The 278950-nt window shown below is 32.2% G+C and overlaps 1 protein-coding gene and 4 long non-coding RNA genes across 7 annotated transcripts in view; 3 read left to right on the top strand and 2 right to left on the bottom strand.

Annotated features, from left to right (window-relative positions):
• The first annotated feature begins 36904 nt into the window (after positions 1–36904).
• On the top strand, positions 36905–159029 carry LOC127706164 (uncharacterized). The gene is made up of 3 exons (XR_007984272.1): positions 36905–36985; positions 37626–37674; positions 158682–159029. It is a non-coding gene; the product is annotated as an uncharacterized LOC127706164 (long non-coding RNA).
• Positions 82031–119180, top strand: LOC127706158 (uncharacterized). Of its 2 annotated transcripts, none has more exons than XR_007984264.1 (4): positions 82031–82099; positions 91915–91982; positions 118095–118143; positions 118943–119180. It is a non-coding gene; the product is annotated as an uncharacterized LOC127706158 (long non-coding RNA). The 2 variants fall into 2 exon arrangements; XR_007984265.1 differs by having other exon boundaries at positions 82074–82094.
• Positions 159030–217030: 58001 nt separating the features above from the next.
• Positions 217031–229008, bottom strand: LOC127704389 (sulfotransferase 1B1-like). 2 transcript variants are annotated; one of them, XM_052208427.1, is made up of 6 exons: positions 228454–229008; positions 224510–224713; positions 221936–222259; positions 220125–220225; positions 219599–219761; positions 217031–217781 (listed from the first exon to the last, which is right to left on the bottom strand). In XM_052208427.1, exons 2-6 carry the CDS (start codon positions 224703–224705, stop codon positions 217672–217674), a joined length of 894 nt encoding a protein of 297 aa, XP_052064387.1. In that variant the 5' UTR covers positions 224706–224713; positions 228454–229008; the 3' UTR covers positions 217031–217671. The 2 variants fall into 2 exon arrangements, with proteins under 2 accessions (XP_052064387.1, XP_052064388.1); XM_052208428.1 differs by lacking the exon at positions 228454–229008 and adding an exon at positions 226054–226122.
• A 14829-nt stretch (positions 229009–243837) lies between these two features.
• On the top strand, positions 243838–247944 carry LOC127705601 (uncharacterized). Its single transcript, XR_007983921.1, has 2 exons — positions 243838–243953; positions 247433–247944. It is a non-coding gene; the product is annotated as an uncharacterized LOC127705601 (long non-coding RNA).
• Positions 247945–276318: 28374 nt separating this feature from the next.
• The window catches only part of LOC127704783 (uncharacterized), a 7592-nt gene continuing 4960 nt past the window's right edge, over positions 276319–278950 (bottom strand). Inside the window, exon 3 of the long non-coding RNA XR_007983495.1 lies at positions 276319–276767. This is a non-coding gene — a long non-coding RNA (uncharacterized LOC127704783). The remainder of the gene's footprint in view (positions 276768–278950) is intronic.

The following is a 278950-nucleotide window of genomic DNA, read 5'->3' as shown; positions in this document are numbered from 1 at the left end:
TTTTTTGTAAATTGTTAGGATTAATTTGTTTTAGGTTTGATCGTTACTGATGAAGGGTAACCCCAGGAACATGACAGTCTATTTCGTAATCTTACTCTAATGGGGAAATATCTATTAAGTTTCGACATTTTCGTGGTGCATGATATATGTATAAACAAAATATATAACCGGGTCATATTATTTAATGTAAACAAATACTTTATTTCCAGTTAACATGGCACATGAAGAAATGTTTGAAGACAATGGCCTTATTCATAAGTAAGTTGGGTCGTACAGTTTTATTATTCGATACGTTCGCGTAAATAGAGTTAAGGTCTTAAAAAGTCTGTTACTGGTTGAATTAGTCGGTTTGAATACAGCAAATGTATTACAAATTATTAAATATCAAAAGGACATACACACAGGAAAAAAATTGACAATATATTTTCTAGAAACAATTAGTGCATTGTAAATTGTGTAAATTTTAAGTCATTAACAAGTGTTATATGACATTGTTGATGGCATATAGAAGTACAATTGAATGGTATACAACTCCATCAGAATATAAACTCTTAAACGTTTATAGGTAACCGAATTAAGTAGTGAACATTGTCATCAGTACTTGCACCTTATACGTTTCTGTAACAAAACATGTCATATAGATCCCAACCTCAAGTAATATGCAATGATATAAACTGATGTTCCCAATGAATGAAATATGTGACTATTGATTTTTGTATCGAATGAACTAATTCTACTTAATGTTTTTTAGGCTCATAAAAAGACAAACGTGTCGTGGAAAAGCATGCACTCGTGACAGCCAGTGCTGTAAATATCATAAATGTTTTGGCGTAGGGTTCAAGATATGCAGGCGCGCCTAAATTGGCTAGTGAGTTCAGCTATCCATTATTTACAGGTCTTAGTGAACATAACAGGACCTACGAACTATTACTTATTTTAATGTAATTGACTAGCAAAAAATGAATGTAGAATAAAATGAAATGAAATTCTGTAATTTATTTCTAATGTAATCATTATTGTATTTTTATGCGATACAATTATTATCACTTTCAGGAATTGCAAGTCGAAAACAGTTAACGAATTTCCCTTGCACCCAGGTTATTTTAGAACAATACGAATCTTTTGCGTATGCATTGTTTTGTTTGTAAACCCTAAAACGAAAACCAAGTTGAAAACTTTTAAAACAGAGGGAATTAAGAAATTTTATACAATGTCTTTTGACATCTATAAATAATTATATATTAACAATGAGATACGAGTAATTTGTCGTATCAGGCAAAGTAACTCTAAAAAATAGAACCTTGCAATCGAAAGGTGGATTGCACAATTATGTTATTTATATTGACATTGGTTCATGGAAAAACAATGGTAAGACAGAAAAAACTCCACCAAAACAGTCGTAGTCTATAACAATACGGTTTGAAACATTGAAAAGTAAGATAACCAAAATACCGAACTCTAGGGAAAATCAATACGGAAAGTCCCTTATCAAATGGCAACATCACAAGCTTAAAAACATCAAACGAATGGATAGGAACTGTCATATTCCTGACTTGGTACAGGCATTTCCTTGTGTAGAAAGTGGTAGATCAAACCTGGTTTTATAGCTAGCTAACCCTCACATTTGTATAACAGTCGCACAATTCATTATATTGACATTATATTGACAACTATGTTTGGACAAAACAAACAGACATAATAGGTAAACATGTTCATAATAGGGGTACAACAGTCAACAGTTAGTTATAATCTTAATCACTATAAAAATAAACCAATATGTCAACAGAAAAACACGAAAAGGTATCAAGGCATCCAAACCGTTGTGTGTCTACACATACTTAGATATAACGGATGCGACAATAACATATCTGACTTGCATAATCGTTGTTGAGCCACATACGTACACCACACATTGCAGTTCTGAGTGTACGCAACACCAATGATTAGTTATCAAACAAATATATTCAAAATACAGGAATCTAGTAGCACTATTAGAGTACTCTTATTCATATAGATAAATGAGATGTGGTATAAATTGGCGAATGATACAAGTATCCCCAGAGTGGATGTATCCAGTTCCTTTTTATGCCGTTTGTATAAAAAAAAGGGGATTAGATATGATTGCCAATGAGACAACTATCCACCAAAGTAAAAAATAAAGTTCATGTAAGCAATTATAGGCAACCGTACAGACTTCAACAATGAGAAAACAAACCTATACCGTATAGTCGGATATAAAAAGCCCCGGCATGAAACAATTCAATTGAAAAAAAATAACGGCCTAATTTATAACAAAACAATTAACGAAAAACAAACATGACAGACATGAACCAACGACAACCACTGAACCACAGGCTCCTGACTAGGGACAGGCACATACAGAATGTGGCGGGGTTTAAACATGTTTATGAGCGCTCGACCCTCTCCTTACATTATACAGTGGTGTAACATCACATCATAAGAACAAACTATAAAAATGAGTTGAAAAAGGCTTAACTCATCGGATCGATACAGAGCAGAAAAACATCAAACATAAACACAGACCGGACATGGCAGTTTATTTATCCATCCCTCATCCCTAACAACAAAAAGGAAAATGGCTAAAATGCTCCGACTGATAACTATAAAACAAGACCTTCATATCTAGAACAGCAACCATTTGGAATACATGACAATAAAAATCCAACACTGAGAACAAGAGCATATCTAGCGTGTATTTGAAACTGTAATGACATTTTTGACATCTCAAAGCCAGTAAAAAAATAATAGCATAAACATCACAAATACTGGATGTACGTCAGCCGGTAGTTGTGACACCGAAACTTCATAGGTTGTTATCAGTTTTTCGATCGCGATCATATGTAATGTTATTTTTAAACTTCCTAGAGAGCGAAATTTTTATTGATATAGAAATATATATTATATTGATTCACGTAGAATCAATGTCAAGGGGTAAAGAAACTTCGTATCTTTGTCGATAACAAGATACATAATGTCCTTCTTTTTTTTTTAAGAAAATGTTTTTTTCGAATTATCTCCTGTTGACAGAAACATCGAAGGATAATATTGTCAACAATTATTTAAGATAATAAATTCGATAAACTAAAAGCCAAACTTATTTGAGTATCAAACTATATGTTATGTTCGTATCTTGTATATAACAAAAAAATTACACGATTAATCATAATGTATTCCAGATGGCATGCCACTAGTATTAACATGATTAATGAACAAAAGAACGTGTTATCTAAAAGAGTAGTGTGCTAAAATTATGAAAATATGTATACACTTATGAATGCATCTCATTCAGTTATCAGGAATAAACATTGATATCTTATTTCTGTTTTTTTTTTTTTAAACATCTTCGGTCTCCTGTCTCTCTTTATTCCTTGTGTAATATCGAATGTATTTTATTTCGAGCGTCACTGATGAGTCTTTTTTTCCCAAAACGCGCGTCTGGTGTATGACATTGTAAATCTGATATGGCTTCAGAATCGAAATAAATGTCTACTGCTTCAATAATAATGGTCACAATAGAAAAAAAAAACGTAGTATACTGCCATCTGTCCGAGCTTAATAACAAAGTGCTATCTCAGATATAAAAAAGTCGATTCAAAGAATTTACAGTAAGTTCCATTAACGTGAAAATGCGCAAACATTTGTGTAAGAAATCCTGGTTATTACACTAAGCATAATATTTTGTATTTTCAATCGTGTGTGTAGTCCAAATACTATTTGAAATGCCTACAAAACACATCGTACTCTATGTTTAATAATTTGTTTTAATTTTATTCAAATGAATAAAATTGAGAATGGAAACGGGGAATGTGTCAAAGAGACAACAACCCGACCAAAGAGCAGAAAACAGCCCAAGGCCACCAATGCGTCTTCAACACAGCGAGAAAATCCCGCACCCAGAGACAGGCTTCACCTGACCCCTTAGTAAAAATGTGTACTAGTTCAGAGAAAATGGACGTCACACTAAACTCCGAAACATATAGATGAACCAAAATTAAAAAAAAAACATACACGTCTAACAAAGGCCAGAGGTTCCTGACTTGGAACAAGCTCATAAATGCGGCTGGATTAATAGAAATAAGAAGATGTGGTATGGGTGCCAATGAGACAACTCTCCATCAAAGTCACAATGTGTAAAAGGTAAACATGTTTTTTGAGACCTCAACCCTCCCCCTATACCTCTAGCCAATGTAGAATAATCAAACTCATAGCAATACGCACAGTAAAACTCAGTTTAAAGAAAGTTTAAGTCAGATGTTAGAATTAGAAACTAAGCAACATGACAATGATAACATAAATTAACAAAGGACTACTATCAGTTACTGACATGCCAGCACATAATCATTATATTATAGACAATGTAGAATTTGTATTTTCGTAAAAAATTGTGTATACGTTGTACAATTGACGTTACACAACAACAGCAGCGTTAAGTGAATTACTTTTCTAAACGGATACATACGCAAACTGCTTTGAAATAGTAGTGTATTAATAAATCAATCATGATTATGTCATAATGCTAGTAGATGTATCAATCAGAAAGAGATAAAATAATGTATTACGTTCTTCCTGTAAGATAGATTTGCATTTGTAATTCAATTATTTTGTTATCCCTTTTTTATGAATAGTACTTTATTCTTTTTGTTGGCAGTAATCCATTATTTGCAATGATTCCATTAATCGTAACAATAATAGATGTAACAATACACGGAAACACGCTTTCAATAACAGCACTGGGATTCATCTATTTAAAAGATAATAATAATTATTAACGTGCAATATGTTCCAAACGAAACTTTAACTCAATGACAATAGTTATTCGAAAGTTATTGCGCTTGACCTACATATACACCTTATTAAAGTCGTATGCAATAATGCATCCATAGAACATCGGCTTTTATCCTTATTGAACCTATTAATACCTATGCTAGAACAGACAGCCCATGGAGCTTTCCTTGTGTTGCATAATTCACATCGGCTATTTTTTGTGAGAAAAAAAAACGTAATTATAATTTTTAAACTTATGACGTCTTTCACGTACTATGATTTTATTCCTCAAAAAAGGGATAAGCTGTTCCGGGTTTTCAAGATATATGTTTGTTATAACTGACCTAACAGCTCTACAAAGCATTGGATTCAATATGTATACTTTTCGCTTTCAATCTTTTCGCATAAATGATGAGTTAATTTACAAACATTTTTTTTCTGTGAAGGATTTTTGGCACTAACAAGCCTTAACGAAAGTCTGACCAGGATATTGTCTATAAATGTCAACGAGCATTCATAAATTTCTATGCAAAAACGTAGGCTTAATATTTCAACCGACTGCATTACAAACTCATATGCAGCTGGTACATTTAGAGAACAACTGGAGATTTCGAATATCAAATCAACTAGTCTACAGTACGTTGTCTGTTATACGATTTTGTAAGATTTTTGAAAATGATATATTCATGAACTTATATGTAGAGAAACTATTTATGAGTTTTAGTAATTTTGCAAACATCATATCGTCAATGCTTCAAAAGAAATTTGTTTGCGATTAATTTGTTAATAAGAATGATTTTTAATCAGAAATATGCCAAACGGTAACTTTAAACCATTTGGACTTTTCATAAAACAAAGTTAAACAGATTCTTTATTTCAAAGCCGCACTTGACTAGTCTTAATTTCAGACAAAACAATGTAAGGGGTTCCTAGTAATCGAATGTATCTTAGCCATATTACCCAACAAATTTAACGGACACTAACTTGATCTTAAATATTTGTTTTGGTTTTTCCATGGACATCGATTTCTCCGTAATTTAGATCTTTTAATCAACTATATAATTATGATAAACGATTTAAAATGTTGACATACAGTGTATCAGATTGTTCATCCCTAAAAGTTCTCGATTTATCAAATGACAAAATTACACAGTCGGCAATACAATCTTTAGATTTAAACGAAGTCCTTGATTCAGTAGATGCCAGATTGATTCTCAGTGGAAATATCTTGCACTGTTATGATGTTATTCCGTGTATTCAATGGTTGCTGGATTACAACGAACCTTTTTCTGATAAAATTGATAAAAAGATGATTACAATAACACATACCATGAAGTTATACTTCCTGGATATACTTATGAGCAAAGTACAAGAAAAATCAAACGCTTTTGTATTGGGCAAATCATTCTGCATTTTAAATTGTATCATTGTCATGATTGTGAAACTTATAATAGTTCAACAGGAAACAGAATGTGTTTTTTTGTACTAGTTTCGTGATATTTCAAAGTGTATCAGTTTTTACAGGAAACAGAATGTAAGAAATGTATGGATATGCTTTACTTGTCACTTGGTCGTCATATTTGACCATGTTGACGTACATCTTAGATTTTTCTAATTGATATTGATTTCATGAACATATCAAATTAAATGTAAAAACAAACAAACAGTAAGTTCGATGGAGATGATTAAATTGTGCCTCTTTTATTCACCATTATAGGTCTTTGCAAATTGCGATTCTGTTTGGGATAAAAAAAAAAAAAAAAAAAAAAAAAAAAAGAGGCGACAGACAACTAAGGGACATTTAAAACTTATAATTCGAAGAGTTACTAACAACGCCATGGCAGAAAATCACCAAAACCATTAAAAGGCAGAATATATTCTACAAAACCATCATAGAAAACCGAAAATGAGGTACACAATCCATACAAAAAACCTGGGTTAAGTCAACCAGCTGAAATGAGAGAATGAGAGATTGGTATGGAACTTTTGTCTTCCTTTCGAAATATTTTAGGGAATCTTTGTCAATCAGTTTGCTATATGATTTTTCAAAGAAACTTTTTGGTGTTGCATTATAATATCTTTGATTACTTAAGGTAAAACTTGTCTGAATTGAAAGGACTGACTATTATACAGACAGTAGTTTATTGTTGTATAACTATGTTGCTATATGGATGTCGTGTGTTCTCTTTGTTTTCTTGTGTTGGCATGTTTGTTATTCCACATTCCCTTTTGCTCATAATTTAAAAAAAATTCTACCCGAAGAAGCATTTAATTCATTTTTGGAATACATATGAGTTTAAAAGTATTGTTGAATTAAATTTCACAGATGTAAACAAAAATCTATGAAGTATTTCTTCCTTAATATAGTTATGAGCAAAGTACCAAAAAATGATGCTTTTTTAATGGCAAATGATTTTGTATTTATAATTGTATCATTGTGATCATTCAAAGTTTATAGTTCATCGGGAAATCGAATGTGTGTTTGAAAATGAAAACGGACCCATGGTATCGATATCTGTTACATTGCATATTTAAAAATATAAAGAAACGAGAAATAAACATTCCCGTTGTCATATGTATTTATGGGTGACTCATGTGTGTTTATGGTTGATTGAATACATAAACTTGATTAATAGTAACATAGGTAACTTATTTCTTAAACATTTGCCATGAATGTCTTTTTGTAATTAAACAAACATAATAGTCAAATTGTTGATAACCCAGACCAGTGGATGTATATTGAGCTTTACTATAATGAAAAAGAAAAATATCTGAATACAACTAGAATGTGTCTGTAAAAGTATATATGAGGCGGAATATACAACAGAGAGAGTAAAACACTTAAGTCGAAAATGAACTGACAATCCATGGCAAAAATCGAAACATAATTAATTAGCTACAAACATTATTCTACATAACACAACATGGAAACTAACGACCGAGCAACACGAAACCTACAAAAAAAAATAATGAGAGCGATCTCAGATGCTCTGGAAGGGTAGAAGATCCTGTTCCACATTTGACATCTATAGTTTTGCTCATTTAAATACACAGCCAGCGGTACATTTGATGCGGTAGGTACTTTCCAGAAAAAGAGGACCGGATTTAGGTTACGATTACTTTAATAAATTCCTCGTCATCTGTGAAAAAGATTTTTCATTAATTTCAACTAGATTGTAAAATTTGATAACTTCCCCATTTGGCAATGTTGGTTTTAATAGCTTCCTTCTCAGGAGAAACTCTCTATCAAGGAAATCATGATATGAAATTTAAGCCCTGGAAGAACAAAGAACTACAATTGAATAAATGAGCGTGTTTTGTGCTTTTATGTTAAGATGTTTTTAAATTTGAAATAATAACAAATTATAATGTACAACGGTCAACATTGTTATGTGTTGCTGTTGTGATTGAAAACCGTTGTTTTTTTCAGTGAGAGACAAATTAAAAGTGTTGGAATGCTTCCATAAAGACGGTAGAATATGTTTGGTCATTGAGCACGAATGCACATAGTTTGATAGAAAATATTAACTTCCAGTTTTAAACTTCATTTCCGATACTTCATGCTGATTTAAATTAAATGTTCTTTCCTCAAATGCTTGTTCCTTGGAAAAGTGGAAAGTAAAATTGAGAATGGAAATATGGAATGTGTCAAAGAGACAACAACCCGACCATAGAGCAGACAACAGCCAATATACGACCAAACATTTTTAATTTTTGCGGTCATATAAAAATCACATATACAATGTATGTCACAGGAACCACAATGGGTCTTCAATGCAGCGAGAAACTCCCGCACCCGGAGGCGTCCTTCAGCTGGCCCCTAAACAAATATGTATACTAGTTCAGTGATAATGGACGTCATACTAAACTCCAAATTATACACAAGAAACTAAGACATGCTTAAAAAATTACTGTAAGAACTACATCATCAAAACATTTTCAAAACATTTTAGACAGAAACATTACATTAGACATTACAGTACAGAAAACAATTCTGAAATGAAATATAAAAGAATGTTTTGAAATAGCCTTGATGATTATGTATCTTTTATAATAATGAGTTAACATTATAAACTTACTCAATATAAGCTGACTCATAATAACAGCTATGATGAATTTTCTTCAACGAAACTCGGGTATTAAAATCTGATGCATTCATGTGACATTTTTTTTATTCGGAATATCTAAATAAATAATGCTCAGTTGGTCTGGTAACACGTGAAGAGTATACTCTATATCGAAAAAAAAACCACAAGCTGAAAGTAGTCATCAAGGGTTACATAAACATCTGAAATAATTGTAATTGGTACAACGTTTTCCACCGGGGGTTTACCTCAGCTACAGCTGGCAGAAGCACTTGTATAACTCTTCTACTTTTGAATAAAATGTTTTAATGTTTTAATAATTGCCGATTGTATACCTAAATTATAGTTTGTCAAAAGATTCTTTACGCTTCTGTGTCAATACCATTGTACTTTTCGAATCTCCTTGTGTTGTCATCCTCGTAGTAATAAGTGATAAACAACAGCAAATTGGTTTTACCTTTGACCATCTCATTAATCAGTTATCTGCTATGTAAGTACATGTTCAGTCATTCCGTGTAGAAATAAATCGGATGATGAAGCTGACAGGTTGCTGTTAAAGTCCAGCAGCACATTATATGTATGTTTAGAAGAGAGAATGCTCTTGTAAATTTCCCTGACGGTATCACCAACCAAGTATTAAGCACTTCTATTATTATCATTGATGTGGTCATAATTATTAATTAACTATTAACAAAACTTGAATTTTTCGAAATACTTCATTTTCTACCCGAGAAATAAACAATCTTAGCTGTATTCGGAAAAACCCTTCGGAGTTTAAGGTCCTCCATACCTTTCAACTGCGTATTTTATTCGGCCTTTTTAACCTTTTTTTATTTTGACTTTTGTCATCACTTTTCATAATACAACTAGATATGTATACATTTACCATGTTTAAGAACGTTTTTAAATTTACATACTATCGATACTTGAAATTTTGGTATTTTGGCTTTTAGTAACTGCGAATTCTTGCAGATTGGTCCGTTGTGTCTTGTTTGTTTTATTATTTGTTTTCATTCTGATACCTTCTCTTTTAAACAGTTTTCCACTCGTTCTTTAGTAGATAAATCAGGCCGTTGGTTTTTTCGTTTGAATTTTTTTAACATTTTGTTATGTGGAGGTCTTTGATAGCTATCTGCGGTATGGGTTTTGCTAACTATTGAAGACCGTAATATGACATATAGTTGCTGACATGTACATCATTTGGTTTTTGGTTGATAGTTGTCATTTCGGCTATCTTCTTCTTTTATATTTGTTAAAACTAAATAATTTCACGATCATTCAAATCCTTGAAAAAAATAATCTAAATAGAAATTGATGTCAGATTATTCATTTCGTTAATTTCGTTATCTTTCGATACTTTCCTCTTAAACTTTTTATTACTTCGTGGCATTTAATAACCATTGCCGTGTTAGTTTTTTTTTAACTTGGACAAGCGTCTATTTTTAAGCTTTTACCTCGTAGAGTGGTGCGTCTGAACACCAAAGGCCGCATCAGGGTACCAGAGACATGTCTCTGAGTGCACTAATCTTCTGAAACTGCACCTAGACCGTGACGGGACAGTGTTAAAACTATAAATTTCATACCATCGGATAGAGAAAGATGTGGATGGGGGTTTACAGAATAGAGAATGATGGTCAAAAAATATAAAGAATAGAGAAAAAATGGACCAAAAAAATAAAGAATGGAGAATAATAAGGTGCTTGAATATAAAGAATTGAGAATAATAGACAAAAAGTATAAAGGTCTAACAAATAAAGAATACAGGAATGAAGAAATCCAAACAAGACCTTCAAAGAAATTTTCATTATATCTTATAACTTGATTTTAAGTTCAGTACCGAGTATATATCTTATAACATCTGTTTGTAAATGCGTTTACCCTTCCTTTCATTTTAGTAACAAACTTAAATTTTGATTTCAAAAATCATTTTCTTCATTCAGAAGAGACTATTAGTATTAGAAATTGCATCCATCATAACCCTTTTTGACTGGCTGATTATTTTGTATTATAAAACATGTATTTATTTGTTTATTCAGGTTGCACTATAATAAACAATTCTTCTTCATCTTCTTCTTCCTCTAATAGTAATTTTGGCGTTATCTAATATTTTCTGTCTTTAAAGATTGAGTTCAATGACACGTGCCAAGAATCAACAGGCATTTAAATCAATGATCCATAGAATATTAAAGAAACGTATGGTGGACGGATGCGGCCATTTCGCGTTTTCTCCTTTCACTTTGCAAACGCGAAATCGAGAAATCGAGAAATCGAGAAATCGGGAAATCGGAAAATCGAGAAATCGAGAAATCGGGAAATCGAGAATTCGGGAAATCGGGAAATCGAGAAAGCGAAATCGAAAAATCGGGAAATCGAGAAAGCAAAAACGCGATATTGAGAAATCTATGTCCCGTTTTCGCGTTTTCGCCTTCGCATTTTCTCGTTTTCTCTTTCTTGATTTCTCGATTTCCCGATTTTCCGATTTTTCTATTTCTCGATTTCTCGATTTCCCAATTTCCTGATTTCCCGATTTCTCGATTTTGCGTATTCGCGTGAAAGTGAAAGGAGAAAACGCGAAAATGCGAAATGGCCGCATCCGGCCACCATAGAAACGTGGCAATTACATGGCTATTTCACATTTACACCATATGTACACCTGTCATGGTATCATAACTCCATGATCTAACACACTTTAAAAAAGCTTCTTTCTAAACACTACAGACGACATTGTTAAAACTACACGACTAAATCACAAAACCGCAATTTGAGTAGTATTTAAAAAAAATATACGACAATGACATGTTTAACTAAAAAACAAAATTATGTAGGAAGTAGCATATATTACCGTGTATACATAGTCTAGTACTTTTATCACAGCGGTGTACTTGTTTTATATACAGACCATATTCTATGCTAAGATTTAAAAATCATAAAATTGACAGGACAGACATTAATAATTTTACAGTCGTTTTAAATCAATTCATTTCACAATTTAGGCATATGTTCCTTCGTATTGTTGAATGGAGGTTAAATTAATTTGAACTATAAAAAATATGTATATTTTCTTGGTCATGGAGCTAGTCATTTCTGAAGTCTGATTGATAGCATGTTTTTCTATCAAAAATGTATGCTGGTACATTTGTAACTCTCGGTGTTTACCTCAAATGTATTCAATATGTAATAGTTTCAGGGATTTTTTTCTTTTTAGATCTTTGCCAAAAAAAATCCCAAAAAAAATCCCAAAAAAACATATTTTGACGTTTTGTCCTTTGATTTTTTATTGGAACTTTCTATCCTACCCTGTAATAAGAGACATATATACACATGTGTATATATATATCTCTGCTCTTAGTGATACGTTAATCACATACATTATTCGGCTCTGGGGTATTATGTTATAGAAATACCCATATGATAATTTTCAATTATTTTAGATTGAATTATGTAAAGAAAATATGTTTTTGTATTCTATTTATCTAGCAAAATTGTATCTTTATTTACACCAAGATGTCGATAAATGAAATTGGATACCCCATAGGCGGATCCAGAACCCCGATGTCTAAAAGGGGGGGAGGGGGGGGGTGAGGGGGCACCATGAAACCAAAACTAAATATTTTCTATTTGTATCTTTCAACGCTGTTTTTTTTTAATTAGTTCTTTATTATCGAAATTGAGGTGGAAAGACCTTCAATTGGTTTTTAATTTTTCATTGATATTATTTCTGTCTCTGTAAACTTGTATTTATAGTTTTTAGAGAATGCAGTATATATCTAATTAAATATCTTCAGCTCCTCATCAATATAAGCCTTACAGCGTTTTTAAGTTGACATTGTTATCACTTAATACTTGTACTTTTTTGCGTTCCTGTAACAAACACTGCAATATCACTAAATATCCCAGTTTGTATTTGGAGATATGCATTAATCTAACCAAAGACTGCCCTGTGGAATTTAATTTGATTCTGATGTCCTTTTTTTCGTGTTTTGGGCGTGTTAAAAGAAGTCCTCGATGTGAAAGAACACGCTATACTAGATTTCAGTGTTGTAAGGGTTGGTACTGCTCAAACAGGAAATGCAAGTTCAGCTTAAATATTGGCTAGAGAGTTCGACAATCCATTGTTTACACGTCCTAGCATGCTTAACAGACAAACAGAAATATAATGTATTTACATATAGGATTTGTAAAAAAAAAATATTAGATGAAATGAGAATAACATGTCATTCTTTCTCGAGCATTTTAGTTGAAAGTAGTTAAAAAAGATATTGGTTCCCGAGGGTATCATCAGCTCAGTAGTCAATACTTCGGTACTATTTTTTTTAACACACTCAAACCTTTCATAGATTGCTTGTTTATAACTTTGAAATTAACAAATATGTCAGATATTACTGTCGTAATAAGAGAGGTAACTCTAGAAAATAGAGCTTAAATATCTGAAGTCAAATTGTTTTGTTTTTGCTTTGAATATTGATCTGGGTTCAAAAATACACGTCAGTAAATTAGCACCACAAGCTAATAAAAAAAGTCAATGTTTATTCCCATACCGCTTTACACATGGAAGCACACCACACGATTGCTACCAAATCATCCCAAGTGTACGCTTGTTGTAAATTTACAAAAGTAGCAATATATTCTCTGATTTGTAAAATCATTGGTTAGCCACCAATGAACACAGGATATTGCCGTAACAAGCATAAACAAGGATATTTCTTTCACCAAATAATGCATTCACAATGCAGGAATCTAGTAATATTAATACAGATCTGTTATATAGCCAGCTTAAAATGTTCCTTCTGTATAGATTACAGTAATTATAGTTTTATAGAAAGCCTTAATGGGTAATTACATAACATCAATTAGTCATTCAAAGGAATAAATCATGAGAAATAGTATTTCAACAGCTACAAAAAAAAAGTTATATTTTGAACCAGTTTTTGATTATTTTTTTCAAACAACAACTTTTTCTTGTTCAACCCTACACTTAATTTCAATGTGGCGATTTTGGCTAACTCTTGCACACACACGTATAGTTTTCTAGACGTTCCTCCGTATATAATTTTGGGTTATTTTTTTTTTGTTCAATATTTCATTTCCCTTTAACCAGCATTACTACTCGAACCAATTAAGAACTGAAATGGTAATTTTGATATGAACATTTCTTAAAAGACTGAAAAATAGATCATTACTTCATTTTCAGGTTTTTTAGTCAATTTTTTTACTTATTCATTGTATCAAATTTAGTAATATTCCGCATGGCAATCTTTCTGTAAATTTTCAGAACATTTGGAGCATTTTGAAATTTTCACATTTTTGCTGTTTCCATGGCAACGGCGACCATTTTGGAAATTCCAAAGTCAAACGTCTTATCTATACATTCCAGTTGGCATTGATATAAAGTTATATTAAGTTTGGTGCATTTTGAAATTTTGACATTTTTGCTTGTTTCCATGGTAACAAAGACCATTCTCAAAATTGTAATGACAGATGCTACATTGGTACATGGGTGGGAACATACTATCAAAGTTTCTATGGATTTGAACTACCATTTTAAGAGAGAAAATTCTTCTTTAAGGTTTTTCCCATAGGGTTATAATGGGAAATCTTACCCCAGTTTCCATGGCAATACAGTTCCGATGATTCTCAAAATCATCCAAAACCTGTATATAGTGGATACCTATGTTGTATGAAAATTTGAAGATTTTTAGTTCAGGCATTCTCAAAATATATTTTACATTTTTGCTGTTTCCAGGAAACGGCGGCCATTTTAAAGTTCCAAAGTTTCACACCAACTCCACTGATGGTGGTCTTCCGAGAAAACTGGCGGACAAAAGTAGGTGGAAGAAAAATAATAATAATAATAGGGAAAAGGAAACAGAGGAAAAGCAATATGTCACCCGACATTGTCGATCGGGTGACATAAATATTTTTGCGCAGTTCGTTTTTGAACATATTTTGTGAAATATGTTCGGTATGAGCCAAGGCTCCGTTTTGAAGACCTTAATTTGACCTATAATGGTTTACTTTTATAAATTTTGACTTGGATGGAGAGTTGTCTCATTGGCACTCATACCACATCTTCTTATATCTATTTAGCAACTACTTATGTAGTACTGTTATTCGTTTTAATACATTATTGAAAATGAAATAAAATTCCGTGTAATTTTTTAAAAACTTGATGCGGACGAAAGTCATGGTATAACATGACGTCATACAATGAAAACTTTCAAATCGAAAGTTATTCCGTTATTCCTGTTATTTGTACGATTCAAATTTTGATAATATCTCATTAAGACGGTTTTATGAGAAAATTGCTGTTTCATATGGGATTATTTTGAATTAATCGAAAGTTTCTTGATATGCTGAATCCAGCAATTCAATGAAATTAATATTACATTATAAATTCAGATATATGGATGATCTGTCACTCAATATCCCACGTTGCAGTGAGTGCATTGATCCAATATATACTAGTGATCGTGACATTTAGGATATTACAGAACCTAGGAGGTCTCACTTCGTGTATCTTTTTTCTTGGCACTTGAAGAGATCTAAACAAGGGCCTTTGTTAAACGTGACGATCATTTCCAATATCAACTTAACCTTTTGTAGCTTTAGTGTACCCCTTTATATAGAATTGATATCTACATAGATGCATTACGCACGTGGATATTTATATTATGAGACATGTTCTAACAGAGGTTTTCTCTTTAGGCAAACCAGGATTATGTAGAAGAACGAATAAAATCGAAGTTTCAATAGGTATACGGTCACCATCACAAAACGATTGACAGTTATGATCAAGATCTACTAGCCCTTCCGAGCACCTGAAATCACACTCGGTTCGTGTTGCTCAGTCTATAGTTTCCATTTTGTGTTTTGTAAGAACCCAACCAAAAACCGTGGACGAAATCCGGGGCTTCAATAGTGTAAGCAATTCCTGCTCACAAACATATCCATAACAGGACCATTACCCTGTCGCCCCAGCCTGTCTTACTCCGTTTGTAGTTCATGCAATTTCCTCAATATCAGAACAAGGAGATTGAATATGCTTGCCAATGAGACAACTATCAAACAAATGAATTGGATGTAATCAATTATATGCAACCGTACGGCTTTCAGCAGTGAGTAAAACTATACCATATAGTCTGTTTAAAAGGCACCGACAAATTACTAACATAACAACAATAGACAAAATGCACAGCAATAAGACTACTTGCAGTTACTAAACATAGTTCAAAGCCACTTACAACCAATAAATAAATAATCTCCCTTTACCCAGGACATTCATGTAACAGTACAAAATATGAATACACTATAAAAATCAGTTGAAAAGGGCTGAACTTAGCAAATCTACATAAAGCAGAATAGCACAGACCGGAATTGGCAGGGAAGTTATACATCCCGCACAACTACAAAACAGACACTTAGTACTGATCTGAGAGTACTCGCAGTTACTGACAGCTAGTTCAAAGCTAATATCAACTAGTTAAAAAAATCGTGTATCTAAGAATAAAATATCAATCAGTACACATCCAACGTCCAATGGATTTAGTGAACAGACGACATTAACAGTCAGAGAAGAAAGATGAACTTGTGCAATGCAAAAAATAAAGGTGACGACAAATGGAAGAACCGTGAATGTGCATACTATATGAGTAATAACAATACTATTTTGTATGGTTTCGATTTACCGATAACAAAATCAATAATTTGTCAATGAAAACAATGTTCAAAGATCTAATTACAGTGTTGAATACACCAGTTTCACATTTAACTGCGCATGTCTAATCTAATTAGCCAAACTATGAAATCACGCGATAATTACCGAGAGTTCATCAACTGGGGGCTAACGATAAGCAGTGACCATGCAGACTTGGAAAAAACAATCATCTGATTAAGTGTTTGCGTTTACATGTCCATGAGCATCATTTGAATCAAAATATAAAAAAAAATATATTGAAGAGACAACTTCATTAACAATGACACATTAAAAGATTTAAAAACGGACTACTGCTGTGTTGTTGGTTGCAGTTATATACGATCTGATATGCCGCCTGGTTTAATTGTACCTTTAATTGTCACGAATTCCCGCCGAGGTCGTTCACATAACGAGAAGAATAAATCAGATAAATAAGCGGGGCTCACTTCATATACATAGTATTAGGTCATAAATTAAGAAGTCAATTAACACCTTAGCCGTGTGGAATCCTCGTTTTACCTTGTACAATCTCACCAGGTGAAAATTGATAAAAACGTATCCTTTTCTATACATACAGTTACTGAAAAAGGGCGACCATTTGATTAGTTTATTCAACTTTTGTACACAAATATTTCCTGCATTTTGTCTTGCAAATTATTCTTTTCCATCCTGACTTCGGGTCATAATTATTTGTTTTTAACTCCTACTAGAATATTAATTTTCTAACACCCCCACCCCCCCCCCCCCCCCTCCTCCCTGAAAATCAAATGGTCATCCCCTTATACAGATGTTGAAATTGTTAACCCTGTTACCTAATTTACACTGAGATATCATGGCCAGTACGGTTAATGCTACTGGGAATATTTTAATCATTTAGGAGGCGGGTCATTCAGCAGTTTGATATTATTTTATGGTAAAGCGTGGTAAATACAGGATATTCAATAACTTTTAATGGCATGAAAACTTATAAAGTTGAAAAATATGTAGAACATTACTCTGGCCACTGGCACTGAATCTCTGCTTAGACGAGGTCGATCATGAAAATAGCTTAGAAATTAAAATGGTATTAAATGCATTGTATTATAGACTAAGTGTGATGTTTGAAAATTGAAGATACACCTGTATTTCTGATACGTATTTTAAAACTGCCTTATATCTCACTGTATTATCATGACCGTCTTAAACATCACTGACGCAGAAATATTTGAAACAAATGTACATACAAATAAGAAGATGTGGTATGAGTGCCAATGAGACAACTCTCAATCCAAGTCACAATGTATAAAAAGTGACCTATCATTGTGTTTTTTAAACTTTCAACATATCACAATATATACTACATCTTCGACAAAGGATATAAGGAAAAATTCTATCAATTTTCGTTTATACTTCCATACTACCATTAGTGGAAATTTTGATTATTTAGTAGTGCTTGTAATTTGACAATGTCCTTGTACCATAAAAATCCACCCAAAAGTCACCATAACAGTAACATGTTTTTGTTTAAAAGAAAATTAAAAGTTTGAGCCTATGGTACTAAACCTATATGTAGGCCGCAACCCTTTACATGCATGTCGCAAGAAGATCTAAAAAAAAAAAACTGGGAATTGATACTGGAACAGAACTGAAATTAAATGTATTTCTGATGGTTAGATTGTTTTCTTTTTATCAAAATATTTTTCTCTTTTCGCGAAAAATCAAACTGACATACAGCAATGTACATGGCACAGTAAGCAAAGGAAAGCAATTACAAGATTAATATTTTTTAAACCCATAAACACAACTGTTAGGAACTCTTTACAGCAACAAGATGACTTATTTTCTCGTTTGAATTGTTTTGTGTCGTGACCTTTTAGAGCTTACTCTTCGGTAAAGAATTTCTCATTATCGAGGGCTGTATGGTGACATATGGTTGCTTTCATCTGTCATTTGCCGGCTCTGGTGGATATTCTTTTATTTTAAATTTATGTTATTCTCTGTATAAACGGTCAAACTATTTATTCTGAATATTTATTAATAAATCGTAAAATTGAATAATCTCCAGCATACACCACGAGCAAAAGATGTGTACTATAGGTTGATTTATTATTGTGTTGCTAAATATCAGAGTCAATTTGATGAAGCCCCCTGTCACGTATGATATCGTTAATTATCGCGGGATTTAAACTCAAACGCGCATAAGATTTCGCAGATCAGCGTTGATAAGTCGCTTATGTGAAACTGGTCTATTGGTAACCTCTTAGAATATGTTTATTTAAAGAACCGATAAGATGTCAGGGCTCGGTAAACAACATCACCGTAAACAAATAAAATGTGTTATTCCGTTAAAAGTATGTTTTCTTCAGGTACAGTCAAACTTCCAAACCAAATCTTTTTGTATCTATGGAAGTATTTAGTAAATGTTTGATGTTATTTGTGGTAATGACATTCATAACTCGATAATTTACCAGTAATACATAAATTACGCTCATTGAAACCCAAAACGTAACTACAGACACGGGCATAGCGAACGAGTTGGGAGATATAAACACCGTATGGCGGTGCCAAAGGAACACCACATATATAGATATAAGAAGATGTGGTATGAGTGCCAATGAGACAACTCTCCATCCAAGTCAAAATTTATAAAAGTAAACCATTATAGGTCAAAGTACGGTCTTCAACACGGAGCATTGGCTCACACCGAACAGTAAGCTATAAAGGGTCCCAAAAATTACTACTGTAAAACCATTTAAACGGGAAAACCAACGGTCTAATCTATATAAAAAACGAGAAACATTTATGAACTACATCAACAAACGACAACTATTGAACATCAGATTCCTGACTTAGGACAGGTGCAAACAAATGAAGCGGGTTTAAACGTTTTAATGGTACCAAACCGTCACCCTTTTTCTGAAACAATAGTGTAAATTTTACATACTTAGATGTAAAGACTTGCGGAATATCTCCTACATAGTTTTTAATTAAATATAAATATGAGAAATGTATACTTTTTGTAATTGGAGAAGGAACATGAGTCAAAATGGATTATCTCCAGTTTGCCAGAAAAAAATATCTAATAAAAATGTTGTAAATGAAACATTTAAAAGTAATTATATGTACATTGTGAAAAACAAGTGAAGCGAGAACAATTACTTGATTACGCCAGTACACACACTGTGTTAAAGTTCTTTCGAAATCTCAATTATAATGTTTTTTTTATAGATTATCTGTTAAACTATATTATTGTGAAATATGTAGAAACAAAGAGATAGTGTCTAATTTTCATTATTCAACGAGAAACCCAAGGAAAACCCTTAAGATATGCATAATATGCATATGACTTATATACTGTCAGAAAAGATTTGCAGGAAATTGTTACCCATTTGACAAATCATAAGACTATCATTTTTTAATGTGACCCGAAAATGGATACAATTTCTTGTTATATATTACTGACGCTATATAAGTCAGATAATGCATATTTAGAGGATTTTCTTGTCGTATAACACATATCGGAGTATCGGGATTACTAAAAAAGACATCCAAACGGAAGGTCTTTAAATTAATCAATCTTGACACCCTTCGGTTAGTTATACGACAAGAGGAACCTAAACAAGTGCAGTTTTCTCAATTGAATTGTTTCAGATATTTCTTGTCGGAGCCTTTTATATCCGACTATACGGTATGGGGTATTCTCATTGTGGAAGGCCGTACGGTTGCGTATTATTGCTTATATCCACTTTATTTGACCGTTGGTGGATAGTTGTCTCATTATGCAATCATACCACATCTCCTTTATCTTATTGTTATATTTATCTATAACATATACTCTCTATCAAGATGACTACTTATATCTTAATACATATGGTTTTACGTATTTATACTAACGTTTTTTATGGTACGTCCCTGATCGATATTTTGATACTAAAACAATCTTTTCGAAATCCATTATTTATAAACAATATCCAATTTTGTCAATATAACGGAACTATAAACAACTGGCATACACGTTGGAGGTTTAGCACGCTATAAAACAACTTTTAACCCATCAATTTCTTTGGGAAATGCCGGTAAAAAGTAAGGATTATGACAGTTTTTTTTTCCATTCGTTCAGTTGGTTAATATAGTCTGACTTTGATTTTTTTCAGGTTGTATGGACTTCGCCTCTTTTGATTCGGTATTTTTGTCAATTCGTTGTTCATGTTGTTCTTTCACAAATTATTGGTAAATGAAAAAAACAAAATTGGTAATTTATATATCGTACTTTCTAAATACTCTAGTACATGTTGTGGATCAGACCAGCTTTACGATATTTGTAAACCATGATCATACACATGAACGTATACAACATGATTATTTTTATTAATCTTTATTTGCCAAAGTCATAGCAACTATAGGCATACAACATATAAACTACACACAGTATACATAGATAGTAGAAGGTAGTGTGAAACATATTACAACATGTTAGATCTTAATTTTGTGCACGAAATATAAATTTACCCAAATTACATAATTAACTAAGATAATTAGAACTCATTAATTGTATATATTTATACATAGAAGGTTTTCTCCAATAATAAGGTTTGATAAAATAAGATCTAAGACCTTGATAAGTGGGACATTTCAAATTGAAATGCATCTCATCTTCAATATCATTTTTACAAAAACTACATAGTCTATTATTTCTTGGAATTGCAGATTAGCGTCCACATTCTATAGCTAAATCATGACTACTAAGTCTTATTTTGGTAATACATGTCTTATAAATAACTGGTATTGGTTTACATAAGTAATATTGTAAACAAAAATTTTGAACCATATATCTATAACTTGAACATTTAACTAAGTTATTCATTTGGCTGTCAAAATCTTGCTTCAGACAATCAAACAGGCGTTGTTTAATTATGAAGTAAAAAGTACTGGAGAGCTTACAATCAAAAACTAAACCTTGATTATACCAAATATCACCTAAACCTATACTAAGCAACTCATTTTTAATAAAATACAACCAATTTGTCTTATTTTTTTGGACATTTTTGTAAATCATCATATAAAAAACAGTTACAGTTTTTCCAAATACAGTTTGTTGTACATTACAGCTTAAACCAGTATTTAAAAATTCTACATTTTCTGGTGTGCAATCTACCTAGCTCATAGTACACCATTACATTACAAGTAGAGCTTTTCACTTTCATAATATTTTTACAATAGCCCAGATGTATCCTCTCTATAGCTGGTGCCTTATGAGCGCCCCAAATTTCACAACCATTACAAAGTACACTGTTAATATAAGTATCAAAAAGTGAAAGTAAAGTTACAAAATTCAAATAAATATCTTTTATATTTCTCCTTAAGGCAAAAACAGCGTTTCTACCCTGTTCTGATAGTTTCTGCTATAACAGATTATATTTACCGTTAAAATATAACTAAATACCAAGATAACTAAACTTATCTACAACTTCTATTTCCTGGTTATTATAATACCATTTTTTATTATCATGTATTTTACCACCCTTTCTAAAAACAACAATTTTCGTTTTTGCTATATTAACACTAAGTGACCATTTGGAGGTATAATCATACAAAGTATCAAGTAATGTTTGTAAACCAGATACAGATTCTGAAAAAAATGCCATATCGTCAGCGTACATTAATAAAAATAAATTTAGCTCCTTCACCTCATAAGGAATAGAGTCACTATTTATAAAGGCCATTGCACAATCGTTGACATACATTGAAAGAAATATAGGTGATAATACTTCACCTTGCATCAGACCTACTTCATTAGTAAAATAATCAGAATTGAACCCATCAACACTTACACAAGTGCTGACATTAGATTACATTGCTTTGATTACCATTAAAAATTTACCTTGAATACCAATTTTTGATAATTTATACCATAACATATATCTTTGAACAGTGTCAAAAGCTTTCGTGTAGTCTACAAAACAACAATAAAAACGATTTTTAGCTGATAAAGACTTGAAAATTAATGAGGTAAGAGCAAAAATAGCATCTACTGTACCCAGACCGGGGCGAAAGACGAACTTGGCATCGGTCACAATATCAAACGTTTCCGACCAGTCTATTAAACGTTGATTTAGAACGGACGTAAATAACTCTCCAAAATTACTGACTAAACTAATCCCTCTGTAGTTGTTCGGATCAAGCACATTACCCTTCTTGAATATAGGTATAAGAATGGCTTAAGCCCAATTAGAAGGAAAAATTCCGGACTGCAAAATTCCGTTAAAAATGTACAGTAATACAGGCATAAACATATCCTTGTATTCAATAAAATATTCGTTAAGAATTCCATCAACTCCATGACTTTTATCTCGTTTCAGGTTATGAATAGCTTTCAAAATGTCATTTTCTGTAATTTCTCTTTAATGGTACAGCATGTTTAGAAGACGCCTTACTTTTAAATTTCTTGTAAAATAATTTAGGGTTTGTCAGGCTCATCATGTCCAACATGTTTCCTTCAGTACGCATATATTCACGTTTCAAGCGACGTTCTAGTGTTTTATAATCCCTTTTTACTCGGATTAAATTACTATGATTTAGATGCGATTTTAATCTGTTTAAAATATTCAAACAGTTTATATAGCGGCGATAAAGGTCTTTACACTGGACGGTGAACCAAGGTTTATCATCACAAATGATAGATCTGCCAGATTTATAATTGTTTGTCCTCTTTTTAAAAAATGGTGCCATAATGTCATTCAACGTATTGGTGAATTCGGCCAACGAATTGTCGAGTAATTGCTGACCATCAAAGTCAATCCGTTCACGACACACATTTATCTTGTCCATATTACTAAGTAAACAATCTCTACATTGTTCTTTTAATTCATCATTCCATTTAAATTTATCCTGCGACAGTTTATTTTTGTTTTCACCATCCGGAAACCGTTTCGAATTCCGTTCCTTACACAGTAATGAAAGTTGTATATGTAGAAATGCGTGGTCGGAAAAAGTTGTAAAATTAGACACAATAAGTTGACGCACTATCGAGAAAAGTGACACTGGGACTAATAGGTAGTCTATAACGCTCACCAAGTGAAGAGTAAAACTCAATACTATTTTCTAAATCAACAAATAAATCGCAATTATAAAGTTTATAAAAATTTGATTTAACAGGGGGTATATAAACGCAGGCAATAAATAAGTTTTTATCATTTGTAACAATATCCTATTCAATATTCAACCATATAATTGTGTCATGAATACATTTTTCAATAGAAATTTTATTACAAAAACACTCTTTTATTAAAATTACAATACCTCCGCCTTGAGTAGATTTAGACTTTCGTCTAGCATACAAAAACATTCATAACCAGGAATACTAATACTAAAATCATTTGTTAACCAACATTCTGTAAGAAAAACTATATCATATGTGCAAATAAAATTCAAAAATGCAATGTTATCAAGTTTATTTTGAATACCACCATTCACATTCCAAGAAATTACTTTTAAGTTGTCACAGTTTGTAGAATTAGGCACAGAACCTTCAACGCTATCCTAGTCTTCTTTGGTAGTAACCTGCTTCTCGTCAGTTTGATGAGTTGTCTTGTCAGTACAGAGATCTACATCGATCTTCTCATACGGTATTTGAGTTTCTATTTTCGGTATGTATTGCTTGTACTTAATCTGATCGAAAAGCTCGTTATTTATATACAGTTTGTCTTTGATCATCACTGCTTTAGCTTTTTGAGTACGAGCTTCTCTTTGAATTGGGAGCAATTGTTTCCTTTTAGCGAGCACATCTGACGTATATTGTACACTGAGACCGAACGGAGAGGCCTTAAATTTGTAAGCGGACGACTTCACTACCTCACGCTGTTTAAAATTGTCAAAAGTTGCAATTATCGGCCTTGGCCTGTATTTGCTGTTTAAACGACGAACGCTGCGGAAATTGACATTTCTTTTAATATCCAACTCACCGCGAACGAAACCACTCAACAGTTTTTGGACATTCTCACCTGGCATATCCACAATACCGTAGAATACTAAATTGTTTTTGTAGCTTCATATTGCAATTCAGACACGGTTGATTTTAACTCGTTGTTTTGTTTATGTATTTCAGCTATTTCTGTCTTTAATTTTGACCCCTTTCCTGGAATGCTTGAACCCCCAGATGCCTGCGCAATCCACAAATTATCCTTTTCTGCATTTAATTCGCCAAGTTTGATATTAAAATTTTCACACGTATTATTTAATTCAGAAACTTGATTAGTGAGTTTGTTGACATCAGATTCGGTTGTTTTTACCCTAGGGAATAAACTATCAACTGCCTCACAAAGTCTGTCAAATTTTTCCAATTTTTTATCCATGCTTTCAAGTTTGCTCAATCTAGAATCAATAGAACTGATGCTGTGCATAATATGACTGCGAATACTACTTTCCGCAACGGGCGGTGTGTATTGGCTCAATTGTGCCGGTAGGGGTCCAGGAAAAGGGGGAGGGTACGGATACGGATATGGTGTGCTGCTTTGCTGTTTTTGGTTTTGCTTAATATTTTCAGGTGTCATCTGAGCTGACATATTTTCTTGTTCACTATAAACGACTAGTGTGTTTAAAGTGATTTTTTTTCTATGATAATTGTGTTTAATTACTTCAAACATATACCTACACCAAGCATATTTCTTTCAAGATTTTCAACCACATCAGGGTATTTTAAACCTTTACCCTCAAATATATTACATCATTACACCCCGATTGCTCGTATGCATAATTCCCATATCAAAATAATCTTACTGGACATGTTATAACTGGAGACTTTGGCATCGTAAACAATGAAAATGAGAAGATATCGAATTCCCAGGTCTATCAACTGAAAGAAGAAAAGGTCGATTTACATACGTATGTAAATATATGTTTAATTTAAAAAGGGCACATATTTAGATAAACTTTACTGTGGTAATGTTTAAGATATCTTTCTAGACAACAAATCTTAATCTTTCCTCATAAGCATCCATGGTGTTGCAGGTAGATTCGGCCGCCATTTACATATCATATAAAACGTAAGTAAATTGTATGAATTCGGTACGATTCTGTTGTGTGGTATGAGCAATCGTTTTGAATTCAATACAAATACAAAAAAATAACACACTTATTAAACGTGACCATGCGCTAAATTCTATTAGCGAGTGGTATTGTATGGGAATAGTTAAATTTGCAATGGTAAGTAAATGCTCGTGTGTTTAGTGCATGCAAATATGATTTTTTTTTAAATATTTTTATCTTGAGGAATTACTAGTTGATAATTCGTTATTTTTTGACATGCCCTAAATGTATATTTGATATTGATATTTTGTTTTCAATCTTAGAAATTTTGGTCAACGTTAGATTTAAAATTTTGTATAAGCATATAAGCAGTATTTCAGTTGCATACAAATGAAATATTGTGAGGCATCTTTAGTTTGAACCTTGTGATTATTTTTTTGTTTAGCTATCAAAAGAAAATGGTATTAAGAAATTATGCATATATGCGAAACCTTTGTATTATATAGAACATATAAACATGCCAGACCGTTTATGTGGTGTGTAAATTATTTGAAAGGTTGTTGTTTGCAATCATTTATATTATAGAAAGAAACTGTTCATTAATAGCTATATTTGCATTTAGAACATTCCTTGTTTTTTGACTGATTACTTGTTTTGTGTACATAATGCTGTTGGGTAAAAGGGTCCGGCAGTTTTGTAATTTTCAAACTTTTGTAACTATGGTGTTGTTTGATTAAACATGATATGCATAGTCATGATTAATTCGTTTTTATTTAATACATAATACAAATATCTTCATTAAATGACTGCTATCTCATCTGACTAAAAACTGGTAACACGTAAAACCGGGTTTTTAAATACAAAAATTTCCTACTTCTATAATTATTATAACTTCTAGTTCAGCTGCAATAAGCAACAAGCGAAAAGATAAAAAAAAAAGCTGAAAGAATATTTGTTTGACGTTTAAATTGTGGAAAAAATGCATAATTTTACTACTTCACATTGAATTAAGCTAGCAAATTAGTTTATTATTGCTTTTTTATGGTTCAAATATGTTATCAGAATTATTGAGTGGTTGTGTTTTTAGTATACTCGCTAAACATGTCAAGTCAGATTAGTCATTTGGGGTTACTGGTTTGAAGATAATGAACACCAGTTTTTGTTCAGTTAAATAGAATATTCACTTACTTAGGTAGGGAACAACCAGTTAACTTCAAGAGGGGGTTATATTGGTTTGAATTTTTTTCAACAGATGCAGATGTGCATATGTTTTATCCAACCAAACCAAATTACTTTTTCTTCCAAAGTCGAGACAGAATATTATTATGTTTGTGAAACAGAATAGTGTGGCCAATGCTGCGACAGCTTATTTATTTGTCTTCCCTTTGGAGTTGAATGTTTTTTTTCAAAATATCGCATCCTCCACCCATTTAAGTTGAATAGTAGTTTATTAAATGCATTATATTTTCGTTTTGAATATTCACTAAAATTTGACACACGACGTCAAGCAAACAAAAATCAACCCATTAATGAAATCTGGAATTTTCTGTTACCCTGCTTACAACCGTTTATTAGAAGTTTGAAAATATGATGCATTGACTTCTTATTTTCTTCTGTAATATGTATTACTATTCCAATGTTGTCTTAATATTCGCATGTCCTTAAAACTTCTAGTACAACCTAGATTTTTTTAATGATAATAAGTTGTCGCCGTATAGATTTTCAAAGAACGATCAACAGTAATTGAAGGGTCATCTAATAAGATAATAATACCTTATTGGATTAAGTGTTAATTTGCTTTCGTCCTGAACATGCGTGAAATATTTGCCACTTGAGGTAAAGCCAACTAATCAATCAATCCATCGTTACATTTACATGCACACAATACAAAATTATCATGGAAAGAATGTCAAGATAAATGAAAATACATTCGTAAAGGAAATACTGTAGACATAGACTTTGAACATTAACTTTAATATCAGTCAAAAGATTATCCGAGTAGCCGGTTAGGTAAACAAGTTCGAGTTTCAATCTACATACACCACACTTTGGTGAATATTGATGTGTATAATCATCACAACTTTCGACAGCTTTGTTTACTTGAGGTACACATCAGCTGTATCTCAAGTGCAGACCAATGGAATTTACATAAACCCATCTCTGATGAATATTGATCTGTATTCCCATCTAAATTTTTAACAATCTTTGTCTACTTGACGTACACTTCAACTTAACTTTAACTAAAGACCAATGCAACTTACAAACACTGAACTCTGATGAATATTAATGTGTATTACCATCAAAACTTTCAACAGGGTTTGTCTCCCTGAGGAACAAATCAACTTCACCTCAACATGCTCAAGTACAGATCATTTCAATCTAGATAAACCTCCCTTTGATGAATACTGATGTGTGTTATCATCAAAACTTTCTACAGCTTTGTCTACTTGAGGTACACAACAACTGCACCTCACGTACAGACCAATTCAACTCACATACACCCAACTTTGATTAACATTGATGTGTATTAACCATGTTACCATCAAAACTTTCGAAAAGGTTTGTCTTCCTGAGGTACACATTAACTGAACCTGAAATATAGACCATTTCATTCTACATACACCACACTTTGATGAACATTGATGTGTATAACCGTCAAAATTTTCGACAGCTTTGTCTACTTGAGGCACACAACAACTGTACCTCAAGGACAGACTGATTCAATATACATACACCTAGCTTTGATGAATATTGATGTGTATTACCATCCAAACGTTCGAGAGAGTTTTTCTTCCTGAGCTACACATCAGCTTAACCTCAAGTACAGACCAATATAACTTACATACACCTAACTCGGAAGAATATTGGTCTGTATGTCCATCCAAACTTTCGACAGTCTTTGTCTACTTCACGTACACATCAACTGTACCTCAAATTCAGACCATTGCACTATACGTACACCTAACTTTGATGAATATTGATGTGTATTACCATCACAAATTTCGACAGCTTTGTCTACTTGAGGTACAGATGAACTGCACCTCAAGTCCAGACCGATTGAATCTACATGCACCAAACTCTGATGAATATTGATGTGTATTACCATCATACTTTCAACGGGCTTTGTCTTTTTGAGGTACACATTAACTTAACATAAAGTACAGATCAATGCAAATTACTAACACCGATGAATATTGCTTTGTACTCCCATCCAAACTTTCGACAAGCTTTTTCTACTTGACGTATACATCAACTGTATCTCAAGTACATACCAATTCAACTTACATACACCCAACTCTGATGAATATTGATGTGTATTACAATCAAAACTTTCGACAAGGTTTGCCTTCCTAAGGTACACATCAACTGCACCTGAAGTATAGACAATTTCATTCTACATACACCACACTTTGATGATATTTGATGTGTATAACACTACACATAACTATTTAACAGTCATGCATTACATGTATTTTTTTCTAATTTGGTGAGTGTGCTAAAGAGCCAGTTATCGAATGACCTGAACATTTGTTTTTCTTTTTTGTCTGTGAATTTCTAAGTTTTAGACTCATATGATGTAGGGCCTTAATATCACACACTTCCATATTGTAATAATGTATATTACTTTATTTTTTAAAAACCAATAAAATCAAAGGTACAGAGAGACGACTTCACCTATCTTTTTTTAATAATGAGACCAAACGAGTGTGTATAAGGAATAGAACAACATTGATTAGACTTAACATTTAATGCATATATGAATAAATTTAAGAGGGTCCAATCATATAATACCTTCTGAAACCCCGTGTATAGTCGACTTATGCTATATTTATGATGGCAAAAAATTTATTCTTTGAGCAAATTCTTTTTTGTTGGCGTAGCCGTACGAAATAAACTCGAAAGTATGTTAAGCGGCCGATATTAGAATATTAAAGAGAAGAACATTAGCAAGTAATTACTTTGAATAAACTTGTAAGTAACTACATACTATTAATTAGTAAAACTGATTGTTTAAGTAATAGATTTTTTCATTGTCAGGTGTAGATATATTAATATATCAACTGTTCTTTTGTTTGTGATCTGATGTTTATTATTTTGTTTTTCAAATTTTGTATACCGAACATATTATTCTATAGTATAGTAAGCTTTGAAATGTTCTAACATGACCAAATGTTAAAAATTGTGACGTACGAGAAAACCAACGACCTTTTTTATAAACAAAACAATAAACGAAAAACATATATGGCAGACAGCAAACAGCGACAACCACTGGGTCAAAGACTCTTAATTTGGGACATTAATAATTTTTCAGGGTTAAACATGTTAATGCACTCCTTTTTTTTTTTCTTTCTAAGATGAATTTGTTACTAAAAAGGCAACAGAGCAGCAAAGATACATTTGTGTTGTGTCATATACAACCAGCTTTTAAACTGTTACAGTAGTTTGTTCTTGTCTGCCATATTTGTTTTTCGTAAATTGGTTTTGTTAAAAGTTAGGCCGTTATTTTCTCAATTGAATTGTTTCACATTTGCCTTGTCGTGGCCGTTTGAAGGCAAGTTTACGGTATGGGTTTTTCTCATTACTGAAAGCCGTACGGTTATCTATAATTGCTTATATCCACTTAATTTGAACTGTGGTTGATAGTCGTGTCATAAACAATTATACCACATCTCCTTATTTGATTCATGTTGTTAGGCACTGGTCATTGTCCTCATGTTATGAACTAAAACTTTTAAAGGAACATTTGTGTGTATTTTTCTAGTTGTGGCCTCCGTTCCACACTTCCCAATGCAGATGTCTCCGGATACACCTCGTACTGTATTTTTATGGAAGGAGTGGTTTACCTGATTTTATATCTATTAAATGATGTTATTTAATTGATGTATCATCTTAATTTACAGGTGCATTTGTCCAAATTCGTCTCTGTTCATCGCTACTGTCACCTTTCGGCGCCATTCTTTATGTTGTGGATCTCTTGTGTATAACGTCATTTGTGGACGGAGCTAAAACTATAAATAGCAATTTTGCATTCACCGAGGAGGCTTTTTGCCTCAAATGCAGAATGTTCGCTGTTCTTAAATATTAGAAAACAATAATATTGCACCAATCAAAGGATTGTAAATGCTGTATAATGACGTAAAAACATATTAGTTTTGGACAGAAATTGGTAAATGTCAATTCGGAGACTTTATAAAAATATGTTAATTCATTAATCGGAGGCTACCCTAAAAGCAAGTAAGGCACCAATTGCAAGCTGCGTAGTCGGTGTATTTATTTTGGCTAGCACCAAGCAGATTTGCTCGGTGCTGAACCAAGTGAAATTACTTGGTGAAAAGGTATTTAAATGACAGAGAAATCTTCTAAATACTTATTTATTAGTCTTTTATCTATATTTATGAAATTATGAGGTCAACTAACCTGCACCAAGCAGGGTCCCAAATTATTTGAAGTGCACCAACCAGTCTTTCTTGCACCAAATGCTAGTAGAAACCATTATTAAGCTTTTAGGAACAAATGCACCTATATTTTTTATAATATATATCTCTGTTCATTTTTTCTATGAACCACTGTATTTGTTGTATTGCATATTACTCAAGCAGAAAATAATACAATTTATGAACTTCCATTATGATTTTCATTGTAACCTCTTTCACAGATGTGTACCTTATTTGTTAACTAGAATACACATAATATGGATCATAGTGTTGCGCTTGTACATGAATCAGGTCTAAGATTCATATTACAACTATATGAGAGAACATAGATGTTCCATATGAATTTCATCATTCAATTGACAGAAAGCAACCATGTCGTATCTTATTGTGATTTTGTATTCAATAAATGTATACCTCCATAATTGCACGTTCTCGCCATTGCAACTTTTCCTCAATACGTAGGAATATTGTTTTCCCTGTTTCAGCATTTAAATGTAATCATAGGAATTAAAAACCGACCTTTTTTTTATTTAGATTTATAGGGTTGTTAATAAACTGACCGTTGGCACATTTTAAGTAGAAGCTCTCCCTTGCTACATAAAAATGTACTTCTAACGAATAAACCTTTTCACACCAAATTAAAACTACATGAAGAATATCTGTCCATATAACATCATGCATGACCAACTCGTACTCTCTTACGTCCATGTTTAGTTTACCGTGAAATTGGGTCAAATCAGAATATATCAAATGATTTAAAAAGATCCTCCTTCAATACACATGTGTACTAATTTCAAGTTGAAGAATTAGAATAATGAAATGTTGATACGACCAAAACTTCTAGGTTAACTACGAAGTTTCAAATGTATGTAATAATATATCTTCGTGTTAAAAAATCCAATACAATTAAAACTGTTTAGGAATATGTTCTAAGAACATCAGTTTCTGGTTTGGTAGCAGTCTATTTTTTTTTTTCTTTTATTCTACTGAGAGTTATTTATATCCCCCTCGGTATTCCATAGGAAGCGATCTCGCCGTGAGTGTGGGAGGCTATTGGTTTATCCTATGCAGAGACAAAGATTATAAAAACTAGCTGCTTAGTACTTTTCACTCGCACGGTCAATATCTAAAAAATGTCAAATTCTACTGGTAATTGAAAATGAACGAGTCTATGCATATACTTAAATTTTTGCTTAAAAATTCAAATATTTCCATAAAATCAAAACGCCCTCTACATGTTGCTGTTGGGGGCATTTCCATTACAAATTTAAATATTATATGTTTTTGAAAATGACAGTATTTCATTTGCGCCTACAAATGAAAAATTCATGTTGCGTCATTTTTCAAGTAAACTGAATGTCGATTTATGTTTCAATCTAAGTTGTGTCTTAAAACAATGCTCGTATAAGAAATTTTGTAAATGTTGTTATGTTTTTCTTAAGTATTTAGGCGAGTGCATACTCATTGTCATACATTACTGTAAGTTACTTGGGTATACAATTGAATAGTGTTCACAATTTCGGTGTGACAAGATGGACATAATTCAATCTGAAACAAAAGGAAAAATAAGTCCGTTTTTATGACAACATATACAGATTATCCAATGTATAAAAGACTAGCTGTCAGTAACTGCGAGTACTCTCAGATCTACTTGTCGTCTTTTTGGTTGTGAGGGATGTATAAATACCCTGCCACGCCCGGTCTGTGTTTCTGTTAGATGTAATTTTTCTGCTTTGTAACGATCATATGAGTTAAGGTTTTTTTAACTGATTTTTATAACTTGTTTTTATGTTGTGCTGTTAAACCGCTGTCCCAGGTTAGAAGAGGGCTGGCGTTTTCAAACATGTTGAACCCCGTCACATTCTGTATGTCCATGTCCCAAGTCAGGAGCTAGCAGTTCAGTGGTTGTCGTTTGTTCATGTCTGTTATATTTGTGTTTCAAAAATTGTTTTGTTATAAATTAGGCCGTTATTTTTCTCAGTTGAATTGTATCAAATTTTCATGTCGGGCCTTTTATAGCCGTCTATACCGTATGGGTTTTTCACATTGTTGCAGGCCGTACGGTTGCCTATAATTGCTTGAATCCACTTCATTTAAAATTTGATGGATAGTTTTCTCATTTGTAATCATACTACATCTCCTTTTTTTAATATTATAGATACAAAAACAGAATTTTCGCGACAACAGGTTGAAAAAAAGCTGTTGATATTGTGTTTAAACTTACTATTTTAATGTTTAGCAACTTATTCTGCTGTATACCCGACTTCTAACTACCCATGATGACGAGGAGAAACATGTAGCATGAATACAAGTAAATGATATATACCGAATAGTGTTCATTCTATTTACCTGTTTTATCGTCACCAATATTTTCATTTTATTTTGCCTCAAATGAAATATGGTTTGTGGCGCGAATGGAAGATGTTTGGCGCAAATAAAATACCAACTGACGCAAATACAAAGTGCCGATCTAAAGACATCGCTAACCATAACAAATGTTTTTATATCCAAAGAAAATAAGTACCTTTACTTCCAACTTTGACCCTATTCCCAAGTGACATATAAATTACCAAATATAGGTCAACATACGGCCTTCAACAATGAGCAAAACCCATACCGCATAGTCAGCTATAAAATTGATATATAATATATGATATATGTTTTATTGTAAAATTCACTCTGATTAGTTTCAGGTCTACATCTATAGGCGAGGGTTCTTGACCTGCTATCAAAGAATAAACAATACAAAAGCTGCTTAACAAGTCAGAACATTAAATATTAGATGACCAAATTGGGAGGTGGTTCACGGATTTGTCATTTAAAAATTATCTTGTATTTTCTTTCTTTTTACGAAATGTTGATATCTTTCGGTTCTGTATATCATGTAAATAAACTCAAAACAAGTGATTTTATTAAAAATGTATTGTGAAGTTTTGTCCTAATAGTTAACCCTATTTCATCGCTCTAATTATATAATTGTCAAAATGTTTTCTCTGCGATGTGTATTTCGGGAGTAAATACCATTTATTCAAATTACGGTAGTAAAATAAAAGTCAATATAATACTTCCATGTTGAAATAAACGACAATCTTTGGAATTCAGGAAATAGATCAAAGATAAAAAATGTTACATGTATGAGTTTATAATAGTGAATATTTGACCGAAATAAAGAGAGAAAACAAAGAAAAGATAATAGATTTGTCCATATTGGTTTTATTTCACTACGTTTTCTATATGTACTGGATTTAGAATAAAACATCATATTCATCTGAAGAATATGTTGGTTTTTTTAATACATATGTGCCAGGTTTAATTAGCTTTTCAAAAAAACTGATATTCATTCAGGCCGTTAATTATATAAACCTTGTAATTTAAGGGCGTAAACATATTACACTTGCAAACATTTCAAATGCATGCAAGTAAATGGAAAACTTTACACTTATTTGACTTAAATGTCAATTTGAAATAACTACTTGCATAGTATTTGGATATGTTTATCTAAGAATGGCAAGTTTTAAATATAAATTTTAACATACGCAATTGCTTGCAAAAAATAGGAAAACTTTATGGAAATTTGACAAAGGTACAAAGTAATGAAAATACTTGCAAAGCATTTGACATGTTTTATTGCGTTTATTTATGTATAAAAGATGTAAGTAAAAGGCGGCATATCTTCAAAACAAAAAGTCCTTAATTCTATTTTTTTTTAACAGGACTACCTCAGATAACTTTTGGCTGAACCATACAGGAGTTGCTTTGAATTTGTATTAAATGATTATGATGTATGTTAATTGTGTAATGACATTATTGTTTTTAATCGGTGGATAAATGTCTTATTTGCATTCTTACCACATCTATTTTTATGAAGATGTTTTCTGTTCGACTTTATGTCATCACGTTAACCAATTTATTGCATGTACGTTGTTACTTTTTCCCGGTTGCCTTTATGTAAATACTTTTGTTTTTCTAATTGCCATGATGTCGTACCTCTGTTGTGCGTCTATGTAATAAAAAGTATTTTTGACATCCTCACTACTTTAATAAGTTGAGATAGTATCTCTGCATGTTACAAAAGGATGTATTTGGTTAACCAATAGGGAAATAATGTATAGTCCATTATTCATACAAGAAGGTACAACCGCTAAATACTTTAACAAATGATTTGTATTTCTCAGATTTCATTTCCGTCACAATTATGTATAAAAGATCTAATACAAACGTAATGTCTTAATAAAACTTGCATACAGTAACAGTTCCATTTGCTTATGTAAGTACATTTCTTTTTTTTCATATTATATTAAGAATAAAACACAAATTTGTTATTTTTAAACAATACGAATTCAGGTGACACATTTTTAACAAAATGAAGATTCCGTTTTTCAATCAAGATGTATAACGTCCCTAACATTCATTATTATTTTTACATCAAGTATATGTCACCGTCGTATTTATGCGTATAATTAAATGTTGATTTGTCATTCATCAGTTCATTTATTTATTTCATTCATTCCATTTTCTGTTTCATCAAACTCATTATGACGTTTGACTGAGACTGACGACATTTCTAATACACGTCACTGCACAATTTCATATACACGTCACTACACACCTGACTGATTTAAATAGAATAAAATATAATTGCACGCACGCGGGAAAATAAATGTACGCCTTATATATATAAATTTTTAGGATTTCATTAACTGAATAACTGCCTTTCTGTGTGGATGCTTAAATGCTAAAGCAATATTTGCAGGTTAGTTAATTTTGTTATTTGAAAAGTTTAATTTACAGTTTCTCGATAGAATTTCATTCATTAAATGTTATATGGAAATATTATGATAGTTTTATCATAAAAATCTACAATAAGATACAATACGGCTTTTCCGTACTTTTTACATAGTTTTATAGTAAAGTTCAAATTACTGAATTACAGCTATAAATTGTTTTATTGGCGATATTATTCATGGCGTAATTTTAAAGTGCTTTGTCGAATTCATTAGTCCGTCTGTTCTCGTCTCATTTTAGTTTGTGGCTTTATATTTAGGTTATGAATGAATGTAATTGTTTTCCGAATTTGTTGAAAGATTTGTATATGTTGAAATAAATATGTATTTGCAGTTAATAAAAGTGGTATCAAAGTCACTGTCTGATATTAGCCATCACGATAATTTGGTGTATGTCCGGTTCACTGTGACATATATATGTTAACATAGTATATGCATGGATGAAAGCATGTACATCAACAAATATAACAGTATTACGACGGTATAAAAGTTGCACAGAATAAATAAGTAATTTAATTAATTAAATGTTCGGCACCAACTTTATGTACTTCGTAAATATTTTAGCTCTTCAGCTCGGTCCACCTACATTTGACAACTACAAATAATATCGAACGATAAGGACATTCTTTGTCCTTCTTATATGTCGTTCTTAGACTGCAGTAAACCACTTTTAGCATTTAACTTGATCTCGCGGCAATTAATTCTGATGAATAGGTGTAAAATCAGTCTTTCATAACGACACAATGGAATACAAACGACTAATACAAGCACTTTTTGAACTGTTACCAAAATTGTGATGTAGATGAATTTGATTTTAATATTTGCCAATCAATTGTTCGACCAAATTATTCTCGATTTTAATATATGATGACAATGAAATTTTAAAAGCAAATCCACAAAAAAAAAAAAAAGAAGAAATCTTATAAAACAAGCTACACTATAGAACGTTATACACAATGTTTGAATATACCTATGCAAACTCATCAATACCAAGTTCTTGCAACTACTCTTTGGAGTCATTTACAACCAGCTTCCTCATTGTCAAAACTAAGACAAAGGATTCTTACAAACGAATTATTATCATAAAAATAATACTTTACCATATTTGTATATCTTTTGTAGTGTCTAGCAGAATATTAAACAGAAGGATGAAGATTTCTGTTTGTTTAGTCGTCTGTCTATTGTTAATGTCAGTTGGAGGTAAGAAAAACATAAAAAAAAAACTTTAATCCTTTACGTTTAATTTCTTTATTGTTATTTAAATTTCTTCTTAATTAAGGGTTGAGGTGAAAAGCGAACAGGGGAATTGAACTGAGGAACTGCTCCTCAAATTCGAAATAAATCAGAGTTTCAGGAGCCTTCTATACTTACAAAATGATACCGTATCGTAAGCTTTAACTTTTTATGAATCATATTTTATTAGTGTTAGTAATTTAAAATGGATCTAGGTAAGACATTTGTTTTAAATTTCTTTTCTAACATTTCAACAAAATATTTGTTTTCACTTGATGAAACACGATACACAATATGTAAGATGTATGCTATACGTAAATAATAAATCAGACAACCCACAACCAACAATATAAAACAAACTAAGAAATCACTTGTTAAAATGAATTACTGTTAACAAAGCATATATGTGTATGTGCGTGTGGAAAGGGTTTTACTTACACGATTGTGTTTGCAGTGTACAGTGAACATGTGGCATATTCGAAAAATGATTTAGTGTTCCCGATTATAACCAGGAGAGTCTCTTTATTTTCCGAGTTTCTAGGTGCATGACGAACATGAAAAACCTGGTCACGATATAAGAATACGGACAATATTTTTTTTCTTGTAGTCAACATGGCAAATGATGAAATGTTGGAAGACAATGGACTCATTCATGAGTAAGTTCGATTTACATCCTATGTCCCGTTTTGTTATATTATTAAAATTAATTGACTCTAAATATTTAGGAGTCGAATTATTTTTTAGTTAGTCGGTTTAATACCAGTTAACTTTATTAGAAATACTCAAAGTCAATGTATCTAGGAAAATAAATCTCCATAAAAGTATGAATTATAAAGCAACATTGGTTGAATTATAAATTAAAGTATAATAATTTCAAACGGGAAGAGCCCAACCATATACTGTTCAAAACAAACACAACACTTTCGGTGAACAAGGTATGATATACGGACATGATAAGAAATGCAACGGTGATGTACATTGAAGGAAAGAGGGACGAAAGATACCAGAGGGACAGTCAAACTCATAGATCGAAAACAAACTGACAACGCCATGGCCAAAAACAAAAAGACAAACAGACAAATAATAGTACAGATGACACAACATAGAAAACTCCAGACTAAGCAACACGAACCCCACCAAAATCTGGGGGTGGTCTCAGGTGCTCCGGAAGGGTAAGAAGATCCTGCTCCACATGTGGCACCCGTCGTGTTGCTTATGTTATTACAAATCCGGTAAATAGTCTAATTCGGTAGGTCACATTTGTAAAAAGGGAAGAGTATTGTAGTTACGACATAAGGAACAAATCCGATATCATCTGTGAAACGGTTATTCCATAACGGTCAACCAACTCGTGATGGCGTCCGTAAAAATTACGAAGGGATGATTTCAACTTCACCATTTGGAACTCTTGTTTTAATAGCTTCCTTGTGAGTAGCAATCCTCTATCAAGGAAATCATGATAGGAAATACAAGCCCGAGAATATCGTATCAATTGGGAGATATATACTCCGTATGCAGGCGCTGCTGGAATGTTGCTACATAGAAATGGAAAGTTCACAATTGGGAAGCTGAATTCATCTCTTTTGTCGTAAAATTTTGTTTTCAACCGACCCTCATTTTCAATTTCTAGATGTAAGTCAAGATATGAGGCAGACTTAACTGTATCTGTAGTATCCTTTATCTCTAGTTCGATGAGATAGATTCGTTCAACATAGTCACCAAATTTTGTATTATTTAGTGAGAGAACATCATCTATATAGCGGAACGTAAAGTTAAAGGATATTGCTAACTTCTTATCTTTCTTCCTAAGAAGTTTCTGTATTAAGTCAGCCTCATAATAATAAAGAAACAAGTCGGCAAGAAGATGGGCACAATTGATTCCCATTGGAATTCCGACAGTCTATTGAAAAACACGTCCTTCAAACGTAACAAATATGTTGTCAATCAAGAAATCAAACATCTTGATAATGTCAGTTTCAGAGAATTTTTTGTTTGAATCAGACTGATTCTTTACAAAGTAGGATTTATCCCTCCCCAAGACAAGATACTTGTATCTACGTTTGCCATTCTTTTTAATGAAACAAAGTAATACAAACTCTTTCAATTTGTCTTTTAGTTTTGAATGGGGAATACTTGTGTAAAGTGTAGAAAAATCAAATGTTTTAATACTATTGCAAGATGAGAGAGTCTTAGATTGTATGTACTCTAAAAGATCTTTGGAATTTTTTAGTATCCACATCTGATTCACGCCACCTCTAGAATAGGAAATTTCACAATAACTTTGGAGCCCGGCTTTGATTGCTGATAACATAGATGTTAATAATTTCGAAAGAGATTTCGTGCTTGTCCTCTTTAAGTGGTATAAAAAGAGCTCCATGTTGGCCTAGAAAATGTTATACAATGCTTGACTGCTGTTCTGGCCATATATGCATAAACAGAAGATGCATAGGAAGAAAGGACTAGTGAGTTTAAAGGTTCATTTTTTACAAAGAAACCGAAGAGATTCAAGAACAAATATTGTAACTTTTAACGAAGGATTTAAGTAAAAGAAAAACGATAATAAAAAAATAAAAATAGTATTTTTTTTCTGAATGTTTTTCTTACTCATCTGCAGTTTTATCACACGTTTATGATTACTAAAGAACAGTTCTACTGATCTTCAAGGTCATACTAAGGTTCGTAGCCGATTACATGGCTGCAAAAATAAAAACAATAACAAACGACAATCAAATTCTTTGGCACAATAAATCGTATAAATGAAAAACTTCCATATTGGCACAATAACTCGTATACTTGAAAAACGTCTATAATATATACAAAATATTAGCAATAGTAGAAATAAAAACGGAGAGTTGCAAACCTGCAGTTAAAAAAACAAAAACTCAAGGATTGACTGATCATATTGTAAAAAAGACAAAAAAAGCGAACACTTGTCCTAAAGACATTGCACATGGGTAAAACGAACCGTGAACTCATATGCTTCGAATGGGTTAGACGATCCGGGTCTAAACAGCCATCATATTGATAATTTCCAGTAAAAATTTTATTCAACAACTAGATTATAGGCTCCTGACTCGGAACAGGTACATATATAATGTTGCGATGTAACACAGGATTTTGAGCGAGGGTTTATCAATTCAATTGCAGTTTTCGTCAATACTGCATACATTTCTATGTATGTTGTGAACTTGAAGCGAGGGACGGAATATATTGTATTCTCTTAATCAACTCTAAAGCTATCGATATTATTCATTCCTATGCCCTGCAGTTAGTTTTGTATATCACTCTAATGATCTTCAGCCCTATCATAAAAAATGAGTAGTGCTGTATGACGTTTACAGTTGTTTGAGTTATATCCAGCAGATACTGGTACTGGTGCTTGTTTTTGTAAACATAACATGTTAGCAATATAAAATCGTACTTCTAGAAAGATATGTCCACCAAATACACAGATAAAAAATGAAAACAACACTTTATTAAGTGCATGCGTCCGAAGCGTTTGTTCTGGTTTTACTTTCATCAGGAACGCTTAAAGTTAAATATTTGAAAGCCGAGGATGTATAATAGCCAAGACCGTTGCAGTGCTATATAACCAACTAATACCTAAACAAATCAGCCAAATTCATCAAAAGTAAACTTTGCCTGAGGAAGTTGAACCTTAGTTCTTTATAATTTCAAAATTTACACACGGACAAAGTTAGAAAGGTTTTTATACATCATGTCAGTACCGAAGAAAGTACTACTAGATCTAACAAACAAACAAATGTATGATACTATGTTTTCTTTTATCGAGTATCAATTGTCAGTATTGTCTTCTTTTAGTCGTAAAAAAAAGAGCTCCATGTTGGCCTAGAAAATGTTATACAAGGCTTGACTGCTGTTCTGGCCATATATGCATAAACAGAAGTTGCATCGGAAGAAAGGGCTAGTGAGTTTAAAGGTTCATTCTTTACAAGGAAGCCGAAGAGATTCAAGGACAATATTGTAACTTTTAACGAAGGATTTAAGTAAATAAACAACGATAATAAAAAAATAAAAATAGTGTTTTTTTTCTGAATGCTTTTCTTACTCATCTGCAGTTTTATCACACGTTTATGATTACTAAAGAACAGTTCTACTAATCTTCAAGGCCATACTAAGGTTGGTAGCCGATAATATGGCTGCAAAAATAAAAAAACAATAACAAACAACAATCATATTCAACATGTTTAAGTAAACTGACTATAATGGAAGCATTTTTATAATGAAAATGTATTCAGGAAAGGGTTCATCAATTTTTAAGTTGCAATACATACATGAAACAGCTTTTTAGACGTGTTTGGTCCCTTGAAAGGAAAACAACATGTGTTGTACGCAGCAGAATTAACACAAGGACCATTAGAAGAAAAAAAAACGCTGGAAATTTCCAATGAACAATGTTGTAGTACTTGGATATCAAAGTCTGAAAATCAAATTTCAAAATATATTAATAATGACTTCCTAGAGGTTATTCAAGTGTTCTACAAAACACATGTATAGGAGTATTAATCGTGACTCGTTTTTCATTTAATGTTTTGATTAGGTATACTTTTACATGTAAGCAACTGCAATACGTTTTTGTCTGTGCAATATCATTTTACCGTATCTTCTGTACATACTCTCCATTAAACAGATGTTTAGTTGAATTAGGGGTTTAGCTGTAATTTTTTAGTAACTGCGAGTTCTCTGTAATTGGTATTTGTGGTTGTAAAACTGTTTTTGTTTTTGCTCCATTTAGAATTGAAGCGATTTCTTTTGCATCTTGGTTTGTAAATCGAACCCTTAGAATTTCTAGTTTTGAACAGTATACTACTTTTGCCTCTAATATATATTCATTTATTACAAAATCATGTATCAACTGATAAAAGACTTAACGTACTGGTCTAAAAGAACTTCGAAATCAGCATAAGCTGTCTGAAAAAAAATATTACCATTTATTGTTAGTGAATTTGTAATTATGACAGACACAAATATCCTCAAATTAACGATAAATCTTCTCAAAGTCTATTCAATGAAAATGAAACATATTTTGTTTGTGTTTGGATAATATGAGGCAGGTGTTACCTGTGAAAGGGGACAATGTCAGAAAACCTGTAGGATACTTTACGATATCGAGCCTCCGCATGGGGTTTTTGATTATGTGATTACTTGGCTGTTTTTACAGTGATTATTTGATTACTAGACAAAATATTTCATGATTGTTTCATTATTTGATAATCTAGGACTGTATTTTTTATTATTTGATTATCTTGTTTAAAAAATTATTTAAGATTATATGATTATATTGGCAAAAAAAATGTGCTTATGTGATTACTTGGACACCCCCATGAGGGGCCTCGATATCCATTTAACCGCAGATTTATATATAGAAACATTTCTCTATGCAATTCCCAGCATAATTCTGGTGAGAAAGTAACTGAATATAATAAAAAAAAAACAAAAAAAAAATGATTTATACACTAAACACAGAAATATATATTACATATTATTAGAAGTATTATACATCTCAGGGATTTGTCTCGTTAGATACAGCACCCGGGCATCACTGTAGAAGAAGCTGTTCATTAGATACGCTGATCACTCTATAACCGAGGTTAACTTATAATTATAGAACCTGGCAATACACATTTCATGGTGTGAAAAAGACAAAATAATAATAATAATATAAAATGTATATTTAAACTATTTTCACTTTATCAATAATTGTTATAATGCATATGTAAATTGATATCTTTATCGATTGATGATATTGGTGGAATTGAAATTCTATTAAAATGTTACAATATATCATGCCTTTTATTTATACAGAGGTATGTGTCATCATACATTAGTTAATACCTTTCAAATTCTTTTGAAGTCTCGGTAAAAGCTAGCATTTACAAAATTACAAAGTATATGATGCATTTATAGTGAACCTTAAAAAACATATATTACATATTCAATTATAGAGGTATAATATTTTGATCGAGAGATTGATTGTAAAAACCATAAATTGTTATCAAACAAAAAAAAAAAAAAAACTGAAAGGGTTACACGGATAGGTCTTGTTACGTCAGAATTACTGACTAAACCACGTACCTGCGAACTACTGGAAAAGATCTGCATATTACACACGACACGAATGATACCTGTTTTACGACATGTATCTAGCTCCATTGCAGATTACTGTGCATCAGATCCCTTATGTACAACAATTATGAGTTATGCTATGTGCACAACCACTTGCAAAATCAACCTAGCTGTATGGTAAATTCTCAAACTAAATAAAATTGAGAATGGAAATGGGGAATGTGTCAAAGAAACAACAACCCGACCATAGAACAGACAACAGCAGAAGGTCACCAACAGGTCTTCAATGCAGCGAGAAATTCCCGCACCCGGAGGCGTCCTTCAGCTGGCCCCTAAACAAATATATATACTAGTTCAGTGATAATGAACGCCATACTAAACTCCAAATTGTACACAAGAAACTAAAATTAAAAATAGTACAAGACTGACAAAGGCTAGAGGCTCCTGACTTGGGACAGGCGAAAAAATGCGGCGGGGTTAAACATGTTTATGAGATCTCAACCCTCCCCCTACACCTCTAGCCAATGTAGAAAAGTAAACGCACAACAACACGCACATTAAAACTCAGTTCAAGAGTTCAAATGGTTACATCTGAGATTCGTATAACCACTGATACAGTAATCTCAGGTTACATGGAACATGTGGAAGGTGATATGCGGTACTATATTGAATCTGGATACCGGACATGTCAGACACTCTACCACCAATACAATAGAAAATAACATTATTGAAGCTTGAGGGCTACAACTAATTAAAACTTGAACAGTTCTGTGCATTTAGTCCGACAGTCAATTTTTTTTTTCAATGAATATATTATACAAATAAGAAGATGTGTATGCAAGAGCAGAGACCAAATGACGTAATGACATAAAATTTAACAGGTATAGGTCATCATATGCCTTCAACAATGAGCAAGTCCAATACCGCATAGAAAGCTAATAAGTGCCCAGAAATGACAAATTAATGTAAAACAATTCAAACTAGAAAAACTAACACCCTGGTACATGTACAAAACAATAAAGGAAAAACAACCATTACATACAACAACAAACAACCACTGAAAATAACGGACTCCTGATTTGGGACAGGCATATACAGAACTTGGCGGGGTTAAACATATGTTAGCTGGAAAAGAAAAACTATAAAAGTCAGTTAAAAGGATCTTAACTTATCAGTACATAGCCCAAAGTAAAATTAAAGTATAGTTTTATTGACCTTGAAAAGACTTGACAAGCAGGTACTTATAGTAGATCGATATCAGGCAAGTGGATGAGAAAGTGAAGTTCTGTACTAATTCAGATTGTTAATCTCCAGAAAATGTCATGAAGAGTTCAAGTAAGAATTCCACTTTGTTGATTTCTGCCAAGTACTTAAAAGGCGACAAAAAGTCTATTCAATGTCACGAATAGCTGATAACAGTTAATATCTTCTAAAAACGTACAGACAAAAGTTAAATTACCACTGCCAAAAAAGAAAAAAATAAACAAACATGTCAGGCCGACTATACGGTATGGGTTTTTCTCATTGTTAAAGGCCGTACGATCGCCTATAATTGTTGTCATTTGAATTTTGGTGGATACTTATCTCATTGGCGATCATACCACATCTCCTTATTTTTATAAACATCTGAGAAACGTCCCACTCTAAAACAGTATAGAAAATGGCATACGTGTTTCTGTTTCCATATATACATAGAGCAGAAAAACCCTAACAGATTCAGTGGTCATGAAAGTATCTTTAAGCTCTGATCATAAATGTATATCTTTCGGATGCATGGGTTTGCAACTGGCTGCACTGCATCAAGGATTTGTATAGTACAAATCATTTACTGAATGTAGCAGGTGATAACATAAAACCACTCGTTTGAATTTATGTGACAAGCTGATGGGAAACTATGCTAGACATGCTATATTTTTTCTTTGTTTCTTCCCAATGTTCACTTCATTGCGGTACACCACTTTTTACTAATAGATCTGGTAATATAAAGTTTATTATTTCTATTTAAACTTCTCATTGTTTCATTTTCTTTATTTTATTTACTCCTGTGATGCTAAGTCAGTCATGGAGAAAACAGAAGTTGTGTAAATTCTGCTCAAGACCTGTAGGTACATTATGAAGATACGTTCATTTTCATTGAACTAGTACACATGTTTTTAAGGTGTTTAGGGGCTAGCTGAAGCCCATCTCCGGGTGCGGAATTTTCTCGCTGTGACCCATTGGTGGCCTTCGGCTGTGTTCTGCCCTTTGGTCGGGTTGTTGTCTCTTTGACAAATTCCCCATTTCCATTCTCAATTTAATGAAGATGTAAATGACACATTCCATGTAGAATGATTTTGAAATTTAAAAGAAAATAAATCTATGTCAATAATTTTTTTTAATTTTTCTATTAATTTCGATTAATTTGCACATAGACTCGATCAGAGTGGGATTGGGGGAAAGGTGCCCGGCCCCCCTTTTGTGGGAAAAAATTGGTTGATTATAGATAGGAAATCAATTAAGCATGACTGGTAGAGCAGGCCCCCTCTTAGGCAGTCAGTGCCCCCCTCCCCTCCCTTATGAAAATTTCTGGATCCACCACTGTTGATTAAGGAAAATCAAATAAGATCATTCAGGGAGCAACCATTTAACTTCAAAGAGGGGGTTGTAAGGGGTTATGGTGAATTTTTATTGTGCATTTTGTATTACCAATCTTTGAGGGTCTTGATGGGTCCCTCATTTCTGTATTCCTTTTATTTTAAGGTCATTTTTGAGTGATCGTTATATCTTTTGCCACTATTCTCTATTCTTTATAATTAAGTGCCCCTTCATTCTCTATTCTTTATATTTGAGTGCCCATTATTCTCTATTCTAACTTTTTTGCTTTATTTCTCTATTGTTTTTGGTTTTGCCATTTATTCTGCGCATTTTGTCCATTATTCTCCTTCTTTTTCGAAAACACATTAAATATAATATCAAGAACGATTTTAAGTTAATTTTCCTGAATATTATACACAAAAAAATGAGATCACCGGTTTTTAAAAAAAAATTGTATGTTCGGATAACAGAACATTCGAAGTCGACTTTTTCTTATGGTATCCAGTTATCCATCAGACTGTTTATGATTACTATCTGCTTATTACGAATCTTTGTACAGATGCAAACATCTGCCTGATTGATCAGCGGTAAATTTTCCAAGAGAAAATCAGAGAACTCAAGGAATATTTTACCATAAACGTAGTATATTTTAATTAGTTTGTTTTGCATTATTTTCACGAACAACATGGACATTCTCAACAAAAACTGAATCAATTCATAATCAGGTTGATATATTAATTCGAAACAAATAAATAATAATGATAGAAGGAGTTTTCGAAAGGATCTTCACTCTTAATAACATGAACATCTGATTGCAGCATGTACACATTTCTTCAAATATAAATACAGAATAATCGGTTTTAATTAGAAGACAAATTTAATTTTAACGTCGTCTTTATGCCCATACATTTGTACTGTTCTAAACACTTGATGTCCGAACCAATGTCGGTGCAGTACAGTTTTAAATTGGAACAACATGCATGTTGTGAATTGGTTGTATCTTTGATCGTTTAATTAATTTTGTGGATATACATAGAATCTCGACATGTTACAAAAACCGTATTTTCATGTTAATATTAAATTTTGTAAACACATTAAAACAGGAATAATAGTACTGTAAATGAAGAGTTGTCACCGGATAGATACCGTTACTGGTGAACCGCTAGTCCCCGATAATGGCATGAGCTCATATTTCGGTGCGTCTGTACTTGGATAATAACATAACTTTATTTAATTCCAAATGTAGGAATCAAAGAAGAAACTAAGGTTCCTACTTTCCAAAACAAAGACGATTTAGGTGAATTCGGCCATTCCTTTAAATCCCTTTTGGATATATAATTTCTTAAGTCTTCAATCATTTATCCTCTATAAGTATTTTATCACAACGTAGAAACACCACTGTTTGATTGTTTATTGGATATCATCAACTCAGTAATCGGTGCCTTGGACTGGCATGACTCATAGCCTACCTTTGTTTTAATTACCAATTGCTAAACTGTAAAATATTAAAATCACTTAATGTAATATTCCTGTAGGCAAATTTGACATTGAGTGGGTTTGGCTTTTCTTGTTTTGCTATTTTATACAGCTTCACACGTATTAAAGTATTTATACATCTTTGGCTACAAAATTTTGCGATTGATCGTTCAAGATGAAGACTACATTTTGTAAATTTAAATGCCCTTCGGACGCACTAAATGTATCAAATGTGTTTTCTTCTTTATTAAACAATGAAGTTTCCAAATGATACAGTTTGTTTCTGATATCTCATTATAACAGGGGAATGTTTCTTTAGTTTTTACACTTACCTAATATATGACGAAAAAAATATATAACCTGGTCACGTTGTTGAAATATAAATAATACTTTACCCAAAGTCAACATGGCAAATAAAGAGATGCTGAAAGATAATGGAATCATTCATAAGTAAGTTAAGTAGTATGGCTTGATTGTTTATGTTTTATTCATTTTGTTATTCAAAGGAATCTGGTAACGGTTGAACGAGTCTGTTCGGTAAGAGTTAATCTGATGAGAAATTATTAAATATAAAAAGAAAATGTCCCTTGTACGAAATGAACACCGTTTAAATATAAGTGATATGCATATTTTAGTTTGATCAATTGTATTGCAGATAACAATATCCTTCTAAACAATGAAAATCCAACCACCTATCAAACACTTCAGATGAAAATTCATCACAGTTAGAAATAATCAGGAATGCAACGCTAAAGGATATTGTACTAATATTTCTTGCTCCGTAAAATCATGTTCAAAATTGAAAAAAAAAGAAAACGTAAAAATTTCAATATTACGTAAATCTATTATAGAAAGCTGAATATATAATGCAATATGTTTCTTATTTAATGACTTTTGATTGCAATCTGAAACACGACAAGTGCATAACGAATTATGAACTTTCTACCCATTCGAATTACATGAGTCCATCTCCAGTTGTAATGGGGTATGTTTTGCTCCTGTGTAAATTTTTAAGGACTGTTGTTTTCGTCTTTTCTCCACCGTTGTCGTGTATGTTATAGCAAAGTTGCAATAATTAAAATATTCTACAATTTTGCATAAAACTAAGAATGAAAATTAATGTAAAAAAGCGACGAACTCGTAAAACAACATACACGACAACGGTGAAGAAAAGACAAAAACAACAGTCCTTTTGCATTGGTTATTCAATCCCACCCCCCTCATCCTCGTACCACTTTACTTAAAACAAAATCAAAAGAAAGACATACATGTACGTGGAAGAATATGTTGGCTATGCGTCAATTATACATCATCCCGATGACACAAAAGCATATAATGACCTCTAGAACTAAGCATATACTCTTCAAAAGTAAATAGATTTCTTCAAAACCTGTGAAGCTCTGAATTGTCTACAGTTAACAAAAAAAATTAGATGTGATAACCACGGTGAGTTCCTGACTAGAATCAGACAAACCAAAAGGAGGGGTTGAACTTTACTTTTGTTTTCATTTTAACCAACCCCTTGTACTAGCGATCAATGGACTTGCAAAGGTACATACAGGAAGGTCAGCGCAATACTCAAATCATCGCAGCAATTTATACATGTTATATGCAATCTTATTTTTTACTGTATATAAGGATATTTTCGAGAGAGAGAAAACACATTTTGCAAATTACAATCAAATGTTAAATTTAAAAGAGGTTATTATTTTCTTACCTCCTACGGACACTAACAACAGACAAACGACTAGACAGAGAAAAACTTTCATTCTTCTTTTGAGTTCTCTACTATAGATATACAGATTTTAAAAAAATATGTTGTAACAGATATTTCGTTATTTGAAAACAAGGCAATGAGTTTTTAAATCAAGATGTTCAATGCTTAACGAGTGTAATTAGTAATTGTAAATAAAGGCAACAGTAGTATACCGCTGTTCGAAACTCATAAATCGATAGAGATAAAAACAAATCCGGGTTACAAACTAAAACTGAGGGAAACGCATCAAATATAAGACGAGAACAACGACACAACAAAAACACAACATTAAAATGTAACACACACAGAAACGAACTATAATATAACAATGGCCATTTTCCTGACTTGGTACAGGACATTTTAAGAAAAAAATGGTGGGTTGAACCTGGTTTTGTGGCATGCCAAACCTCCCGCTTTAATGGCAACGTCAAACACAACACCAAAACGATAACATCATATGACAGGACCACAATACAAATAAATGGGAGAACATATAGGACAAAGAAACACACGAATAATAGCTAGCAGAAGGTACTAGGCTTAAAATTCAATACGCCAGACGTGCGTCTTGTCCACACAAGACTAACCAGTGACGCTCAGATAAAAAAAGTTTGAAAGCCAAAACAAGTACAAAGCTGAAGAGCACCGAGGACCAAAACTTCCAAAAAGTTGCGCTTAACACGGCCAGGATTTTCTGCCTGGGACAAGAACATCCTTATTATTTAGAATGATTTATAATTTTGCAAACAGTAAATATTATAAAATGACTATATAATAGTTATACATGATAAAACAAAAGTGGGGACTAACTACAGAATAAGACCCTCGTATAATTACAACTAAGTTCTTCTTTGTCCTAACTCTGGCTACTGAAAGGGTATTGCGACTTATTTGTTATCGTCCGTCCGTTTTTACCGTACGTCTTAATTTCTTTTTATTCTATTTTCGTAGTTTGCATCAGTCTTAAAATGTCCATATTTATCAATCTACAATTTCTTGCATTATATACATTAATTGAATTCCTTGACAGAAAATCACTCCAAATCTTATTTGTACATTAATTCAACGAAAACGAGCTGACTGTTTTAGTCGGTTTCAATCCGAGCTGGTTTTACATATTTTCTATTAAAACATACGCGGGTATGTTAAGGCAATTTTTTCAGGGGCAAATAACTCTTGTAATGCTCATGAATATTAATGAGCAACGTTGCGTCTCCATAGTGACGACGCTGTCCGCTTCATTTCTCTGGTCGTCAATCGCTCTCGTATTTTGTTCTTTTTATTGATAAACTATGCAGAATTAGATAAATAATGATAATTTGTTGTAGTTAAAAACCATATGTCACATTATTTTACAAGCCATAACTTGTATTGTATGAAAATCCTTCTTGTCGATCTCGCAACGGAGGTGTGGCTTATTTTCCTTATTTGGAAAACCGATTCAACAGGAAGCTTGAAACCCACATGTTTTGAACGGACGGATTGTTTTTGTTGCATGAGGCGAAGAATGGCCCATGTACCCAAGGATTTCAGCATACAAGCAGAATCATACGACATAACTTGACTATGAGTAAGTATTCTGTCGTCTTTTTGCTGTTTTCTGTAGCCGACTATCTTCATTTTGACAAAAATCTACCCTTGAAGTTGTATCTTCTCCCCCTTTTTTCCATCTGTTCAGTAGAATTAAGAAATTATCCCTGAACCAAGGATTTGCATAGTATACTATGCCTGAACTATCATAAATGCAAGTCCATTGATGGTCCACGGTGTTTATGTGCAATTTAGGTGAAGTTTTAGAATACCTATGAGTTGTTCTTGAAATTTGTTTTGCTATGAGGGTTGTAAAGGGGGGGGGGGTGCTTGCACGGAAATAACGTGAAATAAGACATAATTTCACGTTGAACGTGAAATAATTTCTGTCATGAACGTTGCACGAAAAATAAAGACTGCTGTGAACCTTTTGTGACTGAGTCACTGTCTTGTATATATAAACTCTCTGTTTTATTTGTTATTCCTGATTTAGTATACACATGTATGATGTAAATGGTTTACGGCTTTTAAAAAAGTATTTCTTGACGATCCCTGCCAAGCATTTGAATTTTATTTGAAAAATACCGAGCACGCAAAATAAGCATTTGAAAATCACGATGCACGTAAAATTAAATAAGCAGAACACGTTGAACGAGGCACCTGTCTTGCACGACTGAACGTTAAATAAAAAAGTAAAAACACGTTGAACGTGAAATAAAAAACGGCGATCACGTTGCACGAAAATAACCCTTTACCACCCTCTGCTATAGTTACACTTTTTGATATAAAAAAAACTTAATGTGCTCTAGCCTATTCCATGGTTGGCCAGTTGACATTCAATCTGTTTGAATTCATGAATAATGGATATTATTTCTTTTGAGAGCGAGTGATATCAGAACATGAGATTGGCAATTCTGATAACAAGGTGCTGTTCTAAAATGAATCTGAAGGCAACTGTAGAAGAAGAAGACACTAGACTAAATTTTCAACAAAGACCCCACCTCAGTATTATCAATATAAACTGTATTGAGCACCTTTATTATCACAGAGTTTATAACTTTGCAGACAGTGTGTAGGCAAGACACTGCCAGATGTTTTAAAGTTACATGTAGCTATGTACATGTACAAACTACACTTTCCCTCAATTTCAAAGCTGCATCATGCGAGGTCAGTTTTTCGATGTGCCAAAACAATAAAAATTCTAGATTTTTATTCACATAAAGACTTGAAAGACTTATGTGTAACTGTAAGCTGATTGATTTTTTATTCTTTGCTGCCGCAGGCCAGATTCTATTTTCTAAAGAAAATTTTGCATAGTACGTATACCTATTAATGTACAAGCAAATGTAGTACTTACTAAATAGAAATTCTGAGAGACCTAAAAGAAGTTTTTAAAAACCTGGGCTATTGGTCCTGTGTCCAAGTGTAAATCTTATATATATACAAATATATATACCATTATTTTATTCTGTATGCTACTTTGTACATCTGTACATGTTGTAGTTCTTTAATATGTATATGAATAAAAGGAGATGTAGGGTGTACATTGTACATTGTTTGTGTACATAATCATGTATCATGAGACAGCTACCGAAGTTCTTTCTGTTCGACATTTTGTACTACCAGAATAAAGTTCATTCTGTTTATATACTACAGTCAGGGATATAACTCTATAGGGTTATTACAGAAAAATAACATACATTTGTTATTGTGGACTAAAAAATCAAAGAACTGTGATAACATACATGTATGTATTTTACATGTTTCAAAGGGACAATATACATCACTAGTTTAGTTAAAATGCATACAAGTTCTATTGATATTACTATTGTCTTTATGTATACTTAACTATAGAAAGATATAACAGTTCATAGTTTGCCTATTTTGCATAGTACACCTATATGTTATTACAGAAAAAATATGCCTGTAATAACTAAGGCCTTAGGGTGTTATCACAGCTTCTCTATATCACTCCAAAGCATTTTCTCAGACATACATCATGCTTAATTACAATGTATTTTAATTTATTGTAAGAAATAATGACCAGAGCATGTACATGATGTAATGAGGTTCTGCGCAAGCTTCCCAGTAATTCCGAAGTGTCTCATATAATAAGTTATATTCCTTTAATAACTAAGCTATGTTATTACAGCTAAGTTTATCCCTTAAAAGCCTCGTCTCATTGATTTACCATGGTTAATCAAAAATGTATTAATTTAAATAAAAAATTAATTATCAAGGCTATGCATTTAGTTTCTGTGCAAAGTCACAAGAGTTCCCTAGAGCCCATTATAAATTAAAATATTTTTGATTTATTTTACAAATAACAAACACATATGTTATTGCAGATTTAGAAAATTTAAGGAATAAAGAGTAGACAACTCATGAAAGTATCTGTAATAACACATGCAAGTTATTTTCTGTAATAACCCTATAGAGTTATATCTCTGACTGTACTAGTAACAGTCTTTATGAAATATGTTACATTTATTAAAAACGAAAATTAATATTATAATTATTCAGCCTATTAAATTGATGTCATGTATATGGAGGTGTCTTCGAAAATATTGAAAAACAAATGTCACCCACAGAATCAGACAAGTACCAAATAAAAAAGATTTACATTTGTATCTAGCATTCCTCTCTTAATATAAAATAAATAATATCAAAACTGGAAAACATATTATGATTGCCAACAACTCTCAGCAGGAACAGATCCAATTGAAGTAGAAAAGGGGGGGGGGGGGTGCTTGGCCCACCTTTTCTGGGGGAAATTTGGTTGTTTATATAGGAAATCACTGAAGCATGACTGGAGCAGGGCCCTTCTTAGGTAGTCAGTGCAGTGGGCCCCAACTTATGAAAATTTCTGGATCGGCCACTGAGATAGCATCACATTCAAGAAATATAGCATCACATGACAATGAAAGACCCTGGGGATCGGGAACACTGGGTTGCTGTATGGCGTTTAATGCTAATTTGATATAGGTTTGGAAGTTAGAATATTCACTTTTCTGAAATGTACCTGTATAATCATTTTAAAAAATAAGACTTAAAATAAATTTGTCGTTTCGGAATCTAATGCATTCTGGGTAATATTTTCAAAAACGTTCACCAAAAAGTTGTGATTGGCTTAACACGTAATAAATATTGGAATTCCATCCAATGATGTGGCGTTATTTTCATTTTGGTGTACGAACAATGAGATTACCCATAGTCCTATATATAGATTCCGAAAAGGCGAATTACCTACCTGAACCTTTTTGTTTCAACTTGGAGGCTGGAAACAAGCATTTAATTTAAATTTGTTTTGGCCTGAAGTAAATTAAATTAACAAACATTTTTTTTTTTGCAAAAACTTGTTATATTGATAGTTAGGGACTGTTTTACAAAAATGTTAGGTGGATATTGTTAAGTTTTTAACACACCATTTTTTCACAAAATTATTGCATGTACTTTACTTGGAATACAATATAAATCATACATGTTTATATATGAAAAATATTTGTATCTGTAATACTGCTTACTGGATGTGATCTTTTTTTTTGTGTTCACAATTGTAAATTGTTTCTTTTTTATTATTACAGGTTCAAGATGACAATGATGAGAACAAAAGTGCAAAAGATAAGCCTTACATGTACATTGCAATAAGTGACTGCAGAATGTATGAACAGTTGGTAATCCACAAGCTTTGTGTCAAAATACTTCTTTTTCAACACATATTTTATCGTCATCCAGAAAACATGGAAAACAATGTGTTCTGGGCAACATAACTTTTTGAAATGGAATAAAGTTAACTTTCCAACCAGACATTCCACAGTGTGATCATGGTGATGTCAAACAGCATGTTAAAATAAATCTAGTAAGACTCAGCTTAAAGGTAAAAGGAGGAACCAGTTATTGACACCCACCTTTTCTTGCCTGTTTTTCTGGACAGAAAGAAAACCCTCCATTAATAGAATGCAGAAAGTGAAAGATATAGCTAATCATGCTAATTGACTGTTAAATTGTAAAATTTATGGAACCTACAGATGGAAACGTGTGTAAAGCATAGACTTCATTCAATCTATAAAGTAATTCAACATCTTGTAGCAGCCTCGTAGAGATTGTTCTACAGCCGTACAGGTTGATCTAAAGTGAACAGTTCTAACTTTCAACATGAACACAGAGATTAATTTAAACAAGTACAATTTGTGCACATATACATTGTACATGTATAGTGGAAAAATTACATGTGCAATTTGTTACTAACAGAAGACCAACATAAAAGGGCTAAAAGTTATAGAGATCTGTAAATTTACATAAGAACAGCAGTATCAACATTTGAACAATAACTTCATCCATTATTTTTTTGTCAAGTGTGTGTATTAAAACATTAATTTGATTAAATATTTCTTTTTATGCACTGTATTTACAATTTCGTGAGTAATTAGGTCAGATCGATTACAGATTTTTATGAAAGTTATTGGGTCTTTCATCACAATTATTTATAGGTCACTGTACAGCTTTCAACAATGAGTAAAACTCTTATCATGTGCATTTATACATATAATTACCTGAGTTATGCTACATTAAATACACAAATTAACAAATAATGACAGACAGCAACCAAAAAAGAACAACATCAGCTTTATCTTGAGAGACTGGCATATAAAATGTGACATAGTAAACATTTTTTTGAGAGTTTTACTGTGACATTAACATGATTAAGAAAGGGCATTAAATATCATGTACATGTATGGGTACATATAAAAATAAGAAAATGTGGTTTTATTGCTAATGAGACAACTCTCTGCAACATGGACAAGCAACTAAATGAGGTAGAAGTCAACAACTAAAGGTCAGTGTAAGGCCTACAACTATGAGCAAAATTCATACAACATAGCCATTTAGCTTAAATGCGCGTCTAATAAATTGTACTGCCTTTAATAATTGAGGGTGTTAAAGTACAAAATTCAATAAAAAGAAACCAGAAAAAAAAGTTCAACCCTGAGAAATCCTTAGAAAATTGTGTAAATAATGACAAATGAAACATGCAGTGGTGGATCCAGGTTTAATGTATGAGATTCAGGTTGTTCAATAGGAGGCGGTACCCTGTACTTTTAATTCTCATGTTACGGAAAGTTTCATGTACATTCACCAGCTAAATTTAGGATTTTTTATATTCTTGTAATATATTTAAAAGAATCTACTATAAGGTGCAAAGTGTCAGTCAACATGAGAGATAATTAAAACCCTGGTGACTAGCTTAAGTATAGATATCAATGAATACCAGCAATTGACAAGTTCAAATTCCATGGACAATGCAGAAAAACAAAAGAAATATATCAATAGCTCAATCAAAATTGATGTCAAACACACAAAACATGCAAAAGGACATCAGTTATGGTAAAAGAAATATTTAAAGAAGTTAAACATAAAAGCAACAATTTGGTATTAAACATATATATATGCATGAATCCCAGGAAAAGTTGAACTTGTACACGTATGTTCCATTAGATTGTATTTGGACAGAAAACATACTTTCAGTCGTGTTAAATTTACAGATACATGTAATCATAAAGTATTGCCATTTTAATTATCAAAATAAGACACAGATGAGACTTCTATCATTGTCTATGCTTATATATTTTTCTTATGTAAAGTTCCATTACACATATTGCCATTTTGCAAACCACTCAAACTTTATATACTGTAAATTCAGAAATTATTGAATGCGAATAATGTGACTAGGTTAGTATCGCAATAAAAAGAACTTGCATATTTATAACTGAAACATACACATTTATGCAGAATTATTTGAAATCACAATAAATAAACATTTTTTTGTAAAATTGAGAATGGAAGTTGGGGAATATGCACATTAAAGAGACAACCCAACCAAAGAGCAGATAACAGCCAAGGCATCCATTCTTGAATAATTGCAATAATAAATGCAAGCAAAAATTTCAGTATTTACAGTTTTGAAAAATTGCTGGGTATCCTGATTTTACATGTTTTATAAACTGTTTTTATTTTAAATAATAAATCATTTTTTAATAATAAAAGGTTGAAAATTGACATATCTATATATATATATATGTGAAATTCCATTTTAAATAATTCTAATGTTGGTTATTATAATATATAAGTTTATCCAGATTTTTGTAAAGAGGGGTCAACAAGAAATCTGTAAGCAATACATGGTCACACAAATACTTTAATGCAATTTGTCTGTTTTTATATCAAAATTAGTATGATCGCCATTGAGACAACTATCCACCAAAGTTCAAATGAAATAGCTATAGAACTTAGCAATTATACTATAGGCAACTACCACCTTTGACAATGAGAAAATCCATACTGTATATTGGGCTAAAAATGGCTTAGACATAAAAAAAAGAATTCAATTTTAAAGAATTTGAAAGTTAACAGCCTAATGTATAATAAAACATATATGACAGACATGAACCAAAGTAAAGGAAGCCACTGAACAAATAGTCCCTTTAATACTGTAACACAACAACACAAATTCCAGGGGCGGATCCAGCCATTTATAAAAGGGGGGGTACCTAACCCAGGATAAAGAGGGGGTTCCAACTATATGTTCCCATTCAAATGCATTGATCGTCAAAAAAAAAGGGGGGGTTCCACTCCCTGGATCCGCCACTGAATTCATTTTTTTTTGTCACAAAATGAAATGCGATGCTTGATAACACAATATACAATGTACATGATATAGATGAAATGACTATGCGAGTACTGACTTGGACATCAATTTTGAAAATGAATATTATTGACTGGTAAGAACTGGAAAAACACAAAATGAAGGAAAAAAAGTGAAAACTATTTTTCACACAGCAACCCTCATAAAAAAATATGTCTGTGTAGCAACAGATGAAAGGAAACATTCCATTTTCCTCACCCTGAATACCAAATTCTCTTCCATTTAAAATAAAGTGGTTATCTATACTTTTCAAGACTTCTGATTGAACTTGTCATACTCATTTCCAAACATATTCTGCAACTGAATATGTCAGAACTGCTTGTTTTCTTTTATTCTTCTGTTATACAATTTTTAATGCATACCATTAGCATAAATTTACAAACCCATAATTAATAAAGGATTTGTATAGTTAGAGATCAAGGATTTATATAGTAAGAGATCAGTGATTTATATAGCAAGATCTTGCTATACACAAAATAAATAGTCTGATATGAATATAAATCACCTGGGGCTGGAGGAAAGTAATTGGTTGATAAAAAAGAACCAAGGACAACACATAACATAACATATATATAGAACTCGGACAACCAACATATACACCATAAGACTACTCTCCAAATTTGTATAGAGATTGGTAGTACAAATTATTTATGAAGGTGGAACTGCACATATTTCGTAAGTCCTTTTTACGGGAAAATTCAACATTCTACATACAATTGAAGCCTAAAGAGGGGCATCAAACACAGACAACTTGTTTTACTATCGTCGGTTACTACAAAGGTCAAACGATTTCAACAGATATTGTCAATAAGACCAATTTATGTTGAGGTTTAATAATGTCAATACTCCCGCATCGTCAACTGTGACAACAGAGTTGCGGTTCTTTGATGATTGTTCGAGTCTTCAGTGCGCTTGAATAACATTGACAATTTATCGAAACCATAGTTACCAATTCTAAATTCATAAAAAGCGGGTTACCAGAGACGATATTTCTAAAAAAAATCAACTGAAATAGAAAGCTAACGATAAAACCAAATAGAAAAGTGCTGCGCGCTTATTGAATTTGAAACTGTAATCACAATAGGAACGAAACTGTGTACAAATTTAACGTTATATGCTGCCGGGTAAACTAAAAATATTATTTTTATTTAATATGTTCACTTATGGAAAATCGCGCAAGCACTTTTAATTAACGGGAAAGCACAAGGATTCGTTTAAAAAAAAGTTTCTTGATTTTTATTCAGTGTAGTAACCCGTTTGCCAATTTGGTTAAGGCATTTTACCCCTGTAGAAGTCACGTGATCTAGGCGATCATGACCAAAATTTCGGTTTACTGAATCCTTACTACACGAATATATAAATTCAACAACTAAGATTCCTGAATTTCGGTTTAAACAATTTTATTCTTGATATATCATATTTTTGCCACTATTTACGTTTCAAAGTTCCTTAACCTACCTGCGATACCGTACACTGATAAAAGTAAGTCAAGTCAAAATTAAGGTTAAATAAGGTTGACGTGTATCATTGCGAGATATTTCAAATAAGAAAATCATTTTCTTAATATCTCATTAGCATTTTGTATAATGTCAAATCTTAATAATTTTGCAGACGGACAAAGCTCAAAGGTACAATATCCGACAAGTACTTGTAGCAAGTGCCTCATCACTAAGTAAATTGTAGTTTCTACTAGGGCAAAATTTACGATCATTGCAATTCTGCTAAGCAAATTTGACTTTTAAATTCAAGTGTTCCTTGCAGATTTTTCTTTCTTTAAGGTTTGAAATGCATCTTAAAATTGATTTTAAAATTAATAAAAACATCGATAATTTCTCCTTATTATTAAAAATTGGTATCTTAAATTATATTATAATTAAAAAAAATGTTGAATGCTAGTGACATTGTACATTATGCATGAAGCGCGGAATCTCGTTTTACTTACAAAAAAATGCTACATCACTTACTTTAATATGTGAAACGTGACGTGAAGGCATCAAATATCGACACCCTGGTTCCGTTGAAGATATTTCACCATAACCTTTTATGGATGGTGAGCCAGTTTATAGTAAATAAGTTTAGTTTTCTATATTGTGTAAAGTATACTCTTGTTTGTTTTTATTATTGTATATATTGTATTGTATATAATAAATATAGAGCTTAGGGTAAGGCATTACTCGGCTAACGGCGGTGGTGTCAGGATGTTTCGGATGCAGGGGTTCGAATCCCGCTGAGGGAGGAACACACATTTGATTAGCAAAGTTACAGATCTAACATTGTTGGTCTTAATCTGAGACGAAGTATATATGGTGTTAGCCCTGTATTACCACAGATTATCCGATGGAGAACGTGTGTCATAAAGTTGTATATTTAAATTTAAGATTTGATGTGACGGCATGGTGAGTTAAATTATCATCCTATACGACAGAGACAGCTTGTCTGCAAGGTGTACCATCTACTTGCCACTGTACATCATATACTGTGTTACAACCCAAGATAACGCCGATGAGGAAAGGCATTAGTCGACTAACGAAAGCTATATTTGATGTCCAATACACATGATACACGATTTAGAAATTTTAGTGACCAGTAAACGCCATCTTCTTTAGTGTTTACACAATTTAATTTCAACAACAAATAAGTGTTTCGTAACATGTCCAGATACAATTAAAACTACATAAATAGTCAAAATGTCAATTGTTCGTGAATAATTGAGAGGTCTTTCCTTTTCGTAATGTAAAATATATGTTTAAATAGATGTAAAAGAGGAACGAAAGATACTAGAGGGACAGTCAAACTCATAGATCGAAAACAAACTGACAACGCCATGGCCAAACATAAAAAGACAAACAGACAAATAATAGTACAATTGACACAACATAGAAAACTAAAGACTAAGCAACACGAACCCCATCAAAAACTGGGGGTGATCTCAGGTGCTCCGGAAGGGTAAGCAGATCCTGCTCCACATGTGGCACCCATCGTGTTGCTTATGTTATTACAAAATGCGGTAAATAGTCTAATTCGGTAGGTCACATTCGTGGAAAGGGAAGGATATTGTAGTTGCGACATATGGAACATATCCGATATCATCTGTGAAACGGTTATTCCATAACGGTCAACCAACTCGTGATGGCGTCCGTAAAATTAACGAAGGTATAATTTCAACTTCACTTTTGGGAACTCTTTGTATAGTTTGATAGCTTCCTTGTGAGCAGCAATCCTCAATCAAGGAAATCATGATAGGAAATACAAGCCCGGGAATATCGTATCAATTGGGAGATATATATATATATACGTATGCAGTTGCTGCTGGAATGTGGCTACATAGAAATAGAAAGTTCACAATTGGGAAGCTGAAATCATCTCTTTTGTCGTAAAGTTTTGTTTTCAACCGACCCTCATTGTCAATTTCTAGATGTAAGTCAAGATATGAGGCAGACTTAATTGTATCTGTAGTATCCTTTATCTCTAGTTCGATGGGATAGATTCGTTCAACATAGTCACCAAATTGTGTATTATTTAGTGAAAGAACATCATCTATATAGCGGAACGTAAAGTTAAAGGATATTGCTTACTTCATATCTTTCTTCCTAAGAAGTTCCTGTATGAAGTCAGCCTCATAATAATAAAAAAACAAGTCGGCAAGAAGAGGGGCACAATTGGTTCCCATTGGAATTCCGAAAGTCTGTTGAAAAACACGTCCTCCAAACGTAACAAATATGTTGTCAATCAAGAAATCAAGCATCTTGATAACGTCAGTTTCAGAGAATTTTTTGTTTGAATCAGAGTGATTCTTTACAAAGTAGGATTTATCTCTCCTTAAGACGTTGTATCTACCTTCGCTATTCTTTTTAATGAAACAAAGTAATACCAACTCTTTCAATTTGTCTTATAGTTTGAAATGGGGAATAATTGTGTAAAGTGTAGAAAAGTCAAATGTTTTAATACTTTTGCAAGATGAAAGAGTCTTAGATTGTATGTACTCTAAAAGATCTTTGGAATTTTGTAGTATCCACATCTGATTCACGCCAACTCTAGAATAGGCAGTTTCACAATAACTTTGGAGCCCAGCTTTGATTGCTGATAAAATAGATGTTAATAATTTAGAGAGAGGTTTCGTGGAGCACTTGGAAGACCCAGCAATATACCGTTCTTTGTAAGGACACTTATGTAGTTTAGGTGTCCAATAGAGTGATGGAAGATCCAGTTCTTCATCTATGGTTGAAATTCCAAAGGAAAAAAGAACAGACCTATGATTATCCAGGATTTCCTCTTTGGTAAGTGTCGTGAGGATATATGTTGAGTTTCCAAGTGAATTGTCAATACCTAATTCATTTATCAAGCAGTTTATGTAATGATATTTACACACAAAAACGATGTTGTTTTGGGCTTTATTTACGGGGACAATAACAAATTTGTCATGGAGGTAGGACAAGTGTTTTGCAACATTTGGGTCTATAAAAAATGACGTAGCGTGGGTATTGATAGACCCATTTAGTTTCTTAATTCGGATTTGTATCAACGGCCTCACAGCCTTAATCCATTCGGAAAGAGTATCTACGTCTTCTTTCTCGCGTTTAGCCCATTACCTGGCATAATCCTCGACTAAATCCATCAGTATTTTGAAGTTGTATTTCCAATTGATAGATTTAGGCTCACGATATTTCGGACCTTTGGATAACAAATTTCGCAGGGAAGTGTTATTGACAATGTTGAGGTCTCCGGAAATAACGTGGCCAGCCGGATTATATGTGAATTGGGAACTAACACAGATGCAATCAGGAGGTTTCGACTTGAAGTCGTCAATGTTGAGATCCTGCAAAACGAGTTTGTAATTGAAAATTTTAGTTGCAATTGGTTTGGTATAGGTATAAGAAACTATTGGTACAGACTGATCTTTAAAATAAGGCGGTATTTTCGACTGAACTAATTTATGATGAAGGATATTGCCTACGTTGACGCCATCGAGACCTTTGTTGGCAAAGGAAAGTTTAAGAAAAGATCTTTTCTCTTTTTCGTCTTTTCCAATGCAAACTGGTTTGAAAAGTCTGTGACTTGCAATATCCGAAATGATAGCTGTAAGTTTGTATTGTTTTAAATGGGGGTTTGTAAAAGTGGTTTCCAAACATAAATTGAACAGAGAATGAAGTTTTGAAAGGGGTAATGAGTAAAATGCATTGAAAAGCATAAAACACACATAAAACCCTTAAAATATGGTAAAATCATAAAATTTGTAATCTATGTCATGACCTTGACCTCTAACCTAATGACCTTTGTCGCGGTCATTGGTCCCCGGTGTCTTTGCTAAAGACCCCATGGGTCTAGGACATTTGTTTAATAGTAAAAGGTAATGTTGTCTTTTCAGAAACTGTTAACGGGTTTTTTTTTCATTTACTGTGGATTCAATTATTTTCGTGGATATCAGTTTTCTTGGATTGAGAAAACAAGACATTTCGTGGGATACATTAATTCGTGAATAGCTGTTTCAAAAATGAAAAATAAATGTTTCAGATACGTTTATTCGAGGATTGTCGTATGAATAACAATAAAACAAAAGATTAAAACTCATTGAAAATGTTTTGAAATGTCAAAATCCTCTCTTTGTCATTCTAGAGTAAAGTGTTCATCTATATCTTCGATTACAAGCGTGGACAAAGGCAACAAATTATTTTAGTATGTGTTACAATTTAAAATTTCTAGTCGGAATTTTGAAAGGTATTCAAAGTTCTTTGTTGTAAAACTAATTGAAAGTAAGTGTCCTTAATCACAACATCATAAGAAGTCATTAGAAAATAAACAAAAGTAAGCAACACTCTTACGATGTTTGCAGCCCAATGTCGTTGTTGTCCCGGATAGAGAAACAAACATGCTTCAACGAAAGTAAATTGAATTATTATCTGAGAATCGATGTGTTTTCTCCCAGCTCCATGTTTCAACATTTTCTAAAGAAAATTGTACTTCGAAAAAAAAATTTGTTTTTCTTAAAAAGACAATTTATCTGAATATTATTTGAAATGCAATTTTTGTCCTCCATTCTCCTTTTACAATTTTACTACGACAAAATATCGATTTGTCAAGAATTAGGTGACCAAAATGCTTCAACAGCAATTTATCCCAAATTTTATTTTTAAGGCAACGAGTGTCCTACTTGAGCTACCTTATTAAAAGTTTGTCAATAATTTTTAATTTTCAAAAGTCAAAGATGTGAAATTTAATGGACCTGTCATAAACAATATTACCTACTGGCAATGCCCCGTACTTAATTTTTTTTATTTGTAATCACCAAATTATGACACGGTTATTAACAACTTGCATATATTTCCCATGAACAATTTCAATCAATTTTATTATGCAAACACTTTTAATGATACCATGTTCATCGCAAGTCAGCACTATACTAGAATTACACAATATAACCGGAAATTTACATCCGACTCAATACACCTGTTTCGGAATTATTCTTCGCAGATTCTTAAATTCGTGGTTTGATTATACCCACGAAACCCACGAAAATTGATATACCACGAATAAAAATGAATCCACAGTATCTGAGGATTGACCAGGATTGTTATCTTTGGGTTTGGGAGGGGAGAGTATAGTCATTATACCAATTCCTCAGTATGATTGTGCCCCAACTGATCCTCGAAATATCTTAGGGGTACTTATTGAATCATGAGAATTTGGGTACCGCATTGGAACAGCTGTCGGAATTTAAAATGACATTTGTCAAAAAATCAAATTGAGCTGTTAAAGACACATCTTTATTCGCAGCAACGATTCCTGACCTTCAGCTTTCACGACATGGAACAGTTAGAAAGCCTTTAAAAACTGGTGGTCAGGGGTCACTTTCATGTAAATGCAAAGGGGTGCAGCACTTATAAAAATAAATGTAAAAAGCAAAATATGTTGCACAATTCCCGATGCCATAATTCACTCACATGCTCAAACAAATGATACAGAACATTTTTTTTATTTTGTAAATAAGGTTAATCGTGTGGTCATTGAATAAAAATTCTATAGAGTGTATCAATGTTTTTTTATAACAAAATCCATACTATAAATTATTGTACAAGTTATAAGTGAATTTTAGTCGAATTTTGTACAAATTGTAATTTGTACAAGGACTTTTTGTACAAATTACAATTTGTACAAAGTCAAAATACAAATTATAATGTGTACGATTTTTTTGTACAAATTATAATTTGTACAAAATGATAACTTGTACACAACATATATATTGTGTCTGAAGAACACCATTAAAAAGCCAAGTCAAAACTTTTAAGAAAACGAAATCATAAATAAAAAAAAATACTATAAAATCAATATGAATTTAAAATTACAGTAGAAATAGAAACATTCTGAAATACAACACAAATGAAACTTTAAAGGGAAAAGTGAAATGTACATGTATCTTCGATAATTTAAAATCAACAAGCGAAACTTTTGCTGTTTCGAAAAATTCAACAGTTGATTTATATTATTAGGAATTTAGTGCGACTGTTAAAACAAGTGAGAAGTTTAGCTAGCAATAAAACCAGGTTTAATCATCCCATTTTCTCCACAAGGAAATGGCTGTACCAAGTCAGGAATATGACAGTTGTTTTCCATTCGTTTCAAGTGTTTGAGCTTTTGATTTTGTCAGTTGATAAGGGACTTTCCATTTTGAATGCTCCATGGAGTTCGATAGTTTTGTTATTTGACTTTTTGCTCAGATGAGATATGATTTTTGTTTCAAATAATATTGGTACGTGTTGTCCGTTCTCTGTTAGGGAGGATTAGCGCAAGCAACCATATTTAAGCCAGTCGCAATCTGTTTGTGCATGTCCAAAGTCCAACGCCTGCAATTCAATGGTTGTTGTTGATGCTGTGTATCATATCGTTTTTCGTTTATTGTATTGTACATAAATCTTGACGTTAGTGTTCCCATTATAATTGTATTAAATTTGTCATTTCAGGGGCTTATATTGCTTACTTTACGGTTTAAACTCAGTGTTGAAGATCGTAAGGTGACCCATAGTTGTAAACCTCTATGTCATTTGGTCTCTGATGGAGAGTTGTCTCATTTGCAATCATACCACACATTCCTATTTTTATAATTATACGAACTAAACTTAATTAATATATAAACATCTGATAGTGACACAGCTCAGAAATATGAGAAACTTAACAATAGTCAGCTATAAAATCTTATCATTTCTATACTTTGGAATTTCAAATCTCATAAGAACATTACAAAAGAAAATAGATGCAAATCCACTTAAATTTAGCATATATATTATGCAATACATAAATGAATGAATTTTTCTGATAAATCTAGCTCATTTATATATATCAGGTAAATGTTAATTTAATCCTCTGTAACACCAGTGATGTTTTTTTAGAGAGCCTAAAGTGCAACAATTCTTAAAAATGACAAGGAAAATGAACTGAAATCATAAATTTTTGTTAAAGAAAATCACAATAAAAAAACAATTTCTGTGCAGAATCAAAGAAACAAAGAGAAACATGTTTCCATTGCACTCAAGAAGGATAAACTGAACTGACAATTTGATGGTTTGGCATATTACCGCATGCAATTGAAAATGGATGTCACTTTACATAAAGCAAACATGTGTCCAGTCTGAAAACTTAACTTTTAAAATCTAATCGACTACAAATTCAAAGAAATCTGTACTTATATTCTGCCTGAAGGAGACGTTCAGATGATTGTGCAGTTGACTGTCAATCATTATTCCCCACAAGGCTTAAAGCACACCTTCTGGTACTTCCTATATACTTCTAGGTATATCATCGGTTAAAAGCAAACACGTGGGAACAGTGTATATCTTATATAAGTTATTGAGTGCGTTTTATTTTAAATACACGGTAAGTGGGCGTGGTTTATTTTCAAATACACGCTTAGTAGTAGGGTCACGTGTCTTATAAAAAGATGATGTTCTCAAGTTAACATACATTGTAAATTTACGGAATTATAATTTGTCAAGCTTTTAGAAAAACAAAATGTCACAGAGACGCTAACGTTCTCACTGTAAACAATTGAAAGTTCAGTGTTATGAAGATGAACAACTATGTCTATATTCCCAATATCAAGATAGTTGGTAAGATAGATTCGTTACACAGTGTGCTAGTGACCTAATACGATATATACTATATCAGTAAATACCATATGGTGCTCGAGCTTCACGGGCCTTACAAATTATTCCGAACTAAGATGCATGAATGAAAATACATTAGCATACCAAATTTGGTCAAATCAAAGAAAGTTCCCCATAATCTGCATTATTACATGTACTATGTTATTCGTAACATTTAAACTACAGAAAAGTCCCGACAATAATAAAGGAAATCAAAAGGGGTGGAAACCTCATACTTGGCTTAAAACGCGAAAACCAAATATAAGAAATTTTCATAAACAAATTTAAAGAGAAAATGTCAGTTTTCGTAAAGATAGCAGACTTCATAGAAAAAGAATAGTCAATATATTGATTCTTTTTGCTGAAGTTGTAATTTATAATTGTATAATTTTTTTATGCAAAAACATGACAGACCATTAATTTGATTAAAAACCTATCAGACACACTTATTCTAAAATTTTAGAATATAACAATTAAATCATGCACTAATTTCAAATTATACCGCGCAGGCAGGGTCTCATATTCTGCAGTAAATCTGGTTGATCGTGTAATGTAATAGCATTTAAAATTTTAAATACAGCTGCATGAATACATCAAAATAGATTTAACTAAAATATTCAACTTTAATGGATTTCAATAAAGGGCAGATTTTCTTGTTATACTTGCTATTAAAATGCGAGGATACTTAAATACAGCAGATCAAAAATGAATGGACTGTCATGTGATTAGGATTGGTGGTTTTCCTTCCAAATGTCTGTGCCACCGGAACTCCATTTAATACACATATACCGTTTGTCATCAATTTTAAACATACAACTTAATCGTGTTTCAAGATGTATATACTAAACTACATATCGGTATGAAATGTTTTAAATGGAGACAAACACATACTGATTTAGGACAAACATATGACTAAAGTTCAAATGTACCCACATTGTTGTCTTTATAATGGCATGCTATATGACTGTCATACAAGTGAAAGGTTTAGATAGCTATAAAACCAGGTTTAATACACATTTTCTACATAAGGAAATGACTGAACCAAGTCAGAAATATGACAGTTGTTTTCCATTCCAATAATGAATACCTTAGATCTACATGGTCATACAAATACGAAAAAAATGCATATTATAACAAAACATGCCGTAGACTTTTAATAGTCTTTATTTGACGTTTAAAAAGATTGTAGTGACTTTTTGCTTTAACAATTTAACAACAATCACAACAGTTAAAAATCTCCTTTACTCTAGCTATCGTTGTTTTACATAGAAGTATGAAACTATTTTCATGTCTCATGCTGCAGGTGAAAACTGAATAGTGACTTTTCCCCTGTTCATTGCATTTGAATGTTTCTCCCTATTGGTCACCCATACATATTGCAATGTATAATGTGTTTTTTGTTTTTAATAAAACTTTAGGCAGGTATTTATAAACAGCTGTTAACAATCATATATTTACTTAAATATGTCAATGTGATAATAAGATTATTCTGCGTTGTTTTCGTAGTCCTTATGAATAGTAGAAATTGCACCAAAAAATGTATTTATGATATTATGTGAATTGGTAAATGATTTGTAAATTTCTGATTTCTAAAAGTTAAAATATTTTATAGCATTTATAACTAAGAACAATATATTCTAGTAATTATGATTGACCTGCAATAAAAATATTTCAATATAACGAACTTTTATTCTATTTTTAAAGATTTCCTAGGCGTTATAAAATAGCATTAACATGATAATAATAAGGGCTTGGTCGATTGATCGGCGGAAGGCCCATAGTTATCGGAAACTCCGTCCGTTCGTCCGTGGGTCCCACGTTTCCGCTTTATAACTTTCAAACCGCTAGGAATTTGATGATGAAACTTGACACGATTATGAAAGTGTGTCACGTTCAAAGACAAAAATCATGTTATGAAGGTCAAGGTAACAAATTGTCCCAGTGCATAAGAATTGTTTGTGCTTTCCTAGCTTTTAAAAACCTTGGGGTTGGTTTATAAAACAATACATGATTATTCACCCCTACTGCCGGGTTGTAATGTACATGGATTAAAGCCATACAAGGAAATTCATGGTTAAAGACTTAGTTTAACTTAGTCCCTTCTGTGCACATGTACAATCATAGTTTCCACTGTTCAATTTTTAACCTATTGTAGTTTGGAGATGCAAATATGTCATGATAATTAACAACTATAAGGTGTGTCGCGTACCAGCAAGAAAACTGCAGATCGACAGTCATGGTCAAACACTTAGATCAACAAAGTCACCCCTATGCATATGTACACACATCGTTCCGCTCTTTCACTTCCTACTTAGTAAGAGTGGTGTAATAAAACTTGGAATGATTGTTTATCACTACCTAAAGTAAACGTTTTTTTTGGTGCATGGAAGAAAATCATATGTTTCAAGTCTTTGTCAAAAACTAAGTTAGATTTAGCCATACCTGCGCATATGTACAAATATTACTTCCGCTCTTTAACTTTAAAAATCCCTTGGAATTTTGAGATGAATTAGTTGCGCATCAGAAAAGTCCTGCTTTCAATGCGTATGTTTATATCGAATAACTCTAATTACTTCTAATCATGGGTATCTAAGATGTCTCCCAACACATTGCTCAAATTTCTCTGTATTTTCGTTTGTAATTTATAAGAATTAAATTTTAAATGTAGTAAGAATGAAAACCAGCCTTATGATTTCACAGAACACTGGTGGTAAAATTCTCAAGTTATTTGTGAAAACTTCTGTTGTAGAAAATTCTTGGACTTTCCACTATATTTATGATCCCGTTGTTCAATCAAAATTGACAGAAAGACCTGTTACTGTAATACTTACAATACTTTTAAATTAAATACATTTTAGGGGGCGTATTACATTTTCACCAATTTCAAAAACAAATTGCTTTCTTTAAAAAAAAGCAATTCGTAAAACGAGAGGGCTGACTGGTCTCCAAACAATTGATGCTGCTTTTGTTTTTTATTTTCATTTGAAATGATTGACTGTGACAAAGGTAATGAGTATGTCTAAACACCTTTATTGAAAGTTTCTTAATTCGGATTTGTATCAACGGCCTCACAGTCTTAATCCATTCGGAAAGAGTATCTACGTCTTCTTTTTCGCGTTTAGCCCATTGCCTGGCATAATCCTCGACTAAATCCATCAGTATTTTGAAGTTGTATTTCCAATTGATAGATTTAGGCTCACGATATTTCGGACCTTTGGATAACAAATTTCGCAGGAAAGTGTTATTGACAATGTTGAGGTCTCCGGAAATAACGTGGCCAGCCGGATTATATGTGAATTGGGAACTAGCACAGGTGCAATCAGGAGGTTTCGACTTGAAGTCGTCAATGTTGAGATCCTGCAAAACGAGTTTGTAATTGAAAATTTTAGTTGCAATTGGTTTGGTATAGGTATGAGAAACTATTGGTACAGACTGATCTTTAAAATAAGGCGGTATTTTCGACTGAACTAATTTATGATGAAGGATATTGCCTAAGTTGACGCCATCGAGACCTTTGTTGGCAAAGGAAAGTTTAAGAAAAGATCTTTTCTCTTTTTCGTCTTTTCCAATGCAAACTGGTTTGAAAAGTCTGTGACTTGCAATATCCGAAATGATAGCTGTAAGTTTGTATTGTTTTAAATGGGGGTTTGTAAAAGTGGTTTCCAAACATAAATTGAACAGAGAATGAAGTTTTGAAAGGGGTAATGAGTAAAATGCATTGAAAAGCATAAAACACACATAAAACCCTTAAAATATGGTAAAATCATAAAATTTGTAATCTATGTCATGACCTTGACCTCTAACCTAATGACCTTTGTCGCGGTCATTGGTCCTCGGTGTCTTTGCTAAAGACCCCATGGGTCTAGGACATTTGTTTAATAGCAAAAGGTAATGTTGTCTTTTCAGAAACTGTTAACGGGTTTTTTTTTCATTTACTGTGGATTCAATTATTTTCGTGGATATCAGTTTTCTTGGATTGAGAAAACAAGACATTTCGTGGGATACATTAATTCGTGAATAGCTGTTTCAAAAATGAAAAATAAATGTTTCAGATACGTTTATTCGAGGATTGTCGTATGAATAACAATAAAACAAAAGATTAAAACTCATTGAAAATGTTTTGAAATGTCAAAATCCTCTCTTTGTCATTCTAGAGTAAAGTGTTCATCTATATCTTCGATTACAAGCGTGGACAAAGGCAACAAATTATTTTAGTATGTGTTACAATTTAAAATTTCTAGTCGGAATTTTGAAAGGTATTCAAAGTTCTTTGTTGTAAAACTAATTGAAAGTAAGTGTCCTTAATCACAACATCATAAGAAGTCATTAGAAAATAAACAAAAGTAAGCAACACTCTTACGATGTTTGCAGCCCAATGTCGTTGTTGTCCCGGATAGAGAAACAAACATGCTTCAACGAAAGTAAATTGAATTATTATCTGAGAATCGATGTGTTTTCTCCCAGCTCCATGTTTCAACATTTTCTAAAGAAAATTGTACTTCGAAAAAAAAATTTGTTTTTCTTAAAAAGACAATTTATCTGAATATTATTTGAAATGCAATTTTTGTCCTCCATTCTCCTTTTACAATTTTACTACGACAAAATATCGATTTGTCAAGAATTAGGTGACCAAAATGCTACAACAGCAATTTATCCCAAATTTTATTTTTAAGGCAACGAGTGTCCTACTTGAGCTACCTTATTAAAAGTTTGTCAATAATTTTTAATTTTCAAAAGTCAAAGATGTGAAATTTAATGGACCTGTCATAAACAATATTACCTACTGGCAATGCCCCGTACTTAATGTTTTGATTTGTAATCACCAAATTATGACACGGTTATTAACAACTTGCATATATTTCCCATGAACAATTTCAATCAATTTTATTATGCCAACACGTTTAATGATACCATGTTCATCGCAAGTCAGCACTATACTAGAATTACACAATATAACCGGAAATTTACATCCGACTCAATACACCTGTTTCGGAATTATTCTTCGCAGATTCTTAAATTCGTGGTTTGATTATACCCACGAAACCCACGAAAATTGATATACCACGAATAAAAATGAATCCACAGTATCTGAGGATTGACCAGGATTGTTATCTTTGGGTTTGGGAGGGGAGAGTATAGTCATTATACCAATTCCTCAGTATGATTGTGCCCCAACTGATCCTCGAAATATCTTAGGGGTACTTATTGAATCATGAGAATTTGGGTACCGCATTGGAACAGCTGTCGGAATTTTAAATGACATTTGTCAAGAAATCAAATTGAGCTGTTAAAGACACATCTTTATTCGCAGCAACGATTCACTTTTCAACTTTCACGACATGGAACAGTTAGAAAGCCTTTAAAAACTGGTGGTCAGGGGTCACTTTCATGTAAATGCAAAGGGGGTGCAGCACTTATAAAAATAAATGTAAAAAGCAAAATATGTTGCACAATTCCCGATGCCATAATTCACTCACATGCTCAAACAAATGATACTGAACATTTTTTTTTATTTTGTAAATAAGGTTAATCGTGTGGTCATTGAATAAAAATTCTATAGAGTGTATCAATGTTTTTTTATAACAAAATCCATACTATAAATTATTGTACAAGTTATAAGTGAATTTTAGTCGAATTTTGTACAAATTGTAATTTGTACAAGGACTTTTTGTACAAATTACAATTTGTACAAAGTCAAAATACAAATTATAATGTGTACGATTTTTTTGTACAAATTATAATTTGTACAAAATGATAACTTGTACACAACATATATATTGTGTCTGAAGAACACCATTAAAAAGCCAAGTCAAAACTTTTAAGAAAAAGAAATCATAAATAAAAAAATATACTATAAAATCAATATGAATTTAAAATTACAGTAGAAATAGAAACATTCTGAAATACAACACAAATGAAACTTTAAAGGGAAAAGTGAAATGTACATGTATCTTCGATAATTTAAAATCAACAAGCGAAACGTTTGCTGTTTCGAAAAATTCAACAGTTGATTTATATTATTAGGAATTTAGTGCGACTGTTAAACAAGTGAGAAGTTTAGCTAGCAATAAAACCAGGTTTAATCATCCCATTTTCTCCACAAGGAAATGGCTGTACCAAGTCAGGAATATGACAGTTGTTTTCCATTCGTTTCAAGTGTTTGAGCTTTTGATTTTGTCAGTTGATAAGGGACTTTCCATTTTGAATGCTCCATGGAGTTCGATAGTTTTGTTATTTGACTTTTTGCTCAGATGAGATATGATTTTTGTTTCAAATAATATTGGTACGTGTTGTCCGTTCTCTGTTAGGGAGGGATTAGCGCAAGCAACCATATTTAAGCCAGTCGCAATCTGTTTGTGCATGTCCAAAGTCCAACGCCTGCAATTCAATGGTTGTTGTTGATGCTGTGTATCATATCGTTTTTCGTTTATTGTATTGTACATAAATCTTGACGTTAGTGTTCCCATTATAATTGTATTAAATTTGTCATTTCAGGGGCTTATATTGCTTACTTTACGGTTTAAACTCAGTGTTGAAGATCGTAAGGTGACCCATAGTTGTAAACCTCTATGTCATTTGGTCTCTGATGGAGAGTTGTCTCATTTGCAATCATACCACACATTCCTATTTTTATAATTATACGAACTAAACTTAATTAATATATAAACATCTGATAGTGACACAGCTCAGAAATATGAGAAACTTAACAATAGTCAGCTATAAAATCTTATCATTTCTATACTTTGGAATTTCAAATCTCATAAGAACATTACAAAAGAAAATAGATGCAAATCCACTTAAATTTAGCATATATATTATGCAATACATAAATGAATGAATTTTTCTGATAAATCTAGCTCATTTATATATATCAGGTAAATGTTAATTTAATCCTCTGTAACACCAGTGATGTTTTTTTAGAGAGCCTAAAGTGCAACAATTCTTAAAAATGACAAGGAAAATGAACTGAAATCATAAATTTTTGTTAAAGAAAATCACAATAAAAAAACAATTTCTGTGCAGAATCAAAGAAACAAAGAGAAACATGTTTCCATTGCACTCAAGAAGGATAAACTGAACTGACAATTTGATGGTTTGGCATATTACCGCATGCAATTGAAAATGGATGTCACTTTACATAAAGCAAACATGTGTCCAGTCTGAAAACTTAACTTTTAAAATCTAATCGACTACAAATTCAAAGAAATCTGTACTTATATTCTGCCTTAAGGAGACGTTCAGATGATTGTGCAGTTGACTGTCAATCATTATTCCCCACAAGGCTTAAAGCACACCTTCTGGTACTTCCTATATACTTCTAGGTATATCATCGGTTAAAAGCAAACACGTGGGAACAGTGTATATCTTATATAAGTTATTGAGTGCGTTTTATTTTAAATACACGGTAAGTGGGCGTGGTTTATTTTCAAATACACGCTTAGTAGTAGGGTCACGTGTCTTATAAAAAGATGATGTTCTCAAGTTAACATACATTGTAAATTTACGGAATTATAATTTGTCAAGCTTTTAGAAAAACAAAATGTCACAGAGACGCTAACGTTCTCACTGTAAACAATTGAAAGTTCAGTGTTATGAAGATGAACAACTATGTCTATATTCCCAATATCAAGATAGTTGGTAAGATAGATTCGTTACACAGTGTGCTAGTGACCTAATACGATATATACTATATCAGTAAATACCATATGGTGCTCGAGCTTCACGGGCCTTACAAATTATTCCGAACTAAGATGCATGAATGAAAATACATTAGCATACCAAATTTGGTCAAATCAAAGAAAGTTCCCCATAATCTGCATTATTACATGTACTATGTTATTCGTAACATTTAAACTACAGAAAAGTCCCGACAATAATAAAGGAAATCTCATACTTGGCTTAAAACGCGAAAACCAAATATAAGAAATTTTCATAAACAAATTTAAAGAGAAAATGTCAGTTTTCGTAAAGATAGCAGACTTCATAGAAAAAGAATAAGCTGTTAGTCAATATATTGATTCTTTTTGCTGAAGTTGTAATTTATAATTGTATAATTTTTTTATGCAAAAACATGACAGACCATTAATTTGATTAAAAACCTATCAGACACACTTATTCTAAAATTTTAGAATATAACAATTAAATCATGCACTAATTTCAAATTATACCGCGCAGGCAGGGTCTCATATTCTGCAGTAAATCTGGTTGATCGTGTAATGTAATAGCATTTAAAATTTTAAATACAGCTGCATGAATACATCAAAATAGATTTAACTAAAATATTCAACTTTAATGGATTTCAATAAAGGGCAGATTTTCTTGTTATACTTGCTATTAAAATGCGAGGATACTTAAATACAGCAGATCAAAAATGAATGGACTGTCATGTGATTAGGATTGGTGGTTTTCCTTCCAAATGTCTGTGCCACCGGAACTCCATTTAATACACATATACCGTTTGTCATCAATTTTAAACATACAACTTAATCGTGTTTCAAGATGTATATACTGAACTACATATCGGTATGAAATGTTTTAAATGGAGACAAACACATACTGATTTAGGACAAACATATGACTAAAGTCCAAATGTACCCACATTTTTGTCTTTATAATGGCATGCTATATGACTGTCATACAAGTGAAAGGTTTAGATAGCTATAAAACCAGGTTTAATACACATTTTCTACATAAGGAAATGACTGAACCAAGTCAGAAATATGACAGTTGTTTTCCATTCCAATAATGAATACCTTAGATCTACATGGTCATACAAATACGAAAAAATGCATATTATAACAAAACATGCCGTAGACTTTTAATAGTCTTTATTTGACGTTTAAAAAGATTGTAGTAACTTTTTGCTTTAACAATTTAACAACAATCACAACAGTTAAAAATCTCCTTTACTCTAGCTATCGTTGTTTTACATAGAAGTATGAAACTATTTTCATGTCTCATGCTGCAGGTGAAAACTGAATAGTGACTTTTCCCCTGTTCATTGCATTTGAATGTTTCTCCCTATTGGTCACCCATACATATTGCAATGTATAATGTGTTTTTTGTTTTTAATAAAACTTTAGGCAGGTATTTATAAACAGCTGTTAACAATCATATATTTACTTAAATATGTCAATGTGATAATAAGATTATTCTGCGTTGTTTTCGTAGTCCTTATGAATAGTAGAAATTGCACCAAAAAATGTATTTATGATATTATGTGAATTGGTAAATGATTTGTAAATTTCTGATTTCTAAAAGTTAAAATATTTTATAGCATTTATAACTAAGAACAATATATTCTAGTAATTATGATTGACCTGCAATAAAAATATTTCAATATAACGAACTTTTATTCTTTTTTTAAAGATTTCCTAGGCGTTATAAAATAGCATTAACATGATAATAATAAGGGCTTGGTCGATTGATCGGCGGAAGGCCCATAGTTATCGGAAACTCCGTCCATTCGTCCGTGGGTCCCACGTTTCCGCTTTATAACTTTCAAACCGCTAGGAATTTGATGATGAAACTTGACACGATTATGAAAGTGTGTCACGTTCAAAGACAAAAATCCTGTTATGGAGGTCAAGGTAACAAATTGTCCCAGTGCATAAGAATTGTTTGTGCTTTCCTAGCTTTTAAAAACCTTGGGGTTGGTTTATAAAACAATACCCCTACTGCCGGGTTGTAATGTACATGGATTAAAGCCATACAAGGAAATTCATGGTTAAAGACTTAGTTTAACTTAGTCCCTTCTGTGCACATGTACAATCATAGTTTCCACTGTTCAATGTTTAACCTATTGTAGTTTGGAGATGCAAATATGTCATGATAATTAACAACTATAAGGTGTGTCGCGTACCAGCAATAAAACTGCAGATCGACAGTCATGGTCAAACACTTAGATCAACAAAGTCACCCCTATGCATATGTACACACATCGTTCCGCTCTTTCACTTCCTACTTAGTAAGAGTGGTGTAATAAAACTTGGAATGATTGTTTATCACTACCTAAAGTAAACGTTTTTTTGGTGCATGGAAGAAAATCATATGTTTCAAGTCTTTGTCAAAAACTAAGTTAGATTTAGCCATACCTGCGCATATGTACAAATATTACTTCCGCTCTTTAACTTTAAAAATCCCTTGGAATTTTGAGATGAATTAGTTGCGCATCAGAAAAGTCCTGCTTTCAATGCGTATGTTTATATCGAATAACTCTAATTACTTCTAATCATGGGTATCTAAGATGTCTCCCAACACATTGCTCAAATTTCTCTGTATTTTCGTTTGTAATTTATAAGAATTAAATTTTAAATGTAGTAAGAATGAAAACCAGCCTTATGATTTCACAGAACACTGGTGGTAAAATTCTCAAGTTATTTGTGAAAACTTCTGTTGTAGAAAATTCTTGGACTTTCCACTATATTTATGATCCCGTTGTTCAATCAAAATTGACAGAAAGAGCTGTTACTGTAATACTTACAATACTTTTAAATTAAATACATTTTAGGGGGCGTATTACATTTTCACCAATTTCAAAAACAAATTGCTTTCTTTAAAAAAAAGCAATTCGTAAAACGAGAGGGCTGACTGGTCACCAAACAATTGATGCTGCTTTTGTTTTTTATGTTCATTTGAAATGATTGACTGTGACAAAGGTAATGAGTATGTCTAAACACCTTTATTGAAAGTATTGAAAGTATATTCTTGCACAAGTCAATTTAAACACAGTTGGATTTTAGTTTTGAATAGAAACGGGTATACAGCTACTATCTATAATGAATATATATCTAGTATATACTTTTTAACTGAATAATGATATTGGCGAACATGAAATATTTTTTATCGAAAATGAAATTTATTTGGCTCAAATGAAATGCCAATTGGCGTAAAAGTAAAGTATCGATTTTATTCCTTTTCATTAAAGGAGACGGAAAGGAAATTATAATGCAATCGATTACAGAAACTTTAAACTTATTAAAACAGTAATAAATCATATTTACCAGTAAAAAGAATGGCAGATAGTTATTTGTAGATTTGAATGATGATTTTTTTTTTCAATTTCATACCCACATAGACAATCATATATCATGCAATACACAATTTTTATACATCTTTGGTTTTCCAATATTCGGCTTTGAGCGTTCCAGATGGAGGTAAATCCAGAAATAAAATACGCTTTGGACACATGACATTTATAAAAGTATTGTTTTTAAGTTTTAAGCACTGGATCGATAATATCATCAGCTCAGTATTCAGCACTATTTATAACAAAAGTTTCTTACACTCTCCGTTTTTCAATTTAGAAATTTAAAAAAAAAGGTTTCAACTCCACCAGCCAAAATTGACCTAGGATGAATTTGGCTAATTTTTGTTAATAGCTCTTCAACTGTATCGGCTCTTAAATATCATTGGCTTAAAAATATTTGGCTTTGAACCTTCGTGGTGAAGGTAAGTAAAAAAACGGGTTCGGACGCATGCACTTTATAAAGTGTTGTTTTTGTTATTTGTTGGTTACTAAAAACTTATTCTTACTTCGATGCTTTGGAAATATGGATACGAAAATGCAAGCTTTGATGTAAAACACAGTTTGTGCTCTACAATATTGAGTAATTCTGTAAGAATTGAAATCTTTTTATACTGTGCTTACAACTATACAATGCGATATGTTTATAAAAGAAGGAATGCTCACACAATTTTATACAAAACATAATGATTGTTTGCTTTTGACGCACATTGGGTAACTTTTTATATTGAAGTGAATTATTGTAAACTGATTTGTCGACATTCTTGATGATAGTGATGCCATACAGGTTCCCCCTACGGAAAATAACAGTTTCGTGATATCTGCAACTACTAAGAAAAATAGAACCAAACTTATTTTAAACAGATTGTTTCCATTTATGCTGCAATGGAAAGAAGAAATGTAAGCTTTTGTATGATGCTGATGTTTTGGATTTAATATGCCATCTTTTTGAATTCACATATTCATATAGACCCGATAATTAATTTTACCTTATTTTTCTTTCTTTCTTTTTTTGTTTGTTGTTTATTTGATCTTGCGTTTACTTTACTCCGACCCTCAGACAAAGTTGGTCTTAGATGGATTTGGTTATTTTTTCGAGGTCCTTTTTGGTTTATAGCTCTTCAACATTTTTGGTCCTTATACATCCTTGGCTTTCAAATATTCGGCTTTGAGCGTTCCTGATGAAGGTAAATCCAGAAAAGCGCTTCAGACGCATGACATTTATAACGTGTTGTTTTCATTTTTTATTGTTATGTTTTACCATTATTTTTGGTTGTTCTGTTATTGTTTCTTGTTTGTCTGGTTGGTTGGTGTTTTGTTTTGTTTTGTTTTTTATTAGGGTTTAGGGAAGGAGGGGGGTTTCTACAAGGTTCCAATCTATTTCACAATAATTTCCTATAAATTTTATTAATTTAATAAAAGATGATTACAAGTCTTCATTTCATGTAAAGTTTTTTTAAACAATAAACCTCATTTGTAGTTATGCATTTTGATGGTTCTGATATGTAAACTTCATTACTCCATGGGTTTTTATTCACTTTTTCGTTATGGCATGATCGTCAGTTTGCCAAAAAAAAATTAGATTAACCCGGTGCTAGGCTGTCTTAAACTTGCAGTGAGGTGAGAGATTGTATGCTCCGTGTTGAAGGCCTGACTATGACTTTGAGATAAAGAACAGTTATAAAAGCTATTTTGGGTTTTTTTGCTTTACATGTACTGATTGTGTCTCATGGATAGATACCCCTTATCCTGTCTTTTCTATGAAACTAGAGACTAGTCATTTGCAACCTAAAAGGGATAAGAGGAACATAAGAAAGGCCTTGAAAATTTTGGGAATAGAAAGGGGGAGTCCAATTTTTCAATACTTGAGATTTGGGAGGGGGGAGATGGGGGGGGGGGGGGGAGGGGGGAGGGGGATCGAAAAAATATTGACGATCTATATTTTTGTTTTTTTTGCTTTACATGTACTGATTGTGTCTCATGGATAGATACCCCTTATCCTGTCTTTTCTATGAAACTAGGGACTAGTCATTTGCAACCTAAAAGGGATAAGAGGAACATAAGAAAGGCCTTGAAAATTTTGGGAATAGAAAGGGGGAGTCCAATTTTTCAATACTTCAGATTTGGGGGGGGGGGGGTGGTGGGGGGGAGGGGGGAGGGGGATCGAAAAAATATTGACGATCTATATCCACCTCTTCCCCATACAATAAAAATTTTGGCACATCAGTTTTGTTTTTCGCCCCACTCCGACCGGCTAAATTGTTAAAATTCAAATACTTAGTTTCTACATGTTCCTAAAGTTAATTTACCAACTTCTTCAATAAAGAGTATATGTGATCAATGTGCTGAAACTGAATGAAGATATGGTAAATGTCAATGAGACCATAGCAAGCATATTCCTTTAGCCCTTTCTGGCTGTGTGGTAATATATTTCACAACTTGCTCGCTATGCCCGTGTCTGTAGTTGATTTTATATTTCAATGAATATAATTCATGTATAACTGGTAAATTAAAAGGCAGTTAATTTCATTCTTGTGTCATTTGGTCTCTTGTGGAAAGTTGTCTAATAGGTAATCATACCACATCTTCTTATTTTTATATTTATTCTTATAGGTTATCAATTTAACTCAATAGTTACATATTTAAATATAGATCTTATAGGACTACTAACATTGTTCCTGTTTTTTTGGAAAATTAAAGCATAACTGACACTACATGTTGCTATAAATGTAAAGTTTTGATAATTTATCATTCTTCATCCTGTATATACTGTTAACTTATATTTTGGAATTGCACAAGGTCATGCGTTTTTCAAACTGTTAATGACGTCTTAACAGTAACGCCGTTGGATCTGTACTGGTTGAGAAGTCAGGAGCCTGTTGTACAATGGTTTTCGATGGTTCAGGTCTGTCATACATGTATTTATTTTAAGTAAATTGTTTTGTTATAAATTTAGCCATTAGTTGTCTTGTTTGGTTTATGATTGGCCAAACCGTTTAGGAATTGGGAGCCACAAAACAAAGATTTTCTGGTTTCCGAACAATAACTTGAGTAAGTCTATGGATTTCTATGCAATTGTACCACAAGATTCCATACCGAAAAACTAAACCGTTTAGGAATTAGAACAAAAAAGGTCTTAAAACAATGCTTTTCTAAAACTTTTCATAAATTGCTAATATAAATGGCTTTTAATTCAAAGTCTTGAATTCTTAGGGTTCTTTAGTATGCCGAATCTAACAGTGCATTTAGAGTTTGGTCATCAGTTCTAAAATGGTCCACATTAAGGCCCAAAGGGTCCAAAATTAAACTTTGTGTGATTTAATCAAAACTTGAATTATGGGGGTTATTTGATATGATAATCTAACCTTGTATTTAGATGTTTTTAATTTTGTCTCCGTTTTCAAATTTGTCGACACTAAGGACCAACAGGTCAAAAATAAATTTTGGCTTAATTTTAACAAAAAAATTGATTCTTGGGATTCTTTGATATGCTGAATCTAAAAATGTTTTAAATATTTTGGGCCAATTTTCAAGTTGAACAAATCGGAGATTAAAATTAAACATTGTTTGATTTTAAAGATTTGCTTACTTTTGGATATTGGACAATTATAGGTAAGTTCTTAGACCACGCTCATTCTATGTTAAAAACCTATAATGTGTCAAATACTTATTCATGAATCTAAATTCTGGGCATCTGAGCTGTATCATCTGAGCTATACAATCTTGAATGTTGTGCCCCGACTATTCAGGGTTGAACCTCTGTGGTCGTATCAAAACTGCGCCATGCAGAGCACCAAAGGAAGTTCACTGAAGTCACAAACAACTTCCCCTACTTTAAGCTCTAGATCCATTACTGATGCAATATTCTATTGAACGATAATATTAACATAAATAGAAAATGTATGCATTTATTTTTGATATAAAAAATTAGTATTGAGAGATGTTAGGAGTGGTGAAATTTGTATGTCTTTAGAAGGGAGAGGTCTTGAATTAATGTTACTTCCTAAAGGTTGGGACTTGAAAAAAAATAAGAGAAATTTCCATGATTCCTACCATCCCCCCCAATGAAAGAAAATGGCCAGTCACCTAGTTAAAAGTATAAAAATAATTATCACTATTTCAACCTATTTTGATATGAAACACATGACTTTGGAATTCGGAATTACACGATAAGAATGTAGACAAATATTTATTTTGTTATGCACGTGTTTGTATTGCTTGTCATTTTGTCATTCTTTAGACATATTAGAATAAGGATGTAACATCGATTTGAGTTATTTTGAATATATAGTTGTATTGTGAACAATAGTTTCCCAATGTTATAAGAAGCTAAGGAACATCTTTATTCTACTATGCCTAACTACGTCAACTTCATTCATTATCGAGTAACGTCCGTTAGAATTATTTCAATAGAACACTTTTTAAGAAAGTGTCCAAGGAAATATCGAAAAGACAAAATGCCAGGATGGCGAAGATGAGCAATAGAAAATAACTCTCCATTCCTGAAAAATAATAGAGAGTTTGAACAAAAGAATTACGTCACAGATGTATTTTAAAATAGATTATATAAGAATCATTAAACATGAACATTGATATTAAACAAAAACACAAATCCTATGACATAATGCATATGTAGACATAATTATTCTTTTCATTTGTAAATGCAGCAACATGTTTCGCCGATAAAAATAAAGGCATTTCTTTTTTTTTTTTTCCAATGAAATTATATATATCCTGTGCGTTTATATGTTGAATATCATATGTAGAATATCATATGCTGGAATAGCCAAGTAAGGTAAAGCAATTGAATTTTTATTACTGTAAAAGAAACAAACATCGAATATGGAAAAAAAAGTAAGGAATTACTTTGAAATTCATATATTTCTTTGCATTTGAAATACAGATCAACTTTCCGTTTCTTTTTGTTTTTAAAGGCTTTCCAAATTAGTAAGGGACACCTCTATAAAATAAAAAGATTTGGTAAAATTGCAAATAAGACAACTTTCTGCCAGAGACAAAATAATCTCGAAGTAAGCAAATATAGGTCAGCGTACGGCTTTGAACAATGAGCAAAACCCATACCACGCATGGAGCAGACCACATTTTTCTTCTTTTTGAAGTACCACTATGTGTTTAACCTTTCTCGGGTTTTATTTGCAACTTATGTTTCGCCACTTTTCTTTGAACTAGTAACTTTAAGAACTCTAATATCGGTAGTTGTTTTAAAATCTTTTTGATAGTTCCGACACTGTATCGAGCTGATGAGTCAAGCCTTTTTCAAATACTATTTATACATTCAATAGTTTGTTCGTATTTTGTTCTGTTATACCACTGTTAGGGAGAATATTCGGTGTCTGCAAACATGTTTATCCCTGACGCATTCTGTACATACACGTCCAAAGTCAAGGCAAATCAGTTAGTGTTGCTGTATATCATTTCATTTTTTTTTATTATTGTTCAGTTTCATAAGTTTGTCATTTCGATGCCTTTAATTGAATGCTATACGGTATGGGTTTTTCTCATTGTTGTTTTTTATTCCCAAATGTCATTTAGATATTTGGAATATGAATTTGAACAGTAAAATAATTGTATACGCATTTGAAACTGACATAGTTAAGCCGATGACTTTTGTTTCTGTGAGTATTCTCCACAGGTACTGTTTTCTAGTTTCAATTGCTACTAATATCTATAAATGATTATATTATATGGACTATCATTTTTAAATAAAATAGCATAAGAAATCTTGAAGTGTTCATTATTTGTACTAAAGGATGAATCGAAGAACACAAAACATTTTCAAAAGTATTATACAAGCAGAACATAATGGTTATTTGTTCTGCAAGTATTCCGTTCGTAAAGCGTTATCAAGATTTAGATTGCTTTTGCGCCTGTCATCGGCTTCTCACTTAACATGCTCTTAAATGAATAACGCGAAATAATTTATTGAAATATCAGCAAAACTTTAAAATTCTTATTGTCAAGGATTATTCTTACAAATTTTATAACCACTTTCTTCCAACATTATAATATTTTTTTTTAACAAATTCTAAATCTATGGAATACGAATACGAATATCAGCCAGTTCATTTGTAAACATGTTTGTACATTGATTATTGTAGGATCCGGTTACCATTTGATAAAAAAAACCCAAGCAAATGCTAAACCTCTTTTGTAATCAACTTTAAAACATTTAAAAAAAGTCCTGTTTGCTAATTGTTTCCGAGCCATGATTGACTGGAAATCCGGATTTATTTGATATAATAACACGTTATGACACTATAACCTGACATAACGTTTAAATGGACATATTGTTGTACAAATTCATGTAAGGAAAGGATTAATCTGCAAACTGTCTTTATTGTGATTTGTTTTCAGCATTGTAAAACGGAAGACTTGTAGAACCACAATGAGAAATTTGTATTTTAGGAACAAAAATAAGTTACTTTCGATAAACTTTGGGTTTTGGTTGTAATTCATTTTTCAAATAAGTACTAAAATAAAATCTAATCGATCAAATTACGTGATATCAATTAATATATTGTTTTGACCGCTAATAGAAGACACCCGTTAAGTACATTTTAGTTTTTTAAAGTGAAATTATTAGATAAGGTTATGATAACGTCTACATAGATGATAGTATTGCTGATGGTTTATCAATTAACCGTACTGAATTATTACAGCAAAACAAATCAAAGGAAAAAAAAAAGAAAATATTTTGTTAATTTCAATAACTAAATATAACCCTTATATACGTAAAATAAAAACAAATAAAATAAAAAACGTATTATGAAACACCGGCAATTATTACAGTTTGACGAAGATTGTGTACAAATATTCAATGTTGCATATAGCAAATATAAAAGTGTAGGAACTATGTTTTGTAGATCAAAGTGAAAGATTTTACAGTTGGACCCCTGATGATGGCAGACCTGTCATAATATCTAGATCTATTGAGAAAAATTGAAATATAAATATATAAATATATACATGAAAAAATTTCATATTTGATTATATTAAAGTAATGCATCGTTAGATGACCATCCCTGGCTTTAACTGCCGAAACAAAAAAATAGTGTCGGGTCCTATCAGGCAATATGGGATGCGTGGTTGCATGGGTGTTTTATAATAACAAAAGGGTCCTATCAGGCAATAACAGATGCGTGCTTCCATGGGTGTTTTATTATAATAAAATGTATGCAAGGACGGCTGTCCTACTGCATCTTACTGAGAATCGTTTTCTGCTTTGAGAACGATCCGCATTTCCTGTTTGATGGGATACTGTGCTAATTTATTGTTCCGGTGGACAAAGCTTTTAGCCTTGAGTTTAAAATAGTTTATGGCCTGATTTACTTTGAAAAAATCCACAAAACATTGTGACTCATTAATACATCATCAACACGGACAATTTCGCACTTCCATCTAGTCCCCGCGTATGAACCCACGTGAATGTGGGCGGATCCTTTTTTCAAGGTTAATATCATGTGTAAACCTAGAAATTCTTCAGCCACCAAATTTGAGCTCAACAAAGGCACGTAGGCTTAAAAGCAAAAATTCCGATTCTACAATAAAAAAGAACGGAATGAATATAATATGCAGCAAAGAGCTGCACATGCAAACAAACATGTAGTTAATCTGTCAAAACGCAAATTATCAAATCAAGAATATATGCTGTTGGCGAAAGACTTGAAATTTATACCAACGCCATCAAGCAAAAATGCAAACATATCTATACTATCAGACTACAATGAATTTGCTAGAAAATGAAGACATAATAAACAGACCCCCAATTTAAGTTTATAGTGCATTATTTTCAAAGAAACCAGGATACCAATATTTTTAAATTTAAGTTTGAAAAACACATCAACTATAATTAAACACAACTAGTTTCGACTTATGAGTTTGAATTTCCCTTTGAAATCTTTTCACCTCTCTTTTTCAAAACTAAATACTAAATTCCAAATTGTCCGTAGTCTGAAACATTAATGAATATCATCAAATATACATACGAAATTAAAAAACGCAACACATCTTTTTGAGATTTGCTTTACCAAATCATGATTAATCTGCATGTAACTACTATTTATGCTTTCCAGACTTCTTTTTGTTTAAAATTTTTTTTAAAAAAATACCGACTTCAAAGGAAAATTCAAAACGGAAAGTCCCTTATCAAATGGCAAAATCAAATGCTCAAACACATCAAACGAATGGAAAACAACTGTCATATTCTTGACTTGGTACAGCCATTTCCTTATGAAGAAAATCGTGGATTAAACCTGGTTTTATAGTTAGCTAAACCTCTCACTTGTATGACATTCGCATAAAATTCCATTATATTGACAATAATGTGTGAACAAAACAAACAGACATAATACTGAACATTGTAGATTGATGACGTCAGACAAATTTCATAAGAGATATTTGAAACTCATGAATGTTATATTTAATGTTTTGTTTTCTTCGTGAATTTTTTTTTTCTATTCATGCCAACCCTTTAATCAGTAAAAGCATGTTACATTTCCATATCACTAAGACTGAGCAATGAAAATATAAATACGACCATAAGAATATTGCAGACAGGAATACATAAACGCGTGTTGTTAGGCAACTCCACGTCAGAAACTCATCGTACTGTCCTTAAAACAACAGTACAGGCAGACGGGATTGTTGATGAACCCCCATGACAGATCAATATGCAGTGAAAATGCTACGTCAATAAAAATTAATACAACGTCATTTGCGAGACATGTTCACTCCCGCAACATCAACTGTTCATCAAGTCGTCGAATGTCAAAGCACTACAGAATCAAGCCATGAATGTTTTCGATATACTGAAATGTCGAAGAATCGACTGCTGAAAAACATTTTAAGTCGCCAAGTTTAAACATAATAGCTCAAGCACACTGTAATAGGTTGGACAGAGGCAAAATCGGAAGGTACAAAACATAACTCAAACCCTGCGCAACATAATTAGTTTAATTTTCTATCAATTATTTAGACGTTGGCTACATGCAGTCAATCATTCGACGGTCCCGTCCATTGACGAGGGGAAATCCAGGGTTTCAGTGCATACCACACGATTAGAACACAAAACATGACGTAATTAAATCAACTTTTGAACTGCTAACACTTTTATAAAATGTAGTAATGAGAATTATAAAGAATAATATAATATTGCGTTTTTAAGGTATTTGATTTTATAGACTATTACTGCATGTTCTAAAAGAGAGGTGACATATACCACGGGAATATTCAAACTCATAAGTCAAAGACAAACTGACATGGTCATAGCAAAAACAAAAAACAAAAACAAACAAAAAAAACAACAAAAAACTACAAAAAGACAAAATACAACACAGAAAAGTAAAGACTGAGCAACATGGAACCTAGCAAAACGGGGATAATTGCAGGTGCTCCGGAAGGTTAAGTAGATCCTGTTACACATGTGGCACCGGTAGTGTTGTTCATGTAACATTGTGTAAGTTGTTGTAATTGTAATGCAATTAGTTTTCAATAAATTACAAGAAAAACCCTAGTCCTAACTAAATTTATGTCTATATATACATGTATCTACATAATTCTTATGAGGTATGTGACTTAAACATATCTTGTTTTATTTCATTGCCTTAATGTTTATTGCAACTATTTGTCTCTCTGTGGCAAGATTAAAAGCATTCGAGGTAAAAACGTAGGAAAAGAAAATTATAAATATATAACGTACTGTAAAAAGTACCTAATCAACATGTGGTACATCAGTAAAAAAGCATGTTTAAAGTAAAAGATCAAAGAATGTCAAAAGAATCTTGACATGTATCTTCGATATTAAAAGAAAAATCTACGAGCTATTCATATTCAATATTACCGGACTCACTAATCATTATAGGTTATAGAAAATTATCTGCATTTGACCAAGGTTTTTGATATCTGATGAATTTATGTGACGCTGCTTTTTTTAAACTGTTAACACCTGAATAAGTGATGCGTAGCTTTTCTGTGGTAATAGTTGATGTTTATACTTTAATTTAAAGAAAAACAAGCAGAAATGCATTCATCAAGTTTTGAATAAGCATCTGAAATAAATAATGTTTGATACAATTTTTAAAAATTTAAAGACAGATATCGTTTTTATTGCCTCTATGTACATACCATTGCATTGGTTTCTAACTTTATGTATGTTCCACTGTCATGTAACTCAGTGATAAATAACTCATCATTATGCAATTTTAAATTGTATCTAAACATATTTCATAACACTTATTTATTGTCAAAATTTATTTTGTAATCCAACAAGGATATACAGAAGGAAACGTGCATTTTCTGCAAAATTTGTAAATCATATAATCGAACTATAACCATGAAAAGACCTATAGCTGCAAAACATTATACTTCAGTTTACATATTGTCTCGATGTACATTCCATTGCATTAGTTTCTTCCTTTATGTGTGCCATTGTCATGCATCGCAGTGATAAATTTCTCATCATTATGAACTTTTAAATTGCATCTTGACATCTTACATAACACTTATTTATTTTTAAAATTTATTTTGTATTCCAACAAGGATCCATAAAAAACGTGCATTTTCTGATCATTAAAATTTGTTAATCATGTAACGGAACATTAACCATGAAAAGACCTATAGCCGCAAAGCAGGATACTTCAGTTTATATTTGTTGTCGTTTATATTTTCCTTGTGTCATAGTCATGTATAAAAGCTGGAAAATTGATTAATATTCAAAGACTCCAATACACTGACGTAATTTCCTATGTAAGTATATTTTTAGTCATATGAAGTGTAAAACTGAATGCAAGTTTTAATCGATATAAAATAATGTAATCTAGCGCATTTTAAAGCAAGAAACAATTACGCGCTTCATGCAAAATGTAGAACGACACTTAAAATACACCTGTGACGTAAATCTTTTGTTCAAACTCTCCATTATTTTTCAGGAATGGAGAGTTATCTTATATTGTTAATCTTCATTCATTCGAACGTTTTGCCCTTTGGATATTTCCATGGACACTTTCTTAAAAAGTGTTCACACATGGGAATAATTCTAAAGGACGTAACGCGATATTGAATGAAGATGAAAACTTGCTAAAATGACTGATACTGGATTTTTTAAAATTGGGATCGTATAAATACAATGAACACTAAATATCTCATTATTAAAAAACAGCTTTATTTGCGAGTCGCAATTCCATCGTGTAAAATATAGTATCGCATTTACTAATATCAACAATATAATCCACAATTTGCTTTCCGATGCAAATCTTGGCTGAATGTTTGTAACGGATAGTGGATAAAAACGAATATTTTCCATTGAGTCCCATTCCTCTTCTGCGCATCTACAAAATATCAAATGTGTTAACTGTGTGTGAGTCAGTGAATTCTATTGTAATATTGAACACATTAATATTATTCGATAATGAAAGTAAGAGAAAAATATAGTTCACATAAAGATTTGATTTTAATTTTACCGTTTAAGATATCATTTCCTTGAAATATTTTGATTTTATACATCAAAAATAGTTTGTTGCATTTTTATATATATAATTAAAAACACAAAAAATAATCGGATAGTATCTACAATAATATTGTTGTTCAGTAGAATAAGTAGTCCAAGAAACTGAAATGGTCAAAATGGCAAATTCGGTATTCTATTTGATTGTTCGTTGTTATAATTTAAATATAGTACTAATGAGTAAAATTAGAGGGGTATGGAAAACATTTAAATAAGGCTTGTGTTAAATATTGGGCGGGTTTTTTATTTAATTTTCAAAAGAAACACGTAACATAATCGAATTAATTCACTGTTGTTATATGTCCAGTGGCAAATATAACAGTTATATCGGCAGTGCAAATAAACGGCGTTAATCTTGAAATAAATGTTTAAATGAAATTAAAAGTAAGTTTTCCACTTATGTTAAATACATACAAAACGGAATCCAGAAATGTTTTTAAACATTTTTGTTTCTAAAACTTTTTTGCTTCCTTTCTGATAAAAGGGAAGAATGCAAAATACTTTCAGTTTGCTTGTATTGCTATTTACAAAAACAATGTATAAGAGTTTTGTTCGTTGTAATTAGCAAAAGGAAAGACAAAATGTTGGGTTGTGTATGAAATACTGTTTTCTTGTTTCATTGTATCTCATCGAATAAAATGGTTTGTAATATAGAATAGCATTTTGTTTTCGATATGACTTAAAATCGAGCACACCGTTATTAGTTAAATAACCTATACTAGAGTGTTACATACCTGAAAATTCATTCTAGTTGTACCATTTCATTTTTCTCAGACGATTCTACATCCAATATTTATCAAACGAAAAACACACATAATCCATTAACATATATGCATAAATACTAATTTTTTTACTCTCCCGAAATACCACTTAAAGACACAAATAAATATCCTTTAAATCCCACTACAAGAAAGACGTGCGAATCAAATGACTTTAAACATAAATCTGAAAAAATTTTATTCAAGATCTTTTTATAGTTATTATTCTACTGTTCATAAATATTTCGTTAAGTGAGTAGATGGTCAGGTTGATCTTAAATTTTGACTGCGGATTCTTGGGTACAGGACGGGGAAAATGAAAAGAAAACCATTACAAAATTAAATAAGATTCTTTTTAATATTATAATTTGAAGATTCGTTTTTAATATTTAAGGTGTATTTTAAGTTAGCGAAAGTCCAAATAACTGTCCATTCCTGGGAAATAATGGGCGTCGGCCCTCCGGGACTCCGCTCCATTATTTCCCAGGAATGGACAGTTATTTGGACTTTCTCTATAACTAGCATACCTAATTTATTTATTATAAACATGGATTGACATTTTATTTTTAACATGATGATAAATTGTCATTTGTTTTCATTGATTTCACCTTGCATTGATTTGCTTTCAGTTGTGATGTTAGAGGCACATCCGTCCTAGTAGAGATTTACAATAAGTGTATGACTCTGACACCATCTGACTACGAATCATAAGAAGTCAAGTTAAAATATTGTTATATTTTATCATGTTTATCCTATCCTCCAAGCTTAAGACTATAAAACTGAGTAGATGTGGTATGATTACCAATGAGACTATCCATCAGATTCAAAATGAAGGGGTAGCAAGCAATTATAGGCCACCGTACGGCATTCAACATTCAAAAACCCTTTACCGTATAGTCGTCTATTAAAGGCCATCGACATGAAAAGGTGAAACAATTCACATGAGAAAACTAGCGGTCTAACTCATAACAAAATAATTTACGAAAAACAATATGCAAACACGAGCCAACGACAACCACTGTACTACATGCTCTGACTTGTGACATGCACATAAAAAATGTGACAATACTATACACAGTGAAATAAAAAATCAAAACAGAAATAAGATTAAAAAAACCTAACCTATTCATATGTTTTTCCAATCAGCTTTAAATAATTCGTCAGTTGTGAAAGGGCCAATTAACCTAAAAAGTTTCTTTTTAAATGTTAACGAATAAAACTTATCAGATACATTAAACATGTTAAATAGGAGCAACACATTGTTGTTGTGAAAGTATTGTTAAAATTCAGAAAATATCAATTAGCGAGTGTAAACGAAAAGGCTCTTATCTACTCTTCTGTATAACAAAAAAATAAAAAAAAAATAAAATAAATTAAAATCGATCCATTTGATAAATGTTTTTTTTCCGAAAGAAACGCGAAGATGGGGCACGGTAAAATTCATTTGCCTACACATTATTTTGACTGTGCATAACATTTGCACAATGCAAGATCGCCCCTATAGCTTACCTGTATGATTTATTGATTTATTCCTACTCGTACTTAGAATTCGACGGTTATGTAAATTTCTACTAATGACATCTGTACGATATGAAAGTCTGATGCACGAAACAATGTGATACATTTTTATCACTTGCTGTAACAGAAAGTACATTTACAGTTAATGATGAAGCACTTATGACATGTACCTGTTTGATTATAAGGTGGTCCGCTTGCACAGGTATCGGAAAAAAGTATAACAAAAATACCGAACACCAAGACATTGACACTTAACAAAATGCTTACGATAAATAAAAACATAACTACCTTTTTGAAATATCGCTAATTGGTAGTCGTCAGCCATATTTAACAACTTACCTTACTTACCTGTACCAATGTTCAATGTATCTTTCAATAAAAAACATGTAAAATCAGTCCTGACTAAAAGCAGTGGAATGAATCTGACAAAAACAGTAACTTTTTTTTATTTTGCATTAGTATTCAAATGATCGTTTGAGGAATTTGCTCTCATGGAATTCAGTTAATTTATAAACTCAAAACAATATGTAAATTAGATGATATGGATATTCTAAGAATAATGCAAATTGAACTTCAAATGAAAAAAAAAGAAGAAATTAAGACATACGTTAACCAGGGACAAAACATATATAGTCCCGACAACCTGTGTGAACCCATAATAAAGAATAAGGATAATTTGATTGTACCCATACGAATCTCTTACAATTGCTGTTTACAGTCGTCTCCCATTGTCATTTTAAACAGTTATTCCCTTCGTTTTATATAACGACATATCATCGCAAAAATATTCACAAATGTTATTATTTGTTGTAGAGAACCAACAAGAAGAATGAAGGTTCCTGTTTGTTTAGTCGTCTCTCTGTTGTTTGTGCTCGTGGGAGGTAAGCAAAAATGTGAATCTCTTTAGAATTGAACGTTTGATTGTAATTTGCCGATTTGTTTTTTTTTTCTTTTTCGTCTCGGAACGATCTTTGTGTTCAGTTACAAAAGAAATGCTTGTATTTCCATTTTCAATTTTATTGCATATGCATGTCTGATGAAATTCATTTATTATTCTACTGACAGGAATACAGTTTCTGTATTGACAAATTTTTGCCTGTCTTGGTGTCACCATTGAACTCTGTACCGTTTTTCTCCAAATATGTAAGTGTAAGCTACTTTATAAATTTTGAGTTTTTGTAAGTATCGTCAATTCGAATATAAACCATTTTCAATCAGAATGAATGCGATAATTTGTAATACATAAACGAGACAGCAATCAAGCCAAACAATAAGACCAGATAAACATGAAGTGTTTAATATTAGTATATATGTTAATACCAATTATGTTAAATTTATCTCATCTTTGTAAGCAGTAGAACATTTTTAAGGAATAAAATACTTGCAACCGTACGCGTTACTATTTTATTGATCAGTCAGCGATCTGTCAAGTTCATGTCAAGCTCACGTCACGAATCAGTCAGTCTTTTACTAATCGGACTGATCTGACGGATTGACCTTTTTGACTGATTGAACTCTTCTACGTCACATGTTTAACTTTCACGAAATTTTCGTTTCATTTACTTCAGATAACGCAACGGAAAAATACAAATCGTTTAAGTGCCGAAGACTGACATTTCATTTTATTCATTCAGCAAAAATTCTCAATTCATAGTTTAACGTTTGATAGAAGAGAGGTGAAATGTGTAGATAACATCTTAATTTAAACTTCTTAAAGAATTGCGATTGCCTAAATGCAAAAGCATTTTTTTTTTTTGAGTGTATGAAACGGTGTTTATCGCCATTAGAAAATTCTAATAAAATATTCTAATATCATCTAAGAATCAATTGCTGCCAATTTCGACGAATAAATTCCAATAATATAAAGTATGGACATCCTTAAAAATATTCAAACAACATATAAGGTGGATTATATTCATTATATTTTACGGAGAACAACGTATCCCAATGTACAGAAATAGTTATATCCCAAGAGAGGAGAAAGATTCGAAAGAATATTTTGTTTGAATCAGAGTGATTTGTTTTAAAAAGTACGTTATTCCTCCCTAAGACAAGATCCTACTTTGGTCATTACTTTTTATGAAACAAAGTAGGACCAACTCTTTCAATACGTCTTTTTTGTTTGGAATGGGGAATACATGTGTAAAGTGAAGAAAAGTCAAATGTTTTAATACTTTTGCAAGATGAAAGAATCTTAGATTGTATGATCTCTAAAGGATATTTGGGTTTTTTTAGTATCCACATCTGAATCACGCCGCCTCTAGAATAGGTAGTTGACGATTAATGATTTCCATTTAACTAAGGACATAATTGTGCTTTGATTCAACACACACAAACTCACCAGAATGCATTTAAAACGACTAACTGCAGTGCATTATTTCTATTCATTTTTTTCTCTGATTCATGTTTTATCAGGTTCATGAAAAACACCTTATCCTGAAGTTAAAAAAGTACCACAAAAAACCAATGACGATAGAGGATTTTCTCTAGAATGGAGAAGTAATAACACTCTTATTTAACACAAACGAAGCTTGAAGTATCTTTACACTTGTATTATTTTTCATATTACGAAAACTAACTCATCTAGTGACATTACAATGTATGATTGTTTAAGACGGTACTGATTTCAGATGATAGCATTTTGTCGATATTGAGTGATGTAGAAATAATCTGTCATTATGCTGCAATTTTGTAACTTATTTAGCCAAAAAAGTAAAAGTACCAATAATGAAATATTAAGATAATATTTTAAAAGTAATTTATATATTTGCTTTGCATTTGTCCTTGCGACCAAGTTGAATACAGATTATCGGGTAAATGTCTGCGTTTATCGCATGTAGATATTGCAGAGTTATAATTTTAATTGTATATGTATCCGTCCCATCCTTACTTACAGTTATTTGACTGATCGATCGTAGACGGTTGTCACGGTAACACACAAATAGAATTCGGTCTGAAGTCAAATAACCTTCATTGTATCGATCATCTATCATTTAAGGACCTTTCTTGTTCGTGTCACCAATCTTTAACCGATTACGTCAAACAGTAACTTATTTAACAGGTTTTATTAAACTTTCCTTTTAAGTACCGTTGCAAGCTCATTGATCGCAATTACAAGAAGATGGTTCAGATATATAAAAAATGTAGCAACGCCATATTTTCATGCGTCTGTCCTTCGTCAGGAGCTTGCAGGAATTGCGGTAGTGTCATATCTAAATGTTTGTTTTCCCTGTTATTTTGAGAATTAAGTGTTGATGATAGGTTTGTGATTGTTTCCGTTAAATGTTAACACAACTTTTATAAACTATAGAAGGTTATTACTTTCACAAATTAGGAAGACATTTGGCTATAGTTGAAGACTATGCTGAATGCTAGAGGTCATTTATGCACTTGTGTTGTTGTAACGATGTACTATAGACACATAACCAACATCTCCTTCTATGCATGTTACTTTTGTTATAACTTTTTATGTAAGGTAGTGTTGAAAGTTAAGTGGTATAAGAATGATTTGAGGAATGGAATGGGGACGATTCCTAATTACCTTCTAATTAAAAAAATTTTTAGAAAAGCGCATTCCATTAAAGATTTTGATTTAGAAAAAAAGTTAGTTGGAAGTTAAAATATCAGAAACATCATTTGGTCCTTTTAACAACGCAATTGACCTTAATAAACAAAGTAAAAACGATACTATTCTGAAACATAATATAAGTTATACTTATAATATTGAGAGCTGGCAAACAATTACATATAACAAACGAACACACAAGCAAAATATATTTTGTTCATTATGAATTACTGTTAAAACTGTTTAGTTGTATGTGTATGTGCGTGCATGAATGGAGAGAAGACTACTGATTTGATTTTAAATTCGGGAACCATCAAAACTATAAAGTGCTACTTTAATTTTCTAACACATGGTTGGTACCCTAACTGAGTATCTGCTAGTCCCTGCGGGTAGTATCAACTCAGAAGTCAGTGCTTTAGTATTGACACGATTTATGAAATATATTTCTTTAATGCCTCGTTGATAAATTTTCAAACTTTAAGAACCTAAAGTACCAACATCGGCAGGATAGATTGACCTAATGACTATTTGGTTAGTTCTTTTTGGTCCCGTTTTTAATTACACAGCTCAACAAGTATTCAAGTTGTTGTTTTTATTTTTACATCATTAGCATTAATTTGGTTTAGATTTAATCGGTATTTATGAAGGATAATCCGAATAGCATGACAGTGTATTTCGCAACCTTTTCTTAACGGGGAAATGTCTACTAAATTTCGACATGCTCGTGGTGCATGAGAAAAATATATAACCTGCTCACGATATCTAATATAAACAGTATTTTATTTCCAGTCAACATGGCACATGTAGAAATGCTTGAAGACAAAGGCCTTATTCATATGTGAGTTGGCTCGTATAGTTTGATTATTCGACATGTTTGAGTGAGTCGAGTTTAGGTCTGAAACAGTCTGTTAATGGATGAACTAGTCATTTGAATACAGCAAATTTATTACAAACTATTACATATCAAAAGGATATGCACAATGGAAAAAAGCTGCACCCGTTTTAATAAAAGTAACAACATATTTCATAGTCACATTTAGTGTATTGTAGATTATAATAGCTGTCCTAACAATGCAAAAGTCATGACCAATCATAATTTTCTGCGAAAATAAATTTCAAACAAATAGATTCAGAAATGGCAAAACCAAAATGTATTGCGGGGATATTCCTTTTTACAGTAGAACGAATGTCATGACTCGAAGACAGAAAATGACCATACAAACCAAAACTCGAAGTATACCACAATGATAAAGAAAAGACCAAAGGGCAAACAGCATTCTTAACAAAAATTTCCATGGAGTAAAATAAACCCCATTACAAAGCAGAAATGTCGCCATTTTCGGACGCATTATTTTACTCAAACATGTCAAAGCCGCCAATTCTTTGCTCAAATATCCAAAAGAAACACATATCCATGTTGAATTTTTTGTTTGAGCTTTTTCTGAGGATCGAACCTAAAACACCATGAACACAAGGCGAGCACGAGATTTCGATGCGATTTTCCCATAATTTAAGTCTGTAGACTGATGTGCATTTTATTTAACCTTTGTTTGTTGTCACTTTGTCGTATATACTTGTTTGAAGTAAAGTAATTTCAACATTTGAGTATATCTCAATTGAATGAAGCAATAAAATAACGGAGACAATTCCGTTGATCTAGATTCATCGAAAAACCGGTAAAAGATCAGTTGCAAATCTAATGTCATAATAACTTCTACAATTTATATCATGATGAAATATATTTATGGCAAAATTGAAATGTTTGTGTGTGGTTGTATTGCAAGACAATGTTGAAAATCAAGAGTAAAAAGAGAAATTTAAACAGACGCGCTACCTATTCGAGGATTTTGAAATAACAATGTCTAAAATTGGAGATACACTATGGAAAGATAAATTAAATAATGTCTGTAGTGACTTTTTAGATTTTAACGAACGTTATATATGTTTTACTGTTAAAACATCAAGACAATGATTAAGTTACTGAATTACCCTGAACAAAATTCTCCAAAAATCCAAAGGTTTTGTTTATGAAGTTGTGCGACATAAATCTTAAACCAAATTTGATATCACGTGAAGATGCTTTTATTTAAAGCGGTCTTAATTACATAGTTTAAGAACTAATTTAGAATTTTTTTTTTATCCCATGTCAAAGGAGCTTCAAATGTACACTCTTGGTTGCAGTTTCTTATTAGAATACAAATGTAATCTATGCATGCTTTGTATAAATGGAAAATAATCTATTCAGCAATTTCATGAGAAACTTAAAACAATCAGCAAATTTATTCATTGGTACAAACATTTGGTTCAAAACTTTTGCTATAACTTTAGAAATCTTTTTACAAACAAATATGGCAATTTACATTTGGCGCAACATTTCTTAAAAATGTATCTTTAAATAATATGTTATATCGATTGTGTCCTATTTCCGATGGCGACATTTTGTAGATTGGACGTAGACGCATACATCCGGTCACTATTTCTGTTTGAAGTACATTCGATTCCCTTAATTTTTGTGTGTTACGTTAGACGTATACATGTGAAAGTACGAAATAAAGTATCCAAAATGTGTACTAGTATTGCAACTAACTGATATACACCTCCATCAGAAAACAAAACACTATCAATTTTAGTCCTTAGCTATGTTAGCGATCATGTTGATCTTAACATCATCTGAAAAGTCTGAACAATTAGTTATTTTATTATTTTCAGTCTTTTAGTCAATATTCAGATGTATCTACTGCGGTCAATTCAGTACTTTTCAGTGAATTCGCGTTTAGTCAATTCGTTACAGTTCAGTGTATATTAAGATAATTGGGTATGACTTTGAAGTATACAAGTAAATTGCAACTACTGAACAGTCTGAACATAGAATACATATTTCTAAGTTGACTGCAAGCGAATTGCCTGAACACTATTAAAGTTACCGCAGTTGATTAGTTTTAAATTGACTAAAAGACTAAATATTTACTTGTTTTTGTGTATTGTCATTTTGATCGAGTAAAGCCATTTCGATAGATATTTTATTGTGTGTCTTTTTATGTTGTAATGTTATACCACTGTTTCAGGTTAGGGTGATGGTTGGCGCCTGTTAAAACGTTAAAACCCGCTTCATTTTTATGCACGTATCCTAAGTCAGGATCCTGTTTTCAGTGGTTTTCGTTTGTTGGTGTGGTTCATAAGTGTTTCTCGTTTATCGTTTTTTTATATAAATTAGATCGTTGGTTTTCCTGTTTGAATTGTTTTGCACTAGTGGTTTTGGGCCCTTTATAGCTTGGTGTGAGCCAAGGCCCCGTGTTGAAGGCCTTACTTTGACCTATAACTGTTTACTTTCTACACATTGTGACTTGGATGGATAGTTGTCTCATTGGCACTCATACCACATCTTCTTTTTTATATCAACAGTACTTTACAATTATTTCTTCAGTCTTTTAAGAGCTCTTAAGATCAAAATGGCCGTTTCAGACCTATATTGGTTTACTAGTGTACAACGTTTACATTTACTGGAATTATGTCTTAAAAACGAATGGTTTCCTGCCTCAAGTAATACAGTTTGTATGCACAGATATACACAAGATATACTGTTATTTAAAACAACAAAGTATTAGAATTGATATTGTTTTATCGAATGAATTTATTCTTGTAAACGTTTTGTTTTAGGCTTGTTAAAAGACATGACTGTCCTATAAGACCATGCAATACGCACCCTGAATGCTGTCCGTATTATTACTGTCCTGATGACAAGATATGCAAGCTTTTACCGCATAGTTAGTTTGACTGTCCATTATTTACAGGTCCTTGCAATCCTAACAAATCCAGGGAAATATTATATGTTTAAATATAGGACTTGTTATCAACTGAAATAAAAATCTGCCATTTGTCTCTGCAGTATTTTTTAAATTTCATTTACATGCAATGCAATGATAATCACTTAACGTGAGGGTACCAAAATTGCACCTATTTTGACAGTTTTTTCACCTACGTTTTTTTTATGATCCAGACAAAAGTTTCCAATCTGTGTTTATTTTGTAGAGGTACCTGTATTTACTATGTAGTTACACCAATTTTGTATCCATAGTGAATCATAGAAAAATGGGCTTGAACTGACCTCTAAACGATCCATGGTTCTGTAATGAGGAGTACCCAAATTGCATCCATGCTTAAATTCACATCCTTAAAAATTGAATAACAAATGTGTTTTATTTCTTCAAATATTTAGAACAATTTCACATTAGTCCATGCTTACTATTCATTTTGTAAGAAATGGATGCTTGTAACACATTTTATTTGCTAATTTTTAAAAGATAACTTTTTGTGAACGTCGCATGTCGACGTTTCCGTAGATTTAACTTTTTCCAGTGAATGCTTCATTTGTTGATATATACTGTGAACGTTTTATGTACATTTAAATATATTATCTTATGTTGAAAGACGTGTATAATGTAAAATCATAAAATTACAAATTGTTTAGTCTCAAAGAAAACTTGAAAGATTTCTGTAGCTTTAATTGGTAATTAGGTTCAATTTGGGTACTCGGTGTAATTTGGGTACTGTGACTTTACAGTAATGGGTGAAGGTATTTTCAGGTTGAAAGTAGTTAACAGATTACCAGGGCACACAGATAATACTAAAACGAAAAGACTGTTCTACTTATGCTTAAGCCTGTTGAGTGTTTTATTTTAATTAAGAAGAAGAGATTTCAACGTTCTATATACTGCTTTTTGATATCTATAAACTGATTTCAAGTTAAAAAAGAGGTGCTTGTAAACTGTCTTATAAGTGAAGTAGCTCCAGAAGATAGAAATTAAGATTGCACAGTAATGCTATCAGTATAAACACTTGTTCAAAGTTAAAAGTCAGTGAGACAGCAGAATAGGGGAACCAAAACAGCCATCTTTTATAACCAAATCGGCTTAAACACGAAAAAGTACCGTATGATAGCCTTCATGTCGTTCCGCGTCTACACATGTTGTGATACTGGATACGGCAATACCAGATTTAATTTGCATAATCATTGTCAAGCCACATATGTCCACTGTATGATGCAGTTGCAAGTACAAGCAAATCTTTTTAATTTTCACCAAACAACATATTAACAATTCATGGATCTAGTAGCACTACTAGAGAACTCTTATCCAGTCTTGATGTAATTGTCCTTATGTGTTCTAATGGACTTTACGTCTGTTTGAAAATCAAAATGTATAAATCATGACAGATAGTATTTGAAGGGCTACTTATCATCCAAGTGAAGTTATAGTAGGATGAGTTTATATCTTCAAACAACAAGCTTTTATTGTTTAATCCTACGAATAACTGTAATTAATACTTACTTTTGACAGACAACATGCATGCAAAGTGTTCTTGATGTTCCTCTTTATATAATTGATGAATGTTTTCCTCTTTTTTCTGTTTTTCATTTTCCTGCAACCACCATGTTCCATATTGAAATAGGTTTTAAGAAAGCATTTAAGATACGTGGCTTTGTTCGTTAAGCCCGCGTTGCAACAGTGGTGCTTAAATTAAAATAGTATGAAGTTCAAATACTACACGAGGTTTGAAAGCATTGAAACCCAACATCTCCAAACACGCTGTGCACACCTGGTTTCAGCAATTCTGTCCCGGGGAATAAAACAATTGTATACAACCTAGAATATTCTGTTAGGGTATATTCAACCAGCGATGTCAATTGAATTCCTAAAAACTAATCTGCTGAATAGCTTAAATCAAAATCAATAATCACTATAATTTTGCAATCATACAATTAAATTTTTCCCAACGCTTTACACTACTATTCTCATAGTTGAACTGGAAAATCAGAAGCATTTTCTCATTAAACAGAATAGTAAACACTGATTTAATCAACAAATACAGCAAAAAAGATATTATCAAAATGTTGGATTTTTTTTTATCGACAACATTATTGTTGGGTTTGGTGAACTGATATTTCAATGAAGGCAACAGTAGTATACCGGTGTTCAAAAGTCATAAATCGATTGAGAGAAAACAAATCCGGGCTACAAACCAAAACCGAGGGAAACACATCAACTATAAGAGGAAAACAAATGAACAACAAGAACACCGAAGTGCAACAAAAACAAACGCCACCACATATAGAAATGAACTATTTGATAACAACTGCCATATTCCTGACTTGGTATAGGACATTTTAAGAAAAAATGGTGGGTTGAACCTGGTTTAATTAATTATCAACAAAGAGTTTGTATTTCAATGATTACTTATCGTACACTCCTACTGAATGCCTAGTTTTTGTGCGCATATGAAACATAATTCATACAAACTTAGCTTAGTTTTGTTTCAAATAATTTAAAGAATATACAGCAACACGTCAGCTACAGTACTGTTAGTCATTTTAATTCATTACTAACAATGAGATATTACATGACGTCATACAATAAAAACCTTGAAACCCAAGGTCATTCTGTTATCTGTTCGAATTAGTTTTTGATAATATGTCATTAGGACGGTTTATTGAGGTATGTGTTGTTTCATATGCGATTATATTGTATTAATCGAATTTTTTTTAATCTAGCAATTCAATGTGACGATATGACGACTCACGACTTTATTACCATGTGCACATGGTCAACTGAGAATAAACAAACATTAATATTTCATTATAATTGCAGATATATTGATCAATGTTGATGATCTATTTCTCATACCCCACGCATATATTGAAGAGATTTTGTCATTTAAGATTCACAGACACTAGAAAGTCTCGCTATTTTTGGATCTTTTTCTTGATATTTTCAGAGACAGAAAACTTCATACAAGAATCTATTACAAACATGACGATCTTTCCATTATCACCTTCACCTTCACCTTTCGTAGCTGTAGCATAACCCCTGTCCCTTTGTATAGCGTTTAATATCTCAATAGGTACGTTACGAGTGTGGATGTTAATATCATACGGATTTTCTTAACAGGGGTGATCTTCTGACAAAAGTGGCGCCAACAGTATTATGTAGACGAACGACTAAAATTGAAGCTTTAATAATTCGCTAATTGATGACAGTTACAATATAACTTTGTTTCAACTCAAAAGAGTGATGTTATCAAAATCTAAAGTAGTAAGCTTCCATAAGAGTCGTCTGATCGGTGTCTTATTTTCTATTGTAATACAAGACAAAATACCAATGAAATATTTGAAAGTCCTATAAAAATTGTCAATATCATGACCAAAATAACAATGAGAGGACAAAGAACAATTTCTAAAATATAATAGAAAACTAAATACTTAGCAACACGAAAGCTACGGAAACCGGAGATGAACTTAGGCCTCAAAATTTACATTCACTTAATCCACTTATGGCCAGTTAAAATCAGTATTTATTGTATGAGGATAAATTGAGATGCTACATTCGGTAGAAAAAAGTAAAATAACAAAAATACTAAACTCCAAGGAAAATTCAAAACGTAAAGTGCCTTATTAAACGGCAAAATCTAAAGCTTAAACACATTAATGACTTCGTACAGGCATTTCCTTATGTAGAAAATGGTGGACTAAACCTGGTTTTATAGCTATCTAAACCTCTCATTTGTATGACAGTCGCATAAAATTCCATAATATTGACAACAATGTGTGAACAAAACAAACAGACATAATAGGTAAAGATGTCCAAAAATAGGGGTACAGCAGTCAACCTTGTGTTATAACCTTAATCACTAAAAAACAAACAAATATGTCACATAAGCAAAAATGAAAGACAAGAATACAAAAAAACACCATATCACAATAACACAAATGCGGGATGTAAAAGTACCGAGCCACGCCAAATTATGATATTACCAAAAAATGACTAAACAGTTAAGGTTAATAATTTACAATGACAAATAAAAGAACAATATAACACGTAATGAAGATGACAAACAACGTCAGTCTCTAGAATCTATACTTCATGACCATCGTGTATTATTTATGAAGTTGATACGGAATATTTATCAACAACTTCTTTGACATAACCCTGGTTCTACAGAAATTTAGAGCCTGTCTATTAGTTTCATTATTGATTCAGAAATTCGAAACTTTCACACTTTGTGGCACGTTGTATTCATTTTCTTCGTAACTTAAAGTCTCACTGTATAATATACATTGTACATACGTAATATCACGAAATATATGACAGACTTTCTCGAAGTATGATACATTTCTGTTTGAAAATAAATCTTCGTAGCAAGCATGGTTAGCAGAGGTTTGGCGCCTTCAAACAAGTTGAACCCCGCCACATTCTGTATGTGCCTGTCTCAAGTCAGGAGCCTGTAATTCAGTGGTTGTCATTTGTTGCTGTGTATCATATTTGATTTTCGTTCATTATTTTGTACATGAATTAGGCCGTTTTTTTTTCTCGTTTAATTTGTTTTACATTTGTCATTTCGGGGCCTGGTATAGCTGAGTATGCGTATGGGTTTTGCTAATTGTTTTAATCCGTGCGGTGACCTATAGTTGTTATGTGTCGTTTGGTCTCTTGTGGAAAGTTGTCTCATTTGCAGTCATACCACATCTTCTTATTTATACATATATGCCCTCTGAATTTTCAAGACCGACATTCATTGAAAGAAAAGCTATAAACATAGCATTTACACTGGACTTAAGCAAAATTAACGAATTTTCGTGGTGTCATTATAAGTCTTTTTTTTTACTTATGGGTTTGAATATCCATATGGTATCTTTCGACTCTTTTTTGATAGACATACTTAGATGTCGAACCTTTCGGAATACCACCTACTACATAGTTTGTACTTAACCATAAATATCAGAAATGTATAAATCATTTGTAATTGGAACAGGAACATGATTGAAATTGGAATATATCAAGTTTGCAAGAAAAAAAATGATTTAAATGAGAAATATTCAAAATTAATCATACGTATATTGTGAAAACCGGTGAAACTTGGACAATTTCTTGATAAGTCAGTATAAGTTATTTTCATCTATTTAACTAGTTTCATTTTTACTTTTTCATAGAATGTAAACTGGCAAACTGACAATCGAATATGATCCATATAAATACAGTGCCGAATACTAATGAGTTTCATTTGTTAGTATTTGCAAGGTCGGTAGTTCTTTGTCAAAAGATATTCCACTGTGTTTATAGGATAACTCAGATACTTAACTAAAGTATAAACTATTTTGCAAGCCCAGGCACCCATTATACAAGTAGGGGTAAAGATATGTAATCGCGAAATATTAATTAAGACATTTGAAAACGTGGTTGATCAAACGGAATAAATGTAGAACTATCATTTAAAACATCCGAAATCCTTTTATAATGTGTAATATGACAATATGTTCGAGGTATATATATACATATGTATTATTTTGATTATTACTAAAATAAAATTAACGAAATAACATATAACAGAGTATACCAAAAAAAAAAAAAAAAGAAAAGAAAAACATTTGAATTAACCCCAGAAATGTGTATCAATTAATAACTAATGGTGAAGGAACAAATATCCATAGGAATTAACTACATCAAACATATTTGAGATTTTTTGTTGTTTAATTTTTAATTGTTAGTATAGTTACCGTGTAAAATGATGAATCCAACAAAAGATTCAAACATTCCGGACCCATGCTATCGATAACGATCCATATGACGACCGTATATGATATAGAAAACACTAATATTCTATAAATAGTCAGCATAATAGTGACTAAATCCTTTTTCAGGAATACAAATTATGTTATACTAGTAAAAAGAATATAGTATGTCTTCAGTATTTTTGATTTTCAATATCTCTTGGAAATGCTTGCTCTACCTTTCTTTTATTTTGAACATGTTGAATTCAAGTATAAAATAAAAAAGTAAGGATGTGGCAATTTACATATGATAATCAGACTTATTCTCAATAACAAGAAAAATAAAAATATTGAAATAACTTCCTGGTAAACATACATATCAAAAACCAACAAATAGTATTGTATTAGAAAATGTCTCCAGGTGAGGGAATTTACCTAAGCTGACAGTTTAGTCAACAATATAACCATCGCACTAATTCAGTCTCACAACCTGTTTCTCTCAATCTGTTTCCATTGAATTCGAAGTTCTCTTCCTTATAACCAGAATAAAAACATAATTACTTGCTTTCTGTTTTAAATAGTCAGTTGATAATCCACTAGAGAAGTCCGGATTGCAAGATATTTCAATCTTTACTTTAGTATATGATCCATTTCACATACTATGCATACGTATGCATTTCAATAAAAAAAAAATTCTGTTAAATGGGAGACAATCACAATTGAATAATTTTCCATCGTCAATGACAAATTCATTATACGTCTGTTACTTACGTTAAATAAGTAAAAGTTATGTTACAGCTCCTGACATTTCTAGCATTATATTATTTATGAAGTTAAAAGGTATTTATTTCGTCTAAAATCTCCTGTTATGTTTACATTCTAATAATACATATTGTTTAAGTTAAGAAAACCATATTGTAATAAACAATTGGGAGCTTTCATAAGGTAAGTTTAATGAATTTAAAAACGACTCACATTGTCATGACTTAAGGGGGTGCAGTACACCTACACATCTTTAAAAATGAACTGAACGTTTAAATCACATACTATGTGTAAAGAAAAAAAAATTTCAGTGATCAAAATTAGTGTTTGTCAAATTCTTATGTATCCAACAAATTTATTCCTGTAAATTGCATGGTTCAAATTTCTTGAAATTTGTACATTTTTGTCAACAGGTCAAAGTCAATAATGTTGCGGAAGTTAACGAAACAAATCTATTTTATTGTTGGGAACTCTCTTAAAAATAAAGGAAAACGAAAACAAAAAGACAAACAATAGTATGAATAATCTGCAAAACATTGATAAAAGTAGAAAAACTAAGAATTGCGCAACACCAGCATCACTATAAAATTAAGTGAGCTTATGTAGATTTTTAAAGGTAGGAAGTCTATTTACTGGTATCCATGATGTAATTGTTTTATTAAATTCCGTAAAAAAAAAATATTCCTGAACAGAATTCAGACTATAGTAGGTGAGGAACTGTGACTAAATGCTTATTGGAAATTTTAAATTGTTTCCTTTTTACATGTCAAATTACATGGTTCATGCGTATATACCAATACATCTATTTTTGATGATCAAATAGATTAAAGTTATTGTACGATAACCATTTTAATTTGATGGACAATATTGTTATATACGAATTTAAAAGGTAAATATATAAGCATTATACTCATTACGGATCTCAACCTACATGAAAATATGTAAGACATTTAATTTTCCAGCCTAGGTACAATGTTATGTCATCTATATACTGACGTATAGGCATCGAGAATCGTTGAATATACTCTCTCTATTACAAATGTCATCACAACAAAATATTATTTTGACTCATTTTATGCCTTTCTACTGCTGAGTCCTTCAACAAATACATGGATATGAAAAAGACTATATCATTTATATAACAACTGCACGTTTACCGTGTAAAAGTTCAAAAACTACCGAGTCTTGAAATTAAAATGTTGGATATAACTCAAAGATTATTCGTAAGATTTCTACTAGTTGTGGATAACAAAGTCTATCTGACAGTTGCGTTTGAAAAAAACAGAAATGTCGCTATGTTCGGATTTTTACTCAAACATGTCAAAGCCGTCCATTATTTGCTCAGATAGCCAAAAGAAACACATACCGATGTTGAATTCTTTGGCTTATCTTTTTCTGAGGATCGAACCGAAGACACCATGAACACAAGACGAGCACAAGATTCCTATGCAGTTTTTCCATAATTGAAGTCCGTAAACTGATGTGCATTTTATCTAACTTTTGTTTGCTGTCACTTTGCCATATACACTTGTTTGAAGTAAAGTAATTTCAACATTTGAGTATATCTCAATTGAATGAAGCAATAAAAGAACGGAGACAATTCCGTTGATATAGATTCATCGAAAAACCAGTAAAAGATCAGTTGCAAAACTAATGTCATTACAATTTCTACAATTTATATGATGATGAAATAATTTATGGCAAAATTGAAAGATTTGTGTGTGTCTGTATCGCAAAGCAATGTTGAAAACATAGTCGAGGATTTTGAATTAACAGTGTCTAAAAAGGAGAATATTACAATATATATAGAAAGATCAAGAAAATAATGATCGTGTCTGTAGTGAGTTTAATATTTTAGCGAACGTTATCTATGTTTTGCCTGTGATAATATAAACGTCACAAAAAATACTTAACTTTTTGTGACGTTGTATCCATTCATGTGACGCGCAGTTTATATTTTGTTTGTGGTGTCCTGGTGTGCTGTCGTAAATTCAAGGTGTCCGTTGTTATTCTGCTGTTTACATGTTGTGATGTACTATTATATTATTTGTTTATGTATTTCTCTGTGCTGAGTGTTCTTCTGTTTGTCTGTACTGTATTCCTGTCACGTAGTGTTGTCATTTTAGCGTTATTTTTAACATTGCCATATAAGCAGAAGGTTTGGCTAGCCATAAAACCATCTTCAACCCATCATTTATCGCAAAATGTCCTGTACTAAGTCAGGAATATGACAGTTGTTATCAGACATTCCGTTTCTATGTATGATGGCGTTTGCCTTTGATGTAGTTCAGTGTTTCTGCTGTTCCGTAGTTTTCCTCTTAAAGTTGATGTGTTTCTCTCAATTTTAGTTTGTTACCCGGATTTGTTTTGCTTAATCGAATTATGACTATTGGACAGCGGTATACTACTGTTGCCTTTATTTACTGATAAATTATCAAGACAATGTTTAAGTTACTGAATTACCCTGACAAAAATTCTCCAAAAATCCAAATGTTTTGTTTGTGAAGTTTTGCGGTAAATACACTCTCGCGGCAGTTTCTTATTAGAATATAAATGTTATCTATGCATGCTATGTATAAATTGAAAATTATCTAATCAGCGATTTCACCATCACCAAATTTATTCATTGAAACAAAAATTTGGTTCAAAAAGTTTGTTATAGCTTTAGAAATCTTTTTACAAACAAATATGGCACTTGACTTTTACATAAATTGAGATGTGATCATTATATAAAAATGTATCCTTTAGATAATAAGTTATATCGGTTGTGCCTATTTCCGAGGGCGACAGTTTAAAGATCAGAACTTGTGGACGCATACATCCGGTCACTCTTTCTTTTTGAAGTACAAGCGATTCCCTTAATGTTTGTGTGTTAGGTGAGACGGATACATGTGAAAGTACGAATACAAGTATCCGTAATAGAATGTACAGCCAAAACCTGATCACTAAAAATGTAATTAAAAGATAAACAGGCATTGCACTTCTTGAAGTTTCTATAGTTCTAGCTCACTGTCCCACTGATTCTCACTGTGTTTGTTCGAACTTTCAATTAAATCACCACTGTAGAGATAGTGTGTGTGTTTTAAATACCTTATATGCTTGTTCTAGAACAAAAAACGGTTATCTTCGGTTGTTGACTGCCATAATTGTTTATCGTTTATTGTTGTATTATACAGCAAGCTATAAGGGATTTGTAATTGTCACACATTTTGTCTATTCGGACATTTTATGGCTTACTGAATACAAAAATGTAGTATTAAATTTATTCCATGTTGAATGTCGCACGGTGACACACAATTATTTACAACTTCGTCCTTAGCCTTTTAATAAATTGCTGTGGCAATTGGGTTTAATCTGAATCTATAATATACTTAATGAACAAATAAAGCTCATTTCAGAAAAAGAAGTTCGAACCAAAAGAGATATTGTAAATACTATTCAATTAGTTTTCGCTTTTTCTATGTTCCCCTTACAGACATTTCATCACAATTTGTGAAGCTGTAAATTGTCTGCAGTTCATACATGTGGTGAATGATTCTAACCGAAAAAAGCACAGTTCTACGTTCAACACGGAATTCTCCAAATAAAAAAAACATACAAACAAAAACAAAAACAAAACATTTAGATATGACAAAGTTTGGTAGCCTCTGACTAGGGACAGACAAATTAAGAGACAGAGTGGAACTTGACTCTTTTTTTTTCCATTTCAACCGACTCCTTATACTAGCGACCAATGGACTTGCAGAGGAGGTACATAAAAAGATACAACAAAGCTCTAAATGAACAATTATGCTTAAAATTACAAAGTTGAGATTTAATTTAACAAAGCACCATATGATAGCCTCGTGATTTAACTAATACGCAAATAACATATCTGACTTGCATCACCACATATGTACACCACATATGTAGTTCCAAGTGCAAACAACTAAGGACTAATTATCAAGCAAATATCTTGACAATACAGGAATCAGGTAGCACTATTAGAATACTCCTATCTAGTCTCCTTTTAATGTCTTTTTTGTATAAATCCACGTGATATGATATGGCTAATCTTAAGATGTCACTGAAAGATCTCGGTTTTGGGCATAAAAATAAATAAAATAAATCATGACATGTTGTAGTTCAAAGGTTATATATTAACAACATGAAGGTATTTTTAGAACATTTTTAGTTTTAACTCTATGATGTACAAGTGGTTTTGTTCAATCTTGTGAATAATATCATTGTGGATTCATCATGCTTGATTCAAAACAGTACGGAAGCCAAATAAAATAACGAAGCTGAAGAGCATCGAAAACCACAAAACTGCAGAACACTGTCCAAACACTGGCTAAGTCTAAACAGGCCTATTGTGAAAACAGATTGGTAAACGATTGACATCATTATTTTGAAGTTAAAATATTGTGATGATGTATACTTAACTGGCGGTGCCAATCATATTCGGTTTCTCGAAAATTAAATAAATCTACTCCAAAATATATCAATAAAAACCATTAAAAGTTTGCAATAATATCATTTTTCTTAAATATCTGTACACTATAAATTAATACTCTTCATGTTGAAATAAATATTCATAACATCTTTTCATTCAACATAGTGGTAGATACAGTTATTTGTTTTAGTTCACGCAAAATCTAACATTGTAAAGAAACACTTGATTCCATCATCGAATACGCCGAAAAGGATATTATCAAAATACTGGTGTTTTGTTTTTGTATTGTACTCATTCTAAACTAACATCTTACAAAACATATCTAAAGGAATCAAAAGTATATAACAAATCTTGCCAAGTTTTTTAATTTCACATGCAGATATATCTTTTGTAATTTTCTGTCAGCCAAAACACACATTGCAGCAAGTGCATTTATATGTGTCGTAGCGACCTTGAAATATAAGATATTACATATACTATACGGCGGTCTCAAGTTGTAGATCTTTACTTGATATAGGCTAAGGCCGGCGACATCAAACAAGGATTTACGATAAACGTGACAATCTCACTCAATACCAACTCTCATTTTCCCAGCTTTACCATACCCTCTGCCTAGTCGTGCAGAGTTTTCAAATATATATAGATAAGTTAACAGTAAACGTACTTTTTATATGATGTTCTCCTGACGAAAAAACTGCACCAACAAGTTAATTATATGAATAACTAAAATCAACGACTTCTAGATTATTATGGTCACCATAAGGAATAGGTTGACCGTTACAAGGTGACTGTGTCTCAACTGAAAAGAGGCATGTTATCAAGGCATTTCATGTAATTCCCTCAAGGTAATGCTATCTCGAGTTTCGTTATTGTAAATCCATTGAGTGCCAGGTTGATGCGATATGTGTTAAGTGCCTTCAGCTTTCGAAAATGACAGCGTAATCTTTTTTCTCAGAGGAAACTCTAAGTGCAATGCAAGACACTTTACGATCATCACACAGTAAGACTATAATTTCTGGGTATATTTAAAGAGCTATAAAGGCACTTATTCCATTTATTCATACCTAGATCATATAATATCGTAAGTGCAATATTATCATTGAAGTGATAACTTTAGTTATACAGTTTAGTACGTAATCACAGGGTGTACGAGGATTGTTTATGAAAGTATCAGGACATGCATGGCCAAGAGGATATGTATTTTCTTTTAGAGGCACATAAGAATTCGTGCCACACACCGTTTGAATCTTTTGCCGGTGACTTACTACTTATTTAAGAAATAAATTAATCATTATTTGACAAACAAAACAACTCCCTGACATTTTGTACTCATTAGCTATCAAATGTACTGCTTCAATATATACAAAGTATATTACAGCGTTTCTATGACATTGTTTCAGTTTGGTTTTTTTGTTCATTTGTATCACACACTCCCGTAATTAATTGTGCGCATAAGTGGAAAATCTCCGCGACTGTAATTTTAGAGAAAAAAAATCGTCTTACCTAGAAAAAAGTTAAAAAGAAGGAAGGATACCAAATTTACAAAAGTTTACAATTACAACAAATACCATTGGCCAACAATATCAATCGATGAAAATGCAAAGAATAGTCACAAAACACTAAGCAGATAACTGCACCAAAACAACGCAGATGTAACGGAGGGAATAGCACTTCAGTAACTTAAGTAACACAATTGGCATCCATCGTATTGGCAATTGCAAGTATCAATTTGTTGATCAGTCCCATTCTGGAAAACAACAAATGTCCATCATTTGAATTAAGTAGCAAATGCAAGAGCTACTTGAATTATGTTTGGCCGTTAGGTCTTCATCAGCCATCATTGCACATTTCTAAATATAGTACAATATATAAGGTAAAAGTATCTGTATCTGTGATATGCTTTATAAAAAGTTCATGAGCTAGATGCGATTAATATGGTCTCTAAGCTTGAAATATTTCTTGAGAATACAGGATAGACACAGCGGACCGTGAAGTAAAAGGATAATGCTAGTTTCTTTTTATTCTGTTAAAGAAGCTCTTGTATGGAGTCTTCCTCATACGAATATAAAAACAAGTTGGCAAAAAGAGTATATCTACAAATATCAATGTTATCCTGTGATTGGCGAAAAGTAATTGGGGCGATCGTCTCCATGTTCCAAGACCGTTTCGGTCTTCCTGAATTGTATTCAAGATTAGCGTAAAAAAATTAGTCCACTTTTTGAAAGGAAAGGTCATGAATTAAACGAATGGAAACATTCTATTTTATGGAACACGAGCCGAAGAAAAACAACTACAATTATCAAAACATGTTGTTTCTAACAGATATCCGTACTATGCCTTTTAGAATTTTCGTATTTATCTAGAAAGTGACCATTGTTCCAGGTTTTCAAGAAGTTCAGAATATTGTTCACCTAATAATGTATAAAGTTAAAAGTTCAATGTAAACCTTTGAAATGACTTAAATTTCATAATGCTGTTAAGACCTGGAGTTAGCAGTTCACTGTATTTATCTTATAGGTGTTTTCAATGCCATGATTAATAAGTCACTCTTTTAAATGTGATTACTGTAAACCGGGAAATTTTCGCGGCAGTTTTATATTCGCTATTTTCGCGGTAAGAATTGAAACGCGAAAACGAAACGATCGCGAAAATTTCAAGGAAACTCTATTCATAAGATGATACCATTCATGTACGTATATAAATCAGATATGTATGGGACCACTGTATAACACCGAGTTTAAATAAGACAGATCTGTTCCTCAAATCATAACTATATTTCTAAATGAAAAGAAATGATAGAAATCCGGACTTTTACTCAAGTTAATCTTTTAAAACATAGAAGACATCCCAAGCAAGCGGACAATACAGATATTGTTTTGTAAACAACACTCGCTACAGATATTTAAATGACACCTGTCAATCAGTTTTAAAATTATTACCTCATTGTATCTGCTACAAAGATTAAACAGATTAAAAGATCGATTAATTAACATTGATCCTGACAGCATTTAGTTCACTCTCAATTTGGTCTTGTTTACTGTTAATGTGTATGTATTTTTACAAGCAAACATAACACAACTTCTAATCTCCTTTAACATCAATGAACTAAAACCAAAAGATTTCTGATTGATTTATCACTTGATTTACGATACATGTAAAGTAGACTTGCCACATGTATCGTAAATAATTTTCTTTCAATTTTACCCCTTTAATATTTTTACGGCTATTACTAATATATTTCAATTATATCGACACCTGCCTTTCTCCTAGGGCAATCAGTATACTGGCAGTTTTCAGTAAACATATAAATTAGTAAGAAAGAAATAACAGAAAGGAAATTGTAGCATGTCTGCATGTAAAGCTGTTCACTTTCTAAAGCATTTATGAAAATATTTGTATAGGCCACTGGGATATCGCGAATTCTAAACGGCATGAAATTAGATTGTGTTAATAAATCGCGAAATAAAGACGGCGCGAAAATTTTTAAGTTTTGTACACATTAGGTTATTCATATTTTAGTTTCTTTTCTTTGATATTTGTCATGTCTTATAAAAAAACAACCCATCGAGATGTACAAAAAGTACTAGTAACACATGACGGTTCATTATGTCTTTCAAAATAATTGAAATTGAAATTGTCTTTTCAAGCTCAAGCACATGTTTAAGTATCTTTATTCTTATATTATTCACATCGTTTAAAAAATTACAAAATCAAGAGGCATTTAAAATGACTGATTCAAACAGTGCATTTTGTTTAGATTTTTTTCTCTGATTCATATCTTATGCAAAATAATCAGTCCTGAAGTTTAGAAAGTACTAAAAACAAATGAAAGTAGTTGATGTCCATCGAAATGAAGAAGTTTAAGACAAATAAAACTTTAAGTATCTTTATTTTTACTTTATATTATTTACATTTTATGACAACTACTAGTAACTCATCTAATGGCATAAAACTATATGATTGCTAAAGACGATACTGATTTTAAATGATAGCATTTTGTCGCTATTGAGTGGTGTAAAAACATTCTGAGTGTCATAATGCTGTATTGTTTAGTAATTTATTTAGCAGAAAAATATATGAACCAATTATGAAATAATCAGATAATGCGTTAAAAGTAATTTGTATCGTTTTCTTTGTATCTGTCGTTGCGACCAAGCTGAATACAGATTATTGGACAAAGGTCTGCGTTTATCACATGTAGATACTGCGGAGTTCGTTTCACTTAAGATTTTTAATAATATACGTATTCGTCCTATCCGTGCGTATAATGTATTGACTGATCGATCGTAGACGGTTGTCACCGATCATTCAAGGACTAGTCATGTTAGCGTCACCTATCATTCACCGATTACGTCAAACAGAAACTCATGTAACAGTTTGTGTAAAATTTTCTTTTATGTACCCGTTGCAAGCCAATTGATTGCAATTACAAGGGGGTAGTTAAGATATAAAAAATAAATCAAGTTTAATCTCGTCATATTTCTATGGGTCTGTCCCTTGTCAGGAACTTGCAGTGAGGTCATATGATTTTATTTGGTTATTTGGATAATTCAGCGTTGAAGGAAGGTTTATGATTGTTTCAATTAATTATAACTTTTATAAACTATAGAAGATTATTAGCTTCAAAAATTGTGAAGAAATATGGCTTTTGTTGTAGACTATGCATAATTCTAGAGGTCATTTATGCACTTGTGTTATTGGAATAATGGACTATTGACATGTAATCAACATCTCCTTCTATGTATATCTTACTTTTGTTTTAACTTGTATTTGTTTTTATGGGAAGTTAGTGTTGAAGGGCGAGGGGAATAGGAATGAATGGACGACTGGAATGGGGACTATTCATCATTAACTTTCAACCAAAATCAGAATAAGAGAAGCGCATTACATTAAAGATGTTGTTATAAAAAAATGACGTTAGTTAGTTTTTGAAATATCAGAAAAATTATTTCAACATTTTAACAACAAAATTGACGTTAATAAAGTAGGAAACATACTGTCCTGAAACATAGCATAATTTATACTTGTATTGTGCTTATGTCAAAGAACAAAAATAGATATGTAATAACTGAGATTGGGGGTTCTGTGTAAAATTAAAAGCTGGCAAACAATTGCATAGAATCATGTGCAAAACAGTGTAGCCGAGACCATTGATTGGCGCGCTCAAATATCCCATTGACTGGGTCAGATTAGGTGAACGTTCGTCTGTAACGCCCACAACTCACGACGTATTTATTATAAACATTTAAACTGTTGGGTTGCCAAAAGGTCTCAGTATATATACGTACTACAGTGCACAGTATATTATATACATATTTTATTTGCGATCATAAAATGTACGAAGTCGTCCATTACTATGTAAATTGGGTCGATTAAAAAAAAAGCTGAATATGTTTCTGTTGCCAAGGGTTTTTCACAAGTATAGTAGTTAGCAGAAAAGATCATCAAACTATACATTGTATACTGAACTGCGGCCAAGCTTAGCGAAAGGTCGTGCAACATAATCAGTCGAACAAACTTTATTAGATTACCTCGTTAAGGAACGATCGTTTTCATTGGTCAATTCAAACCTTCGACCTCACACCTGCGAAAATAGAACACGCGTACTATAAAGCTGAATGGACTGATCAGTATTCACGTAGCCGGTCAAGGTCGTTAAAAACTTCCATCGTCGTATTCACGTACATGATTGTGTTCTTGATTATCCCATGGCAATTCTAGCTTTTATACATGTGCATGTAAAATTTTAAACTTTAATCTTAACAGTCACGTCGAAATATTTAATTCAACTGTCTCCTCTCAATTGGTTCTGGATTAAGGGAGCTACCATTTTATTTTGATTGGGGGTGGGGGAATTGGATGAAACATTTTGTCCTGCATTTTTTTTAGTTGTTATCTCTGTCCTGTCTTTCTATTTTTCAGTCTGTTAGGTCCTGACTATATTTATTAGTTTATCCTGATTTTTTTACATAAATCGTCATCCTGCCTTTTTTTGTCAAGTTGCTCACCCTGCCTTATCTTTTATTCAATGGACTTGATGAATTAACGTTGTACTTGAAATGAAACCGTACTTAACTACAAAAATAACCAAATTACATACTAAAGATATTGCTCGATTTTTATAGTAAATGGGTTTGTGTTATAAACTGTCATGTTCATTATTCATATTCTTTCATAAGTTTTAGGATAGTGTGATTTTTTTCTGATTTAGTTTACTTGATTTTGAAAAAAAATCCCGAAATTCTAAGTAAATTCAGAACATGTAACCAGCCATGCTTTGTTTAGAGAAAAAATGGAGATGGCAAACCATGGCACATTGGAAAAAAATGTACTTTATAAACTCCAGCGATATACTTTCTTAATTTATAATTAACTGTTTTGCTATCCTCGGTTGAAAATTATATATTGTAAATATTTAAATAGTTGCATAGAAAACAATCAGTTTCAAACAGTGTTCTTATTCACTAAATGTATTGATAAAAGGTGACTCCATTTTTGTACATACTTTTACAGTAGTCATCCTTAATTTCTTAATATTTCGTTTATAAGTTTATCATACATGTATGATTTTGTATTTCATTTTAATACGCACGCATGCCACACGTTACTTTGGCGGATAGTTCAACAATGTTATGCAAAGCTCTATTCTTACGGTATGAAATTAAAGGATAAATTTTCAACCAATTAAAATCGAAAACAGTACATTTATATAGTTCCTTACAAACTACGACATTTCTCACAAGTATTTATTTATTTTTTAGTTCCACACATGCAAAAATAAAATCTTCGCCGACGAAACATTTCAAACCTTTTTACACCAACATGCCTTCACTGAATTCATTTGAATTTCGTGGTGACCATGATAGTACATTGCATAGTACATCTATATTCACGTGCACACATGATACGATCTTTCGGGGACAATTTGCTCGTTTATGACACGTCATTTCTGAATGACCAAACGCTTAGCTACTTTATTTTCGTTTTATAGCATGAAAACAATAAAAGAGGAATGTGCAACCCATCATCAATTTGAAATGGATCAGTATTATGAGATCCTTATTATAAGTAACTACGAAATTGTCAGGATAATAACCTAGCGTCAATATGAAAGAAGTTAAAGTGGTTCATACATTCATCCGTATAAAAGCGGCACATGTGTATTTTATTTTATCCTTATATTTTTCATAGTGCGGTACAAGTGCTGCATGCATACAGAATATTACTTAACACAAATTATTAGTATAATATTTCGACCCCACTATTTGAAATTCACAAAATACTTATTTAATTATTTCGACCAAAATCATTGTTTTTTACGTTCTTAGTAACGTAGTACATTCCATTGTCGGTCACCTGTGTCAATTCACGTGCACACTACAATTGTTGTTGTATTTAAATCTTTCGGCCAATGAAATGAGACGTTACAAGTTGTTTGTTTGTGATACGCCAGAATGTTATCAATGAATTATCAATCGCTAAACTTGACTGTACCTATTCAAAAACGTAAATGCAAATTTCACAAGGCTTGATCCAAATAGCCTGTTTACTGTCTAATAACTTGCAAGTACGAAAAAGACAGGAAAGAAGTATATTTTGTCTATATGTTTTGTGTTTGCACACTTTTTAAAGTTGTTCATGCATTCGTTCTAAAATAAAATTTTGACCAGATAAAAGTTAAAAGATGACATAATTGGACAACCGCAATTGTTAAATCGCTTTGACGTCCGAAAAAAAGATAATAATCAACACATCCATTGTAACTTTTAAAGCCAGTTAAATCCTTTTTTGCTGAAAGAACGTCCGATATCATAAAAATTCATTATCAAAACATAACAAAAACACAAGTAAAGAACGTTTAAGTATTCAATATAAATCAAAACACAAAGGTTATTCCTGATTAGTTTTTCGAATTATTTTATTTAGACGTTGAGACCCTTTGGTGACCCCACAGTTTAAATGTCTATAATGAATACGTCGTGAGTTGTGGGCGTTACAGACGAACGTTCACCTAATCTGACCCAGTCAATTGGATATTCTGGCGCGCCAATCAATGGTCTCGGCTACACTGTTTTGCACATGATTCTATAACATACGAACACACAAGCAAAATATTTTTTGTTCATCATGAATTACTGTTGAAATTTTTTAGGTGTATATATATGTGCGTGTCTGAGTGAGAGAGGACTACTGATAATATTTTGCTTTCGGCCCCACCAAAATTATAGTGTTATTTTAATTGTCTTACACTTGGTTAGTACCGCGATTGAGGACCTGATAGTCCCCGCGGGTAGTATCATCTCAGCAGTCAGTGCTTTAGTACTGACACGATTTATAACATGCATTTCTTTAAAAGCTCGTTGATAAATTTTTAAGTTTCATCGGCTGGAGAGATTGACTTAATGCCTATTTGGTTAGTCCTATTATATGCTGTTTGTGTTTACACAGCTCATCAAGTATTCAAATTTTTTTTTTTTTTTTTTTTTTGTAAATTGTTAGGATTAATTTGTTTTAGGTTTGATCGTTACTGATGAAGGGTAACCCCAGGAACTTGACAGTCTATTTCGTAATCTTACTCTAATGGGGAAATATCTATTAAGTTTCGACATTTTCGTGGTGCATGATATATGTATAAACAAAATATGTAACCGGGTCATATTATTTAATGTAAACAAATACTTTATTTCCAGTTAACATGGCACATGAAGAAATGTTTGAAGACAATGGCCTTATTCATAAGTAAGTTGGGTCGTACGGTTTGATTATTCGATACGTTCTCGTAAATAGAGTTAAGGTCTTAAAAAGTCTGTTACTGGTTGAATTAGTCGGTTTGAATACAGCAAATGTAAATTATTAAATATCAAAAGGACATACACACAGGGAAAAAAATTACAATATATTTTCTAGAAACAATTAGTGCATTGTAAATTATAATATATATCTTTACAATCCAAAAAGGCGTAATCAATCAATAATCTTATGTGAACATATATTTCAAACGAATAGATTCAGAAAAGCAATGCAAACATATATTAGGAATATTCCTTGTACCCTATAATAAATTCCATGTCTCGAAGATGGCGAGTGACCATACAGACAAAAACTCGAAATATTCCATAATGGTAATGAAATGACAAAGAGACAAACAGCAGCCGTAAAAAGATGTATATGGATCAAAACAAATCCCACTGAAACTGGAGCTAAACTCATGTGCTTCCGATGGGTAGGATGGCACCGTCATGTGTAAATTTTAAGTCATTAACAAGTGTTATATGACATTGTTGATGGCATATAGAAGTACAATTGAATGGTATACAACTCCATCAGAATATAAACTCTTAAACGTTTATAGGTAACCGAATTAAGTAGTGAACATTGTCATCAGTACTTGCACCTTATACGTTTCTGTAACAAAACATGTCATATAGATCCCAACCTCAAGTAATATGCAATGATATAAACTGATGTTCCCAATGAATGAAATATGTGACTATTGATTTTTGTATCGAATGAATTAATTCTACTTAATGTTTTTTAGGCTCATAAAAAGACAAACATGTCGTGGAAAACCATGCACTCGTGACAGCCAGTGCTGTAAATATCATAAATGTTTTGGCGTAGGGTTCAAGATATGCAGGCGCGCCTAAATTGGCTAGTGAGTTCAGCTATCCATTATTTACAGGTCTTAGTGAACATAACAGGACCTACGAACTATTACTTATTTTAATGTAATTGACTAGTAAAAAATGAATGTAGAATAAAATGAAATGAAATTCTGTAATTTATTTCTAAAGCAATCATTATTGTATTTTTATGCGATACAATTATTATCACTTTCAGGAATTGCAAGTCGAAAACAGTTAACGAATTTCCCTTGCACCCAGGTTATTTTAGAACAATACGAATCTTTTGCGTATGCATTGTTTTGTTTGTAAACCCTAAAACGAAAACCAAGTTGAAAACTTTTAAAACAGATGGAATTAAGAAATTTTATACAATGTCTTTTGACATCTATAAATAATTATATATTAACAATGAGATACGAGTAATTTGTCGTATCAGGCAAAGTAACTCTAAAAAATAGAACCTTGAAATCGAAAGGTGGATTGCACAATTATGTTATTTATATTGACATTGGTTCATGGAAAAACAATGGTAAGACAGAAAAAACTCCACCAAAACAGTCGTCGTTTATAACAATACGGTTTGAAACATTGAAAAGTAAAATAACCAAAATACCGAACTCTAGGGAAAAATCAATACGGAAAGTCCCTTATCAAATGGCAACATCACAAGCTTAAAAACATCAAACGAATGGATAGGAACTGTCATATTCCTGACTTGGTACAGGCATTTCCTTGTGTTGAAAATGGTAGATTAAACCTGGTTTTATAGCTAGCTAACCCTCTCATTTGTATAACAGTCGCACAATTCATTATATTGACATTATATTGACAACTATGTTTGAACAAAACAAACAGACATAATAGGTAAACATGTTCATAATAGGGGTACAACAGTCAACATTTAGTTATAATCTTAATCACTATAAAAATAAACCAATATGTCAACAGAAAAACACGAAAAGGTATCAAGGCATCCAAACCGTTGTGTGTCTACACATACTTAGATATAACGGATGCGACAATAACATATCTGACTTGCAAAATCGTTGTTGAGCCACATACGTACACCACACATTGCAGTTCTGAGTGTAAGCAACACCAATGATTAGTTATCAAACACATATATTCAAAATACAGGAATCTAGTAGCACTATTGGAGTACTCTTATTCATATAGATAAATGAGATGTGGTATAAATTGGCGAATGATACAAGTATCCCCAGAGTGGATGTATCGCGTTTCTTTTTATGCCGTTTGTATAAAAAAAGGAGATTAGATATGATTGCCAATAAGACAACTATCCACCAAAGTAAAAAATAAAGTTCATGTAAGCAATTATAGGCAACCGTACGGACTTCAACAATGAGAAAACAAACCTATACCGTATAATCGGATATAAAAAGCCCCGGCATGAAAAAATATGAAACAATTCAATTGAAAAAAAATAACGGCCTAATTTATAACAAAACAATTAACGAAAAACAAACATGACAGACATGAACCAACGACAACCACTGAACCACAGGCTCCTGACTAGGGACAGGCACATACAGAATGTGGCGGGGTTTAAACATGTTTATGATCGCTCGACCCTCTCCTTACATTATACAGTGGTGTAACATCACATCATAAGAACAAACTATAAAAATGAGTTGAAAAAGGCTTAACTCATCGGATCGATACAAAGCAGAAAAACATCAAACATAAACACAGACCGGACATGGCAGTTTATTTATCCATCCCTCATCCCTAACAACAAAAAGGAAAATGGTTAAACTGCTCCGACTGATAACTATAAAACAAGACCTTCATATCTAGAACAGCAACCATTTGGAATACATGACAATAAAAATCCAACACTGAGAACAAGAGCATATCTAGCGTGTATTTGAAACTGTAATGACATTTTTGACATCTCAAAGTCAGTAAAAAAATAATAGCATAAACATCACAAATACTGGATGTACGTCAGCCGGTAGTTGTGACACCGAAACTTCATAGGTTGTTATCAGTTTTTCGATCGCGATCATATGTAATGTTATTTTTAAACTTCCTAGAGAGCGAAATATTTATTGATATAGAAATATATATTATATTGATTCACGTAGAATCAATGTCACGGGGTAAAGAAACTTCGTATCTTTGTCGATAACAAGATACATAATGTCCTTCTTTTTTTTTAAGAAAATGTTTTTTTCGAATTATCTCCTGTTGACAGAAACATCGAAGGATAATATTGTCAACAATTATTTAAGATAATAAATTCGATAAACTAAAAGCCAAACTTATTTGAGTATCAAACTATATGTTATGTTCGTATCTTGTATATAACAAAAATTACACGATTAATCATAATGTATTCCAGATGGCATGCCACTAGTATTAACATGATTAATGAACAAAAGAACGTGTTATCTAAAAGAGTAGTGTGCTAAAATTATGAAAATATGTATACACTCATGAATGCATCTCATTCAGTTATCAGGAATAAACATTGCTATCTTATTTCTGTTTTTTTTTTTTAAAACATCTTCGGTCTCCTGTCTCTCTTTATTCCTTGTGTAATATCGAATGTATTTTATTTCGAGCGTCACTGATGAGTCTTTTTTTCCCAAAACGCGCGTCTGGTGTATGACATTGTAAATCTGATATGGCTTCAGAATCGAAATAAATGTCTACTGCTTCAATAATAATGGTCACAATGGAAAACAAAACGTAGTATACTGCCATCTGTCCGAGCTTAATAACAAAGTGCTATCTCAGATATAAAAAAGTCGATTCAAAGAATTTACAGTAAGTTCCATTAACGTGAAAAAGCTCAAACATTTGTGTAAGAAATCCTGGTTATTACACTAAGCATAATATTTTGTATTTTCAATCGTGTGTGTAGTCCAAATGCTATTTCAAATGCCTACAAAACACATCGTACTCTTTGTTTAATAATTTGTTTTAATTTTCTTCAAATGAATAAAATTGAGAATGGAAACGGGGAATGTGTCAAAGAGACAACAACCCGACCAAAGAGCAGAAAACAGCCCAAGGCCACCAATGCGTCTTCAACACAGCGAGAAAATCCCGCACCGAGAGACAGGCTTCACCTGACCCCTTAATAAAAATGTGTACTAGTTCAGAGAAAATGGACGTCACACTAAACTCCGATACATATAGATGAACCAAAATTTAAAAAAAACATACACGACTAACAAAGGCCAGAGGTTCCTGACTTGGAACAAGCTCATAAATGCGGCGGGATTAATAGAAATAAGAAGATGTGGTATGGGTGCCAATGAGACAACTCTCCATCAAAGTCACAATGTGTGAAAAGTAAACATGTTTTTTGAGACCTCAACCCTCCCCTAAACCTCTAGCCTATGTAGAATAATCAAACTCATAGCAATACGCACAGTAAAACTCATTTTAAAGAAAGTCTAAGTCAGATGTTAGAATTAGAAACTAAGCAAAATGACAATGATAACATAAATTAACAAAGGACTACTATCAGTTACTGATATGCCAGCACATAATCATTATATCATAGACAATGTAGAATTTGTATTTTCGTAAAAACATGTGTATACGTTGTACAATTGACATTACACAACAACAGCAGCGTTAAGTGAATTACTTTTCTAAACGGATACATACGCAAACTGCTTTGAAATAGTAGTGTATTAATAAATCAATCATGATTATGTCATAATGCTAGTAGATGTATCAATCAGAAAGAGATAAAATAATGTATTACTTTCTTCCTGTAAGATAGATTTGCATTTGTAATTCAATTATTTTGTTATCCCTTTTTTATGAATAGTACTTTATTCTTTTTGTTGGCAGTAATCCATTATTTGCAATGATTCCATTAATCGTAACAATAATAGATGTAACAGTACACGGAAACAAGCACTGGGATTCATCTATTTAAAAGATAATAATAATTATCAACGTGCAATATGTTCCAAACGAAACTTTACCTCAATGACAATAGTTTCTTCGAAAGTTATTGCGCTTGACCTACATATACACCTTATTAAAGTCGTATGCAATAATGCATCCATAGAACATCGGCTTTCATCCGTATTGAACCTATTAATACCTATGCTAGAACAGACAGCCCATGGAGCTTTCCTTGTGTTGCATAATTCACATCGGCTATTTTTTGTGAGAAAAAAAAAACGTAATTATAATTTTTAAACTTATGACGTCTTTCACGTATTATGATTTTATTCCTCAAAAAAGAGATAAGCTGTTCCGGGTTTTCAAGATATATGTTTGTTATAACTGACCTAACAGCTCTACAAAGCATTGGATTTAATATATATACTTTTCGCTTTCAATCTTTTCGCATAAATGATGAGTTAATTTACAAACATTTTTTTTCTGTGAAGGATTTTTGGCACTAACAAGCCTTAACGAAAGTCTGACCAGGATATTGTCTATAAATGTCAACGAGCATTCATAAATTTCTATGCAAAAACGTAGGCTTAATGTTTTAACCGACTGCATTACAAACTCATATGCAGCTGGTACATTTAGAGAACAACTGGAGATTTCGAATATCAAATCAACTAGTCTACAGTACGTTGTCTGTTATACGATTTTGTAAGATTTTTGAAAATGATATATTCATGAACTTATATGTGGAGAAACTGTTTATGAGTTTTAGTAATTTTGCAAACATCATATCGTCAATGCTTCAAAAGAAATTTGTTTGCGATTAATTTGTTAATAAGAATGATTTTTAATCAGAAATTTGCCAAACGGTAACTTTAAACCATTTGGACTTTTCATAAAACAAAGTTAAACAGATTCTTTATTTCAAAGCCGCACTTGACTAGTCTTAATTTCAGACAAAACAATGTAAGGGATTCCTAGTAATCGAATGTATCTTAGCCATATTACCCAACAAATGTAACGGACACTAACTTGATCTTAAATATTTGTTTTGGTTTTTCCATGGACATCGATTTCTCCGTAATTTAGATCTTTGAATCAACTATATAATTATGATAAACGATATAAATTTTGACATACAGTGTATCAGATTGTTCATCCCTAAAAGTTATCGATTCATCAAATGACAAAATTACACAGTCGGCAATACAATCTTTAGATTTAAACGAAGTCCTTAATTCAGTAGATGCCAGATTGATTCTCAGTGGAAATATCTTGCACTGTTATGATGTCATTCAGTGTATTCAATGGTTGCTGGATTACAACGAACCTTTTTCTGATAAAATTGATAAAAAGATGATTACAATAACACATATCATGAAGTTATACTTCCTGGATATACTTATGAGCAAAGTACAAGAAAAATCAAACACTTTTGTATTGGGCAAATCATTCTGCATTTTAAATTGTATCATTGTCATGATTGTGAAACTTCAAAGTATAATAGTTCAACAGGAAACTGAATGTGTTTTTTTGTACTAGTTTCGTGATATTTCAAAGTGTATCAGTTTTTACAGGAAACAGAATGTAAGAAATGTATGGATATGCTTTACTTGTCACTTGGTCGTCACATTGACCATGTTGACGTACATCTTAGATTTTTCTAATTGATATTGATTTCATGAACATATCAAATTAAATGTAAAAAAAAATAAACAGTAAGTTCGATGGAGATGATTAAATTGTGCCTCTTTTATTCACCATTATAGGTCTTTGCAAATTGCGATTCTGTTTGGGATAAAAAAATAAAAAAAAAAAAAAAAAGAGGCGACAGACAACTAAGGGACATTTAAAACTTATAATTCGAAGAGTTACTAACAACGCCATGGCAGAAAATCACCAAAACCATTAAAAGGCAGAATATATTCTACAAAACCATCATAGAAAACCTAAAATGAGGTACACAATCCATACAAGAAACCTGGGTTAAGCCAACCAGCTGATATGAGAGAATGAGAGATTGATATGGAACTTTTGTCTTCCTTTCGAAATATTTTAGGGAATCTTTGTCAATCAGTTTGCTATATGATTTTTCAAAGAAACTTTTTGGTGGTTGCATTATATCTTTGATTACTTAAGGTAAACCTTGTCTGAATTGAAAGGACTGACTATTATACAGACAGTAGTTTATTGTTGTATAACTATGTTGCTATATGGATGTTGTGTGTTCTCTTTGTTTTCTTGTGTTGGCATGTTTGTTATTCCACATTCCCTTTTGCTCATAATTTAAAAAAAATTCTACCCGAAGAAGCATTTAATTCATTTTTGGAATACATATGAGTTTAAAAGTATTGTTGAATTAAAATTCACAGATGTAAACAAAAAACGATGAAGTATTTCTTCCTTAACATAGTTATGAGCAAAGTATCAAAAAATGATGCTTTTTCAATGGCAAATGATTTTGTATTTATAATTGTATCATTGTGATCATTCAAAGTTTATAGTTCATCGGGAAATTGAATGTGTGTTTGAAAATGAAAACGGACACATGGTATCGATATCTGTTACATTGCATGTTTAAAAATATAAAGAAACGAGAAATAAACATTCCCGTTGTCATATGTATTTATGGGTGACTCATGTGTGTTTATGGTTGATTGAATACATAAACTTGATTAAAAGTAACATAGGTAACTTATTTCTTAAACATTTGCCATGAATGTCGTTTTGTAATTAAACAAACATAATAGTCAAATTGTTGATAACCCAGACCAGTGGATGTATATTGAGCTTTACTATAATGAAAAAGAAAAATATCTGAATACAACTAGAATGTGTCTGTAAAAGTATATATGAGGCGGAATATACAACAGAGAGAGTAAAACACTTAAGTCGAAAATGAACTGACAATCCATGGCAAAAATCGAAACATAATTAGCTACAAACATTATTCTACATAACACAACATGGAAACTAACGACTGAGCAACACAAAACCTACAAAAAAAATAATGGGAGCGATCTCAGATGCTCTGGAAGGGTAGAAGATCCTGTTCCACATTTGACATCCATCGTTTTGCTCATTTAAATACACAGCCAGCGGTACATTTGATGCGGTAGGTACTTTCCAGAAAAAGAGGACCGGATTTAGGTTACGATTACTTTAATAAATTCCTCGTCATCTGTGAAAAAGATTTTTCATTAATTTCAACCAGATTGTAAAATTTGATAACTTCCCCATTTGGCAATGTTGGTTTTAATAGCTTCCTTCTCAGGAGAAACTCTCTATCAAGGAAATCATGATATGAAATTTAAGCCCTGGAAGAACAAAGAACTACAATTGAATAAATGAGCGTGTTTTGTGCTTTTATGTTAAGATGTTTTTAAATTTGAAATAATAACAAATTATAATGTACAACGGTCAACATTGTTATGTGTTGCTGTTGTGATTGAAAATCGTTGTTTTTTTCAGTGAGAGACAAATTAAAAGTGTTGGAATGCTTCCATAAAGACGGTAGAATATGTTTGGCCATTGAGCACGAATGCACATAGTTTGATAGAAAATATTAACTTCCAGTTTTAAACTTCATTTCCGATACTTCATGCTGATTTAAAAATATATGGTTTCTATATACTGTTGCTTGAAATAAGTGGCTACTTCCGGGGTGAAAACAAAAAATCTCTTCCGGTTTTAGATGATAGGTTACTTGACACAGATTCCCCAAAACATATGGTTTTAGTTTCTTTTACGAGATCTTTTGAAAAAACAACACAGCGCAAGAAAAAATTAGACAGAAAAAAAAAAACAATTTGAACAAAATTAAATGTTCTTTCCTCAAATGCTTGTTCCTTGGAAAAGTGGAAAGTAAAATTGAGAATGGAAATAGGGAATGTGTCAAAGAGACAACAACCCGACCATAGAGCATACAACAGCCGAAGGCCACCAATGGGTCTTCAATGCAGCGAGAAACTCCCGCACCCGGAGGCGTCCTTCAGCTGGCCCTTAAACAAATATGTATACTAGTTCAGTGATAATGGACGTCATACTAAACTCCAAATTATACACAAGAAACTAAGACATGCTTAAAAAATTACTGTAAGAACTACATCATCAAAACATTTTCAAAACATTTTAGACAGAAACATTACATTAGACATTACAGTACAGAAAACAATTCTGAAATGAAATATAAAAGAATGTTTTGAAATAGCCTTGATGATTGTGTATCTTTTATAATAATGAGTTAACATTATAAACTTACTCAATATAAGCTGACTCATCATAACAGCTATGATGAATTTTCTTCAACGAAACTCGGGTATTAAAATCTGATGCATTCATGTGACATTTTTTTTACTCGGAATATCTAAATAAATAATGCTCAGCTGGTCTGGTAACAGCTTTTTTCTCGGTCCTCCAAACCTTTCAACTGCGTATTTTATTCGGCCTTTTTAACCTTTTTTTATTTTGACTTTTGTCATCACTTTTCATAATACAACTAGATATGTATACATTTACCATTTTTAAGAACGTTTTTTAAATTTACATACTATCGATACTTGACATTTTGGTATTTTGGCTTTTAGTAACTGCGAATTCTGTGGAGGTCTTTGATAGCTATCTGCGGTATGGGTATTGCTAACTATTGAAGACCGTAATATGACATATAGTTGCTGACATGTACATCATTTGGTTTTTGGTTGATAGTTGTCATTTTGGCTATCTTCTTCTTTTATATTTGTTAAAACTAAATAATTTCACGATCATTCAAATCCTTGAAAAAAATAATCTAAATAGAAATTGATGTCAGATTATTCATTTCGTTAATTTCGTTATCTTTCGATACTTTCCTCTTAAACTTTTTATTACTTCGTGGCATTTAATAACCATTGCCGTGTTAGTTTTTTTTTTAACTTGGACAAGCGTCTATTTTTAAGCTTTTACCTCGTAGAGTGGTGCGTCTGAACACCAAGGCCGCATCAGGGTACCAGAGACATGTCTCTGAGTGCACTAATCTTCTGAAACTGCACTTAGACCGTGACGGGACAGTGTTAAAACTATAAATAACATACCATCGGATAGAGAAAGATGTGGATGGGGGTTTACAGAATAGAGAATGATGGTCAAAAAATATAAAGAATAGAGAAAAAATGGACCAAAAAAATAAAGAATGGAGATTAATAAGGTGCTTGAATATAAAGAATTGAGAATAATAGACAAAAAGTATAAAGGTCTAACAAATAAAGAATACAGGAATGAAGAAATCCAAACAAGACCTTCAAAGAAATTTTCATTATATCAATATAACTTGATTTTAAGTTCAGTACCGAGTATATATCTTATAACATCTGTTTGTAAATGCGTTTACCCTTCCTTTCATTTTAGTAACAAACTTAAATTTTGATTTAAAAAATCATTTTCTTCATTCAGAAGAGACAATTAGTATTAGAAATTGCATCCATCATAACCCTATTTGACTGGCTGATTATTTTGTATTATAAAACATGTATTTATTTGTTTATTCAGGTTGCACTATAATGAACAATTCTTCTTCATCTTCTTCTTCCTCTAATAGTAATTTTGGCGTTATCTAATATTTTCTGTCTTTAAAGATTGAGTTCAATGACACGTGCCAAGAATCAACAGGCAGCTAAATCAATGATCCATAGAATATTAAAGAAACGTATGGTGGACGGATGCGGCCATTTCGCGTTTTCTCCTTTCACTTTGCAAACGCGAAATCGAGAAATCGAGAAATCGAGAAATCGGGAAATCGGAAAATCGAGAAATCGAGAAATCGGGAAATCGAGAATTCGGGAAATCGGGAAATCGAGAAAGCGAAATCGAAAAATCGAGAAATAAAGAAATCGGGAAATCGAGAAAGCAAAAACGCGATATTGAGAAATCTATGTCCCGTTTTCGCGTTTTCGCCTTCGCATTTTCTCGTTTTCTCTTTCTTGATTTCTCGATTTCCCGATTTTCCAATTTTTCTATTTCTCGATTTCTCGATTTCCCAATTTCCTGATTTCCCGATTTCTCGATTTTGCGATTTCGCGTGAAAGTGAAAGGAGAAAACGCGAAAATGCGAAATGGCCGCATCCGGCCACCATAGAAACGTGGCAATTACATGGCTATTTCACATTTACACCATATGTACACCTGTCATGGTATCATAGCTCCATGATCTAACACACTTTAAAATAGCTTCTTTCTAAACACTACAGACGACATTGTTAAAACTACACGACTAAATCACAAAACCGCAATTTTAGTGGTATTTAAAAAAAATATACGACAATGACATGTTTAACTAAAAAACAAAATTCTGTAGGAAGTAGCATATATTACCGTGTATACATAGTCTAGTACTTTTATCACAGCGGTATACTTGTTTTATATACAGACCATATTCTATGCTAAGATTTAAAAATCATAAAATTGACAGGACAGACATTAATAATTTTACAGTCGTTTTAAATCAATTCATTTCACAATTTAGGCATATGTTCCTTCGTATTGTTGAATGGAGGTTAAATTAATTTGAACTATAAAAAATATGTATATTTTCTTGGTCATGGAGCTAGTCATTTCTGAAGTCTGATTGATAGCATGTTTTTCTATCAAAAATGTATGCTGGTACATTTGTAACTCTCGGTGTTTACCTCAAATGTATTCAATATGTAAAAGTTTCAGGGATTTTTTTTCTTTTTAAATCTTTGCCAAAAAAAATACAAAAAAAAATCCCAAAAAACCATATTTTGACGTTTTGTCCTTTGATTTTTTATTGGAACTTTCTATCTTACCCTGTAATAAGAGACATATATACACATGTGTATATATATCTCTGCTCTAAGTGATACGTTAATCACATACATTATTCGGCTCTGGGGTATTATGTTATAGAAATACCCATATGATAATTTTCAATTATTTTAGATTGAATTATGTAAAGAAAATATGTTTTTGTATTCTATTTATCTAGCAAAATTGTATCTTTATTTACACCAAGATGTCGATAAATGAAATTGGATACCCCATAGGCGGATCCAGAACCCCGATGTCTAAAGGGGGGGAGGCGGGCACCATGAAACCAAAACTAAATATTTTCTATTTGTATCTTTCAACGCTGTTTTTTTTTTTAATTAGTTCTTTATTGTCGAAATTGAGGTGGAAAGACCTTCAATTGTTCTCTGAACTATTGGTTTTTAATTTTTCATTGATATTATTTCTGTCTCTGTAAACTTGTATTTATAGTTTTTAGAGAATGCAGTATATATCTAATTAAACATCTTCAGCTCCTCATCAATATAAGCCTTACAGCGTTTTTAAGTTGACATTGTTATCACTTAATACTTGTACTTTTTTGCGTTCCTGTAACAAACACTGCAATATCACTAAATATCCCAGTTTGTATTTGGAGATATGCATTAATCTAACCAAAGACTGCCCTGTGGAATTTAATTTGATTCTGATGTCCTTTTGTTTCGTGTTTTAGGCGTGTTAAAAGAAGTCCTCGATGTGAAAGATCACGCTATACTAGATTTCAGTGTTGTAAGGGTTGGTACTGCTCAAACAGGAAATGCAAGTTCAGCTTAAATATTGGCTAGAGAGTTCGGCAATCCATTGTTTACACGTCCTAGCATGCTTAACAGACAAACAGAAATATAATGTATTTACATAAAGGATTTCTAAAAAAAAATATTAGATGAAATGAGAATAACATGTCATTCTTTCTCGAGCATTTTAGTTGAAAGTAGTTTAAAGATATTGGTTCCCGAGGGTATCATCAGCTCAGTAGTCAATACTTCGGTACTATTTTTTTTAACACACTCAAACCTTTCATAGATTGCTTGTTTATAACTTTGAAATTATAAACAAACGAAGGTTTCAATTCCTTCCGGCAAAATGTTTTAGGTCCTTTTTGTCATATAGCTCTTCAGCTATTCGGGTTCTTATACATCCTTGGTTTTCATATATTCCGCTTTCAGCGTTCCTGATGAAGGTAAATCCTTAAAATACATCGGATGCCTGACATTTATAACGTTAATTTCATTATCTTTCGATACTTTCCTCTTAAACTTAATAATTACTTTGTGTCATTTAATAACCATTGCCGTGTTAGTTTGTTTTTTTTTTTGACTTGAACAAGCGTCTATTTTTTTAACTTTTACCTCGTAGATTGGTGCGTCTGAACACCGAGGCCGCATCAGGGTGACATTTATTATGTTTATAACGTGTTGTTTTCCTTTTTTTAATGATTTTATGACCTTAAGTTAACAAATATGTCAGATATTACTGTCGTAATAAGAGAAGTAACTCTAGAAAATAGAGCTTAAATATCTGAAGTCAAATTGTTTTGTTTTTGCTTTGAATATTGATCTGGGTTCAAAGATACACGTCAGTAAATTAGCACCACAAGCTAACCAAAAAAGTCAATGTTTATTCCCATACCGCTTTACACATGGAAGCACACCACACGATTGCTACCAAATCATCCCAAGTGTACGCTTGTTGTAAATTAACGAAAGTAGCAATATATTCTCTGATTTGTAAAATTATTGGTTAGCCACCAATGAACACAGGATATTGCCGTAACAAGCATAAACAAGGATATTTCTTTCACCAAATAATCCATTCACAATGCAGGAATCTAGTAATATTAATACAGATCTTTTATATAGCCAGCTTAAAATGTTCCTTCTGTATAGATTACAGTAGTTATAGTTTTATAGAAAGCCTTAATGGGTAATTACATAACATCAATTAGTCATTCAAATGAATAAATCATGAGAAATAGTATTTCAACAGCTACAAAAAAAAAGAGTTATATTTTGAACCAGTTTTTGAATATTTTCTTCAAACAACAACTTTTCTTGTTCAACCCTACACTTAATTTCAATGTGGCGATTTTGGCTAACTCTTGCACACACACGTATAGTTTTCTAGACGTTCCTCTGTATATAATTTTGGGTTATTTTTTTTTTGTTCAATATTTCATTTCCCTTTAACCAGCATTACTACTCGAACCAATTAAGATCTGAAATGGTAATTTTGATATGAACATCTCTTAAAAGACTGAAAAATATATCATTACTTCATTTTCAGGTTTTTTAGTCAATTTTTAGACTTATTCATTGTATCAAATTTAGTACTATTCAGCATGGCAATACATCTTTCTGTAAATTTTTAGAACATTTGGAGCATTTTGAAATTTTCACATTTTTGCTGTTTCCATGGCAACGGCGACCATTTTGGAAATTCCAAAGTCAAACGTCTTATCTATAAATTCCAGTTGGCATTGATATAAAGTTATATTAAGTTTGGTGCATTTTGAAATTTTGACATTTTTGCTTGTTTCCATGGTAACAAAGACCATTCTCAAAATTGTAATGACAGATGCAACATTGGTACATGGGTGGGAACATACTATCAAAGTTTCTATGGATTTGAACTACCATTTTAAGAGAGAAAATTCTTCTTTAAGGTTTTTCCCATAGGGTTATAATGGGAAATCTTACCCCAGTTTCCATGGCAATACAGTTCCGATGATTCTCAAAATCATCCAAAACCTGTATATAGTGGATACCTATGTTGTATGAAAATTTGAAGATTTTTAGTTCAGGCATTCTCAAAATATATTTTACATTTTTGCTGTTTCCATGGAAACGGCGGCCATTTTAAAGTTCCAAAGTTTCACACCAACTCCACTGATGGTGGTCTTCCGAGAAAACTGGCGGACAAAAATAGGTGGAAGAAAAATAATAATAATAATAGGGAAAAGGAAACAGAGGAAAAGCAATATGTCACCCGACATTGTCGATCGGGTGACATAAATATTTTGCTGAGTTCGTTTTTGAACATCTTTTGTGAAATATGTTCGGTATGAGCCAAGGCTCCGTGTTGAAGACCGTACTTTGACCTATAATGGTTTACTTTTATAAATTTTGACTTGGATGGAGAGTTGTCTCATTGGCACTCATACCACATCTTCTTATATCTATTTAGCAACTACTTATGTAGTACTGTTATTCGTTTTAATACATTATTGAAAATGAAATAAAATTCCGCCTAATTTTTTAAAAACTTGATGCGGACGAAAGTCATGGTATAACATGACGTCATACAATGAAAACTTTCAAATCGTAAGTTATTCCGTTATTCCTGTTATTTGTACGATTCAAATTTTGATAATATCTCAACAAGACGGTTTTATGAGAAAATTGCTGTTTCATATGGGATTATTTTGAATTAATCGAAAGTTTCTTGATATGCTGAATCCAGCAATTCAATGAAATTAATATTACATTATAAATTCAGATATATGGATGATCTGTCACTCAATATCCCACGTTGCAGTGAGTGCATTGATCCAATATATACTAGTGATCGTGACATTTAGGATATTACAGAACCTAGGAGGTCTCACTTCGTGTATCTTTTTTCTTGGCACTTGAAGAGATCTAAACAAGGACCTTTGTTAAACGTGACGATCTTTTCCAATATCAACTTAACCTTTTGTAGCTTTAGTGTACCCCTTTATATAGAATTGCATATCTACATAGATGCATTACGCACGTGGATATTTATATTATGAGACATGTTCTAACAGAGGTTTTCTCTTTAGGCAAACCAGGATTATGTAGAAGAACGAATAAAATCGAAGTTTCAATAGGTATACGGTCACCATCACAAAACGATTGACAGTTATGATCAAGATCTACTAGCCCTTCCGAGCACCTGAAATCACACTCGGTTCGTGTTGCTCAGTCTATAGTTTCCATTTTGTGTTTTGTAAGAACCCAACCAAAAACCGTGGACGAAATCCGGGGCTTCAATAGTGTAAGCAATTCCTGCTCACAAACATATCCATAACAGGACCATTACCCTGTCGCCCCAGCCTGTCTTACTCCGTTTGTAGTTCATGCAATTTCCTCAATATCAGAACAAGGAGATTGGATATGCTTGCCAATGAGACAACTATCAAACAAATGAATTGGATGTAATCAATTATATGCAACCGTACGGCTTTCAGCAGTGAGTAAAACAATACCATATAGTCTGTTTAAAAGGCACCGACAAATTACTAACATAACAACAATAGACAAAATGCACAGCAATAAGACTACTTGCAGTTACTAAACATAGTTCAAAGCCACTTACAACCAATAAATAAATAATCTCCCTTTACCCAGGACATTCATGTAACAGTACAAAATATGAATACACTATAAAAATCAGTTGAAAAGGGCTGAACTTAGCAAATCTACATAAAGCAGAATAGCACAGACCGGAAGTGGCCGGGAAGTTATACATCCCGCACAACTACAAAAAAGACACTTAGTACTGATCTGAGAGTACTCGCAGTTACTGACAGCTAGTTCAAAGCTAATATCAACTAGTTAAAAAAATCGTGTATCTAAGAATAAAATATCAATCAGTACACATCCAACGTCCAATGGATTTAGTGAACAGACGACATTAACAGTCAGAGAAGAAAGATTAACTTGTGCAATGCAAAAAATAAAGGTGACGACAAATGGAAGAACCGTGAATGTGCATACTATATGAGTAATAACAATACTATTTTGTATGGTTTCGATTTACCGATAACAAAATCAATAATTTGTCAATGAAAACAATGTTCAAAGATCTAATTACAGTGTTGAATACACCAGTTTCACATTTAACTGCGCATGTCTAATCTAATTAGCCAAACTATGAAATCACGCGATAATTACCGAGAGTTCATCAACTGGGGGCTAACGGTTGATAAGCAGTGACCATGCAGACTTGGAAAAAACAATCATCTGATTAAGTGTTTGCGTTTACATGTCCATGAGCATCATTTGAATCAAAATATAAAAAGAAATATATTGACGAGACAACTTCATTAACAATGACACATTAAAAGATTTAAAAACGGACTACTGCTGTGTTGTTGGTTGCAGTAATATACGATCTGATATGCCGCCAGGTTTAATTGTACCTTTAATTGTCACGAATTCACGCCGAGGTCGTTCACTTAACGGGAAGAATAAATCAGATAAATAAGCGGGGCTCACTTCGTATACATAGTATTAGGTCATAAATTAAGAAGTCAATTAACACCTTAGCCGTGTGGAATCCTCGTTTTACCTTGTACAATCTCACCAGGTGACAATTGATAAAAACGTATCCTTTTCTATACATACAGTTACTGAAAAAGAGCGACCATTTGATTAGTTTATTCAACTTTTGTACACATATATTTCCTGCATTTCGTCTTGCAAATTATTCTTTTCCATCCTGCCTTCGGGTCATAATTATTTATTTTTAACTCCTACTAGAATATTAATTTTCTAACACCCCCCCCCCCCCCCATATCATGGCCAGTACGGTTCATGCTACTGGGAATATTTTAATCATTAAGGAGGAGGGTCATTCAGCAGTTTGATATTATTTTATGGTAAAGCGTGGTAAATACAGGATATTCAATTACTTTTAATGGCATGAAAACTTATAAAGTTGAAAAATATGTAGAACATTACTCTGGCCACTGGCACTGAACCTCTGCTTAGACGAGGTCGATCATGAAAATAGCTTAGAAATTAAAATGGTATTAAATGCATTGTATTATAGTGTGATGTTTGAAAATTGAAGATAAACCTGTATTTCTGATACGTATTTTAAAACTGCCTTATATCTCACTGTATTATCATGACCGTCTTAACCATCACTGACGCAGAAATATTTGAAACAAATGTACATACAAATAAGAAGATGTGGTATGAGTGCCAATGAGACAACTCTCAATCCAAGTCACAATGTATAAAAAGTTAACAATTATAGGTCAAAGTACGGTCTTCAACACGGAGCCAGGGCCCTGTCTACTATATGTCTATTACAGTTAACAGAAAAGTGTTCTATTTTATGTTATATGCCATGTATGATAAACAGGATAAAACGCATGGTGACTCATTTTTTTTCTGTTTGTATTCTGAAAGCATTTAATAAGAGCTATCTTCTCACATTTCATTTTGAAATTATATCATTCATTTTACCTTCAAATATTCATATAATGATACCTTGAAAATTTTCTCTCTATAATCCATACAAAATGTTTCATTTTTTCACAGCATGTAGCTTGAAAACAAACTCAGTGACCTATCATTGTGTTTTTCAAACTTTTAACATATCACAATATATACTACATCTCCGACAAAGGATATAAGGAAAAATTCTATCAATTTTCGTTTATACTTCCATACTACCATTAGTGGAAATTTTGATTATTTAGTAGTGCTTGTAATTTGACAATGTCCTTGTACCCATAAAAATTCACCCAAAAGTCACCATAACAGTAACATGTTTTTGTTTAAAAGAAAATAAAAGTTTGAGCCTATGATACTAAACCTATATGTAGGCCGCAACCCTTTACATGCATGTCGCAAGAAGATGTAAAAAAGAAAAACTGGGAATTGATACTGGAACAGAACTGAAATTAAATGTATTTCTGATGGTTAGATTGTTTTCTTTTTATCAAAATATTTTTCTCTTTTCACGAAAAATCAAACTGACATACAGAAATGTACATGGCACAGTAAGCAAAAGAAAGCAATTACAAGATTAATATTTTTTAAGCCCATAAACACAACTGTTAGGAACTCTTTACATCAACAAGATGACTTATTTTCTCGTTTGAATTGTTTTGTGTCGTGACCGTTTAGAGCTCTCTCTTCGGTAAAGAACTTCTCATTATCGAGGGCTGTATGGTGACATATGGTTGCTTTCATCTGTCATTTGCCGGCTCTGGTGGATATTCTTTTATTTTAAATTTATGTTATTCTCTGTATAAACGGTCAAACTATTTATTCTGAATATTTATTAATAAATCGTAAAATTGAATAATCTCCAGCATACACCACGAGAGAGAGAGATGTGTACTATAGGTTGATTTATTATTGTGTTGCTAAATATCAGAGTCAATTTGATGTAGCCCCCTGTCACGTATGATATCGTTAATTATCGCGGGATTTAAACTCAAACGCGCATAAGATTTCGAGATCAGCGTTGATAAGTCGCTTATGTGAAACTGGTCTATTGGTAACCTCTTAGAATATGTTTATTTAAAGAACCGATAAGATGTCAGGGCTCGGTAAACAACATCACCGTAAACAAATAAAATGTGCTATTCCGTTAAAAGTATGTTTTCTTCAGGTACAGTCAAACTTCCAAACCAAATCTTTTTGTATCTATGGAAGTATTTAGTAAATGTTTGATGTAATTTGTGGTAATGACATTCATGACTCGATAATTTACCAGTAATACATAAATTACGCTCATTGAAACCCAAAACGTAACTACAGACACGGGCATAGCGAACGAGTTGGGAGATATAAACACCGTATGGCGGTGCCAAAGGAACACCACACATATAGATATAAGAAGATGTGGTATGAGTGCCAATGAGACAACTCTCCATCCAAGTCAAAATTTATAAAAGTAAACCATTATAGGTCAAAGTACGGTCTTCAACACGGAGCATTGGCTCACACCGAACAGTAAGCTATAAAGGGTCCCAAAAATTACTACTGTAAAACCATTTAAACGGGAAAACCAACGGTCTAATCTATATAAATTACGAGAAACATTTATGAACCACATCAACAAACGACAACTACTGAACATCAGATTCCTGACTTAGGACAGGTGCAAACAAATGAAGCGGGTTTAAACGTTTTAATGGTACCAAACCGTCACCCTTTTTCTGAAACAATAGTGTAAATTTTACATACTTAGATGTAAAGACTTGCGGAATATCTCCTACATAGTTTTTAATTAAATATAAATATAAGAAATGTATACTTTTTGTAATTGGAGAAGGAACATGAGTCAAAATGGATTATCTCCAGTTTGCCAGAAAAAAATATCTAATAAAAATGTTGTAAATGAAACATTTAAAAGTAATTATATGTACATTGTGAAAAACAAGTGAAGCGAGAACAATTACTTGATTACGCCAGTACACACACTGTGTTAAAGTTCTTTCGAAATCTCAATTATAATGTTTTTTTATAGACTATCTGTTAAACTATATTATTGTGAAATATATAGAAACAAAGAGATAGTGTCTAATTTTTATTATTCAACAAGAAACCCAAAGAAAACCCTTAAGATATGCATAATATGCATATGACTTCTATACTGTCAGAAAAGATTTGCAGGAAATTGTTACCCATTTGACCAATCATAAGACTATCATTTTTTAATGTGACCCGAAAATGGATACAATTTCTTGTTATATATTACTGACGCTATATAAGTCAGATAATGCATATTTAGAGGATTTTCTTGTCGTACAACACATATTGGAGTATCGGGATTACTAAAAAAGACATCCAAACGGAAGGTCTTTAAATTAATCAATCATGACACCCTTCGGTTAGTTATACGAAAAGAGGAACCTAAACAAGTGCAGTTTTCTCAATTGAATTGTTTCAGATATTTCTTGTCGGAGCCTTTTATATCCGACTATACGGTATGGGGTATTCTCATTGTGGAAGGCCGTACGGTTGCGTATAATTGCTTATATACCAACATTCCCCATGTGAAATTATAAAATTGTTTTGAATAAACATTGAATGACAAAATTTCTTCTTATGTGACGTTTACATTTTCTGACGTCAGACACGCAAAGCAATGAATGTGGTTTTTAATTTGATAGATGCTTTTGTTCTTTTTTGTAAATAATTGTTTGTTTTGATATTGTAAAACAGTGATGACTGCTGTACCCATATTTTGACTATTTTGTTTATAATGTCTGTTTTGTTCCCGCATCGTTGTAAATATAACGGAATTTGATAAGACTGTCGTACATCGAGAGGTTTAGCGCTATGAAACCAGGTTCAATCCACCATTTTCTACATTTGAAAATGCCTGTACCAAGTCAGGAATATGACAGTTGTTGTCCATTCGTTTGATGTGTTTTGTCATTTGATTTTGCCATGTGATTAGGGACTTTCCGATTGAATTTTCCTCGGAGTTCAGTATTTTTGTGATTTTACTTTTTACATCCACTTTATTTGACCGTTGGTGGATAGTTGTCTCATTATGCAATCATACCACACCTCCTTTAGCTTATTGTTATATTTATCTATAACATATACTCTCTATCAAGATGACTACTTATATCTTAATACATATGGTTTTTACGTATTTATACTAACGTTTTTTATGGTACGTCCCTGATCGATATTTTGATACTAAAACAATCTTTTCGAAATCCATTATTTATAAACAATATCCAATTTTGTCAATATAACGGAACTATAAACAACTGGCATACACGTTGGAGGTTTAGCACGCTATAAAACAAGTTTTAACCCATCAATTTCTTTGGGAAATGCCGGTACAAAGTAAGGATTATGACAGTTTTTTTTCCATTCGTTCAGTTGGTAAATATATAGTCTGACTTTGATTTTTTTCAGGTTTTATGGACTTCGCCTCTTTTGATTCGGTATTTTTGTCAATTCGTTGTTCATGTTGTTCTTTCAAAAATTACTGGTAAATGAAAAAAAACAAAATTGGTAAATTATATATCGTACTTTCTAAATACTCTAGTACATGTTGTGGATCAGACCAGCTTTACGATATTTGTAAACCATGATCATACACATGAACGTATACAACATGATTAGTTTTATTAATCTTTATTTGCCAAAGTCATAGCAACTATAGGCATACAACATATAAACTACACACAGTATACATAGAAAGTAGAAGGTAGTGTGAAACATATTACAACATGTTAGATCTTAATTTTTGTGCACGAAATATAAATTTACCCAAATTACATAATTCTCTAAGATTATTAGAACTCATTAATGGTATATATTTATACATAGAAGGTTTTCTCCAATAATAAGGTTTGATAAAATAAGATCTAAGACCTTGATAAGTGGGACATTTTAAAATGAAATGCATCTCATCTTCAATGTCATTTTTACAAAAACTACATAGTCTATTATTTCTTGGAATTGCAGAATAGCGTCCACATTCTATAGCTAAATCATGACTACTAAGTCTTATTGTGGTAATACATGTCTTATAAATAACTGGTATTGGTTTACATAAGTAAAATTGTAAACAAAAATTTTAAACCATATATCTATAACTTGAACATTTAACTAAGTTATTCATTTGGCTGTCAAAATCTTGCTTCAGACAATCAAACAGGCGTTGTTTAATTATCAAGTAAAAAGTACTGGAGAGCTTACAATCAAAAACTAAACCTTGATTATACCAAATATCACCTAAACCTATACTAAGCAACTCATTTTCAATAAAATACAACCAATTTGTCTTATTATTTGGACATTTTTGTAAATCATCATATTAAAAACAGTAACAGTTTTTCAAAATACAGTTTGTTGTACATAACAGCTTAAACCAGTATTTAAAAATTCTACATTTTCTGGTGTGCTATAATGGCAATCTTCCTAGCTCATAGTACACCATTACATTACTAGTAGAGCTTTTCACTTTCATAATATTTTTACAATAGCCCAGATGTATCCTCTCTATAGCTGGTGCCTTATGAGCACCCCAAATTTCACAACCATAACAAAGTACACTGTAAATATAAGTATCAAAAAGTGAAAGTAAAGTTACAAAATTCAAATAAATATCTTTTATATTTCTCCTTAAGGCAAAAACAGCGTTTCTACCCTGTTCTGATAGTTTCTGCTGTAGCAGATTATATTTACCGTTAAAATTTAACAAAATACCAAGATAACTAAACTTATCTACAACTTATATTTCCTGGTTATTATAATACCATTTTTCATTATCATGTATTTTACCACCCTTTCTAAAAAAAAAACAATTTTCGTTTTTGCTATATTAACACTAAGTGACCATTTGGAGGTATAATCATACAAAGTATCAAGTAACGTTTGTAAACCAGATACAGATTCTGAAAAAATTACCATATCGTCAGCGTACATTAATAAAAATAAATTTAGCTCCTTCACCTCATAAGGAATAGAGTCACTATTTATAAAGGCCATTTCACAATCGTTGACATACATTGAAAAAAATATAGGTGATAATACTTCACCTTGCACCAGAACTACTTCATTAGTAAAATAATCAGAGTTGAACCCATCAACACTTACACAAGTGCTGACATTAGAATGCATTGCTTTGATTACCATTAAAAAATTACCTTGAATACCAATTTTTGATAGTTTATACCATAACATATATCTTTGAACAGTGTCAAAAGCTTTCGTGTAGTCTACAAAACAACAATAAAAACGATTTTTAGCTGATAAAGACTTGAAAATTAATGAGATAAGAGCAAAAATAGCATCTACTGCACCCATACCGGGGCGAAAGCCGAACTGGGCATCGGTCACAATATCAAACGTTTCCGACCAGTCTATTAAACGTTGATTTAGAACGGACGTAAATAACTTTCAAAAATTACTGACTAAACTAATCCCTCTGTAGTTGCTCGGATTAAGCACATTACCCTTCTTGAATATAGGTATAAGAATGGCTTTAGCCCAATTAGTAGGAAAAATTCCGGACTGCAAAATTCCGTTAAAAATGTACAGTAATACAGGCATAAACACATCCTTGTATTCAATAAAATATTCGTTAAGAATTCCATCAACTCCATGACTTTTATCTCGTTTCAGGTTACGAATAGCTTTCAAAATGTCATTTTCTGTAATTTCTCTTTAATGGTATAGCATGTTTAGAAGACGCTTTACTTTTAAATTTCTTGTAAAATAATTTAGGGTTTGTCAGTCTCATCATGTCCAACATGTTTCCTTCAGTACGCATATATTCACGTTTCAAGCGACGTTCTAGTGTTTTATAATCCCTTTTCACTTGGATTAAATTACTATGATTTAGATGCGATTTTAATCTGTTAAAAATATTCAAACAGTTTATATAGCGGCTATAAAGGTCTTTACACTGGACGGTGAACCAATGTTTATCATCACAAATATTAGATCTGTCAGATTTATAATTGTTTGTCCTCTTTTTCAAAAATGGTGCCATAATGTCATTCAACGTATTAGTGAATTCGGCAAACGAATTGTCGAGTAATTGGTGACCATCAAAGTCATTCCGTTCACGACACAAATTTATCTTGTCCATATTACTAAGTAAGCAATCTCTACATTGTTCTTTTAATTCATCATTCCATTTAAATTTATCCTGCGACAGTTTCTTTCCGTTTTCACCATCCGGAAACCGTTTCGAATTCCGTTCCTTACACAGTAATGAAAGTTGTATATGTAGAAATGCGTGGTCGGAAAAAGTTGTAAAATTAGACACAATAAGTTGACGCACTATCGAGAAAAGTGACACTGGGACTAATAGGTAGTCTATAACGTTCATTCCATTCGTACCACAAAATGTAAAATCATTAGCAAGACCATTTTTATGCCGGCCATTCAATATTCTCAAACCTGAGGCTTTACATAACGAGATAAGATTTGGACCATAGCAGTTTGTATTGTTGTCAGGATTATTTCTTTCACTGAGTTCTATGTCAGCAAAATAATCAAAAATATCATCAAGACTATTCCTTATAGTAGTATGAATACTATCGTTACTCACAAAATCATCTATTGCCCCAGTTCGACTATTTGTATCGCCCAGGAGTATAACATCACCAAGTGAATAGTAAAACTCAATACTATTTTCTAAATCAACAAATAAATCGCAATAATAAAGTTTATAAAAATTTGAATTAACAGGGGGTATATAAACGCAGGCAATAAATAAGTTTTTATCATTTGTAACAATATCCTTTTCAATATTCAACCATAATTGTGTCATGAATACATTTTTCATAAGAAATTTTATTAGAAAAACACTCTTTTATTAAAATTACAATACCTCCGCCTTGAGTAGATTTAGACTTTCGTCTAGCATACAAAAAACATTCATAACCAGGAATAGTAATACTAAAATCATTTGTTAACCAACATTCTGTAAGAAAAACTATATCATATGTGCAAATAAAATTCAAAAATGCAATGTTATCAAGTTTATTTTGAATACCACCATTCACATTCCAAGAAATTACTTTTAAGTTGTCACAGTTTGTAGAATTAGGCACAGAGCCTTCAACGCTATCCTACTCTTCTTTGGTAGTAACCTGCTTCTTGTCAGTTTGATGAGTTGTCTTGTCAGTACAGAGATCTACATCGATCTTCTCATACGGTATTTGAGTTTCTATTTTCGGTATGTATTACTTGTACATAATCTGATCGAAAAGCTCGTTATTTATATACAGTTTGTCTTTGATCATCACTGCTTTAGCTTTTTGAGTACGAGCTTCTCTTTGAATTGGGAGCAATTGTTTCCTTTTAGCAAGCAAATCTGACGTATACTGTACACTCAGACCGAACGGAGAGCCCTTCAATTTGTAAGCGGACGACTTCACTACCTCACGCTGTTTAAAATTGTCAAAAGTTGCAATTATCGTCCTTGGCTTGTATTTGCTGTTTATACGACGAACGCTGCGGAAATTGACATTTCTTTTAATCTCCAACTCATCGCGAACGAAACCACTCAACAGATTTTGGACATCCTCACCTGGCACATCCACAATACCGTAGAATATTAAATTGTTTTTGTAGCTTCGTATTGCAAAATCAGACACGGTTGATTTTAACTCGTTGTTTTGTTTATGTATTTCAGCTATTTCTTTCTTTAATTTCGACCCCTTTCCTGGACTGCTAGAACCCCCAGATGCCTGCACAATTCACAAATTATCCTTTTCTGCATTTAATTCGTCAAGTTTGATATTAAAATTGTCACACGTATTATTTAATTCAGAAACTTGAGTAGTGAGTTTTTTTAACATCAGATTCGGTTGTTTTTACCCTGGGGAATAAACTATCAACTGCCTCACAAAGTCTGTCAAATTTTTCCAATTTTTTATCCATATTTTCAAGTTTGCTCAATCTAGAATCAATAGAACTGATGCTGTGCATAATATGACTGCAAATACTACTTTCCGCAACGGGCGGTGTGTATTGGCTAAATTGTGCCGGTAGGGGTCCAGGAAAAGGGGTAGGGTACGGATACGGATATGGTGTGCTGCTTTGCTGTTTTTTGGTTTTGCTTACTATTTTCAGGTGTCATCTGAGCTGACATATTTTCTTGTTCACTATAAACGACTAGTGTGTTTAAAGTGGTTTTTTTCTATGATAATTGTGTTTAATTACTTCAAAGATAACACCAAACATGTATTAACATATAACTACACCAAGCATATTTCTTTCAAGATTTTCAACCACATCAGGGTATTTTAAACCTTTACCCTCAAATATATTACATCATAACACCCCGATTGCTCGTATGCATAATTCCCATATCAAAATAATCTTACTGGACATGTTATAACTGGAGACTTTGGCATCGTAAACAATGAAAAGGTCCAAGATATCGAATTCCCAGGTCTATCAACCGAAAGAAGAAAAGGTCGATTTACATACGTATGTAAATATATGTTTAATTTAAAAAGGGCACATATTTAGATAAACTTTACTGTGGTAATGTTTAAGATATCTTTCTAGACAACAAATCTTAATCTTTCCTCATAAGCATCCATGGTGTTGCAGGTAGATTCGGCCGCCATTTACATATCATATAAAACGTAAGTAAATTGTATGAATTCGGTACGATTCTGTTGTGTGGTATGGGCAATCGTTTTGAATTCAATACAAATACAAAAAAAATAACACACTTATTAAACGTGACCATGCGCTAAATTTTATTAGCGAGTGGTATTGTATGGGAATAGTTAAATTTGCAATGGTAAGTAAATGCTCGTGTGTTTAGTGCATGCAAATATGATTTTTTTTTAAATATTTTTATCTTGAGGAATTATGAATTACTAGTTGATTATTCGTTATATTTTTACATGCCCTAAATGTATATTTGATATTGATATTTTGTTTTCAATTTTAGAAATTTTGGTCAAAGTTAGATTTAAAATTTTGTATAAGCATATAAGCAGTATTTCAGTTGCATACAAATGCAATATTGTGAGGCATCTTTAGTTTGAACCTTGTGATTATTTTTTTGTTTAGCTATCAAAAGAAAATGGTATTAAGAAATTGTGCATATATGCGAAACCTTTGTAAATATATAGAAACATATCAACATGCCAGACCGTTTATGTGGTGTGTAAATTATTTGAAAGGTTGTTGTTTGCAATCATTTATATTATAGAAAGAAACTGTACATTAATAGATATATTTGCATTTAGAACATTCCTTGTTTTTGACTGATTACTTATTTTGTGTACATAATGCTGTTGGGTAAAAGGGTCCGGCAGTTTTGTAATTTTCAAACTTTTGTAACTATGGTGTTGTTTGATTAAACATGATATGCATAGTCATGATTAATTCGTTTTTATTGAATACATAATACAAATATCTTCCTTAAATGACTGCTATCTCATCTGACTGAAAACTGGTAACACGTAAAACCGTGTTTTTAAATACAAAAATGTCCTACTTCTATAATTAGTATAGTATTATTAAAATCTAGTTCAGCTGCAATAAGCGACAAGTGAAAAGATAAAAAAAAACTGAAAGAATATTTGTTTGTCGTTTAAATTGTGGAAAAAATGCATAATTTTACTAATTCACATTGAATTAAGCTAGCAGATTAGTTTATTATTGTTTTTTTATGGTTCAAATATGTTATCAGAACTATTGAGTGGTTGTTTTTTTAGTATACTCGCTAAACATGTCAAGTCAGATTAGTCATTTGGGGTTACTGGTTTGATGATAATGAACCCCAGTTTTTGTTTAGTTAAATAGAATAGAATATTCACTTACTTACGTAGGGAACAACCAGTTAACTTCAAGAGGGGGTTATATTGGTTGGATGTGCATATGTTTTATCCAACCAAACCAAATTACTTTTTCTTCCAAAGTCGAGACAGAATATTATTATGTTTGTGAAACAGAATAGTGTGGCCAATGCTGCGACAGCTTATTTATTTGTCTTCCCTTTGGAGTTGAATGTTTTTTTTCAAAATATCACATCGTCCACCCATTTAAGTTGAATAGTAGTTTATTAAATGCATTATATTTTCGTTTTGAATATTCACTAAAATTTGACACACGACGTCAAGCAAACAAAAATCAACCCCATTAATGAAATCTGGATTTTTCTGTTTCTCTGCTTACAACCGTTTATTAGAAGTTTGAAAATATGATGCATTGACTTCTTATTTTCTTCTGTAATATGTATTACTATTCCAATGTTGTCTTAATATTCGCATGTCCTTAAAACTTCTAGTACAACCTAGATTTTTTTAATGATAATAAGTTGTCGCCATATAGATTTTCAAAGCACGATCAACAGTATTTGAAGGGTCATCTAATAAGATAATAATACCTTATTGGATTAAGTGTTAATTTGCTTTCGTCCTGAACATGCGTGAAATATTTGCCACATGAGGTAAAACCAACTAATCAATCAATCCATCGTTACATTTACATGCACACAATACAAAATTATCATGGAAAGAATGTCAAGATAAATGAAAATACATTCGTAAAGGAAATACTATAGACATAGACTTTGAACATAAACTTTAATATCAGTCAAAAGATTATCCGAGTAGCCGGTTAGGTAAACAAGTTCGAGTTTCAATCTACATACACCACACTTTGGTGAATATTGATGTGTATAATCATCACAACTTTCGACTGCTTTGTTTACTTGAGGTACACATCAGCTGTACATCAAGTGCAGACCAATGGATTTTACATAAACCCAACTCTGATGAATATTGATCTGTATTCCCATCTAAAATTTTAACAGTCTTTGTCTACTTGACGTACACTTCAACTTAACTTCAACTAAAGACCAATGCAACTTATAAACACTGAACTCTGATGAATATTAATGTGTATTACCATCAAAACTTTCGACAGGGTTTGTCTACCTGAGGTACACATCAACTTCACCTCAACATGCTCAAGTACAGATCATTTCAATCTAGATAAACCTCACTTTGATGAATATTGATGTGTGTTATCATCAAAACTTTCTACAGGGTTTGTCTACTTGAGGTACACAAAAACTGCACCTCACGTACAGACCAATTCAACTCACATACACCCAACTTTGATGAACATTGATGTGTGATACCCATGTTACCATCAAAATTTTCGAAAATGAATATTGCTGTGTACTCCCATCCAAACTTTCGACAAGCTTTTCCTACTTGACGTATACATCAACTGTATCTCAAGTACATACCAATTCAACTTACATACACCCAACTCTGATGAATATTGATTTGTATTACGATCAAAACTTTCGACAAGGTTTGTCTTCCTAAGGTACACATCAACTGCACCTGAAGTATAGACAATTTCATTCTACATACACCACACTTTGATGATATTTGATGTGTATAACACTACACATAACTATTTAACAGTCATGCATTACATGTATTTTTTTTCTAATTTGGTGAGTGTGCTAAAGAGCCAGTAATCGAATGACCTGAACATTTGTTTTTTTCTTTTTTGTCTGTGAATTTCTAAGTTTTAGACTCATATGGTGTAGGGTCTTAATATCACACACTTCAATATTGTAATAATGTATATTACTTTATTTTTTAAAAACCAATAAAATCAAAGGTACAGAGAGACGACTTCATGGATATCCAAATAACAGCAAGTCCGTCTAATTATATCGTTTTATGTCACACCTTTCTTTGTTTAATAATAAGCCCAAACGAGTGTGTATTAGGAATAGAACAACATTGATTAGACTTAACATTTAATGCATATATGAATAAATTTAAGAGGGTCCAATCATATAATACCTTCTGAAACCCCGTGTATAGTTGACTTATGCTATATTTATGATGGCAAAAAATATAGTTTAAGATAATTTAATCTTTCAGCAAGTTTTTTTTTTTGTTGGCGTAGCCGTACGAAATAAACTCGAAAGTATGTTAAGCGCCCGATATTAGAATATTAAAGAGAAGAACATTAGCAAGTAATTACTTTGAATGAACTTGTATGTAACTACATACTATTAATTAGTAAAACTGATTGTTTAAGTAATAATTTTTTCTTTGTCAGGTGTAGATATATTAATATATCAACTGTTCTTTTGTTTGTGATCTGATGTTTATTGTTTTGTTTTTCAAATTCTGTATACCGAACATATTATTCTATAGTATAGTAAGCTTTGAAATGTTCTAACATGACCAAATGTTAAAAATTGTAACGTACGAGAAAACCAACGACCTTTTTTATAAACAAAACAATAAACGAAAAACATATATGACAGACAGCAAACAGCGACAACCACTGGGTTAAAGACTCTTAATTTGGGACATTAATAATTTGTCAGGGTTAAACATGTTAATGCACTCCTTTTTTTTTTCTTTCTAAGATGAATTTGTTACTAAAAAGGCAACAGAGCAACAAAGATACATTTGTGTTGTGTCATATACAACCAGCTTTTAAACTGTTACAGTAGTTTGTTCTTGTCTGCCATATTTGGTTTTCGTAAATTGTTTTTGTTAAAAATTAGGCCGTTATTTTCTCAATTAGATTGTTTCACATTTGCCTTGTCATGGCCGTTTGAAGGCAAGTTTACGGTATGGGTTTTTCTCATTACTGAAAGCCGTACGGTTGTCTATAATTGCTTATATCCACTTCATTTGAACTGTGGTTGATAGTCGTGTCATTAACAATTATACCACATCTTATTTTGTTAGGCACTGGTCATTGTCCTCATGTTATGAACTAAAACTTTTAAAGGAACATTTGTGTGTACTTTTCTAGTTGTGGCCTCCGTTCCACACTTCCCAATGCAGATGTCTCCGGATACACCTTGTACTGTATTTTTATGGAAGGAGTGGTTTACCTGATTTTATATCTATTAAATGATGTTATTTAATTGATGTATCATCTTAATTTACAGGTGCATTTGTCCAAATTCGTCTCTGTTCATCGCTACTGTCACTTTTCGGCGCCATTCTTTATGTTGTGGATCTCTTGTGTATAACGTCATTTGAGGGCGGAGCTAAAACTATAAATAGCAATTTTGCATGCACCAAGGAGGCTTTTTGCCTCAAATGCCGAATGTTCGCTGTTCTTAAATATTAGAAAACAATAATATTGCACCAAGCAAAGGATTGTAAATGCTGTATAATGACGCAAAAACATATTAGTTTTGGACAGAAATTGGTAAATGTCAATTCCGAGACTTTATAAAAATATGTTAATTCATTGATCGGTGGCTACCCTAAAAGCAAGTAAGGCACCAATTGCAAGCTGCGTAGTCGGTGTATTTATTTTGGCTAGCACCAAGCAGATTTGCTCGGTACTGAACCAAGTGAAATTACTTGGTGAAAAAGTATTTAAATGTAAGAGAAAGCTTCTAAATACTTATTTATTAGTCTTTTATCTGTACTTATGAAATTATGAGGTCAACTTACCTGCACCAAGCAGGGTCCCAAATTATTTGAAGTGCACCAACCAGATTTTCTTGCACCAAATGCTAGTAGAAACCGTTATTAAGCTTTTAGGGACAAATGCATCTATATTTTTTATAATATATATCTCTGTTCATGTTTTTTATGAACCACTGTATTTGTTGTATTGCATATTACTCAAGCAGAAAATAATACAATTTATGAACTTCCATTTCATTGTTACCTCTTTCACCGTGGGCCCACAATTATTAAATATATAAATTAACATATAACAAGTAATGAATTATGATTGTCATATGATGCTGTTACCAATTTGTACCTTATTTGTGAACTAGAATACACATAATATGGATCATAGTGTTGCGCTTGTACAGGAATCAGGTCTAAGATTCATATTACAACTATATGAGAGAACATAGATGTTCCATATGAATTTCATCATTCAATTGACAAAAAACAACCATGTCGCATCTTATTGTGATTTTGTATTCAATAAATGTATACCTCCATAATTGCACGTTCTCGCCATTGCAACTTTTCCTCAATACGTAGGAATATTGTTTTCCCTGTTTCAGCATTTAAATGTAATCATAGGAATTAAAAACCGACCTTTTCGTAGATTTATAGGGTTGTTAATAAACTGACCGTTGGCACATTTTAAGTAGAAGCTCTCCCTTGCTACATAAAAATGTATTTCTAACGAATAAACCTTTTCACACCAAATTAAAACTACATGAAGAATATCTGTCCATATAACATCATGCATGGCCAACTCGTACTCTCTTACGTCCATGTTTAGTTTACCGTGAAATTGGGTCAAATCAGAATATATCAAATGATTTAAAAAGATCCTCCTTCAATACACATGTGTACTAATTTCAAGTTGAAGAATTAGAATAATGAAATGTTGATACGACCAAAACTTCTAGGTTAACTACGAAGTTTCAAATGTATGTAATAATATATCTTCGTGTTAAAAAATATGCCAAAAAACTTTAACCTCCTACGGGACGGACATACAGACAGGCCAGAAAACACTAAATCCCCTTTAATCGCAAAAAAGGGGGTGGTATTAGAAAAAAAAAAAGTCTATTCTTGATTAACATTATATCACTATGAAAAAAATCTATGATTCAATACAGGAAAGGTCAGTCGGTAAAACAATAGAATAAAGTTATAGAATTAATTTAGTCGATTGTATGGCAAATCCAATACAATTAAAACTGTTTAGGAATATGTTCTAAGAACATCAGTTTCTGGTTTGGTAGCAGTCTATTTTTTTCTTTTATTCTACTGAGAGTTGTTTATACCCCCCTCGGTATTCCATAGGAAGCGATCTCGCCGTGAGTGTGGGAGGCTGTTGGTTTATACTATGCAGAGACAAATATTATAAAAACTAGCTGCTTAGTACTTTCCACTCGCACGGTCAATATCTAAAAAATGTCAAATTCTACTGGTAATTGAAAATGAACGAGTCTATGCATATACCTAAATTTTTGCTTCAAAAATTCAAATATTTCCATAAAATCAAAACGCCCTCTACATGTTGCTGTTGGGGGCATTTTCATTACAAATTTAAATATTACATGTTTTTGAAAATGTTGACAGTATTTCATTTGCACCTTCAAATGAAAAATTCATGTTGCGTCATTTTTCAAGTAAACTGAATGTCGATTTATGTTTCAATCTAAGTTGTGTCTTAAAACAATGCTCGTATAAGAAATTTTGTAAATGTTGTTATGTTTTTCTTAAGTATTTAGGCGAGTGCATACTCATTGTCATACATTACTGTAAGTTACTTGGGTATAAATTGAATAGTGTTCACAATTTCGGTGTGACAAGATGGACATAATTCAATCTGAAACAAAAAGAAAAAATAAGTCCGTTTTTATGACAACATATACAGATTATCCAATGTATAAAAGACTAGCTGTCAGTAACTGCGAGTACTCTCAGATCTGTACTTGTTGTCTTTTTGGTTGTGAGGGATGTATAAATACCCTGCCACGCCCGGTCTGTGTTTCTGTTAGATGTATTTTTTTCTGCTTTGTAACGACCATATGAGTTAAGCTTTTTTCAACTGATTTTTATAACTTGTTTTTATGTTGTGCTGTTAAACCGCTGTCCCAGGTTAGAGGAGGGCTGGCGTTTTCAAACATGTTGAACACCGTCACATTCTGTATGTCCATGTCCCAAGTCAGGAGCTTGCAGTTCAGTGGTTTTCGTTGGTTCATGTCTGTCATATTTGTGTTTCAAAAATTGTTTTGTTATAAATTAGGCCATTATTTTTCTCAGTTGAATTGTATCATATTTTTCATGTCGGACCTTTTATAGCCGACTATACCGTATGGGTTTTTCACATTGTTGCAGGCCGTACGGTTGCCTATAATTGCTTGAATCCACTTCATTTAAAATTTGGTGGATAGTTTTCTCATTTGTAATCATACTACATCTCCTTATTTTAATATTATAGATACAAAAACAGAATTTTCGCGACAGCAGGGTGAACAAAAGCTGTAGATATTGTGTTTAAACTTACTATTCAAATGTTTAGCAACTTATTCTGCTGTATACCCGACTTCTAACTACCCATGATGACGAGGAGAAACATGTAGCATAAATACAAGTAAACGATATAAACCGAATAGTGTTCACTCTATTTACCTGTTTTATCGTCACCAATATTTTCATTTTTATTTTGGCTCAAATGAAATATGGTTTGTGGCGCGAATGGAAGATGTTTGGCGCAAATTAAATACCAATTGACGCAAATGCAAAGTGCCGATCGAAAGACATCGCTAACCATAGCAAATGTATTTATATCCAAAGAAAATAAGTACCTTTACTTCCAACTTTGACCCTATTCCCAAGTGACATATAAATTACCAACTATAGGTCACCATACGGCCTTCAACAATGAGCAAGACCCATACCGCATAGTCAGCTATAAAATTGATATATAATATATGATATATGTTTTATTGTAACATTCACTCTGATTAGTTTCAGGTCTACATCTATAGGCGAGGGTTCTCAAAAGCACAGGGTTGGTTACTTTTATTCAGTTATTTTTTTAATATAGTTTTTAGAAAAAAATGTATGCAAATATATTACAGTGAGATTACAACGTCGTATTTTAGTTGTATTTCCAATGTTTGTATTGTCATATTTTTCCGTATGTATTTCCCACACACAAGGACGAGTAGATCAATCATTAGAGCATTATGATTTGACTATAATAGTCCCATGGTTCAATTAAAATTGTTCGCATAGTTATCTTAATATCTTTTTTAACTTTTAAATCTTACAAGATTGTGCGCAACGAGATGTGGATTTCAAAAAACAACAACGTGATATTCCTCCGTTATATACTAACAACAAAATCTTAAAACAGATTTTTATCAGAACATGCAGAGATGCTTAACAATTAACACCCATGTGAAACAATCAGTTAAAATCACATTGTCCGGTTACGTAATGACATTGCTCATGACTAACAAATACAAATAGTTTAATGGACATAACGAACGAATTACAAGATGTTTAAGTCTCCATTATGAATATCTACCTTCTTTATCTCGATTCCTATTGGGATTTTACATTTGTCCTACAGGTAAAAAATATTCTTGACCTGCTATCAAAGAATAAACAATACAAAGGCTGCTTAACGAGTCAGAACATTAAATATTAGATGACTAAATTGTGAGTTAGTTCACGGATTTGTCATTTAAAAATTATCTTGTATTTTCTTTCTTTTTACGAAATGTTGATATCTTTCGGTTCTGTATATCATGTAAATAAACTCAAAACAAGTGATTTTATTAAAAATGTATTGTGAAGTTTTGTCCTAATAGTTAACCCTATTTCATCGCTCAAATTATATAATTGTCAAAATGTTTTCTCTGCAATGTGTATTTCGGGATTAAATACCATATATTCAAATTACGGTAGTAAAATAAAAGTCTATATAATACTTCCATGTTGAAATAAACGACAATCTTTGGAATTCTTGAAATAGATCAAAGATAAAAAATGTTACATGTATGAGTTTATAATAGTGAATATTTGACCAAAATAAAGAGAGAAAACAAAGAAAAGATAATAGATTTGTCCATATTGGTTTTATTTCACTACGTTTTCTATATGTACTGGATTTAGAGTAAAACATCATATTCATCTGAAGAATATGTTGGTTTTTTTAATACATATGTGCCAGGTTTAATTAGCTTTTCAAAAAAACTGATATTCATTCAGGCCGTTAATTATATAAAACTTGTAATTTAAGGGCGTAAACATATTACACTTGCAAACATTTCAAATGCATGCAAATAAATGGAAAACTTTACACTTATTTGACTTAAATGTCACTTTGAAATAACTACTTGCATAGTATTTGGATATGTTTATCTAAGAATGGCAAGTTTTAAATATAAATTTTAACATACGCAATTGCTTGCAAAAAATAGGAAAGCTTTACGGAAATTTGACAAAGGTACAAAGTAATGAAAATACTTGCAAAGCATTTGACATGTTTTATTGCGTTTATTTATGTATAAAAGATGTAAGTAAAAGGCGGCATATCTTCAAAACAAAAAGTCCTTAATTCTATTTTTTTAACAGGACTACCTCAGATAACTGTTGGCTGAACCATACAGGAGTTGCTTTGAATTTGTATTAAATGATTATGATGTACGTTAATTGTGTAATGACATTATTGTTTTTAATCGGTGGATAAATGTCTTATTTGCATTCTTACCACATCTTTTTTTATGAAGATGTTTTCTGTTCGACTTTATGTCATCACGTTAACCAATTTATTGCATGTACGTTGTTACTTTTTCCCGGTTGCCTTTATGTAAATACTTTTGTTTTTCTAATTGCCATGATGTCGTACCTCTGTCGTGCGTCTATGTAATAAAAAGTATTTTTGACATCCTCACTACTTTAATAAGTTGAGATAGTATCTCTGCATGTTACAAAAGGATGTATTTGGTTAACCAATAGGGAAATAATGTATAGTCCATTATTCATACAAGAAGGTACAACCGCTAAATACTTTAACAAATGATTTGTATTTCTCAGATTTCATTTCCGTCACAATTATGTATAAAAGATCTAATACAAACGTAATGTCTTAATAAAACTTGCATACAGTAACAGTTCCATTTGCTTATGTAAGTACATTTTTTTTTCATATTATAATAAGAATAAAACACAAATTTGTTATTTTTAAACAATACGAATTCAGGTGACACATTTTTAACAAAATGAAGATTCCGTTTTTCAATCAAGATGTATAACGTCCCTAACATTCATTATTATTTTTACATCAAGTATATGTCACCGTCGTATTTATGCGTATAATTAAATGTTGATTTGTCATTCATCAGTTCATTTATTTATTTCATTCATTCCATTTTCTGTTTCATCAAACTCATTATGACGTTTGACTGAGACTGACGACATTTTTAATACACGTCACTGCACAATTTCATATACACGTCACTACACACCTGACTGATTTAAATAGAATAAAATATAATTGCACGCACGCGGGAAAATAAATGTACGCCTTATATATATAAATTTTTAGTATTTTATTAACTGAATAACTGCCTTACTGTGTGGATGCTTAAATGCTAAAGCAATATTTGCAGGTTAGTTAATTTTGTTATTTGAAAAGTTTAATTTACAGTTTCTCGATAGAATTTCATTCATTAAATGTTATATGGAAATATTATGATAGTTTTATCATAAAAATCTACAATAAGATACAATACGGCTTTTCCGTACTTGTGACATAGTTTTATAGTAAAGTTCAAATTACTGAATTACAGCAATAAATTGTTTTATTGGCGATATTATTCATGGCGTAATTTTAAAGTGCTTTGTCGAATTCATTAGTCCGTCTGTTCTTGTCTCATTTTTTGTTTGTGGCTTTATATTTAGGTTATGAATGAATGTAATTGTTTTCCGAATTTGTTGAAAGATTTGTATATGTTGAAATAAATATGTATTTGCAGTTAATAAAAGTGGTATCAAAGTCACTGTCTGATATTAGCCATCACGATAATTTGGTGTATGTCCGGTTCACTGTGACATATATATGTTAACATAGTATATGCATGGATGAAAGCATGTACATCAACAAATATAACAGTATTACGACGGTATAAAAGTTGCACAGTATAAATAAGTAATTTAATTAATTAAATGTTCGGCACCAACTTTATGTACTTCGTAAATATTTTAGCTCTTCAGCTCGGTCCACCTACATCTGACAACTACAAATAATATCGAACGATAAGGACATTCTTTGTCCTTCTTATATGTCGTTCTTAGACTGCAGTAAACCACTTTTAGCATTTAACTTGATCTCGCGGCAAGTAATTCTGATGAATAGGTGTAAAATCAGTCTTTCATAACGACACAATGGAATACAAACGACTAATACAAGCACTTTTTGAACTGTTACCAAAATTGTGATGTAGATGAATTTGATTCTAATATTTGCCAATCAATTGTTCGACCAAATAATTCTCGACTTTAATATATGATGACAATGAAATTTTAAAAGCAAATCCACACAAAAAAAGAAGAAATCTTAAAAAACAAGCTACACTATAGAACGTTATACACAATGTTTGAATATATCTATGCAAACTCATCAATACCAAGTTCTTGTAACTACTCTTTGGAGTCATTTACAACCAGCTCGCTCATTGTCAAAACTAAGACAAAGGATTCTTACAAACGAATTATTATCATACAAATAATACTTAACCGTATTTGTATATCTTTTGTAGTGTCTAGCAGAATATTAAACAGAAGAATGAAGATTTCTGTTTGTTTAGTCGTCTGTCTATTGTTAATGTCAGTTGGAGGTAAGAAAAACATAAAAAAAAACTTTAATCCTTTACGTTTCATTTCTTTATTGTTATTTAAATTTCTTCTTAACTAAGGGTTGAGGTGAAAAGCGAACAGGGGAATTGAACTGAGGAACTGCTCCTCAAATTCGAAATAAATCAGAGTTTCAGGAGCCTTCTATACTTACAAAATGATACCGTATCGTAAGCTTTAACTTTTTATGAATCATATTTTATTAGTGTTAGTAATTTGAAATGGATCTAGGTAAGACGTTTGTTTTAAATTTCTTTTCTAACATTTCAACAAAATATTTGTGTTCACTTGATGAAACACGATACACAATATGTAAGATGTATGCTATACGTAAATAATAAATCAGACAACCCACAACCAACAATATAAAACAAACTAAGAAAACACTTGTTATAATGAATTACTGTTAACAAAGCATATATGTGTATGTGCGTGTGGAAAGGGTTTTACTTACACGATTGTGTTTGCAGTGTACAGTGAACATGTGGCATATTCGAAAAATGATTTAGTGTTCCCGGTCATAACTCAGGAGAGTCTCTTTATTTTCCGAGTTTCTAGGTGCACGACGAACATGAAAAACCTTGTCACGATATAAGAATACGGACAATATTTTTTTTCTTGTAGTCAACATGGCAAATGATGAATGTTGGAAGACAATGGACTCATTCATGAGTAAGTTCGATTTACATCCTATGTCCCGTTTTGTTATATTAATAAAATTAATTGACTCTAAATATTTAAGAGTCGAATAATTTTTTAGTTAGTCGGTTTAATACCAGTTAACTTTATTAGAAATACTCAAAGTCAATGTATCTAGGAAAATAAATCTCCATAAAGAATATTAATTATAAAGCAATATTGGTTGAATTATAAATTAAAGTATAATAATTTCAAACGGGAAGAGCCCAACCATATACTGTTAAAAACAAACACAACACTTTCGGTGAACAAGGTATGATATACGGACATGATAAGAAATGCAACGGTGATGTATATTGAAGGAAAGAGGGACGGAAGATACCAGAGGGACAGTCAAACTCATAGATCGAAATCAAACTGACAACGCCATGGCCAAAAACAAAAAGACAAACAGACAAATAATAGTACAGATGACACAACATAGAAAACTACAGACTAAGCAACACGAACCCCACCAAAAACTGGGGGTGATCTCAGGTGCTCCGGAAGGGTAAGAAGATCCTGCTCCACATGTGGCACCCGTCGTGTTCCTTATGTTATTACAAATCCGGTAAATAGTCTAATTCGGTAGGTCACATTCGTAAAAAGGGAAGGGTATTGTAGTTACGACATAAGGAACATATCCGATATCATCTGTGAAACGGTTATTCCATAACGGTCAACCAACTTGTGATGGCGTCCGTAAAATTTACGAAGGGATGATTTCAACTTCACCATTTGGAACTCTTGTTTTAATAGCTTCCTTGTGAGCAGCAACCCTCTATCAAGGAAATCATGATAGGAAATACAAGCCCGAGAATATCGTATCAATTGGGAGATATATACTCCGTATGCAGGCGCTGCTGGCATGTTGCTACATAGAAATGGAAAGTTCACAATTGGGAAGCTGACATCATATCTTTTCTCGTAAAGTTTTGTTTTCAACCGACCCTCATTTTCAATTTCTAGATGTAAGTCAAGATATGAGGCAGACTTAACTGTATCTGTAGTATCCTTTATTTCTAGTTCGATGAGATAGATTCGTTCAACATAGTCACCAAATCTTGTATTATTTAGTGAGAGAACATCATCTATATAGCGGAACGTAAAGTTAAAGGATATTGCTAACTTTGTATCTTTCTTCCTAAGAAGTTCCTGTATGAAGTCAGCCTCATTATGATAAAGAAACAAGTAGATGAGCATAATTGATTCCCATTGGAATTCCAACAGTCTGTTGAAAAACACGTCCTCCAAACGTAACAAATATGTTGTCAATCAAGAAATCAAGCATCTTGATAATGTCAGTTTCAGAGAATTTTTTGTTTGAATCAGACTGATTCTTTACAAAGTAGGATTTATCCCTCCCCAAGACATGATACTTGTATCTACGTTTGCCATTCTTTTTAATGAAACACAGTAATACCAACACTTTCAATTTGTCTTTTAGTTTGGAATTGGGAATACTTGTGTAAAGTGTAGAAAAGTCAAAGGTTTTAATACTATTGCAAGATGAGAGATTCTTAGATTGTATGTACTCTAAAAGATCTTTGGATTTTTTTAATATCCACATCTGATTCACGCCACCTCTAGAATAGGCAATTTCACAATAACTTTGGAGCCCGGATTTGATTGCTTATAAAATATATGTTAATAATTTCGAAAGAGGTTTCGTGCTTGTCTTCTTTTAGTCGTATAAAAAGAGCTCCATGTTGGCCTAGAAAATGTTATACAATGCTTGACTGCTGTTCTGGCCATATATGCATAAACAGAAGATGCATCGGAAGAAAGGGCTAGTGAGTTTAAATGTTCATTTTTTACAAGGAAGCCGAAGAGATTCAAGAACAAATATTGTAACTTTTAACGAAAGATAAAAGTAAATAAACAACGATAATAAAAAAATAAAAATAGTGTTTTTTTTCTGAATGTTTTTCTTACTCATCTGCAGTTTTATCACACGTTTATGATTACTAAAGAACAGTTCTACTAATCTTCAAGGCCATACTAAGGTTCGTAGCCGATAACATGGCTGCAAAAATAAAAAACAATAACAAACAATAATCATATTCAACATGTTTAAGTAAACTGACTATAATGGAAGCATTTGTATAATGAAACTGTATCCAGGAAAGGGTTCATCAATTTTTACATACATGAAACAGCTTCTACTAAGAGGACATTAGATATGAGAACATAATGACTGTTATGAATATGCTTTTTATGTAACGATCCTCCACATTGTTACATATAATTAGACCCGTTTGGTCCCTTGAAAGGAAAACAACATGTGTTGTACGCAGCAGAATTAACACAAGGACCATTAGAAAAAAAAAACGCTGGAAATATCCAATGAACAATGTTGTAGTAGTTGGATATCAAAGTCTGAAAATTAAATTTCAAAATATACTAATAATGACTTCCTAGAGGTTATTCAAGTGTTCAACAAAACACATGTATAGGAGTATTAATCGTGACTCGTTTTTCATTTAATGTTTTGATTAGGTATACTTGTAAGCAACTGTAATACGTTTTTGTCTGTGCAATATCATTTTACCGTATCTTCTGTACATACTCTCCATTAAACAAATGTTTAGTTGAATTAGGGGTTTAGCTGTAATTTTTTAGTAACTGCGAGTTCTCTGTAATTGGTATTTGTGGTTGTAAAACTGTTTTTGTTTTCGCTCCATTTAGAATTAAAGCGATTTCTTTTGCATCTCGGTTTGTATATCGAACCCTTAGAATTTCTAGTTTTGAACAGTATACTACTTTTGCCTCTATTATATATTCATTTATTACAAAATCATGTATCAACTGATAAAAGACTTAACGTACTGGTCTAAAAGAACTTCGAAATCAGCATAAGCTGTCTGAAAAAAAAGATGACCATTTATTGTTAGTGAATTTGTAATTATGACAGACACAAATATCCTCAAATTAATGATAAATCTTCTCAAAGTCTATTTAATGAAAATGAAACATATTTTGTTTGTGTTTGGATAATATGAGGCAGGTGTTACCTGTGAAAGGGGACAATGTCAGAAAACCTGTAGGATACTTTACGATATCGAGCCTTCGCATGGGGTTTTTGATTATGTGATTACTTGGCCATTTTTACAGTGATTATTTGATTACTAGACAAAATATTTCATGATTGTTTCATTATTTGATAATCTAGGACTGTATTTTTTATTATTTGATTATCTTGTTTAAAAAATCATTAATGATTATATGATTATATTGGCAAAAAATTGTGCTTTTGTGATTACTTGGACACCCCAATGAGGGGCCTCGATATCCATTTAACCGCAGATTTATATATAGAAACATTTCTGTATGCAATTCCCAGCATAATTCTGGTGAGAATGTAACTGAATATAATAAAAAAAAACAAAAAAAAACATGATTTATATACTAAACACAGAAATATATATTACATATTGTTAGAAGTATTATACATCTCAGCAGGGATTCATTCGTCTCGTTAGATACAGCATCCGGGCATCACTGTAGAAGAAGCTGTTCATTAGATACGCTGATCACACTATAACCGAGGTTAATTTATAATTATAGAACCTGGCAATACACATTTCATGGTGTGAAAAAGACAAAATAATAATAATAATATAAAATGTATATTTAAACTATTTTCACTTTATTAATAATCGTTATAATGCATATGTAAATTGATATCTTTATCGATTGATGATATTGGTGGAATTGAAATTCTATTAAAATGTTACAATATATCATGCCTTTTATTTATACAGAGGTATGTGTCATCATGCATTAGTTAATACCTTTCAAATTCTTTGGAAGTCTCGGTAAAAGCTAGCCATTTACAAAATTACAAAGTATATGATGCATTTATAGCGAACCTTAAAAAACATATATTACATATTCAATTATAGAGGTATAATATTTTGATCGAGAGATTGATTGCAAAAACCATAAACTGTTATCAAACAAACAAAAAATGAAAGGGTTACACGGATAGGTCTTATTACGGTTACGTCATAATTACTGACTAAACCACGTACCTGCGAACTACTGGAAAAGATCTGCATATTACACACGGCACGAATGATACCTGTTGTACGACATGTATCTAGCTCCATTGCAGATTACTGTGCATCAGATCCCTTATGTACAACAATTATGAGTTATGCTATGTGCACAACCACTTGCAAAATCAACCTAGCTGTATGGTAAATTCTCAAACTGAATGGTTACATCTGAGATTCGTATAACCACTGATACAGTAATCTCAGGTTACATGGAACATGTGGAAGGTGATATGCGGTACTATATTGAATCTGGATACCGGACATGTCAGACACTCTACCACCAATACAATAGAAAATAACATTATTGAAGCTTAAGGGCTACAACTAATTAAAACTTGAACAGTTCTGTGCATTTTATTTAGTCCGACAGTCAATTTTTTTTTCTTCAATGAATATAATATACAAATAAGAAGATGTGTATGCAAGAGCAGAGACTAAATGACGTAATGACATAAAAGTTAACAGCTATAGGTCATCATATGCCTTCAACAATGAGAAAATCCAATACCGCATAGAAAGCTAATAAGAGCCCAGAAATGACAAATTAATGTAAAACAATTCAAACTAGAAAAACTAACAGCCTGATGCATGTACAAAACAATAAAGGAAAAACAACCATTACATACAACAACAAACAACCACTGAAAATAACGGACTCCTGATTTGGGACAGGCACATACAGAACTTGGCGGGGTTAAACATATGTTAGCTGGAAAAGAAAAACTATAAAAGTCAGTTAAAAGGATCTTAACTTATCAATACATAGCCCAAAGTAAAATCAAAGTATAGTTTTATTGACCTTGAAAAGACTTGACAAGCAGGTACATATAGTAAGTTCGATATCAGGCAAGTGGACGAGAAAGTGAAGTTCTGTACTAAAACAGATTGTTAACCTCCAGAAAATGTCATGAAGAGTTCAAGTAAGAATTCCACTTTGTTGATTTCTGCCAAGTACTTAAAAGGCGACAAAAAGTCTATTCAATGTCACGAATAGCTGATAACAGTTAATATCTTCTAAAAACGTACAGACAAAAGTTAAATTACCACTGCCAAAAAAGAAAAAAAAACAAACAAACATGTCAGGCCGACTATACGGTATGGGTTTTTCTCATTGTTAAAGACTGTACGATCGCCTGTAATTGTTGTCGTTTGAATTTTGGTGGATAATTATCTCATTGGCGATCAATACCACATCTCCTTATTTTTATAAACATCTGAGAAACGTCCCACTCTAAAACAGTATAGAAAATGGCATACGTGTTTCTGTTTCCATATATACATAGAGCAGAAAAACCCTAACAGATTCAGTGGTCATGAAAGTATCTTTAAGCTCTGATCGAAGGTTGTATAAATCATAATACATCATAAATGTATATCTTTCGGATGCATGGGTTTGCAACTGGTTATGGTGTATTTTTATTGTACATTTTGTATTACCAATCTTTGAGGGTCTTGATGGGTCCCTCATTTCTGTATTCTTTTTATTTTTAGGTCATTTTTGAGTGATCTTTATATCTTTTGCCACTATTCTCTATTCTTTATAATTAAGTGCCCCTTTATTCTCTATTCTTTATATTTGAGTGCCCATTATTCTCTATTTTAACTTTTTTGCTTTATTTCTCTATTGTTTTTGGTTTTGACATTTATTCTGCGCATTTTGTCCATTATTCGCCTTCTTTTTCGAAAACACATTAAATAAAATATCAAGAACGATTTTAAGTTAATTTTCCTGAAGATTATACACAAAAAAATGAGATCACTGGTTTCAAAAAAAAAAATGGTATGTTCGGATAACAGAACATACGAAGTCGACTTTTTCTTATGGTATCCAGTTATCCATCAGACTTTTTATGATTACTATCTGCTTATTACGGATCTTTGTACAGATGCAAACATCTGCCTGATTGATCAGCGGTAAATTTTCCAATAGAAAATCAGAGAACTCAAGGAATATTTTAACTTCAGAATCTGTTGGAAAATAAACGGAAATACGAAAATGTTTCCGATATTGGTCCTATTGTTAGGGAGTTTAAATTGTGACGCCATTTGCAATGTAAACAAAGAAACGCTATCATCAGGTAACGTTTTTCATCACATCAAATTCGGAATAAAAAAAATGTACATTTAAATGGTAAAAAGGACAGAAAACTCTGTTATTTTAATGCAAACAAGAAGACGTGTTGCTCGAAGCATCGTCCAGTTTCGAGTTGTTAAGGAACGGGTCTGTATCATTATCGACAAATGTTAAAATGATCATCAATCATGGCGATGGCCAATTGACAAATGTTTTATGACTTCATACAACTTTGAATCTCCGTGTCCTTTGTGAAATATCAAACGAAAAACAGAATAAAAATATAAATCAATTGTTTTAAAAACAATTCTTAACGGTCTTTCCCCTCCGAAACATGATTGATTGATTGATTGATTGATTGATTGATTGATTGATTGATTGATTGATTGACTTATTACACACGAAAAAAATGAGATCTTGGACCCGTATTAAACACAAAGGACCGAAACATGCATGTAATGGTTGGTTAGTTGGTTGGTTGGTTGGTTGGTTGGTTGGTTAAACACATGGGGCCGAGCCACTAGGACAACGCGAAAAGGGAATTGAGAGTCTAGTGCCCGTGTTTAAACACTTGAGACCTAGCCTCTAGGAATGCGCGAAAAAGGAATTGAGAGCCTAGTGGCCGTGTTTAAACACTTGGGACCTAGGTTTAAGGAATACGCGAAAAAGGAATTGAGAGCCGAGTTCCCGTGTTTAAACACTTGGGACCTAGGCTTAAGGAATACGCGAAAAAGGAATTGAGAGCCTAGTGGCCGTGTTGAAACACTTGGGACCTAGGCTTAAGGAATACGCGAAAAAGGAATTGAGAGCCTAGTTCCCGTGTTTAAACACTTGGGACCTAGGCTCTAGGAACCGCGAAAACGGGACCTTGCAACATGTATATTTATATTCAAATTATGACATTTGTAGGAACATGCAAGGATTTAAACACACTTACAAAAAGTACCCTTGCATTTTCCTTTATAAATGTTACCTTTTTTTATAAGGCTTCCCAGTACTTGTGTCTTATTTACTTATTGTGTGTGCGTTGTTTTCAATTTTATGATTAAAGGACATCGGACCTAACCTGCATGGATCTTTTGTATTTAACCCTGTACGTGCACATTTTAATTATTTTCGAAAAGGGGAAAACCCCTATTTTATTTTAGGTAGCACGCGCTGCACCGGATTGTTGGTGTGATTGTGACATCACCAAGCTGATCGATATACACAGAAAGACTGTTTTTAAAATTTAGTTGCAGAGGGATTAACGTCAGGACCAGACCTGTGTATAAAAATTGTCAGCTAACGGATTTAAATTTTCTTTCATTTACAGGTCATTGATGTCGGATCATGCATGCTTTTTTCGTACAGTACATATATTTACTGGAACACAGATTTGTTTTTTAATGCATGCTTAGAAATTTGATTCTAGGATTTTACTACTATTCACGAACTTTTGAGGGATTTCTACGCCATTGATTTTAATTTCTCAATCCAGATTGGAACGTCAAGCGGACTGCACGTGATTTATACTGCTAACGGAAAATATATTTTCTAGGTTTATTCTACAGGTAAACTATTGTCCGAGCGCTGAACACTGGTCGACTCATTCATTGCATGCACACAAAAATAATGCTGGCGTTAATACTTTAACAAAACGTTTATCGATTAATTTTCAGAAATACATGTATATGATTTGGAGCAGATTTTATTTTGCAGGAATAGATTTGTATTTCAGAAAGAAATGTATTCATAAAAAAAGAAGGATTAGCATTTTTATAATAAATAGAAATGGGATTCCTAAAAAAAAAGGGGGGTGGGCTAGATGGGTAGTTGTGGGCATTGGATGATTTACAAAGATAAATTGCATGTACGCATCATGAGAGCTGTAAAATTTGAAGCTATAATTAGTTAATTTGTTCATTTTTCCATTTCAGTGGCATGAAAACCCCCAAAATACTACGCGTATCATTTCGACAAATACTCTCGACTTAAATAATGTCGTGACTAACATTTTGCTCACATTTTTTAAAATTTTACCCGTAACTTTTTTCTGAGTAAAAGCAGTTTGAAGTGAATGTCAAAATTTAGAACATGACCTTGACCTTTGACCTTGACCTAATTTTCTAAGTTGGGACCCAAGGACCTTCAATTAAGCGACTCTAGGTTTATACGGCTTACGGTTTATGAGTTTATATGCATATCACTTATATCAAATGCATAAGGGGAAATAACTCTGATATGGAGACTCCGGAGTACTTTGGTGCAAACCGACTCATAATCTTGAAGATATAGCAAGCACTTTGGTAAAATAAATTTGTCGTAATCTTTTACGGTTGCGAAGGAGTAGTGGTCACAAGAAAAACAGTGTTCGGGGAGATAACTCTTACAACGTAAAGTGTACGGTTTAACAGGGTCAGTTTCAAAAGCGCAAAAACTGTTCGATATCACATGCGAAAAATCTAAGCGACATCTTGCGATACCACAATACTACGCAGGAACAAAATGTGGCGGAAGAAAAAAATAAAATCTCAGAACAAAACCAATAGGTCTTTCCACGGAAAAGTGGAAAGACCTAATTAAAGCAAAGTCTATCATAAATTAACAAAGGACATCAAAAGGATACAAATTTGATTGATATTAAGTGGTTGTTTATATTCTTTGAGGTAATCTTATAAATAAATTTCCGGGAAATCGTATGACTTACAGAACCGGAAAAGGACATTGCGACTGTTAGAAAAAGTTAGAAAAAACGTTAAAGATTATGTTTTTATTAGTACATTGATTTTTCATATTAATTTTTTATTCGTTTCGTTGATTTGCTTACTGTTATAAGGTACGTCCCCATACTATTTTACTCAAATCCCGAGCCCATATCGATACCGGAAAAGATTTCTTCGCAGATGCGGGAAATAAAAAAAGTCTGAATAATAAAAAAAAAAAGATAACGATTTTGAGTTCATTAGTAGAATGGATGATTTTTTTTTTTTTTTTATTGATTTTTTTCTACCGTAATTGGGGACTTCGTCCCCATATAAACTATGATTCATGACATAAACACAAATATGCGCATTATGTTTTAAAAATGAATAACTAGATTATGCCACTAACTTAACAAAAACCGAGCCAATCGCATGAAATGCAAAAGAAAACGAGACCAGGCACGTAGACAAGGTAAGCAACTCCTGCTAATTATGCATCTAACGCAATGCGAATCAACACTCAGTAAAAATTTAACATTGAAAAATAGCACACATTCAAATAAATTACATATAAGATAACTCTTCTGATATCTATAGATCTAAAACAGTGGAAACCAGTAGTTAGCTAGCTGAGATACAGATATATATAGCATCGGTCATTCAATTCGTGAAGCTATATGTAAAACGTATGTAGTGTATATATGAGTCGTTCTTCCTCATAAATCTGTTGCAGAAGTTATTGTAATGAGCATACCTTTGCTAATAAAGTCCCCTTAGCAGAAACATATACGAGATTAACGTTTCATTGTCATATGTAAACGCCATATGAGGAAACGTAGGGCATGTTACTCTTTTCCTCAAATGCGACCTACCGAATTAGATTTATCACATGTACTAAAATGAGAAAAAGAATGGGGGCCACATGTGAAGCAAAATCTGCTTACCATTAACGAAGCAATGAGATAACCCATGTTTTGTTTGGTTAGATTCATGTTGATAAGTGTTAAGTTTTTTACGTCGTGTTTTGTAGACTGTTTGTTTTTCGTTTTTTCAATGACATTTTCCGTTCTGTTTCGACTTATAAGTTTGACTATCATCTGCTTCTGTTTTACTGATAAGTAAAGAGAAGTTAACAATTGAAATGTTAAAAAAATCTTGTTTACAATACTGTAGATGATAGTTTGAATTCGTCCATTTGTGTAAATTTCAACGAAAAGATCAATATTTGGAGTAGAAACCTAGTTTTGGTAGTTTCCTTGGTCTAAATTTCAGTTGGATGTATGAACTTGGATGTATGAGTTTCGAACACCCACTGAAATGATACAAGACATTATGAATAGATCTAAACGTGAAATTAAAGAACCGTGCACTTGTCTATTTAAATACCGACTGTCTGTTGAAATATATCTGTACATATCCACCGAAATCCACATATATGCTGTCTTAAAAAAAACAGCATTTTGATGATAGTATATTTGTTGTTTTTATTTAATCAGTGTCGTACTTTACACACTAAAAAAAACTATTGACTCAAATACTTTATAGACAATAAATTGAGTATAAGTGTTAGGATCTCTATGATATTGTACCACAATGTTCCATACTATATAAGGAAGGTTGGGATCGATTAATTTTTTTGGTTATGGTCTACACTGTTTAGGAATTAGGGGCCAACAAGTGGCAAACAAACATGTTCTTTTTAATTCGGACAATATCTTGAATATAAATCTATGGATCTCTGTCAAATTGTCATTCAATTTCCATACCTAAAAAAGAAGGTTACGATGATTGATTTCGAGGGTTATGGCCCTGGACGTTTAGAAAAAGGGTCCAAAACAATACTTTTTAAAATTTTGTAAAGAAAGCAAATTTCTTGACCAATATCAATGAGGTTTAATTCAAAGTCTTGATTCTTGGGGTTCAATAATATGCTGAATACAACTGTGTATTTACATTTTTAATTAAGGGACTCGTTTTGAAATTGGTCCACACTAAAGGTACAAAGGGTCAAAATATAAACTATTAAATTCTTGGGGTTCTCTGGATATGGATTTTGATTCCTGTTCCAGTTTTCAAGTTGGTCCAAATCGGGGTCCAATTCGATTTCAACAAAAACATTGAATATTGGTTCTTTGATATGCTGAATCTGACCATGTATTTATATTTGGATATTGGACCATAATATGCAAATGTCCAATTTCAATTTTGTAAGTTCTTAGACCATATTCATTCTGTGTCAGAAACCTATGCTGTGTCAAATATTTAATCACAATCCAAATGCATAACTGTATCAAGCTTGAATGATGTGTCCATACTTGTCCCAATTGTTCAAATTTCGACCTTTCCTTTGCGGTCGTATCAAGCTGCTCCCTGCGGAGCATTGTATCTAAGTTCATGTAAAGAGCAAAACACATCTTTTATCAACGTAATTATACAATGACCTAGCAATACATTTTTTCTCCTCATATAATTCTTTGCAAAACTTTTACTTGTACTTGATAGAAATCTCAGATATAAAAACATGAATTACATAAATAAAAAAAAACTTTTATAATTTATCTTTTTCTGTGAAATTTCTTCATGTCTTTTTTTCTACTGTAGAATGTCGTTTAGTAAAGAAAATCAAGTGACCATATGATGTAAGGTATATAGGCCTGAGTATTAATAAAATGATAATGTCTTACTAATAACTGTTTGTTTTTCTGTAAGAAAACGAAGAATGGGTATTTAACTGATGAAATATTTGTATCTTCATACGAAATATAAAAAACATATTGTCTGTTTTTGTAAACATATTTAAGATCAATCACATTCCAAGTTTTTGCTATCACGTCATATGGCACTCATAGGTTGTAAGGAATTGGACGATATTATTAGAATCACTAGATTCCTAAAATTTAAAGGATAAAATATGGATAAATCTTTTATTTTCTAATTATATATTGTATCATAAATCAAACTGCTTGAACATGTTGAAGGTATAATTAAAATAAAATTCAATACAATTTTTAAAAATGGTGGCAACAACTCTACAAAAAGAGAAGCAAAAGATACCAAAGGGACATTTCAACTCATTAGTCGAAAATAAACTGACGAAACCATGGCTAAAGACGAAAAGGACCAACAGTAAAGAAAGAAGTTCATCATGTCATATGTTAAGTAAAAGATGGTCTTCAGAAATATTCTGATCATGTATATTCTACTTTCTGGTGTTGATTGTATTACACTACGTTACGCCATGCTAAATTGAAAGATCGACTACATCGTCTTTTTAAATAGATCTTAACTACAAAAAAATGGAAAACGTTGCTACAAATTTCTTGTTTGAGGTCATACTAAATCTTTCTATGTGAAGAATCATACAGATTCCCAGCATAAATACATCCAAGATGGTAATATCAAATTCCGGACTCTTTTGATCAGCAAGATACTTGTTGATATTGGTGGATTGATATTAAGTAGACAGGAGATATTGCAATAGTGACAAATTATGCACCACTACTGGTCGGTCCGTATTTGCACTCATTTGAAGCAGACTTCATATACATGATATAGGAGTTTTCCAAAATAAAAAGAAAAGCATCTTACAAAATTCTTTATTTTCACTTTTAGATATACTGACGCTGTTCTGTTACACTAACACTCAAATTTCAATGAGTGTTTACATTTCATGTATCACAGTAAACTGACATAAAAGATATTACAGGAAAAAGAAATTTTTCTTCATATCTTGATGTTTTTCTCGATATTGATTAAGATGAATGACTTAAAAATAGAATCTGTGACAAACGTGTTGATATCAACTTTTAAATTGTCAACTTCCCATTTCTCAGCAGTAATGTACATACTGCTCCATCGTATAGAGTTTACATATCTCAGTTAATACGTTACGCTCGTGCATATTTGCACTATTTTTTAACAGGATGTGTTCCTTCCACAAAACTGCTCAGATAGAGTTTTGAAGTAGAATGACTGAAATCGCATTTCATACTTTTTACGGTCAACATTTTGAAATGGAATATGGCAGTTGTTGTCAAATAGTCCGTTTCTATGTATTTTGGCGTTTGTTTTTGTTGCGGCTCAGTGTTTCTGTTATTCCGTTGTTTTCCTCTTATAGTTGATGTGTTTCCCTCGGTTTTGATTTGTGAACCGGATTTGTTTTCTCTAAGTCAATATATGACTTCTGAACAACGGTATACTACTGTTGCCTTTATTTCCCGATACATCGGTCTCTCAACTCAAACGAGACATGTTTTCACGGCTTCAGATCTTCAGATACGTAAGATGTTTAATTGCGACAACGGTTTTTTTAGGGGGGAGGGGGGGGGGGGCTTTTGGCGTGGCTCGGTATTTATACACCCTGTGTTATTGTGATATGGGCATTTTTTTTTTGTATTCTTGTCTTTCATTTTTGCTTAATATGTGCTTTGCCTATATGCCATTTTGTTTTTCTTTGTTGACATAGTTGTCTGTTTTCATAGTGATTAAGATTATAACACAATGTTGACTGGTGTACCTCTAATGTTTGACATGTTTACCTATTATGTCTGTTTGTTTTGTTCACACATTGTTGTCAATATAATTGCATTTTTTGCGACTGTCAAACATGTGAGAGGTTTAGCAAGCCATAACACCAGGTTTAATCTACCATTCTCTACATAAGGACATGTCTGTTCCAGGTCAGGAATAGGACAGTTGTTCTCCGTTCGTTTGATGTGTTTGAGCTTTTGATTTTGCCACTTGATAAGGAACTTTCCATTTTGAATTTTCCTTGGAGTTTAGTATTTTTGTTATTTTACTTTTTCTTATTTCCGATTATGAATTTTGACTGAGTATGAATTCGCATTGTATTTGACACTTTTCCTGCCGAAGTTCCCATTTCCTCTCCTTTCTGGAGTTAATGCGATTCCCTCACTGTTTTTATATTACCGCGATTTGTCCGTTTTCAATTGATCAAAGATGTTTGAACATCGAAACACCACTTTTGTCTTACTCAAAAGGTGCATTGAATGGAGCGTTTTAATTGGTCACAAGTTGTCTTTCTTTAAAAACAAGGAGATCTTGCATGATTGCAATCCACCAAAGAACAATTGCAACACAAAGACGTAAACAATTACAGGTCACCATACCACCTAACAATGTGCATAACCTATAACGCATAGAATATATTAATTTAAATATCAAAATAGGAATACCAAATAACATATGTCATAATTTTTACATATCATCATTTTCTCTATCTGAAATGGTATTGTATTTTTGTGAGGCCGAATGAGTTCAAAATAAGATAATGATTTAGAGAAATGCAAGAACGGGTAACATTTTTCCTATATTATAACTAATATACTTTTTGTTTTGTTTTGTGAACTCAATGGGAAAATTGCTCACATATGTTTTGTTGAATGTGGAAAAGATACTCATATCAGAGAAAACATGTCTTAATCACAAGATTTCACATATTTATTAACCACCTTAAAGTTCACGGTTTCAAGTTTGCCCACCTATGTCGAACCATCAACACAATTTAGAATTAGTGAATGTTGATTTTTTTACAAAGAACACAAACGGATAAGTAAGTAGGTCCTGCAATTGAAGTCGTAAGTCGGAAAAATTTGAACTGCCACTAGAAAGAGAGGGTATATTGGATAGGGACAGACATTTAGCCTTGCAGCAGGCCACTTTCGGACCCCTCAAAGAGTTGTTGCAAGGTTCTCAGCGTGCAGAGAGCATGGTAATCTCTATACACGAGGCATTGGATTTAACGTCTCTATTCTAACCGGACGTGGCCGCGTACTTAGACATCCAACACATCCAAACGAATGCTCCACTTTTACAAGGGTTTTACTGCCGGTCGAAAGAAGACCTGTAGTGACCATATCCCCCTTCATGTAAAATGAAATACAGGTTTGAAAAATAACAAAATACTTGTTTATGTATTTGTAAATTGCTCAACCCTTTTCCCTTTTAGGCATTTTAAACCTTTACTTATCGAAAATGCACAACCAAAGTTCAATTGAATACTGCATTCACACAAAAGGTCATGCACCTGTCATATTGGACTCATATAAAAGATAATTAATCGAATATTTCAGAAAATTAAATTTGAAGATAATTTGTCTCGATTTGGTCACGTGGTATCTTTCAAAAGTCACGTTACCTATTGGGAAAATGTGAAAAAATACGAAATCCATGCGGGGAAAGTCGTGTAGAGACATATTGTTACGCTAATAGTTTATAGTTTTTTTGGAAAAACAATGTCCCAAGTTTGTCTAAATCGTGTTCAATTAAGCAGTAAACTAAATTTGGTCTTTACAAGGGAAAATTCATTGAATTACCAACGATAACTTGATGTGGCGCACCCTGTACCGAGGTCAATTGAGCAAAGAGGAAAAGGGAGGGGATGCAATTGGGCACACAATTTCATTTAAAAACAAACATAAATATTTCTGCATGTGACTTTTTCACGTAGTTATTTTTCATTTTGAAATTAAAGTAAAGTTAAGTAACATTTAAAATAGGAAATAATTGTTTCACCTCCGGCAGTGAGATTCCATCATACGATCTTCCCGCTGTGGTTTGTTTCAGCATACCCCTGCACTACTGGCATCCTTGGAAAATTATCGAAGTTTTAGAAGTAAAGTCTACTACTCAAGACGTCCGAGAAAAACAAAGTAGGAAGATGATCATCCAGCTTGTTTTCGTTTAGAAATTATGTGTTGAGATGATGTATTTTTGTTGCCAAATTCATGATTTTAAGCAAATATAGGAGGAATCTATACCTTAGTCTGCCATGTTTTCATTGACATATACTTTACCTTCATCTAAACAAAAGTGTGTTTAACTTTGTCATAAGCAAGCACTTACGGAACTATGTTTTGTAACATCTATTTCAACTTCGCTATTAAAATCAGGATATTTTTGAGTGGTTTTTGTATTTTTTTTTTTTTCAATAAATTATGTAAGAAATGACTACGATATCTTAGCGCTGGTACAATACGAATTACATTTTCAACTAGTGTACAAGTTAGAACTACTATCTTTTATATTATTCTTTCAAAACACACTGCACAGTTATTGAAAAAAGTCACCCCCCCCCCCCCAAAAGAAAGAAAAAAAAACGAAAAAAAAAACAAAACAAAACAAAACAAAACAAAACAACTTCAGTATTCTATGCACTACTTTGTAAAAATATTCTGTTAAAATTTGAAGAAAAAAAAGGTTTTTACAGAAAAAAATACTTTTTATTTAGAGGCAAATCGGCTATAAACAGATAATAATAGAGGTTTGACGCACAATAAATCACATTACTGGTATCTTGATGATAAATTTGAGCCCTTTACCGCATCTGTACGTCAATGAATGTCGATGAAACAAGACTTAATGCCAACAAATATCTTAAAATTTGCCCCTTAAATAAGCAATCTAAAATATAAAGTAATGCTTTATATTCTGAAAATTATCTCGGTGGTCTTATATCATGCTAGGTTTCAAAGTGTTAATCTCCAGTCGGGTAAAATCAGCTACCACAAAACTGATATTTTCTGCTTCTCCACTCTAAACATAAAATTTCTCAAGTAAAAGTTTAAACTGTTGAGTTTATGATCCTTTTGCAGAGAACGTGAGCAGTAGGTAGATATGTTCATGTATATTCAAGGATATCAAAATACATTGGTCTCAATAGCACATTAAATATGTGCTGTTGAACGTATAATCGTAACTTTTACATAGAAAAAAAAATGCTGCAATAGCAATACATCATTGAAACATAAACAATGACTTTATTGAAAGTACTGTTTTAGTTTTGATCTACATGTACATATATATTTGGCTATGTGTTTGTAATACCTAATATCGATGTTTTATCAAACTAAGGCTTGGTTAACGTATAGAGAAAGTAAAAGAAAAATAAAAACACATAAATTACCCATAACATTGTCTAAAATAAGAGTAAGAACATTCAGAAATAAAGCAATAACATAAAATTTGAAAAGACAACAATCTTTTGATGTGTCTTTTCCAATAGAAATCTACGAACTAACCTCACATTATATGAACAGACTCCGCGTTACAGCTGATTATGAATAATATTTCTACCAGCTCTCAGAATTACTACAATCTTGTGACAGTACATAAGTTTGCCTCTGTACTTACATACTGTCATCTGTACTATTATTTGTCTGTTTGTCTTTTTATTTTTGGCCATGACGTTGTCAGTTTGTTTTCGATCTATGAGTTTGACTGTCTTTTTGGTATCTTTCGTCCCTCTTTTACATAAGTAATGCACTGGTCTGTTGTTGCAAACCTCACAATTAATTATTCTAAATGTTGACAGAAAGACATGTAGTCATCAAGGTAACAATAAAATAAGAAACAAGTAAATACCTTTTAATTTTGAACATTTTCTAAGGGGAGTTTACCGCAGCTGACACTTCCGTAAACAAGTTATACATCGCACATTGTCAGTGTCAAAACATATGCATTCTGTCTTTCTGTCTTTCTACTATTTTATCAACATACGCAGTAGCCTAATTGCCGCTATAAAAATGTCTTATACTTCGAAATTTAAAATACAAAAATAAGTCATGTTTATTATTTGATTTAAGCTTAAGATCAAACAAGTTCATTTAGAAAAGTTTTAAAGTGTTTACCAATATATTGACAAATTTAGAAACCAAACTAACAACAGAACTAAAAGGGTATACAGATAAGCAATGATCGTGTTTTTTTTTTGTTGTTTTTTTTGTCCATTGTTTAAAATATATAATGAGATTTTATACTTACCCCATTTATTGCCATACTTATATACCATATTTCAGCTGAAACATGTAGCAACGCTAAGATCCAAACATTTGGGCAAACATATATTAATAAACAATTTACTTTCTTGAATATGAAATAAAATTAAGAAATAAAATAAAAAGGCATTGATTAATAGAATATTCATACGAATGTCTATAATTATTCAAGATCAATAAGTCATGCTTCTTCAATTTTAAAGTTTCCCATGTAAGCATGGTAAGCATGGTCAATCATTTTAAACGGACTTTCGTGTAATATTTGATACATTCAACTATATCTGCTTATTCTTTATTTTGTCCTTTCAAATAAGAAAAAGGTAAAATAACATAAAAATATCAAACTCAAAGTGAAATTTAAAATGGAAAGTCCCTTATCAAATGGCAAAATCATAGGCTCAAACACATTGAATGAATGGAAAACACTGTCATATTCCTGACTTGGTACAGGCATTTCCTTATGTAGAATAAGGTGGACTAAACCTCGTTTTATAGCTATCTAAAACTCTTACTTGTAAAACAATGTGTGAACACAGAAACCACTTGATCTGTAATTGTAGGCATTGCAAATTGTTATATCTAAACATTTGCTCTTGCAAAATACCTACTACTTAATTCAAAAAGTTGTAATGGGGCTAACGCAATAGTATGCAGGAAATTCTTGAGGTATGTATGGAAAGATTATAATCAATTTTGATTGAGTAATGACATTATTGTTGTTAGTCGATGGACTTTGGTGGATAGTTGTCCAATCTGCATTCTTACCACATCTTTTTTCTTTTAAAAATATTGGTCCATGTCGACTTTATGTCCTCACGTTAACCTATAATTGCATATACACTCTTCTTCTTTTTGTTTGCTTCCCTTCATGTAAATACTTGAAAAGTACCATTATCGTGCATCTTTTTTCACAAATGATAACATATTTAATGTTGCAAAGTGGTTGTATTTCTGATCTCCTCATTAATTTATTAATTTTATACAGTATCTCTACATGTTACAAAAGGATGTTTTTATTGTTAAAACTATATTTCGTAAGCAAATAGGAAAATACAATACAATGTCCATATTTTCCATCGGTAAACAACAGTTTTTGATTCGTGTAGTCCATTAATCTTGAAAGGACATACAACCGCAAAGCCGGATAAACAATATGTGTTTTAGCAGATGTTGGTTGTCAATGGCGTCACAAAATTGTTTAAAAGCTGGAACACGACAGAATTTTCTTTATCAAACTGTCATACAGTAACAATTGCGTTTACCTATGTAAGTACATTTTAAGTCATGTAAAATTAAGAATTAAATGCGAATTTTGTTATTAAAGAATAAAAATCAATGCGATACTTTAAAAAAAACAAAAAAACGGAACATTTCACACTTCAAGCAAAATATGCTTCGCAACAACATGCATTCGTATATTTACATTGAGTATTAGTTTACGAATTCTACATGTGAGGATGTCGGCATGAGCTTTAAAAACGTAAGCGTTTATTACAATTACAAGTTTATTACAAATTAGTGACATATTTCATTGTCAGTAACAGAAGCCCATATGTCGTTCTTAGTCTGCTGTACACAATTCATTTACAGTTTAATTAATCTAGCGGAATTGGTTAAAAAGTGTGAAATCTTCGGACTAGTATTCAGATTGTGTGGTAGAGACCCTTTTTTTGAGAGTTTTTAATCTCGTGGCTGAATGAATTCTCTTGAAACAAATATTTTTCGATTTAAATAAATGCAAATCGAAGTTTTATCACAAATAGACAAAATTAATTTAAGGAGAAATTGTAAAAAAAATCATTAACGATATCGTTACAAACGTTACACTGTAGAACATAATGCACAATGTGTAAACAGAGTTATTCAAACTCATGCATACCAAGTTTTTATTATTATTCGTTATAGTCTTTATAAGACCATTGATTCATGCTAATGTATTATTATCATAAAGAAAAATACTTAAATATATTTGTTTACGATGTATATCTTTTGTAGTGTCTAGCAGAATATTTAGTAGAAGAATGAAGGTTTTTGTTTGTTTAGTAGCCTGTATGTTATTAATGTCTGTTGGAGGTAAGAAAACATAATAATTGCTTTTAATCTGTACGTTAAATTCATATTTTGAAAAAGTAGTCTTATTGTTCTATTTTTTCGAGGTATCCAGACACACAGAAACAAAATACTTACAAACCAAAAATAAGGAACCTTCTTTTACAAATTAACTGATAGAAATAAAATTTCTGTGTTGGCAGGTATCTGTTTCGTTGTCACAGTTCAACTATAACACAATGAGATCCATTTGTTATTGAGATATTTCCGACTACATTGAAAATATGTAGTTGAATAAGTTTTGTCAATTTCCTTAAAATCTGTAATACGTACATGTTAAAGACAATACGTTGATTTATTGATGTCTGAAGGCGAACAGGGAAATGAAATTGAGGACCTGCTTTAGAATTTCGAACTAACTTCTTGAGCCCTCTTTACGTATAAAAGGATATTACATAGGAGACTACATTAGTTCTTAGCTGTTCATCTTTTGTTAGTTTCTTAAAATTTTAAAAGGATCGTTTTAGAATTTTTTTTTTTCTTACATTTTTCTTCTGATATTCTTCTGAAACCTAGTAAAATTTAAATGTGGAATTCCAAACTATAGTTTTCCAGTAACCTGATCATAAAAGGGGATTTTCTCTAAGCTTTCCGATTGTTCTATATGCATGATGAAACATGAATACCTGGTCACGATATAAACAAAAATATAAATAATATTTTTACTTGTAGTCACCATGGCAAATGACGAAATGATGGAAGACAATGGACTTGTTCATGAGTAAGTTGGGTTAACAACATATGTACCGTATTGTTTTATTATTAGAATTAATCCAGTTTTATTCTTTAACACTATGTCAAAGGTTGAGTGAGTCGGTTCAATTAAATAATTTTAATAGAACTAATTACATATCAAAGTCCAATGTTCCTTTGACAAAATGTACATCAACAATATAAATGTACAAAGTTATACTGGTTGTATTATAAATTTTATAGATTATGACATATTTCTTTAAAAAGGAAAATGATCAACTTTTTTGTTTTCAAAGATAACATTACACGGTGATAAATGTATATCGAACGGACATATTACGTAAAACAATGCTGATGTGTATTGATAGAATATGTGGCACAAAACCAATTAAGACTGTATAACTGTAGAACTGTTAAACTATATAATTTTAAAAATATCCATACATGTAGTGTGCAATGATCATGGTATATACACCCATACTGTTCGCTAGTTTAAATCCAGTAATAAGTAGCATTTCACATTTGATGGTGTAAAACTAAGACATACGTCAGTAAGACAGCAAACATTCATTTTATAAACATGCACAACCCGCTTTAGCTATGAATCTGGTCAAAATGGTATAACACAGTTTTAATCGAGTCCCTAAAGAAAAGTTGTTTGACATTAATAGATTTTAGGATAACCAGCACCAAAGTTTAAAAGGGAACACAAACACATATTGAACTAATATGAAGGCAGTGTTATCAACTTCAGACGTGCAGATGAACACGTGGTGAGGTTGAACTTAATAACAACTATTGCTTACAAATAGGGCTATACAAATTCCTACCTAATAAACAGATATATCGATCTAACGAACAAACAAAATGTATGACACTACATGCATGCTTTTTTATCGAATATACATTATCAATGCTGTCTTGTTTCAGGCGTGTAAAAAGAGCTCCGTGTTGGCAAAGACGATGTACTTTTAACTTTCAGTGCTGTTATGGCTATACCTGTTCATACAGAAGATGTGTTCGCAAGAGAGGCTAGTTAGCGCGGTCGTCCATTATTTACAGGTCCTAGCAAGCATAACAGATATTGTTACTATAGACATAGGACTTGTATAAAGAATAAACTGATAACTAATATTTCTTTTTCATAAGCATTTATCGTGCATATTATGTTTTTACTATCATCTTTTGATACTCCAAAAAAGGTGTGATAAAATCACGCCTTTTGGTCTCGAGTACAATTTGAAAATAGACAGAAAGAGATGAAAACACGTTTTGTTGGCATTGAAATGCATGCATGGCCAATTAAAACACCAAACATGTTAGCTTATCCATTTGAAGGCAGGTGTATTAGAGTTTTAAAATATACCTATAAAATAAAATCAAACTTCTTTCTAACATAAGTCGAAAGATGCCCTTAACTGGGAGTAATCATAGTGACACATATACCATTATTTATTTGAGGCAGATGTACATGTTAGCTAAATAAAAAATGAAATAATTTTTTTTCTGTCCAGTCTTGGTATTTACTATTTAATCGTCTCCCTTTAAACAGAAGATTAGCTGAATCAAGCTTTCAGAACTTGTGATTCTCTGTGGTCGGTACTTTGTGTCTTTTGTCGATTTATGAATTTCGAACAGCGGTATACTACTGTTGCCTTTATTTTTTGTCATATTTGTGTTTTGTACATTCTGGCCCCATTTAGAACTAATGCGATTTACTAATTTTGCTAATTTTGAACGAACAGTGTTACTGGTGCCTCTAATATATAAATTAGAGAATGGAAACGGGGGATGTGCCAAAGAGTAGGGAACAACCTATGGTCACCAATAGGTCTTCAACGCAGCAAAACAAACATCCCGCACCAAGAGACGGGCTTGAGCTGGCCACTAAATAATAATATATACTACTTCAGCGAAATAAACGCCATACTCAACTCCGAAGGATATAAATGAACAAAAATAGAAAAAAACTCACAAAACTGACACAGGCTACAGGTTCATGACTTGGGATAAGAGCAAAAATGCGATGGGTTAAACATGTTTTTCCTTTATCTGTCGCCAATGTGGAATAATCAAACACACATTAAAACTCAGTTCAATATCCACTTATCAAAATCACATCAGTCAAATGGAAGAAAAAACAAGTACCGAACATTCCTATCTACGAGTGCTTGAAGCTACTACAAGGTAATTCAAGACCTTATCTCAGCAAATACATATACCCTGTTTACAAAGTCAACAATATCAATCAATACACTACCAGCGATGTTCATGATGTTGGTGTGAACAGATCATAAGACAGTCTGCGAAAAGCAATATGTGGTCGATAAAATAATCGCAGGATTTTTACAATATCATCTTCAATGTTTAGTTTTTTTGATTCACTGCGGTTATTTACAAATAAAAATTTTTCGTTTTATATTTTTTTAACTACCATTGACCATATATACAATTTCATTTTTTAGAAGAATTTCTATATTTGTAATAAGGTGATGCAACTGCTTCGATCTTTTAACTGAGTATTGGAAATAGCACTATTAAGCGGGATAAAAATTAAAATTGTATATTTGTTTAAATCATACATCTTCGGAAATATAACAAAAAAACTATTCTAAAAAGCATGCTTCAACGTGTGTATTTCTTGTTTTATTCGTCTGATATGAATTTGTTCTCATAGGTTTTTATTTAGAAGAATGTAATTTTCCGTCCTTTTTCTTGTACGTACAGAAAGATACCATAATCTACCACACATTCGATATATCTATAAAACTTCTAATAGAGAGGATTTGTTTTAAAAGGAACATATCTTTATTTCTTATTACCGTATATCTTATAGCTTCTTTCTTTCGGATTCAAACTAGATTAAATCGATAATAATCAAACCATACTGTTCAACACCCAACCAACTTCTGAAGCATATATTATCCTCCAGAATATACAAACAATTTGCTGTAATCATCTGATTGACACTAAGAACAGCTTCATTAGAAAAATATTTTGCACCAGGGTCAATAAAGTATACAATTATATTGGTTGTGTTGCTGTTTTTGTTTACCTCCTTCGAATAATAACAACAGGCATACGACTTATCATTCATATAACGAAATTCTTCTTGATTTTCTTTCCTGTCAAAAACTACAAAAGATATAGTACGTACTTCTTATTTTTCAATGTTTTCATAATGATAATTCGTAATACGGAACAACTCATCAAATAAAGAAGGCTTATAATGAGATAAGAATCTAAGGTTTTAGCTTTTGGAATGAAGATGACGATTTCAAACAAACTGGATGCCAAAGTTGTTTTCATTTCATTGTTTCATTAGCCCAGACTGGTTTGATACTTTTTTATACTGACATACACTGATCACCGTACAAAGCTGCCGGACAGTCCGGTAACATATAACGTAAGTTGGCAGGTAACAAAAGAATGACATTTCAGAAGGAAACAATGTCAAAATCTTTCTATATGTCCTTTTTAAAGGGGCTAACTATAGTGAGTGCCACGCTATCTAATTAATAAAAAGTAATAACACTATGATAAGATGATATCTCCATATTGCAAAAATAACTTTAGATATTTTTAATTTCTTAGATCCTTCATCTTTTAACGTTTGAAATTCTTCAGAAAATGTCTTAATTAATACTATGTTGATGCAATTTACAATATACAGTCCCGTTTGTAGATCAGCATTTAACGTGCGTGTTTAGTTAACTAGTTAATTATACATCATTGCGATTTCTCTTTGAAATTGGGCGTTCATAGTGAAAGTAAACCATTTGTCTTATCATCGTAAGAAATCTGATAGTATGTTGAAATACTTACCTGCTGCTAAACCTAGTAACAAACTGAAAATTCGTTGAAATTCAAAAATAAATAATGAAAATGTATTATGTATAATCATATTTCGATTTGTGATATTTCTTATATTCACTGTAGATGTAAGTAGGTAGGCTAGTGATGTCGAACATTTTACGTAAAGCTAGTCATCACTTCTTGCGTAAAAATGATATGTTACATTTATTTTCATCTTGTATACATGCAAATCTATAAAATATTCATGCACTTCTTAACTTATTGTGACTGTAAATGGACTAAAATGAGCAAATGCAACCAATACTCTATGGAAGTATTCTTATTGCATATTTACTATTTACCAGCTTTCATACACGATTTAACATCTGGTAAAATGCAGTTTATTGAAGCATAGTCTGATGTTTTGTTGTAAATACTTTCACAGGTTAATGACATTACACATGACTTACAAACATTATGTTTAACTTATGAAAAGTGGCACACTTCATACTTTGTAACAATGTTTGTTTACAACATCTAATTGTAACTTTACATATTTTTTTTTAACATGTACAAGCATTATTAAATACAACAAAAATAGTACTTAGGTCAAGGATATAACGATATTATTACATTTAATTTGGTAAATTTTATAATGGATGGACACTGCAAAAGTACGGACACGAAGGCAATTAAAAATATACAATGGTCTGAACATTTAGGCGGTCGGAAAATATCTTGAAACTAAATAAAGGCAACAGTAGTATACCGCTGTTCGAAAGTCATAAACCGATTGAGAGAAACCAAATACGGGTTACAAACTAAAACCGAGGGAAACACTTCAACTATGAGAGGAAAACAACGAAACAACAGAAACACTGAAGTGAACAAAAACAAACGACAATGCAACACATACAGAAACGAACTATAAGATAACAACTGCCATTTTCCTGACTTCATACAGGACATTTTAAGAAAAAATGGTGGCTTGAATATGGTTTTGTGGCTAGCCAAACCTCGCGCTTTTATGACAATGTTTAATATAACACTAACATGACAACATTACATGACAGGAATACCGTATAAATAAATGCAAGAACATTCAGGACAGAGAAATACACAAGTAAACAATACAATAGTACATTTCGACATGCTAACCACAGAATAAAAACGAACACGGACAGCACACAAAAAAAAAGCACAGTAGAACTACGAACTGTCTTTCACACGACTTGATCAACGCCATAAAAATGACGTCACAGGTAAATTTCTAAAATTTTTGATACAGTTCAAGATCAGGTTTGTTACTATGTCATTTGATGTATTTTATAACAATTACAAGAATATTAATATAGAATCGTGTTAGTAATTAGATAATCAATTGTATTATCTAGCTATGTCGGTATTTCTTCTAAATCAAACTGTAAACCAAATAAATCGTGTACATTAAGTTGCTTTAAACTATAATCTTGTAAAAGAAATAGGTAATTAATTATCCTAACTTTAACATACGAATAGAAAATAAAAAAATAGAATTACAACTACAAACGATAAGACATGTAACAATATCCGATCAGAATTACAAATACAACATCATAACTAAATACATGAATGTTGGATAAACAAATACCGTGACATGTCTTATAGCAATGCGAATTCACACTCAGCAAAACAGTCGTATTCGGGAATAGGTCATGTTTGGTACTTAAATGACCAGACGACGTCAATGGTAAACCACAATATTAGTCGTGGTAAAAATGCCTAAGTTAGTTTAGACACAGACATATCGTATAGATCAACCGATTCGTGGCGGTGTCACTTTATCATGTATATATTACAGTGAAATTGCAAAATTACCAGTTTTATAAAATCCACGAAATTTCAGGAGTTTAAAAATTACGGCATTGAGTAGGGAAATAAAAACAAATAATAATGTTGACTAGACTTTTCAGAAAATTACTAAAATCATAAAGTATTTTTTTAACAGATTCACTGGTACAATTTAAGGAGATTTAGAAATTATATTTATAAGTTGTAAGCCTCTCGTATCTGAGGGGGCGTTATATGTTAACATCTGATTTACAAAAAAGAAATAAATAAACATTTTATCTTTTCTCTTGATCTAAAAAGAGCAATTCGTTTTGATAAAACAGAATAAGTGTCATGATCTCAACTGCGCCAAGTTAACCCTGTGTAACGAATACCAGACATTGTAATGTCAACTATTTATTTAATTCTAAATGATATGATATATAACACTTGTTTTAGTTCCTCCATATTGCAAACATAAGAAAATAAAACACTAAAAGTGTGTCACCAAGAAATATATGATTTAATGCAAAACGTGCATTGTGAAACAATTATATCCTTTCTTTTGTTTTCCAACTGTTTTCGCTTTATACATTTATACTTAAAATGTCGTTTATTCAATTTCAAATTGGAGCTCCATCTTCTCATTGAATTATATTGCTTAAAACCATTTTATTCCGCTGTATGTTAACATTGAACATTATAATAGTACAACATTGGTATATGTCGTTCGTGTGGTGTAGGTGGCTAGTACACATTTTGTATAGATTGGTGTGGAGAAAGTATCTACACACTAGTTTTAACATTTGAAATAAAAAAAAAAGCAAATTAAACAAACACAATATAAATGATTCCCTATTATGACATATACATTATGAGGAAATATTTCAAACGTACTGAACAACAGTATTTGATAAACTCACGAAATCAAATGAATTTGTTTACTTTATACCCTGCCCTACTACATTTTAATGAATATCAAGGTCTGTAGTCGTACGCGTTAAAACTGTTTATATTGTATTTTTACAGAAAAACAAGGTAAATGTCGATTGTCGTCTAGGTTAAAATACACATCAAAAGCGAATTAATAGCATTTTATTCAAAACGAATATGAAGGGGATTTACTTCAGCTGACAGTGAATTTAATACTTTTAACATCACACTATGACATCTTCAAGCACATTTACACTGTTTGTTTTTCGAATGTCTATTAAACGTACTCAAATGTCGTACGAAATAAATGTCTCTATCTACTACATTTACCCTAACTTATTTATCCTAAATACATGCTAACGAAGTCGTCTCGGTATTGATATTGCATTCAATTGGATACGGTGCATGCATTATCTAGCAAAAACTTTAATTAGTTGTCGAGACAAGCAATTAAGCATTTATAATTTTATTTCATGAATACATTTTTTTTTTTAATTATAAAGGAAAAAGAGAAGGATATGTCATGACTTAACCTAAAAATACATGATTTGGCAAAACAAATGAGAAAACAGATTTCACTGATTATGATTTCTATTTGAATTGTTCGTTCCTGCACGAGGTTTATCAGCCAAAAAAAAAAAAAATACAGAGGATTTTTAATTCACTATGATTATTATGTTTTACTTTAAAAAGCTTACTGTGATATTTTCCAGAATATCCGTAAAGTTTTTTTTTTGTACGTGAAATATAATTATGTCTTCATATACTTTAAACTCCAAATGATGAAAAATACATCAAGATATCAGGCCTATAATTTGGAACGCCAAAAATGTATAATAGAAGAACACGAAATTTTGGGATGAAAAAGTAAAATAAATGACGCTATTATTTACACGTATTCAGAAGAAAGTCTAATTCGCAACGGGAAAATAATGGATAGATAATCGCATGAATTCTTATGTTATTAGCGCATTCCAAAGGGCATAACAATTCGTATGGAAATAAGAATGATAGTTATTATTATAATCTGCATATAATTTATCATACAAGCTTATCTTTACACAACTAATATCGATAACGCGGTAGCAGCTCCAATTATTACACCATATTTTGTTATCATTCCGCTGCATGATGCAATAAATAACTTTTATAGAATTCTACTTTAACATCAACACATAGGTTCAGCGGAAGTTATATTAGCTTTTGTGTAATAACTACCGTGTACAATGGTGAAACCAACAAAAGTATTCAAACGCACCCGTATTACCGATTCCGATTCAGATGACGTCTGGCTCTATAATTTTGATGACGGTAACATATTCTTGATTTTTCCCATTCATAGTGTCTGCATCATTTTGACAAACGTTCATCTATTTGTTGAAATGCCAACATTAAAGCATAATTTCATTTGCTGAATAATGATATTTGATAACAACTTCTGGTTTAATTTATATTTTCAAATTATCTTTTTTTGTAAAGCATATGCTATGTTCTATTGCTTTTGATATCGAGTGTTTATTAATGTGAATGAAATTTTAAGTTAATTATTGCAAAAGCCATGCTATGATATTGTTCACATAATACCTCAATATCAAACCGAGACATCAATATTAGCAATATGATATAGAAGAAATACAAGGTGAACTGTTGTTAAGGAAAAATCCAAAGGAAACAATTAGTACTGCATTAAAGCTTTTTTTTTGTTGGTGAGCGGATTTACCTAACTGGACAGTTAACTTAACAATTTAAACATCGCACTATATATTGTCATATCATGTGGTTTTTTTTTGGTTTTTTTTTAATTTCGTTTGGAACGTAACCGGTTAAGACAAGTTTGATAAATGTTTATACAATATGCGTTCATGAAAACTGTTGCAAGTTATTTCCCGCCATAACTATTCATAACAATATGATAAATGGAGCGAATTTGTTGTATCCATGACCTTTTAATAATTTTTGCAGTTATGAATAATATTTTGACAAAAGAAATTGTTTATACGATTAAACCTTGTAAACAAAAATGACATAAAGGAGGAAGTGTGCCTTTTAAAAAATGAATAAAAGAACACTATAATTTGTCAGTTGTTTTATGGGACATAAACCGTGGAAGGGCGAACAACCAAACGTGAGTATGCTGCAATTAACAATTTTTTGACATATGTCAACGTCATTTGCACCAAATATTGTATGAAAGCTGGAAATTAGCAGACATTTAATTACAAGATTTGTATACAGCAACTGTTGCACGTAAGTACATTTTAGTTCATAAAAAGTTACGAATTAATGAAGATTATATAGACTTTCAGAGATAAAAAGGCATTTGACATAGAACATTTGTACCCAAAAAGTAATTCCTAGTGTTACTAGCACCTAAGCATCCGTATATTTGCAGATAATATAAATTGATATAACACATTTGAATATAAAGAAATTTTTTCAGTATTTTTTCGAAATTTTTAACGAATTTTCAAATAATAGCTAAGCATCGCTGGTAGCACTTGCATCAAAATATTATACGACTCATTTATGATAAACAATTAAAATAACAATTCTTAATCAGTCAAAAGCGACTTTCTGGTTAACCTTCACTACGAACTGCAAAATCTAAATCAATTAGGCCTCCGATGTATTAATAACTTTATTATATGACTATTAGTTTTTCCATTGGCTAAAAGCATAGGGAATCCTCTTTTATTAAACATTATATTCACCGCGGAATAAAACACGAGAGGTTAATATACGATTTGGAATAATGTCCGTGTACCTACATATATATATTCCAAGGCAACGTCAATGACGAATGTTTATGACATCATGCAAATTCTCGGGGTTTTTTTCCTCATATTTTCGGTGTATTTTTTTCACTTCTTCTTGTTTTCTGTGTGTTTGTTTAGTAAACTTTATTGAATATTTCAACATATGAAAGTTAGCAACTGCAACAGCAGATCAAATATTCAGTATAAAAACAAGGAGTAGTTTTAAAAGTATTTTGAGCAAATACTAGAAAATTGGAGAAGGATGAATCCTTTGTTTTGTTCACGCATCGTTGTCAATATAATGGAATTTGATGCGACTGTCATACAAGTGAGAGGTTTAGCTAGCTATAAAACCAGGTTCAATCCACCATTTTCTACATAAGAAAATGCCTGTACCAAGTCAGGAATATGACAGTTGTTATCCATTAGTTTGATGTGTTTGGTTTTTTTTTTATTTTGCCATTTGATTGGGGTCTTTCCTTTTTGAATTTTCCTCGGAGTTCAGTATTTTTGTGATTTTACTTTTTATGAAGAGTCAAATAACAAAACAATTGTTAACTTTTGATTTCAGTTGATACAATGATTTATCAAGCCCAGAGTTATGACATTAACCCTCGGCTGTTGATCACGGTAATTATCCTATCTCTGGAGTTGATAAATCATTGTAACAACTTCCTCAAAAATCAATAATTGTATAATATCCGTAGGTAAAATGTGGATGTATTCATACACCGTACAATGTTCACGGAAGCAAATTCAGTTTAGTACAAACTAAGTATTTTCAGACTCATTTCGAACGTTTTGAGATAACGAATATAATTAACAGAATAATTGAAAGTACGTCAAGTCAATTTTGCTTCGTGCAGGTGTAATTTTATCATGTTGTTAATTTCAATTAATGTAATGACGCGGCTCTCACTATATACTCCGTATGCAGGGGCAGCTGGAATGTTGCTACACATAAATGGAAAGTTCACAATTGGGAAGCTCAAAGAATCAACTTCATTTTCACATTAAACAGAAGAGGCAAAACTGATTACATCAACAAATTCACCAAACAGGACATTTTCAAAATGCAGACTTTCTTCAATCGATAGTATAATGATTGAGTTTGGTGGAAAGATATTTCATCAAAAAATGTGTATATCCATTAGTACCAATAAAACTGACTGTATACTTCAATAAATAGAATTCATATAAAATCTTCTGGGCCCGGTCTAAAAGAACACACAAAAAAGTAGTACATAGTTAAACAAAAGTATTTTCTACGCATAGCTTTAACTTTGTCAAAAAGTAAAATACATGGGTAATGTTGGTATGAATTGAAAGCTTTACGACGTGGAATTACTGTAGAACCCTTGTTGAAAGTTTCTTGTTAATATTAAAAAGAAATATGAGATCAAGATAAGAGCGCATAGTTGCCCTGTTGTTCAGATAAGAAGTACCTGTTTTTGTATTACTAAACTTCCGGTAACCAGTGCGTTCTAATATGCAACTAATGGTACGTTGAATTTTTCAGAACAAGTCAGGGTAAGGTATAGTTTTGACATGAAATAACAACATAGCTATGAATGTTTGAAATTGTAGAATGTAACATAGAAAGCATTTGGGCTATAAATTGGTGGTTTTATTCCTTAACAGGGTTGATTTCCTCACTCAAAAACTGTGCCTGCAAGATGATTTAGAACAACGACTAACACAAAAGTGAAATCTTAAATACATTAATGATACAAGCTTCCAAAAAAGTCGTTTGATTTGAACATTTACAGATGTGTCCTATTTCTTATTGTGAAAATAGTGAGAAAAAATACCAAGAGGGCATGTGAAAGACCAATTAAAATTGACAATATCATGACGAAAAATAAAAACAACGAAACGTCAAACATCAAAAAACAAACATTCAACAGACAATTAAAAAATTTGAAACAAGAACCCCACTTAAAACGTGGATAAACGTAGGTGCTTCGAATGTGTAAACAATTACCGCACTAACAGCAGACTCTAACCTGTTGCAGCAGCAGGTATCACTCCTTTTGTAGTTCATGCAATTTCCTCAATTTGTTTTAATCTTGAATTTGTATATTATTAATTCATTAAGGAACTGTTAAAGCAATACTTATTGTACGGGAATACACTGTGACAATAAATAAGGAAAAAATTAAAAACCTGTCTACGAGCATGCATGTAGTTAATGATGCAAAAATTAATAAAATCCAGTAAATAATGTTTTATGTATTTATTCTATCTTTTTCCTGGAATGTCCCTGATAAATATTTTTAAACTAAAACACTTCTTTCGTAATTCATTAAAATTTTGTCAATATAAATGTCATACAGGTTGGAGGTATAGCTAGCTATAAAACCAGGCTTAATCGATCATTTGCTTCGGAAAATGCCTGTATTAGGTCAGGATTATGACAGGTCTTTTCCATTCGTTCCGTTGTTGAGTGTAGTCTAACGTCTGAATTTTTTCATGTTTTATGGACTTGTGAAATTACCTTGAAGTTCGGTCTTTTTCTTAATATTTTTGTCTATGACAAATTACTGATAAATGAAAAAAGGGATAATTTGTAATTTATATTCGGACCATCTGAATAATGTAGTATATGTTTTTGGACCAGACCAGCATTCTGATATTTATAAACCATGAACACACCCATGTTTGGTTACAGCATGTATTTACGAAAAGTGTGTTTACAGTGGGTTCTTGTAATGATTAGTGCGGTTTATTACTTCAAAGATAATACCAAACGTGTCATTACACTTACCTACAGCAAACATTTTGCTTTCAAAATGTTTTAACTACACGACGGTATTAGAAACCTTCACCCTCAAAGAAATAAAATTGTATCCTCCCGATTACTCGTGTGCATCATTTCTATACCAGAAATAGTCCTGCTGGTCATTTTATAACTGGAGATCTTGGCATCGTTCACAATGGACAACTTAGAAAAGGCCTGAAATATGGAATTTTCAACTAGATGAAGAACTTCAGTTTACCGATCGAAGCAGTTAAAAACTATTCTATAAAATTGGTAAGGTGTTAACCAGATGAACCATAAATGGGCACTTTATCTACATGGATTAAAGCTGTTAGAACTTACATTCGGAAATGCATTCAAAATCTACAATGTACAATGAACTCACAGGTTTCTGATATTTTTCAAGAATCCCGAGGTTGTGGATGCTGTATCCTCTCTTCGTGACGAATATGTTGTTTCCCAAAAATACTATGCTCAAAATTGTGATTCCAACAATAAATTAATATAAGCTGAAAATGTCAAAATGTAAGGACTTTTTAATTGACAAAATGTTTGTTGATATTGATGGATTGATTTTTCAGCAAACAGTTGGTATTTCGAGAGTGATTTATTGTGCACCACTACTAGCCAATTCGTTGAAGTATTTATTTGAAGCAAAACTTATATTGGACCTTCTCCTAGACAGAACGAAAAAGCATCTTAGAAAGTTCCTTAATATCACTTTTAGATATAATGATGATGTTCTGTCACTCTGAAACCCACATTCCAATAAGTACTTACATCTCATATATCATAGTGAACTAGAGATAAAAGATACTACAAAATTAGAAAGTCTGATCCATATCTTTGTATTTTCCACGATATTGATTCAGATGGCTTCAAAATAGAATCTATATAAATGATAAACGTGATAATTTTGCAGCATTATCATACCCTCTGCTCCATCGTATAGCCTGTACATATCCCCGGCAATTCGTTACGCTGGTGCATGTTCGCACTATTTAGACTTTATCAACAGGGTGTGCTTTTTTCACACATATTGCTCAAACAGAATTATGACGTAGAATAACTGAAATCGCGTTTGATACATTTTACGGTCAACATGTCGTAATGGCTGACCGATACCATTTATCGGTGTCTTAACTCAAAAGCAACATGTTGTCACGGATTCAAATCTTCAACAGAGTGTGTATTTACCAGTCGGATGACGCTTATTCTGTCAACCTACCTGCCCTCAGTATTTGTTTATTACTATGAATCGTCTCTCGTCTCTTAATATTCGATCTACCAGATTTTAACATCGGTAAACTACTGTTGCCTTACTTGAAATGTACAGTGAATGGAGCGTTTTATTTGGTCCAAAGAGGTTTTTCTTTAAAAACAAGGAGATGTTGCATGATTGAAATCCACCAAAAAGCAACCACAACGAAAGGAGGTAAATAATTAGAGGTCACCATACGGCCCAATAATGTGTAAAACCTGTAAAACATGGTAGTTATCAATATAAAATATCAAAATAGTAGTACCGAATAGCATATATCATGTTTTTACCTATTATCAATTTCTCTTCCTGAAATGGTATTCTATTTTTGTGATGCCGATAGGGTTCATAATAAAACTATGATTTAGGGAAATACGGGTAACCTTTTTTCCGTACTAATGACACATGTACTAGAGTTCCGTGTCGAACAATGGACGCGTTTTAAAATTGATGATTGTTCGTTTTTCATAAAGGATATACAATTTCAAACTGAGATACAAGACTAGTAAGTCAAAGTAAGATTCATGTGTAATAATTGCTGTTTGAAGTAAATTATCAAGCAACCAACACGTAATGAATACGGGTTTAATACATAACAAAATGGCGGTTTATGTACTTGTTAATGACTTATCCGACATCTAGATGGATTATCTAGTAAATCTGAAATACCCCTAATGCAAGCAAATCTAAATGATAAAAGATATCCTCAGCCGTTTTAAAATTGTATCGTTGGTCTTTTGATAACATGTTAGGTTACTAAACAATTGATAAGAGCTACTTCTCTGCTCTAAACATAACATTTGTAAGAACCTACTGTTGGGTTCAGATTCCTGCTGGAGATTACATGAAAAGTAGAGTTTCTTGTAAATCAGGGTACATTTAAGTACATCAAAATATTATTGTCTCAATAATGCATGCAATATGTACTGTTCAATATTAACCAAAACCGAGAAAAAAAAACCACCCTGTATTAGGAGATAAGAGTTCATGACATATAAACAATGAAGTCTATTGAAAACATTGTTTTAGTTTTGAGCTATATATATTTAAGGCAATGTTTTTGTAAAACTCAATCTCGATGTTTTATCAAATTGTAGCATTGCTTTATGTATAAGAAAAGGAAAAGGACAATAAAAACAAATAAATCAAATCATCCTTAAAGGTGTCTTAAATATGAGTAATAACATGATAACATTCAGAAATAAAACAATATAATGATATTTTAAACAACAACAGTCGTGTATATCATGTATATGACAGCAGAAGTGAACTAAACTTACTTAATATGAATAGACTTCCCATCACATCTGAAAATGGATAATATTTCAACGAACACCAAGTATAAATACCATCATCTGACACTACTTATGTGTGCCTCTGTTCCTTACATAAGTATATTTATTATATGAAATTTCAGAGATGTCCTCATCAAGGTTACAATTAAATCAGAAACAAGTAAGACCACTTAATTTTGAAAATTTTCTACGAGGAATCTACCTCAGCTGACATTTCCGTAAACAAGTTAAACATCGGACAATTTCGATGTCACAACATTCGTATTATGTGTGTTTACTGTTTAATCAACATACGCATTATCGTTATTGCCATGTTTAATTTCTCATTTAAGCTTAAGACGAAACAATGTAATTTAGATAAGTCTAAAGTGTATCAATAGCTAATCAAAGAAAGAAAACAAACTGACAGCAGAACTAAACATTTGTAAATCATGTAAAGGGGACACAGAAAATCAAAGATCGTGGTTTTTGTTTTCTTTGTAAACATTATTGATCAGTCAAAGCATACTATCTTGCATATCTTAAAACACGACTTATTACATATAATCGTTCTTATATAATGCAATTGTTGTTCTTCAATTTAAAAAAAAAATTACTAGCTAAATTCAGAACCAAATTTTAACAAGCAAGCAGTGAATATAGAAAATGTGTGATCAGATTGTCTTTTTTTATATAAACCTTGTCCATCTGTCTAAAGCATGTGTGTATATATAAAGATATGAATTACAATATTACAACATTTTCCAATTTAAAAGATCAATTGAGGCTTTATTATTACCCCTTTTATTTCCATTTGTATATACCCTCTGTAAGCTAAGACATGCAGGAACGCAAAGAGCCATAGGTTTGAACACGTAAATATTAGCAAATAAATTACTTTCTTAAATTATTGTCTTGAATATGAAATGATATGAGGAAATAAGATGTTAAGGAATTTATTGAATATTTAAACGGGTGTCTAGGCTTATTCAAAACCAGCAAGCAATGCTTCCTCAATTTTAAAGTTTCTCCATGTAAGCATTGTTAATGATTTTGTAACGGATGTGAATTAATATTTGATACATTTAAGTGTATCAGCTTATGTTTTAGCTGGTCCTTTTAAATAAGAAACACATTGGTCTGTAGTTGTACTCATTGCCAATTAATATATCTAAACATAAACTCTTGAAAACAAATAACTATTACTTAATTCCAAAAGCTTTTTAAGGGGCTAACACAGATAACTGTTGGCTTAAGCACACAGGAATTGCTTGAAATATGTATAAAAGGATTATAATATTTTTTGATTGTGCAATTACGTTATTGATTTTAACCAATGGAGTCTGGTGGATAGTTCTTTTTATTTGCATTCTCTCTACATTTCTTTCATATAAAAATATGTGTTCTTATCCATATATTGCATATATGTTCTTATTTTGTAGTTGCTTTTATGAAACTACCTCTCTTTTTGTTTCTTATTGACTTTATGTTCGAACCACTGTCGTACATCTATGTTATAAAAAGTAACACATTTAATGTTGCGAAAAGGTTGTTTGTTTTACCTCCTCATTAATTTGATCATTTTAGATAGTATCTCAACATGTTACAAGAGGATGTTTCAATTGTTAAAATTGAAATTTGTAAACAAGCAGGGAAATACAGAACTATTTGCCTTTTTTCAATTGGTAAACAAAATGTTGAGTGAATCGTGTAGTACTTCATCAAAAGTGAAAGGACATACAACCGCAAACTTATTTATATTATAGCAGTTGTTAGGCGTCAATGGAATCAAATGTTGTATAAAAGCTTGAATACAACAGAGGTTTCTTTATAAAACTTTCATACAGTTACGATTGCATTTGCCTATGGAAGTTCATTTCTAGTTAATTAACAACTAAATGCAAATCGTATTAGTGAAGAATATGAATCAATGTGACACCTTTTTTTTTAAATTTTGCGCTGTTCCTTGCTTTTTGGGTTGGGTGCTGAACACATACTTATTTTGTGTCATGGATGGATACCCCATTCCCTTTTTTTTTCTGATATTCAAACTCATGTATACAAAGTTTTATTATTATCAGCAACAGTCGTTTAAAGACTTTTGATTCCTGCTAATGAACTATTATCGCAAAAACAATACTTAAATACATTCGTATATGATGTATATCTTTTTTAGTGTCTAGCATAATATTAAATAGAAGAATGAAGGTTTTTGTTTGTTTAGTAGCCTGTATGTTATTAATGTCTGCTGGAGGTAAGAAAAACATAAGAATTGCTTTTAACCTGTACGTTTGATTGCTATTTGTAAAAAATTACTTGTATTGTTCTTTTTTCGAGGTATCTTAATATACAAACAGAATACCTACGAACAAAAAGTTAAGGACCTTCTTTTATAAATTTACTGACAGAAATAATGTTGGCAGGCTCTGTTTTGTGGTCACAGTTAAACTACAATAAAATTACATCCATTTGTTATTTAGAGATTTCCGACTACATTGGAAATTGAAGTTTAATAAGCCTTGTCAATTTCAATAAAATCTTTAGGGTAATACGTACATGTTGAAGATAATGTGTTGGTCAATAGATGACTGTAGTGTTTTTGTTTTTTATTGTCGCATTACCAACATTTACTTTTATTCAATATTGAAATTCACAGTTTTTCTTTATAGAGATTTATTTGGGAGGTGAACAAGGGGATGAAATCGAGAAACTCCTTTTAGAACTTCGAACCAATTTCTGGTGCCCTCTATACTATCAAATGGATATCATACCGAAACCTACGGTCGTTTGTTTAGCTGCTCATCTTTTGTTAGTTTCTGTAAATTTCAAATGGATCATGTTTATTTTTTTTCTAAACGTTCAAAAAAATATTTGATTATACTTCTTAAACGTAGAAAAACTCAAATGTGTAATTCAAAATTATGGTTTTCCCATAACCGGATCATAACAGGGGATAAAATTGAGAATGGAAATGGGGAATGTGCCAAAGAGACAACAACCCGACCATAAAACAGACAACAGCAGAAGGTCACCAACAGATCTTCAATGCAGCGAGAAATTCCCGCACCCGGAGGCGTCCTTCAGCTGGCCCCTAAACAAATATATATACTAGTTCAGTGATAATGAACGCCATACTAAACTCCAAATTGTACACAAGAAACTAAAATTAAAAATAATACAAGACTAACAAAGGCTAGAGGCTCCTGACTTGGGACAGGCGCAAAAATGCGGCGGGGTTAAACATGTTTATGAGATCTCAACCCTCCTCCTATACCTCTAGCCAATGTAGAAAAGTAAACGCATAACAATACGCACATTAAAATTCAGTTCAAGAGAAGTCCGAGTCTGATGTCAGAAGATGTAACCAAAGAAAATTAACAAAATGACAATAATACATAAATAACAACAGACTACTAGCAGTTAACTGACATGCCAGCTCCAGACTTCAAATAAACTGATTGAAAGATTATGTCTTCATCATATGAATATCAGGCACAATCCTTCCCGTTAGGGGTTTAGTATCATACCATCATAACATATATGAGAAGAACATAACCCGTGTAATGCCAACAACTGGTTTTTAAACAAATGTGTTTAGTGCCGATGCAAAGACCCTATAAGTGAATCAATATTAACGCCAAAATATGCAATCTTTAATGACCTGACAACAGTATCGTAACTATATCCCTTCTTGATAAGTCTATTTAAAGGTTTTGTTAGCTTCAGAGGTGAATACTGACATTTTTGTGCTTTATAAAGAATATTTCCATAAAAAATTGGATGTGAAATACCTGAACGTATAAGAAGTCTGCATGTAGATAGTCTATCAACTTTCCAACTGTTCTAGATGTATGATGAAACATTAATACCTGGTCACGATATAAAAGTATAAACAATATTTGTACTTGTAGTCAGCATGGCAAATGACGAAATGATGGAAGACAATGGACTTCTGCATGAGTAAGTTGGGTTAACAACATATACATCGTATTGTTTTATCATTAGAATCAATCTAGTGTAATTCTTTAAGAGTACATGAATATCAAAGTTGAGTGAGTCAGTTCAATTAATTTATTTTATTAGAAATAACTAAATATCAATCGTCAATGTCCATTGGACAAAATGTCCATCAGCAATATAAACGTATACAGTTACACTGGTTATACTATAGATTATAGTATATTTGTATAAAATGGCAAAGGTTCAACCCTATTCTATTAAAACCTAACTTAACACGGTGAAGCATGTATTTCGGATGGACATAATAAACAATGCAACGACGATGAATATTGATGATATATTCTTCGCGCCAGAACATTTATTAAGACTGTATAACTGTATAATTAAAAAAGATCTATAATTTTAAAGAAAAAATATACGCGTAGTGAAAGATGTAAGAAAAGGAATGTTAAGTTGCAATCAACATTTTAATCATTTTTGAAAATAAAACAAAAACCAACAGCTAGTGCCATTAACACTTCACAGGGACAACACGAACCGTGTATGTACTGTTATACTTCGGAAGGGAGGGTAAGAAGATCATGGTTTAGACACCAATCATGTTGCTAATTACTAGTAAAAATTCGGTGATAAGTAACATGTCACATTTGATAAAGATTCATTCTATACACATACACAACCCGCTTCAACTATGGACCTGTTTAAATGATATAACAAGCTATACATCGAATCCTTAAAAGTTGTTTGATATGCATAGAGTGGAAAGATAACCAGCATTTCATTTAAAACAATAATTATTAAATTAATATAAAAACGAGGTTATTTACTTCAGACGGGCAAATGATCATAAGGTGAGGTTAAATTTATCAACAACTATTGCTTACAAATTGGGCTATTCAAATTCCTACCGTAAGTACAGTCAGTTTTTTCAACGAATATACAGACATAAATCGATTTTAATAACACACAAAATGAATGATACTATATGTTTGTTTTTTTTTTTTTAATCAAATCTATATTATCAGTGCTGTCTTGTTTCAGGCGTGTAAAAAGAGCTCCATGTTGGAATAGGAGATGTTTTATCAGCTATCAGTGCTGTAATGGCTATACCTGTTCATATAGAAGATGTGTTCGCAGGAGAGGCTAGTTAGTGGGGCCGTCCATTATTTACAAGTCCTATCAATCAATACAGATTTAAAACAAATTATTGTTATTAGAAATATAGGACTTTTGACAAAAATAAACTGATAACTAACTATTTTGTTTTCTAAAGCATTTATCTTGTACATCTTCAGTTGTGTTACATGTTCAAGAATAAAAAAGAACAATTGTACGAGTAAGCAAGGCAATATTAAAGTATTTAAGTCGATAACATTGCTGAAAAAAAAAAGAAAAAAAAAATTTCATTTACGAAAACCTACAATAGAAGTGTTTGAATAAAAAAACAGCTGCTGTCAGAAATCGTTACAGGTAGATTCAAGGAAAAGCTTATAAATGGATTGCGTTCTGAGGGCTTTAACTTTCACCAGGAACGCTCAATGCCAAACCAATGAAAACCAATGATTTAAAAGTACTCAAAAACGTGAAGAGCTAAAAACAAAAGGGAACTACAAATAACATAATCAACCTTAAGTCAACTTTGCTGGAGGAAGTTTTAAGTTGTCAAAACTGTATAGCTTCCCTTAAGAAAAGCTGACATACTAACGCTTTGATTGTTGTGCTAAGCTTTTTTTAATTTGATGCTCCAACACGTTACGTATAATTACGCATATACAAGCTCGTGTATTTTTGGTGAAAGGATTTTAAATAACAAAATCAAGTTTTGCCTAAGGTAGTTAAGTTGTAAATAGTTTTCAGTTTCCCTTAAGAAAACAGTTGCTATAAAAACGCAATGGATGTTATAATTATGCTTTTTTCGGTTTTGATACTCCAAAAGCATAAGGTAGAACTACGCGTGTTTGGTCTCGAGTACGTTTGATGACAAATTGAAAAAAGACCCACAAAAAAGAAGAAAACATGTTTTGATGGCACTGAAATGGATACATGGCCCATTAAAAACCCCAAAAATGTTAGCTGTACCAATTGAAGATAAGAGTATCGGAGTCTTAAAATTTACTTTAAAAATATGACACATGTCTTTCAGGTCTAACATGAGCCATGCGATGCCCTTTGATTGGAGTGATCATCGTGACACGTTTCCAATATATATGTAAACCATATGTGCATGAACGCTACTGCGATAAGTTTTGGTTTGTCCAGTATCGACATTTACTGTTAATTGTCTCCTTTTAAACAGATGATTTGCGTAATTAAGCTTTCTGAAACTGTGAGTTATCTATGGTCAGTACTTTCGTCATATTGGTGTTTATTTACATTCTTGCCCCTTTCAGTTTAAATGCGATTTCCTAATTTTGCTTATTTTAAACAGTGTTACTATTGCCTCTAATATATAAAATAGAGAATAGAAACGGTGAATGTGGCAAAGATATAACAATCTGACCTAAGAGAAGAAAAGAGCCCATATTCACTAATGGGTCTCCAACGCAGCAAGAAAAAACAGCACCTTAGAGGCGGGCTTGAGCTGTTCCAAAGACAATGATTTATACTAGTTAAACAAAATGGACGCCACACTGAACTTCGAAACATACAAATGAACAAAGGAAAAACAACAAAAAACAACAACAAAAAACACACACAAGACTAACGTTAGAGGTTCCTGACTTGCAAAAATGTTTTAGGGTTTAACGTTTTTTCTGACATCGCAACCATCCCTTTTTACCAGTAAAAATGTGAACAAAACAAACACACAGCAAGTCGCACAGTAAAACTCAGTTCAATCTCCACTCAAAAAAACATTTATTTAATGAAAAAAGACAAAAGTACCGATCTAAGAGTGCTTGAAGTTCAAAGCCCTATCTCAGCTAATACATAGACCGTATTTACCAAGCATACAATATCAATCAATTACCCACCAGCGGATTTGATGTGAACAGATCATAGGACAGCATGCGAAAAGAAATATGTGGTTGATAAAAATATATATTTAGTATTTGTTATATGTATGTATTTGTTTTTTTTTTGTTTTTTTTTTTCATAATTTAAAATTATTTTATATTAAAAAGACTATATTGCAAGATTTTTACAATATCATCTTTGGTTAAATTTGTTTTTGGAATTACGGCGGTTCTTTACAAATCAAGATTTTTTTAATTGACTAAAACAAGAAATTTATATTCACCATATATCAATAGTTACGGTTTTTACTACTTAAACGGTCATTTTAAACTGAACAACTCTTTAATGCCTGAATTTACCGCAATGAAAAATGTCAAGACCTTTTTTCAGTTGTCCAGTACATGTTCAGTACACTGGCTACCACGAGCGATTAAGTATCGATCAGTACTGGTTCAGGTAATTAAGAAAAATCGCCTTGCGTTCAAATCAGTAGAGTTAAGTACGTTTTAGATCATGTCAGTTCATCGAAAGAATTGTTGTCCAGTAGTGTTCATTGTATCAAAATGATATACGGATTGCTCCCCTTTGGTATGCATAGTGTCAATAAAAAGAAATCGAAATACAAAAACAATATTGATGAATAATAAAATAAACACACAAACATATTTTTTTAATTACAGACAGAATCGGCAACTGTATTGGATATACAGTAAATGATATATCATTATCTACATTTGGTCATGTCTTGGTCTTTTATTTTTCTGAACTCTATAGTGGGTTTTGTTATGCATTGTTGAAGGCTGTATGCATGGTGACCTTTAGTTACTGAACATCAAGTTCTTGACTTAGGACAGGTGCAAACAAATGCAGCGGGTGTAAATGTTTTATAAGGCGCCAACCTTCACCCTAACCTGAAACAATAGTGTTACATCACAGCATAGAAAGACACGCTATAAAATATCAATTGAAATGGCTTAACTCAATCAAAAAACAAATGAACAAAAACAAATGAACATACACTGAACGAATAAATTTGATCTATGACACAATGTAAATACAAAATTAATAAAAAAAAAAGGGAGGTGAGATGTAAAACAATGACAGAAAAACAACCATAGCCTTGGACAAAATGCCGCCAAATAAAATAACGTACACAGGTAAAAAACAAATAATTTTGTTGTAAGGTATAAAACTATTTTCCCCAATAGTTCCATGATATAATATGCATAAAGAAAATTAATTATACATGGTGTATTTATTTATAAACCAAACCAATAAACCCTATGTATCAAGCCAATTCATCCCTTGGTATTGTTGATATTCACTGAAGTCACAACAAAACCATACAATCAGGCAAATCAAAAGGAAGGCAAGTGCATGACACTCCTAGATGTGTTACTATATGTCGAACACGTAACGGCTGTGTATTGCAGAACACAACTTTTTGATTAACTAGATATGTTAAAGAAATATAAGAAAACAAGATTTTTTTTATTTCTTTTTTTTTTTTTGTTCATTTATTTGTAGAATTATTCAAAATTTACATCACATGGGAATAAATCTTAAATATCACTTGAATCATACAGCTTTTCCATATATTAGGACCAACCAGATTCATTAAAAAAGAATGCAATAATACTAGTTATAATCAATGGTGATGAACATGTTGTTGAGTTTTTTATTGTTTTCAATTCCGAGTAATACTTATTGCCGTCTTGATCATTGTCTTAGTCTCGTGAATAACGTTCATCTTGCAAACCTTCATTTTCGAAATGTTGATTTCCATGACGTTTACATATAATTCCCGAATAAAGCTGATTTCCACATCGTTGAATTCTTGCAAATTATTCAAAACTGTTTTGATGTTTTGGTAAGGCGATTTTAGATATATTATCAAGTGACGATTGTCTACTGTTTGCCCTTTCAGGTATCCATTTTTTTTTGGTGTATGTTGGTTTCTACGGAATCGATAATATAAATACAGAAATGAAGGTTGAAGAATGCATCCCAAAAGAACAACAACAAATATATAAGGTGCATACCACTCATGATTTTTTCATATGGTGCTCTTGAAGGGTAAGCACATTTTTCTCCATGTTCATGTTGCTTTATATTTAAAAATGTAGTGAAGATTCCATTATCTTATTAAGCAAGTATAAAAAGAGATTTTGGGTATACCATGTTTTGTTTTAAAATGTAAAAAAACAAATGTATAGTTTTTCTTATAATTATATTTTGTTGAAAATTTTCGTTCGATTTATATAGCATAATCATAGAGGCACCGTGTTTTCTTTTTAAATGTGTTAACGACTCTATTATCTATTTTGTGGTGAAGCGATTTTTAACGGCTGACAACGCGATCAAGTAGAGCTTAGTTTGACGTTTTATGTTTTTTATTTCATTTAGTTAACAAATTCGACTGATGTATACCAAATACCGAAAAAGGAACTGGGGAACATTCTTATCATTTAAATAACCACAACGAAAATGTAATTATCAACAGTGTTTCAATGTTGGAGAAAGCCTATGCATTGGTAATAAACGATTGATTGATTTTTAGACAAATTTAACGTTTTCAGATAAAATTAACTGTCTATACAAATGTTCTTCTACTATGAAATAATTCATTAAACAATATCTCAACAATCTAAGAGATACATGCCTTATTTTTCGTTTTTTTTTGTAAAGTTAAACGTACCACTTTACTGTAAATTGACATGAAGACCTCTTTACATTCTATGCAGTATAACAGAAGGGATGTTGAACAGAGCTTATCACGTTGAACTACAATATACGTGTCGATCAATGCATGTGTATAAAATGCAAAATACAAATAAATCTTAACCTTCGTTTTCGATATGAATTTAAATGAAAACTAAAATTTATTTTTTTTTTCTTTACAGGTATTATTCGTAAACTCAGTATAATTGCATCCTCACTTGGACTTGCTTGATCTTTGAATGTTTTCAAAAATCATTTCCGCAAGAAGAAAGACAAGAAAGAAGACTGTGCTAAGGTCAAATTCGTTTACTGGGTTGCACGTTTAACTGAGATTCTACCACGTATTCTTTTGATTGCACTCGTAACTGGTAAATATAGTATCTTGGTTACATTTTTTATAGGTTATCGCCTTATGTTCGGAATCATTAATTTCTACTGTTGTACAATTGCTGGCGGTAAACCCAGTGAAGTTTTAAATAACCCAGATGTATTCTTAGGAATTATAGGTAACATATTTGGATATTCTACAACGGATATTTGTCCATGCAAAGAGATATATGGGGGGGATTCTCTGTAGGCTATTTCATTTTAATTTATGCAGAAAAAAGGGGTATGCAGTATCTTTGGTTTTCAGATGATCCTGCACTGGCTCATTTAAAGATTTTAGGAGTAGGTTAAAAAATGAAAATGTTGCTAATTATACATTACAAGTGTTTCTTATGTATTTTTTGGGGGAACTTACCATCCTCTTGGTTTTGTTTAAACAATTTTTTTCAAACTTAATAAATTTGCATTTTGTGTTAATTATGTTCCACTCTATCTTATTGTTTCATTACTATTTTTGTATTTATCAAGCTTTTCAACTAATTGGTTGCTAAATACTCATAGATATTGTGTACATAACGATGGATGAATGGTTGTTTAACGTCCAGTGTTAAATTAAATGCATGTTCAGAACAAACACACGTTAATGCGATAAAAAATGAACCCTGTTTTGCACTAGAACGACAAGATGAGCCGAATTTAAAACGTGCTTGTTCACAGGATAAAAGTCCGTAAAAAAGTCTTGTCACCCTACCCGAACACCTTATTCTGACTCCAAGAAAACGTGTGCTTACTACTTGGTGTCGTGTGCGTGGTGGAGAAGCAGCAAATACCATTTGTAAGGTCGTTGGTTTGACTCGACCGGCGTTCGAACCCAAGGTATCCCACACTCGATTTCGAGCACGCTACCACGAACCTACCGAGACTGTTTTGAACAATACTTTAATATACTTAGCAACAAAGTAAACTGCATTTATATTCTTGTATATCGTTGATCATAAACAATTGCTGGACCTTCCCTATGCATGCCCAACATTTGAAAATACTTTGTGTGAGATAATAGTATGCCAATTAAATGCTGACTAACTGTTTTTAAGAACATCAAGATAATCAAACACAAATTGAAAATGTGTTCCTGTTTTCTGAAAAATTTAATTTAAACGGAAAGGTTTGGATATTGCATCTATTTCCTGTCAAGTTTATATAGGATTCATAAATATTATGTTTTTATATCACACACCACTTGTTTTGCGAAGTCTGTGTTAAATTTGATCCACAAAATCTTCCTGAAAGCACTAGATAAATTATAACTAACATAGGATCAATATAATGGGACCTTACGTAAATATATCATATACATTCCTTAACTGTGTAAGTAGCTTTGCTTAACTATACATTCGATTCACTTGACCAAGAAGATCTATTGGGAACTATACTTCATCTTCCTATCGCAATGTTCATTAAAAAAATATATATATGCTAAGAGAGTTTGGTTTGCAGTAATATGTGTACTGTCAAGCATACGTGGAATAAGTCTCCTTAAAACCAGTATGGCCATTGCTAAAGTAACTCAAAAAAAAGAATATAAAATATCCAACATACATGGGTTGATGAAATTGCAGACCTACGTAAAAAGCTTCTAATAGATAGTTACAGTAATTATCAGGGTTGGAATCCAAATAAGAAATATGATATACCTTTCTTATAGAAATGAGAATGGAAACAGGGATGTGTCAAGAAGCAGAAACAGCACTAGGCCACCAATCGGTCGTCAACACAGCGAGGAAATCCCGTACTCCGAGGCGGGCTTCAGCTGGCCTCTAAACAATAATGTATACTAGTTCAACAAATTGGACGTCACACTCCGTGAAATAGAAATGAACCAAAATTAAAAACACACTCAAGATTAAAAAGGCTTGAGGTTCATGACTTATGACAGGCGCATAAACGCGGCGGGGTTAAACATGTTTTGTGAGGTACACTTCATTGTGACCTTTAAATGAAATACAAATTTATCCTCCGCAATAATTACGGAATACATTATGATAAGTTAAATGATATAAAATGAAATCTTATAGGAGTCATCTTTCCTCCTCAATTTTACTTATTTGAACATTGTATTAACTAAGAAACCAAAAAGCCTTAGAAACATAGGATATTTAGGTTCGAAATGATTGGTGAAGGTCAAGGTTATGTTATAAAATTTGTATATGTTGTATAGGTGAACTAATTACGAGTGATAAAAATCACTCTGGTAAAACATGGTACTAAGAAAAAGATATAGTACATTGGTCGAAATCCGATGACATCTTATATGAGTTATTGTCCCTGTAATTTTTTAAATTAATTCAAATTATTATTTCTTCAAAATTGTAAATGATTATGTCATGGGGTCTTTTGCAGAGGGTTTGGTGAAGTGACCTTGTATAAACTGTTTGCTGCCATTTTTGAACTTAATTCAGGGAAACATACATAGATACCATATGTTTTTGGATCTCCGTATAATACCTATCTGATATGAAACTAAGTTTCCTCCTAAGCCGGAAGAAGCAATGTATCTCCTTGGTGTCACACTAACCATATATTTTTTGAAATCCGTCTAAATAAACCTTAAATTTGACGCTTCATGTGACTTTAGCGTACTTGGCAGTTGCTTCACTTCAATAAGTGACAATTCAAACCTTCAATTCTTCTCTGTATTATTTGTTTCAATTTTTTTTTCTTTCGACACGTGTATTTTTCGTTTCACAACATGTTGACAAGATATTAGGTATAGGATATTGCACGTTTGAAACTGACCAAGCTTCTATTTATTCAATAGCTTAAACCCCATATAAACCATAATTGAAACTGAAATTTAATTGATATATGAACTAAATGTATACATTACAAATGAGAACGTATCTGTTGTTTATGGGTATAATTGAGAATCAAATATAGAATTGTATGCAGTGTTAATTGTATTTGTTTTCTTCATAATAGGTATCTCCCAATATAATTGTTTTGTCGGCGTCTGTCCTTTGTAACAAAACAAAAAGAGATTGACGAATGGTTTTTCTATGTTGTGTGATACCTTTTTCAGGAAGCTTCGCTTGATTTTAACCGGAAGACTTCATTCCGGGTTTAACTACCCTTCATGTTTTACATTACTTTATGTAGATGTAACATACATTATGTTTATTTCGAAACAATTAGAAGACCTGTGATAGGAAAAATTTCCCCTGAAGTGTGAAAATCTATGGTAAATATATTTTTCCTTCAAACTATATAGAAGAGGAGATGTGGTTTGTTTGCCAATGATACAACTACCAGCCAGTAAACAAATGACGTAGACGTATGTCACCTTATTACACGATGAAGCTTATAGGTTTCAAGGAAATGTTATTCGACAAGACCTTGAAAATATTCCATCGGAAGTAGCTATTTTTAGCACTTATCGAATTGAAAAATGTATATAAACCGTATATTTTTTAAATCGCCATACAGAAACATATCATAAAACACCAAAAGTTATCTTCCTAAAATGTGTAAAGTTGAAGTAGCAAATTATCTTGAAAACACATAAACAACTTATAAACTATGTTTTGGAATCAGTGTAAGGAAAGATTTCAACTGAAGTCGGAAGTTGCATGCATAGACTTCTTAAATTATAAATTAATATTTTTCACCAGTTGATTGTATGATGTATAAACAAAATTCAGTCGTGGAAATTCATCTAACATGGTTTATAACAAACATTTCTACAAGTGTCCGTTTATGAATTTTGAAATTAAAAATAAACTAAGATTTCAACTCCCTTAGGCAAAGTTGACCATAGATGGATTTGGCTATTTTTATGTACTTTTTGGTCATATGGCTCTTCAACTATTTCGGTCCTTATACATCCTCGATTTTCAAATATTCGGCTTTGAGCGTTTCTGATGAAGGCAAAACCAGAAAAGTGCTTCGTACGCATGAAATTAATTACGTGTTGTTTCCATTGAATTTACTATAAATGTTCTCTAAACAGTTATGTTGTATTTTTATTTTATTTTTTCTCATTCCGTTACTTTTATTTTCTTGCGCAGTATTGTACTTTTGCAATTGATTTGGGAAACTTATCTCTCAAAATTTGGAGTGTCTGTCCTCCGTGCATGGCAAAATATCGAAAACTTTTTTTTTTTAATTGTTCGTAGCATCCTCAGGAACATACTGTTGATATGGACTGAGCGATTTGGTATTATCTTACATGATTTATCTACCATTCACTTTTTTCTAAGCGGTATGTTGTCAGTGTTCTAAATTTGGGCCTGGGCCTGTGAGAGCATCTCCTTTAAAGCATTACAAAATTAAAGATAACACATCTGGTCCCTACTTTTAAGGTTAATGCGTTAAGGAAGTAGTGTATTTAGACAATTTGTCTATGAAGTGATTTTGGTTGAATACCAAAAGCGGACTATGTAACACAAATTTAGTACCATCATTGCTATGCCCACACATCACCATTCTACATGGATATGCCAGTTTTTGACTTTATAAAATAGTGCAAAAAGGCAATTATATATGTGACGGGATTGCTTCCCTTCATTAGTAGATACTTAGTCAGCCGTAAGCGGTTGATCTAAGGAAGTACTTCTTTAGCTCAGTCGGTTAACGCGCTGCCTTGTAACACAAAGGTCCCGGGTTCGAGTCCCGGTGGAGACAAGCAATTTTGTAAAAAGAATCATGCTCTCCGGTTACATTTGGCGCCCAACTAAAAAACCCACGATGGCTAGAAAGGAATTCTAGCTAGGGTATGTGTTGTGAGAGTCATCATGGTACGATGACTCTTGAGGTGGGGGAAGTGTGACGGGATTGCTTCCCTTCATTAGTAGATACTTAGTCAGCCGTAAGCGGTTGATCGAAGGAAGTACTTCTTTAGCTCAGTCGGTTAACGCGCTGCCTTGTAACACAAAGGTCCCGGGTTCGAGTCCCGGTGGAGACAAGCGATTTTGTAAAAAGAATCATGCTCTCCGGTTACATATATATCAACAAAGTCAATGCAGTTAACATATTATTTAATCTTAAATAGTAAGTCAGTGTATGATATTTGACACCTGGAAATATGATCATTATCGGAACTGAAGCCAATATGACTTGAAATCCTTAGCAACACAATATCTCTTTTCAAAATACAAAATATTCAAATTATTCGTAAAGAACAGGATTTTGTTTTTGAATTAAATAGTTTTGCTGATTTTACGGCTGGCAGGAAAGAAAGAGTCATGCTATATAATATTCCGAATTATCAGCAATAGCAATACACTCTGTAAGGCGAACATAAATGAATAATTGTGTTGACTTCAGCTGTACATATATCGATGGATGTAGCATGATTTAAGAGAGAAGTTGTAGCTCTGTCTTCACAAAAAATAGCAGTTATAACTCAGTATAATTCTATAGCACTTGCTATATCAGTATATACGATTGACAATTCAATTTAGTTGATTTTATTTCAGCATAATACTGCTAAATCACAATAAGATTAGTTATTTCCGCGAAGTTAGTAAATCATTCCTGTTTTAAATAACTTGAGCTGGTATTCTATAGAATGCAGTAGGAATCAAATAATGTTAACATCCAGGAAGATGTACAACATCTGAATATGGAACTGCTTGTGCAAGGTTCTGGACATTCAAGATTGATGTACACATGTATGCACCCCTAAAATGTCTACACATATCATACTCCTCAGTGGCAATCGAATTGAAACATCCTATTCAAATGCAAAGTGGAAAAGCATTAAAGACCAAAAATTCCAAAAAGTTGTACAAAATCTTTTTATGGCAACCAATGTATGTCAATTGACCCAGTTTATACTGCCATAGTTGGATCGATTCCAGTATTTTTTGGTGTGAATTAATCTTTTCAGATTTGTGTTTTTGTCTTTTTGTGTTTGAAAATTAGGTCAGTTTTTGGAGGAAGCCACAGCGAATAAAACTTGTCGTAATAGCCTTCATTTCCAAATTTGCAGCAATTTGTATATTCCTGCAAGACACGCTGCTATTACCAAAGGACAAGGTACGATAAGGCCTGTTTTTGCCCCCCCCCCCCCCCCCCCCCCCCCCCCCCCCCCCCCCCCCATTTTCTCATTTTTCAAATTCTGTTTTGGAAAGCTACTTATTATGTTAAAATATTCCCTGAGGTTTGAAGTTTGTTTGGATGAACTTCAAAACCACTAATTTTAGCAACTGGGTGAGGTGAGGGGGGTAACCTTTGTGTTATTATTCAAATATTGTAATTATTATTCACTTTGCAGGTGTTCCGTACAACAAATTTTTAGTTTTTTAGTGCCTGCGCCAACGTGACCCAGGAACTTTTTTATTCCATTGTCATGAGAACTGTTTTTGCTGTCTAAATCGCCATAATTTTCTCCGGGTCACGTAGGCGCACGCTATTAAATCTTAAGAAACAATGGCCAAAAATCGTACTTTTTCCTTCTTTTCGCGTTTTTGATGCCCTTTTACCCCCCTCACCTCACTCATTTTCTGAAATTAATGGTTTTGAAGTTCATCCAAACAAACTTCAAACATAAGGGAATATTTTAACGTGATAAGTAGCTTTCCAAAACAAAATTTAAAAAATGAGAAAATAGGGGGGCCAAAAACGGGCCTTATCGTACCTTGTCCTTTACGACAATTAAAACAAGGAAGACAATGTTGAATTCAATTAAGTATCATATACAGAAATAAAACGACTCGAAATGAATAGTTTTATTAGCGCTTGGTATGTTTTCAGATTGACCATTTTAACCTTATGATTTTATTAACCTTTTTTATCCAACTATACCTTGTACATTTATTTTATGTTACGGACTAAAAGTTCTGAAAAAAACCCGAAAGGTCTTCAATGGAACCTAAAGATCATCTAATATGATTGCCGCAAATGTCTTACAGACAAAAGCAGATTTTACCTGTCTTAACATTCAATCATAAGAAGGCAATTATTGAAAAGATACAGAATCAAAATATGTTCATAATACAAGGACAACATACATGCATACATAAAGTCTTACAAAGACAATCATTGTGTCAGGGATGACCTAAATTATATTTACATGATTAACCAATCAGCCACCGCATTCTTCAGATTAAATTTGTGAACAATTCTTAAAACAAAATTATGAAAAAGGAATATGATAAAATACAGATGATAAATTAAATAAGTAGTATTAGTCGTGACCTCACGGCAAACAAGTTGAAATGTTTATATAGGTTTCTTATAAATCGGGCATATCATTCTTTTTTATCCTTTAACCTGTATAGCATAAGGGACCCTACCGGAAGACTTAGCTCTGGGTGGTCACAGAAACAGACACACACTATCATTTGTTTTAAATGTGTAATAATATCAATATTGTAAAAAAGAACTTTACTCGAATTAGATTGCTCTAACTGCCACTACTGGAAACAAGAGGACAATGCACTATAATACTAAACTGCTCATTACAATATAAAGAACACTACGCAAAACATGTTCACTACCATGGAACATTACTAATGCGGTCGACTATGGGAAATTAACATATTTTTTTTTATATGAAGAAAATATATATAAATATGCTAAAGGACATCTGAACTGAAGTCATGCGTAGGTCTATATGTTAGGGAACAAGCATATATCTTTTAGGGGGTGTGGTGTGGTTATGTTTTTTTCATAGCATACATGCATTTTTTTCAAGACCTAATCATTAACTTTAATGCAAACACGTTTCAATCAGAACTGTTTTACCATCTCCCTGATCTTTTTTAAATCAGCAATGCGTTTTGAATAGTCAGTTTCATCAAAACCTGTCAAGCACTCATGTGTCACAGAAGTGAAATATAATCTGCAGGAGAAGTTTCGAATGTATTTATGAAAATGATTGACAAAACATACACCTAGGTCTATACACTTACTTGTTATTTATCTATATGCTGTCTATCAATTGTGCAACAGGTCTTCAAAATTGGTTCGGTTTGGCCACAATCTATTCACTTATTCCACTTAGTAATTATGATACTACTAATTTTATTTGTTAACATAGAGCTATCAAGTTAGAATGTGTAGTTGACAAATAGGTGAGGGTCTGGTTGGGGGTCGTTCATTTCTGTAGTCTGCAATTTCTTACTAGTATGAAATTGTTTTCTATTCTATAAATAGTTTGCCTATCATTTTCTATTCTATATATAGTTTGCCTATCATTTTCTATTCTATATATAGTTTGCCTATCATTTTCTATTCTATATATAGTTTGCCTATCATTTTCTATTCTTTATATTGTAGCATCCCATTATTTTCTATTCTCTATTGTTTGTCCTATTTTTCTATAATCTTTATATTTATTTTCTATTTTTCTGTGGATTTGGACAATTCTTCTTTTTTTTTTGTAAACCCCATCCAGACCCCCATTATCCTTTTAATCTTGAATTGTCATAAAATCTGATTCTCTGGACTGAATGTGAAGTATGTCTTGTAAAGCCTTCTGCGCCCCCTTTTCTCTTAAAGGAGGTGTAGGTGGATAACGAATTCCCTCAAACTTGGAAATGGACCCTGTTTCGTCGCCTTCATCAGTTCTCCGTTTGTTTTCAATATCCATCTTTACCTATACTTAAACTAACAAAAATAGTTGGTTAGCCATGAGGTCAATTTAGTTTGTAGATAGTTTTGCATCCATGTAATTTGAATAAGAGTTATTTCGCTGTTTCACCATGTTTCAGGTCTAGTTGCACAAATTCCTTTATACAAAACAAATCAAAGTTTTATACTGATTATTAGTCTTTAGAAAAATAAAGGTTTATTTTCTGAACAATTTCCAGTAGTTTAGTAAGCCTTGTATAGTTCTTTATCATGTCTATCATCACTATGGTCTAATTAGAATCTTTTATCAGATTTGCCTGTACCACAAGTGTAGATTTGGTAAGTCAAATAAGAAAACCAACCAGTATGCCGTCCAGAAATGGTGGGCAACTCTAACTCAAATTTGTCAAATGAAAACTATTTTGCATAATATTATCTATTATTATTTCGATATTGTTTAAGGGCCCGAAGAAAATTTACAAACTTTGAAAACGAGAGTACAAATGTATGTACTTCTGGAATTTTATAAGGAATATTAGTAATAAAAGCCATCATAAGCATGCTGACTTCCATTTTTGTGAAAAAATAAAGCAAAAATGCATTTAGGATAAGAAAATCTCATGATTGTAAATATTTACAGATCAATTCAAAACTATGATACAAGAAAACAACTTTACACATTGCTGTACAAATTTAATAAAAAGGTACTAGATACATTGGTTGTTACTGAAATCTAATTCACGTCACCTTGGCGTTTTTAAAATTCAAATAGGAAGAGGCATCAGAAGTCTTCCCTATAATTTTTTACATCAATATAAAAATACATTTCGACAGCAAAAACATATAGGTTTGAAATATTTGCGTCATAAATATACCGGTATAATGAAAAGTTTGGTTTGTTTTACAAGCTATTAAGGATGTACATAGGTGAGGTGTAGGAATGTTTGTCAGATGTTCGGACTCCTTGGGTTTTTTTCTACGATACAGGGTAAAATATTTTCCCCCATAACACCCATTTTTCTTTTCAATTAAGACTTCAATAGCTCATAAAAGGTCATTTACCAAAATTTAAGCAGATTCTGTATTTCTTTTCTTCCGATTTGAGACCCAAATAATACCAATGTAAATATAAGGTAAAAGTCCGAGTCAGCTTTTTCCCGCCATTTTTAAAAATTAAATATCTCGAAAAGGAGCTCTATAACCTATCAATATTTTTAGCCTATTTTATTCCTTCACTAATGCCCTTTTGACTTATAGTATCCATTTAAATTTTAGATTTTGTTTTTTAATTTCACCTGAACACATCCTTAATATAATTGTATCCTTCATGCTAACACTCATGTCTGAGCAATTGTAAATATACAATACTCTTGAAGTAGTAAATCAAGAAAAGTTTGCTTTGCGTAAAAGCTTAATGGACTGGCAAACATGCTGGAAATAGTATTTTTGCAAGGTCAAAACATTCACTTTATGTTTGTGTTTGCCTGATCGTATAGATTTCCCATGATGATGTTCCCGAACATACGGGAAAAGTGACAACGTTAATATCTTTGAAACGAGTAGTGTATGCTTTAAACTTGTTCATTAACAAAGTTTTCCTTTCGTTTATTTTTCCCAATCGCAAAAAAAACCTCCACAGTTAGTTCAAAACATTGATGCGCTCTCTATTTGATTCACACGTATACAACACGAATAAAAAAGCTAAGTTCAATACTTAGAGTCAAATCCGACCTTTTTTTGAAAGATAATACCCAGTTAACATTATATTTTGAAATAGTTATCGCTCAAAAGAAGAAAAAAATAACAGTGAACGTTTTTACTTGGTCTTACAGACTCGCTACATTTGTAGGCAAACATGTGAAAAATAGAAGAATAAGAACATATTATGTAAACTTTGAAATTAACATAAACTAAATTATTATCCGTAGTTTTTCGACACGGGGCACACAAAGTGCAATTTCTGTTTATTTGGAGAGAAAAAATTCTATCGTGTACAGCATGCACAAATGTGTTTTTCTCATACAATAGGTACACGAAAAATCCACGTATACAAATTTTTCATTTTGGACTCTATGCGCCATAACGTATAGTTGATTAATGATAAAGATTAGGATGAGTTGGATATTGCGTGCTCTTCTCGCAAAACTGCTCTCGGTTCTTTTTTACTGTCATGTCAAAAAAATCATAATATATGATCATTTAACAAAATTGGTATTGGAAACATGTTATTACTGATTGTTGCTTGCTTAACGTCCAGTGGCAAGTATTTCTTTCATATTTATTCAGGACGAGAACATGGCATGAATCGATGTCATTAAACTTAGTTTTTTTCTAAATGTTTGCAGGATTTATAGATATGCCTCTATCATACCTACTACATGTACTATGAAGGGAAGGATTAACACATATGTAGCCATATTGGGCGCTTTACATGTGCACGCATTTGGGGATTAAAAAAATATAACCTTTGCGAGCAGCTTTTGATTACATTTGTCCATTCATTTTACAGGTAACACAGGTAAAAACAAATATAATTCATAGTAGATATGACTATAGTTATTATTAATTTTGAACATATTTGTACATTTGAATTATATCTTTTTCATATTGAATTCTGAAAAAAAATAAAGTGATTATGAGAAATCACGTAATAGCTTAAGACATACATGTAATTGTATTGCGAATATTTCAGTCTGAGAGTAAATTATAGTAATTTGCTTCCGAATTTTACAGAATAGTAAATAATTTTAGTCAGTTCGTAAGTTGCATCAAGCCACTAACATGATGTTCGTTTGTCAGAAACAAATCGGGAGAAAAATCATGAGTGAAGTCTAGGTTAGTCTATGGAATGGTATATACTATGAAATTTAGAGCGAGGGGCTTGCCCCGAGCTCTTAATTTCATAGTATATACATGTACCTTTCCATAGACTATCCAATTTAGCACATATTTACAACTCGAGTAATCTTTTAATTGGTCTATTGATAGTTTATTTTGGCTGACTACTTGTATCACAGGTGTTTGTAAAACGAATTTTATGTTTTGTAAATCTACTCACTAGTATTATTGTAAGATATGTTATTTCAAAAGACCCTAGTGACTCCAGAATGAAAAGACGGTAGCTGCTGGTGTAAGTATGTATATTGATATAAAGCAGTGTTTTACTATACATGTACTTCTTTACATGGTAAGATGACAAAAAGAATTGACCAAAAGCAGACAATAATTAAATTACAGTGGAAACTATACATGTTTTGAAAACACTTTTCAATTTCACAGTAAAACTAAAGCTATAATAAATTTAAATTATTTGAAACATATAGATAGTTCGTCCCCATAGATTGTCTAGCGGATAGCATTAAAAAGCAACTACCAATAGATCAGAGATTATAGGTTTTGAAAACTAAAAGATTTATCAGAATATGTGTATATGTATATATATATAGGTGGCACATTCTCTTCAGACATTATTACGGTTTTTCAATTCAAGAAATATTTGCCACTGGACATTAAGCAGTCAATAATCAATCAATCAATTAATGACAAAATAGATCATTTTCCCCCCAGAAAGTTAATGAAATCACCAAGTTGCCTTAATTTCCCTTTACAATAATTCATAGTTCACACTTTTTTTGTGTACAAATTAATTGCATGGATGATAAATTATTACAATTTTAAGATAGCAGTTGTACTCTAATCAAGGTATAAAGAACCATATTTGTTACTCTTTATCTAAATGAAAAAAAAACTTGCAATTGTCAAAAAACATTTTTTAGATCCAAAGACTTTAATAGCAGGATATTTAAAAATCAATGTGAAAACTAATTACAAACTATTTAATTTAATTTGCAACACAGCATTTTATTTCAAAATAGCCAGTGGCAATTTTTGTTTTCATATCTTGATTATAATACAATGAAATCTTACCCTTGTGGTCATTCATGCGTAGTAACTTAGTACACGGAAAAAGTATGTACTATGAAAATTAGAAGGCAAATTCAAGCAATATGATTGGACGAGAAGTTGTAAGTATGTGCTAATGATGGATATCGTCAAAACACTAAAGACAGGGGATATTTCAAGGCGGTTCACCGTGTATAATTGCAAAGGTATTTCACCAGATTCTGCAAGTATCTGGGCATCCCTACCATCCATGTATTTCAGGAAAGCAGTGGACTTCAAATATTCAGCAGGTTACGACATGTAAAATCAGCACTTTAATCTTTAGATTTTCTATGTATTTATATTTTCATCTTTATATATTTCCAGGACTAAAGGCTTGTCCATAATAAAACCGTCTTGACCTGCTCGAAAATAATTGTTAGATAAATAAATAAATATAATCTAACTGTTTACAACTGAGTTTACCTGTAAAATAAATGCGCGTAAATGTAATCAAAAGCTGCGCGCAAGCGTAATGACTTTTGCGCGCAAATGTAATGGCAATGCGCGCAAATGTAAATTTGAAAGAGACTCGATATCCAGACTTAGATATTTACACCTCGTCTGGACAATATTTCTGTAGATTGGGGAAACTATTTTATTCTATTCAATTTCAATGATGGCTTAAATATCAATTTGTTTATAATTGAAATATGATTCGGGTTTTAGAGTCAAACATTTCTAAATTCATAGTCTTCGTTTCCGTTCCAATAAAAAATCTAGAAAGAATGGTACACTAGCTAGTTTATGAGTAATTAATTTAAAAACAGACGGGGAACATATTAATAACGATATTGAATAAGATGGTTAATCGAAGAGGGTTATTTTAGAGTAACAGTCGTCAATCTTCTGACTTGTTCGAGCCTTACTCTGGAATTAAATGTTATATTATCGCATGGATTTTGAGGTCTTAAAATAGCCAATGCTACTGAATAATGAGTTTTATACATGATAGATCTGGTTAGAATAGAATTTAAAAAAAAACTTGATTTATTGAAATATTTTTTCCAGGACTGTATTGGTCTCTGGTGCATGAAATTACGCAGTTCAAGTGAGTGGAAACCAGTTGATGTATCTTCTTTTTTGGAAGTCGGAATATGTGACGCCTTGATCTTGATTGATTGATGTTAAAAAAAAATTTAAAACGACTAGTATGCAGTTTTTGATATTTGCGTAATCGGTCACGTCTAAAATTTCAAGTGTTTGAAATTAGTGTTTAAAAAAACTTGAGGCTCTAAAGAGCCTGTGTTGCTCACATGGGTCTATGTTCATATTCAGCAAACGACTTTCTCATTGTAGAAGAGAATAGAGTTCATGACAAAAATCTCTTTTGTGTTGATCTTGTATAGCTGTATTGCTGATGGTTTGGTTTGCGTAGTTTCTCTCTAATTTCTTTAGCTCAAAACACAAAGAAGGGTGAACAATCCTCATTTACCGGCAATCTCTTGAATAAGAAGTGGCATACTAACTATATCGGCAAAATTTGACTTGTTTGTAGATCTTGCCTTGCTGGTCATATTTGTTATTCGAAGTTTCTATTTATCTATTATAACTTTTATCATATAAGGTAAAACGAAAACAAATTGGTAAAATTTGACATTAAAGGGCAATAATTCCAATAAGGAGTCCTCGGACAATTTCCTCCATCTGTCTTAATTGTAGATCTTGTCCCGTTGATCATGTTTGCTTATTTATAAGTTTATATCTATCTATTACAATATTTAAGACAAAAACGCACACAAAAGTGGTAAAACAATTATCTTCAAAGGGCAAAAACGCAAAAAAGGAGTCGACCGACGATTTCGATCTTGTAGACATATTTGTAAATCTTGTCTTAATGATCATATTTGCATTCTGAATCTTTCTGTATCTATTATAATTTTCAAGGTAATTGGCAAAAATAAAAATTTGAATGGTTTTACACTAGTAATTTTTGGGGATCTTTATAGCTTGCTGTTCGGTGTGAGCCAAGGCTCCGTGTTGAAGACCGTACTTTGACCTATAATGGTTTACTTTTATAAATTTTGACTTGGATGGAGAGTTGTCTCAATTGGCACTCATACCACATCTTCTTATATCTATTTGAGGAAAAACGATTATTCTAATAGAGGTAACTTCAGTCTTTGATTTATTGTTCGTTGTTATTTTGTTTGTGTTTTGTGCCTAATAAATTATATTTCAATTTTCAACATATTTTAACTATTTTTTTTATATATTGGGCTGTTACACAACTGTAGCAGGTTAAGGAAGTGTTTGGCACTGAGAAGTTTATTTTAATCCCGCTACACTCTGTATGAGCCTTCCCTATGTCATGATCCAGAGATTGATTGCTATTTGAAATATTCGTGTTTCGTCTATTGTTTTTGCATTAACAAGATAGTTGTTTAATTCTTTTCAATTAAATAACATTTTGCCAAGAGTGGACCTTGCACAGCTGACTATACGGTATGTGTTTTGCGCATTGTTGAAGTCCTTACATTTACATGTTATTGCTACCCTTCACGTCACAAATACGTTTGTGGGTATTTGTCTAATTTGAAATCAAAACACATATTAATAATAAAAAATACATTTATGTAAAACTAAAATTAATGATATATTCATTAATGAAATGTATATTTATATTTCGAGGAGTTGCATGCATATAAACAATACAATACAAATATATACACAATGCAAAAATTATAAAATATCAAACATCATAAATAGCAGTTGTAAAAAAAGTAATAATATTTATGCATGTACTGTGTCCACTCTCAACAGTGCAAATGACGTTTTTAAAGTAAGCTGTATAATATTAAATGAAGAAAGAAGTAATTCTAATCTATCTTTTTCAGATAATTTCAAAAATCCTGGAAAAATACAATTCAAGCTGTTTTTATAAATATTTATTAAATTTACATGTTAAGAAAAAGTAGGTTTCATCTTCAACTTGAATAATGATGATTCTCTCGTTCAATCTCGTAGTTTCTGCCTTTGATACTGTAATAGCATCCATTGTTGATCTCTATATTTTGTTTATTTGTATCCACGATCCATTTCTATTTTCCTCAATTAAATCTGGACATCACCGTACACTATGTTATTGTTTTAATAGCTAGATACCTGAGTGTATATTTTAAATTAAACTTGCCATCTTACATCATTTGGAAAAGGAATGCCGCTACATTTTTTTGTTTCTAACAAATGATACTTTATTCAAAAGAAAGTGTGTATGAACTGTCCTTAAATCTTTCTGTGAAGTGTACACTAAACCGCTCATTTTGTGCAACTGTAAAATGGTTTTTCCAGTCTCCTATTTCCCCTGAAACAGAATTATTGGAAAATGATTTCAATACTAACTATGACAAGGAACCCTTTGTCATTTAAATTTTGTATTGTATGTCATCGATCTAAAACTTTGACATATATGTTTGCATTTAAATGTATGAATAGAAGAAAAGTCGCATGGTAAGAACTTATTCAGGATGTTTGATACTCTGTTTCAAAATAACAAGTTTTTTAAAAGACTGTTTATAAATTGATAGGATATAAATAAAGGAACTAAAAAAGCAGAAAAAAATGAAGGGTCCATGTGCTTGTTTTCGAGATATAAGCCATTGAAAATTTGGCGGGAAATAATTCTCTCTAGATCTTTCATACATTTAACATTGGTACCCTTTTTCATATAAAAATTATGAGAAAATAACAAGGATTTTATAGGATTTTCAAATATGGCTTTTTAAACCATATGTAATAAAATTATGAAAAGAAAAGTAGGGGTTAGCGGGGAAAATTTTTTAATGGCACTACATGGATAAAACCAGAGGATTCCGAATATCTGGCAAAAATTCAAAAACAAGAGGAGCGGACATCCTTAAGCTATTCTTAAAAAAGAGTGTCATCCAAACAGAGAATGTGCATTGAAAAAATAAAAATATTAAATTCGGTATTGTTGTGCCTTTTGATATAGAAACTACTAGAAGATGCCCGCGAAATCGCAGTACAATTGGGCAAGTGTTGAAACAAAGAGTTTTTTTTTTAATTTCGCGGGCGATACATCGACTGAGCATGCGTGAAAGCGTTTAAGACACGGTCTCCTAATTATGTTATTTTCTCAAAAATTGGCGTTTTCTGTGGAAAAAAGATTGTTTCAAAGACAAATTTAGGAAGTACAAAACACTACATTTATACGTCATAACACAAATATTTCCGACTTTGTATGGTTTCAGAGGAGATGCGTCTCAATGAAATCGATCTCTTCCTTTAGTAGTATAATAGATAGAAATAAAATTGAGTCATTTAAAAAAAAAAAAAAAAAAATAACCTTGAAGTTCGTGGTTTTCACAAGTTTGGCTTATGCATAGGTAGACAGTGTTTACTTATGTATAAGAAGACAGTTTTGACTTATGTATTGGTAGTTTTAAATGTTATGGTCGGTTAAACAAGTATGGTGGTTTACATCTCAGAGCAGAGTCGGCATACAAATAAGTACTTACTTGGCACACCTGAATGGAAATGAAAGTATAATTTGATATGGAGCCGAAATCGCGCAATAACTTTTCATGTAAAGACAAAATGGTTTACGGCATTTTGTAAGTTTTTAAGCTTCATGTTCATATATATATATAGGTGATATACTTCCTATTACTCAATAACCCACTTTTCAGCGAATACAGGAATACATTATCATACAACACAGTGCGATCAACATTAAGGCACGATGTGAAAATAAAATACTGTCTTCGTATTTAGATCTCGGTCTTGAAAATAAATTGACAAAAATGGACGACTTTTAACAGAGATCTATGATAAACGTGACTATTTTAGTTTTCCAATTGCCAACTCCTTAATACAATCATCTCAATAGTAACATCCATCTCCCCAATTGATTTGTGTTTACAATTACTTAGTAATTACCATATTGGATTTGATTACTGCATTGCTGGAGATGAAATGAGTTCCTTTAACTCCTGTCTATATCCTCCATATATCAATAGCAGCATTAGTCGGTATTGTACAGAACGACAAAACAGCAAAATCTTGAGGTATTTTCAAATGGATTAAAGTGTTATTATACTATTATTATTGTTAAAACAATGCACATTCTATAATCTCTGTGTACTATATAAGTTATATTACCCTTTCTAAATATGAAGCCTTTTCCAAAAACTACTTTCGTGATATCTAGTTTATTTTGCTGCATATTATTAAAGGACGTTGTTTCGGCAATTTTTTCTATAGTCTTTTCGGTGCATGGTATTCCTAGGAAATTAGCCAATCGCTGTATCTCTCCTTTACTATCCTTTATAGAATAAAATTACAATTCATTAGAGCTTACACTTTGATATCACGTGACCTTACCTGTGTAAATTCCATGTTTTACCAGTCTTATAATATTAATCAAACAGTCATTTAAAATAAAACATGATTTGGTTTCTGGTGTATACTTATGACTTATTACATTGATAATCTAAACACAACCATTCTGCTTAAATCTAAAATTACTTTTTTGTTTCGCAAGAAAGAAGTCCGCTTGTGGTGTAAATTAGTTTAAGAACCTTCTTGGGTTATAAATAAGAACAGCAGTAATTTGTAATTGCAATATTGAGGGGGGGGGGGGGGTCCACATAATTGAAATGATTGCACTATGTACAAGGAGTACAACCTTTTTCATTTCTTCGAAGTAGCAAGTATATATCATGCCAGGAAAATCTTTCTCTGCTTGATCCATTTCTTTCTCATAATTGTACCATGATCCATACGGACCTACAAGTGAAGAACAGAGTTAAACAAATTTGATTATACTGATAATAATAGAAAATATTCTTTAAAACACACATAAAAACCCTTAAATATAGTGAAACAAAACATAATTCGCAATTTAGGACATGACCTTGACTTTGGTCATCGATGTCATTGCAAAAGACCCCATGGGTCTAGGACCTTTGGTTCAAGAGTTAAAGCTAATTTTGTCTTTTCAAAAACCGTTAACAGAGGTTGTGCCCCTTAATGATAGGTTAAATCTCTTCGGTCAAATGTAAAAAAGTTGCGCTTAATGACATAAACATTTTTCATTGTTCACGATTTCTGTTAGTAAAATGTTTTTTTTTTCATATATCCCATAAAAAGTTTTAAGGTCAAAAGTCAAGATCAACTTTTAAAAAGCTGTAAACCACAGTTAAACACCATCAAAAACACATAATTCGCTATTTGGGACATGCCCTTCACTTTTGCTTTTCTGATCTTAGTCAAGGTCACTGGTCCCCAATATTATAGCTGAAGACCTCATGACTCTAAGACCTTTAGTTTCATAGTTAAAGCATTTTTGTCTTTTCAAAAACCGTTAACAGGGTCTATGCCCTTAAGACAAGGTCAACTATTTGGTAAAACTGTAACAAAGTTGCGTCTTTATGACCAAAACATTTTCCACTATTCAAGACTTCTGTAAGTATAAGGGTTTCTGAGGTTTTACCATAACAAGATGTAAGGATAAAGGTCAATGTCAACGTTAACATTTGACCTTGGTGAATTGATGATCATTGGTGAAGACCCTAGGTGGCTACGACTTACAGTTTCTGAGTTTTAGTGAACAGCCGACATCGATACAAATGTAACGAAGAACTAGGGTCTGGTCATGAATACATTCCACCCTTTGATTTATTCTACCTATTACGATTACGGAGTTTGAATGATAACAAGGTTTTCGTTGTTAGTGCAGAAAATCGCAATAAAGGAAATGTTATGGCGTGGTGCCCTAACCACAAAATAGCTTTTGGTCAACCAATACTTGGTACATAATATTATGTCAACTTGTAGTGTAATTTTTTGGGGAAATGTCGTTAAAGTTTTGCGGGAAACGAATAATAATCAGACGAAATTTAGTAAGGTCTTTGCTTTCACTATAAGGAAAGACCTTAATAAAATAAAATACACCAAAAGGGCAGTATAAAGTAATACAAAGCATAAGTCCAAATTGAAAGACAACAGTATGGCAAAAAGTTTAAAGGACAAAAGTCTTCAACTCTGATCGTGCTTTTCCTAAGTTAAATCCGAATGCTTCTGTCCTTAATCGATCTACATTGTACGATAGTATCTGTGCAAAATGTGAACATTTTTTCTATATTTCCGATCTTTTGTGCAGTTGGACATATAATGTGAAGATGTGTTCGTCATTGAGGATCATTAGGTGAACTATAGAGTCTGACGAAGTTTGTCTTTTTTTTTCTATATAAGAATATTGCAGATTCTTTGACGTAAATCACCGTTTTATTATTCATCCTGAACATGGATGAAATAGTATTCACTAGGTGTTAAGCAACCCACAATCAATCAATTAATCTCATGTTATGCATATTACAAAATTAGAACAAATACATATATTTTCTTTATTTTTTTACCAGTTTAACTGTGTGGATCATTTGAATAAATGTCTAGATAATGAGTTTCTTTTCATGATTTTGGTTGTTGCTAACTTACATTTGTCTGACATCCACATTTCGAAAAAATCATCCCATGATCCAGTAAAATCCTGTAATGGGTCACTCTTGGCATGGTAGTAAAACGAGACACAGACATCTTTCGGGTTTCTAATCATATGAATAATCTTGCATCTATTTTCGATGTGCTTCTTTGGTACATATTTAAATGAGAAATGAGTATTAAGTAACCTTGGTGATGGCAGTGCTTCTAGGACTGAGAGATCGGGAATAACTTCTAACATCGTCGAAACTTTGCTACTGGAATCTAGTTCTGTTTTGTTTCTAATTAACATATTGGTAACTTCGTTGACCCAGTGCGTTCCTTTGGAGAAAATACACGGAAAAATTAAACAACCACGTTAATACACAGGTATTGTTTCATAAAATTAAAATAAATTGTTTAATAGGGATCGATTTTGTAAGTCAGCCAATTGTGAATGTTCCTTTCCTAAGTTCGGAACCTCGTCATGTGTCGTGTTTAGTAATATCTTAGTGAGTTTGTCATGAGAAATTGGTGCTGACGTTTAATTTGGTAACCTATTTTGAATTTATTCCCATCTTGTCTAGAACCGGATGCATTAGAGCCCTATAAATAGTTTATAATATCTAATTTTTGATTGTTACTATGGTTACAGACGGATATTTGTGTTTTGTTAAGTTGTTAGGTGACTGACTAATGACAATTACCATGCAATTTATTCAAGATGTTACAAAGGTCACTGACTAATGACAAATACCATGGAACTTCTCTTTATAAAAAAAAATGAACAATTTTAATGAACATGGGTGAATGATAACTGTAACATTTAAGTGGTCAGATCATCCGCATGATGATATTAAATAGATAATTAGAAACCAGGTACTGCTATGAATACTGGCGTAAACAAATGTCACATCCCAACAACTATTTTTATAACTCTGAAAGATGGAATACGTAGTAAAAAAGTTACCCTTCATATTATTACTGCAACTGGATAGCCTTTGTTAGTGGCTTCTGCCTGTAAGTCTCAGATGGAATCAGCAGCCCATGAGCCAGTATGTTGGTACTGGCATGAAAATACGGATATTATTTTGATTCAACTTTGCTGTTATTAACTTTGAGAAATCATTGAATATGAAGGAATATATCTCTATCATGAAAAGCTCTGATTCCTTGTCCAGTTATGGCTATACTTTCGGTCAATTTGGTTGATCAGCTCATCAACGTTTGTATTATGTATTGGATTTTCAAATGGTTTGGCCTCGAGCATCACCGGAGACAATGCACATCTTGTGCAGTGAAATTGGTGCCGTATTTTATAATTCTTGAAAGAATACTCATATTTATAAATTGTTTGTGCGCACAAAATTATCGTGTAAGTGTTTAATGAATTATCTGTGTAATATCGATTTAACGAAGAACCGGAACATTTCATTAGTCTTACGAACATCTGCATGATATTGAGTTGATGACTAACGATTAGTTATGAGTCGACAGATTCCAGCGGAACAAATTAAACTGACTGTTATAAAAATTGCTTCAAAATTTCAAACGTGAAAGATCATATTGCGCATGGTATGTTGTTTTGTAGATGTATATATAATGGAGTTTACTGGATAGGGAAAAGTTGGCTAAGACTAAAACATACAGTAAAAATAGGTAAATAGTGAATGATAAGCAAAAAAAAATGACATAAAAATTACAAAATACAAGAATATAGACAAAGTCCCACGCCCCCAAACCTGACAATCATATAGTAAAGGGTTTTAATTGGAATTACAGAATAGAGAATAATGGAGAAAATGTGCAGATTATAGGGCTAAAATATAAAGAATAGAAAAAAAAAGAATGGAGATCATTGGGGAGGTTAGAAAGAGAACAGGATGCAAAACTTATAAAGAATAGAGAAAAATGGTCTAAAAAATTAAAAGAATACAGAAATGTAGGACCCCCCATCCACACCTTCATATTAGTACATGTATATTCAGACAACAATACCTCTGTCATCTGATATACTAAGAAAAATATCACAATCATTGTAACAGCTCTAATATGTAAATTCGACATAGGACATGTAAATGTATGATAGACAAATACTACTATGTGAATTTCAGATGTTCGGGAAAATCTCTTATAATTAAAAGTTATTTTCTTAAATGATGATTCATTTGATTATGTGGGTACCAATTTTTTTTAGATTGCAGAAAACTTGCATTTTTGTGGATTTTTTTATTTCCAGTGTTTACGAAGTCTGCATACTTCCCAATAGAAAATTTTGAATTCGCTGAACATTTCAATTCAAGATTCTCCTGTACCCACGAAATCCGCGAAAATTTTATAACCAATTAATAATAATGAATCAAAAATGTAGTGTTTTAATAATATAAGGGAGCTGTCATTCGCTTTTTTGTGTAAACAAAAGTCAGGAGAAACTAATAAAAATGACAGGATCGAATAGAGTGAGAAAAAAATGCAGGACAGAGATTACAACTAAAAAAAAATGCAGGACAACATTTTTCATCCAAACCCTCCCCCCCCCCCCCCCCCCCCCCCCCCCCCCCCCCTCTTGAATTCAAATGGTATCTCCCTAACCTGATTTTGGATATGTGCAGATCATAATATCTGAATCTCTGGACTGAATTTCCCTTACGTCTTGTAAAGCTTTCTCTACTCCCTTTTCTCTGATTGGAATGGTAGCTGGGAATCGTACTCCTTTAAACTCTGGTAATGGAATCGGTGTCATGGTTTTTTTCAGTTCCTTGAGTTTCTCCACATTCAAATCCATCATTTACAAAACTTAAAATCAATTAAAGAGCATACTTTTAATTGCATTTCATACTAAACAAATATTGCATAGAAGTTTAAATAGTCGCCATTGAACATTATATTCAATAGTACTTCAAAATCTAGTAACCGTTCCCACATTTAATAAAATGGTCTGGAAGTGGCCATGATTTTTATAAAACCGTGCAGATATTTTGAACCTCTATAAGTTTGGTCCCAAAAGAAGAAGTAAAACACATTGTATTTCCAACTAGGACAGTTTTTCTTTAACTAATAATTTTTCAAAAAACTTATTAAACAAAATTTTTGTAAAGAAAACCATCTAATAAAACACATAAATTTGAATCTATGAATTATCTTCGAAAATAAAAATATAGAAAACGTTACGACGTTAACTGTGATAATTTTACTACACTGCATTTTTAGAAATCGTAGCCACACTGTCTTGCTATTTTTCTTAAATCTGACATCAGCGAACGACACTTTCCACCGAATCTATACTGACCATGAGCAATACGAGGGGAGCTACATATCGAGTTTGTTTTTATTGCTGACTATACAGTATGGGTTTTACTCTTTTTATACCTATGAATTCTTATACCCACTTCATTTGAACACCGATTGATAGCTGTAACATTGGCAATGATATCACAACTCATTATTTTTATATTCTATATATATAGATTCTACCACTGCATCGAGTGTGATACGATATTTATCCACTCGAAACAGTTAAATTTTCAAATTTAAAACGCGAGGCTCGCCGAGCGTTTTAAATATTTAAAATTTAACTGTCGAGAGTGGATAAATATCGTATTACACGAGATTTGGTGGTGGAATCTGTTACTAATGATTTTCAAACAATACGCAGGCAAATTTATTCCTTCTTTTCAAATGATCTGTAGAAAGATGTGTTCTTTCTATGTGACGTCATCAGGCATGGTCGCCTTTTTTCATGCCGAAACAATAGGAAATTCAGAGGAAAGCAAGAAAATTCGACGTCATAATCGGATTTTAACCAATGAAGAACTGAGATCCAACGAACCGCACATTGATTAAATTTTTTTTATACAATGGGTGCAGAAAGGGATAAATTGACGAAGAATTAGAGAAATATATATATCTATAGGAGAAAAAAATAAAAGTGGATTAGTATGTGCATGAACCAGCCATATTTACAAAGTGACATAAACAGAGTGCAATAAAAAGTGTAAATTCAAAAATTTTTGCGATATTTTATGTTACAAAAATTGTGACTGAAAAGTTCACAAAAATATAAACACGTATTTCGAAGTATGATCATAGCATTATTCGTATGCAATATTTCCTAAAGTCGAAATGATTGATCTTACATTTTTCCCCATTAACTTGTTCAGTAGTTGCAATTATATATAATATACTTTATTGCAAAAAGTAAAACCGGCAAAAAATGTTTGGACTCGATGGTATCTAATATCCGGCACGGTGACAGAACATTAATAGACAGAGAAAATGTAGGTTTCTGTTTATGTATTTGTTATTTTTATGATATGAAGAATATATATACATATATAACTATTTTCTATTGTGAGATGTAAAATTTTTTCAAACGTTCTAGATAACGAAGAAGTAAGTAAAAATGCATGTCAAAATGACGAATTGAGTGAACCTTCAAGTTGCCTCGAATTTGTTTAATATCTGGTTAAATTGTTCACATTGTACGGGACGAAAGGTACGGAAAGAAAAAATATTGACACGGGGATTGCAAAACTAGCCACTTTGAGCACCCCAATACTTGTATTTCTGTGTATGGAACGAAAGAAATGGGTCATGTCAAAATGGAAGGAGCCGGTTTTGTCAAACTTAACATTTACCAATTAATCAAGAAAATAAGTTCAAGGTCACATAAATAGTCATGTGACCATATGAGCAAATATAGTTGACCTATTACTTATGGTATTAGAGATACGGACTTGTGTTACACATTTGTTTTCGTTCCTTTTTTGTACATTAATTAGGCCGTCAGTTTTCTCGTTTGAATTAATTTGTTTTACATTTGTGATTTGGGGGCCTTTTATAGCTGACTATATATGCGGTATGGGCTTTGCTCTTTGTTGCAGGCCGTACGGTGACCTGTAGCTGTTAATTTCTGTGTTATTTGGTCTTTTGTGGAGAGTTGTCTCATTGGCAATCATACCACATCTTCTTTTTTATATTGAACACGAAATGTTAACCTTGATCATGGGTATCAACCATTATCAGTGTGACATTCACAGCTAGCTGTTCATTTTGTTAGGAAATCGCTGATATTTCTTATAAAATTCTACGTTGGTATACGATTTAGTTATATATATATAACATTAGTGACGAATCCAGGCGACGTATAGGTCGCACGCCCCCACCCCAACCTTTGATGGCCCCAAAAAAATTAAATGTTTTTTACGAATTTTTTTTGTGCTTAAAATCGTCCAAAAAATATGTAAGTTGTTTGAATTACGCCCAACTTTGAAAAATTAAACCTAAATCCGTCCCTATATATTGTCAATAATATATTGACCAACGTCAATGTACGATAATCATAACACAATGGAGAGATAACAGAACCGTTTATTTATAGAACTATTAATAAAATAATCATTAATAATTGCATTTTCTTGATGGCCTGAAACTAATATACAAATATATACTTAGTATTATCCTTTTCTCCCCATAAACATTCATTTTCTATGGCGATTCTGCATGCATATACATTTGTCTTCTTATCATGTCTTATAATAAACACTTAGTCTCAAGAAGGTTTATTTTAAACGATCATAGGAAAGATTACACCCCTTGGTAGATTGGATTACTTATATAAAGATAACCATCCTGTTTTGCAAGAACATCACATAACAAATGTGCGTGTTTCAATGTTTAAGACCGTAAACTCTAATTTCAAGTTTGATCACTTACATTTACATATGTCATATAAAAAAAGTATAGAGAACTTAAACCTCAAGAAAGAAATCGTTTTCCAACGAGCCACCAGACTCCTTTTAAACGCCGAAGTTCAATTATGTTATGCGATTATGCATTTTTTCTTTGACAAAACCAGGTTCTGCCTTGTGAAATCTAGGACAAAACCGGGTTGTACACATTGACAAAACCGGCTCCTTCCATATTGACATGACCCATTTCTTTCGTTCCATACACAGAAATACAAGTATTGAGGTGCTCAAAGTGGTTAGTTTTGCAATCTCCATGTCAATATCTTTCTTTCCATACCTTTCTTTCCGTACATTGTGAACAATTTAACGAGATATTAAACAAATTCGAGGCAAGGTTCACTCAATTCGTAATTTTGACGTGCATTTTTACTTATTTCTCCGTTAATCTAGAACGGTTGTAGAAAAAACTAAATCTCACAATAGAAAATAGTTATATATGTATATAAATTCTTCGATATCATAAAAGTAACAAATAAATAAACAGTAACCTACCTTTCTCTGTCTATTAATGTTCCGTCACCGTGCCAGTTATTAGATACCATCGAGTCCAAACATTTTTTGCCAGTGTCGTTTAGACACAGTGATAATATACACAAGAAACATACAATACATGAAAAAAAATGTTTTATACATTGCAAATTTACAGGGTTTTTTCAGTTTTACTGTACGTAACATAAAACTATTTCCTTGTACCAAAGCTACATTGTATATTAGTTAAATTCTGAAATAAATATTTTTTCAACACTTATCTTGGTTGTAAAATGAAATTCTGTAAAGGATACTTACTTGAAACGAACTTTGAAAATCGCTTAAATTGATGTTTATACACACTTATATTAAACATGTCACTAATACAAATCTAGAGCTACGACGTTACGGTCTACTTTATGACCTTTCAACTTTTGTTACATATATATAATTTTCATATATAATGTTATCTCATTGAAATATCTTACTGATATGATTTTTATTTCAAGGTAATGCTTTTGTAATATTTTTTTTTTCAATTAATTCATCGCGTCGTTACACCTCCAAACTGTTACAGTATACACAAAGACCGGCGTGAATATACATTTTGTAGCACTGAATATTTACAAATGATGAATATACACTCACTAGGTAAAAGTATACGTTGCAAATATACATGATATAGTTCATGGGTAGTTTTATTGCGTGTATGTGTTTTTTAATAGACAAATAATTAAACCTTGTTTGTTACAATGGTAACATGTTTTAAAAAACAATGCTGTTAACATGGTTAAACGCCAAACACTTCTATTTTGATACTCAGTCTATCGATATGCATTCATAGCGTAAACAACATAATTATGTACTAATAAAAGCACACTATTTCACCCACCTTATTGTTATCTAGTTATAAACGATATATGAATCTTCAGAACAGAGTTGACCTTCATTTTCCAATACTAGTACAGAGGGCAGGCAGAAAGCGGAGGTGTACCATATAAATAAAATAAGATGTACTATACATGTACAAGCTATAGTCAAAGTTTTGTTAATACGTTGTACATGTACATAGATCAAGACAACATTGACGAGGATTAAGTCTTAAAAGTATTAAAAAGGAATAGTTGTTACACCACCCTCTCCCCCTTTTTCCCCACGTTTAAACGTCTAAGTAAGGGATCTCGTCGAGTCAATGGTTCTCTGGAGCTATATGTTTTATGCTAATACTACCTCAGGCAAAGATGACCTTGGATTGAATTAAGCTATTTAAGGCCTTTTTTTAGGTCATATAGCTCTTCAACGGTTTCGGTTTGTATACATCATTGGCTTTTAAGGGTCTAGATGGGGGTCCTTCGATTCTGTAGTATTTAATTTTTTAGCCATATCTCTATTCTTAATTTATAAATACATTTTGCCAAATAATCTCTATTCTTCATACATTTTCTCCATTATTCTTTATTCTTTAGTTTTTGGCCTATTTTTCTCTATTCCTTATTTTCTAACCATTTTATATTCCACGCGTTTTCCATTATTCTCTTTTCAATAAACCCCATCAAGACCCTCTTTAAAGTTTTAATTCGTACGTTCATATTGAAGACAATGTACTAATCTCTAAAAGTAATTAAAAGAAAATGTTCAATATTACCCTGTTGGGTTCTTGTCTAAAAACATTTAGTATGTGTAATATTTGAGGATAATAGGATTAAAATATTTTAATTATTTTTTTTTACAAAAAAATATACCCACAATTCAAACGCTAAAATCTACAAAGCTAACTTGTAAAAACATTATATAATATACATTTTTACTAAGTGTTGTCAGGTCGAACGGTTTTTTCTAACCGTTTACTCGGAAAATCTTCGAACGATTAACCAATTAACCTGTAGTTAAGTTATAGTTATAAATATACAGACCTTTTATCAAAACAATAAACTTGTTGTTTATTACCCAAATATCAAAATGTGTACAAACAGATATCATTGATGACGTTTGTATATATCACTACAACAAATAACTGTTACAAACACTGATTTAGGTTGGCTTATGAATTGTCATGGCAACATTTCATCAAAATTCATTCAAACAACAACAACAACAACAACTGTTACAACAACAGTACACAACCAAATTATTTCTCTGTCAAAATAAAATCTTGATGACGATTGAACTAATCATTGTATAACAGCTGGGCGATCCAAAGCTGGTGTACTGAAGGGCGGTCCAGTCAGCAATATTTCACAAGTAGCAGCTGGGATATCCATAGTCTGCATAAAATCAAGTAAATTACTCTCCTGTTGTGTATATAATTATTCCATGATATTACCATCATGACGGATAGATGTATGAAGACTGGAGCATCTGAAAAATAAATAAGAACAGCAGCAACATAGCTCAATGTATATGGGTCGAGGAGGGTGGGTCTAAATTTTTCAACATCTTCTCATCTTGGTTTTAAATGTAAATGTGAACTATCAAAGTGCACGAAGTTTTACGGCAAACTCTCGCATGCTCGAATTAGCATAACAATAGCAATACAGGACGACTCGATTTGCCAAGCCTGTCAGTACAATTATTTGCTAATTCAATAAACGAATTTAATTTTAATCTAATTAAATTATACTATTGAATATATCCTTTTATCAAAATAATAAACTTGTTGTTTATTACCCAAATATCAAAATGTATACAAACAAATATCATTGATGACAATTGTATATATCACTACAACAAATAACAAACACTGATTTAGGTTGGCTTATGAATTGTCATGGCAATATTTAATCAAAATTCATTCAAACAACAACAACAACAACTGTTACAACAACAGTACACAACCAAATTATTTGTCAGTCAAAATAAAATCTTGATGATGATTGAACTTATCATTGTATAACAGCAAGGCGATCCAAAGCTGGTGTACTGAAGGGCGGTCAAGTCAGCAATATTTCACAAGTAGCAGCTGGGATATCCATAGTCTGCATAAAATCCAGTAAATTACGCCAACATTATCATTCGAACTATAAGTAAAGAATGATAAGCCGCCACAAAATTTACCCATGACAATCCAAGACATATAAAAGCTATGAGCAACTTTAACAACATAGCACGCAATCAGAATAATTAAACTTAACACATGGCTTACGTAAAATCTCTTTGTTCTTACTGTGCTATAATCTGGATGATGCACAGCTAAGGTATGTATTAACTACCTCAGATATACTGCACAGTTCAAAGGTACCTTTAGGGGCGGATCCTGGATTTTGAAAGACGTTTAATTCCATAAAATTACACCGAGTGTAGCGAGACTAAAAACAATTTTGACGATTTTAGTGTAAAGATATGAAAACGAAAGTGTTTCTAATTCCTCAAACAAGGACATAAAATATTTTATGATATTTTGTGTACAATGTAAATCTTAAATCAGTGTTTCAAAGTCAAACCAGCTAATAACTATTTTTTTAAGTCTGCCAAAAAAGGAATGTATTTTAGAATATCCAAATAAATGAAAACTAATTTGGATTAGTTTTGTGTTCAACGGAATACATTACGACTTTTTGAATATTTATTCCTATTAGGTGACTATTTTGGGATCGAATATAATGTCGTCATGTCTTCAAAAATTAATACAGTAGAAAAAGAAATTTGGGGGAGAGTTTAAGATTGGAAAGTGAAATGTTTTTTTCTGTTTATTTAACATTCCAAATTTAGGTACTAACATCTCTCCTCGGTTCATCTTTCTCTAGGAAAGAAACGCAATTAATCTAATATACTCAATAACCTTTTCAGTTATGATTTGTCATTCACCGATTTGAAAGAACATCAAACGGAACTAAAACTGTAAGAGATGTAGGTTATACGTCAATAAGAAAGCAATCAAACGACAAAAAACAACAAATGACATCTAGCAGGCAACATATAGTTTTCAACAGTAGATAAAGGTGTCTACACAATCGGTCAAATTCTTAATCGTCACTAATTTATATAAAAATTGTGAATACATTTAACAGAAACAACAAAAAAGAATCTACGGTACCCATTAAATCGCAATTCTTCAAATAATGTAACAATTTAGGAAGAAGCCTAAAAAAAAAAGCTAACACTTTAAAACTTACCAAACTTTTACTACGTAAAGACGTATTTCCCCCATTCTTTACCCTACAATAAAAACTTTACTAGGAAACGTGGATTGTGGAATATCGTCCGCATATTTCGAAAACGTTCACGTAAATTGATGGCGACATGTGTCAAAACAGTTATTGGCCAATCAAATCGGTATATATCATTAAATCTGCACAGTCGGGATGACCCTTTCACCCGAACTCCTAATAATGGCCACCCGAGCCGTGCAGATTAAATGATATATACCCACTTGTTTGGTCAATAACTATAACATATTGTGTATTTATCATTTTTACAGCAACCAAATTTCACTACCGGCTATATATTGATGTTTTGTTTTTTAGTGTCAACCAAAATTATGTTTGTTTTATTTTTATAATATAAAACAATATGGATGCTTAATAAATGTTTCTATTGATGATTGTTGTTGATCAAAAGTAAATATCATTTCCAATAAATGACAAATGTACTCCGTCGTCAAAATATGAAACTGTGACGGTTGTCAAAATCAGGATACATAACCACAATTCCTCCATATGTTAGTATTCAAGCTTAAGACATCACCCCTCTTTCATTAAGCTCCTATGGCATGGTCATTATTGAGTAACGCCAGGAACGCCAAGTAATAATGCTTGACCATATAAGTGAACATTTTATAAGCATACGAGATAATATGCTTTTTAAGTTTAAGTGATAAAGGAGATCATCACATGGTACCTTACCAATATCATTCCCAGCACAATGCAATATTAAAGCTTGTTTAATTTTGCTGCACAAGTTGAATAGGTTGTAAATTGTACCAGCAACATTTTTCCATATCATACCAGACTTGCCTGCCCACCACAGAAGCAATTGTACATTTTAAGTGATCTAAATTATTACCTAATTAACTGTTCTTTGAGTGATCAAGAGCATGGCAAAGTATTGAAGAACCAACAATCAATATTTCATCAAGACGAGCAGCTGAAATCATAATTTATTTTGTTAGCTCAAATTTTTTATAACGCTCTATATATGCAGATTTCTAACGACCTAAGTCAATATGGCCATTCATTGCAAAATGTGTTACCTCATCTATTCGAAACGAATACTTGTTTTGATTACAACCAAATAAGTCTTAAATTAGATTACGTGTTGCACCAGATTCTTAAAATGCCCGTAATAGGCTCAATTTCTCACGTGTCTGATTGAAAAATATTTTAATAACATATTATTTGGTAAAATATTTCTTGATTAACCTTTTTACTGATATGTTGTAAATCAAACTTTTAGATCTATTTTATTTTACGTCAACTGTTGAAGCCAGCAGGCTGTGTATTTATATTATTTTTAATTTCCCGGATTCTCAAAATGCACAAAATGCTAAATGAACGAAAACATGGATCTAAATGATGTATTTTCATCAAGAATTATGTGTATGGCTCATCCTGGTTGGTCGCTGTTTAGTCGAAACTTTTGAAAACTAGGTATTCCGGGTACGCTGCATTATACCAGATACAATGTTATTTATTTTCCTTATACCCAAAAGAACTAAAGTACAATAATTCTTGTCTACGCTGTGACGAGACACTTAATCTGAAATGCAGAATTGATACTTCTAGTCTAAAATGTTCAAAATTCCTTCAGAATGGTGGCTGAATGTGCATCTACTGAATAATGCCAAACTTTAAATCTCTCATATGTGTTACGAAAATACAATCTGCATCTATATTTGTAAAACCAGGGGGGAAATGCTTGTATGTGAAACTTTCCGAATAATGACAAACATACAATAAGACTAATGAACTAACGAAATTCATCATGCGCAAGTATTTAGTGTCTTCTTAATAAACATTATTTAAAATTTTTATCATAGCTTTATTATCATGATTTTTTCTTATTATGAAATAAATAACCACATAAGTTAACAAGACAGAACAATATGTATCAGGTCTAAATATGAACAAGTCTAAATTGAAAACAATATCAAACCTATGATTGCGTTCGATAAAAACCGCAATTTTTATACGTGTGCATGCAAAATAAAGTTCTAAATATGATATATATCAAACATTATTCAACCTGAAACCTTCAGAAAATTCCTTATACAAAATCATTGTATCTTGTTTGTTTGGATGATAAAAAAAGAGCTTATTTAACTCTTTATCATTGATAAAGCCTTTGAATACACCAAACGTCCAACGGATAAATGAAAAATTCTGAAAAAGAGAAAATTAAATTATTGTTAAATATTTAGTTTGCATCATTTTTAAACGTGAAATCTATCTGCTTCCTCTGGTTCTAAATCCTCAAGTCGAGTTATTTGCTCTTTGAAAATGTGTATAGTACTAGGTGTAAAAAATTTAAACATGTCTCGCTGTAATGCGATATGTTTCCATACATGTTTTCATTTAGAAAGCAATGATAACTTGTCCTTGATATTAACTTGTAGAGAACAGAAATCTAAAGGGTGTGTCAATTTGCATTTTGAACTGTGTATAAACAGATAAAACAATTCTGTCAATAACACGCACCTTTAACGTTCAATTCCATGCATGTTCGACTACCTATCCAATAAGATGTGGTATGCTTGCCAATAATGAGACAACTCTACAACAGAGACCAAATGACATAAGAGATTTCAACTGTAGGTCACTGTATAGCCTTCAACAATGAAAATAACCCATATTGCGTAGTCCGCTATAAAAGGTCACGAAACAACAAATTTAAAACAATTCAAACAAGAAAACTTACAGCCTATTATATATGTACAAAACAATCAATGAACGAAAAACAAATATGATATATACAACAACAAAAGACAACAACTGAAATAATGGCTCCTGACTTGGGATATATAGACACATACAGAATGTGTCGGGGTTGATACACTTGTCTTTTGAATTATATTACTTTTGGATTCCCCATTTGCTATAACAGTGTACCATGAAATGCAACCAATAGAAGACTAATTTCTTGTAAGATTGATTGCAATTCTTAACCTAAATTGCTGATAATAACAATAGATCTCTCAAAACAAACCCGTATATCTCTAATTATTGACACATAAGTAATCAATTCACTAGCTAAATTTGGAAATCGTTGTAAAATCATCTTCATATAATCATATATTAGCCTATTATAGGTGCCTGCAGGTCACATTACCATAGATCTGCACCATAGTCTATCATAGGTGAATGTAGGTCACTTAACCACAGATCTGCACCATAGTCTATCATAGGTACCTGTAGGTCATACAACTTTTTATCTGCACCATAGCCTATCATAGGTGCCTGTAGGTTACACTGCTATTTATCTGTATCATCGCCTATTATAGGTGCCTGCTGGTCACAACACCATAGATCTGTACCAGAGCCTATCATAGGTGCTTGCAGGTCTCACAGCATTTTATCTTTACCATAAAATTGAGAATGGAAATGGGGAATGTGTCAAAGAGACAACAACTCGACCATAGAACAGACAACAGCAGAAGGTCACCAACAGGTCTTCAATTCAGCGAGAAATTCCCGCACCCGGAGGCGTCCTTCAGCTGGCCCCTAAACAAATATATATACTAGTTCAGTGATAATGAACGCCATACTAAACTCCAAATTGTACACAAGAAACTAAAATTAAAAATAATACAAGACTAACAAAGGCTAGAGGCTCCTGACTTGGGACAGGCGCAAAAATGCGGCGGGGTTAAACATGTTTATGAGATCTCAACCCTCCCCCTATACCTCTAGCCAATGTAGAAAAGTAAACGCATAACAATACGCACATTAAAATTCAGTTCAAGAGAAGTCCGAGTCTAATGTCAGAAGATGTAACCAAAGAAAATAAACAAAATGACAATAATACATAAATAACAACAGACTACTAGCAGTTAACTGACATGCCAGCTCCAGACTTCAATTAAACTGATTGAAAGATTATGTCTTCATCATATGAATATCAGGCACAATCCTTCCCGTTAGGGGTTTAGTATCATACCATCATAACATATATGAGAAGAACATAACCCATAGTCTATAGGTGCCTGCAGGTCAAACAACTTTTTATCTGTACCATACCCTATCATAGGTGCCTGCAGGTCACATTGCTATTTATCTGTTCTATGGTCTATCTTAGATGCCTGCAGGTCACATTACCATAGATCTGTACCATAGTCTATCATAGCTGCCACCAGGTCACATTACCATAGATCTACACCATAGCCTATCATAGGTGCCTGCAGGTCAAACAACATTTTATCTATTCTAAGGCCTATCATAGGTGCCTACATGTCACATCACCATAGATCTTTACCATAGTCTATCATAGGTGCCTGTAGGTCACTTCACTATAGATGTAGGTTACACCGCTTTTTAGCTTACCTTGCCCAATGGACCAAGTGAGCTTTTCTCATCACTTGGCATCCGTCGTCCGTCGTCCGTCATCGTCCGTTAACTTTTACAAAAATCTTCTCCTTTGAAACTATTGGGCAAAATTGAACCAAACTTGGTCACAATCATTATTTGGAAATTTTGCAGTCTTTGGTTATTATCTTGAATATTATAATAGATAGAGATAAACTGTTAACATCAAAAATGTTCAGCAAAGTAAGATCTACAAATAAGTCAAGAGACCAAAATTGTCAATTGACCCCTTAAGGAGTTATTGCCCGTTAAAGTCAATTTGTCACAAATTTTCGTAAATTTTTGTAATCTTTTACAAAAATCTTCTCCTCTGAAACTACTGGGCCAACTTTAACCAAACTTGGCCACAATCATGATAAGGGTATCTTGTAAAATGTGTTCGATGACCCCGCCTGCCAACCAACATGGCCGACATGGCTAAATTTAGAACATAGGGGTAAAATGCAGATTTTGGCTTATATCTCTGAAAATAAAGCTTAAGAGCAAATCTGACAGGAGTAAAAATGTTCATCAGGTTAAGATCTATCTGCCCTGAAATTTTCAGACAAATCAGGCAACCCGTTATTGGGTTGCTACCCCTGAATCGGTAATTTTAAGGAAATTTTGCAGTTTTGGGTTATTAACTTGAATATTATTAGCTCACCTGCTTGCATGGCTCAAAGGGCCAAGTGAGCTTTTCTCATCACTTGGCGTCCGTCGTCTGTCTCCCGTCGTCGTCTGTTAACTTTTACAAAAATCTTCTCCTCTAAAACTACTCGGCCAAATTTAACCAAACTTGGCCACAATCATCATTAGGGTATATAGTTTAAAAAATGTGTCCGATGGTCCCGCTTGCCAACCACCCAAGATGGCTTATATCTCTAAAACTAAAGCATTTAGTGCAAATCTGACAGGTGTTAAAATGTTCATCAGGTAATAAACTATCTGTCCTGAAATTTTCAGACGAATCAGACAACGCCTTGTTTGGTTGCAGCCCCTGAATTGGTAATTTTAAGGAAAATTTGTAGGTTTTGGTTTTTATCTTCAATATTATTATATATAAAGATAAACTGTAAACAACAATAATGTTCAGCAAAGTAAGATCTACAAATAAGTCAGATGACCAAAATTGTCAATTGACCCCTAAATAAGTAATTGCCATTTATAGTCAATTTTAAACAATTTTTCATAAATTTTTGTAATCTTCTCCACTTAATCTACTGTGCCAAATAAAATTAAACTAAGCCACAATTTTCAATAGGGTATCTTGATTGAAAAATGTATTCGATGACCCTGCCATCCAACCAACATGGCCGCCATGGCTAAAAAAAGAACATAGGGGTTTACTATAGAAGTGTATGGGAAAAATTCCGATATACAAGGTGATAGGACGTGTCACTGGAATCGGTCACATTTTCCAGCTTGAAAATATGTGAATATGTGGGGAAAACTATCAGAAATATATGATAAGGTCAATAAAGTTTTCATTACTTGTTATATGAAAAGCCCTGTAACTGTCTTGGTGTTACGAATGTGTTTTATCCACAAATTTCCCCTCTTTTGACTATTATTATTTGGTATTCCACTTTTCCAACACACAACACACGAAACCCAACCAATACGGGAAAAGGTTACATTATTACCTACGCAATATATGAAAAGGTATACATTTTTAAATTCTAAATTATATGAAAAGAGTGGGGTAACATAACCCCAGCGTCACCCCTATCAATTAAGTATTATCCCTACACTGTTACACGTGTTACACGTGTTAGATTTGGTTAGTTATACATTTTGCTGGTACATGTATCTATAGAGCAGAATACAATTAATGGTGAGTTTCAGATCGAGTAACTGGTGACACATCTTTTTAGCTCACCTGGCCCAAAGTGCCAAATGAGCTTTTCTCATCACTTGGCGTTCGTCGTCTGTTAACTTTTACAAAAATCTTCTCCTCTGAAACTACAAGGCCAAATTTAATCAAACTTGGCCATAGTCATCATTAGGGTATCTAATTTTAAAAATGTGTCCGATGACCATGCCCGCCACCTAAGTTGGCCGAAATGGCTATAAATAGAACATAGGGGTAAAATGCAAGTTTTGTTTATTATTTTGAAAACAACATCAGCAGAGAAATCTGACAGAAGTAAAAATGTTCAGAATGTTGAGCTCTACCAATTTTCTATAAATGTCAAAACTGTTAGACAACTTCTTATAGGAGTTATTAGCCTTTAATTTCAACTTTAACCATTTTTTCAATGTTGCAAATAATTTGAAAACTATAATAGATAGAGAGAAACTTTAAAATGCCAAAATGATCAGCAAGATAAGTTCTACAAATAGGTCAAACATGGTCGACATTTTCAGTCGGCTCCTTATTAGAGTTTTTGCCTTTTGATGACGATTTTAACATTTTTTTTGTATTTGTCTTATATCTTAAAAACTATAATAGATAGATAGAAACTTAAATACGCAAAACAGATCAGCAAGACAAGATCTACAATTAAGATACTATAGAGGAAATTGTCCGACTACTCCTTATTGGAGTTATTGCCCTTTAATGACGATTTTTACCATTTTGCGTTTTGCGTTTTGCCTTATAAGATAAAAATTTAAAAAAATAAATAGACTCATTGGTGGACTTGGACTGTTTTCTGCTCTTTGTTCATGTTGTCTCTTTGACACATTCCCTATTTCCATTCTCAATTTTAAAAAATGTTCAGCAAGGCAAGATCTACTAACTAGTCAAATTTTGCCGATATAGTAGTAGACTGTCACTCCTCACAGGAGTGATTGTCCTTAAATGAGGATATTTTTACCGTCTTTTGTGTTTTGAACAAGAACTAAAGAAGATAGAGAGAAACTAAAGAAACTAAGTGATCAGCTATACAAGATCAATAAAACCGAGATTTTTGTCATGAATTCTATTCTCGTCTACAATGTTGGGGAGTGTCATTTGTTGAATTGGCACATAGACCAAAGTGAACGACACAGGCTCTTTAGAGCCTCTAGTTTTTTGAGACCTTGGGATTACGATTTGATGTTAACATTTTCGTGTATTCCAATTATATAATTTCATATATAGAATGAAATTTGAAAAAATAGGCAGACATTCCGACAGAAATCACAAAGTAAATATTATTAGTTACATAGTGTGCTAGTGACCTAATACGGTATATATGGGGTCAGCAAATTCCATATGGGGTGAGAGCGGAGCTCGAATCCCCATATGGAATTTACTGACCCCATATATACCGTATTACGTCACTAGCACACTATGTAACGAATTTATCTTAACGACTAGTAAAAAGGCTTGTAGCTTTAACTGTTGTTACGCACTCATTGGCACTCATACCACATCTTCTTATATCTATAGGACAGGAGGTTGGAGTAAAAAAAAAGGCAGGATGACAATTTATGTAAAAAAAAAGTCAGGATAAACTAAAAAAAAAAAAAAAGGCAGGACCGAATAGAGTGAAAAATAAAAAGGCAGGACAGAGATTACATTTAAAATAATTGCAGGACAAAATTTTTCATCCCAGCCCCCGCATAAAAATCAAATGGCAGCTCCCTTACATCACTAAAATGTGATTGATCTAATTTACAATTTTTCCGTTTCAATAAATACAGATATCGACAAATTTATTTGCGTTGACCAGTATTGCAAGTAAACCATTGATCTAAATTAAGGTTTCTTTTTTAGATAATCGTTTCCATACAAAGACTTTTTTATGATGTTTTCTGTAATAATACCACTAGAAAGTTATGGAAAAACTTTCAAAGGTGTTTCACATAAAAATGACAACAAAAATATCCATGTTCACTTAATCTGTGTTTCAATTACTTGTATTGATTAACTCTGTCAATAACTACTAGTAATACCTTTCTGATATTTTTTACCCTACATCAGGGTGGCGTTGTGTTCCAAAACAGGCAGTAAAGACTGAAATGAAAAATGTTTGCAAACATGACTGTGTATGACTTAAACATAACTTTGCATCTAAAAATTTAATGAAACAACTTAAGATATCTAAAAACAAATATGTTATGTAGCACTCCAAATGAAAACATTTCAACAAGTGTTTCAGAGGTGATGGGTATTACACTTCTACTCGACGAAATAGAAGTCATGGTCTCAGAAATTATACACCACCTGCTGTTCACAACGTGACTATTGATAATATGTTATCGTCTGTTCAAAAACCTTACTATCCATAGATTATTCAAACCCGTATCAAATACTTCCAACGATGAGGAAACACGTATTTTTTTTTAAAGTAGAATTCGCCAATAGAGGTTTAGATGCTATCAATATTAGCAATATTTTCCACCAGAAATCTGTACAAAAAAACTATACCTGATTACTTCAAAAATAAAGCTACACCTGTAATTTTATATACTTACACCAAGTCTATTGCATCCAAGATTTTCAACCACAAGAAGGTTTTAGAGGCCTCAAAGATGTGAAATCTAAACCTCCGGATTGCTCATGCGTCTCGTCAAAATACAATTATAGTCCAGCTGTTATTACTGGCGACCTTGGCATCAAGACACCAAGTCTATTGCATCCAAGATTTTCAACCACAAGAAGGTTTTAGAGGCCTCAAAGATGTGAAATCTAAACCTCCGGATTGCTCATGCGTCTCGTCAAAATACAATTATAGTCCAGCTGTTATTACTGGCGACCTTGGCATCGCAACCAATGAACAACTAAGAGATTTATTAGCCAAAAAAATTAAAATATAGAATTCCACAGCCCATCACTGGAAAAAGAACTTCAGGTTACTGATGGATGCAGTTGAGGACCATGCCAGAAAACGGGTAAAGCGCGAACCAGACGAACCAGAACTGGACACTTTGTCTGAATGGATCAAAGCTATTCGATCATACATTCAGAAACGCATTCAGAAACTACGATGTACTATAAGCACAAGGGTTTCTAACCAATTCAAGAACCCGGAGGTTGTGGATGCTTTATCCTCTTTGCATGACAAATATGTCGTTATTCCAGCAGATAAAGCCTCCAATAATATTGTCTTCGTATGAAAAAACCATTATTTGCAATGTCACACAAAAGAGCTTGGAAATAACAGCAAAACTGGTAATCCTACATATTCTTTAACATCATTTACAAAGGATGAAATTTTACAAAATCACAAATCTGTCCTTCTTTCTTTTGGTATTAACATCAAAGAAAACGAAGAAAATCTACCGTCATTATACTAGATACCAAAACTTCACATAACTCCTTATAAAGAACGATACATAGCTGGATCATCAAGATGTTCGACTAAACATATTTCTAAAGTGCTGATTACTATTCTTTCTACAGTAAACGATGGCCTTCAAAAATATTGTGATGAGATATATTCAACCAGTAGTGTGAATCAGATGTGGATTCTCAAAAATTCTGAAGATCTACTGATCTTTGATTACAATCTCTGCAACTTTTCAGCAACATCAAGACCTTTGATTTTTCTACGCGTTAATCCCCATGCTCAATTGAAAGATCGACTTCACCATCTCTATAAAAATGGGAATCGTAGATACAAATTTCTTGTTTTGGGTTATAATAATTCTTATTTTGTGAAGAACCACACTGATTCTATCAGAAAATACACTGAAGATGATATTATCAAAATGTTGGACTTTTTAATCGACAATATATTTGTTGAGTTTGGAGGATTGGTATTTCAACAGACAGTCGGTATTCTAATGGGTACTTATTGTGCACCCCTTCTGACCGATTTGTTTTTATACTCGTATGAAGCAGAATTCATTCAGAACCTCCTAAAAAACAAGAAGAAAAAGCACCTTGCGAAATTCTTTAATTTTACTTTCAGATATAGTAATGATGTCCTAACCCATATTTCAGTCAGTACTTGCATCTCATATATCCCAGTGAACTTGAAATTGAGTATACTACTGATACCTAAAGGACTGCTTCATACCTTGATCTTTTCCTTAATATTGACACAGATGGACGACTTCACACTTAAATCTATGACAAACGGGATGATTTCAACTTCCCAATTATTAATTTCCCATTTCTCAGCAGTAACATACCCTCTGCTCCGTCATATGGTGTTTACATATCTCAATTTATACGTTATGCTCGTGCATGTTCACACTATACGGACTTCATATACAGGAGTGTGCTCCTTACGCAGAATCTGCTCCAACAGAGTTATGAGGAGGAAAGATTAAAATGACACTCCGTAAATTTTATGGACACCATCACGAATTGGTTGATCTATACGATGTTTCTGTATCTAAACTAACTAACGACGTTTTTACCACGTCTTAGATTGTAGTTTACCATCTACATCGTCTGTCTGCTAAGTACCGAACGTGACCTATTCCCGAATATGACTGTTTTGTCGATTGTAAATTCGCATGCTATACGACGTGTTTCGGTATTTATAGATCCAACATTCGTGTAGTTAGTTATGATGTTTCTTTTCTAAGTACAGTTAGATATTGCGTTTTATTATACTTCATGTCTAAATGTCAGATTTTGATTGGTTGATAAGAGGGAGACAATTTACTCTATCCCATTGCAAACACTCTATTACCCTTCACGGAGACGCTTGATCAAGTGCGCGCTTTATTAAATACAGATGGTTGTTAAGTACAAGACATCATAGTTTATTACTTTGAATTTAAATTAAATAACACATATCTGAGAGGGTGATAGAGCAGATTTTTAGCCCTCGAAAAGACATTGTCAACCTTGGCCTGAAATTTTAAGACTGCGATTTTTTCCTTTTTTTTTCTTTGTTTGTTTGTATTTATTTCTTTTGGGGGGGGGGGGGGGGGGGGGGGGGTATAATGCATAAACAGAACATGACTTGCAAATAAGTGTGATTTTGTTATACCCCGCACAATTCTGAATTTGAGAAGGTTATATTAGCTTACTATTTCATTTAACAAAGATGCAACTTAATAGAAACGGGACTATCATTTTAAACCGAATGTAAAAATATGTAAGCTGTGCTAAGGTTCTAAATTTTGATCGTAACATTTATCAAGTGCGTCATTAAATAAAAACAAAAAAAAACAAAAAAAACTGCGATGTACGTTTACCAAGGACGATTATATGATACTGATGGCGTGATTATATACGTAAACATAATATCACTTTACAGCATTAACAATACAATATATTTATAGTTCTCTTTGATTAAACAAAAATATATAAATCAACATTAAACTTAAAAATGTCAAATCATAACTTTCATAAGATTAACAAAGTACAGTACTGAGAATCGTCTTAATGTTGTATTTTTCATAGAGTGAGTCTGTTCTTATTATGTTACATTTGTAAGTGCATTGCTAGGGTAGTTAAAATTATAATCCATAAAACACTTAACATCACATATACTGATTAAGAAGACACGAAAGCAGGGAACAAGCAAAGACTGATAGAATCGCATGAATTCCAAAAGGAACAATACCGGGTGCGTCGACACGGTAAGCGTTTCCTGCTATGTAAGTATCACCGGCCATGCAAATCAATACTTGCTCAAAATGTCACAATCGGGCATTGGACACCATCAGTAAAATTACAGATCACACCACATTTCTGGTACAATATGAATCTGAAGATATGAGACCGCAAAATCATGTCATTTGTGAGTTAAGACACCGACAAGTGCATCGGTCGATCAATTTATGATGGTGATCGTGAAATTTATGTAGTGTGTCAATTATCATCAATATTCCGCACAACTCTGTTCGCGCTGTTTTTTTTTTATGAAAGAAGTACAACCCCATTAATGAGGTATGTGTTAAAATGGACGAGATTAACATATAAAGTGATATGTGCAAACGCCAAACGATGAAGCAGAGAGTATGTTAGTGCTCAGAAATAGGAAATTTTGTCATGAAGTTGAAAGTTTGGTTTGCAAATGTCGTTAATGATTTTGTCTTCCAACTGATTTAATTTTAGCGCTACTTAGGAGTTCTATGTAGACGAAACGCAACTCTGGAGTATTGAATATAAGCATGGTTTCGTTGATGAGTTCTGATTACTTGTAGAAGATATCGAACCAACAAATGAGCATCATAAAGGCAATATAATGACATAATAGAAACGACGATTTTTCTTAATACTCTTTTTACTGTAACTTAGAAAAATGCAAGCATACATTTTTGTAACATGTAGAAAATTACAAATATTACCGATAATGTGCAAACAAAGATTTCAATAACTATTTAACTCTTTATTTGTAATTTCTTTCTTGTGACATTTGTCTATAATTGATTTAAAGTGAAATTACATTGACGAACATAAAATGTGGATGGGTCATATGACATTGTTAAAATTAATATGAAATATTTCTTTTTAAAACACCCCAAAAAAATGTACTTCAAAATTAAAATATTCGTTATATGATGCGATCAGTCTTTTTCCTCGTGATCATGAGTGAAGTATTATCAAAACGTCTCTTTATTTGGTCATTTAAAATTTGCGTAGTATTGCTATTTGAATTATGTGCAACCGAGTGAAGTGTAAGGCTGTAAATATATTAGTTTATAACGTAAACATTTTTCAGTGTATATGGAGCATCACACGGCCACATCTTCTTAATCAAATAAAAATTATAACCAGTGAAATAATCCTTAGAGCTGAAATAATCCTTTATGTTTATACTGTGCAAACAGAGTGTGCATTTGTGCCAGAAGAGAAATGGCAGGTCATGCATGCTTTAAATACAGCAATCATAACAGCAAATGAAACGCATTTGTCTTTAGTAACCAATACAGTTCCTTTTTGAATGTAAAATGGTAAAAATGAAGACCACATGTACCATTATTCTTCACTCAATAGTCGTCAAACTGAGATTGATCTGTTTGCAACTTTCTACAAAAATTTGCATTTTTCATAGTTGGTTACATAATTAGATAAGTCAATAGAGCGCTGTGGTGGAGATGTTTACTCTGAAATACACTAGTTAATCCAACTGTAAAAAATGTATTGTATTGGAATGGTAGAACAGCATGGAGTGCAAAGTGTACATACCCCACACAATAATAAAAGTAGACTATGAGATAAACATCCGAAGCTTAAATGTTAAATTAGAATCAAAGGCAGAGTCTGACACAACTACCGCAAAATACATGGTTATTCGAATATAGCCTGTTAGATTCACGCCAATAAGACAGCAATCTAACGATATAGATAACCAATATTAATCTACAAGACATTAGTTAATTTTAAAAACTAGACAGGTGTCCTTATAATTACAGTTATGACCATTCCTTTAACTCATTGAAAAACTAAAAAAATATCAGTGTATAGCATGTACATAAGAACTTAGAATTCGATAAGAAAAATGTAGTCGCTAGGGATTTTCCTTCTTTAATGAGTTCAACATCCTTTGAAACAGGAATGATGTTAATTTAAGATCATTTTGATCATTTTTACACACGTAAGAGCCTCAAATTTGGACCCCAGTAATCACAATGGAAATGTTTTCTCTCTTAATGTATAGTAGTACAAGTAATATATATTTGAATTTTGATGTATACCTGTAATTTGCTATTTCCCATATAATTCCATGGAATTGATAGATTAACATTGATACATGCAAGACGATCTACAATGATTATGCTCATTGATCGTTGATTGATTTGTGGTGTTTAACACCGCCTTTAAGACTCTTGCCTATTTCAATGTTGCCATTTCTTTTGTTGGAAGAACCTAGAGTACAAAAAAACAACCATCGGTTTTTACTAGTACTATGCATCTGCCACTGGGAGAGTTTAAGTTCACAAACTTCAGTTGACAGACTAGTGATCATTGCAGATGGAACACGTAGTCGACTAGGCAACTGAGGTCATCTTTACACGTTGATACACATGATTGTATGATATGTAATAGCTGTAGGATGTATTTGAATACGATACAGTTATACATGTATCATACCTGCTAAGCGTTGTGGAGCTACAAAGGTGGAGGTTATGCGGTACCACCTTTTTTCCTTCAAAGTTTTGCATTAAAATCAAAGTATTTAGGGATCGGGGACTTACTTTGTGATGAGTGTCAGGAGTCAACAACTCCAATGTGTCATTATTATCATAAGCAACATAACATATGCTAAGGTTGAGAAATTAAGATTAAATATATGATTATATCATAGTCAATAAACTATCTTATGCTTGATATTCCTAATTATGTAATCTTTTATTATTCTCCATGAAATAGTGTAATTAAGCTTTAATGGTCTTTTTTATCAAAACAATATATGACAGGGTATGACACCTCAGCTGCTCACCCCTACAACAAAATAATTTAAGTGCCAACACCCAATGATTGTTTAATATTTGAGCACACATATATTTAATTTATTTATCAACTAGGTATATGGAATCAATAAGTAAGACCATCATTCTTACTGACCTTGGATGTCTTTTTACAATTTAAATAAGGGTTGTACAGTGCAAATCATTCAATAATTACTAATAGATCAACTCTAATGATGATAGGGAATAAAGATAAGGTGCTATTTGTAAAAAAAAAAAATATAATCTTCTGTAAACCTGTGAAGTGAGGTTACCCTTTCATGAACATTATGTATCATACAACATTTGTACAAATATATACTACTTTTTACATTTACTTTTATTCATCCATGCTTTTGCATATGTTTAGGTTGAATCTAAATTCAATTATTTATGTTGGTAATTTTACTATGCAGTATTTATGCAACATTTATGATTTTAGAGTAGTAATCATTAAAATTAAATGAACGAAATGTTAAATCCAAAAATTTATGTTATATTTATGTTTTTTTCAGGATTTTAACCGTGAAATAGCTGATTTACCGGACAAACAGTTGAATAATTTGAATTTGATTCCTGATTGCATACCGAATCTAAAGCAACCAACACAGTTATTTTTATGGTTTTCGACGTTGGAAGTCCTGGGCTTTAAGTCATCAGATTCCAGAATGCGACATTTTACCACCATCACACTATACGGACTTCATATACAGGAGTGTACTCCTTACGAAGAATCTGCTCCAACAGAGTTATGAGGAGGAATTGGTTGATTTATACGATGTGTATGTGTCTAAACTAACTAACGACGTTTTTACCACGTCTTAGATTGTGGTTTACCATCTACATCGTCTGTCTGTTAAGTACCGAACGTGATGACTGTTATGTACAAGACGCAACAGTTTATTTCTTTAAATTTGAAATTTAATAGACAGTAATAACAGAACATTCAGATGTTTACTCTGAAATACACTAGTTAATCCAACTGTAAAAAATACTGCCATCTCTTTAAATACAGAATTGACAAATATCTCATGTATGTTTATAATGAAACCAATAGGTATAGGTTTTGCAATGTTTTTGACAGGGATGTGATTGGGAAATTTAGATTGATTCATTGTGTGTTGTTTGCTTTGCGTTCAGTGGGAAAAATGTCATGCATGTTCAGGACAAGAAACTATTAACAATAAACAAATAAAAGTTAGGTCCTGCAAAAAAGGATTAATCGGGACGAAGGGCGGGAAATTTGGAATGCCACTGGAAAATGAGGGTATATGGAATAGGGACAGATATTTAGACTACTGCTTAAACTGATCACACGTCAGGAACAGAAGTTTTGCCTGTAACAGACCGACTACGGACCCAGTAAAGATTGTTTGCAAGGCTTATTTAACGTGCAGAGTGTGTGGCACTCTCCCTACACAGGACATTGGATATTACGTTCTTTTTCTACCAGACGGGGATGCGTATTTACGCATTCCGCTCAGCTAAACGGATGCCTTCTTTAGCAAGGGTGTAAGTGTCGAATTGAAGTAATCCATGTGACTTATTTCAACACCACAGTCAACTCTTAATGTGCTAGTGGGTATCTGAATATTCATTCACCGGATTTGAGGGTTTTTACAGAAATTTGTGAATTTTGAAAATAGTTCACTTTGCTAAAAAAAAAGTTGCTTTTAATGTTTATAATATCAATCACTAGGCAACCATTTTTATTGTTTCTCTAAAAATTATGATGATTATCTAATTGCTTTATATCATCATAATAATTGAAGGCTTCGTTTACGAGTTATGAAATGTTATCAGTAACGGACACCATTGACATTTTTTTTTTTTTATTATTTCACGTTACGGACATCACCCCAATTTTTTTAGCATTAACATTAACATCAACAGATACCTTCTGCATGAGATACTTACCAGTATTGTTCAGGTTCTGGATATTCGCTTATAAACAAAGAAAAATGTTCATGCATGCGAATTTTAAGAAGATATTTTAACCGAACTTTCAGTCCTCCATCTTTTCGAGCTGCAATTACGGACATCAATACAAACCCAGTGCTATTGTTTTTGGGGGATTTTTTTTGGACAGGGGGGGGGGGGGGGTGCATACACTAAATGTGTATCAAAATGAATTCAACAGCAACATGTATATCGCTGAGTAGAATTTTTAGTTCAGGAAAGTAATGTAAATTTGGTAACAAATATTTTAGAACTCCACTCTGTGAGTGAATTAAATACAGATGGCGAAATTATCTGTTTAAAAGACAGTACTTTGGGGTAAGAAAAAAAAAACAGTCGCTGACAGTTTAAATATGCTCCTTTAAGATGATGCGTTTTTGTGCTAACTAGCAGCCCATAAGCTATCACGTTAGAACCTCTACACATCATGCCCGTCTAGTACAAAACCGGGTTCATTGTATTGAGGCAGATAATATGAAACAAACATGTATTTATAATAATTGTTGTCATGAATATGCATATGTAATACTTTCTGCTGGATATTAGCACTCATCATTTAATCCAACGTTAAACTTTAAAGTCTACTGCTGCATGATGAATTATTTTTGCTTATTTTCCAAGAACGTAACAGTAGTAGCAGAGGGCGTGTGGCTACATGATAATCCGGTTGGAGGGCTCCGCTTTTTAATCTTTTTTGTCCCTTATTCTCTATTCTTAATATTATAACACCAAATGATTCTCTTTTCTTTATTTTCCCCCTTTATTCCGCACCTTTTGCCCATACTATTCTATTCTGTAAACTCCATCCATACCCTCCACTATGTTCAATAAAAGCGCGAATATTATTTGTTACTAACACATAATTTAACATATCACGTCATTTATAAGGTACAAATCTACACTTAATGAACTTAAATGAGCTTAGATGCATCAGCTAATGCTTTCTCGTACAATTTGATTAAATGTGCCCGATTATAATTTTTAATGTTTCATCAATCTAATTAAAAACCGATCTCTAGCTCATGGCTCCCGTTTTCTGGTATGTCTATTACAAAATAGATTTGAGAATAAAACGGTGAATGTGTCAAAGACACAACAACCGATAGAGCAAAAAAACAGCCCAAGGCCACAATGGGTCTTCAACGCAACGAGAAGATCCCGCTACCGGAGTCGGGCTTCAGCTGACCCCTAAAAAATAATGTATAGTAGTTCATCGAATTGAACGCCCTTACTAAACTCCGAAACATATAAATGAATCCCAATAAAAAAAAACATAGAACACTAACAAAGGTCAAAGGTTCCTGACTTGGAACAGCCGCAAAAATGCGGCGGTGTTTAGCAGGTTTTGTCAGATCTCAACCATCCCCCTATATTTCTAACCAATGTGGAATAAACAAATAAAAAGCAGTACGCACAGTAAAACTCAATTTAAGATAAGTACGAGTTCGATATTAGAATAAGTAACAGATTAATCTAAGCAAATTGACAAAGAATAACATGAATTAACAAAGGACTACTAGCAGTTACTGACATGCCAGACCTCAGTTAATCTGATCGAAAGATTATGTCATCGTCATATGAAAATCAAGCACAATCCCTCCCGTTAGGGGTTTAGTATCATGCCATCATAAGTATACGAGAAGAACATACCCGTATCATACCAACAACTGGTTTTAGAATAAATGTGTTTATTTCAGATGCAATGACCCTGTGAGTGAATCAATATTAATTCCCAAAATGGCATATTTTATTATTATTATAACAGTATCGTACTATATCCCCTCTCAATAAGTCTGTTTAAAGGTTTGGTTAGCTTTTGAGGTGGATATCGACATTGTTGTACTTTGTCAGTTCAACACAAAAAATTTCTTTAGAGTACATTCTGAAGTCGTCATTATTGAGAGCCAATATATCATCCAAAAATCTAAACTGTATCAGATGTTGTTTCAATCGGTCTTTGCTGATTTGAATCATAAATTGTTATTCGTAACAATACAGAAACAGGTCTGCAATAAGTGGTGCACAGTTAGTTCCCTTTGGAATTCCGATAACTTGGCAAAATACAGAATCTCTTAAGCGAACAAAATTGTTATCCAGTAAAAATTCGAGTGCAGTTATCATATCAAAGCAGGTCCAATTGACATAGTTCTTTTATGTGTTGTTACTAAAAAAATGACCTAAAAGTGTTTGAACATATATATTCGCATTCTGACTTTTTAAATGCCCTTTTAATTGTGATATAGGGTAGAAAAATCTAAACTTTGAACAGATTCGAAAGCACCAATATGTGCATGTGATTTATCAAGTACTTTCAACGAATTTTTGACATCCAAAAGTAATTAATTCCACTATTTTCGTAGACCTCATTTGAAAATTTTATTACCAGGTTTTTTTATTGTACCAAGTGTACTAGTAAGAAGAATAGACAGTTGAGTAGTGGAACCATGGTTTGAAGACGAAATAAATCCATAATTGCAAGGGGTTTTGTGGAAAAAGAGAGGAAAAAGATACCAGAGGGACATTCAAACTCATAAGTCGAAAATAAACTGGAAACGCCATGGCTAAAAAAGAAAAAGCCCAACAGACAAACAATAGTACACAAACCACAACATAGAAAACTAAGGACTGAGCAACACGAACCCCACCCAAAACAAGAGGTGATCTCAGGTGTCTGTAAAACCAAGGAATGATTTCAACTTCACTACTTGGAAGTCTTGGTTTAAAAGCTTCCTTGTGAGCAGCAACCCTCTATCAAGGAAATCATGATAGGTAATACAAGCCCTGGAATATCGTATGAACTGGAATATATATACCCCGTATGCAGGCGCCGCTGGAATGTTGCTTCATAAAAATGGAAAGTTCACAATTGGGAAGCTGAAATCATCTCTTTTGTCGTAAAGTTTTGTTTTCAACCGACCCTCATTGTCAATTTCTAGATACATAGTTGGACTACCGGGGACCGCTAAAATGACAGTGATACTTTCCTGGTCTTTCAAAGTCTATAGAATTTGGGTTACAGTTCGGCTAGGCATATATTCTATTATTATCGACAAAATATCTCTTAACCAAAATTTCATTTTCGATATAACGGGGGACTAAAAGCGTCACTTTATTATCAACAATCAACGAAAATCAACGGTAAAGGACCGGCGGCTCTTTTCACAAAAAAATCTTAAGAGTAAAATTACTCGTAAGTCATACACATTTCAGTATAACTTACGATCAATTTTTATCGTAAGATTTTTTTGTGAAAAGTTAAGCAAACTTTTCTTTTCTTAAAATCATCATGACCTTTAATAGAGCAAGTTATTATGTAAATACAGATACCATTGAGAGGCATTTGTGGAAATTTTATGTCTTTGTGCGGAGAGCACGAAGTGCCAGTTTGATATTCAAAATATCACATCCAACTAAGTAAGACATGACGTGATATTGATGGCTTGTTAGTCGGCCATCTAAAGTGAAGTAGTCTCATAGAAATTGCATAGGTCCTTCAATATACTTTCGTTTTATCCGTTTATTCGAGCCATTTTCTACCTTTGCGACTCTTTTCTTGGTCTCAAACAGTATAAGGGAATTAATAATAGCCCAAACATGTAGCATCTGTAAGTACCAGAGAAAATGAATAAAGTAAACAACAGTTTAATCATAACCTTAATTGAATTTATCTAGATTCTATTCACCGAAAATGGAAATTCTTAAGAACATTCTTTAACTTTAGTGGAAAATACACAACATGTAGTTACAATTCTGTAAGTGGAATCATATTTCTACACTTTATCCTAAAATTTGTGACAAACTATTATATATAGTTCCATCAATGTACATGTACATGTATGATACCTACATTCCTCTAGTAAATCATTTTATTTAAATCTGAAGACACCATTTTATTGAAATGAGACAACAGAAATGCCAATTCAACATTGTTCAAGGAACGGGAAAAAAATCCTTGTCACTGTACAAGTATAATCTCGCATACGAAGTGGTTTTTGATCCAGGTATTGCAGCTGTCATTTCTCAATGTAATGATCTGGTTTGGTTGTAAACTTCCACACGATACGTTCGTGTCTTGGGGATATCCATTGTCTAAATCATTCAATTGTACTGCGAAGTTATAAAAATTGTGAAAACTGTCCCCTGTCATCCATTTTCTTGACCAATCCATACTGTCTCTGTGCCTTTATAAAAGATATGTCGATAATATTATTTTAATTCGTTTGAACATGTCGTTTCTTTTCCTGAATTGAGAATGAAAAGGGGGAACTTTTAAGTGTACTACTAATTTCTTATCTTGTCGTCACCTTTTCTCAAATGGAACAATACTTGATAGTGTATTTAAGTAGCCTTCCATATATCAGTCTTGCAAGTAATGAATAATTGGATTTTTTAATTTTGATATTTTTTATACTTAATTCGTGTTCATCGCGAAATAGATAATTAATCTTTCCAGACTGCCTGATCATGAAGGAAAACTGACGTGCTATTTACATTGGAATGTAAGCTCAAAATTAGGTAATTTCCATTTGTAGACTAATCATAGTATATTTCATACAATTTGTATCTCCTATGACCAAGTGTAAAAGTAGAAATAATATAAAGTGTTCAATATAACCTTGTATTCTGAACAAAATAACAACAAATACAAATGTGTAGGCTCTCATCTAATGAATCATCTTTTTCATATTTTGTTTAGAAAGAGTGGTGCTTCTAAAGCAAAGATGATTTAGGTAGGATCTATTTTAGTATAACGAATGTAAATATAGTATGCACACACATAGGTGAGACTAGTTATCCTGCATAGTTTGCGTCTACTCTTCTTTTGATGTGTTTACCCACCTACTGTTGTAGAGCGATAATAAAATTGAGAATGAAAATGGGGAATGTGTCAAAGAGACAACAACCCGATCATAGAGCAGACAACAGCTGAAGGTCACCAATGGGTCTTCAATGCAGCGAGAAACTCCCGCACCCGGAGGCGTCCTTCAGCTGGCCCCTAAACAAATATGTATACTAGTTCAGTGATAATGGACGTCATACTAAACTCCAAATTATACACAAGAAACTAAAATTAAAAATGATACAAGACTAACAAAGGCCAGAGGCTCCTGACTTGGGACAGGCGCACAAATGCGGCGGGGTTAAACATGTTTTTTGAGATCTCAACCCCCCCCCCCTATACCTCTAGCCAATGTAGAAAAAACAAACGCACAACAGTACGCACAGTAAAACTCAGTTCAAGAGTAGTCCGAGTCCGATGTCAGAATAGGAAACAAAAGAAAATAAACAAAATGACAATAATACATAAATAACAACAGACTACTAGCAGTTACTGACATGCCAGCTCCAGACCTCAATTCAACTGATTGAAAGATTATGTCTTCATCATAAGAATATCAGGCACAATCCCTCCTGTTAGGGGTTTAGTATTATATCATCATAAAATATATGAGAAGAACATAACCCGTGTCATGCCAACAACTGGTTTTAGAATAAATATGTTTAATTCCGATGCAAAGACCCTATAAGTGAATCAATATTAAAGCCAAAATATGCAATCTTTAATGACCTGACAACAGTATCGTAACTATATCCCTTCTTAATAAGTCTGTTTAAAGGTTTTGTTAGCTTTTGAGGTGAATACTGACATTTTTGTGCTTTGTAAAGAATATTACCATAAAAGATTGGATGTGAAATACCCGAACGTATAAGATGTCTGCATTTTTATTTATATTTACGAATGATGTCCTTATACCGATGATAAAATTTAGTAAATGTTTTGACTAGTTTATGATATCGAAAACCCTGGTGTAATAATTTTTCAGTAATACATAAATTTCTCTCGCTAAAATCTAATACGTTGTTACATACACGAGCGAATCGTACAAGTTGAGATATATAAACACCATAAGATGGTGACAAGGGAATGTCACCTTCTAAAAATGGATAATTAACGATAGGAAATGAAAAATCATCTCTTTTATCATAAATTTTTGTATTAAGCTTCCCGTTATTGATATAGATATCAAGATCGAGGAAAGGACAGTGGTCATTGTAGTATTAGCTTTATTTAAAGTAAGTTCAACAGGATAAATTTTTTTAGTATACATACTGAAGTCGTCATTATTGAGAGCCAATATATCATCCAGATAACTTGTTTTTTGGTCTGTGCGTCGTTGATTATTCGATCAGTTCGTCCAGTGTCAGTTTAAAATGTTGGTTTAATGTAAAAATAAGGATAGTTTGTGATCACATCGATTTGACACTTGTTATACATGTTCATTATGCATGTCATGAGTTGAGGTTTATGAAATATATCCAAAATAAAATTTTGATCCAGATTGTTTTAGTTTAATGAGGACGGGATAGTGTGGGTAGGTCAGGATATCCAAAGAACAAATACTCTTGCTTGTCATATATTTTCCAATAAAAAAAATGTACGTTTTGCTTTTCAAAGTGTGGGCTATTTTTGTTCCTTATAAAAGTCGAATTCTCAATGAAGTGATGTGATATAAAATGGTTAATCAAAATATTATGTTGCATCAAGGTTTGCAACGTCATAGTAAATCACATGTAGTATATAGGCCAACTATACTTTCTTTCAGCAGGCCGCCTTCAGTTCCTTTATAGGTGTTGCAAAGTTTTTAAACACGCACAAGGTGTGGTTCTCTCTTAAAATTAGTTGAATTTAATGTCCCAAACACAATCGGAAGGAACTTTGTATTAATATACCTCCACAGCAAAATTTTCGTTTGACCGTATTTCTATAATTAAACTTATATACCATAATATATATGCAAAAACAAGACATACTTTTCATGAGATATAGCAGGAAATCCACTTTCGATTGGGTTGTTAAACTGACCAAATCACCACCATCTTGCTTGCACGTTGTCCTTGCAATCGTCCATGTTGATCCTGTTGTCATTGCTAGCTTCAAGCGTGCATGAGAAATAGTATCATAAACATACCCTTCAAATGCACATCCTGCAATGAATAGATGTAAAAATGAATTAGGGATTGATTGCTTTATGAATTTGAAAAGAAGTACAAATGTAAATATTTTGGTCTGTCACGTATCTACTTTCTTTTTGTTTGTTACAAGTATTTTTTTTTGTAGTTATGGATGTAAAGTAAAAATTTTAAACACAAATGTCGTATAATTTATTTAACCCCAATTGTCTAGGAACTCAGGATAGTGGTGTGAGATAAAATGATAAAACAATAATGAAAAGTCTTCTGTATATCCCAGGACTTGCGCTTCCTATCATGATTCTCTTGCTAAAGGGTCACTGGTGAATAAATTTTAGTCTAAAAGGTCATTAGAAAAGTTTGATCACTAAATGATTAAGTCATGATCAGTCTTTCAGTAAATTTACAGACTAGTTCACTTTGGTAAATTCAGTACTATTCAGTCAATTCAGAACTGATCAGTAGCTTTTTAGTCAATAGCGTATGATGATGATGTATACAGTTAAATAAACACTACTAAACAGTACTTAATTTACTGTATGCGAGTTGACTGACAGTACTGAATTTACAACCAATGATCGGTACACCACTGTCGCCTTAATTTACATAAAACCTGTTTGCAATAATCAGACATTGGAGACCCATTGGTGGCCTTCGGCTGTTGTCTGCTGTATGGTCGGGTTGTTGTCTCTTTGACACATTCCCCATTTCCATTCTCAATTTTATTATAAATCAGAAAAACGTATGCAAAAAAATCTAATCTCTGATGGTGACCATAACGAACAGTTCCATGATAAATGAATCTGAAAATAGAACATAATATACGTAGAACCAATTGCAATCTTTGATGAACATAATACCAAAAATAGTGCCACATACAATTTATAAGGAACATAAAAACGGTAACAATATATAACGAGCATATTAGAGATACAAACGATACCAACGGGACATTCAAACTCAAAAACAAATAGAACTGATAAAAAGAGAACAAACATACAACCGCCATGGAACTAGTATATCAAACATGGAACCGAGAGCACGATATAATGAACATAAAGATGTAATGACCAGAAAACTGATGGCAAGATGTAATAGACATAGATACGATAACTACATATAACGAATATGGATCACCGGATATAGCGAACATGTATAGAACCGATAACAAGATATAATGAACGTAGAACCAATATCAATATTTAACGACCTAGAACCCATAATAAGATATAATTAACATAGAACTGATAATAAAATATAACGAAAATATATACAACCGTCAACAAGTTATGACAAACATATATAGAACCGACAAAATAATGTAACGTACACATATAGAACCGACAACAAGATATAATAAACATAGAACGGAACATTTGATAATGTGATATACAAAATATAAGTATAAACACTGTATCATTCATCATACAATAGAGTGAACAAGATGCGTTTCAATGAAGAAAAATACTTGCTATGAATCTCAGTTTATGACCAAACTCAGTAAAGACAAGTCATTGTTACATTTGGTTGATACATTCAACAATACCTTTCGTTATCTAGATGATATTTTTTCGTTAAATAATCCAGAGTTCTCTAAATATACTACCGACATTTACCCAATAGAACTTACTTTAACTAAATCTAACATAAACAGCAGTAGTTGTCCTTTTCTGGATTTGGACATTTCAATCTCTAAAGGATAACTCCATACGAAAATTTACGACAAAAGAGACGATTTTTCATTCCCTATTGTTAATTTTCCTTTTTTAGACGGCGATGTTCCTTTGGCTCCATCATACGGTGTTTATATATCCCAACTCGTTCGTTATGCCCGTGTGTGTAGTGATGTCATAGATTTTAACGAACGTAATCAATGCATCACTGGTAAATTATTAAATCAGGGATTTCGTTACCATAAATTACGTAAAACTTTTGCTAAGTTCTTTCATAGATACAAAGATTTGATTAGTAAATTTGGATGTACTTGTAGAAAACTGATTAAAAACGGTATTTCACATCACTATGTGATCCGTGTAAACTCATCGAACCTTTAAACAAACTTATTAGTAAAGGTTATCTTACCAATGTTGTAATTAGATCTTTGAATATAGTTTACATTGGCACTAATATCGATTTTGTCATCAGCAAATTAAAACATAACTAAATTTGTATTCTTTTCAAACGGGATGTATAAGGACACACCAACGTTCGTTTTGATCTATAAAGAGGTTAAACTCCTAACTCTCCTACTGTCTGTCGATACATTTATTTTTGGCATTGCACTAGTCATGTCTTCTTTGACTGTCCATGACGTTAAAATACTAAATCCCTGGGATGTGTTTTAGTTGATTTTAGTCTCTGATGCATGATTTTTTATTATCAATTGTTTTGGCTTTTAACTAGCTGTCAGTAACTGCTAGTACTCTCAAATCGTACTTTCTTGTTTATTTGACCTGTTGATACTAATTGCATTGCTTTTTTGTTATTTAATGTTATTTAGGGTTATATCTGGTCTATATACCAGCTTTGATAAGTGTTTGTATTACTATAAATTTTCACTTCGTACTCAGTTACTATGAACATCAAAATTATTTATTTTGTAAAAATATTTCCTTTCTCTATTGGAACTGTACACGTATAACTTACAACAAAATTATTTTCATTTACCTGTGTTTAAAGTTATTGCAAATGGCTGATATTTTTGTTCGAGCATATTGTTTTTCTTTAATTGATTAACATTTCATACCGATATAACATGTTACTTTTATTATTCTGCCTTTAGTTTATCTATTTTGTATTTACATTGTATCATAGGTCAAATTTATTTGTTCAGTGTATGTTCAATGGTTTTAATATGTCCTTTGATTGAGTTAAGCTATTTCAGTTGATATTTTATAGTGTGTCTTTCTATGTTGTGATGTTACACTATTGTTTCAGAGAAAGGGTGAAGGTTTGGTACCATTAAAACGTTTCAACCCGCTGCATTTGTTTGCACCTGTCCTAAGTCAGGAATCTGATGTTAAGTAGTTGTCGTTTGTTGATGTGGTTCATAAGTGTTTCTCGTTTCTCGTTTTTTATATAGATTAGAGCCCTTTATAGCTTACTGTTCGGTGTGAGCCAAGGCTCCGTGTTGAAGACCGTACTGTGACCTATAATAGTTTACTTTTATAAATTTTGACTTGGATGGAGAGTTGTCTCATTGGCACTCATACCACATCTTCTTATATCTTTGTACTAAATAATATGGAGGCAGACAACATGAATTACTACTAACGCTGCACTGTTAAGCTTACCAAGACAAATTAATTTTAGAAATTAATATCAAAAGAGGCATATTCTTAGTTGCTGAGGAAATTGCAACTAACATTTACTTTACATCCATAACTACAGAAAACATACTTGTATGCAACAAAAAGAAAGTGGATACGTGACGGACCAACAAATGGGATAGCTTAAAAATATAGAGCTTTGTACCAAATATCAAGAACATTTCATTTGTTACTGCTTATTAAAATTCGTCAATGTTTAATAACCTTACATCAATGTTAAACCATACTGTATATATGCGGCATACAGCAAGTAGAAAGTTCTCTGATCTTAAACTGTCTACGCGATAAAGGTTTCAAATACGAATTTTGGTAGTAAATATTATGTACTTTTGATTTGTAGATGCTGCAAAATATGAAACGCATGTTTGTTATTCTTGCATTAATGTAAATGATTGGTTAACTGTTGTTTGTTTCACATCATTCAAAAGACAAATGGTTCATTCTTTTTCAGAACGAGACACAATTTACAATCAATACAATGTCTCGCTTTTGCGACAAAAGTCGCAGGCTCGACAAAAATGATTCACATTTTAAAAATAAATGTGTAGTATTAAATCAGCAAAATCATTTAAGAAAATGTTCAACTGTTGTGAATACTATTATTGGTGTGTTTATTTCAAGTCTTTGCAACTCCAATAATTTAAAATGATTACAATCAAGTGCTCACTTTACTGCGAATACTGAACTATCTACCAAACCAATCACAACCTTAACTCACGAGTAAACACAAATCTGGATTGAAAAATGGTAAACTTGACGGTTAATTCGCCAACGTTTATTCAATCATTTTAATTATAACTAAATAATTTTCGTTTAGTAAACTTCAGTTCATATGGAAGGTTGTACCCGTAATTATTGAGGACCACCTGGACTATAACGGGTCATACCAAATAAACCATCCCTAGTCAAATACCCCTATTTCAAATGAACTGGTCTTCATGGTATAGTCTATTCCTACGCAGGGTCTTGGTTTTCTGGGGAAATTTATTTCAATCAAAAGTATTTCAAATGAACTTAACTTTATGGGATAGTCCATTTATAGTCAGTTGTACCTGTTTTATTAATGGAATGGACATTCGTATGATAAACCGTTCCCATCGGATCCTAAATTGCCTGTTTTGTGGTTTTTATGACAGATTGCCTTTTATTTAAAACAATTAATCAAATGGTAATAAGTATTTATCAAGTTTATCGCTTACAGTCTGACTGTACTGGACAATTGAATTTAATTATGTAAACATTCTTTAAAAACGGAAAGAGATAATAGATATAAGAAGATGTGGTATGAGTGCCAATGAGACAACTCTTCATCCAAGTAAAAATTTATAAAAGTAAACCATTATAGGTCACAGTACGGTCTTCAACACGGAGCCTTGGCTCACACAGAACAGTAAGCTATAAAGGGCCCCAAAAAATTACTAGTGTAAAACCATTCAAACGGGAAAACCAACGGTCTAATCTATATAAAAAACGAGAAACGAGAAACACTTATGAACCACATCAACAAACGACAACTACTGAGCATCAGATTCCTGACTTAGGACAGGTGCAAACAAATGCAGCGGGTTTAAACGTTTTAATGTTACCAAACCTTCACCCTTTTTCTGAAACAATAGTGTAACATCACAACATAGAAAGACACACTATAAAATATCAACTGAAATAGCTTAACTCAATCAAAGGACATATTAACACCATTGAACATACACTGAACAAATAAATTTGACCTATGACACAATGTAAATACAAAATAAATAAACTAAGAGAAGAATAATAAAAGTAACATGTTATATCGGTAAGAAATGTTAAACTTTTAAAGAAAAACAATATGCTCGAACAAAAATACCATCCATTTGCAATAACTTTAAACACAGGTAAATGAAAATAATTTTGTTGTTAGGTATTCCTGTACAGTACCAATAGAGAAAGGAAATATTTTTACAAAATAAATAATTTAGAATACAAAATAAATAAACTAAGGGAAGAATAATAAAAGTAACATGTTATATCGGTAAGAAATGTTAAACAATTAAAGAAAAACAATATGCTCGAACAAAAATACCATCCATTTGCAATAACTTTAAACACAGGTAAATGAAAGTAATTTTGTTGTCAGGTATACGTGTACCGTACAAATAGAGAAAAGAAATATTATTACAAAATAAATAATTTTGATGTTCATAGTACGAAGTGAAAATTTATAGTTATACCAATTAAAACACTTATAAAAGCTGGTATATAGACCAGATATAACCCTGAATAACATTAAATAACAAAAAAGCAATACAATTAGTATCAACAGGTCAAATAAACAAGAAAGTACGATTTGAGAGTACTCGCAGTTACTGACAGCTAGTTAAAAGCCAAAACAATTAATAATAAGTTTATTATACAAAAAAAGAAAATCTCTGTAAGTATTCCTGACGATGAATATAGGCCTAGAGAGTCACACTGTATTTGAAAATACCATCGAAAGGAACATGACGTTTTTACTGTAATGTAGGGTCATTTTTGATTTAAGCTCCCTGTGCGTTCTATTCAAATATATCTTTAAGTTAATGCATGTACTCTTAGATCATTTTTTGTTTGTTTTTATGTTAGTTTTGTTTATTTTTTGTGTCTAATGTCATTCTGTTTAGTCAAGTCATTTTTTATTGATTTTTACAGATTTTTCTTTTATTGTGAGGTGTCACCAATATGACAGATTAGGCACTCATAAACATGTTTAACCCCGCCACATTATGTATGTGCGTCCCCAGTGTCGGATCCAGGGGGCGCAGAGGGCGCACCTCCCTCCTTTGATAGCAATAAAAAATCTACCGGTTTTAACGATAATATAAATGTTTAGTAGGAAATCGAAAAAAAATATTGTCGCCTAGCTCTGCTCGGCAATATATATTTGATAATCGGGAATTACGCCTCTTTAAAATATCATAAAACCGCCCCTAGTCCATGTCATGTGCCTGTAATTCAGTGGTTGTCGTTGGTGGCTGTCTGTCATATTTGTATTTCGTTAATCTATATATGTGTTTCTGCCGACGCTCGTTGGTTCTCTCAAGGCACTCCGGCTTCTTCCACCAATTAAACCTGGCCTCCCTTATATAGGCAATGGGGCTGAAAGAGACTTTAAACAACAAAATTAACCAATAAATCTATATATGTGTTAACTCTACTTTTGGACATGAGCAATATGCGTATGAAATACTTTCTGCTGGACATTTACACCAATTTTATATCCGATGTTTAACTTTTAAGTCCTAAACGACAATGGCGAAGAATGACGGTGCTCGTTTCATCGCAGTGGAGGAAAGCGATACGGCAGACTTTGTAGAGCAAATGAAAAACGCTAACACAAGGAAAAAAAATGAAAGTGACATTAAAATTCTAAAGGAGTGGTTGAAAAGTGCCGGAGAATTACGCGATTGTGTATTGCCATATTCCAAAATAAATGGAAATGTGACAATAAATTTCTATGAAGTAAATGATAAATACTAAATTTGAAAATGTGATAAAACTTTTGTGATAAAATTTTTAAGATTTTACCTGTTATATTTCATTAAATTGTTATAATTGAACTTTTTGCTCTTTTCTGCAGAACTTAAATATGTGATAAATAGATTATAACATGTCTTTTCCATATTGGCCCTTGTATAATCCCTCGACCCATAACGGCCCTCGGCTAAAGCCTCGAGGCCGATATAGGAGTCGCGGGATGATACCAGGGCCAATATGGAAAAGGGCATGTTATTTTCTATACTTACATGATGATTTAAATCAAAGAGTAAGCATAACTTGTTGTTGAATAAAAGAACATGAGAGTTCATAGATATAAGAAGATGTGGTATGAGTGCCAAGGAGACAACTCTCCATCCAAGTCAAAATTTATAAACGTAAACCATTATAGGTCACAGTACGGTCTTCAACACGGAGCCTTGGCTCACACCGAACAGTAAGCTATAAAGGTCCCCAAAAATTACTAGTGTAAAACCATTTCAAACGGGAAAACCAACGGCCTAATCTATACAAAAAACGAGAAACGAGAAACACTTATGAACCACATCAACAAACGACAACTACTGAACATGATAGAGAAAATCTGACAGGACAATATTGTTTTCCTTTTTGCCATTATCTCGATGACTATAAAAGATAGGTAGAAACTGTAGACAGTTACATTTATTAGCAATATACGATCTACAAAATGCCACGTAACTGAAGGCATTGGATGACTCCTTATAGGATTTAGTTATCTTACATGCCAATTTTTCACTATTTTGTTATAATTTTGCTAATTATTTAGAAAACTATAATAGAAAGGTAGAAACGGTAAAAGGTATCAGTCATACAAGATCTACCAAAAATGCCAATATGGCAAAATCGTTGGATAACACCTCGTGAATTATTGTCTCTAAATCATGATACTCGTCATTTTTTTGCACTTTGAGCTAAATCTGTGGAAGATAGCGAATAACTATAAACAGCAAAAAAATATCAGCCATACAAGATCCACAAAAAAAAATATTTTGGTCTTCTTTATATTCTAGTTTATCATGTTGGAAGAGTCACTATTGTTGAAGATGGACATAGGTCCAGGTGATCGACAGAGGCTCTTCAGATCCTCTAGTTCACACTTTTAACTCTTAAGACTTTCTGCAACTTGTATTTTACAGTACATTATTATGATAAACGAATAAATCCCAAATTACAAATCAGAAACTTCCATAGAAAGTAGAATTGGTTCATATAGGTTGTTATGTAACAGTATCATTTTGCAAAATATAAATAATTACATTATGTTAATCTATATACGTGTACAGTGTTTCTGCTGAAGGTCGTTGGTTCTCTCCGTGCACTCTGCTTTCCTCCACCAATAAAAAACTGGCCTCCATGATGTAGGCAATGCGGCTGATAAAGGCGTTAAACACCAACAATCAACCAATCAATCTGTGTATGTGTTAACTATACTTTTGGATATGAGGGATATGCGTATAAAATAATTTCTGCTGGACATTAACTCCAATTGTATAACCGATGTTAACCTTTTAAGTCTACTGCTGGTGAACTTTTCTGGCTAATTATCAAAATGCGTAACTATTACAGTAGTAGCAGAATCAATGCGGAAACACTATGTTTAATAAAAGCGCTTATACATAGCGAATCCTATCTGAAATTGAAAAAGACGATTATACATATCACGGCTTTTATGTGGTGCAAATTGACGCTTATAGATCTAAAGACGCAAATAAGCGTAGCTGCATGGGCCAATGCTTTCTCGTATATATATATACATAAATAATTTGGTTAGATGTGCCCGATTGTATTCTTAAGTGTGTTATGTTCATAACCTGATCAAGAATACAAATTTTATTGCTATAATAAGCATGTCTACAAGGATTAAAGAAAAATAATCTTAATATATGTTATATATCTAATTTATATTCAGAAGTTATAAACTGAATCTGATTTCAAAATCTACTGTGTAGTATCAGAACAGCATAATTATTATATGTGAAAACATTCACTATTTTTGCAGTTTTGCAACTCAGATTATTTAGATATGGTTTAAACATGTTTACCGTTAAAGTCTTCATTCACTCGGTATACTGAACTAACTATCAACCCAATCACAACTTTAACTCACATGTAAACACAAATCTGGGTTACGGGTACGTACAGCCTTTTATATGAACTGAAATTTACTCAACGAAAATTGTTCAGTTATAATAATTGAAATGATTTAACCTTGAAGTTTACTCTAAGTCGTCAATGATCACTGATAATAGATCATAATACTAGTAGTATTCTTTTAAGTAAAATTTACTGGACTATTTAGGGACATGCCATTCTCAATTAAATATACCTATTTAAAATGAACTGGTCTTCATAGAACAGTCCATTCCAGTGAAGGGTCGAGGCTTGAAGGGAAAATCCATTTTAATCAAAAGTATTTGAAATGTTCTTGACTTTATATGATAGTATATTCTTGTCAGTTGTACTCGACTTTCATAGGATTAAACCATGCACCTCCTAAATTGTTTGTTTTGAGGTTTTTATGATACATGGCCTAGTTTTATAAAACTGTTAAAACAAGTATTTACCTCGTTTATCACTCATGGCTTGTATTTGTACAAACCTGGCTTTCATATGATATGTAAAAAAATTTTAAAGCTGTTGAAAACTTAAAAGGATAACAATGTAGTTTATGACATGAAAACTCTGTAAGTTTTCCTGGCACCTGATTAAGTTTAGAGAGCTACACTATGTTTGAAAATATCATTGAATGTTTATTATTCGATCAGCAGAACTACATTGATTTCAAACAAGATCGTAAATTTAATCGAGTTTTTAATCCCCAAAATTTATTTACAATGTTCTATAGAACCACATTTTAGATTTTTAAAGATCTGTTGATCAAGTCACTAGGTAAATTAGAAATAAAAAGAAAAAACGTGATTAAACATTTTAAGGCTTCTGTTCATTTAGATGTATTTTGTGTTTTCTTAGCATTTTTTATGTTTTGTATTTGTTATATGTTTTTTTTGTTGGGTTTGTGTGTATGTGTGTGTATGTCTTATATACAAAACTGCTTGATTGATTTTGACATCGGTTCATTGTATTTTATCTTAATATGACAGCACAAGCACTAACTAACATTGAAACTACTGTTCATGACTTGTCGCTGTGTGTATAATTGTGATTTCGCGATCTAGTCCGCCGTATAAGTTGTTTTTCGATGATGGACAATGAAATAAAGACAGGAAGCTGAATGCACAAGTTAAGTCAAACAAAATGCAACAAGATCCAAATTATCCTAACTGAAATATTGTATTTGTTTGAGACTCAGCCGAGTGTCTGTTGCAACAAGACAGTGCATCCTATAAACTCAGTCGAAAAATTACGTTTTTCGCTACAGTTGTACATGTATGTCTTTAGTGATTGTTGGTTCCCCGTGTGCTCAATTCCGATTTAGGAACGATTGTAGTGTTACGATCGTCCACCATTGTATTATGTGTATAATGTTTGACTGTCTCTTCTTACAGTTTGTGCTGTCTTAGCGTACATACAATCTTGAAAATCTTGAACATTCATGTCGAAAATATTATACTTAACACAATGAATCGCCCAAATAGTAGACTGGGGTATCAAAATAAGGTCATCCCTTGACTTCCCGCGATTGGCAGTAAAACCCTCACTAACATTTTATTAGACAACTATGAAGTTTAATTTTAAACTTAAAACAGTCGATTCGAGACAAAACTGTTAACGTAACATGAATTGTTATTGAAAGAACCAACGGAGCTTGAAATATGATGTGTTGCGTTTTTATAGGCACTCAGTATATAATGCTATCATATTAAATGACATGTCATATTTACATTCAGTTTATTACCAATAAATTGTAAATGCAAAATTTATATTGATACGTTTCTTGGCAGTTTTCATACTTTATGATTTTTTCTTATTATTCATTTTTTAATATATTTTTTATTTCGCGGTATACATGATAATGTCGAGATCATACGAACATAAAGAGACATATATTACATTCAATAAAATTTAAAATTTACCACCGACATACGCATAGCGTAAAGGAGGCACACAGGACATCACTGTCTCAAAAAAAATGATATCCCTGTTACTTGTGGAATTCGTTTTCAAACTTTTATAAATAGTAAAAATGCATAGCAGACACTTATCCTGAAAATGCGGGAGATCGTTGATTCGATCCCTACATGTGTAGTAAAGTTGGCGCCTTACTAATCTCATGTACGTACGTTTTACTTTGGAATAAAAGAAAAAAAAACTGTCGCTAAGAGTCCATTTAAGATGCAATCTAACTACTAAAGTAATTAAAATGAAACATCCGCACTAGCTCATTTTTTTTTTGCTTGGTTGCTGCGTTAAAGCTCAGTCTAATTTTGATTTATAAGTAGTAAGATTTAAGATGGCATGTCTTTCTGTGGATTGTTTGCTTGTGTGCTAGCACTTTAGCAAATTGTGTCGTAGTACAAAACATGGTTCATTGAGATAAAATATAAGCAAGAAAAAATGTGTTTGCCTCGAGCACCACTGAACTGACATTTTTTGTCGAAATACATATCTGGTGCACTAAAATTGGAACTATTAATGTTATAACATCTTTAAAAAGATATAAGAAGATGTGGTATGAGTACCAATGAGACAAATCTCCATCCAAGTCACAATTTGTAAAAGTAAACAATTATAGGTCTACACACTATTATTGCTAATTTAAAAAAGAAAACGGAACAGTATTAGCGGGAACAGTGTACATGTAGCTACTCTACGTTGATAAAATGCGCTTACACGTAGCGAAATCAATCTGGAATAATATTGTTTTTAAAGATAATTATACATCGTTACAATGTATGCAATAAATATACGTCACTGACATTTTGTTTTTGACTATAATATAAAATTGCATAAGATTACAACATTTTTCATAAAAATATTTCGGAGCCATATTTTATATTGGATTTTAACAATGAGTGTAATATTATTATAAAATGTCAAAGATTATACATTTATTTACAAATTCTTCTTCAAGAATTAGAGAGAAAATCTTAATAGTTTTTTATAAACGTTTAAGGTAGATGGGGATCGAGTATATATTAAAATCCATAGATTTTTTAATAATTTGTCAAAATAAAGTTTATATCATGCTTTTTTCAAAAATATAATAAAAAGTATGGGTCAGCCGTAAAATATGATAAAACACATAATTGTCTATATAAACATTATAAGTATTACACATGAATTACATACTACTCTCGAAATTTGCACATTTCATTAAAGATTAGACCGATTGTTATCTGCAATGTCAAATTCCAAGATTGAGAAAGACAACCCAAGCTACATTAATAGTAACATTCAGAACTTATATAATTCTCAAATTCTATGTCTAATGTTAAAGCACCAGCAATGTTGTAGGTCTTTGCAACAAAAGACTATTTAGATGTGAATTAGAAATGTTCACTGTTATGTGTTCACTTGACTCAGAATACTTAACTATATGACAAATTAAACACAACTTTAACTCACAAATAAACACAAATCTGGATTATGGGTACAATCTGGATTATGAACTGAAATTTACTCGACGAAAAAAAATTGTTCAGTTATAATAATTTAAATGATTGGTATTTTAAACATTGATGAATAAACCTTGAGGTTTACTCTCTGTCATCATAGACGACTGATAATATATCTTAATAGTATTACTTATTAATAAGTAAAATTAACTGGACTATTTGTGGACATACCATTCTCAGTTAAATATACCTAATGGCTATTTAAAATGAAATGGTCTTCGTGGAACAGTCTATTCCAGTGAAGGGTCTTTGCTTTTAGGGAAAATCCATTTCAATCAAAAACTTAACTTTATGGGATAGTTCATTCCAGTCAGTTGTACCCATTTTATTAATAGACTGGACTCTCATAGGATAAACCAAAATCTTTTCCAAAATTGCCTGCTTTATGGTTTTTAAAACAGTATGCCTAGTATATGAAACAAGTACATTATTTTGTAATCACGCCAAGATACATTGTGACAGACATTGCATTTACATGTACCTTGGGACAAGTGGATTACATACGCTATTCAACACTCTATAAAACTTTGAAAAAAAACTAGAAAGTCATTAGTTTATTACACAAACAACACATTTTCTTTAAGTTTTCCTGACAAATGATCAAGTTAGAAGTCACACTGTGTTTAAAAATACCATTTAAAGAATAATGAGATTTTTGTTTTTTTTCTGATATTAGCTCCCAATTCGTTTAAATCAAATCAAGCTGCAAGTACTCTCTTAGGTCGGTATCTTTTGTCTTAATGTTGTTGGGTTTTTTTTGTGCCTTGTGTCAATCTATTGAGTCAAGCCATTTCATACTGATTTTTACAGATTGTTTTATATTAGACTCGGTGACACCACTTCATGTTAGGCGAGGGCTTGGGATGTGTGTGTTTGTTGTTTTGATTTTTTTTTTTTTTTTTTGGGGGGGGGGGGGGAGGGGGGGTAAGCGCTCAAAAACACGTTTCCAACTTATATATGTGGCTATCCAAAGTCAAGATCCTGTTAAACAGTGATTGTCGTTAGTTCCTGTCTGTCATATTTGTTTTTCGTTTATTGTTTTGTTATAAATCAGACCGTTGTTTATTTTTGTTAGAATGTTTCACTTTTTGTCATGTCGAGGCTGACTGTACGGTATGGATTATGCTCGTGGTTGACGAACGTACTGTGACCTAAGAGTTGCTTAAATCTATAATAATTTGGACTTTGGTAATTAGTTGTGTCTCATTGGTAAAATAGTACTTCAAACGTTGGATATTATTAACAGTGATTTATATGAAAGCGTAATCATTACTTCCAGTTGGCAAATATTGCAACTAAAAAAATTAAAACCCCAAGGGTTGAATAGGGGTACATAAATATGGTCGTCCATCGACCTCTCTAATCTGACAGGGAAACTATTGCTAAACTGGGGTCCGTTTGGCTATACGGGATATATAAATACGCAGCCACGCCCGGTCTGAATTGGGAAGTTTATTTCGATGCCTGGAGTAGTGTGAGTGGGTGGTTTAAACGCACTATGAACGTTAGAGATAACTCTCTGGAGGCTCCGTATATGATCTGTTGCAAGGTAAATTTTCTTTCCCTATATCCAACATGTCATTTTTGTTAAATTGCAGCATACATTTTCCGCCCTTTTTCCCAGTCGACGTTACTTGCAGAACCAATTGTATTTCTAATTGTTAATTTGTTCTCGTCCTGAACATGCGTGAAATAAGTGCCACTGGACGTTAAACAAACAACAACTAATCAATCAATTAAAAATGTACAACTATACAATAACTAAATTTGGTAATAGGAAGAAATGAAACAAATGACTAGTTCCACAAAATATTTATATACTCATCTAGTGAAAAGGTAAAATGTAAGATAGGACGGTGTTTTTTCGTTTTGAGAAGATTCGTAGTAATTCTTACTCCAAGGTTTTATTTCCTTGTGACAATTTGATAACACATCCATAATAGCATGTCTTAACAAATCAAACCATCGTACAGGGAGACCTCAAGGCAGCCACAAATCTATTTGCATAAAATGTAAAAAGATAAAAATGTACCACTTGAAGGTAACTATTCTTTTGACTGAAATATGAACGTCTTAAATATTAAAGACATCTATTTTAAAGTTGTTAAAAATTGACTTGTAAATTAACATTCTTGTAACTCCTTTTATGACTGCTTGAATAGAGCATGTTACCTTTATTGTGCTACTTTGCCAAATAACATGTATTTTATACCTCGGTATGTTTTTTTCGTCATAAAAAGAATAAAACAGTTGTGCTATTTCATTCCAAAGTCAATTTGTCAGTCAATAGTTTCAAAGACTATTTACACCGGTCAATAGATTTGCAATCATATTTCCCGAACTTTTCATATTAGTTTTTCATTGGACAAAAACAACGTCATTAACTATTCGTGTTGCTTGGATTTTTTTTCTCATTGTAAACAAACATTGAAATATCGAAAACTTGAAATCAATCTATACTTTTTAATAAGATGTAAAACCACCCATTCAAAATCCCTATATATTCAACTTTTTTCCTACTTTTACAACTCGAGATCTCTAAAGTGTTTACCCTAAATTTACTTTAAGGGTATGTATATCATGATTTGTACATGTATCACCTTTCTTCGTGACGATTTTCAACCAATGCGATTGAGGAAGTTGCCTTCACTTAAAAAAAGCACCCTGGTTTTCTTAAAAAAGCACTCTGGTTTTCTGGAAATCTCAATAGGCATAGTTTTTTCTACGAAGCATATCTTCCTCTAAATATAGAAATGAAAATCCATGCAGTCAAGTAAATCTTGACTTGAAATGGTCAAAATATATTTCTGTTCCAGCAAGAGTTTCATACACGTAAAATTAAGATCAAAAACACTATTTTTGTGTCAGAGTACGGCTTCATTTACATTTTTCCTAACCGTATATATGGGTGAACTGGTGATGTGACACCTTATACATTTGTGTAATCAGATAACTGTATCTTTCTATCGTCGTCTTCTGGCTAAATATCTGCGTGTCAATGAGTAAGGTCGAGTTCACACCAAACGTCGCATACTGTAAACCTGTTTAATAGACAAATTGTTTAAATTTCATTTTTTTTTCGAACAAAAATATATTTGTTTCTGGAGGGAAGTGAGAAAAATCGTTTGATTTTATCAAAAATGAACTGCGGGGGGATTCAACATGTAGTTTAAAAAATGTTCTTGTATATTACTGAAGAAAAAAAATATTTTTATGTTTTTATATATCACAGTAATGCAAGGTGGTTTGTCCCACGAAGATAAATGGTTGGTACCTTGAGAAAATCGTTCCATTGATTTGGAGAACTTTGAGATTCTAACGATGTCACGATTATGCAGGCTAAAACAGTGTAACAATAGGCGAAAAAAGAATTTTGGAAATGTTGGATTGATTGATTGTTATATGCTTAAAGTCAAATGGCAAATATTTCATGCATGTTCAGGATGAGAACAAATTCACTATAAATACAATTATAGGTTATTCTTGTAAGAGAAGCCATCCGTTATGAAGATCGTAGAAAACTTGGACTGCCATTGGATAATAAGATTATATTGGATAGGGAAAATCTTTTTACCTTGCAACAGACCATGCCACCTACCAATTTGTTTTTACTGAATCCATAGTGGGTTTTTTTCTAGGTAAAACTAATTGAAGGCTATGTTCACAGTGTAAAAGTAACAATTATTTCAAGTTCGTCAAATATATTGAGAAAAAAAATCAATGTATCGAAAAACAGAAGGCAGATGTCCGACAATTCCCTCCTAGTTTGAACTCGTTGCCCTCATTTTGTTGGCCAAATATGAAGTCATTATGTACAGCAGATCATAAAGAAGTTTGGAAGAATATAATGTTAGACGAATATAAGGACGGATGGACGGACGGACAGACAAGGTGAGTGCCATATTATGTAGTATTTCACATCTTTTCAAAAGTCGAGTTAAGGATTTTAAAAAATATATATAAATGTGTAAGAAAGATATTAAGTGTAATACTTTACCTACCTTTTTTCTGATCGGATTAAAAAAGCGAAAAACGTTGACAACTCACGCAAACTCATAACTTCAAAAAATATGGTCCAAACGTGTGTTTTCGTGGAAATACCTAGTATATAGATGGATTTTGTTATGATTGTTATTTTTTTCTTTTTCTGTCAATTTGTTTTTCTTGCAGTGAGTATTGGTTTTGAAAGATATAGCTTAGATTTTTGCAGTTGAAATAAAACAGATATAATTGGGATTTTTTTTAGTTTTAAAAAATGATTATTACCACGTGAATCACTGTTTACATATTACTTGGAAGAAGTTATTCCGAATATTCTTTATTTTGATTGGTTAGCATGTTACCTGGATACAGGACGCTCATAAATATTTCTTTGTTTCTAACAAAGTGATCTCAAGGTCGAATGTAAAGGTCATGAATTTTGTTCTTAATTTAGACGTTTGCGTGATTTGCGATCTACCCTTTAAACATTTTTATAGAAATATATAAAAGAAATAGTACAAAATGTTTTCTTTATTGTAATGAAGATATATTACATTTGGTTTGAACTATCTAATTACATCTTTTATTAGTTATTTCCCCTGAAATGTTTCAATTTGAGGTTAATTGATTATTACTTCAACTTGGTACATGATAAAGTCAAAAGGTCTTTTGCAAAATGTTGGGTGACATTTCACATATATTAAGTGGAAGAGACCTTGAGTAAACTGAACTTTATTCATGGAAAGGGACCTAAAAACCATTATTTTTTTAATTGGCATACATAAACCTATCATTTGAGATGGAAAGTGATCTTTAATAAACCGGAAGTAGATATTTTTCTCCCTTATTACGGACAAAAACCCATATATTTTTGGAATTGGTGTAAATATAGATATTAGATGAGACCAAAAATGGAATTTATAAACCGGACGTTTAGCATGATCTCCGTTATTTAAAGCTAAAATAAATATAAACAACATATTTTTCAAATCAGCATGAAGAAACTTTTGATTGGACGTCAACTGTAACTTTGAGAAAACCGGAAATAGCTTCTTGTCGATTATTCTTAAAATTAATGTCGGAAGACCTTCAATTGATTTCTGAACAATTGGTTTTTGATTATTATTATAATTATTAATCCCTGATTTCAAAACTTGAAACTGCCAGTGTCTTACCCCTAGCTTTGGTATTTGAAACTGTCCACTTTCATCTACGAATACAATTTCAATCTCTGCGTCTTTTTCACTGCCTAACTCTTCAGTAATCTGTGTATTTGAGATGTCACAAGATTGTCAACTTAAATAGTCTAGAACTATATGCCAGTGTAAGTTAAGACTCTCTCATCTTGCAATAGTATTAAAACATTTGACTTTTCTACACTTTACACAAGTATTCCCCATTCCAAACTAGAAGACAAATTGAAAGATTTGGTATTACTAAGTTTCATTAACAAGAATGGCGAACGTAGATACAAGTATCTTGTCTTGGGGAGGGATAAATCCTACTTTGTAAAGAATAACTCTGATTCAAACAAAAAATTCTCTGAAACTGACATTATCAAGATGCTTGATATTTTGATTGACAACATATTTGTTACGTTTGGAGGAGTGTTTTTCAACAGACGGTCGGAATTCCAATGGGAACCAATTGTGCCCCTCTTCTTGCCGACTTGTTTCTTTATTATTATGAGGCTGGCTTCATACAGGAACTTCTAAGGAAGAAAGATTAGAAGTTAGCAATATCCTTTAACTTTACGTTCCGCTATATAGATGATGTTCTCTCACTAAATAATACAAAATTTTGTGACTTTGTTGAACGAATCTATCCCATCGAACTAGAGATAAAGGATACTACAGATATAGTTAAGTCTGCCTCATATCTTGACTTACATCTAAAAATTGACAATGAGGGTCGGTTGAAAACAAAACTTTACGACAAAAGAGATGATTTCAGCTTCCGAAATTGTGAACTTTCCATTTTTATGTAGCAACATTCCAGCAGCGCCTGCATATGGAGTATATATCTCCCAATTGATACGAAATTCCCGGGCTTGTATTTCCTATCATGATTTCCTTGGTAGAGGATTGCTGCTCACAAGGAAGCTATTAAACCAAGAGTTCCAAATGATGAAGTTGAAATCATCCCGTTATGGAATAACCGTATCACAGATGATATCGGATATGTTCCTTACGTCGTAACTACAATACCCTTCCCTTTTCACGAATGTGACCTACCGAATTAGACTACTTACCGAATTTGTAATAACATAAGCAAGACGACGGGTGCCACATGTGGAGCAGGATCTGCTTACCCTTCCGGAGCACCTGAGATCACCCCTAGTTTTTGGTGGGGTTCGTGTTGCTTAGTCTTTAGTTTTCTATGTTGTGTCATCTGTACTATTATTTGTCTGCTTGTCTTTATATTTTTGGCCATGGCGTTGTCAGTTTGTTTTCGATCTATGAGTTTGACTGTCCCTCTGGTATCTATCGTACCTCTTATAAGCATATAACTATCACTAACTAATACATGACCATTTAAATTGTAAATAAATATATCAACAAAATTCTTTCTCGTGGCTTTTCAAATTGAATATGCTTTAATTTTCAAACACATATAAAATTGAGAATGGAAATGGAAAATGTGTCAAAAAGACAACAACACGACCGAAGAGCAGAAAACAGCAGAAGGCCAACAATTGGTCTTTAACACAGCGAGAAAATCCCGCACCAGGAGGCAGGCTTCAGCTGGCCCCTAAACAAAAATATGTACTAGTTCAGTGAAAATGGACGTCATACTAAACTCCAAAACATATAAATGAACTAAATTCAAAAAACATTCAAGACTAACAAAGGCCAGAGGCTCCTGACTTGGGACAGGCGCAAAAATGCAGCGGGGTTAAACATGTTTTGTGAGATCTCTACCCTTCCCCTATACCTCTAGCCAATGTAAAATAAACAAACACACAGCAATACGCACAATAAAACTCAGTTTAAAAGAAGTCCGAGTCCGATGTCAGAATAAGTAACAAAAGAAACTAAGCAAAATGACAAAGATACATAAATTAACAAAGGACTACTAGCAGTTACTGACATGCCAACTCCAGACCTCAATCAAACTAATTGAAATATTATGTCTACATCATATGAAAATCAAGCACAATCCCTCCCGTTAGGGGTTTAGTATCATACCATCATAAAATATATGAGAACATACCTGGTGTAGTAATTGTAATACAGAGATTTCTTTCGTTAAAATCAAATACGTTGCTATATACACGAGCTAATCGAACAAGTATGTATATATAAACACCATAAGATCGTGACAAGGGAACGTCACCATTTCAAAATGGATAATTAACAATAGGAAATGAAACATCATCTCTTTTATCATAAATTTTGGTATTAAGCTTCCCGTTTACGATATAGATATCAAGATCCAGGAAAGGGCAGTGCTCATTGTTAGTTTTAGCTTTATTTAAAGTAGTTCAGCAGGATAAATCTCTTTAGTGTACATACTGAAGTCGTCATTATTGAGGGTTAATATATCATCCAAATATCAAAAAGTGTTATTAATTTTTTGTATCAAATGTTGTTTCGATGAGTCGTTGCTGATTTTAGTCATAAATTGTAACTCATAACAATACAGAAACAGGTCCGCAATAAGTTGTGCACAGTTAGTCCCCATTGGAATTCCGATAACTTCACGATATACGGAATCTCCATAGCGAACAAAAATGTTAACAAGTAAAAATTCAAGGGCAGTTATAATAGTAAAGCAGGTCCAATTGACATAGTTCTTTTGTTTGTTGTTACTAAAAAATGACCTTAAAGAGTTTAAACATATATATTCGCATTCTGACTTTTTTCTTAAAAATCATATGGATGCTAAATACATGATTTTATAGGAAATAAGAATAGAGATTATCCTTTCACTATTCCCAATATGTTTAATAGTTTAAACATGGACATGTAGCTACTTAATCTATTGGTTAAATGACAGTGATGATTAGGTTTGAAAGAGCACATAGTAAAAGCACAATGACCATCGAAATTCTTTTAAAAATTTACTAATCAATTTGGAGGTAAGAGTCTAGTATCATATATACGTTGGCTTATATAAAAATACACAAATTTTCATTATTTCGTATGTCAAATTTGAAGGTAACAAAGCAAAAAATGTAAAATCAAAACTATAAACAACTCAACAAAGCTGTCCATTACAACAATTACGGAATCGCGAGTCGTAAGCTCTTGTTCCACAGCATGCCAACCCACTACCACTATTCAACACTCTCTGGCAACAGGTTGAAAAACGGCTATCATACGCTGTAGTTCCACAGCAAGCCAATCCACTACCACTACGCAACACTCTCTCGCAACAGGTTGAAAAACGACTGTCATACGCTCTAGTTCCACAACATGCTAAACCACTACCATTATTAATGACGCCTCCACAACATGTAGCGAACCGTGTATCATACATCCTACCTCCACACACCGCTGAAAAAAATATAAAGGTAGAGTTTCAAAAATATAAATGTAAATATTCTGTAATCGCCTGTAAACATTATATATTATTTACAGCAATATAATTGTTTTATTTGCTTTTTTTCCTAACTGTACTTATATAAAGTTGCAATTGTTCTTTTATCACCTGCAACAATTGTACCAATTAGCTAGCTATAGAAGGCAATGTGAATGGGATATTTTCCTTCAAAATTTGCAATGTAAGCTTATGCAGCAATTGCTCGATTTCAATGACGTAGGTGAACGATTACGTCAAATTTAATTGTTTTATTCTGTTTTTCGTGGTCTCAATAGCCTTAGATTCAAAACGTTGTGGTGTGTTGTTGCCTGAAAAGTTTGGTTTCGTCTATGTCCAGATAGATTTTCTTGATAAGGTATGTTTTGGTGCGTTGCTGTTTTAATTTTGTCTGGTTTTAAGTAAAATCTAAATCTATTTATAGGTATAATGTTGCGCATTGTTCTGATTTTTTTTTCATCCTATCTTGTGCCCATGTGCTTACATAAGAAATTAGAATACCGAATTGGATGATGGGAAGAACATTTAATCTATAATTTCTTCCACTACCACACCCCAATCAATCCCAACCCCACAAAAGCAACCATTCTCTTATTAATCCTAACTAGATTAGTAAGTGCGAGCATTTTACACTGTGCATGAAAGTGTTAAGGCACAGAGTAATTCGTTGATTTAATCTGGTAGTTTAAGAAACGAAACACACAAAGCAGGTCTCCTGGAATAGTATGAACGATAGCAGCACAAATTAATGCTTGTTGTGCAATACATTATGATGAATACTAATTTTTGAGTAAAAACAAAATAAAAGAAGAATACCAAAAGGGAAATTTTGTTTTTCTTTTAATCAAATTAAAACTGATCAGTTGTTGATCGCAGCTCTGTTTAGCCTATGTATGTAAATATTTCTGACATTTTCGCCCGTTTGGAACAGTCAATGCTAGAATCACTGTTGCTGGTATCCAAAGTTTGTGAAGAATATCCACTCAGACAATCAATAACAGGCTTCGCAAAAGCGGATTTTATAAAGAAGGCCTTCTGTTGGATCAATTTTAACCCAGATTCACAGTCGTGCACATGTTCGTTGGTGTCAAACATTGAGAGTATGGACTGGTGCCGAATTTAATTCAATATGAGAGGCATGCAAAGGATACCATAATTACCGGTCCGAACGTAGAATTGAATTCGAACTATGTCAAAGAGATGCAGAACAGTGTTAGCCGCACTTGGAGGTAACAACATTTACTGACTTCAACGTCACCGGAAAGTGACCAATCTTATCATATGTAACTGTGTTTTCATATCTCTGTTCGTTTTGTGAAATTTTAACTAAATACACCACAGCTATGCTGTAAATAGTTGATTTGAAGTACACAGAATAAACTTTTGGAGTAAAAATGTTCTTTTTTGTTAAGAGTATACTATTTTGGTAAATGTAATGCCACGGATACATATAATAGAAATATCCATGTAGATAATAACTATTCGTCTCGTGACGGAAGATAATTAATACTATATAGTAATTATCGGTTTTACCTTATTTCTAACGGAAGATACACTATGTATGTCTGTCCGTGAACATCCCAAGTGTCGACAATGATATAGAAATATTGTGACCTTGACTTTTCGGTCCAAGAGATAATCTGAGAGGATCTCGTTATGATTTTTAGATATACAGTAATATCCAATAGGAATAGGGATGCTAAATTCAAACTCTTCAATGCTCACAGCATGTTTTAGACCCCTCTCAACAATTCGTTAGGTATCCATATTTGTTTTGTGTCGAGGCAAAATGTGTGTCCATACTCAATTTATAAAGATAAGGAAATGTGGTATAATTGCCAACTGCATGTAGTCTTTGATGGATAGTTGTCTCAACTATCCGCTAGAAAGCACATGAATTGTAAGTAAGCATTCTTTAGGTTAACAGTCGCGCTTTTTTCCTCCTCTATCACAGACTACCCAATTTGCAAAACCTACATTTCTGATCTATTTTTTTTTAATTTTTATTATAACCAGTCTAAATTGAAAACAACGTTCAAACCTAAGATTACGTTGGATAAAACCCGCAATTTTTATACGTGTGCATGCAAAACAAATATATATATAGTTTTTGATATTATGTGCCATCAATCACTGTAAT

Source organism: Mytilus californianus, unplaced genomic scaffold (assembly GCF_021869535.1).
Source record: "Mytilus californianus isolate M0D057914Y unplaced genomic scaffold, xbMytCali1.0.p SCAF_6, whole genome shotgun sequence".
Lineage (NCBI taxonomy): Eukaryota > Metazoa > Mollusca > Bivalvia > Mytilida > Mytilidae > Mytilus > Mytilus californianus.
This window is presented reverse-complemented; position numbering and strand designations above follow the sequence as displayed.

Excerpts from the sequence above, each read along its gene's own strand:
- LOC127704389 (XM_052208427.1), bottom strand. The coding sequence starts at position 224,705 with ATGATGGATTTGAATGTGGAGAAACTCAAGGAACTGAAAAAAACCATG. Across the intron at positions 220,226-221,935 it reads AATGTGGATGTCAGACAAAT|GTCCGTATGGATCATGGTAC; the intron begins GTAAGTTAGCAA and ends CTTCACTTGTAG. Across the intron at positions 217,782-219,598 it reads AGGCTTCATATTTAGAAAGG|GGGAAATAGGAGACTGGAAA; the intron begins GTAATATAACTT and ends ATTCTGTTTCAG.